This window comes from Falco punctatus (genome assembly GCF_963210335.1).
Source record: "Falco punctatus genome assembly, chromosome: 9".
NCBI lineage: Eukaryota > Metazoa > Chordata > Aves > Falconiformes > Falconidae > Falco > Falco punctatus.
This window is the reverse complement of record NC_137589.1, coordinates 16,124,066-16,358,351: the sequence shown is the minus strand read 5'-3', so window position 1 is coordinate 16,358,351 and position 234,286 is coordinate 16,124,066. Positions and strand designations below refer to the sequence as shown.

The 234,286-nt window shown below is 39.2% G+C and overlaps 2 protein-coding genes across 4 annotated transcripts; one reads left to right on the top strand and one right to left on the bottom strand.

Annotated features, from left to right (window-relative positions):
- Positions 1–16,026: 16,026 nt before the first annotated feature.
- Positions 16,027–223,198, bottom strand: CABCOCO1 (ciliary associated calcium binding coiled-coil 1). 2 transcript variants are annotated; one of them, XM_080402738.1, is made up of 9 exons: positions 212,293–223,198; positions 211,707–211,800; positions 62,758–62,870; positions 59,683–59,852; positions 56,383–56,527; positions 50,644–50,716; positions 19,640–19,762; positions 19,097–19,237; positions 16,027–16,400 (listed from the first exon to the last, which is right to left on the bottom strand). In XM_080402738.1, exons 2-9 carry the CDS (start codon positions 211,755–211,757, stop codon positions 16,338–16,340), a joined length of 879 nt encoding a protein of 292 aa, XP_080258864.1. In that variant the 5' UTR covers positions 211,758–211,800; positions 212,293–223,198; the 3' UTR covers positions 16,027–16,337. The 2 variants fall into 2 exon arrangements, with proteins under 2 accessions (XP_080258864.1, XP_080258863.1); XM_080402737.1 differs by lacking the exons at positions 211,707–211,800; positions 212,293–223,198 and adding an exon at positions 99,903–112,070.
- On the top strand, positions 128,899–147,108 carry TMEM26 (transmembrane protein 26). 2 transcript variants are annotated; one of them, XM_080401037.1, is made up of 6 exons: positions 128,899–129,625; positions 133,240–133,318; positions 139,100–139,213; positions 139,740–139,960; positions 141,000–141,076; positions 143,346–147,108. In XM_080401037.1, the coding sequence occupies exons 1-6, from the start codon at positions 129,576–129,578 to the stop codon at positions 143,750–143,752; spliced, it is 948 nt and encodes a 315-aa protein (XP_080257163.1). In that variant the 5' UTR covers positions 128,899–129,575; the 3' UTR covers positions 143,753–147,108. The 2 variants fall into 2 exon arrangements, with proteins under 2 accessions (XP_080257163.1, XP_080257162.1); XM_080401036.1 differs by having other exon boundaries at positions 128,899–129,916.
- Positions 223,199–234,286: the final 11,088 nt, after the last annotated feature.

Genomic DNA, 234,286 nt, shown 5'->3' with positions numbered 1-234,286 from the left:
GAAAAACTTTTTTGAGAGATGGAGCAGAGCCAAACACTACAATCCATATTTTCCTGAATCCATCAGAAGCAGCCAAGGAGCAAAGGTGGATGCGCTGCCCCAGCATGGCAGGCTGTCCTAATCACTGTCTTCCCTGGGCATCCCCCCCTGCTTCTCCTCCTGCCCTGCCTCTGTTCCTTCTGCCGCACACTCAGCCATATGGACTATCCTGTGCCTTGGGGTCTGGTGGAATGGGAGCCCTTGTATTGCACTACGAAGCCACCTGGGGGACTGCAGCTGCATTGTGCATAATTACCAGATAGTTTATTGAATTTATATATATATATATATATAAAACCTAGCAATGCCACTACAACTATAAGCATGCTAACAGGTTAAGTGCACCTTTTGTTTGTAATTGGTTCTTATGCATTAGTGTTACATTTCTGAGGCAGAAAAAAGCTGGTTTATAGAGCACACCTAAGCAGGCAATTTCAGCTTTTGGCATTTCTTCCCCAATACCTCCTCCACTGGCAAATGTGTGAATGTAACGTTGGTTTACCACAGCCTGGCTTGATGGATTTTACAACAGGGCATTCTGGTAACACCATAGACTTACATATGAGTAAGACTTCTAATACAGTGGCACAATTTATTCCCCCTTCCCGCTTAATGGAGTCTTTCTGATCATTTTCACAGCACTGTACAAGGTGGTTTGTTTTTTTTTCCAGCTGCACAAAAGGGGAAAGCTCCTAATGTGTTCCTGAAATGCCTTGTGAAGTTAATGTGACTTATTCTCCATCATCAAGCAAATGATACTGGAATGAATGAAAGTCAATATTTTTTCTCAAAGTTTTCTAATATTCAGTTCTCATATGGCATAAGGGAGTAAACTCTCAATTACACAAAGGCAAATACAGAGAAATCTGTCAAAGTCAATAGAGTTATTCTGGACACCTGAGTAATTTGTCCCTTGGTATGATTCATTCTCCAAAATCCACTTTGAATGTCCATAATAACTGTTTGCTATTCACTTACATTTTTAGCTCTGTTATAATTCTAATTTTTTCCATGTTTCACAAATAGCTGGAGTCAGTTTCTTTCAGATGATGCTATTTCCCCAACTTGGCTTCCCTATGAATAACCTCCATCATCACTATGCTACTTTTGCTTGAATGTTTCATTTTTAACAATAAACATCTATCCCAGATGCCTTATTTTCAGCTTCATTAAATGTTTTACTAGTTCATCTCGAGTCATGTCAATATTTACCTTGGACACGGTTCTGTATCCTTTCTAATACCAGAATTCTCCAGACAAGCATATTGTTCCTGGCTTGACTTCTCCAAGTCACAACCTAAAACTTTTTTTGACATACTAAATAAGATGCAAATTCACCCAAATATTTGCTTTGCTGTGTGCTGCCAGCTATGCCTATTCCAAACATCTCTGAACTGATTCACTTCAATTTCTGTGGACACACAGGCCCCAAACCTGAAGCCAGTTACTCAGAGGTAATTTCAAAGTCATCTGGTAACAGCAATTTGCAGAAGAGAAAGCAGAAATCAGGTATCAACCTTTCTGGAATAGTAGCCCAACAGACCATTTCTACTGACCCTTTTGCATGCTGGAGAAAGCGTGTCAGGAAACCCAGTGGGGCTACCAGCCCCAGGACCTTTGTGTTGGTCCTCATGGCACAAATCCAGATGTTTTTCAGAGAGATGGGACCCATGTTTTTTCACTCCAGCACTCTCCCTTGCTCCTGACCAGCAGGGCCAACTTGTGCTGAGCCGGGCACAGCACAAAGGCCATCCTGTTGCTTCTTGTGCTCACCTGTGTCCTGAGCAGGTCAGAAGGCGGCTTGTGAAATAGCCAGCAGCAGCAGGATGCTCACCAGACAGGAGGGCAGCAGCAGCGTAGAAGTTCTCCAGTAATACCAATAACATAGGTAATGGTAGTAACTAAGAAAGAAGAGAGGTGGTCTTGAGGGTTGTATTGGAGCAATACAGAGCCTAGGAGGACACAAAGGTGAGTGGAACAGGTTCTGTCCCTTCGGCAGCTGCGAAAGAGCAACCCCTGGCTTTGGCAAGAGCTTGGCAACAACCGCTGTACGGCAATGACAAGTTGTGTAAAGGCAAGCAGCCGTGGGCACGGGGAGGAGCAGCGTGGCTGTCACGGCAATGGTGTTTTAGGTGGGGGAATGGACAGCCAGCCTGTTGGCGTGGGACCCCAGTGGGAGGGATACCCGGAGCAGCTCAGCGTGCTCATCCCCAAGCGGTCCCAAGCTGTCGCCCACCGAGCCATCCGCGTCCAGCCTGCCCCTTGCTGCTGTAAGCGTACTTCCTTGAGAAAAGTTGTTCTAAGTATGTACAAGGCAATGGGGAACAAAAATTTGAGAAGTGGAATTTTCTTGACAATTTTCTCGATTTTTACACTGAGTTTACTTCAGGTCCTTTTTCAAAGCAGTAGCACAAAAAAGGTAGCGTGAGGTTTGATATATTTATATTTTATATTCATGCACTGTACTGGAATATAACATTTTGAATTTTATATTGGATATAAAAAAGCAAAGGTGTCAAGCTGGGAAAGTGCTTTGGAAATAACAAAGGACTTCATGTTGAATTGTTTGAGGTCATTTTATCTGTTGCTCCTGACAGTATTTAAATACCAGCTTTTCACTTTGAAGTGTCTTTGGCTGTCACTCACTGAAATCAGTGGTGGACACCAGCGGGGCAGCTGGGCATGCACCACAAGGGCATCCATTAGGAAAGAAGCACTCAGATTTTTGGAGATCTCCAAAGAGAATATTATACCTGTGTCATCAACCCATGTTTCTCAGGAGGTGTCAACATGGCCTAGAGAAGCAGCGAGCCACATTCTTGTGAGAGGAGAGACAGTTTCACATCATGGCAACTTCCCTGAGCAAGATGCTCCTGGGAGCAGGTCAAGGAGGTGGCTCCAGGTCTCAACCCAGGTGTGCAACAGTTTTAAACAGAAATCCAGGGTATGAAGCTGAGTCCACAGTGCAACAATTTCAGTGACTGCCATGCATGCAGATTCACGGGGCTAGTTTTGAAATACCTTGCTTGGGTGCTTTAGCAATAGCAGCGCAAGTACATTATTCGTATCGTCAGCCCACATGCCTTTGCTAACATCCCAGAAAGAGTACCTCTGCACGGCGTAATGAAGCCAGTGTTTCTGTGCACCCTAGGCCACATTGCAGCTTAAAGACTGAGCTTACAGACGGTGTAAGACCCTGTGCTTTGATCCGAAAGGGCTGGACTGTGCCAAGAGGACAACTGAGGTTTTATTTTGTTTATGAAAGAACTTGCTCACCTCTAAAGCTGAGGCGGTCATTTGCCTTGTTTGGTCTAAGCCAGAATCAGAACGAGAGATGAGTTTGAAACCGGGGTATTCAAATTCCCTCCTCTGCCCGGCGTCTGCCCGCTCCAGCGAAAACAAGCAGCTTGGCACGGGAGGGGAGATGAGACGGGGTGAGGGACCACTGCCTCCCGCAGACACATGCAGCCAGAAGATAAATGGGAATGGGTGAATACGAGACAAAATGCAAGTTTCATGTAAATGATCACTTTCAGAGGCCTAATAAATGATTCTGTGCAATGCAATGTCAGAGATTTTTCTCTGCCATTTTTGTTTTGCATGTGTATTTAGGAGCTTTTTCCCCTTGAAGGATAATGTTCAGGTTTTAAAATTTATATTAATCTGTCACTACATTAATCTGCCACTCTGTGAAAGGGCTTCTTTACTTATTAAAGTGTCTTTTTTCCTTTTTAATGTGTTGCTGTATCAGAATGGGATAGGCTAGGATTTAGGATAAGGCCTTTCAACAGTGGTACTGCACAGGATGGGATGACATGTAGGAAAGCTGCTTTTTATATAGCATGATTTCTTGTGACCCAAACAACTGATCAGAGTTTTAGAGGTTTTGTATTTACCCTGGCTGGGGACCAGCATGGCTCTTCACTGCCAATCTCTCTGCTCCCGAGGGCAGTCGTCATTTCCAGAGCAAAGGAGGACTCAACCAGAGACAGAGGCGTCGCTGACAGATCCCCACCACTTCTTTCAGGCAAGAGTACTGCCCCAAAAGCTCTCAGGGTAGGTGTGTTTGACTTTTATTTTTTGTCTGGGTTTTTTTGGTCTGCCCCCACCCCCCACCCCACCCCCCCACCCCCCGCCCCGCATCAGGTCAGGGGTGCTACTTGAAAGAAATTAGGAACTGCTTCCTTCAGAGCAAGGGTCTTTGACAGCCTCTGCTGGGTACCATCAGATGTCCTGTCCTCCCCTGCTCTCCATCCCACCTTCCAGTTAGAGATTACCCTGGGCTGCGAGCTGCATCTTACTCACCCTCACCTCCTTGTCTGATGTGGTTGTGAAAATCCCCCTGCGAGGTTCAGCCTGTGTGTTGGCTGAGGCATAGCGATCAGCCTCGTCCTTCCACCTCCGCTTGGAATATGGACAGTGAGGGGGCAATACAGGAAGGCACTGCAAAAAAAAACCAGATAGCAGAGGATGCCCATCAAATCCTCACATTTCTTGTTGTTGCTGTCCTAGATAGCCATCTGGGCTAACTGCTTGCCCAGGGTCTCACTCAAGTCTGTACATTTGGGCCCCTGTGGCCACAGTGGGCACCTTTCTCTCACTCTGTGCTGTCTTGATGCTTCTTATTCTGAGCTTGCTCTACCTCGTGACCTAACTAAAAATGGCACCAGATCACAGTGCTGTGATCAATCACTGTGTTCACTTCCTTTCATTCACTCTTTGCCTGTGTACCTTCAATTATTTTTCCCCTCAATTGTTTTTTTCTTCCCATCAAAATACCTGGAAGCATTCCAATGACTTTTTCCTGCTGCTAAATATGAGCATTTTATTTGCTAATGTCCGCTTGAATTTGATCTTGAGCAGCATGGTGGCTTTATACATAATATTTTGCACAAGGGCCATGATTTCAGTGCCAGCTGCAGAACAGAGACATGCTAGTCCCACCTGTCTGAGTTCTGTTTTCTCCTCAGCTCTGGGAATTTCCGTTTCACTCGTCTTCATTCCCACCAGCCATCCTGCGTTTGGCCATGTGATTGCTTTCTTCCTGGAACAGAGGGGACAGTCATTCAGCTGCAGGTCGTACCTGGATTATCTTTAATCACTAGGCAGCATCGCCCATAGCCATCTCATTTCTTCTTTCAGAATAAGGGAAAAAACTCTCCATGAAAAGACAGAGGGTGTGAGGGTGCTTCTGAATTAGTCACTGAAAAAAGGTCCAAGGCTTAATTCTTATTATCAGACTCTCAGTGGAAACACAGGGTGAGACCAGTAAAATCAGCGGAGCCAGAATGGTATAGCTGAGATCCAGATCAAGATAGAGGTTTTGGAATATGCTGCTCTGAGGGATATTTTTTTTATTACAGACATCTCATCTCCTGCTTTATGAGTTATTTTGAAGGTTTACTGTATCCAAGAAAGTAGAGCAGGAGTTCAGATTATGAACTTTGATTGCTCATGGTTTATTCAATATTTTTAATAAAGTTTGAAAAGGTTCCCTTCCATCAAAGAATGTCCTCTTTGATTAATCAATTTAATGTGATATTTTCTCCATGGAGAATACAAAGCAGTATACCCCTTTGCCAGTTGTTTACAGGCAGCTTTGCTGCACACAATAGAACAATTATTTTCAAAGTAAGAGAGCTGTGATCAGAAATGTTCATAAACCACTTAATAGTGTGGCATCTTTTTCTTCCTTTAAAAACCACACAATAAAGACATATCAAGACATTTTTAATATAATCTGCATACTTCCCAAATAACGTACTCAGAGAAACAGAGTAATCTTAAATGACTGCCTTCACATTTACATCTGTAACAGCTGCAGTAGCAGCTCTGTCGGGCTTGGTTTTATTCAGTGTTGCAGGATCAACATAAAATCTAGGCTGAAAATTAAAGGGAGTACATGCCCCTCTGACAGTCAAGAGAATGATTTTGGTCCAAGAGTATTTCTGGCCACAAGTCCCTTTCAAAAGCAGCTTTGTCATTTTTGCCTGGCCAAGTCCCAGTAAGAGCTATTATGATTTGTTACATTTTCTATAGAACCAGGAGGCCATTTATTAGCCTCATGGTATTGTATTGAGCTTCAATTATGTAATAGTCATTATTCTACTGAATATCCAAAGCTTTGTAAGAAAGTTTTAGCTCTGGAAAGAAATGTACAAGGTTCTCAAATGATTTTGAGAAAGATCAAACTCCCCCTTTTTTGCTAGTTGAAAGAGGAAAGGTCCCTTCTTGATATAAATCATGAATAATTTGAACAGACCTTTTTCTAAAGAAAAATTCCTTTTTCTTTGAAAGCCATTGATAGCTTGGGATTCAAGCAGAAAAGAATAAAAGGAGAAATAATAGTTTCTTCCTAGAAGAGAACGTTGATAGGTATGCTTCCAAATTAGCCAGATTTTAATTTAATTATAACCAAGGAGTGTGTGTGCATGTGTGATTTGCCTGCTTATGAGTGAGGAATGAGGTGCTCTCCCGTACGTATGTGGAAGAGGAGGGGGGAGGTCCTCAGCGGGTGTAAGCCTCGCTAAGGCCCCCCGATGCTGCTTTTGCTGTTGACCCAAGTCGGCTCAGGATGCGCCCCGCAGCCTTGTCTGCTTGTTTAGCTGCCTTTCACGGTTCAGCAATGCAAACGCTTGATACCTAACCAAATCCCAGTGGCCTTTCTTTTCCAACTGGTAAGAGTCATCTGCATCTCCCTGACTTGTCAACAAATTAACTACCATAAAATAACTGGTTAACTAGTTACCTGACATCCATAAAAAAACCGTTACCTGACTGCATAAAATAATAATAACTAGATACCTGACATCATCCTCTTTCTGTCATCCCTTGGTATTTGCTTACAAAAAACAACCTGGAAACAGAGATTTCAAAAGCACAGACATCAAAATAAAAATTGATCTGCTCCAAGTGATTCTGCCCTTCACAAGCCATTTTACATGATTGAAGGCTTCAGCTTCCAGTTCTCAGAGGCTTCTCCACTTCTCAGTCACATGTGAATTTCCCCTGCGCTGTCAGCAGCTGGACATGATGGTTCCTGTAACCACCAGCCACCAGGTAAGAGTCAGTCCAGCTGCTGCTTCTGGCACACACACAATGCACATACAACATACAAATGCAACAGCTGCTCTGCCTTAGAGTAACAAACCCAATTACTCCTAGGTATTCTTAGGAAATGGGAAAGCAATGTTCCCAAGGCTGACAGATTTCTGAAATTATCTTTCTTTCATGTATGCTCAGTTTAACTGGTATTTTAGTGAAATAACTCTAGCTTTATGCCAGCTGAAGAGAAAGTAGAAAGTAAATCAACAAGCTTTTTTTCGGACAGACTTCAGTATCTCAAAAAATTCACAACCAATGGAAATCTGCTGCAAGGCTGCACCTCTGTTACAAAAAGAACCAATTCAAACACCGCTACTACAACTCGGTGTGACTACAGCTGTTGCACAGCAAGCATATGTATGCTTGCATGTGTGTTTTGCCCTCTGTGAGGGCAAGCAAGAATAAAGCAGGTGATAATACATTGTGACCACCACCATGTCGTCCCCGTTATTTGTGCAGTATAAATGAGTTAGAGATGGATCAGGTGTGTTTGCATCTCATTCGCTAATACCACTCAGAGCTGCATTTTGACATCTTTTTTCACAATAACAGGAAAGAAGCTGGATACTCAGTTTATCTGTAAAGATGTGAATGGAAGTAAAATGCATTTGCAAGTTACGCATTTATTGGATCAAGTGAAATAAGGCATCAAGCCAGAATCTGATCTTGTTTGCCACTATGTAAACGATGAGTAAGTCGGCTAGGGTCAACAGAGCAGCAGCAGAGTCACATGAGTCACAGCACACTGCTCTTCGGAAAGATTGCTCCATGGCTAAATATACTATTACAGTCACTTCAAGAAAAGCTCTGCATCGAGTTCTAATAAATGCTGGCAGTGATGCTGAGCTCTGAGCAGTCATAAAGCCAAAAGGATGAACAGGAATTAACAAGTGGCCTTAAAAACCTATTGAAGAGAATGGAAGTATTGTCCGCACCAGAACTGAAGAATCAGAACTTTGGTCATGAAAATCATGTCCTATTTATTCCGCCACCCACATTTAGCCACCTTTCAAATGGGTCTGGGGGAAAAAGAAGCAGAATAGAAAACAGAATTTTCTTCAGGCTCAAAGTGCAGAAAATACAGCTAAACTCAACAGACTAAGCTTGTGCAAGTTACTGCTCAACTATGTGACAACAGGGAGTTTGTTTCACTATAATTTTAACCAGGCTTGTCCCAGTAAATGATGCCTTGCTCCTCCCAGGGGAATGCCTTAAACGAACCTGCTGTTGTCAGTGAACAGGAACAGCCACGTCGACAGAAGCCAATCCAACACCCCAGCCTCGTGATCCAGCAAAAAGGTAATTCCAATAAATACCCTTTACATCTCCATCTGATACACACAGTGCTGAATCTGGAAAAGTGAGAGCTCAATAAACCATAAAAGAGATGCCCTTCGGTCTTTTCTTTTTTCAGCGGGCTCATAATTTAGTGCTATTACAACAATAGTTTTAGGTAACTACAATTGCTTATCAAATGTAGGTTTGCATTCTCTATCAACAAAGTACTGAATTAGAAGAGATTTCATAATTCCTTATGAATTGCTCTCCTACCTAGTCTTTCCACTGGAAGCCTGATTAAATGAGTATTATTTCTTCTTAAGTGGTTTTACAGGTCGTTTATCTTAGATTTATGAGTATCAACCTACTTTAGAAGGTATTAGATAGCTTTAACGTTTGACACGTATTCTCTAAATCATTTACAGTGCTCTCCATTTGCACTAGACGATCAGTAATCTTCTCAATATTAGGTTTTATTGACAATGCACCATATAGAGTCCTTATTATATGGTAATGATTTAAGATAGGTGCAAGATTGGAAACTAATAAATCCAAAAGCTCATTTTTGATTGTTGACACAGAGCTGAGGAATAATGTGCATCCATCTAAATCACTCTGTTTCTTAATAACGTCACACACATACATGTTTAACCTGTTAGGAGCAGAGTGCAGAGATGTGCAAGCAGATGCCAATTCCTGCTTTGAGCCTGACGGACTCGCACTTAAAGCTGTATTTACGCAGAGAAGACCACCAGTGGGTACGAGACTCCCCCATTGCATGGGAGCGCCTGCACCCACCTTGCACCGTGCAGTGGGTGCAGGTGATGGTGCAGCGGGGGCTCAGCCCAGGTCTCCTGGTTCCAGAGCGCTCATTCATGCCTCGCTCCAGCTGGCTCATTGCAGGCTGCCACTGCTGTCCAAGTCTGACAGCCTCAAGCAGCCCAAGCACGCCTCTGTTATACTTGAGTCACGCCAAGGTAAATACGCCTATTGAGATCAAGAAGCATTTTGCCTGAGCAGGGAGTTACTAAGACTGAGATTAAGGGCTTAAAAATCAGCCCCATAATTTATATTTGGGAGACGGTATCAAAAGCTGTCCTATATTACAAAGACATACCTTCATATAGCCCTACACAATAATAATTTCACAGAAATATTGGCATTGATAGTAATTGAATTCAGTTGAATAATTGATTCAACTACTTCAATAGAAGATCAGCCCCCATATCTGTATTACTCACAGAAAATTGGAGTAGAAGAAAAAAAAATTAAAGTGAGAGTCTTTGGTAGCAAACGAACATCTCTCCACTGAGTTCTACAGAATTAAAGTCTCATCTGCAACCCTGTAATCCAAAGGCATGTCTTTGAAATGCAGTCAAGAGATCTGTATCAGTCCTGCTTTTATAGTACGTCATTGGAAATGGTTTCTGGGGCATCGGAGCTGCATGAACCGGCAATTTGTTAAGTTGAAATGTGACATTTCAACAAAAGGCTGGGATGATCTCAGAGTAAAACCAACACAAAATCTGAATCCTGCTTTTATCCCAACAGCCACATGGTAAGAAAACTCCTGTGAAAAACTGGTGTTAGCAGCAAAATTGTCCTGTGACAATTACACATGACTGTAATTTTGAACAGCAGGGAAGTAGAGTAAAGAGGTGGCTTTCCCTCACCTTGCTCATTCAGAAAAACAACCCCAAAATCCTTACTCAGGCTAGAGGCTTGGCAGGCTCCCTCAGCTGTCTACAAATGATTTAATAGCAGAGGAACTGGTGCTACTAAACGCTGAGAACTCCAAACTCCAATCAAAATAAAACACCTCATTCAAAGCAACACAGTGAGCATCACTGTTACTTTGTCTTACTTCAGTAAGACCAGGTGCAGATTTGCTGGGGGAAGGGAGGAGGAAACAAAAAAAAGGAATTCTCCCAAATCAGGACTCCCCAGCACCGTACACACACTTCTGTCCTTGGCAGGAGGGAGCGCCTGCAGCCCCCCACCTGATAATGCGTTAGCAGGCGATTTACTAATGTGCTGTGAAATAGCAGAAATATCACAAGTTCTGTTTTTATTATTAGTGGAGCTAACTGCATCCTGCAATGCAGTATCTGTGTTTCTGTAAACTTGTTTCATTCACTCAGTTCCTAAATCAGCAAAATTTAGCAATCTTCAGCATGGCTTTGTGATGAGTGAATTTTCTTTTACTACTGTGAAGAAGGCAGGAGGTCAAGAAGGCTTGGGAAAGTTTGTTAGTATGATCTGTAATATGAATTTGGCAGAAGAGAAATTGAGAACATTTATTTGGAAAACAATCAAAGGGCAAAGTTTTCCTGTTGGAGCTGCATGGTAATTCATGATTTATATGCTCCAAAGAAACTTGCTACTCTGACGATTAGGATAGCAAAATAGTCACTGTTTGCCTGGAAGACCAAAGATGGTAATTTTTCCTCCTTTTGTCAGTATCTCTCTGTGCAGGCAGGGCCACGCGTGTGCCCCTCGACACGCAAAGATTGAATGCTACATCTCTGATCAGGAAGATTATAATCTAAATTAGATATGGCAAGAAATTAAATGACAACAAAGAACAGGGCAGATGGCAGAAATTTAGGCTCAGTCTTGCAGAGGATGACACACGCTTTCTTTTACCTGGATTTCAGCTGCTCCTGGTGTACATGAAAAGTCAGTGTCTTCATGGTTAATCACTTGCATCACCTCAACACACAGAAGCGACCAACAAAACTGAGGATCTTGAGAGCTTCTGAGGTGAGAAATCTTGAATGTCCTGTATCCATTCCAGCTGGGGTTAATCAGCAATGCAAAATTAAAGCATGGAACTTATTGCCATTGAATAGTGTGGTGGCCTGGAGTACAGCCAAGTTCAAAAAAGAGAAGACGTTCTTTAATGCCAACCCCTAGCTGGGTCTGGGCACGTACTTTGGCTCCATAAGTTTCTAAAGCACTTATCAATGGGAGGGTACGCCTTCGTGTGGCAGATCTGTCAGGGTGCCCTGTTCCTGTACTCTTCCCTAAGCATCTCCCATAGCCAATGCCAAAAGAAGGACCCTGGGACACCTGGATCCTGCTCTGTCCAGACATGACATTTCTTACATTGTAATCAATGCAATCACAAAAACAGACTGTTTAGACAAGAAAATTGTCTTGGCTAGAGTTTAAGATATGTAAGATTCAAATTTTAAGAAAACTTTGTATAAGACATCTTCAGAAAGGGCTAAAAAGAGCTAAATGAAAACTTTGAACTATTAATATACACCAGCCTCAGTGGAGGGAGGCAAAATCCTGAGGCTGCCTTTGCTGTTACTGGAGGAACTGGCTCACCTAGAAGGTGCTTCAGAGCACCCTGCGGAGGCTCCCACCATGAATCACCATCTACATCGGCATCCTGAACTGATACAGCTCCAGGTGCCTTTTTCCAGGAACGAAGAAGTACCATACTCATTTTAGGTGAATAACTTTTATGGACCATTCTTCCTCGTAGCCTCTAAACGATCTCCTTCTGCCAGGTCTCCCCTTTTGCTCCCCCTACCCCACCTGGCTGCGGTAACACCTTTTCCTTTTTTGTTCTTTGAATCTGCTGCATAAACATGAAAAAATATATATACAACCACCAGCAGGCCTAGGCAACACTGTGAGATCAGAATTCTGCACGAACACAAACCTCACGTTTAATGCAGTCTTTGTTGCCTCAGTGACGGCACAAGCTCTAAAGCAGCCTACTGTGGAAAAAGTCAGGTTGTTTTTATCCTGGAAATATTTTACATTCTGTTCTTCTGCAGTATTACTAATTCCAAACTCTGTTTAATGCTCTGCATCTGAATGGGACTCTCAATTACATGAGTCACTGCAACTATCCTTTGATTTTTTTTTCTTTTTTTTTTTTTTTTTTTTGTCACGTACGTGTAATCTGAATCCCCAACTGCTGGAGCCTGAAGCTTGCTCTGCACACTCGCAGTGTCACTACAAAATGGCCTGAAATGCTACATTCAGTTTTGAGTTGCTCGTGGCAAGCAACGCTGCCCGCATGCTCTGTCACTGCTCTCCCTTCCTTGTGAACCGTGGTGGAGAAGTGGAGGTGATTTCATCTGGAACAGCCCCTCCCCAGACTGCCAGCGTACAGGAGGACGATGTGGCCGCACACTGCGGCAGGTATAACACCATCCTAGGGAGGGGAAAGAGGATGAATTTTCCACTTACCTACAGTACCTCTTGCTGCTGGTTGACATGCCGTACTGGCTGGTGCTAAGAGTACAAACATCCTTTTCACACCCCAGTAAATCTACAGGTGTTAGTGATGATTCTTTACCAGCCTTGCTACATACGTAACGTGCGTTAAAGTTCACCTGTCACATCCACGCTGTACCATAAAATAGGTGCAAGCTGCAGATGAGGGGGTACAGCTCATGTTAGCATCCACTCTTCTGAGCAGCTCTCTTCTACACACTTCTGGGTTAGCCCAGGATCAAACCTACGCTCTGGAGGCTTTTCAAGTAAGTAAAGTATACACATCTGGATTAATGTGTTTTGGTGGTCAGCTGAATCATGTGCTTAAGAACCTGATTTCAATGGACCAATGCTGACTGCACACATTTGTGGTCAGGTTGGCAGTGCAGGTTATTGAAGAAAACGTCGTCTTCTCACTTGTGAAAAGCTGAATTTGAAGCCTACGCACAGTGGCTTTTCTGGGAAAGCAAATTTTCTAGGAATGCCAGTTACAATTTTAGGAAGGAAACAATGTGGTAATTTTCAAATTCAAATCAGGTTTTGGCGCAGCAGAAGAGAAGCAAGGCTTGAGATGAAAAGGTCATGGCAAAACACTATGAAACAGGTAAAAAACTGTCTTCCCTTTTTGTCTTCCTTCCCATCTTTCTCAAGCCAGCTTCTTACTAGAAAAGCTGCTTTCCATCTCTTCTAAACTCCCATCACTTTGTCAGTATAATGCAGGAGAGCAGTGCCTGAAAATAGAGCTTTTATTTTACTAGAGGATAATTACTAGTTGTTCACTGTCTCATTATAAAATCCTAGTGAAGACCAGAGAATTTTAACATGAAGACGCTAAAAAGCATTGAAAACATACCTTATATAGGAAAACCTATACTGTTTCATCTGTCCTCTGTCCCCTGAAAACCCACCACTTCTCTGGCAGACAAGGTGGAACATAACACCTCTTTCCTTCCTTTCTGCAAGATCTGTCTGACTGAAGTTGAAAGCTCTGTAAGGTAGGAACCCATTAGGAACTACATTAAGTATGTGTACAGTAAAGAACTATGCTGCATCAACAGTGTTGCAACAACAACAACAACAAAAAATATCAAAGATTGTTATACCAAAGCCTCAACTGTAGGTCCCAGGAATGACAGTATAATTATTTTTAGAGATGACTATAGCAGTAACTCAACAAGACACGAGAGACCTGAGAAACAGCAAGCCTGATTTAAACCAATGGAAAAGCCAGGAACGCAGAATGGAGACTGTTCTTAATGCACCATATTGCATCTGAACATTTTGTTCCTACCCATCTATCCAAAGCATGACATTTTGCATTTCATATTAACATTCTGAAGACATTAAAGGATTCTTCAATTTGATGTTCATATGCTGTGTCAGAACACGCACTCTGACTGCTTAGAGAGATGTTATGTCTACCTTTTACTCATCTTCCCTTCTTCAGCCTCCTAACCATCCTCCCTCCCACTCCCCAAAAAATCCCTGGGGCTATTTTTATTGGTAGCATTACTTTGTTCAGCAGGATGATAGTTACAAATTTGGTTTGTGGGATTTGAACTTCACTTTGTATTTCTGCAATACCTCAGCTGGTATGCATATGTACTAAGGCTGAATGCTAACAAATCATTGCAGTAATACTTGATGTTCATATACAATTTCTCATCTTCAAAGCACTTTAAAATTTCCCAGAGGTTCTACAAAATCTGGGAGAGGGAGGAAGAGATATGGGCAAAAGCCTTTGTTTAGCATTGGTCTTAACATAAATCATAGTTAGTCCCTTTCTGCTTAGCGCTGTAGCTGGAATGTTGTAGTCTTCAGATTTAAGCCTGAAGTGCTAAACAATGCTAAATTGCCAAGAACACATTTTCACTAGAAAATATTTCAAATACTCTTTTTTTTTTTTGTTTTGTTTGTTTCCTACGGACAGCTCTCTTTTGAAATTCTGTTCTCACCTTTGAGTTCAAAACCAGGGAAATGGGTGACATTAGCATAATGTGCTGGGAGATGAATTTATGTATCAAAATAAAGAACATTTTGATTTCAGAAAGTTTTGATAACAAAAAATCATATTTCAAAGCAATAAAACAACAAAGGACATAACCAGGAATCTTAACAATTTAAAAAGATCAAAATATTTTCAAAAGATTTTTTTAAAGGTGAAACAAATAGTTCTTCATTAATTCCTTCAGTGTTCAAAGCAGAACAGTTAGCTTTTAGTAGCTGAAAGGAAGCTCTCACTTATTTGCTGGCCAGCACTGGGAAAAACAATCAAGAAAACTTGGAAGTGAATCATTACAGAGCTTACTTCTCCTGATCGTGTACCAGGAGAAGAATTTTTCTCAACGCAGCAGACCAAGTAAAATACTCTACCTGCTTAAATTTCAAACCACTGCTTTACCAGAGGTCCGTACCCACATCTGCCGTGCGCTCTGAAGAGCGCACCCAGGCTATGGGTGCCCTGATGCAGCTGCTGGACATTGTCTTTAGCTGCCGGAACGCTCCTCGCTGACGTGCAGGCAATGCCCGTGGTCACTTGTGGCTGCACGCTCAGGTCCCCGCACCAGCTGGGAGCACACCCCTGCAAGCCAGGCAGCACCAGGCAAGATCTTTTAGGAACTGTTTGAAGCTATTTTCTTTTTTACTGGGCTGAGTCTGGCTTGCAATCTTTTTCATTATCACCATAAAAAATGGGGATGAAATGAAACAAACCCTAACTTTTTACTTAGTGGGAAACAAATATGAAAGTGTAATGAATAAAACAGTCTATTTCTCCTATATTCCACTAAACATGTAATCCAACCCAGATTTTACGCTTGACAGCATGACTTGTATTTAATGTGCTTTCTAGGGCAGAGTTCTGTAACACAACAATTAATACCGGCTCGATTTTGAAACATAGATGTTAAACCGGTTCTTCTGAGGTCATTCATTTGGTTAGATTCCTTTTGAGTTCAAAACTTTTCTATAATGTCTGACAAAACATGGAAACATTCTCAGATAAAAGGTTACATGCATTCCAGAAAAATCTCCCCTGAAATCTAAAGGAACTCTTCTTGGGAACACAAACTCTTCACTTATGCAATTTTAATATGGTGGAAATGAAGAAGTGTAAGATATTAAATTTGTTTTAAAGCTTAGGAAGCAATTTAAAATGAAATAACATACATATTATCAATGAATAACTGCAGTGAAAAGTGTGTAATTACATGTTAATTAAATTCTCTCCTTATTATAGCTGCAGTGCCTAAAAATTATGTTTTCTCTTTATGTATTCTCCTTCTAGCAAAATTCCCTGAAAAGAAGCATAGGTGTAAAGCAGAAACTGTTAAATATTTCACAACTGGAAAAAGGAGAGAATGAAACTACGGTGAGGTTTTTTTTTTTAATTAGTATTTCTATTCAGATATAAACTGCACTTCAACATGTTTTAATTACATATCCTTCTGTTTATAATCTTCTACTTAAGCCTGAACTAAATAACAACACTGGCAGAACACAGTAAATTTGAGGAACTGGGATGAACTATTTCTAGGTAAATGTTAGCAGAACTATATTCCTTTATACAAAAATAATTACATTCAGGCAGGGAGCCAGCCCTCTGTGCACGCCATCCCCTACTGTCCAATTTCTCTATAATTCAACGTCACCTTTCTTATCTGGCTATTTAGGAGGTTTTAATTTTCTGTTCTGAAGGTACAAGCTTCTTCTTGCCTTTGCAGCTTTTCATTTATGTCTGCCTGTAAAGAAAATCAGAAGAAAAAAGTGGTTATGATGCAGCTATCTTAGGCTGCACATTGTCTTTGTGGTTTTGACACACTGTAGTGCAGCAAGACAGACATTATCCTATACACCTTCCTGTTTTGCAGACATAACGGTGTTTCAGCCTGTACTTACATGATAACACTTTATCATATTACTGTGCACAACTCCGATGTATGGTATGTCTGCCGTGAACAGGAAGTGATCTGGGACAGCCATTTCTCATGTAACCTTGCCTTGGGAGATAGGCTAATTTGCCTGTATTCTCAGACAGCCTTTACCAATAAACACCAAATCAGAAAAATTGCTTTGGGATTTGGTTGTTGCCACTGTTTTCCTTTGCTGCAGATGTTTGTTCTCGCGTGTAATACATTTTACTGAAACATGGATGGAATTAGAAAGCATTACTGAAAATGAACAATAAAAAGACATATTTCTGTGATGTTGCTTGTCTGTCTTAATTACAAACACAATTCTGGAAATCCAGACTGCTGTAGACATTGAGTGTTTAATTTACAATGTAACATTTGTGGAGAAGGTGCAAGCGTTGTGACATATTCTGGTGAAATACTTGGCAATCATAATGCATAGCAATCTTTAATTCTATAGCATTTGGAAATGTAGGATCACTGGAAAAAATCCCACAAATACTGGAGTTTTATGGGGAATTTATGTCTATTTCTCCACATCAGCATTCATCACTGCAAAAATGCATGAGAAATGGAAGGACTACAATGACAGTCTTTCCAAGAGTTACAAAGTTTTGTTCCAAGAACTAGAACGGGCTCAAAGGTGTTTACAGACTCTACATAAACAGTTCCAAAACTTAAAGTTACATTCTTAATGGATTTCATGTAATTTTGATGAAGTGAATGGATTTGGCCCAGAAAAGCTCTCAGTAACTTGTCATTCTAGGAACTTTTCGACATGCCAGTCCTAGAAATCCCTGCTAGTGTTATACTGTAACCTATCAATGGGTAACCACAGCTAAAGTGTTTTCACAGTTCTGAGTAGCTCAGATTAGCGTCAAAAAGCTGGAATTTCTATCTCGTCTTTGCATCTCTGGAGATGGCATTCACCATATTCAATCCATCCTCACATATCAACAAATATGTCCCTATCCCTTTAGATTATAGGTATACTTAGTTGCTTTGCTGCAGAACACTGATCCTCCAGGATAATCCTCTCCCAGACACCCCAGCTGCCCTTTCTTCTCAGTTTTTACATCCCTCTGTCTCTGATTCTACCTTCAGTGAAAATCAGCTGCCACCATACTTCACGATGGCTCCTGTTGTGATCACTGAGTGTCAGCACTGTGATACCAGGCTAAGTTATTTTCTAGTCTCAAGTAGAGGAACAGCTGCCTTATGTTCCCTGGAGACAAAATGCAGATTGTGAAATCACAGTTCACACATAAAAACAAAATGGTATGAGTCTGACCATGTGTCAGGTAAAAATCTAACGATAAGATTCCTTTGGAGGTCAAGAAACAGAAATTGGGTGGAAAAGATACATCGGTGTAAGACTTTTAAAAACTAAAAGGAAATTATTTTCTGTGTATATAACCAGAGTTGCAAAAGAAGAAACAAAATGGGGAGGGATTTCTCTCATCCGTGCAGTTTTTGTAAAGAAAAAAAGCTCTTAGTGCTGATGCAAACGAAACCAAGGTCACGCAAAAAGCAGGCATTCCATTTTTTCAGCGGGTAGGGACAGGAATTAAGACAACATAGGCCAGGCTCCCTCCTGTTTCTAAAGACATGTTGAAATGGAATATGAAAACAAATAGGTAGATCTAATGATGGCATCGTTATTCTAATTTATATTTCCCATTCATGCATAATCCACGTAAAGCAATTTACCAATATCACAGTTTTCATGTAACAGTAGATATTTAACAAACTGCTGCTCGGTCAACAACGTCCAGTGTGCTGTACCTAAAGTTTAAAGTGGTAATGCCACCTGGTTTTTGCAAACAACACTGAATTCCACTAGTTCCTTGGTGGAACCGAGTTCTAGCTGGTTTGCTTTCAATAATTTCACATGCTTGAGGGAGCAGTTTACAAAATAACAAGGATCTACTCTGCTGGCTTTCCACATGTTTCAATTTACAGACCTCCCTGTAGAGAAGCAGATCTCCCTACAAGAAATTTAAGTCCACTGACAATACCTTCCTTCCATTTCATGAAGCCCACAGAACCACATACTGAAAGCTGATCTGTACCATTAAGGCAGCTTTTGTACAGTTTTGCACCTAGCAAATGAAGTCTACAATTGGCATAAAAGTGTTATTTCTTACAAAGATTGAAGGATGTGTAATGCAGATGCATCTAACAATTTATATTAAGCACACAGTGCATATGCTCCATCACAGCAGCTGATCCCGAACCCCTGAAAAGGAATTTTATCACTGATATCACTGAGAGCAGGATTTGGCCCATGTTTGTTAACACATAGTAATGCTGAAGATATATGTTGTTATATTACTGAATATTTTTTATCATATCACATGTAAGCTGACTAAACTAGGAGTTATTTATAGAGGCTAATTCACATTTTTACAGCATATGGATGTGCTTTTTGCCAGCTTTAGCATGAATACAGTTTATATTCATTAAGGCTGAGCTAGCTAAGTAACCATACACAGAATTAGTAAATCGCTTTCTAGCAATAGTACCTCAAGGTTGCCAATAATTCCATTTGGGATTTCACCCACTGCAGACTTCTGATCTTCAGCAGTGACACCAGCCACAGCATCTGCCTCAGAGGACTCTGCCTCTGGACAGGGCTCTTCCAGGTAACCCTCTTGGTCAGACCCCTAGCAGCAACCGACCACAAGAAACATGTGAGTTAGAACATCCTCCTGCTCTCTACAAGACCAAGCAGCACCAGCCCAAAGACATGCAGCAATGCATGAAGCCTGCTTTTGAGAACTCTTGCTGTGACAGAGACTGTCAGCGTCTCTCACTGCCCAGGCCAGGCAGATCCTGAGGTTATAAAGTTGCATCGGGTGAGAGCCCAGAGGTGCTGACTCAAAGAAATGTCCTCTGCTGACTGATTAATGCATTAAAAGCAATTTCATACAATCTTAGAAGAGAACGTATGCTATATTTTTGAGAATAAATGTCATTAGTGGCTGGGCTCCAATGGGAATAAACGAGTAGGAGGCTCATAGAAAAAGAGCTTTAAAAAAAACCAAGAAAAAGAACAAATTCTATACCTTAGATTCTGCCTCTGCAGCTGTTGGCGATATTATGAATGATGAATAGATATCCGAAGGTATGCCTTCTTCCAGCAGAGCAGGGAAGGGGGGAACTGCAGGTTGGGCAAGTTCAATCGCATACTGTCAGTATTAAAAAAAAAAAAATAAAAGGAAAAAAAAAGCAAGTAATTCAGGTTTAATTATTGTTCAGAGGTTTATTGCAGATTTTTTAAAATAGAAATGAAATGGCTGGCAAACAACAAAAAACAATACCTTTTTTGTTACTATCCAGGTGCTCAGAACTGGAAAGCATACTGAAAATTATTATAGATCAGCTTTAATTTCTAGCTGCATCTCAAGGGGGCCTCTTTATAATACTTGGAAAGAACAGATGATTTTCATAATTTCATAACACTACAGCTTCTTACTCATGTGGATAATTAAGTTTAGCAAACACAGTGCTTAGGTAACATGCAGTCTTCCCAATGCAAATTTGTCACTTCTGAACAGGGATCTTGGTTGCATTTTGGAATTAGAGGGCCCAGCTCACCACTAGGTATTCTATCAAAGGAGTCACGTGGGGTAAAGTTGCAGTGACACTGCATCGAATAAGGCCGTAAGAAAAATATTTTAATATGTGACTATAATTTAAGAGTCTCTAATGGCCCAAGTTTTGCTGCTTCATCAATTTGCTCCTCTTTCTCTTTCCTGTGAACATGGGAACCTCAGTGCTATTCTGCTGGCGTGTGAACTGTGGCTCCAGGAATGCTCTGACAAGGAAATGGCTTTCCCCACCCGGAGCAGCTGGATGCAGCACTTAATCCATGCTCAGGCTCTCACAAGTGATGCAGAAGACAGCCCTGTGTCCTCTAAAGGGACAAGTTTGTGTGTCTTTTTTTTAAAAAAAAATGGATGACAAAGAACATACGTGCCAAACAGGGGGACAAAAGGCGTTTTTGGACAAGCAAGGAACAGGGTATAATACTAAAATGGTATGTTTGGGGCCGCTGCGATGGGAAGTGCCCGCTGAGAATACCAGGCAGATGTTCCAGTTCTGAGTCAGCTATTATAAACATGATTTTGCTTGGATGGTGTAAGTCAACTGCATTAATTCACATCAGCGTAATTGCAGCTCCTATAAATTAATTTCCTCATACCTTTGAAATCATAGCTAGCTTGATATTTGGTTTATTTAGTTACTTGCTACAGTTAAACATGCTGAAAATATTAAAGGTTCCATACATTTGCAAAAGTGATCGCAAAAATTGAAAATGAACAGGGAAACAGAGCCATTGTGCTATATTGCATAAAAAAAAAAATCTCTTTTGTAGTCCCAGAAGCTTTTCAGAAGCTATATTTGGACTTTGTCATTATCTTCAAGATTTCCTGTCATGTGTGAGCTCTCTAGAAAAGGTAGGCAGTATTAACCCATGTTTATAAGAACCCAAAAGGCTGACAGAAAGATTTCCAGAATGTCAGGAGAAATCCAGATTTTATAGATAAAGATTTCCTGTATCACTTGTGGCTCAAATTTTACAGTACTACTGCACTAAAGCCTACAGACTCACAAAAGGAATGATCAGAAAGTTTAGGTTTTGCATCAAAATGAAAAAGCCTTAAGCTGAGCTAAATGTTATTCTTTCTAATACAAAAAGAAGCTTTGTTTTCCAATTCTGTTTTTTTAAGCAAGCGCTCTTTTGATTTAGCAAATATTTCCATTTTCTGTGATTTCTTACCTGATAATTTCTTATTTTAAAATTAGCTGAATTGGATGCGAATTCACAATTACTTTCTGCTTCCTTAAAATAACATCTTTTGGTTAGTTGGTTAGCTATGCACTCAAAACATTTTCTTTGTTTAGATTAAATCATTATTCCATTTATTCCCTCCAGTCCAAATTAAAAAAAATATGAAGTAATGTAAAAAATCTAGACCAGGTTTTTAAAAATCAATTCCTGGGTGATCAAATACATTTTTGTAGCATGGATAAGGTTTTCAGAGGTTTTGTTTTAGAATAATATTTTTACTTCACTGCGTACTTTTAAAGAGAGCCATTCTTTACTCATCTGTTCCGTGTCTAATAATAACCCTTGGATCATTAAAAAATAACTAAATTACAGCAGAACTAGTCTCTTTAATGAGCCATAATAGTCTCAACATTCAGCCAAAAGTTTTTTTTTTTTAAAAGACTGTGAAACTTCTGTGTGGAATATGAAGTATTTTGTTTAGTAATAATAAGTTTATGAGCAGTACCACAGTTTACAGCCAAAATATAGTGACCTAAAAATGCCATTCTGCATTGCTCCTTCCTATACATTGTGTCCTTAACAAGTCAGGGGAAAATTAGAACGAATGAATTGTGGCGAGAGCCTGAAGCCAACAAATGTATTTAAATGAATCCTTCTGATGCAATACTTTCCTCTAAAAAATACAACTAAGTCTTTGTATTTCCTTTGAACAAAACCTCATGTTTAATAGCACCAATGGCTCTGTAGTAAAATCTATTTAAAAACAGAGGAGACACAGTAAGTTTTATACAGTTACACTGGCTTTAAAAAATGTTGCTAGTTTCTGAAGTCTCAGTAAATTTATGGTGAATTACTTCCACTGACCTACATTAAAAAATTCATCCTCCCTTTTTTAATTCCTGAAGATTTGTCATTATGTGAGCGTTATTCACTATGACAAAGATGTATTACTCAAAATGTCCTCTTGAATCAATATAACTATCGAAATGTGAGAAACAGTTTGGCAAGATGATAATGCCTTAAAATTAATTGGCAATATTTTCCTGCACATTGCGGTCCAATGGGTCCAAGAGAATTCAAACATAAAGAAATCGTAAGGCAGTTGCACAAATGTAGATGGCATATCAGTGTCAGCTGCAGATAAAAGGATGCTCCAAAAGAGACTGGAGGGAGCAGAAGTTAAATACAATATTCTTATTAATTCCTAGGTGTGGTGGGGTGCCCAAAGGCCTCTTGAATCTGGACAGGTTAGAGCAGGCTAAAGGCTGCTCTAGCACCCAGCAGAAGTTAATGTGGTAAATATCCTTCAGTGTCACCTTTCTTTGCCACCCAGGTTGCACCAAGCCTCGGTGCAGTCACAGCTGAGGGCTGTAGCTGGTGTTCAAACATCATTCTCAAAGTACAGCCCCACATCACGATCTTTCTCTGGAATTCTTTCTAGTAGAAGTGTGCATAAAGAGAGCTAAGTACAAAAAGTGTCATGTTGTTCTGTACGTAAACCCACATACTTCTTGTTGAGAGCTAGCAAATTACCTTTTTACAAATGTAGGCAGAGCAAAGACAATAAAATAGTATACAGGAAAATTTCTAAAACAGAATAATGGCAGGAAAGAAGATTGGTAAAGCATTCTAATAAATGAGTTCCACAGATGTGGTACTTATTATACAATTAGTTTTGCATAACTTACCAATATACCATTACATTTTCTCCCAGATGTTATCTGTTACTTAAATTCATTTTGCTTAAGTTACTATTATTGCAGGTTTTATCCACACTGTATTTTATTATTTAAGTTTCTGTGGCATAAAACAAGCCCTGGCTGATAGCATTACTTTTAATAATATATGTAAGAGGTTTTAGTATTATACAAATGGCTGCTGGGTATATCTTAATAGTCATAGCACAGAACGTCTGCTCTCAAAATATTATGTAGATTAAACCCAGCTATTTACTTACACTCTAATTCAAGTTATTGGAAAGATTTGCAGTATTTATGTATGTGGTATGAAGGGAAACAATCTATTCTGGGAATAAATATCAGAGTTTGTAAATTAGCAAAGCTAAGGTCAAGGTCAGTTTGGATTTACTAACATACTTGCTGAAAACTAGAATTTGTAGTTTATGCTTATTTCATAAATGAGAAAAGAGACTGAGGGGGTGGTGCACGTGCCTCTTTGATACAAGGCTTTGTATCACAGAAACATTTTAAAACCACCTTTTAGCTTAATATTGTCTGAAATTCCATACTCCTCTCCACAAAGTCCTAACATAAATTCTCTGTGGCTAATCTTAGCAAACATAGGAAAATAATTATTTATAAGGATTGGAAATAATACCCCACATTCTGGATGGACCAATTCTAAAGCCTTGTAACATCATTCAAAGCCTTTCAATGGCCTTTCAATGGATATGGATTTGATTTTATATGAATGACAGATGCATTTAAAAAAAAAAGTGTTATTTGTGTGTTGTTCTCTATATTTGTATCTTCTGTTGGGTTTTTAATTGCATGCCACAGGACCTTATGCTACCAGAGACCTGCAAAGAATTCTTTCTCATATATATGTGAGATTTGCTATGAAACAAAATATTTAATACAGAATTTACATTAGTTTGCCATTCATGCTAAGCATGCCCAGCTGCACACCTACAAATGTGCTGAATTTCAGTTGCTGGAATAAAAGGCATTTACAAGATATGGTTTGTTAGCTGCCTGTATTTCATGTGGTTGAATTGGAATGAATAACTAATGGACAGAGATGCACTGTCTCACGCTAACTCAAACTAGCCTGCCCTTTTTTTTCCCCCCTCTGCTTTTTAACCTGCCAACATATGCAAACACAACAAATCCACCCTACCTGCCTTCTGAGGCATCACCCACCAGCATTCCCAGCTGCTGATAGCTCTACAAATATGTTTGCCATCCTATTTTGCAGCAGTGTTACACACAAGGTCTGAAGGACTGGAGGATATGATGAAGCACTCAAAAACTTAATCCAGATATATGATCTGTGCAGCGTGACTAAGATGGCAGAGCTTCCTTCTGACGCCTTCACTGTGCACATTTGTATTAATATTTAAAGTAGAATTAAGATCAATGAGGGACTAAACTTGGCCTCTGAAGTATGTTCCCCAGTTGCTAATGATGCACATGGAAATTCTGTGTGCATGTTCCCGGGCAGGAGTTTTCAAACCACTGTTTCTTAAATGAGACAAAAGTTCAGTAAGTCAAAGGTATACTTTATGCTCTTTTTCCTCATTTCAGAATTCAAGTTAATATGTTTTAAAGAGAGTTTTCCATGTTTCTGAGCTGAGATGTGAATCAACTTGGTTGACAATACGTCAGTAATTAATCTAGTCTGAAATAGCCATCTGAAGCAATTTGGTGCCTACATTGACAAAACAGGATCTACTCCTCCCCCCAGGAAGCTGTAAATCAGTCAGTGACATCTGGCCTCAAGGACATCAGAGTCATCTGAAATGTGGTAATTTATATTAATGAACATCAATATTAATTTTTAAATAAAAAGAATTTGCTACTGCCATTATGTTTACATATGGAATATTATTTATAGCTTGTGTTCCTCCTTTCCTACATTTTGCCCATAAATTACTGTAAGGAAACACTGTCACAGTTATAAATATTTTTCCTTGGAGTTAAAGCTTTTACATATCCTCTTACTGTTTTCAGTAACTATATGAGGGCAACAACCAGGATTTTCTTGCTACTCCAGGAACTGCTGCCAATTTTAATGCTCGACTGAGTAGAAAAGGGTGCTTCTACAAAAACAACCAAAGCCTTCCTCTCTAGAGATATCTTAATGCAGAATGCCTTTAATACCTAGATTCTGTAAGAATATCCTAACATACCAGAAAAAAAAATAATACTGATTTTACTGAGCTACAGTCATCTACTTCTGCTTTTATCAAGCTTCCAATTATTACTGCCAATTCACAGATTATTTAGAAAGACAAAATAAGAGACATCCAAAAAACAAAATCCCCAGTTGGCTTTCATGCTGAGGACACATCGCTAAATGATTCACCTTGGAATGGTCACTCTAAATTCACATTGTGTTTAGCATTGCCAAATCTCCTAGAGTTATGGGATTACAAGAGAATCTCAGCTTTCATTTAAAAATAAAGTTAGTGTCTAGCTCTTATGGTTGCAGAGGAAAGATTGAAAACATAAATCTTGAAAGCTCAAAAACTAGACTGCAAGCAAAATGAACCAATCAACAGTTATTTTTAAGCAGCTCTCATGATTTTTTGGGATCTGTCTCACTATTTTAAATGCTTGAGGTTAACAAAACCCTTTTAAACCAATGCATACAGATTTTGAGGAGGGGTGAAGGATTCTTTTTTAGTAGCTGAAAGTACAACCCTTGCCTGTCAGGACTCTGAAGTGCCACCCCCCCGCATTCCGCTTCAAGGGCACCCGTCAAACAAGCAAAGAGCAGGCAGCTCCTATTCTGGCTGTACCGTTATACTCAACAGGGATCCAAATCCATTAACCCCCCCCCCCCCCCAAAACACAAGAACCTTTCCCACAGTGACCACCTACCTGCATCTACAAGTACTTAAAAAAAGTAAGGCTTTTATTTAGTTAGTGATGTGATCACATTAGAAAACCGTAAAATTAGGTTCTATTGAACCCAGTGCTCAACAGGCAGCCCAATATTTTGGTGGCATTCACCTTACTATGCCAGAGCATCACATTTCCTTGTTGCACATCTCTCTTTCTAAATCATTTAATTAGGAAAGATCTGACGTGAATGCTGAAAACATGATGATAAAAATGTGAAAGCATACTCAGCCAAGTGCATTTTGGTACCTCTTTCTGGGAGGAGGCTTCATACATTTTCTAAAGACTCACTCATGTCCTCAGAAAATCAGTTTGCATGAGAGCATGCGCCTTTGGCAACGAAATGGCCTATAAGAATTAAATTGCTTAGAGGGATGGTATTCATCACACCTGCTTTAGGGGCTTAGTCAACCCCCAAAACCCCTCCTTGCAGTAAGCACAAAGACAACTGCATCTCCTGAGAGACTGTCAGGACGAATAAGATAAACTAAGAACCTAACAATGTTGCTTAATAATATGCTTAATATACCTGCCCTGGACCACAGCAAGCAGAGCCTATTACCTCTTCCATTGACTATACAGGGAAGCTAGGAAAGCTGGGTTCCTCACTCAGGCTGCCTGGTTTGCCTGGTGCTGGGAAATATGAAATATTCCCTTTTTTATTCAAAGGATCACTGTAGAAACTCAGCAGGCATTAACAGCACCACACGTTTCTCCTGCAGCCCTGAGCATGTACAGTAAAAGTCAGACAGCTGTTGGCACTATCCCGGGCTGTTTTTTCCAGGTGTTGCATCTGAGATGCAGGAACGTCTCACCAACTATTACTGTTCCACAGGGCTTTAGGTCAGCCCTAAGAGTGCCAACAAAATGCTAATGTAGACATGCTTATCCCCAGCATGTATGTTTATCTCTGGCATGTCTCAGGCTGTGTACACATCAGCCAGTGCAGGCACGTGCCCAGGGAGCTGTGTTTTACCCTACCAGATTTCTCTCAGTTCAGCAAGCACAGTCTTCAGGCTTTATCTAAACATGAATACCATGTACATGCAAGAAAGGCACCAAGAAGATTCCCCCCAAAAGCTGGAAAACATTACAAGAAACTTTGGAAACAAAAAGGGTTCAAGAAGTGATTGGGAGCTTCTGCTGAGACACTCTGACAGCAGAAGAATAATGTTTTGCTGTTGATACAGTAATGTGTAACCACTGCCTCAAGTTGGACAGAGGTCCCTCCTCCTGCCTTTGTCTATTGGCACTCTTGAACAGCATTCCCTTCCCTTTTTACACATTTCCTCTGAAATCAACGTTTTTTCCATGCAGGACTGGCCGTAGGAAAGCCCCTCGCACAACTGCCCCATGCTCTGCACATTCCCGCACCACCAAACGACAAAGGAACAAGCTCTTTCTAAACTCTTCTCAGTCATCAGGTGCATTAGATGTGAATAGGCTTGTCTATATTGATTCACCTCTAGCTGATGTTACAGAAAAAATCTGCTCTAACATTTAAAAGGTTGCATTAAAAAAAAAAAACAAAACAAAAAACAAACCACTAAAGAATATTGATTCTGAGCTAAGAGGAAAAAAAAAATTGCTCACACAATGTAAAAACTACAATATAGATTTTTTTTGGAATATGCTACATTAGAAAACTTTTCAGGATATACGGTCACATAAAAATGGGAAACTTGTGTTCTTTGTTATTAGACCTAAAACATAAAGTCTTTGCTTGAGTGTATAAGTTTCTGTTAAAACAACAATTTGTCCCGTGGACTGTAAATTCAATTACTGTTTTTATTGGAATCACATTTTGCTTTGGAAACAATCATGCAGAAAAACAACCAATAACAGACATCTTAAAAACATCTCAAAACAGGCATGGCTCTGAGAATAAATCAGTTATGGTAATTCTTCCACTGTGAACTGCAATGTTTTGAAAATCCATTTCCATATTTTTAATTAACACCTAGTTCAAAAAAAAATATCTTACTGTAGGTCATTTTAATCACAAATTGGGAAAACAAATTTATTTTATCAGAAAATTGACTCAACACTGTTTTAGGGACTTATTTTTCATGTTTTTATCATCAAAATTAAGTTATTAACATACATTTCTCAATTTTGGAATGCAGAAGTAAACCAATTTTTCTCTCAAATTTCAGAGTTACAGTTTTCAGTCACCACTCCATGTAAAACTAGTCTGCTTTAACACCAGAATATTTGATCAGTACACCCAAAACCCCACATCAAAGCTATCAGTACTTCTTTACAACTGCATTTCTATATAACTTGAATCTACAATATTCTAACCATCGCCTGTTAGTCAAAAGAAACCATCACTTCCTTATGTGACACTTGAATTTCATTCCCCATTGTAAACAGGCTCTCCTTATTACAGTACATGCTCATAAATCTGTTTATACTGGATCTCAGCTTGAATGCTGGGGTTATTTTAACTCTATCTTATAATACTGTCATTCACATCAAATAAAAATGCAGTTGTGGATAGGGGCAGGGTTAGCCTGGTGAACGCAAGAGTTAAAGCTTTGTTTCAGCATAGCTTGGCTTGGTGGGTGATTTGAAATCTAGTAAGTTTCCTCTTGGTCAAGTGCCAAAGCCAACCACACCTTGGATGATGTGAGGTTGTTTTTGAGAAGGTAACATCTTAAAGATTGTCTCCTCCCACTCTGACTTGGAAGGTTTCTGAGAAGAGTCATTTCCATTTCTGTTGGGGCATGAAATGGTTTCTGGAGAAAAAGCACATGAATCTCACTCTGCTTTGACTTGTTAGGAAGCTCATGACAAATCATATAATCCAATGTGGATATTTCAAAATTTATTTAAAAAAAGCATGAGAAGAAACAAGCACTTCTACTGAATAATTTCTCCCCAGATTAAAAAAACAACACCCAACCAACAAATCAACACTCACTTAACTCCTTATCCCTTATAAACTCTTAAGTTAACTTCATCTTTTAGAATATTACCACACACACAAGCAACAAAACCAATAAAAATCTGCCATTTTTTCAAAGAACGCTTCCACAATCACACAGAATTTTAACACTAGTCAGAATCCAGAGCAAATGCTTCAAACTTTGAAGCGAAAATCTTCAGTCGGCTACAGAATAAGTGAATACGAAGGGTACTGGGTTGGATTGTACACTACTGGCTTTCCTCTCCTCCCCTTGTGTTTTGTCTTTTTAAGAAACGGTTCTACAAAAGTAGGCAAAGACAATGTGATCATAAAGTTTGCACAGTTTGCCTGATGAGATAAAGACAATGTGTCAGCTTTTGATGGAAAAAAACCTAAAGCAATGATGTCAAGGGTTTTATCTATTTATTCCTTTTAGCAGCACCTTTTCCCTGGCAGCTTTCCTAAAGAGCAACATCATAAGTACCTAGAGGGAGCAAATGCCAAACAGCAGCACCTTCTCTTAAGAATGCACAGCTATACCCAGAAACATGACATTCCCTGCTCTGAAGCTGCCGTCTTTCGCTCTAACCCTCAGAAGAAAACACCTATCAGGAATATCAAATGTGTCTGGATTGCCAGGCAGATAAGTTGAGGAGAGGGTAGAAAAATTGCTAATGGCTGGAAAGCTCAGCTGGCAATGGAAAGAAAGGCAGAGTGGAATTAAATTGGTCCTGTGGAAAGAGAGACTTGTTCAGCAGCTCAGGGAAAAGCGTGGGTCAATGTGCAGAGAAAGAGAGCAGGAGCGATGGGAAGTAGCTAAGAACAGAGTCTGATGTCTCATGTGCAGAGGAGAGGCAGTGAGGCTGAACAGATCCGTCTTCACTACGCCGGTAGCAGAATGCAGTGCTGAACTGTACGCTTAATTATTCTCATCTCAAGCTCCCCTTTGGCCCCAACCGCCAAGCACACCAGTCTGCATGAAGCAGCTGAAAGTCTAGCGTGGCTCCAGCAGTATCTCTTGTCACCAAACCAAGATTTTAACTGCCTTTTCCAATAGATTCATAATCCAAAGATCATGTCAAAGATGGCACTCTAAAGACTTCTGGAGCTGGGCCCTATTCACTTCCTTATCTACGTCAGACTTTCCCTCTGATAATCCCTTTCTCCATGCAGGCAAAATATCATGTATCCTGGTCCTCCTGTCATATAAGTCTTTATTTTGATTTTAGCGTTTGGCAGAATGTGAAGCAACTGTCACCACTACCACTGGGTTTCTGTTTTTGCATTGGCCAGAAATATTCACAGTCTTTCTCCAGCCGACACAATCCATATATATACACACACCAATCTATACCTATGTAACTGTGAATTGTTGTTTAAGCCTAGAAGGACTAACAAATCCAAAACAAAAAAATGGCTTTTAAAGAAGGAATCAATACCAAGAGCTGAAAAGAGAAAAGACCCTACCAGAGACCCTAAAGAGAAAGACCTTACCAAACACAATAGGCAATTTTTCAGTACAGTCCCTTTGCACACCCTACCTTCACATTTATAGGATTTACCAGTTTAAGTGTTCGTTGCAGGTGTTCTTTATATCATGTATGCACCCTAATAAATCATACTGGATGCACAGCTCCATGTAGAAGAAACAGAGTTGATAGGAGATACCTTTGAAAAACTTGGCCCCAAAACCAGAGGCAGGTTATTTCTCCATGACAACAAGTAGTTTAACAGATATATTTGTCTCTCAGTGGTAAATTAGTCTCAAAGCATCCTCCATCAGAGAAAGATCTTAAGGCGCTCTTATAATATAAGTCATTGGCAATGTGAGCACTTTAACTGGATTTTTTTACAGCCCCAAAATTATTAAAATGCTGAACTTTAAATAATTATATTTCAACCAGTGTTTTACTAGTTCTCTCCCTACCTTCTCTGATTTTAATTTTCTCACTTGTCAGCATGTCTTGGCAGTGAGAACAAGAAAGACCTCAAACCTTTGCTGATTGCTTTCCACACAATCTGATTTCTATAAATTAGAAGTTGCTGATGGGGAAGCAGACAGCAGTACCCTTTGATCAAGATACACATCTTGATCTCTTTTATCATTTTTTTTTTAAAAACAATAATATTACAACAAAAAGAAATCATCATACAAGCTTTTCGATCAAAGTGTGTCACTGTCTGCTTCCCAGTCAACATACTGCCAGTAAATTGGCAAGGTGCCCAGAAAGAGCAGGCAGCAGCTGGTGGGTTTGATTACCATCTGTATATCCACTAATGTATAAAATATTATGTCTCCATCTAGTGGGCAACGGCATTTGACAGGAAATTGGAAAACTGGTTGGAGTCTACTTCCGTGGATGGCAGAAGGAGCTGCACTAAACTCCCCGGCAGCAGAATTCAGCTCTAAAGCTGTATTACATTGGAAAGCCATCTAAACCAAGAAAGGCTTGGAAGCCCCACTGGTGGTTCCATCCCTGTGCTGGCATTTGCCCTTGAAAGCATGTTTTCTCCAGAAGCCTTCATAGAATATCTGTTTCTGTGCTCTCCCAACAAACCAGCACCCTAGAAGTCTTAATGGCCAAAATTTGAAAATGCAGAAGAGAGAACAAGGAAAGAAAGGTGAGAGCAAGGATGTCATTAACGTCCAGAGCATCTGAGCTCCTGAAACAAACAGTAAGGAGATGAATATGCCAGGAAAATGTCTTGCTTTAAAAAGAATTAAACTACAGCATATTAAAGAATTATGTGCTCCCCGACCCCGACTACTTGATGACAGGACATGCAAAATACTACATTAACTTTCTCATGCGGCTTCAGATAACAGCCTTGACTGAACAGCAACAGGGGTAACATGAGATAACCAAATCTGTTTCTCAGGAAAGTGCCATGGAAACAGTCCTTGGGACATGGATTTTAGAATCCATGTGGCCACCCAAAGAAGAAACTGAGGCACAAGCCAGCGCCGTGGCAGGTCTCTCACGACAGACACAGGCCTAGAACAAACAGTTAATAAAAGACGAATGCTATCACACTTCTTATACCACCTTCTTTTTCATCGATTACCATCCTTTTTGACAACAACTCCGCTAGCAATGTACTGACTGGACATATTTTATGCACAGCCATCTAGTGTGAAAACTGCATCCTAATGAAGAACTATCAGTACAGCAAAATGAAATAAAAAACAACAACAAGATCATACTATTGATTTTTTCCATCCACATATGGACTAGACCTAAATTCCCTTAGCTTAAGAAATATGTTGAGATAATTCTCAACATAGCATGCTTACATTTCATTTAATGACTTCTCTGGATGCACGATAGGTCCTAAAATAGCTCTTTTTGTCTGAATATCTTTTAATAAAGTTGTTTAAGATGCACTTTGATTTGACACACTTAAACTTGTTACAGTAAAGCATTTTCTACTTTTATCATATACTCCATTGCATTAGAAGTAAGTTTATTACTCTATAAATAATTCATTCAAAGGAATTTCAGTTTAACAGCACCTAATAGACACAATCACTTAAGATAGCACACTGGCAAATTTCAGCTTTAAATCAGAAGTCAATCTGTCTTCATATAAAAAAAAATCAACTTATCAGAAGAAAGCATCATTTTTAAGACACTCAGGCATGAGTGCCTAAAAATGAAGTCAATACACGCCAACATCTTCTGTGCTAATTTATTATATTGCTTGTTTGTACAGGAAAGGGATGAGATTTGTTTCAATCTAATCTAGTTCCCTTAATTTCAACAGAAACTACAAGAATTAGAAATGAATGTTTTTCCCCCAACAATTTGCTGTGCTAGAAGCTTTATTTCTCAGGTCAGCACTCTCCATTTTTGATTGCTCAATGGGAGTGCCAAAAGGGCTAAAAAAAGAAGGCTCTGAAACTTTAGGAAATAGAAACTGCTGACTACCTGGTGAAGGGATAATGATTTATAATATATGAATAGGGGCAATAATTGGAGAGCAGGCTGTACTCAAAAAAGCCTTAATTCACAGATCTGACATCAGAAAGTCATAATCCATCGATCTAGCATCAGAATGATGGATTATGACTTTTTAAGAACATGTAGACATGTCAGCTTCATGAGCATTCCGGGAATCGTAGTCCAAATTGTTTTACTGAGGTCATTTGAACAATTTCAGCTTTTTCCAATAAAGCTGATGCACTAATATTTTGACATGTAAAAGTTCTGTTGGATCTATTTTTTTTCTTTCAAAACCTAAATATCCTCCAACCAAATATCGCAGGTTGCCATAACTTGTGATTCGAGAATATATTTTTAAATGACTTCAAGTCTGTGTCATTTTTTTACAGAGATTACAACAATTTTAAATCCTAGTTGATTTTTATGTCAAAAAAGTTCTGTATTCAAATTTCGATGCAAAAAAAGCCAAGGTGCAAAGTGAGGAATTAATTACCCTGTTTTCTTTCAGGAAGCACTGACATATACTATGCACATTTCCCCCTGGACTACTGCAAAAATATCTAATTTTTGACCTCTAGCTCTTTCCTTTTTTCGACTCTGATTAGGTTTTAAACTGTTACTGCCAAATAAAGTTATATATGAATTTAGATGGAATCATTTATGAACAGAAATAATAATCTTGCAATGTGTGAATACCTAGAGGTTGAAATATGTTTTTTTATACAGAAGCTTTTGACATATTAACTCCAAAAGACATCTAGCCTTTTCAGTGAAACACTTGGAACTTCACTATCCTCATAAAAACAAACATGGGCTAAGGTTATTGAATGAAAAATTCAGAAATGTTCCAGAGATCCTTTCACTGAGCATCACATACTTATTTATAAGTAACCACAATTTCATTCCTAAGAGTCTATTACAAAATTTTCCAGTAGCATTTCCCCATTACAAATAAATTAAAACACCTATAAATTAACAACTGCTACATTAAGACTAATTCAATGGCTTAGATGGGTAAGAGTTCTTAAAAAAATGCTTTTTGCTCCAGGCAAGTGTTGAGAATAAAAAGAAAATCCCACATTAAATATAAAATATAACTAAATATTTTCAATGTATACACATATTAAAACCATAAAAAACCTGTGACTAAAACCTCTTCCAAAGGTATAAAAACTTTAAGTGTACAAGTAACAAGGGCTAAAGGGCAAAAGAAACAAACCAAACGCCAGCTTTTCATATCTCTGTTTTTCCTGCAAACTCCTTTGTATTTTGCCTAGATAGTGGAGTTTGTCGTCTAAAAGGCTGAGTTTCTCCTTCTCTGGTCTTTCTCACTCTCATTTCTTACTTGTAAAATGTTTTAAAGAGAGCTTATTAATAAAGTAGTTACTTATGTGAAGCTTTTTTTTAAAAAAAAAAACAAAAAACAAACCAACCAATTTTTCTGTATGAACATAACTAAAGCCACTATGGAAAGGAGAAGTCAAAGGGCTCATTCACAATGGTTGAAATAGCTTATTTCCTTAAAAACCATGTACATCGAGCAAAGGCATCCTGGGTCCAGCCTCAGCCCAGGTTTCAAAACAATGAACCAAAGGAAGAAAAAAGTTGTGGAACAGTACCCTTTAAGGCCTCAGTAGTTCAGAGAACAAAAGGGAAAAATAATGCACTTTTTACAACAGTAGACAGAAGCAAATTACTTCATTTTGTCAACTAAATATGAAGTGGCTAATAAAAATCATGGCCATGTTGCACACACTCCTTCCTCTAAACACACCTAATTTTCTTAGAGGTCTCACATAAAGGGATCACACCACTGAAAAGCATCTGCATCTTTCAAAAAGCCTTAAACACCACCACCACACAACTGATCAAAAGAGAAAGTACCTCATTTGATTAACTTTACTGGGGAATTAACTTTGGCAGGCTGTAATTACTCATCTGGAAGGCAGTCATGAGGACACCATGGCCAACAGCTTTCTGCTTGTGATTTATACGCTTGAGGTAATGACAAGTGGTCATGATATCAGTTTTGCAGCTTCCTTCAAAGAGCCTGTTGTGCAGTGCCTAGTAGCATCAAACTAGGATCACTACTACTTCAGCATCAAACCATCTTCTATCTGAATTTTCCTTGGATCCTTTCCGACCTAGTATTTACCCAACTCAACTCAATCAAACTTATGACATCAAATGAGACCAAGTAGGGTGGCTACAATCTTTCTGACCTTTCCAGACTGAAGAATGAATACAGCCCTTAGGACTGCACGCAGGGGAAGACAGGAGCCTGGTAAAATTGGTATCTCCTGATTCCTCCTCTTCTTTGGACTTAGGCTTTAGTCCTACCTCTTTTCCTGTTATGAAACTGGTTGTATCCGTCCCTTGTCTCCACTGACACCACTAATTCATTTCATATATATTACGAAGCAGCAGTCAGATGTTAACTTTCTGTCTTTAATGATGTGTGCTTGAACCAATGACCTTGAAGTGAAAGGCTCTGTAGATCTTTAGCATTCCCTCGATACTCCAGGCCCCTTTATTCATCTAGTTTATAAGCAAAACCTGTGTGCAAAAGGAACGCTTACTCACAATTACTATTATGATCGTTCTGCTGTGGCAATACATTGCACTGAAAAAATATGAATGATAAAATGCATGGGTTAGTGAAGTTTAAATCAAGCAAATGTTTAATATTAAGCCATTTCATCTTTTTCCAAAGTTCGGCAAATTTATTACAAAGCATTGGAATTGCACTTCAAGCCCTAAGGCTTGCAGTGTTGGAGCCTGCCTGATTAATGTAATTAAAGAACGGCATAGCTCAAAATTTATTAAAAATTAAATATATGTGGCCTTATTGTTTACTTCCAACTGACAGCATGATTTCTAGCTAAAAATTTGCGCTGCTTAATACCTAACTAGTAGTTAAAGCACATCCCCTTTCTCCTGCTGTCCATGTGATTAAAAGAGCAGAGGTTAGACATGGCAATAAAAAAAAAATAATTGGGGAATTCTATTTTTCGTCACAGTGGTGCTTAGTTCTCTCTTCTCATTTTTACAATAAGCAGGTGCTGCTGAAGAGGTGGAAAGTCTCACGGCAGGAGGGCATCAACCTGAAGAAGGGTAGGAAAAGGTACCCTGGGACAGTCTTCCTCCCTTCCACAGTCATTAAGTATCTTGTATTGCATTTTTCCATCTAAGTCAAGACCCAGCTTGCAGGAGGAGCCAAGCTATATGAATTAGGCTACTAGATACACATAGCTTGTGAGGCCTGATCCAGAGTAATGTTCAATGGGTACAAAGCTGGCAAGTTTATGTGGTGTAAAAATACTCTCACACAGTGCTTTTGAGACACTTGCAAGTGCATGGCCAGCAAATGCTGGCTGGCTAGCGTACTGAGCGATCCCAGAGGTCCAAGAGGCAGGTTTTATGGGACAGAAACCTGATTTTCTTCACTGTGAAGCCACAGTAAAAAAGCTTACTTATTCTGCAAATGTTGCCTGCATATCTCCATTTTCTCCTGCAACAATTCTGCAATTTCCTTCAGCCAGTGTACTGATGAGCAGCCCCTCCCAGTACATGAGGAGGAAAGTGAATGAAAAAATTAAAACAAGTTGGCAAATGTACCTATATATACATATTTCATGTTAGCACAGTTATGCTTTAGAAATTATGGCAACAGCAATAGAATTCTGCTGCTGTGATCATGGATAATCAAAGCAAGTGAAAAAAAAGTCAGTGCTGAAATATTTTCAAAGGTATGAAAGTCTTTACTGTTGTGTAATTTAAATTTACTTGCCATTACTTGAAATTTCCTTTCGGCTGCGTGATTAGAATTTAAATGCTCCCAAACAATATTAACAAATATAATTCCTGTTATATTGTAGAAATACCTCAGCAACCTTCCCTTAATGTTGAAAACTAACTAGGCTCCTTAATTTATTACAGAAAATACAAAGCAAAATTAGTTAAAATGTTTTGAATATGAAGTCTTACTTGTGAATGAGCCACAAGATGAACTAATACAGCACTTTCTACTCCATTTATATGGACACACACATCACAAAGTTATAGCAGTATTCTATACAACTGTAAGTATGGGATGTTTTCATTTTTGCAAGAATATATTTGAATTTAATAGTTTTCAGTTTGAGGCTCCATTTTGCTACCATTAAACACTATGGTAATGTAGTGTCTATTTGAGATAAAATCATAGTAGATCCCCTGAAATTACTTGGGTACAGTAGATGGAGATACCTGAATTGGATTGTAAATCCTAATGGCACACTCAAAATTTATACCTGACAGCAATAAATGAAGAAGAGACATTAAAAGCTTTTTCATGGGTTATGCCATGATGAATTTGTCCAAAAGTCCCCACCTCAACAATTTCTTTAATTTTAGAATTTGAGATAACATTGATGAGTAGAAATTACTGTTCCCTGCAGATGGCGTTCAACAGAATATTAGTGTCACATTGAAGTTTTTATGCAGCCCAAGTAAACTGGGTGTTAACAAGGAACTAGTTGACAGAGTCAATCTGACCACCAGGTAAAAATGAAGCTGCAACACCCTGCTGCACCAATGCTGTTTATTGTAGCATTGGGCAAGTTTAGTGTACTTTTAACAAGAACCTTTATTTACTCCCCCTGCCATACCAAACTTACTGGACTTGACACACAGAATCCTGTAAGTGGCACAAATCTATAAAAATGGCCTTTTATACAACTGAATTCCAGAGTAGGGTTTAGTTTGTTAACAGTCATGCTACCTTTTCTTTGCTCTTCATCCATTCCTCCCCAACTGAATTGGAAGGAAAAGGCAAAATAAAAATAAAACAATAAAATTCTATATTTCTGTATAGGTTGGAGTTATTGATGCCTATCTGATTGAGCAGTTAATTTTGCTTCTAAAAGTGGTAGTACATTAACAGATAAGTGTTAAGGAAGAAAACAGGTTGTCTCTTTAATTGCATTCACTACAAAGTGGAACAAGAACAATTCATGTTATAGTCTGCAAAGTGGTAAATGTATTAAAATGGTAATCAAGCACTGAAAAACTTTAGTGTCTAATTCCCAATTCCCAGAGCAACCCACAGTCCCTTGTTTAATATACCATGTCCTGTTGGCCATTTAACGCACTGTCTTCAAACTTCCCTGTTTCCTAAAGAAGCTCCCTTACTGCAGACTTCTACATTTTATTCTAATGCATATGGTTTGCTGCTTATTAGTTTGTGTAATGTTCCCGCTACTATGAAAGAAAAAAAATCCACAAGTTCTCATTTTATCTTGTGCTTGTCAGATATTAAGATTCTCCTAGTCTGTCAGACTTCTAAGCTTGTCTAATGTCTGTCATTTGTATCCAAAATTAATAAAGTCTATCCATGCTGTATGATTTTTCAGTTGCTCTGATTCTGATTATACACAATAATTTGTAATTTAAATTCACAAAAAATGTGGCAGTGTAGCAATGTGTTTGCAATGTCAGTTTTTAAAGGCTTGGCCTTTATGACTCTGATACCAAAGCCCTGTTCTTTCCGCTCATTACAAAGTTCCAGTAATGCTTGGACTGACCAATTACTTCTGGTAATTTGATTATGTACCCTCTTTCTTTTATTATTTACCCATTTAACTGAGGATTGATCAGAACAAAGAGAGACAATTAAATATGCTGCAATAAAATCAGTATGAATAACAAGAGTAGGAACTGAAGTTAAACCAGCAGTAGTTAGGAAACATGGAGATAAGACTGAAATCCTGTCTTTAACTTCTCCTATTGTGTTTTGCTGTGCCATGGTTGCAAAGAAAAGGATATTATTTTTACATTCAGTAATTCAGAGAGCTATATTTCCAAGTGCAGCAAGGGAGAAGGGACAAAAGATAAAATCTCTGTCACGTCAAAATGAGCAATGTTTGGTTCCTTACTTCCATCTTGACAATTTCTTGATTTCTCAAACAAAATGTTATTGCTAAACAGAAATGAATGGTTCAGTACTGAGTTACATACCAGCATGCATGCACTATCAATAGACTCAAGGGGTCATTCTCAAAATGGACAGAAATGTAATGACATTTTTAGAAATCCCACCGGAGGGCACCACAATGCATCACTGGTATGACTTAAAAAAAAAAAAAAAAAAAAAAAAAAAAGCAAAAAAAAAGCCTCTAACCCTCACTTTCTTTTAATCTAGGCCTGCAGGGACAACAGTAATGCTCAAAATTGAAAATAGTCCCCTGTAACAAGCCTAAGTAAGGGTAAAACCTTGAAATACTTCATTTGAAATACGATTATTACCAGTAATTTAACATTTCTCCAAATGTAAATCTTCAACTACATCCTAACTGCTGAAGAATACAAAAAGCTGGCAAAGTATCTTCCTTAGAACAAAAGAAAATCATTAAGAGTCCTAAATGTATAACAGACAGAGATGAAAATGATAAATGGGTGTCATGAATACAAAATGAATGCTAAGAAAAACTCTGAGAGAATGTTAGGCAGATACTCGAAGTAGAATAAGCTCTAAGGAACATCCCTATCACTCCTCTGTTTTATTAAACAAGAGTACTACACGTTGTCAATGGTTGCAATGTATTGCAAAGCTATTCACAACACACATTCAGTGAATCTGAAGATACAGACCTGAATTCCAGCCTGGTAGTGCCTGAAACTTGCCCACAGCCTTGAGCAATCCGAAATTCCCCCTGCACTCGGCACGGCACTGGCGAGGCCGCCCCTGGAACGCTGTGTCCAGCTGTGGCCCCGCACGGCCAGAGGGATGCAGAGGGGCTGGAGCGTGTCCAGAGCCGGGCAGGGGCTGGGGAAGGGGCTGGGGCACCCGTGGGATGGGGGGCGGCTGGGGGGGCTCAGCCTGGAGAGGAGGGGGCTCAGCAGGGCCCTTATCGCTCCCTGCAGCTGCCTGACAGGGGCTGTAGGCAGGGGGGGTCGGGCTCTGCTCCCAGGGAACAAGGGACAGGACAAGAGGAAACAACCTCAAGTTACGCCAGCGGAGGTTTAGATTGGATATTAGGAAAAACTTTACTGCAAGCACGGTCAAGCATTGGAACAGGCTGCCCGGGGAGGTGGTGGAATCACCATCTCTGGAGGTGTTTAAAAATGCATAGATGTGGTGCCTAGGGATGTGGTTTAGTGATGGACTTGGCAGTGCTGGGTTAATGGTTGGACCTGATGATCTTAAAGATCTTTTCCAACCTAAATGATTCTATGAATCTATGAAAATTCAAGACTTCTCAAGCACGGGATGTTTTCGCAACTCTGAGACCATATTTGGATGGCCTTGCTATAAATGAAGCACACAACATTCATCTTTATCACTTAGAATCTATGCCATTTCCTTAGACTGTATTCACAACCCAAATCTTATTTGCACAGTCAAACTACGGAACATCTGCACAGAAGACGTTGTTCCTTGTGTAGCATTATCTAAGTAGAACAGAGACAACAAAACTTTTACCAAGCATGTGAATTCTAACACTAAGAAAACAGTAATACATGTAGTAGCATGTAATGCATGTAAAATGTTCTGTCCTGTGAGAGCAGTAACAGTATTTTCTGCATTTTGCAATATTGTTGGATTCTTGTAGAACCAACCAAAAAGATCAGAAGGACCACTCATCATAAAAATTGGAGAGCACAATGTTAATGTATTTCAGCTGAAAACATCTATGTTTGGGTTTTATCCTGGACACAGCACCATTTGCAATGTGACTCTGCAGAACGTATGCAGGCTCTGGCATAGGCTTTGCAGTCTGTGGCAAAGGCAAAATTTGAGGGTAGAATCAGTCAGGGGAGGGAGGGGCAAATAAAGTTCATACAAATAATCACCACCTTAGCATCTCAAGGTCAGCCAAAGATTCTGCCCATTCTTACAAGGAAGAAAAAGCAAACACTATGTATAAACAACTAAGTATTCCTCCTCAGCTCTTTTAAGCTGGTCAAGAGGAGACTCAGGATGACTTCACTTCCAAATCTTCAACAGTGCAATGGCAAGCCAACCCATAAAATACTTCAGATAATAGTCTTAATCATGAAACTCCAAAAGACTCCAGCTGCTGTCTTTGCAAGCTCACCCTGAGGAGATACAGTACAATCCAGCTATTACGTTCTTCTTCTGAGCATCATAAGTGGAAATACATAATAAAGTCTTAGCTTCTATCAGCAACGCAGTGGATTTGAGGGAGACTCACAAAGTGTGAGGTTAGTTACAGCTGGTGAAAGTTACAGATAGGAACCTATTTCCCAAAACAGAAGAACAGGAGATAGTGAACCTGAGTGGACTAGAGCTGGTGGAAGCTGGCCGTCAGTGCACACTGAAACAGGGGATTGGAAGAACAAAATTTTCCCCTCTGCTCTGTCACTAGCATCCTGTAAATGACTCCTGCTTCAGGATTAAATGGTGAAAGAAACAGTATAGGAACTTGTCATGGCCCCGTTCCCTCCTATCTGCATAGCTGCACATGGGCTATCTCAGCTTACCACAGGGAAAGGAGGGCACGGAGAGTGCACTAAGCCCAAGTATATGGCTCTTCTGGTATCATTTGGGAGCTTCTTCCCATATTTCTGGTGCCTCATAATATTATTGCAGTATACTCAGACTCTCATGAAAGAATCAAACATTATGCTTTGAATAAAGTCCATCCCTTTGCCAAATGTTTTCCCCATTTAAGCCCTAATAAAACCATTCTGAGTTATTACACTGAACCTAAATGGTGTCAAAGTCTTCCAAAAGTCTAGCAAGCTACAAAGAACAAATAATACAAATGTTGAAGAAAACAATTGTTTTGTTAATGCTCTATTTACATAGGCATTTTATCCATCTGTATATTTAGTAAGCAAGGCAAATCAATGCAAAGTATTGCCATTTCCTAAATGTGGAAAAAAAAACACCCAGTAAAATTAAAAGAAGGCTCCCCCCAATCTGCCTTTCTCCGCTCCATTCCAGATAGACACGCACACCTCCCCCGTAGCCAGGAACCATGAAGTAACTGGAGAGGATTCTTCACAGACAGATGTAATTTATAACAAAGACAGGAAAAGGCAACCCTAACTCAGAGCTTGCTGCCCTTCCTATAAAGTTCACCTCCTTACCAAGAAAAAGCAGAGAATAATTTGTTTGCTTTCTGTACTCAACTCCTTTTTCTTTTATTGTGAAAAGTTTCCATTGTCCTTTTATGTTTTGATTATTGAGTAAGTTTAAAGACTTGCCAAATAGCCCTAGATTGTTAACAGACCACCACTATTTAATTTTGAATGCTTTAACAAAATAAAGGCACAGTTCACATTAATATTCTATGCCCTCATTTTATTTATTATCTTTTCTTTGAAATTTAAACAATTTTCCTAGCTAAGGTTTATTAAATGTAAGCCTAAGTAGCAATATAAGTTACCTCACATACCAACCAGAGATCCTATAAAACTCAGCTTTCTAATTAGTAACACCACATTTTGCTGAGCTTAGCATATTTATAGGAAATCAAAATAACATTTTATGAATTAAATATCCAAATACATCAGCTTCAATGTTCAGTAAAAACACTTTATGTTGTATCTTATGACAAGTCATAAAATTCAAGGTGAAATCAGAAAACATACACTCTTACTGGTGCATTTTTAGAAGAGACTTTAAAGGATTGCAAAACTTGTCTGTTATTTAGACTTTGGATACATTTGTCCGTACAACACCAACAAAAAGGATGAAAAATTATAAAAAAATATATTGATTTATAAATCATCACAGTAAAAATGTGCCATGCTGTTTATTTATATGAATAAGGTCAACATGTTATTCATAACATAAGGTCACAAGATGTATGAATTTGATACATAAATATTTACCCATGGGGATACATTCCCATGAAATATCACATCACTTGTCCATTCCACAGATAGTTTTATGAATATAATCTAATCTTCATGATGATGAGAAGCTGCAGATAAGGTAGGGAGTACAAAAACATTTGTATACTGTAGTATAAGTTCATGGATTTCTGCCTGCCAATTAAAAAAAATGATGCTGGAAATATTTGAAATAGAGCAATTGTTCTGGCAAACCACTCTTCACAAAGTCACACCAGACCAGCAACTGGCAGACAATTTAAAAAAAAAAAAACAAAAAACAAAGCAGCTGAATTTGAACTAGCAAAATATAAATGAAACACAGTACCTTCTTTAATAACTCCTCAATCCATGCTATGTTAATGGAAGAATTTAACACTGAAAATAGTATTGTTGTGCAGCAGACATAATGCATTAGGTTCATTGAAGTAAAATGTGTCATTTTTTTGGGCAGATTCCTTACAAATGTTATTCTTTGACTTACCTACCTACAAAATTAGGATGGACTTTGCGCAAATTACTTTCTGCCAACATGCCAGCAGCAGCCTACCTGGTTCTCACCAGCTTATACACAAAGCTCATTCAACACAGTTTGCCACATTGGCTGACCTAGCAACCTATATTCCTGGCTCTCTAACAGCATGCCTTATGGACAGCTGAGGGCACACTGCAGACCCCAGGATCACGTGGACCTTGCTCTGGCAGAGCCAGCTACACTGTATGGCACCAGGATGGAGCTTGGGCTCTGAAACAGTCTTCAACAGCACTGCTTTGGTGTGAGGGAGTTTAAAGAGAGATGCAAGAATAGCAATTCTGTTAAAAGTGTTTATTTTTTGTTTTAAACTGGAATTAAATCAAACTGCAAAAATCTCAGAATCATCTATGAAACAAAATTACCAATCTTTGCTCAGCTCCAATTATTTTGTTTTATGCTGGTCAAGTAAAACAAGAACTCCCATAGGGCATCAACAAGAGTACATTATTCAGGAATACTAAAAAAAAACCCACAAAAATTCATACCCTAATAGTCTACCTTTGGGTACTTTGCTAAGCCATTTTAAAATTTCCCCAAGCCAATACATTTCTGCCAATCTTATTGTCTTCCACGATAATTTACATATTGATTGATAAATACTTTTAAACATGTGCTATAGTTTTCTGATATAGCATTTAGTCATCTGGATCTTACAACATACCAATGAACAGCAGAAACATGCTGTCATTAATATACTGTCTGCCCTTTCAGTCAAAGCCTACAATTCCTAGTTGACCTGCATTCCAGCAAGTAAATAAGCCATCACTGCTGTTATCAGAACTATGTATGTTTACGTACATACACACACACACAGAGATCAAGCCACTTTCTAAATGAATAATTAAAATCTCAGAGAACACATCTGTGTATATATTAATTCCTGCAGAGTTCCAGAAATGTTTTACTGCTAATAATTCAATTTTTTTCCTCTGTCTCTTATTTAACACCATACAGTCAGAAAATGTGATGCTTTGTCTACTGTACAACTGAAATAAAAAGTTATCAGCTTCATTTTTTTTTCCTCTAGTGTCTTTAGCTTTTCATCTTCTAGACTGCTGTGAGCAATGCAACCCCAGTCACTTCTCAGTTTAACTCTGTGTATGTGAATAGGTCCATTGAAATAAAAGTTCCCAAGTGCTTAAAAAGAGGCACTTGTTTAAATGCTGGCTGGGTCAGAACCATAGCATTCAGCATACGGAAGGCATAGCCTATGTCAGCTATTTGGCATTTTTCCTGCCTGAACGTTTACTTTCATGACTTCATGCATGTTACTGAATTAAAAAGCAGATTTGTTTTATATTCGATGTTTCCTAAGAAAATAATTTAAAACCCATCTTGTCAGTCATTCTCTAAAGCAAGATTTGTAAAAGTACCCAGCACCAGCTTACAAATTCTACTCTCTGAAGCTCTGACTGGCTTTCAGGACATCACAATTCAGCTACCAAAACTCAGGAATGTTAAAATTGCTGTAGAAGACCACCAGCATGTGGCTGACAAGGAAACCTAACTGTTAAAGGTCAGTGTATCTCCACTACTGGCAACTGAGTATACCAAAGACAACCTTAGAAAAACAAGGATGGTTTCTGCTGTGCAAGATGCGCTTAAAGTATTTCAAGTAACACTGCATACAATTCCAACAGACTCCACTACTCATTCAGATTAATCACAAGTCCTTCAGGATCTCTCTGGTTATAGCCAAAGCAAGCTTCAAGATCAAAGGTCTGAATATCAGTGATTTTTGTCACAAAACCCACTGGCTCTCCAGCTGCTTACCTCAGTAATCTGGTCTTGGGTACTACACAGTTCTGTAACAGACATCAAAAATTTCCCCTCAGACATCAAAAGACCAAGTACCAGTTTGCTAGTTTAAAACATTCATAATTGTAAAATCCTGAAGCTGTAGTTTTGATATTCATAGCAGTAAAGGCTTGAGGAACACATTTTGAAGAAAAAAAATAAATAAGGACGTGGAAATTAAAGAAAAATGGGATACAACATAACGTCAGTTTATCAAAGATACACGATGGCAGACTATTTTCATAGTTTATTTAATAAGATAACTAATTTTCTAGACAAATGTGAGAGACATGATCAGTTCATGACAGGGCAGGAATATCATATGGATGGGACTGAATAACCTTGAAAACTATTCACTCTTGCATTCAATGACAAATTATGAGGTGACATTGTAGGGACGTAATTTTTTTAAAACCTACTGTGCACTGGGAGTACCTCAGCTGGAAAATACAGTAATAAAGGAGAACCAGAATAGCAGACCTAGGATGAGACAGCCACATGATACAGGTATAAAATGTGATTCTAGGACCTATCATGTAGGCTGTTCCCAGTAGATAAAAAAAGGCACTATTGATATTGTACAAGGCCTTGCTTTTATCTCAGCAACAATTTTATGTTAGTTTGGTCACTTAGGTTCAAACAAAACTGATTTAAAGTGGAACAATTATAGAAAAAGGCCAACAGGATGACTAGAGGCTGGTACGTATGTAAGAACGCATGTATAAAAGCCTACCTTAAAAGCAAAGATTAGAGAAGGCTGGCTTTTCTACTTTAGCTAAATGAAGGCTGACAATAAGATTGCTGCCTCATTATACACTAGAAAAATAAACACCGGGGATGGAACAAGAACTGAAGGTCAATACGGGCACAAATTGGCACAAGGACAAATGCACGTAAGCTTGTCATGAATACGCTTAGACTGAAAATCAGAAGTTTTATGACCATTACAGAAACCAGGCACCAGGGCAGCTTTCTAACTGGAAGAGCAAAGACAAAAAAGTTAACTTTTTGAGACAGACTTTGACAAGTTTCTGAAGAGGATTTTATGTTTTTCTATGAGAAAGTGACTCTATAGCTGACAAGCGAAGACGCCTCTTCTAGTCCTGTGTCCTATGTTCCTTCCAAGCAGACTTGATGTCTTTGCCATGGTGATATTTACAAAACAACGCTACAGAAAATCAACTCCGTGGTTTTCAAGCATTACAAATATCTGAAACCTCCAAGCTTTGAAAAGCATGCACTCCATTAGCTGGGGAATGAATCTCTCTAGTGTGAACTGATATGCTTATGGAAATGTTCTGGTTTCATAAATCTTTAAGTGCAGTTCTCAAGAAACCATTGAGCAAATTTGTTTAAACAATGATTGATTAACCAATCTAAATATGCAACACCTAATGAGGATTACATATCAAAGTCCCAGACTTTGGGTCTTTTGCCATCAGAAAAAAAAAGGCTTTATTAGCTTTCAAATAGTATATTCTTCCTATCCACCCTCTTAAATTCAAACACAGAAGGGATTTTGTTCAAACTTTCAAAAAAAACCCAACCCACAACTACATAAAGACCAGACATAGTCCAAAAGCTTAATGTTTCAGAAAGTAAGGAGTAAATGGAAAGCAGGCATTAATGGAAACTGTTTTGGAACTCTAAGTACAGAGGATGATATCTAGTGACTGCTATAATACTGAATCTGCACTGCCATTAAACTTAATCTTCGATATTTTTATTGCAACCTGACCCACTATGACATCTCTAAAGAAAATTACATTGTACACTACTATTTCAAGAAGTCAAACTTAGCTAGTCATCTGGGCCATAAAATAGCAGATTACTCCATCAGGCTGGCTAAAGCAACTAGGAATAAAACTAGATTTACCAACCACATTATTTTTATTAGGAAATGTTTCAAAGCAGACATAATCCCAAAAGACCTTAGCCTCATTCCATCCAAAAATACACAACAGAGAGCAGCAAAAACATGAACTGCAGTATAAGGGTACAATTTGTAAATGTGAGCAAAAAATACAAGATATGCTGTAATATATCATCCTATCAAAGAAAAATAAATTAACTGAACACAGAAATAGAAAAGAATAAAAACTTCTACACAATTTTTGTATGAACAATTTAAACCTTTGTTACAAGATCTGGCGTGTTAATACAAATTGCTCCATTGATTCCCTGCACATCAAGATACAGTCTGTACTCCTTTTGGTTTTTTGAAATTGCAGGCTAATATAGGTGTACTAAATGACAGCTAGAGAGTAAAACCTCCAGAATGGGCAAAAGGATAAAACAGTATCTTTAACAATATTCCTGAAGAACTCTGGTATGTTAGCACTACGAGCATTTTATTTTGGATCATAGCCACAGAACAGCTAAAGCACTGCTTCTTCTGTAATCATTCTAAATGTGGGGAACGGCTCATAATAGTAACAGAAAAAAAGCAACAAATCTATTTGGCAATCTTAACACTTCTCAGTAATTCCTTGTACCGTCATGTTTTCTAACAGGTATTCATGCATACATAATGTATAGGTCTTTGTAGATCTGGAATCAAGGAGAAGCAAGGGATTTGATAGCTGGAAAGGCAAGCTTTAAATTTTAAATACTGCCAATGTAGGTTAGATGTGTGATGTGTGTTTTACCATCTAACCAAGCATTCCCATCTTTCAGTTTTAACCTTTTTTTTTTTCCTAGGCAATCTGATCACCTCAGGCAGTTTGGTTTAAAGGCTTCAGCCAATGTAAAAATATATTTAAATTAGCCTGGCACTTGTTACCTTTTTTTTTAAGACTATAATACTGTCTGCATTTTACAAAGGTGGTTCTATTATGCTAACTGCATCAAATGCAGAATATTAATCAGACTGTGAAGCTCCACTAATTATATGCCACATTTAGATAACTTAAATTTTGTTAAGTGGCATAGCCACAGATATTGTATGCATAATCTGAGTTTTGAGTCATTTCCCTTTTCTTGTCTGATTTTATTCTACACAGGAAATGACAGGGTCATTTGGAAATAACTGCAGTGAAAGATCAAAAAGGAAACCTGATTGAGAACACTGTGTAATTGCCTGTGCTAGAGAAAAAATAAAATCCAATGAGTTTACAATCCATCGCTACAAGATTTCTCTGGAGAACACATACTGCGGTTTCTCTTAAAGGATATCCATTACAACACTAAGTACTGCTTTTATTTGTTGTAGCTCCATCTCTTTGAAAGAAGAGGTCTTCTCGTTAGGCTATTGGTCTTTTATTCAGTAGGTAATACTTTCAGCACATGTGGAGCACAAATTTACTCACTGAACTAAAGCAAGCTATTTCAGCTGAAGCAAGTAATTTCACTGACTTGTCTCAAAGTCTTCATTTGCAAAAAGAGATAATATTGTAATTAAGCTCTTGGAGCATCATAGTTCTTGTTATTTGGGTAAATCTGGCCATTACAATTTACAGTCTCCCATTCCAAAAGAACACACTTTTACTGCTGGAACTAAAAGAAAACTTTCTAGATATTAGCAGTGCTCAGCTTAGAGTAAGGATCATATCCAGCTGTGGGCTGTGGTGTGTCTATATGTTTGGGGTTTTTTTGTTTGGTTTTGTTTTTGGTTTTTTGGGTTTTTTTTTGGCAAGACATTGATCTAAATAGCAAGACAGCAGTCAGCCTTTCAGCATAGATTTATCATCTACTTTCAGCACGCAGATATCTCAGTCCATCTCCTGCCCCCTTCTGTCCCCTAAGCAGGTGCACTGCAGAGCACAAGACTCCAGGCGTGCTCCTGCCATACTCATACACACCAAACCCCATCAGCCCTACTAACTTGTCAGGGTTTGAGCTGTGCATCTAAGGGACTGCAAAAATAGAAAATAATGTTCTCCTTTATGGATAAGCATTTCTAAATACAACAAAGTTGTAGCAAAAGAACTTGAAGTCTGGGTTGGGTTCACCTCTCATCACATTTTAACACACAAAGCAAGTGCAAATAATGCCATAAATTTGTACGTGTAGCTTCAGTACCTTAAATTGTTACTTACTGAAGACCAGTGTATCACCCTATCAAAATAAACTCTGCAGGAATGTAAGTATTGATTTTCTTGGGGATTGCAGTTTGGTTGGACAAATAAAAGACTCTCTGCCATGGAACTCAGAGTACAAAATAGATGGGTTAAACTGAACTGGCGCATAGGTAAGAAATGGCCATAAAAGAGTTATGGCTAAAAATTGTCATGAAGGTTTTTGTGACAGTTATAATTGTAGATTACACTTGTTCCTTTGATGGATCATCACTGAAGTAATTCATAGAAACACATTTCTGCCATTCCCTAGTGGAGGTGGTACCTTCAGCAGAAGCAGCAGTCCCCAGCAGGCAGACTGTGCACGACTACTCTTCTGTGGCTGGGACAGTGTACACTGATCTCAGCCACCCAGAAATGGGTTTTAAAAAACCACAAAGATATTACTTTTAAGCTAGTCTACAATTGATAAGATACATTACCCAAATTTACACAAGAAATTACTTAATCAAAGCCTCATTAAAAATAATTTTACCAATTAGAAAGTGCTAACCAGCCGCTGATCTGATTAGCTAATATAAAAAAACAACCCTAACACAGTAACACTGAAATCCTGCTCTACTTATGTAATGACAGTTCTATCACTGATTTCATTATAGTTGGAATTTCAACCCACCTAACAAATGATGAGAATAATTCCCAAATATTTGCATCCATGACAAGAAAAGTCCTTCTTTTTTAAAATATGGCAACAGCCATATAGCAAATAAAAGCAACACAGAAAGAAATTATCCCACATCATTTACAGAGTCAAACCACCAGCTTAAAGTGTAAAGAAAATCTTCCAGTGCATTAATTTTAACTTCACTGTTTACTGATAAACTAAAATATAAGTGCCATCAAAAAAATTCTACTACCATGCCTCTCTGAGCAACCAGTTGTCTCCTAATATATATTATCAATGTAAATTATTTCCCATGTATTGTATCATATATCCTCAAAACACACAGTCAGGCTAAAGGAAGGTTTATTTGATGAATTTAATCTGTCCATTTGATTAAAGGCCACATCCTGCATCAATGCATTCTCCTATGTATTTCTGCACATATAAGTTAGAATACATGGCAAAGTTTACAGTCAAGCCAGTTCACTATTATTAACAGAATGCTTTCAAAATGCTGAATTTCTAGCTAGCTTGTTTCTTTGCAGTCAATATACTTAACTGTTGGCAAGAGTAGAAAAAAACCTCTACATACACATGCATACATAAATATCAGGACTGTGGTCAGTCTAGGCTTGGTGCACAACCTTTTCTGATTTTGACTGCTGATTTTAAAGTAGTCAGGCTCATGCATTGCTAATTCAAGTTACATGCATCAACTTATAAATACATACACAAAAGTATTCCCGATTTAACACAACTAACATCTTAACCAAGCAATACATTTACACTTTTTTGAAATCCAAAATTAGTTTTGAATATAAGGATCAAAACATCTAACTTGTATTCTTTAATCAGCCATTTTACATTAGTAATGCAGTGATGTTGACATGAAGTTGCTTTGAGCAATATAAAACATATGCCATGGTGCATTCATTAAATAACTCTACATAATGAGTTCCATCTCTATAAATTACTTACCTCGTTACTTATCACCAGTTTTTCTCTAGGACTGTGGAAGAGGTATTCATATAGTTTATAGTGTCTAAAGAAGCTGGAAAACAAGAGAACATAGTACTATTACAGCTGTAAGTCTTTGGAAAGGTAACAATATTAAAAATTCTGTTAAACAAAGAGTTACTCTGCAGCATAGTAATATTCCAAATTTTAAAAAGAGACCATTGTTTAACTTTAGCTACAAAGTGCAGAATATTTAATTTACAGGATTAACTATCACATGGCCATAGAAAATACAGTATGATACTTAAAAATACAACCACTTTGTCCTTATGAAATTGAACTCTGAGAAGACAAAGTTCTACTCTGAAAAAAGTAATTCCTGAAACACTTATCACCAGGATACTTATGCCTTTAGTATCAGCAATCATGGACAAGAAGGAAACAAAGCCAAATCAGCGTTCATATTCTGGGATGGGCTACCAGTCCAGGGAGCAAGTTTGACCTTGGAACATCAAAATAATGGAGAATGGAAGCATTTATTCTCTCATGGTCATGTTGCAAAATCAGCATAGTATTCCCTCAAAAAAACCCTAAAAAATTAGATTGACACATGAGAATTTTGTATATTACAGAAAAAGTAACTTTAAGTAGACTTTCTCAATGGCCTAAAATATTTATCTTCCTTAAAATATATACGGCTTTCCTTTTCACATGTTTTAAATATTTTTCTTCCTTCTTTTTCCTAATAATGAATGATATGGCATTTGTTTAATCAGAGGTTTGGTTTGTCACAGTCCATCTGTAATAATTACTCTCTTAAAATCGCAGTACAGAACTGGCTTCTGTCATGTCATTTTGACATAGGATTTAAAAATGTGATTTCACAGCAACTCCAGGTTGAAGAATGACTCCAAGAGTTTATCACACTCATGCCTGATATAGCCACAAAAGATAAGAGTAATATTTGCAGGCAGCATTTCTAACTGGTTCCTGTGCTTTCTGGCTAAGGACAGGACACAGGTTTTTAAGTGAACCATCAACCGGGACAGCAATGCCTCTTTGCTTGGCACTTGGCAAGGCCACACCTGGAATATTGAGGCCTGCTGTGAGAAGGGCTTTGGACTAGATGGCTCCAGAAGTCCCCCTTCCAACCTCAGTTTTCCCACAGGTCTGTGAAGGTAACCACAACACCCAACATATGCAATTATCTAGCTAATGCTAAAGACCCTGCTGCTAGCTGGTGGATACCACGCTAACACTATTAAAGTGTGTTTACAATGCCAGTGCCTGGCCACACAGCCCAGCACGGTCTGCTCTTCGACACCTGGTGCTCTCCGAGGCTCTCAGAGAGCCAGTCCCCAAGGTGCCGCCCTGGCTGGCTGTCCCACAGCCCTGGGGCTCTTCTCCCACCGGCAGCCTCGCATCCCAGCAGAAGGGCTCCACCTGCAAAGCGAGAGGCGGCTACAGTGGGACACAGGTCTCTGGGAGGTAGCAGAGAAGCTGGCTGTGGGAGTCGATGCTCGGTACCACCGTACTTTAGCTGACCATCCTTCCCTGAATCACCACTGGTACCTAGACGCAGCCACAGGTTCCACAAAATACTACAGACCAGAGACAATTTGCTATAATTTTAGCAGTGCTGAAGTGCTGACTAACGTACAGTAGTGGTTCTTCCAGCCCATAAAAGCAGCTCAGAATTAGGAGAATAAATCGGTGGCATGGCCTGCCTCTCTTGCAGGACAATGGTACATCTCCCAGCAGTTAGCCAAATGCATCTGTGAAACTTTCAAATACATTTTTACCCAAATGGGCGCAGACGTCTTTGAACATATGTACAGATGCATTTTCTAATTTGGTGAGAAGTATTATGGCAGCCTCATTGAACATTTGGCTCTTTAAGTGCCGCATAAAAGTTTTATTCTACAGTTACATTTAATTCAGTCATTCAATTACCATTAGTTAAAAACATATTTGTTTACTAACTTGCATAAGAAATTTGGCTACCATAAACTACAAGTTCCCTTCCCCCAAACCCAAAGCACATAGGCAATTGATTAAGTTGTTACAATATTTGCCATTTCATTTGCAGTACATTTTTATTGCAGTTCTTCATCAAAGAATTCCTGCCGTATTTCAGTGGAGATACAGGAATTATGTTTAAGCAGACCTCAGGACTTAATTTGGAAATGACTCACACCAATTTTTGAAAATATATATCCCCTCACATACACACCTTTTATTTGGTAAAATTCTAACAGGGATTTTTTGAAAAAAGATAAAAAATATTTTATGAACATCACAGATCCACAAGAAATATCATATATATCTTTTACACTGCACTGTCAGAACTTAACATTTCAAACTTTTTTCTTTCATTTATTCCAGTTCCTTGGAAATAAACCAGATTTACCACACCTGAAAAAGAGTTCTTCCCCTGCCCCTCTAAATATGTTATGATATTCTTTATGGACTATGTTACAGGTATAGATAATTTATAATATTCCCCAAAATATAAGTAATTACTTTTGATATTTCTGATTTTTGTTTATTTTTTTTTAATCAGAACTCTGTTCAACCTGGCGCCCTTAATCCTGTATCAAAGAAAAAATTCCTCCTTTTAATGGTCTTTAAATCCAACCATTTAAATCATACATCAGTATTTATTTTGAAACAGCAGTGTAGTTTTCTTTCTTCTATCAGGCATTATATAAAATGCTTTTTTGTTTGCATCTGTTGTTAGGCAAAAAATTCCATACCAATGTTTTTAGCAATTACACAAAAATTATGTTACTTACGTAAGTAAGATTGTTAAGAATAGATCCTCTTATGATGTCATATGAGAATCTGAAGGTGATTAACAATGACATATTTCCCTAGCTCCACTGCTTCCTAAAAGAAAATGTCAAGAGCTATGTTGATGTGTGTTTGCCCAAGGAGATAAGATAAAAAGATGATAACTGTCACCTTCCACCAAACCTGAAGGTGTCATTATAGTTGCTGCACAGTTTGTGTCAACGTGGTTAAGCATTTGTCCGCATTTCCATTATAAATCCCATGGGTTTATAGCTCATCTGTAAAAATGTGATCTGAACTAAAACATGTCATACTATCTTGAGTAGAAAAAAAAGCTATAGGCCTATCATTTAAAATTAAACAAAAGAAGTGAAGAACAAGAAAAAATGTTGAAGTAATACATTAATTTGAATTGTAATAAAACTCAGTCAACCTATTTCTGAGTTCATGAAGTTCAAAATACACTGACGTAAGCGTGCTGATTCAGTTCTTATTTAGAAAAAAAATATTCAAATTACTGAAATAATGGACTGTATAAACTGGATGCATATGACACATTTCAGTGTATGTGTATATATCCATGATGTTGCAACAATACAGACTTGCAATAAATTGAGCAATTTGAACATACAGTCACACATTTGGTTACCAAAATACCATTCTTCTGCAAAAGTCTTGTGGCTTGATTGTATTCCCTCACAGTTAATACCTCAGTGGTAGCAGGATGGAGCACCTAATCTCTTGGATGAAATTCTCGTGACTGTGAAGGAATTACTTCATGGACAAGATACTTCTCAACGGGTAATTTATACAAGAGCTATAGACGTGCTACGTGAAAAGAACATTTGTTCCAAATAAATATACAAAAGGCACAGACAGGAAGGGAGAAGTAAAAGAAGTGGAGTAAGACATCTTAAATGCCAAGTTTCCTTTTAGTTTAGGGCTAGTACTTGGCAGGACATTGATTTGCCTTGACTAGAGAAATTTGAGATTTAAAGACATGTTCTTATTTCATATGGGAAGAACCTGATTTTTTTTTATATTTTCCATGAAAAAGAAACAAAAGAAAAAAATCAGAGAGCAGAGATATCTCTTGTCAAAGAGATAAACTTTATAGCCCAATTGTAAGAGAGATCACCTGTGATGGGTTAAATCCCCAGTCTGAATCTGAGTACCCTACACTGGAAGGCTATCAGCAATCCTAGTATTTTTGTCTGTCTTCAAGAGGAAATACTTTTCTGCATCCAGGAAAACACTCTAAAACACCTCTTTGATGCGTTAAACTTTTCCTAGCAAAAGACTTAAAGCAGTTCTGGGGAGAAAGACTTGGAAGTGTTGGTTGACAAGAAGCTCAGCATGACCTGGCAATGTGCACTTGCAGCCCAGAAAGCCAACCATAACCCTGGGCTGCATCAAAAGAAGCATGGCCAGCAGGCTGGGGGAGGCAATTCTCCCCTTCCACTCCATTCTAGTGAGACCTCACCCAGAGTCCTGCGTCCAGCTCTGTGGCCTCCAACACAAGAAGGACATGGACCCTTTTGGAGTAAGTCCAGAGGAGGGCCACAAAGATGATCAGAGGGCTGGAGCACCTCTCCTATGAAGACAGGCTGAGAGAGTTGAGGTTGTTCAGCCTGGAGAAGAGAAGGCTCTGGGGACACCTAATCGCACCATACCAGTACTTAAAGGGGGCTTCTAAGAAAGACAGGGACAGACTTTTTAGTAGGGCCTGTAGCAAAAGGACAAGGGGCAATGGTTTTAAAGCAAAAGAGGGTAGATTTAGACTAGATATTAGAAAGAAACTTTTTATTGTGAGGGTGGTGAGACACTGCAACAGGTTGCCCAGAGAAGTGACAGATACCCTGTTCCTGGAAGAGTTCAAGGCCAGGTTGGATGGGGCTTTGAGCAACCTGGTCTAGGGGAAGGTCCCTGCACATGGCAGGGAGCTTGGAGCTAGATGATCCTTAATGTCCCTTCCAATCTGAACCATTCTATGATTCTAATAGAACAGTCAGAAAATTCCCAACAATTCTGTGTATGGATCAGTCATGACCTTACTTACTTTTCATACCTATCTACCACAAAATCTCTCCATTTAACCACCATTCAGGTCAGAAAGCAAGCTGAAGGGCCACAGATGTAGTACAGTGTCTGAGCATACATTGCAGTAGTACCTTCTCCATTTTCCATCTCCTTGCCCCTGACATTCATGGGTGACATAACAGCTTGAGAACTATTCTGTCCATCATGTATTGGAAACAACGGTATACGAGTACAGCCACTGTCTTAACTACAGCATTTCAGTGGGGAAAGGTTTGTATACATTATAGTTAAGACTTTACCTGGAGAGGTGTGATTGGGTGCTATCAGACCCTTAATTTTTTTCTCAGATAAATAATTTAATTATTGCTCTTTTTATCTCTTTCTGTGTCTCTGTTTAAAAGCTGAGAGCTGTCATGAAACCTTTTCATTTCTGATATGGAACTTTTGATAACTTTGAAATGCATAATTTTGTGACTCATGCCTGACCATAGCCTTAATTCTGTAAAGTGCGTAACTAAACCAACCTAAAAAGTCCACTACAGCTGTCAAGACCAGACAAATATTTAAAGTTATAGGCAAGACCTAGGAATTTTTTTAGGTAGAATCTAAAAGTAGAATGTTTTAAAAGCAAACCAAGAATATTCTCTATACACCACTCTCCCTTTTTTGTTTTTATCACCCAAAACAAAACTCAGAAGGAAGTTTTATCAAAATGTAAGATTATGCTGAAAACTTCCAGGCTATTACTTTCCTGGGCTTTGACATCTGAGGCCAGATCTTTACTGCTACTCGCATATTCTCTCTTCTTTTTGATGTTTTAAAGTAAGGACATACCCAGTTACACAATTTTAGCTTATTTTATCAGCCAATTTCCCATAATGTTAAATTATTCAAATAAGAAATAACAGATCCGGTAGAAATAAATACCTGTCAGTCAAGTAATCAATGACTGCTTTGGCTTGCTCAATGCTGAAGAAATTCAAGTCACCACTTCTTTCTGATTCAGTTTCTCCTATTCCAGCCATTGCTCTTCCAAGTTCTTTTAAATTCTCTCCTAAGGTGACATGTTTGTCTGCAAAGTAATCCCAAAGAACAAAAAATACTTATAAATGTGACAGTGTGAGGTGGTGGGGTTTTTTTGGCCCATTTTAATTATAAGACTTCTTGAAGTTTAAGAAGTGAGGGGCCATGTAGAAACGTAGAAAGTGACAGCAGCCTAACATTTTTGTCTGTTGCCATTGTTCTTATCAATAAGATGTGCGTTAAAATTCCGTCACAAAAGCACTGATACACCTTCACAACGTAAGGATCACAATAATGGGTGTTTCAGATACTACAGCTTGGCCTCTTATGCAGAGATAAGTACAGGCAGAATACTATGTAAATTTGAGATACGTAGCACGTTTATCTTCAAAATAAATTTATTGTTGTTTATGTAATGTACAAAAACGTGCTGCTGACCATGCCGCTTGCAACATAAACCATTAATACATGAACAGATAATAAAAAGGATAACCATTTTTTTAAGTGCTTACAGTCATAATTGGTTAAACATTGATACGCACAATATTCTGCCCGTATCATCAAACTTGGAGACATTTATGCACCCCTCCACCCCCCTATCCCCCTGCCAAAATTAGATAATTTTTACATTTTTATCCTGGAAATCAAAAACAAATGCCAAAACAAATTTGAAATAAAATTTTAATTATTTTTGTTAACTGTCTTGTCAAAGAGGAAAATCTGAAATATACCAGTGTCTGCTGAACCTTTGAAAAGAAAGGATTCATCTTTCTGACTTGCATACAGTGTGCGCCACCACTAGAACCATGGTGATGTTAAATAAAAAAGCTTTGAACACAGTTTACTTGTTCTTTTTAAGTCTAAAAAATTTAGAGTAGAAAATGGGGAAATATCCACCAGTGGTGAAATAGATTTATTTTCCTTATTGTTTTAATTCTCTACTGATCCACTCCTTGGTTCTTTATACAGAAAAGAAATTAAAAGACTTACAAGATTCTGGTCTTTAAAGTTTTGCCCTTTAGTAGTACAGCAATCATAACCCTAAAAAATTCACCTCGGTTTTCAGTATCAGAGGCAGCACAATATAAATAACCATAATGGAAGAAACAAGAAAGAAATATAGAGAACGTGGAGGAAATAGAAGCCATGGGAAATGAGAAACAGTAATAGAATCAGAAATATCACAGTTAGTAGGGAAGCGAAGCCACATAACAAGTTCATAAGAAGTCACAACAGCCAGGCCCAGGTTTGCCACCAGCTAATCCAAATTTTCTCTTTCCTCTGCACATCTGATTGTCAGCCCATACAGCCTTTCTCAGGAAGGCTCTCGCAGTACTTCTGTGAAGTAAGGAGCACTTTACCCTCAATGTATAGAAGATGAATCAAATAATGTAATTAACTCATTCTGGCTTCTGAGCAACCAAAGTCTTCAGATTCCAAACCTCATTTTTTTTTCCTCACTACTTTACCAGCCTTAAATGAGTTTACAATATCCTCCCTTCTCTAAATCCATTCCTCTCGCTCCATGCTACTCTTGCCTTTATGGCTAAATCAGTTTAATTCTCCAGGCTGCTTGGGTCCAGTGTAGGGAAGGGAAAGCAAATGGTCATTAATATAGAAGACATTAGCGTTTTGCTCTTGGTTGAAATGTTCGGTTTTGGAACTTGCACTAGCTGAGAACAGTAATTACAATGAAATTCATCTCAGCCCTGGGCTACAGCATACTTTTAGATGGATTATTTGGGGAACTTAGCTGTGAACAAAATACAAGAAGTCTCCTGTGAGCATTTACAAACTGCATTTTCGTTCCCTAAAATCCGTGTATCTTAGCCAAATCTGAATAGATTTTCACAGGACAGCAAAAAGTTCACAACACTTGCTTGCCAAACCTTATGTCTTTACCTCAAAGCATAGGGGTATTAGAGCTGTTAAAAAAAATTAAAAAGGCACAAAATCATACTTTTTATTTCCACAGCCTCTGTCTGCAAGCCCACTGAACTGTTTTAGCTGTAATTTTATATATAAAAATTAATCAGAGGCAGAGACTGCCATGGAAAATTTCAGCTTAAAGAGTTAAAGTTTGGCAAAGCTTCATGCAGCTAAGCTCACATTCCTAAAAAATGTCAGTCAGCTTTAACAATTGGTTGTGCTACCAGCCTGTCCAGTACACATACATTACATACTGTCTCATAAAACTAATTTCTGACATGTTTCCATTCTTCTCCATTGTTATATTAATACCGTTAGCATATGTTAAGATACTTTCTCATTGGAGACAGGAAGGACAACTGGAATTCCAATGATCATAAAGCACGTACGTATTCTGTCAAAAATCCAAGTCAGAAAGGCCCTTGAATTAAATTACAATGAAAGAGTATAATAACTATTATGAGGTTGATTTTAAATATTCATCTTTTTGAATGGAACTTCTGAGTCCTGTTGCTCTTCCTCTGGGATGGACTTTTCTCAACATAATCACCTTCAAAGTGAATATTAAGTAAGCATTGTGATCTCTGAAAAATGGGGTTTAGAGGATGTTGCTACCATTTTTTCTGGCTCTTTGTCTCACTAGACCCAAGCCACATGCTTTGTTGCAAATTTCCTCATAGCCACAAGAGCTACAGTACTTTCATTGTCAATTTTTCATCTTCAGCAGTGATGCCAGTTTACTTCCCTCACCAGTCTTTAGTTAACTGATATATTTTGTGCCAGAAGTGCAGCATTTCCCACATAGAAAGCTGCCTGAGAGTTGACCTCCAAGGATAAAATAAATGCAATTCACCTGCTATAATGCTACAGGATGTACTGAATACCTCAAACAGCAGAGAAATGTGCCCAAGGCTACAGTGAGTCAGTCACTGAGGCAGCTGGAATTGGAATTTAGGAGCTCCTTGCTCTCCCTCTACTGTAATTATTATTTATTTTACCATAGCAAAGACGAGGTCTTTTCAGGACCTGGCCCTTTTGTACCACATACTGTACAAACAAAGACTGAGGGATATTCTGTTAAAAAGACTACAGTTGTCCCTAACAAAAGTTTAATGTCTGTGGACAAGAATTATTTTTAGGTACAAGCCAACATTCAAAAGGAAAATATATCATTTTACCATTACTTGCAATTAAATATTACTTTATTAAAATGATTGGAAAATATTATTGTCTTCCACTTCAGATATTTCTTTTACAAGTTTAAATTATACTTACCACTGAGGTTCTCCAACAGGAAATTTAATAGATCCATGAATCCTGAGAGCTGTATAAGACTGAAGTTCATTTCTTTAGCCCACCAAAATCCCGCAGTATAATAATCTAGCAAAACAGCTTCTTTCAAAGATGTCTTCAATTGTTTAAAATTCAGAAATTCTTCCAGCTTTCTAGAAATCGCAGAGTAAAATAACAAAATGAAAAAATGAATTACAGATTCCAAAGTTTATGTTAGTCTGTAAATTATCAATAATTATATCTATACTATTTACTACTACTATCTTTTATATATATTTACATGTCTTCCTGGTACTTAGCTATATTCATTTCTAGGTACAAACATTTATGATCAGAGGACATATTAACTGAAAAAAAATAAACAAACACCTACAGGTTTCAACAGACACTATTTAACTATTAAAATACTATTAATGAAACAAAAAAAATAAGAACGTTACAAACTTCAAAGAGTAATACACTGAAAATCCCAGAGAAAAATCCGTGTTTGTTCAAGAAAGGGTTTGTAGGTTGAAATGGAACAATTAGTCTCCGCTTTTCTACTACCTCTCTTTCACTCTGATTGAGAGAGTTTTGCAGTACTAAAAAGATCTTCCTTCCCTTTCAAGATTATTTTTCATGTAGCCTCTGAAGAAAAATTACATTTGAAAAATAATGTAAATACTATAATATAAAATTACTGAAAGTACCTAAAATATTTAGAAGTTTAAATTCCACTTGCAAAATGGTCAAGATATTTAAGAAGAGCGTTGTCCTATTTTACTGGCACACTGTGGAAATTTTTCCACTTTCTTTAGCTTGAATAATTAATGAAAAAAATACACTCGCTTGTAGGAGACCATGCGGTTGCTGACACATTTATGTCTACTCTATCTAAACACAGAATTAGTTATGTCTTTTATAATAATTGTGCACATTTTTCTACGTGAAGAGAAGGAATGAGGGTTAGGACTTCAGTCTGCAGTTCTTGCCGTATAACTTCAGCCATTTCTCAGGTAGTTAAGTTTTACATTAAAGCGAACCTTGGCTTCTTAACTATAGCTGACAATACAGGTGCTGCTTGGGATCACAGTTTCTGGTCCCCTGTAAAACAGCAAAGTCTTTTTTTTCCCCATCCTGCTTCTTATTCCTTCCCCAAAAGGGCATTAATCTCAGACCTAATGATAGGCAACCATTAGTTCTTCAGGGTTTTCAGAAAGCCAGTAGAGATACCCGGTCAAATGAGTTGAGTTTTCATTTTTTTAATTAAAGCCTCAATAGCTAACAAAGTAAAGCATATAATCCGATCAGTTTTGTTTAAAACATGTATTCCTTTGTTCTGCATGACAAATTTGTATGGCTGCACACATGCAAGTCGGTTAAAAACACTTAACTGTGTACTGAAATAGAAGTGGAATGTGGCCAGCTGAACTTTCCAAGGTTTGAAACAGTCCATATCCTCTCTTTCTGAAGCTTCTGCCAACTCTGTGTTTTCATAATCAGATTCTCAGGGATTTAGATTTTCTCTGATGCTGCTAACAATGCCAGTACTCATCTTTCCAATATTCCGTAAGGGATGTAATTGACAATAGTATCTATAAATGATTGGGAAGTGATGGGGCATTTAGACTTTCTGGTTATCCAGAATGCTACTTCTTCCTTCACAGAAGGTGCTCAAGTCCTGCAGAGATGGACAGAAGTATAAAACTCCATGATAGATGGGAATGCAGGACATCAAAATTCTGATACTGAATCAGATCTATTCTGATTTTCTAACCTTAGCTGTTTGTGTACAGACATGATGCACTGTGGTAAATAACAGAATTCCAATGCTGCTGCTAAACTGCTTAGAGTGCATAAAATACCCTGTAACTATCCTCTTTTCAAAGGCAGTATATATGTTACATTCCACTTGTACTATATATATATATAAATATATATATAAATACCTAGGTGATCAGCTAAGACTAAGAAGAAAAGTATGATCTTTCAATGCTTTTTAATCTTAATAAGGAAGTTCCACTATGAATTGCATCATTAAGCACATTTTATTCTCCACTGAGTTGTACACTTAAGTCTCCTCTAAAATAAGAGGCCTATGGTATAAGAGAAAATGGTATTTATTTATTTAATTTTTAATTTTTATTATTATTATTTGATGGGAATAAATTTTCTTTCCAGGTTTCTTAAAAAAAATAAATATATATATATCCTAGAAAGAACTTTATTTTTTTTCTCAGAACAGTCACAAATAAGAGGAACAGAATATATTTCAGGCATAATAGCCTAATCTCTATGAAATGGTTTATTTATTTGGTGGGACAAGGTTGTATATTTTTATTACCCTCCCACAACCTAGTCGAATGGACCAGCCCTTTGGCTTTCAATTCACTAAGAATTTGCTAGTGCTCCTAAATAACCTGGGCATTTCTGAAAAATGCCACCCTTAAAATACAAGCCTAGAGTCTCCGGTTGAACTCCTGGCCTCCTAAATTTAGCTGCTATTAAGCACTAATAAGAAGGGAGAGTGTTGCTACAGGAAAGACAAGATGGTCTTACATCAGAAGTCTTTGGCTGCCTCCTGTTTCCCCAGTGCACCATAATGGCTACCTACTAATACCTTCTTAAGCTTTCCATCCCTTTCTGAACTTTTAAGACCTTTCTGATTTTTCAGTAACTCATGTTACAGTACAGAATTTTAAATGTTTGAACAAAAAAAAAAGTTACCAAGTGAGATTTAAAAAACAAGCTCAGTATTGGCTTGTTCTTATTTATATCTTAGTATTTCATTTACAGCATATTTAACACTATTGTAAACTCAGAAACCATATCAGTGCGAAATGTGAGGGGGGGAGGGGAAGAGTCAAAGGAAAATCAAGAGATATAGGAAATACAGTAAAACAAATTGGGTCTGAGATCAGCGGTATTTCTTCTTATCTTTCATGATTAATTTTAAATATAAATGATTTAACAACTAAAGACTAGTAACGTAACCATCACAGAAGAAATCTAACAAATAATCTATAAAATGTATTTCATTATTATATTGGTTCTAGCATTGTTATCTTTGGCACTTACTTTTGAACTCCTTCTACATTTTGTTCTGACAAAGCAGTAATTTGGGAAAGGGAAAGAAACGTCCGACTAATAACCTTCTTTCCACCTATGGCATCCTGATTCTGGTCTTCTTCCTACAATCACATATGTATATAGGAATATAGTTTTAACAGGTTTATTTTATTATGTCAGAAACTTATCTAAATAACATTCTTATTTTGAGGATGTATGCAAGGGATTAATTCAACGAATGCCAGAAATGTAACACAGCTATAATTACATAGCAGCAACACAATACCCTAACACATTTTCACCAGAGAAAAGCTAGGCAGACACATGGAAAATAGCATTTTTATCTCAAATTCATGTGGGAACATAGTGACATATTATGTGCTGCACAAGATTAAATTAGCTTGCAAGTAAAAACAATAGAAATATAACGGTGAAAAAAAATCCATGAATCTAGATTTGACCAACATGATACTAGACTGCACAGTAATTAAATTTTAAAATCAGCTTCTGCTTAAGATATTATAAGTATACATACACATTACCGTGCTATTTGCTCTCCACCCTGTACTTGATTGCATTTCCAAATTTACTGTCTACACTGACTCCTTCCCTAACCAAAAAGAAGTCCAAGATGTTTGCTGCAACACTATGATACACATCAAGGACCTGACACTACTGTTTCAGGAAAGTCAGTTTATTTGTAATACAGAAGGCAGTTCCTTATAGGAAATACAAAGACATATTATATGTTAAGACGATAACAAACTGAGCACGAATCAACAATGCAATGGTCCTACAAAAAATTGGAACGTTTGATGATATTTTATTTAGTGTCTGTCTCTGACCAAAAACATTTGACCAGAGACTTCAGTAAGAAAACAATGAAATAAATAAAACCCTGTTTTACAATAGAATATGTAGGCGACAAAGAGAGGTGTCAAAGCACATTATAAAATGTAAGATAAGGCAGACTATAGAGATGCAAGGCAGGGGAACAAGGGACAATGCTCACAGAATATAGTATTTCAGTTGGAAAGGACCTACAATACATTAGCATGGGACAGCGTAAGGCGAAATATTTCACTATGAAAATAATTAAGGATTGAGAAAGGTTACCCAGAAAGGTGCAAGAATCTCCATCCTTGCAGGTTTTCAGGACTGAACTGGACAGAGCCATGGTCTGCATTCAGTGCTGGCCCAGCTCTGAGCAGGTAGCTGAACCAGTTTATGTCCCAAAGATCCCTTCCAGCCTCATGACTGTGAGTTTAATTGGCCTGACCTGCTTCTGCATCAGGACACAAAAACCTGAACATAATTTACTCGTAGCAGGTACACTTCTACATCCGTGGCACGTGGGCTTTACAGAAGTGCTGCAAAACAAAGCTTGCAGAATAGTGTTTCTAGCTCACCTAGAGAGAGAGAAGTGGAAGATTTCCTAACATGAGCTGATTTTTGAGCCTGAACAGCATTGCTCTGGGCTAATAATCAACAAACTCCAGCATTGGTCGAGGAGAGCCCCCAAATAAAGCTACACTACTCCCCCTGCTGCTGCCAAACTGCAAGATAAACTTAAAACTTGGACTAGCTGAATTACAATATTCAAGACTGATGAAACAAGCCCGAGAGCAGCAACAAAGAGCATTTAGTAGACAGACTAGTTCTTTTCCTCTAATTAAGTACTAGAGTACTTTCACATGCACTTTAATATGAAAAATTATTGTTCCCAACTGCAAAGTTAGTCTCAGATACAATGCCTCATCAGAACAATAGGAATGAAGTAAACAAAGGCTCCCATCATGTGGTTAGGAACATGACATTAGTTTGCGTTTGTTTTATTAGCAATAATTCCTGCAGTATAAAAAGAAGTACTCGTACAGTCACTAATGTCAATATAATTGAAGCTGCATGCAGTAGTTAGGGGGAAAAAAAAAGAATAGCTCAACATGCTAATATTATGCAGTTATTGAAAGGTATTTCTGAATAATTAGGAAAAATATGAATGCTTTCCTGAAGTGACCAGTGGTGTTTGAAACCTGTTAAACAAGAGATTTTTTAGAAGTAATGAGAGCTGAATTAAAAGAATAACTGATATTGATGTTTTGGAAACAGAATTAACACCCAGTTATGTCTCTCACTCAGGATGTTCAATACATAGGATAATTTAGTATGCATTTTTGCATCGGTATATAAATGGCATATTACCAATCAGTCAGTCAACACCTTACTGACCATACTTCCTAATAAGGCAAAATGTTAACATTTTACAGATATCACCTGAGATGGACTTTATCAGTATGGCATGAGAAATTTAACACTATATCAGAAAGAAAAGCATAAGGAAGTTCAAGGCATGGTGGTTTTGTTCTCATCAAGCTATTTTCCAGCTTCTCCACTGTGGTTACAGGCCAGGTATGAGTAAGAACAAAGACTCTCCTGTAACACTCTCAACTACCTGCACGACACTCCTCCACCATTCAAGATCACAGCAGTAGCCCTGTAAATAGAGATGCATCAAAGGTCTTTTTTCTCCCACCACTTACATCTCGAGCTGTAAGGAACAGGTTTATAGGCAAAAAGTTGAATATTCTGGAAAGCAACTTTTTACCTGCACTCCTAAGAATCTTATCCAAACTAATTCTTTGCTGCTTCTTGAAAGGTATCAGGCAACATCCATCATGTCAGAAAAAGCTTGTCCAAAAGGGAATTTTCTCCTGCCTCCAGTATGTAGCTGGCTTATTACAGTGTGAAGCTTTCTAACCTACATCGTATCGACAGGCCCAGCACGCTTCACATGCTGATGCTAAGGCTCGTCTCATTCTCTGAATTACAAACAGCAAGAAAGACCTCTGGGAAAATTTGCTGAAGTCTTAGTACATAGTGTTGTATTACAGCAATATATAAACAATATAAGATTACAAAAATTAATTTAAAAACAACTCCAGGTGCCTTGCACTCAGTCACCTATAATCTCTTTCAACACATTTAAAGGTCCCCTAGTATTAGAAACATATTCTTTGACCAACTAAAGTTTGCAGTTTCAACTTAAGAAATATTCAAAGTCTTGTAACTCAGTATTGCAGCTAAGGCTCTGTAATCTGCACATCAAAATCCAACAGTTTACAAGGCAAGGTGAACGCTTCCGGTTTCACCATTTCATCACCTATTGTCTATAGTGATATTCCCAGCAGCAAAACTCCCCACCAATCCATTAATATCTTTGTTACTGCTCAAGGTAAGGATGGATTTATTGTATCACTGTCCACTACAAGCTCAGGTATCAGATAAGAAGAAATACTGTTCAAAATGACTGATAAGAAACTATGGGATAGAAAGTACATAATTAAGAAAATTAATTTTTAGAACTATCAATGTTTCTGCAATTTAAAAAAGTAGTGAAAGTCCATGAATGATCTGAATGACCCCATATTTGTGGGAAGTTTCTGTTTGGGTAGAACCTCCACACACACGTGTCTAAAAGCTTATAATTGATTGAATACTGTTTTGTCTTTTGATTGCTGTCTTTAACTGCCACTGAAAATTCAAAGAGAAGTTATTTTATACATGTGTCCACCGGTCTCAAGGACTTTACCGCTCATTTTACTGTTAACTGTAGTGACTGACAGAAATAAACCAAGGAGAGTTAGTTCTGGTAACACTATCCTCATGTGCTGGGGAAAAAAACCCAACCCAAACCAATCCTACCAATACACACTGTCAGCAGTAGATTTAGTAGACTTAATCCTTTTAAATATAGACTACTACTAGAGAATTGTTTGTTACTGTTTTATTTCTTTCAAAGATTTTTTTAGCTGTTCTGAATGTATAATATGTTTGTGGCTATTCAATACATTACTGCAAATGCTTTGGGCACCCCTTGTCAACAATATCAGGTCAAAATACATAATCAGATATTCTCAAACAAAAGAATAAGATCATCTTTGAATCTCTCGGCCAATATCCATAAACACCTGTGGTGGGTTGACCCTGGCCTGGATGCCAGGTCCCCACCAAAACCACTCTATCACTCCATTCTCAACTGGACAGGGGAGAGAAAAATAGAATAAAAGGCTCGTAGGTCTACAGATCTGCCATAAGGACAGGGAGATCACTCACCAATTACTGTCACAGACAGACAGACTCAACTTGTGGAAATTAGTTTAATTTATCACCATTCAAATCAGAAAAAAACACCTTCCCCCTACCCCTCCTTTTTTTCCAGGCTTAATCTCACTCCCTATTTCTCTACCTCGAGCTCGGGGTTGGCCAGCGGTGGGTCCATCTGTGAGCTGTCTGTCATTGGCTCCATCAGACATGGGGGAAGCTTCTGGCATCTTCTCGCAGAAATCACCCCTGTAGCCCCCCCCTGCTACCAGAACCTTGCCACACAAACCCACTACACCACCATAAAGCAGAAAATATGAGCAGAAAAATTATATAGTTAAATAGCAGATTGCAAAAAAGCTCTGTGTTTGGGGGAGTGGGGAAGAACTCTCTCTCAAAATCCCAAATGCTGAGTGAGTCATCCCTGTCTAGAAAAAATGTTCCACTACCTGTAATTTTATTGGGGGCCTTTCCAGAGTGGCAAAACCTTTAAACACAGCAATGGAAATTAGCACCAGTGTTCCTGAATGAAAATAAGCTTGTTCCTTGGGATGAGCCCTCTGCATTTGTTTGACAATACAACATACTTTGTAAATTATGATTTTCAAAAATGTATTCATAGAATCATGGAATGGTTTTGGTTGGAAGGGACTTTAAAGATCATCTAGTTCCAAGCCCCCTGCCATGGGCAGGGACACCTTCCACTACAGCAGGTTCTTCAAAACCCTGTCCAACTTGGCCTTGAACACTTCCAGGGATGGGGCATCCACAGCTTCTCTGGGCAACATGTCCAGAGCCCCACCACCCTCGGAGTGAAGAATTTCAGTCTACCCTCTCACAGTTTAAAGCCATTCCCCCTTACCCTATCACTACGTGCGCTTGTAAACAATCACAAAGGAATAGCTTACCAGCTCTCGTAATTGCAGCAAATACCCCAAGTGCCAGAAACCCCAAATCCTCCTGTCCTCACTCCATCAGGGAAATTAGACTGGACTAAACTCTGCTGCCACAGCTAGATAGTTTCCACTATCTGAGCTAGTTCATTTAAAGCTAGCTCAGCTACCTCTGTCTGAGCGATACTGCTGACAGCAGTACAGATGTCCCCGAAAGAGTGTTGCATATCAGTTACAACTTTAATCAAAATGGGAATAAAAAAAACCCAACCAAAACAACAAACCAAAAAACCCCACTACACCAGCAACACAGGCTGTTATTTGTATTATACACATTTTGTTATCAAGCTGTCAAATACTTCAGCAGCAGCAGAAAATCTTGAATCTACATAAATAGTTAAAAGGCAGAAACAGAAATCCATTCCCTGTTCCTGTTTGTTTTAAAAAGGCCCCACTTGTCCCCTCCCACTATGGGAAGTTAAAATCAATAGTTGCTATTTTTAGTCATAATATTTATTTTGTTGTCAAGCAAATGAAGAAATAAAAATAGTAACACTAATTTCAACTACATTCAAAAGAGAAATCTGCAGATATGTCAAATGCAAAAGATAAAACCTGTATGGAAGGAAAGCTTTCAGAGAACCATTGTAAACAACAGACGCTGATAGTGTCCATTTAATAACAGCATAGGTTTGAAAAATCTCACACAGTCCAAACATCAAGATTTATGCATGAAAAAATGTATTATGACATTAAACGTTACTGATGTTTTCACAGCTGCAGACTACTTATTGGAAAAAATGTTGTTAAAATAAAGCAGCAGCAAGACTTGCTGAGACCAGGATTCAGATTTTCTAATATAATTTCTGATGAAAGTAATTACAAATCAGAAAAATTATAAAAACATCTAATTTAAATCAAAAGGAATTGTCCAAGAAACAATATAAAAAAAATAGTGGCAGAATATGGTGTTCCCTACAGCTTCACTATAGACCATGCAAAGCTAGCTTCAGCCAAAACTGAAGACTATATATTTAATTTATAAAAATGCACAATTCCACAGAATTTGCAATAAAACCAAGTCATAAAGGATAATAGGAACGATCACAAAGGTAAGCTATCATGTATAGAACAAACTTCAATACATAAGGAACAGAAAATATGTGGAAAAAAAATAAATCACTGAATCCCTCCAAAGATGGCTTTTATACAGCCACAAAGTAAAAATGACAAAAATTTCAGTGGTACATTTCAAATGAATGTACAATATATTTTTGACAAGCTGTCGTTTCCCATACAGTACACCTTGTATGCTTTTACTATGATCTAACTGACTGCATTACCCCAGTGTTACGCTGTTCCAAATGCCAAAACATGTACAGAGAACACTAACAGGGAATACTGTGAAAGATGCATGTATTTTCCATAAATCGTTTAGAATACATAATAATACATTTCACATGGAAGAGGATTTATTTATTGAAGGAAACCTAAACATTAAGCTTTTGTACCCACAATCGCTAGGGCAGCTTTGTGCCAACAGATGCAACCATCACACTGGCTGAAAGCGGTTAATCACTTCCGCAACAGTCACAGTAACTTCTTGGCCATCTAAGACAGCAACGCAGTTAGTGGCTTGAGGGAGAAATTCTGAGCTGACGCAACACCTCATACGTTATTGGGAGGAATAACTTGTATTCTTATATTTCTCTTGACATGCAGCAAGAGATGAGTTGCCCGACTGTCAGAAATCACACCGCTGTCACCAGCTCAAAAATTGCAATGCATAAAAAAAAAAAAAAAAAAAAAAGAGGCCAAAACCAACAAAAACCCCAACAAAAACCCCACCAAGATTAAGGAGAGTAATGTGAGTTTGCAAGATCCTCTAGAGCACTCTGGCTACCAAAAGCAGTGAAAGGTGATAAATACAGCCATAATTTTGCTAGAAGCAAGGTGTGAGCTTGCTTCCACCCCTCAGTGGTCTTGGAAGGCAAACTGTATGCCTTTCCATCAACAATTAAAAATTAGGATATTTTCACCACCATGAATAAGCCAAGTGCGGTGGCTTGACCCTGGCCTGGATGCGAGGTGCCCACCAGAGCCACCCTATCACTCTCCTCCTCAGCTGGGCAGGGGAGAGATAACGTAATTAATTTATTTAATTAATGTAATGTAATTTCATTAAAGGCTCATGGGTCAAGATAAAGACAGAGACATCACTTACCAATTACTGTCACAGGCAAAACAGACTCAGCTTGGGGAAATTAGCTCAATTTATAACCAATCAAATCAGAGTAGGGTAATGAGAAATAAAAACTAAATCTTGTGACACCTTCTTCCCACTCCTCCCTTCTTCCTGGGCTCAACTTTACACCCAAGTATTCTACCTCCTCCCCACCAGCAGCACAGGGGAACAGGGAATGGGGGCTGCGGTCAGTTCATTTAGTGCCACTCCTTCCTCCTCAGCAGGAGGGCTCCTCACACTCCTCCCCTGCTCCAGCATGGGGTCCCTCCCACAGGAGACAGTTCTCCATGGATTTCTCCAGCATGACTCCTTCCCAAGGGCTACAGTTCTTCATAAACCGCTCCAGTGTGGGTCCCTTTCACAGAGTACAGTCCTTCAGGAACAGCCTGTTCCAGCATGGTCCCCCACGGGGTCACAAGCCCGGCCAGCAACCCTCTCCAGCCTGGGCTCCTCTCTCCACAGGACCACAGGTCCTGCCAGGAGCAGCTCCAGCGCGGGCTGCCCACGGGGTCACAGCCTCCTTTGGACACCCACCTGCTCTGGTGTGGGGTCCTCCATAGGCGGCAGGTGGAGATCTGCTCCACCATTAACCTCCATGGGCTGAGGGGCACAGTAGGCTCCACCATGGGCTTCAGGGGAATCTCCGCTCCAGCACCTGGAGCACCTCCTGCCCTCCTTCTGCATGGACCTGGGAGTCTGCAGGGTTGTTGCTCTCACGTAATCTCACTCAATCGCTTCTCACTTCTGTTGATGTTGTGTGGGTTTTTCCCCCCATCTTAAATATGCTATCCCAGAGGTGAGGCCACCATCACTGACAGGCTCGGCCTTGGCCAGCGGTGGGTCCATCTGTGAGCTGGCTGGCGTTGGCACCATCGGGCATGGGGGAAGCTTCTGGCAGCTTCTCACAGAAGCCACCCCTGTAGCCACCGGCTACTAAAACCTCACCACGCAAACCTGATACACCAAGAAACAGCCAAACACTTAAAAACGAGCCCCTGTACCCAACGGAAAGCGGCGAGTGCGGCGGGAGCACAGCTGGCGGGTGTGCGGCGGTGGGTGCAGAGCCTGGCCAGCGAGGCGAGGGGCGGCCGTGCCAGCCCAGCCCCCCGTGCCCAGCGGGGTCCTCTCCCGTAAACCCCTTGGGGACGAAGTTTACACAGGTGCGCACACCCTCGCTGCATTTCTAACACCGCACCCTTTTCACTTCTCGGAAACTTAGCGAAGGCATCTAAAACACATCATACAAATAACAGAGGGGGTGCGAAGGCAGGCCCCGCCGAGGCGGGGCAGCGGGCAGGGCCGCCCCGCAGCACCGCGGCGACCCCTCACGCCGCCCCCGCTGCGGCTGGACAAGCCGGCGGCGGGGAAAGCACGGAGGGCGCCGGGAAGCCCGGCCGCCGCGGACGGTAGTACCTGCCCCGGCGCCGCCATGCTGCCCGCTGCCCGGCGTCGCCGTCGCTGAGGGAACGGGGGCGGGGCGCGGAGCTCCTCCTCCCGCCGCCCGCTCGCCTGCTCTCTCTGGCCGGGCGCCATCTTGGCTGAGCGGCGCAGTCGCCCTGGTGCTCCCTCCCGGGCGGGCTGTGGCTGGTCTTCCCCCTCCGCGGGCAGCCCATGTGCGGCACAGCCACAGCGGCGGGCGCCCGGGAGCGGGAGGTTGTCGGGCCCTTGTGGAGGATGCCTTGAGAGTAGCCGAGCATCGCCCATGGGGCTTTGGGCAGGCGGGGCAGAGTTGACCAGCCTTCATGGCCCCTGCCTGGAACATAGCTGTGGGTCCCTGGGGTGCCTGGCAGCATGACACCCGGCAGGGAGCCCGCCTGAGAGGGGGCCGCCAGCCCACTGGCTCCACCTGATCCTCTCAGTTCTTTGCAGTATGCCCAGCCAGTCAGTGGCGCACCAGCATGGGTGAACTGCACAGCTGGCAGAGCAAACATCATGGGTGGTGTTTGTAGGGAGGGCACAGGAGCGCAGGGACACGCCGTACTTACAGATGGTTCCATGGGGCCTGGGGGGCGACCAGCCCAAGGGAGAAGGCGGCAGAGGAGGTCTGAGGCACCCCTGTGCCGCCTCAGTGCCAGTGCCCGTGTCTGCCTTCCCGAGCCACTGACCGCTGCCTCCAGGCCTACGTGGAGAACAACATCTCAGGAACATTACACACCATGAAGCAATGTTTCTGTGCCCTTTTGTTCAGCTCTTAACCATCTTCCTAATCCAAATAGTTGTAGTAACTACTGTAAGCATTGCCTGAATCACAATTGTAAGGATAGCATCATGCAGTTATCCCTAGTTACCCTAATGACATCCTAACATTTTCAGCTTCTTGAAAATCATCGTCAAACTAAATACCTCAATGTATATACATCCCAAGAATATCAACAACAATTACTAAAGCTCAGATGTCGGCAGGTGTAAATCAGTACATCTGTTGGGACTGATGGAGGGATACAGTCACTCCAGCTAAGAATCTGGACTTAAATGTCCGTATTTTATGGAGTAGTTAGAAGTATTTTACAAACTATACTGAGTGAAAGAAGACTTGGAGAGTAAACTGCATTTTCATTACGATATACATCAGTATTTCATATTTCTTTATCCTATTTTTTCGGGGTTTTTGTTGTGTGTTTTTTGGGTTTTTTTGTTTGTGGTTTTTTTTTAACTTGGAAGACTAATAAACTAAGTTATGCTGAAACATTTTCTCTGTCAGCTTTGTTACATGCAGACTCACAGAAGCAGCAACAGTTCAGAATAATAGCACTTACCTACAAGATCAAATAAAATGCAAGCATTTGGTGGATGAACAGTAATGAGAACAAAGAAAAAGCTAACGTATTTTGCAAAGTTTATTGATGTTCTAGGGAAGCTGGTATGACAAAACAATTTCTTTGCAGTGTCCCACAAAGCAAGGACCTCCTGGGATTTCTGCAGCTGTTTCAAGGTCTGCTACTGTTTCTGAGCAGTTTGCCACTTTCTGAAGTTTATCATCAGTTTCTTAAAAAGTGCAAACCACTAAGTACAGTACCTGTGTCTTAGCTGGGTCACAACAAATGAGAACCTGCCCATTACCCACTAAGATTCTGATTTATAGTGTGAGATTCAACATGTACATAAGTCCTCTTCCTGCTCAAACACCCTGACCCTCACTGACACACATACACCAATCGCGCTTCCAAAAGGATTCAGAAATCTGTTTGAATGAGGTTCAGAGAGCTGGATCCTGCAGTGTTTTGTAGAATTATTCATAGTATTTTAAACAATTGCTTAGCTCTGTGTAGAGCCCACACTGTGAATTCCTACAATTTGTGCCGAGCTCTGAAGCTGACAGCAGTACAGCTGCAGTTACTTCCCCTTTTACTGTGTGTATAAATCTAACCAAATAAGAACATTATTCAGAGCTGCAAGCACTGCACACAGTGAGGTGTAAAAATTGGGGAATAACATGTGATATTTGGATGCAATATAAGATAGTGTACGTTCATTCTGATATTATCTAATCAGTAACAGGTAGATTTTGGACTTAACCCTGCATTCCTCTGGTACTGAAAAATGTCCAGTGACTTCCATGAACATTTTCAGTGTAAAAGAGATGGAGGCTCAAAGCCCTTAAAGAAGCCAATTCCATTTTTCTTACTCAATATTAAAGGACTTTCTTTCTTTCTTACACAAAACCTGCACTGAGCAGGTTGTTTGAAGCTGAGCACTGATTGAAGCTCAGCCCACATCTCCAGTAGTGAGCTCCTAAACTTCCTACTTTTTAATTTAAATTTTTAGATAGTGTTGCAGAGGTTAGATATAAAAAAAGACACCAACAAAAAAGAATCAGGAGTGGCACTAAGCCATTCCTTCTAATTTCGTGTGGATCCTTCATGTTTACATTTGTATGTGCCTGTGAGTACTTAAGGCCGCTTTTTAATTTCCTTCAAACGCAGGACTTGCAAGTGCAACGCAAGTAGTGATCTTAAAACTTTGGTCTAGCCCTATCCTACTACAGGTAACCACGGTAGATTTTCCATGATTGCTAATGGTCACAGACACTCCAGGTCTGAAGAGAACAACAGCGGAGCTCCTTCTCCACTGGTGTAGCTGTGTTAGGTGTAAAGGTTCCCTGAAAGTGCCTGTTGCAGCATGTGTAATTTAAACAGAACGTATTTGAAAATCTGGCTTTATGCAGTGTTACACAGCAAGTGCTCTTCTACTTACCTGAGAAGCAACCAGAGCTCAGCTGTCTGAGATGTTTTGCTAAGGCCAGTATCACCCAGCACATGAGTATCTCGGAGGGAACACTTTCCTTCTCCCTTTTCTGACTGATTAAAGCTTGTTGTCTTGTGGCGCCTAGGCTACCTCTAGCCTATAAAAGAACCACGTGGCCCACTTCCACTCAGCCCTGGCACGGGCTGGGTGAAGAGCTGGTTGCTCTCTTCAATTTTCATCAGGTCTTCAGATTTTCATGTTGCTAATGCTGCAGCAAAGCAACATGAGTACAGCAATTCCAGGCTGCTTCGTGCATAATGAACTACACTGCTGTCTTCCTAGAAACACTTTCCTCTTCCTTACAATACAGAATCATAGAATTGTTTAGGTTGGAGAAGACCTTTAAGATCATTGGGTCCAACTGTTAACCCACCACTGCCAAATCCACCACTTAACCATGTCCCTAGGCACCACATCTACACATCTTTTAAACAGCTCCAGGGATGGTGACTACCACTTCCCTGGGCAGCCTGTTCCAATGTCTGACAGTCCTTTGGTGAATCAATCACATCTTCTGGGGAGGAAGCAGGCTCTCCTGCATCACACAAATCCATGTCGGAAGGGGAAAAAAGGTCATAGCTGCATGTGAATCTTTACAGGACTTTGATGGTGCAGGCATCCTGCACTTGGAACAAAAACCAGCAGAGCTCCAAAATATTCCACTGAATCCTCCAAAGTCCTACCACAGTGACTAAGTCTGATTTTGTAACTCATTTGCAGAGGTCCTTGCTTTTCAGCAGCAGATGAAGTTTATGAGTTCAAGGGAAGGAATGAATTTTCAGAAGCCTTCTTTTTAAAAGCAAAGTTTTTGTAAACTCCAAGCCTATTCACACATCCTCTTTTTGATAGAGATCCTATGAAAACATTTAATTGCAAACACAGTTCCATTCACCTTTAAGTTAAGCATCACCAACATAGGCAAATTCAGAACGAAAAGTAGATGGAAAATCCTAGTAGAGCCTTGCTTGTTAGAACAACATCAGATGGACATATAGCTTCCCCAACTGCCAGCCCTCACGACAACAAATGGCTTATATTCTTGCCCTGTGGGACAAGTATCAAGAAAATATGGGCATGTATGGAGATCTTGCAGACAGTGTTTGGGTTTGAACCTCTTAGTAACAAATGGGCGATTGTGAAAGCAGCAGTACATTAGCGCTACATGGCTCTCAATAAGGAGTCACGCGTTATTGGACGTAGGTGCATTAACATAGTAATTAATCATCCTCTCCTGGCTCTTTTATAACATTCACCGCAGATACTCTATCCAGGGAATAGTATTCCCTCTAGGTAGTGTTCTTCTGTTTTATATATCATACATCTTCAGAAAAAAAAAATCAGGGTATGATTATGTACTAGAAAAAGAAACACATAAATCCCACGTTGTCAGAGAAACTTGTTTTTAAAACAAAAAGATAGTTCTGCCATTTCTCAGGCAATAGCCAATTAAATAAGATACAAACGCAAGAGGATAACTGCTTCAGTGTATCAGCAGCAGGATAGACAGAGTCCTGAGTTATTTAGGGAAAGATGCTGTTTCTTTGAGCTCACCATTCTTCAATACAATCTAGCTCAGAATCTCTCCCCGTCTATTTAATTAATAAGTAGGCAAAATTTCTATGTGATTTGGTAGTGATTTTGTGAGACCTGTAACGTTAGTACTTGGCTCGACAAAAAGAAAGCACAAGTTAAATTTAGCAAATCATAAATTTTCAATTATTCAAAACAATACGCATACAGACTGAAGGAAGTAAAACATGTACTCTATCAATGATTCCATTATCCTCTCCCCATAAAGAGAAGTGGCTCAATGGAGGATAAAAGCAAATATTAGATTGATTCTATTCTTGATCTTAGCTGAAAGACTGCTTGCTATATCTAGTGCCAAAAATTGATTTGAGGTTCATAGAAATCCTAAAAATTAGATAGAAAAGACTTAAAAGGACATGTAGTCCATCTCCAGGGGACCTGTACTTTTTCTTGCCAACAAGAACTTCAAGAAGAAATATGAATGTATTTAACCGAATAGTTCAAGACTGTCCCTCGCTATGTATTACATTGTAGAAGTAATGTAAATGTGCATATAACAGTGCAGTACATAACCAATATAAACTAAGAAAACTTAAGATTTTCACCCCTCTAAGTACCTTTTAGTTCAAGAATCTAAACTGTGAGACCTAATGCATAAGATAAAGCAATATGGATAAAGTGCAGCTATTTCAGACTACCTACTCCAAGGTCACTAATTGCTAAAACAAACCCCAAATCTCCGTGGATCACAGTCAACGTTCAGACCAAGACAATCTGCTAAGAACTCTCACATTCAAGATGAGACAAAAAGAACAGCGCTGACCATTGAGTGACTCTAAGCCCTTCAGGACAGGGATTGACTTTCTAAGTCTTATACAGGTGTGAATACACTGGTGACAACAAACAGTCAAATAATTTAGCAGAAACTTAATGTAAGTCTTTGGGATTATTGAGAGTGCATAGGAAAGCATCGTTGCACTGACTGAGAGCTATATTCTTCAGGGGAACAAGCTCTTCATTACGGAACGTGCAAATTAATGTAGTAAGAAAAATTACCAGCAGGAAATAACCCAAATGAAACAACAGAATATATTGTAATGGCAGACAGAGATAAAAATTGTTGAATACAATTTTACATATATTATATTAAAATATGAAGTAAACATATATATGCAAATATTGTTTTTATATAACACATATGTATATATTCTTTTTTCAGAGTACCTTTTGAGCTCAGATTCCAATCTCCTCTATGTCTTTCCTAAAGGTATAAACTACCATTAATCTTGACAAGTTTGCATGAACTGAAATATTAAACTCCATGGAAAAGATGAGACATTCGTCTTTTGGGCAAACCATCTTCAAATTTCATTTTGATAGTCAAAACTTGACTTTTCAGTTTGAACTATTATTTCATTCTGTTGGCAGACCAAAGAAGATAGAAAGGCACAACTGTGTAAAATAAAAGCCTGAAACTATTATTACACATAATAACATAGCAAAGCCTACAAAAAATATAAATTCACTGATTCCATTGTCCTTGCCCTTTTGCCCCCAAATGGGAACATCATTTCTTTCAGAGATTTCATATTTTACTTCTTTCATGTCTTTGTTGTGAAGCTCTCTTGATTTTTTGCCACCTTCTCCATATGATGTTAACCAGCTTTTAGAATAACGTATAACAATTTAGGGCAGTAAGTGAAAAAATACATCCAGCTGAAATTACAGGGGGATTTTCAATAGAGAGACCATAATTACCTAAGACGCAAGTTGGCTTGTACACTGGAGCTTACAAAATCATCTTTAGAAAGAAAATGCCCTGTGACTTTTATGCCAGCCTGGGTCTGTGTGCAACTTTAAGCTTGTCGATATTTCCACTTTAAATTGACCGGATTTTTTAGTGTGTACATTTGTGTGCTTGTTGGACTACACAAACGGCTTTCAAGGTGTCTCAGAATTTCTTTACTTAATATGGACTGGCAAGCCTGAATTATTGGGACCTAACATAATGTTTAAGTGGTGTCTTGGAGCAGGATCTGCACTATAGCAGCAATACCTGGAGAGTCAGCATGGCAAACATACCTCCACTTTACAATCCTAAGCGTCCAAACCACCAGAAACAAGTAATAAACTTGGGGTAGATGGCACACGTGTCTTCTCCTTGTGTGCTTGGAATCACAGAGTACAAATCCCAATGAGTGGATGAGCACGCTCAGGAAGAATGTGTCCATGTAGTCTCCTTAAATATCTAAGCATAAAGGTTATTCTGTGATCACTAGGCAATATGGTTAAAATTACGATGAAGCTGTTTGTTATTGCCCTTCCCCTTTTCTTCCCTGACTCATTTGAGGTTATGGACTCATCTTGGCAGAGTACATTAAAATAAAAGGGTATGTTACTCAGTAATCAGTCCTGGGAGCACTTTCCTTCCTGGATTCTGGATTTGAAATATCTGCTGTGCAAGCAGATGTTTATGGAGAGCTGCAAGGAGGAGTTAATGTCCATATTCACTCCAAAAAGTTTATGTAGTTGCATGTAAAAAATGAATTTGCAGAGCTCTAGAGAGCTTAAGCATATTATTCCTAGTAAAAATAAAACTCATTGAGCAGAGGACCTGAGGCCAGCACATATATTTGTGCTAAGAATATCAGTTTAACTGCATACCATCTCTGCCTGTGATGTCATAAGGAACATTCATGGATTTCTGCTAGAACTGAGGTCAGATGCTTCCATAACGTATTTATTAAAGTAATTCATTGGTTTAGTTGAGGCAGAATCTAGAATTAGCCTCTTGGAGAGTAAGTGCCTAATTAGTCTGACCCATTCTTGAGTTCTTCAGTGTCATGGAACTCAAAATGAAAAGGATTTTGTGGCACAGCTCACCTCAACCAGTCTTCCCCTCAGCTGGAGCACCCAGCCATGCTCTGTTGATCCTTGTGACTGATGGGTTATGAAGAACAATAGCATATTTTGGTCCACGGGTAGCAGAGTTGCCCATGTGCTTATCTTAGGTTTTCATTCTGTTTCTAAATTTCCTCGGTGCACTGTTTGAAATGTTCCTTGAACATGAGCTTCTGCTTTTCTCATTTAGTTGAAGAGAAATTTGAAGGAAGATGATTGAAGTTAATGGAGTTTCATTATGGTAAAGCAACGTAAATGAATCATCCTCCTCATTTTAACATCTGCAAACAGTCTTCCTCGCAAATGAAACTTATGAGATTCCGCTCTAGTTTTAATGCTATTTGGCATCTGTGCATATATACTGCCAGGGACATGCAGAACCATTTACATTAACAGCAAATATTATTTTTACTCTAAAGAAGGGAACATATCCTTGTTGATATTCAGCAAGAGGTGCACTGTTGCAACCAAGATATAATCTACTCACTTGTCTAACTGGATTACATTACTTCATGCATTTTGTATTTTCATCTGTGAAAAATCGAACTTTGGTTCTACTGTTGTCATTTCCCATAATTCTTTAAAAACAATCTGTGGCAAAAGGAGAAAAAATAGCTCCAATAGAAACTGCTTCTGGGGATGGCATTTGAAAGGAAATTATTTAGAATTAATGAATTAGACTAAGAAGTTTGTCATATTCTTTACACGAGCCATGAGTCAGACTTTGTATACAAGTATTTATTCCATTTGTGTACTTTGTAAAGGCCACGATTTCCTTTGTTCCCTGAGAACCCTGCAGTGGAAGCATTTGTCTTCAGAAGTACGTGGCTTTGTTAGGCTGCGTGAGTAATATTTTCAGTTGTTCTCCTCAACCTTTGGGGTTGCTCAGAACCAGCACTGCACCCGAGCAGTGACATCCCTAGTCAGGGCTCCCTTAGGTCGGCGTTGTAGCCACCCCAGCAGGACAGCAGCTTAGCAATTTAAAGCAAAAGCCCCGGAGGAGTTCAGCCTACACAAGGATGGTAGGGCTGAGACATTACTTATCTACAAAATTAGCAATTAGAACTTGAATGCAGTGAAAATGAAAAGTCCCAAAAATGGAGGATCAGGGATACTCTTTCAAAGGTGATTTCTTCCTCTTTACCTCCTCTGATGTAAATTTTGAAACTGCCTTTGATGAAAAGAGGATCAAGCTCCAAACCCAGATTTAGCTTCAAAAGATGATTATAGGCTTTCCTACAGAAAATTGACTTAAAGTTTTATCTCCTGGGTCTATCAAGCACAATCTAGTTTGTCTTCTACCTCTTGCTTTTATGCTATCACACGTATCATGTATTACTCTTTGGTAACTACCTTTTGCACGTTACCCAAACCAACAAAGACATTACTCTTGATAAATGACTATTTAAATTTTAACTGCCTCTGCAGCATTTTAAAATATAAACTGTAACTTGCTGTTTTATATATAGAGAAGAGAAATGTTTTTTCTCATAGCCACAGTGAAAAGTTATTTTGTTGAAAATACAGAGAAATTGAATGCAATCCAAATAAAGCATTTTTTTAAGTTGAACTCAGCCATGTAAATTTTTGATGCCAAATGAGAAATAAAAATCAGAGGCTGCAAGTAGAGGATTATAATGGAAACCATTTTTCCAGTCTTACCTACACCTTTTTCTGCTATTCATGAATCCCATTATCACTCATGTAATAATGATAACCATAATTATTTCTGTATCAGTCCAAAAAAAGTTCTCTATATGATTTCAACTGATGTTAATAAAATGTAAATCATTATACTAAGTTGATAGTATTTGTCTGGTTATGGAAAAAATGGACTCAATCTTCTTTTTCCTCACCCTATATAATTAAAAAAAAAATAATCAGAAACCAATTTTTAGCCACGCATTCATCAGAGTACATATTGTTAACAGGTGTTGTGTATTTCATTTCCCATGCACACAGTATTGGAATGTAAAACTGTAATACTGCTCCTAGGAACAAGTAGCATAATTAAAATTCTTTGCGAGTTTGATTTCCTGGGTATTTTCTTCCTTTAAAATAACTACATTGTAAACAAGAGCCAATTTCTTAGATTTGATCTATGGGTTGTACAGCTTATACTTCAGGTTCAAAATGGTGATTTAGACAATAATGCATAACAGCTGAATAGTTATTTATAATAGCACAGCACCTGCGGCAGATTGTCAGCTGGAAAAGCAAATCTAAATGCTTTCAAATTCTCTTGTGTATTATAATAGGAGTAGTAGTGGCCACTATAGATACAATAGTTAGGCATGTAATGTAACTTTTGTTTTTGATTGCTTGCCATTTTCTCAATTTTATTCCTTTAAGACTGAAAATGATCATACTTAGTGTCAGTCCATATGCATTTTAAAAAGTTCAGGCACAATTTAGCTTTTTGTTAATTATGGGGGTGTGTCAATGAAATTAAATATTAAATAGAACATCAAACTCTCTTCTCATAATTTCAAGATTTTGCACATTTCCTGGACTTTTGTACATGCATAATTAACACAACTTTGGTTGTTTTTTTTTTTTTAATCTTGATTAATGTTGCTGAGCTCTCTGAAAAAAATGGATCTGAAATTTTAAAACTGTAAAGACATTTTTGTCACCTAAGTATGTAGCAGGATTTTCCTATGAGCCTTTTAGCCGCAACTCACATTTCAAATTTTGAAATTACACATATGCACTTTCCTTTTGTATTTGGTTCCCTCCTGGATTCAAAAGTGCACTGATCATTTGTGTGATGATGTGATAATTCTGCAGTGATCTGAAATATGTTAGGAAGAAATGTAACAGCTTATTGCCACAGACCCAGGGCCGCACACAAGCCGCTAGTGTGCTGATGTAACCTCCACCCACAATGCAAAGTCCTTTTAGATGCACAGTCCACCAAGCAATGGTCAGATTTCCACCAGAAAGAACAACTGGTATGTGAATGTACAAGGACCATTCCCAACATTCACACACTCTAAACCCATTGCAATTTTCAAGGCAAGACAGAGTTTTAACTTCTTGTTTATTTAATATCTATAAAAGTACCTATTTACCTTCTGAGTGTTATGAGGCATAAGATTGGTAATACGCTTCGAGATCTTCAGTTGCAAGATGACGGGCAGTTTAAGTACAATGGTACACTTCTATCAGAACAAGCAAAGTCCTACTAGCTTCTAGTATCACTGAAAACATAAGCAGAAAGCAGACGAAAGGAAAAACACTTTTTCAAGGAGCTAGTTGCTTTAGAATACAACCAACAGAAAAAGAAAAGAAACAGAGAGAGAGAGCTGTGATGGAGGCTAGAAGCAATCCACTTGCTCTGGGGTGATGGGATGATGCCATTGCCAATTAGCACAAGTACTTTGTTTTATAACGTCCATCTATTCAATGTATGACCTATTTTACTGTACAGCTACAAAATCATCTTTGGAATGCTTCCACTGGAGCCAAGGGAGTTACTCCAGGAATTAGCTTGGCCAGTGAAATAGTTCATACGTGATAGAAATACTTATAGAAACTTAGTCAGAAAAAAGGGTAATAGAGAGAGATTCATTCTTGCCATAAATCATCTCAGCTTCGTGCTAATGTTATTTATCCACTCGAGATAGGGAGGACATTATATAACATATGCATATCGTGTAATATGGAATAGTGGCTTTGTAATGTAAACTGTCCATTAGTAATGCAAAGCAACTTATTTTCATCTGCTAGATCATTACTGCCAATTTTTCTCCTGGGTTTTGACATGTTACATATCTTGATGAAGTCAACATTTGTTCTCTTTTCTCTTTATCCTTTACTTACATTTGATTCATACTAAACACACTGTAAGACCACTGAGCTTTATGTGAGTTCAGTAGGACACCATTTCCACTACTAGGAGGTAGCTAATACCCCACCTCAGTCTGCCAGTCTAGCTGGGAGAGACTGAATGCTCCTCTAAGCATCCCTCACTCCATGGTGCCTGTACTACCATAAGACACAAAGGTTTTAAATGGGCTGAAGCACAGCTTAAGAAAGCCAAAAGGAGCTGTGGTAGAGCGGCCCTACAGCCACCCACTAGCAGGGTGCCAGGGAGCAAGGTGTAATGGCTTCTTCAGTATCCCCCCTCTCCAGCAGTGACCAGTGTCCTTCTAGAGTGGTGGTATCCACTTCTCAAGTGCATTGGCAGTAATACATGGTAAAGCAGCTTCTGGCTGTTTGGTGGATAGCTGACTCAGGGACTGACTCACATCTCGTTCAGCCTCCCATCCTTCAGCTGCATGAGCACTTCTTGGCACTGCTTTTGTAAATGGAACAGGAAGCGATTGCTAGCAGTACATTCCACCCCTCGCCAGCTGATGACGCCAAACCAAATGTGACCACTTCTACCAACTCACAGAACTGACATCTCAACCAAGTTGACATATGATAAGTTTGTAGATGCAGGTTCACCTGGATTTATTTCATATGGTCACAATATTTATTTCACATACTCTCTGTTTGCCAATAACGTAAAGGCGGAATGAAAGAAGTGGTAGGCTGCTTCTCGCTCTGGAATGACTTCAGGTTTGGTGAGAATACTTGGGCTTATTATTAAGCCTTTGCCTATAATGCCTATACAGTGCAGAAAGTCATACTTATCTGGGCTCCTGCCTTGGCCAGCTGCTTTTTGTTAGTAAACCTGTCTTGCCATAGTGCAGCAGCATCTACATTGTTGAACCCAACTCCCTACCCCTAGAAGAGCAGTGCTACACCAAGGGAGTAGCATTGCATTCCCATGCCAGGATTATTTGCACGCTCTGTATTATTCTGACTACCTTCTAAGATAACAATGCTGAAAGAAATAAATGGGCTTGTAGAGCACCTGTCCTATTCCACTTCCCACTGAAGATGTGAGAATACAGCCACAGCCATGGACAACTCTTCCATGCTATTATGCTTTCTCTGTAGTTTAATGTTTTATTTATCTAGCTGTTGCTGTAGCCTCCACCACCAAACATTCAAAGCAGGTGAATGAGAGCACAAGCTTGCTGCTGCAGTTGGCACTTCAGCTTACTTAGTTACTAACAGAAGATCACAGGGTCCAGGGATGCCTGTGCCTGGTGTCTAATCATCACTCACAGATCTTATGACACAATTTCACTGAATATTCAAAGCTGAACATACTGGCATCTCAGGACAGTTAGGTGGGTAACATTTGTGTATCTCTGGAGTCAAGAAAGCTAAACAAAATCACTCCAGCACACACACAGGTTAATTATGGAATAATGGTCTTAAAAATGAAAATAAGGACTTTAATTTCCAGCTCTTAACTTTGCCTCTCATTCATTTTTGTGGTTTTGGTCAAGCCACTAACAGAGTTTTAACAAGTGATTTCAATATAAAAATAGGCACCTAAGATTTTCAAAAGCATCAAGGCATTAATGTAACTTAGACCTGAAAGTGGTTTTAAAAATCACCAAAGTTGTGTATCTGAACCTTTCATGCAAACTTAAATTTTCTTTCAAGATTTGTCTCCACTTCCTTCAAATTCTTGATTTCATTATGCAGTAATTACATACACTTTCTAGATATCTTCTAAGTTTACAAGGATCTACTAAAAAATATTTCTTTAATATTTATAAACCACAAGTAAAGCTATAAAGTTTTTTTTCCCCTACGATAAGAATTACTCTTTTAGCATTGCACATCCAGATTTGTAGGAGGTATTTATTGGATTTAATAATCGCTGCTGTGTGGGAAGCCCACAAAAATTAAGATTTAGCTGACATTCATTTCTCCAGGAAATCCTGATTAGTGGAATCTTACATAAGAAATAGAGAAAAGTAATGCAGTTTTGTATTCTTTTAAGGAATAGGCTCTGGGGATGTGTATCTTCCCTCTTTAGGCAAGCACCTCCAGGGAATTTCAGCCCAGGAATTAGAAACTTTGCTTCTTTCATTCTCTTTCATGCCCATAAGCCATCTCCGCTCTTTGAAGACTACCAAAGAGCTGGCAAGGTGACGTCCTTTATTTTTAAGTAGTTCTTAGCTCTTTAAACACTTCACTGACTAATAGTTACAGGTTAATAAGATAAAAGCATTAAGCACACTTTCTGCATGCTTTTCACCTGAGATGAATTCCCAAACACCTCACATCATACACGAGTACAGCAATTTGCCAGATAAACAAATCTAGAGTCATTGGTAAGACAGCTGACTTCCCCTTTGCAGTTAGCAAGGTTTACGAAAGCTTGTATATGTATTCCAGCAATGTTTGTGTGTTACAACACATTTCAAAATTAATGTCAGGGTTCAGCCTGTGGTCCAGTTTTGTCCACACGAGCTTCCAGACAGCCGCAGCAGAGCTGCCTTGGGTGCATGAGTATCACTGCCTTAAACAATGACTTCCCTCTCCTGCAGGAAGGATGCTGCCTTGCTCCTTGTTGCAAACACATGTACATTGAGCGGTCACTTTTTTATCAGTTATCAGCATCACTCCTTTTTGGCAGGAACAAGCAATACACCAAAGCAGAACAGTCAGCAGCCATGACCAGTTGCCAAGCCTTCCATGTAGCTAACAAAAATGTAATTTTTGGCTTCAGGCTACAGATGATGTTAAACCCGCCCCTTTGCATCTTCCCCCTCACTCTGGTAAGCAGGAAATGCCTTTCCTCTGCCACATCTGTTAGGGAAGGTTTGATGAATGAGGACCCTGCACTATCTTGTATTTACATCAAAGTGGCAGAATCCTTGACTTGTTATCCCATACCATTTGATGGTAGTCACTGCGCCACTGAATCCCCTATCTTATGTGACCGTTTTGAGCTTGACAAGCTGCCTGACAGCAAACTGACACCAAACTTTCTGAAAGCCGTATTCACTTGATGTAGAGTAAAGCAATATAAGCCCATAGGTTATATTTGACTATGGGAGATAAATAGTTTGTTAGCAATAATCCATCATATTTCAAACTATTTGGCAACAGGCAGAGAAACTCTTAAAAGATGCTATAATTACAAGGCTGAGTAATTTCTTTATATTTATTTTAATGGTATGTATTTTAAAGTGCCCTCTGGGAGCAAAAAGATGTTTGTAGAGATAAAGCTGTAGGGAGTAATACATTCATGCCAACACGTGTAGCTGAACCACCAATTTTGTTTTATTAATTTAGTTGCTGGATATGTTCCTGATATCTACAGCTGTATTATCCCCTCAAAGAGGTGGATGAGTGGGTGGAATGAGGTTGATTACAATTGATTTAGTAACCAAAGAGTAATTTTTTCCATTGTTTGTTCAGCACATTACTAAACATGTGGCTTAATTACAGTTGCCTTGTGTTCTTTTCAGTCTGGTATTGCTTATTTTACTGAGACACTGATTTATGCAAAATATTAATTGAAATAGAAAACAGACTTACTATGAGAGCTGACATCCGTGAAAACATTAGTTACTCATATTTTGCACTGAGCCTATTGGACTTCTCAGGGGAACTGGTGTTTACAGTTTGCTTTGGAACAACACGGGCTCCCTCCTTCCAGCAGCAGTGGTAGTGCACGTACCGCATACTGGAGAACGGGTCAGAACTTTACTTTTTCCAGCAGCTGCAAAGGGAAATCCTCAGAGTTCTTCAGTCAAAGTCTCAAGAATGTGCTGGGGTAGCTGTTCCATTTCAGTGTGATTGCAATAATTGTATGCAAATGTATCATTAAAAGTAATTCAACTTTATATAGCTATAAATAAGCTACTATGCTGTTGTAATGTGTTTCTAGGCCATTAAGTAGTATAATAAAGATTCATGGATTCTCAATAGATTAGGTAATCAAAAGACCCACCACTGCACCCAAAATCAAGTAACTATACATTGAGAAATCTTGTTTTGTCTTCAGAGTCATCTTTGTAATTAATCTGTTTGGAATAAATAATTCATTAAATATAGATAGAAAATAGTATTCAGTCACATAATTCATAACTCAGTATATCCAGGAGGGATGTTTTTATATCTTATTTCCTATTCAGGATTTTAATTCAATCCATTGAATTTTGCTCTCTCTTTTTTATAAACCAAATCTAATATACAATCAACTTTATAACCAGACAGTCAGAATGCAAAATTAAATGGTTTTGCAGAGACACACATAAAATCCTTCCAAATATTTTTAGGAGATGGTATGAGAATTTTGTAACCTTCACTACCCACTAATAGGATTCAGATATCCACTGTGAAATGATCCAAATATTTCCTGGGTAACAGCCTTTGCAATTATAATATTAATGTTTTTAAAAAATACTCTAAAAAAATACATAGCTACTGCACATCTGTGCACTGCAATACAGAGATAGTCATAGAAACCAAGACTAGACAATGAGGGGAAAGGAAAAGCAAGCCACAATATCAAAGTCAGAAGAAATGGCAGAGAGAAGGGTGCAGATACCACCACCAAGACCTCATCCAAGACTCTGGCAAGAATACAAAACAGAGCAAATCCAAAAGTGAATCTAAAGTTTGGCTTGTGAGCAGGTGGGGTCAAGGTACACAATTTCTCAGTGATGTCATTAGGCAACTAAAACGTGTGTACATGGTGGTGCACACTGTAGGCACGTTATTAGCTCCTGCATTCCCCTCCACCCGGACCGTGCTTCACCGAGAAAGTTTTGTTTTGCTTCGTACTTAAAGCTGAGGAAAATCAACAGACTTCCTAATAATACTAGACACTGTTGTGCGACCATAAAGGGTGTTAAAATGGATGCATGGTACATTTTGGGCTTAGTTTAACCTCCAAAGATTTTCAAGGATTCAGAAACAGGAGAGGAAGTACAGCTAGACTCAAAGGAGAAAAAGAGGAGAAGGAGAGCAAGAAGAAGGAGAATTGAATTTTCAGTGACTTTTTAACTATAGTAACAAAGGTCGGACAAGATGATATTACAAGTTTGTGGGGACATCAGGAGAAAAAAGGGAAGAGAGGCAGGGAAGGCACGGAAGGTACAGTTATCCGCACTGAAGTTGGCTAGATCAGGAAGCGGTGACAGCGCAAGGTACTATGAGACGCATGGTTACTCTTAAATGGCAACCACTATGCATACTGTCTAGTTTGCTTCTGCCACCCTTCAGTCCCAAGCTGTCATGGAAACAAACCAGACAAGTGTTTCAAAACCTGAATGCTTTAAGTGGCAATTTCAGGAGGCATAATAATGATACCGGATCCCTGCAGTAGTGTCTGTAGATGGGCACAGTGCAGGTTGTAAAACGAAGCAGTTATCCTGGTAGCAGCAAAAGCAGCTGCCACAGCCCCTAACTCACCTGTTTCCACTCTGGATCAGCCTCTACAGATTCCCAAACTCTTCCCTTCCATGTCCAGCCCACAGTAGAACTATATTTTCCCCATACTTCTGAGAAACCTGGAAGCCTGTATTAGAGCATATCAGTGCTTGCCTTCACTGTGAAGGGCTGACTGCTGCTGCAGTGTTTGCACAGCTCACAACTCAGGGTTGTACTCTGGAAAGGGAGGAGAAAGAAGGGCATGGAGTTGCAGAGCTTCTTAAGAGTAGTCAGCTCTGAACAGATGCCAGGCACAGGGGGACAAGCCACCAGGTCTCCAAACAAGGTCTCTTCTCCTCCCTGAGGAGCTTCTAAGCCAAGGAACTAAACCTGAGCAATTCCTGGTCTGGGCAGCTCCTAATGGAGTTCGCAGGCAACAGGCAGCACTGATGAGCAGGGTCTGGTTTTGTAAACCTTTGCATACTGGTTTCAGAAACTCTTTAGCTATTGGAAACCTCCCTGCATTAGTGTTTTGCATCCTCCAAAGGTTTGTAGAAGCCTATTAAACATAGTCTTAGTATGATACACCCCTAAACCTTTCTTCCTCTTGGATTGGAAACACAGCATGAAGCAAGATGTGATTCAGTGATACAGAATGCATAGTGACTATTTTCCAGAATGCAATTATAGGAGAAAAAAAATCCAAACCCATCAGAGCCACCCTCACATAGCAGCTTGGAAATCTGAACCAACACAAGAAAAATAAACCAACAGAGAAAGAAAAAGAAATAAACAACTCCAAAATGTTAATTCAAGATTGCAATATAACCTGTATAAAATATTTAAGCTGTTTTTCTATTTATTCCTGAACTTATAGTGATTAAAATGCAACCCTAATACACTGTGTTGCTCTTTTTTTAATCACAAATGCAATTTTAAGCAAGTAGACAAACTCTAGGAAATTAAAGTGAATATTTATGTCCATATAAACTTCTTAATGGCAACATTCTTGCTGTGAGCACAGCAGCTGAAGAGGGTGGATTAAATTATTTTGGCCAGATCCTGTTACTATTGTTTTCATTGGCAAAATTCCCACTGACTTAATGGGAGCTGGATTAGATCCTGACTTGAATAAAGTACAATTCTCAGATGCATATATAACATAATCACCGATATTTCATGCATATACTCTAGTTTGCATGTCCGTTTTCCCTCTGTGCGTGTTACTAATGCTCTAAAAACACTAACCAGGTAAACTATATATCAGTGATTAAAGGTGTGCAGTCTTGTGTCTCCAGGATTTGGGAAAACTTGTGTTTTACTCATATTTGGACTTAGAAACCACAGTCTGAATGATAGCCAGCCTCTTGAGTACAGAGCTTCAAATCTTGGTATGTTTAGTTCCTCCACTCGCAGGCTTTGCAGTGCATATGAATAGCATTTATTTCAAAGGCTAGGGAATTACAATGCATTTGGCAGTCAGCAGATGCTGTTGGTATGATATTTTTTCTCTCTCTCCCTACCATTTCCATCATTCCAGAATATTCAGAGCATCCTGGATAAGCTAGGAAGCTCTTAATTTCTTCTGTCTTGATCAATGGTCTCATACAGAAGAGAGCAAGGCTATTCTCTGAGTCTCCAGAAATTTTAAGAGGACACATTAATGTACAAAGGACACTGCTTCATCAAAGGTCTTGTATTAGAAGTAGCAATTCCATCTCCCTAGACAGTGTGCTTCAGTAACTGCAGTTCTTCAGGCAGATACTGCTCGGCTTCCTGTCGAATTTGGGATGGCTGTCACACCGGCAGTTCCACTTGAGAGAGACCTTGCCCTGCCACATGCATCTGACTCCGCTGTTCTCAGCAAACCACTTCTAAAGATCGTTGGTGCTCAGTAACAGTTTGCATGGACCAGATGTGAAGTCTCACACCTAGCTACCTGACTTCAGATGCACATAGAGCTTCAAGAAAGAGAGAACAGCCCTGGAAGGAGGCTCAGACAGAACACCAAAGTTAAAGCTGTACTTCAAGAGATCTTGTTTCTAGAAAAAACCCTAAGCTGAAGTGGTGAGCCCAAGAGGTTTCCTGGGCCACCAGAGCTAATGGGAATTAGTAGTTGTGTACTCCATGTGCTCTGAATCAGGCTCTGGTTTTGCATGCGCAGAAGGGAGTGAGTTTTCTAAAAAAGTACTCCAACTCTGGAGATTTATCTGCGATTACAAGTGACCGGCCTTTGTTTCAATTTGGGAAACCAGCGTTACTCTAAAGTAGCTGTGTAACTTCCTGTGCAGAGGCTGTTTCTCTGTATGACTCACCTATGTATTGTATTCCAAGATATAAGTATGACTCACAGATAATTGATAGAAAAATGCAAATGAATCAATTATATATATATATATATATGCTTTAAACAGAGTAACTTTTTTTTTTTCCTCTCGACTGTGAAACTTTCTGGAACTAAATTTGATCAAATCCAATTGAGAAACCTTTGCATGATATAAAGCCACAGGGTTATTTTTTTGTTTCAGTGGGATTCGGGATGTGGGGGTGGTTGTCGTTGCAGGCTTTTTTTGTTCTTTTGCACTATGTGTACAGCTGAAGCTTTATGGCAAGTATCATTAGCAGCAATGTGTTAGCTTTTTCTTGTTTGTTTTAAATGTAAGAAAAGGGACAAAAAGTTATTTTTATTAAAAATAATTAAATAATAATTTTTTAAAAAGTTATTATTAGGTATTAGAGCAATGGGCTGTAGGTAAGAATCTAAAAACAGTAATTCCAGGGTTAATACCAGGCATCTAATAAGTACACATTTGAGAAATTCACTGCAGAGAATTTTAGAGCGATAATCCTGCTGCAGCAAGTTAACCCTATAGCATTAAGGAGTAATTTAGTTATAAGAATGAAGAAATCACTTATGGTGGGGAACCTTTCGGACTGTGAGCACCAGCAACACTGAGCCAGTTCTCAGGCGCCAAGTGTGAGCATGAGCCTGCCAAGCCTGAGGTGTTCCCTGCCTGATGCCGTTACTGACAGTGCCTGGAGTCCCGCAGGGAGAGAAGCCAGGGGACCCACTGCCCTGCAACACGTCTTGGGACCATCTCTTCAGTCTCTAGGGATGCTTGCGAGAAAGAGGATGGTCATACCTAAAGCAGGACATGTGGCATGGCTAGGACAATTAAGCTAACCCGCTGATATCTCTCCTGGACTGAGCCACCTCTTCCACAGAAGGAAGACGTGTAATTCCAAAAACTGCCATATATCTATGATTGAGGTAGTTTGGTATCTGAATCTGCTTAGTCTCTGCACTGTCATTTGGTCTTAAGCTATGACACCAGCATCGATTATTCGATTTGAACTGCTTTAAACTTTAGGGAGTGCAGAACCAAACCTGTGGGTCTAATAAAAGCTGCCAGATTAATAACAGTAGATGAAGAAACAAAGACCTAATTTCCAGTGCTGGAATTTAACCACCATAGTTTTTATCCTGTCTCAGAGCTTTCGTCCATTACAGGGAACCCAAATTAAAGTGTAAGGGTTTTTTGCTATATTATTTTCTGTACGCTGGTGCTTTTCCTATTTTAAGACTGTAACACTGATTCAGAAGAAAAGAGACTATTATGCCTGGCATAATGACCAAACCTCAAAATACCTTTTCCTGGAGTCCCGGGGGCAACAGGACATTTATTCCTTTGATGAAATTAAACTGACAATGTCAGCTTAATATTCTTCTGTAAAGAGATTAGGATAGCTTGTATTTAACTGTATTTTGGGATTCAGTAAATGTCTACCTGTCCAAACCTCTGCTTTCTGGAAGGACTACTACTAGATCTGATTCCTTGTAAGTAGAGGAATGTTATAAGGTAACCGCCGAAGTAAGAAAACATAAAAATGCCACGCTAGCTCTAATATTTACTTAATGCTTTTTAAGACGACATGTCCTGAAGTGAAAAATAAAATGTAAGATTCATAAATCTCAAAATCTATAATTAAGAACAACACCTGACAAGATTATTTTTTCCAGCTGACAAATAAATGCCACTTTTAAAGGAATCTTCCACAGAATGATAACAACAAGCAAAGGGGTAAAAATTGTTCCGTCTTCGTTGGTGGAAAACATGGAGGGGTTTTTGATAAGTACTTACAATGACTGCACTGTTGACTTAGCATACACATCAAAAGACTGACAGACTTGATTCATGTTTCTGTGCAATACAAACAATGACACAGAGGCCAGATCTGAGCAGCTCTCAGCAAGTAATTGAAGGTAGCGCAAACAGATTCTAAAGAACAAGCAGTGCCGTTAATAAATAGAATTGCAAGCTAGACGTGCACATTGCTATTTCATGTTCTTCAGTTATTTATTTAATTTTTAAAAGTCCTTCTTGCCTTGGGTCAGGGACTTTCAGAGGCTAACCAGTACAGTTACTCTGTAAAAAAAACACCGATTTCTTGTAGCTGGTTGGACATTTTTGCATTAACTGCTGTCAGTTTACACAGGTGATCTACCTCCTGTTGCTACAGAAATGAAGATGCCTTTGCAAATGAATACATGTTGACCCTGTGCACTTAAAAGCAACTTAAAAGAATTGGAGTGTGTCTTGCTTGATTTGATGTAGCTGCAGTGGTTCTCCTTAGTCATTTCTGGTTTTGGAGTACTGTTCTAAATAATATAGTACGAGCAGTTCTGTTTTTAAATACAAAACTCTTTTCACTGGTACCAAGGCAAATGAATAGGGAATTACTAGCATCGTAGCAAATTACGCTAGGTCAATACATAATGCTTTCATTTTCCAGATGTCTGAATTCAAGTAATTTCCTCTAAAGACATTCATATGTATTCCAAATTAATAATGCATTTTCTTGTTACATCTTATAGAAAACTATGCCATCCATATATATCATCCATATATACCATCAGTATATCATCCATACTGAAGTCAGAGGCAATACATGTTTAAAAGCCAAGAAACTCAGCAGCACATACATGGGGGGGATGGGGACAGGGATGACAATGACGGACAGTGGGGGATGGTGTGTGACAGCAATCTAAATATTTTTTTTTAATTCAAAATCCTTTGCTTTGCTCAGTAAAGCATGATTAGTTCTGTTCACCTCCAACATGCCCAGTCTTACTTGTTTAGGTCAACTATTGTCCGCAGACACTTGGGGAAGGTTCAGGGAAAAGGGAGTCTTACTTGAAACAAGATACTTGGAAAGTTAAATGCTCTGAATACAGCACTGATTAGGAATATAAAATTCTAGCTTCCTTGAGGTTCAACATACCTTAAAGTAGGCATTGAAGTAATTTTTAAATTGAAAGAAGAAAGAAATCAAAGGCTTATAAAAATGTGCTGTTTAAGTTGTCTTTTCATTATAAAGGTGTGAGTTTTTGCTGAACATACTAAACGTCATAGAAAAGTTTCCCTTGACTAGAAAATGCAGCCCAGGGCTGCATTTAAAAAGAATGAGGCTACTAGCTTACATCAACATTTAAAGCCAAGATAATTTAGTTTCAAAATTTTTATTGAAATGAAATTTTGTCCAGGTGTTTTCTGTTCCTTTAGGATTTTTCAAGTTCATTTTCACTGAAGGTTAGTTTAAGCAAGTCCCTGTTTTAAGAGCTCCACCATTTTAATGTGTGAAGAACTCACTCAGATAGCCCATCCAGGAAAGAAAAGCAATAATCACATCTGGAGGCAAACAAAGCATAAATCACTGTACTGGCAACCAGCCAAGACAGTAGGGGACAAGTGTAAAAATATTACTGAAATGGCAGTACAATATTCTAACCACATGCTGTTAACAAGACAAAACAAGGTTGAACATTATTTCTATTGTCACAGATCATTGCACATGAGAAGGAAAGAAGAGTGGGGACTTGCAAACAGGCTCAGATTCAGTTGTGGAGTAACAGGGAACAAGTCCTTTAAGAGACAATAGGAAAATAGCACTTCTTTACGCCAAAACCACACTTAACCCACAGGTATTCCCGTTGGGAAGGGTTAAGTGTTTAGAAGTTGGTATTTCCAATTCATGCTTTAATATTATATTCCTGATTTAAAAATACAACGACACGAGTTTGAAGCAGATCAGGCTGGAATGGTAGAGGGCACTTGGAATGCTATACACACTGCTGACAGTTTAGTTTGTCATCAGAAAGCAAATAAAACTGCATGAGATGAATGCCAAAGCACTTCATTATTTAAAGATTTACATGATACATAAAATTATTATCAACTAATTTTTAAATATAAGCAAGACATGCCAGCCCAGCTCAAGGATCCATTATTTTAGACAGTGCTTGGAAATAAAAGGGGTAACCTTTGCCACAAGAAGTTTTAAGAAATATATTTTTAAAAATAATAATTAGGTCACCACGCAGTAAAATTCCCCAATGATAACCATGCAATCTGCAATAGCAAATGCAATCTGACATGATATCCACTACTACCCTCATATTTAAAAAAAAAAAAAAAAATCCCTATGATTGCAAGCAGACAGAAAAAGCTGACTTTCTGAAAGGGATGGGACCTCAAGTACATGACACAGAAGACAAGCAAGAAATTATAAACTACTTCCAAACATTGGGTGACAATGTATTATAGGTCTTGCAAGATTCATTCTCCACGTTTCAACCCTGATGAAACAAAGCTGAATTTTTGCTTAGAACCTAATTACAAGGTTCTAAACTATTTCAGACGCATCCACTAAACACAGCAAATGGAAATCAGTAATTTGAAAAGCTTTTCACTTAGGGGTGGAATTCTGAGAGAATTTACGACTGACACCAGCTGCAATAAACTCAGATTGCAAGTAAATACTGAAATTATGTTTCAAGAGCAGCCACTATTTCTTTAGATTCCTATGAAAGCCAAGTGAGCCATGAATTCAAATTCAGCAGAAATGGATACCTTTGATACATGATTAAAAAGAAAAACAGTTTCATGTAAAAGCCAAGAAAATAGTTAGGCAGCATGCAATGTCAGAAAGAATATGGTGACTTGAAATACCATTGTATGAATAATATTTGCTATCAAAATGGCCTATTTCCATCATAGACCAACTGTAAGACCATGTAAAGGTAGATCTATGGAAAGAGGCAGTCCTGGTTGCACTTCAAGCCAGCTGGGTGTAAGCCAGCGCTAGGCAGCGGTGCCAGCTTGGGATCAGGGCCGTGGAGAGGAATCCCATCTGGGATTTCCAGATTGGCATTCGCTTGGGCATGGGCTTGGGTGGTGGGGAGAGCACATGCTGGGCTACCGATACTTGGCCATTTTGATACATTCTGAGATGACCAGCAGACAGATTCCCACACGTGTACTCCACCTTAGAGAAACCCCAATTATAACACATTTCTGTGAAGGTGATAAACCTGAAGATGAGAATCCTGGAGTTCAGAGAAGCAGAAAGGGCAGGCTTACAGACAGCATTAAACAATCAACTAAAGCAAATGCCAGGCCTCGAGATACAATGGCTGCCTCCTGATATCACAAAACAGATCTAAATCAATTAGCATAAATAGATCCAGATTGGAAGGAGATTAATTTTGTGCCGTTACCTTACCACCTAAAGTCTCAGAACTACTTGAATGATACTAGTTTCCTGAAAAGTATCCTTTACTTAGGGTTCATGCATGCTTTCGCTATTTCTTGCCAGGGCAAATAATCTGTTTGGAAAGTCTTCTGTCTGTAAAGCAAGAAAGCACTACTATGTGATAGCTTTCAGTTTGGTGACCCCCTTGATCTCAATACCACACTTTGAACAATAGCACACAATACAGAAAGTGAATAGATTTCCTTTTTCCTTTGCATAGAAAGCATATGCTGATACCCAAGGGCTGATAGTCACTGTAAAGCAGATCCCCCTATGCTATAAATCCCATAAATCTAGTGTCTGTAGAAGGAAACCACCACACACCACATTCTTAGGAGGAGGTCTAAGAGGAAGAGATAGAAGATTCAGAAACAAATCAGAAATCCAGGGGAAAAAAAGCTTAAGAACTTTGATGAAACAGGATGAAAGCCTGATTGATGAGACACATTACTTCTATTCCTGTCAGCTTAAAGAAATTTGCTGAAGCACAAAGTACATCTAGTTGGCAAAGGAAGCATGCAGTTAACTGCCTGATGAGAAAGGGAGGCAGAGCATTCATCCTTTCTTCTGTTAGCCAATAGTTAGCAGTGGTGAGACTTATTTAATCTTGTGTTTTCTCTGAGAGCAGATAAAACTGAATAGAATTATATTCTGTGCTGCTACTCTGCGCTTGTGGGGCAGCACTAATAGGGTACTGTCACGGCTTGGGGCAGCTAACTTTCTGCGCTCGTGCTGAGGGGCTAGTCCCTCTGGGCTGCTTACAGTATTCCAGCAAGTAGGAGAGAAGACATCATAAATTGCTCTGAACCGGTGTGTGTGTGTGTGTGTGTATTTCTGATTTTGGTTTTAGCAACACAAAATAGCTCTATATAGCAGACCATACAAATTCTCCTCTAGAAATCAACCTTCTCCCAACCATTTCTATTCCTGCCCTTTTTCTCTGAATTGCAGCAGAATGCTACAAGCATATTTTTTGTGTGACACAAACCCAAAACACAGTCTTAAAACAGTCTTATTACCAACAACCTCTTCAAAGATTGTTTTGGAAATACATTTTGATTTTCCAGTACTTTGTCGCTTCCTAATTCTGTCATATTCTGCTTTTCCTACCACAGCTTTATAAGTCTGCTCACACTCACTTTAATTCTTTGTCTTGCATCCAGTGTTTGTCCGTGATGTAGAGGATAAGGGATTATTCACCAGAACACAGCGGCCCTCACCTGTATCTTTGGACCAAGTTAATAAAGTTATTAAGAAGCTGCTATCCCTTAACACGCAGTCACAGTTTAGAGTGAAAAATAAAAACTGCCTATAAACCAAAAGAACTGTTTAGAAAAACGTAATGTGGAAGGCTGGCTGGAAAGCACATTTTCTTGTTTGCAGGCTTTATTTACTTGTTTATTTATTTTAACTCAGCTGGGAATGAAACTCATACACGTGAGGACTTCCTCCCACTGGGGGAAGCTCAGCAAAGCAGATACTAGTGTCGGTTCTATAACAGCTGATAGCGGCAGGAAGCTGCCATGCCTTTTTTCTAGTCCAAACAGCACACCCAGAACCTGACAGATGGCTCTGCCAACAGCCTGTGCACCTCCAGCCTGGAGGCATGAGCATATTGGGCTGCAGTGCTTGGAGAGCGCTCCAGAGCTTGGGATCTGGGTAGGTCTCAAAGCCAGGCAATCCTGGTTTGGGGAACACCCATACACCGTCAGTGGAAACCATCGCTGAGGAGCCTTCAGCAAGATGAGGAGCACAGCAGGCTCGAGTCGTCTTCCTTCTGTGCCCAGCTTACCTCCCAAATATCCCTGAGAATAGGCAAGTGCTGATTTTCTCTCACCAAGATCCTGCACAACAGGAGGAATCCGTGCCTACCCTCCCCTCTTGCTTTGTATGTCTAGAATAGCCTTCTAGATGTTTCACCTGGTGGAATATCCAGCCATGCTGCCAACGTTTGAGTACGTTCATCAATCATAAAAAATAAACCTGGTTACAAACTCAGCTACATGTGACAATAATGCCAAGCTAATTAGATACTTGATAGAAATTTGCCATATTCTATCACTTTGCTTTGCTTTCGATACCCGATTCTGATCTTCTGCCAGTTTTGCACTGGCACAACTAGTTTGACTTCAGTGGAGGTAATGCTGATTTGCAGCAGCAGGCAATCAGAATAAGGCTCTTTTTTTTCCTTGGCAATGTGTCCCCAGGGAAAGCTTGTCCATCTCCAGCAGCTGTTGCTTTGCTACATCTGTCTAACTTTCCTTTTTAATGTCCATTTTTTCAAGCTTTTTTTAATGTCAATCAGTGTGAGATAACATCATTCAGTTTTCCCTCTTGCAATCAAATCTTAGCAATCACAGCCAGATGTTGTTTTCATTACAACCCCAACCCCTTTTCAATAAAGTTTCAATGTTTAACTATCAAAAGTACTCTTTCCTTTCAATTGCCAGATCTTAATGCTTTCATAATCTATTTCACCCTGACATCCTGTCTGTCTACAAATACGGCATGTTTGATCACCCCTGAATGTTTGCCTTTGTGTTCTTTTCACTTTCTTTTCCTGTTTCTTCTGCAGAGTGTACTTTATCCTCAAACCAGGTCAGTCCAAAATACTACAATGCATTTTTCTGTCTAAAGATATTTAGAGATCATTAGATAGCAGGTGGGGGAGGGCAGGTGGAGACAGATGAAAATTTATCGATTTCAGGATCTGAACTTTAAAGAACTGCTTGATCCTTTTCTTTCAAAATTCTCCACATATTGAGGAGAGAGACAGTTCATATATTCAGCATTATATTCTGTGTCTATAGGGATAAGTTTCTTCACAACCCAACCTGCATTTGATTTTTATGTTATAAAATACAGACAGTTTGGCATCTAAGGAAATGTTTCTGTAAGAGATGAAAAAATAAAATATTTTAGACAAAATCACCACCTCCGCATTGTACATTGCTCAGGGGCTCTTATGTGGCTACATAGTTGTGCTAACAAGAGGATATAATCTTACTCATGGAGGAAAGCTAGAACAGAAGGTTAAATTCCTCACTGCGGAATAAGGGGTTTCACACGCACAGCCAAGGTGCCGTCAGGAATTCAAGTAAGCCTCGAGCAGGCACGGTGAACGAGTAAGCAGAATGAAATTTATCTGAACGATTCCATGAACTCTGTAATCGTTTCTGTCTTGAGTGCAGGCCAGGTTTGCTCTCACCAGTTCTGAAGCAAGGAAAGAAGGAGCCACGGCCAAGCCTTTACCATGGTATGTTTGCCAGCTGATAGCAACTGAACAATGACTACACTTTCCTGAAGGAGCCGCATGGCTCTTAGAAATGTAGGTTAGTGTAATGTGCGTCAGATACAAGAAAGGGGTTTCAGAGCTAATCCTGGATTCAATTTGATTGCAAGATTAATTTCCAAATGGTGCCATATATGAGCAGATCATGGTATGACATTTCCTCAGCAGAATACAGGGGGTCTTATTTAGGCTCCGATCTTGTAATCCAATCAACAGTGGCAGTTCTTATGTCCAAGAGGATAGGCACCCAGTTTCAATGAACTAATGATACAGGCTACATCCATATAGATAAGATCAAAGGACCAGACTTATTCTGAAGGAAATTTATATTCCTTAAAAATAAACCTGAAAAGGATTGAGAATTAGACTTTAATCAGCACTGGGTTTACTCTGTGGTGGTTTCAAGAATCTGGCGTATGAAATCAATAGGAAACGAGGCAATGAAGGTATTTGTCATCATGCACCTCGCCATTACCCACATTATGCCATCTGCTGCCAAAAGGAACGGAGGGTGGTGTACAGCTGCTAAACAAAGAGCAGGCAAGTGTAGAATTCCCTGGTTTACATAAAAGATTTCTCCTAATCTTCTACTGCAGAAAGAAACCCCAACTTGTTAAATGAAAACATAGCTCATGAGTACATCAGTGAACATGATTGAACAGCTAAGTAAATTACTCCACTCTCCTTTTCAAAATTCCATTTCCATTTCAACTTCTGCAGTTGCTTTGCTAAGAGCAATAACATTTAACAAGATTCTTCAGCTCACTTCTGCAATGCAATGTCCTAATTACAGTAAATGCTCTCTGTACTTTACCAGTAGCTTGATAAAATTGATTTGATTTTTCTTTTCATTAGCGAAGGAAACAAAAAAATTAAAGCCATGGTTACAGACAGGTTAGAAACCAGAGGTGCTTTATGCTTAGGAACTGCTATGAAGAAAAAAGAAAAGTTGAAGGGAAAGCGAGGCCTAAAGACATCAGGTTATTTGTTGTTAGCCTAATGGAAACATGTATAACCCACTTATAATACATTTTAGATACATATTATACTTTAGAGCTTTCAGGAAAAATAGATAAAAGTGCTTAATTGCAGCTATTTGGTGCTGAGTACTCACATTTTGATACAGAAAAGACACAATATAAAAACACTGGCTGGCTGTACAGTCAAACATTCTCAGTCCACCGGCTGCAAGGAGTAACTCTAGTTGGTGATCCACCTCTGATGGTGGTTTGTTTAAAACGGTAACATGAGGGCTGCTGGCCAGATTCTTTGCTTTGAAAGATAAAAGGAGCTCAGCAACAATTTCAATAGCACGCAGAACACATTCCACTTGTGCTGTTTCATTTCTGCAGATGTGTCCTTGGGTGCAACGTCTACATCAGCATTTTGTCTAAGAGTGACTGGGACATGCACCTGGGTTCTATGCACTTCCATGTGGCCAGGACAAGATGCCTCGCTTGCTCTCATGTTTACAATGGTGGTTGCTAAACCACCAGGTAAGGTTTCTGATGTAGAGTCTAAGATATGTTTTTAATGTAATGGGTAAACTAAAAAGTCAGAAGAAAAATACTGGCCAGCAGGTGCTGCTGGGAGGGAAGAAAGGGCTTGAGCTACATGTCTTTTGCCTTAGCTCCTGTTCACGACCTGATTACAACACTAAACCTGGTTAAACTGGAATGTTCCCAGTTTCAATGTGAGCCTCAAAAGCCAGATATTTGACAGCCCTGTTTGCCCATACCATCACCAGGCTCAATATTCACTTTTTCAAGTAATGATGATGAACTGGTGGCTTTGTGTTCCCTGTCCCTGATAGCCCCCCACATACTGCAAAGAAAGGAAAGATCCTCCTGGCATTCATGAAAATCACAGACAAGGGAAGGAAAGACTGGCTTCTCAGCAACAGGTAGCTGACAAAAACAAGCAAGGCACTTCATTTCCTCTCTCTCCCTCTTCCCCACCTATTTAGCAGGGTTGAAAACTTTCTCAGCTCAGGGTGCTGCTATTGTGAAAATAAAGTCAATTTATGGTTATGAAGCATTCAGTCACTGCAGTCATGGTGGCCATGTGTTAGATAAGTTCTTTCTGTGAGAAAGTATTATTTATTTTTTTTAATTGTGGAGCCCAAACAACTACTGAGCTGGGAATAAAGAAACAGGATAAGATAATTTCTCCTCTATCACATTTTTGAGTGTTATATTAAGGAGGAAAAAACCCTCACTGAAGTCTAACATATTTGACAAATACGTATTACTCAATTATCTCTATAAGCATTTTCCATTTGGCTTATTTGCTTTACCTTTTAAGATTCAAACTTGCAGACTTTTCTCAAGCACGGCTTGCTCTACAGGGTTACTGTATTTTGTTGGGGAAAAGATTTCAGGTCCTGGTCATATGAGTTCAAGATAAGAAATAGAGCAAGTCTTATATTCCATTCCAGCTTATGATTTGCTATTCACTTAAGCAGGACCAGGTCAAGACTAGTATTTAAAGCTGATATTAATTTCTAATGCAGAAAGATTATTCTAAGGTGGAAATGAAGAAAATACTGAAGTTGGTTTTTTCCTCCTATTTCCGCATTATTGTCTATTGATTAGTCAGAACGAACATGAATTTCATTCATGTATCCAAAGATGTCCAAAATTGTCACAAGTTTACCTGATGTCTATGTCCCTGACAGATACATTATGTACTTTTATTTCTGATGACATTGGAGATGCAACCAAAAAAGTCCTATTGGCCAAACATCTGAGGAGAGTCAGAAGGGTAACTTACCCAGCTAAGCACAGAAATAATTTATGAAGTCTTGTGGGTTTTTTGGTTGTGTTTTATTGTTGTTGGAGTGTGGCAAGTGAACTGGCTGCTGAAAGCTCCCTAAAGACAAAAAAAAAATCTCAGTGTTGGAGTAATCCACCCTAAAGATGTGGGGCATAGAACCTGACCAAGGCAACATCACTGCCACTGGGGTCATAAACTTCTGTAAGAGCAGCAATGTGTGGCATGGTGCAAGGCACTGAAATACTGTCTGTTCTCATCCACCACAGCAGAGCTCTCTTCCCAGCCCACCCTCCTAAAGCTGGTGCCTGGACTGCAGCATTGGGATCCAGGGCGAGCCTCCACTGCTAGAAACAAGAAGCGAGCTCTTGCTCCTTATTCAGCAAGGACACTCTTGCTTCCCCCACTTTCCTGCCTGTGCCACCCCCACCCCACCCCCACCCCCAATACTGCAGCAAGTAAGCCTGCAAGCAGAAAGGGCATCTCAAAGGGCTTTTGCCCTCTCCATCCTATGCAGAAGCATAAGTGTAAAGCAAGGCAACAGGGATTCAGGAATACAGTTTTTTAAGATGAAAACCTTTGGAGACTGCTGCTGTACTGTCTCTGGAGATCTGTTCCTCTTGCTATAGAGAGGAGATAAATATGACCTCATTTCCTATTGAAGCACACAAAACATAAAATAAATATTGCCATATATGCAGAGGATTTCATTTCCTGTAACAGCATCCAGACACCCTCACCAATGTTTACCTCACTCCACCAACTCATTTTTATTCTTGAGTAATGGAGTCAGGTCATCAATTTTACAAGATATTCTCTCAATGAGCTGTCAGATATATGCCAGGATTTCAGGTGGTGTTACTGAGCAATTTGCTGGCCTGCCTAAGCTGCAGTGCATGAAACACACGTTTAGGATAACTAGTTCAGCATGGTGTTCCCTATCCAACGATAGACTGCATTGAACCAAAAGTTTTGGGGTAAGTGAATAAATGTCACATTTCCATGAGCTGTTTTATGTGCTATTGATGACCTTGAGACAAAGGTCATTACAGAAACTTTAGCATACATTCTTATCCTGCACATACACAGCCCCAGTTTTACTTTACACATTTGGGAGGACTTGGTATCTTACTGCTTGTTTCACTGTCCAGAAGGCTCTGCCTGACCTCCCACAACAGCCCCCATCCCTCCTCATCTTCCTTCCAAAGGTACAGGACTGAAACGGCCCCACAGAGTTTGGAGAGAACAGAATTCGAGCAATCGCTTGCACAATTAAAGACTTCAAGGGAAATTGACTGCTTAGTAGTATCCTTACCCCTAGCCCTGCTGCCTAGTTCCTGTTAAAAGATCAAAGGTGAGGGAGCAAGCAGCAGCTTTTGCTGGATCTTGAGGTGAAATGGCAGGCCACAGACCTGAACCACTGCTGCTCTTATCTTCTGTAATCATTCAGCTACTTTGCACCTGCCCTGCCTCTCTGAAAAAATCAAGGAATGTAAAGGAGTGCATTTGGTCCTAAGCTATTACTTTGCTTTAATCCCTTTCCCAAAGAAAATTTGCTTTAACAGTTTGATATGAATACATTTTTTTTTAAAGAATAGATATTAGTAGCTGCCTCCCACAGATAAGACTTCTGAGTTTTAAAGCTCCCTGTTTTCATTCCAATACTTTGATTAAAGGTTTCAAGAGATTCATTTTGGTCATTTTAACTTCTTTTCTCTGGAAAGTGGTAAAGGCTAGAGTGAAGGGGAAAAAAAAAAGAAAAAGCAAAAGGGTCCTGAAGCAGGACTTCCATTCCACTTTTCTGTGTTATATACGTTTAAATTTCAGTCTCCAGAACAAGCTGGGATGGTAGCACACTAGGCAACCCACATCCATCCTGTTTGAGTCTTGAGAGACACAGCCTGAGCATGGGAGATACAAGTCAGTTGAAATTGGTGGAACTGCACTGGTTCAAATCAGGAATGGCCAAGAAGTGGTGGACCTATACAGAAGCTTTTGTCAGACTCGAACTGTTGGTAGGACAACATCAACACCACCACAAAACCCAAAGCCCCCAAAAAACATAAACAGGAGCTATCACTCTGTGGGGACAGATTCAGCACCTTGTCAGGGTAGGGAGAGGAAACAGCAGGTTACTGGGTCAGATGCTGGGATGTGCAAAGGCACAGTGTGTCCAGGATTACCTGCACAGGAACTAAAGACATCTCTAAGTGTGCAAAAAAATGGTGATTCTTGCCATAAATCTACAGAGAGCCCAACTGACAGAATTTTACATGTGGCTTTTTTTTGCTTCTATTCACAGGCTTAAGGGTCAGGTGGCACCTCCCAGTTTTATCTTATTTTTGTGGTATTAGACTTATTTCTGATAATAATCAATTGCGTTTTGCATGTATGCGAGTACATGCTTGAAAGCTTGTCATTAGTAGTGCTGTTTTTAGCAAAGTCAGCCTTCCTACACCAACATAAAAACATATCTTAACAAAAATTGCTATAGAGGAAAAAGCACCTTATTGGAATGAAACTATTTGTTAAAAGTGTTGGAAGTTTTTTTTGCTTAATGTAAGTTGATCCATAATGTTATTTCACATCTTGTGAATAATAGCAAATATATCATGCTCCCCACTAGTGTTGCATTGAGAAATAATAGTTGAAATATTGTTTGTTTGAATTGGATTTAAAGAGTCAATAACAGCAGTTACTACTAAGTTTAATACAAGTGTGGTTTTCCTTTCCTTGATGACAATGTTTGCTTCTTGCAATGAAAAACAGCTTATCATCTAGTTTCACATCAAGTAGATACATAAATAAACCCTGTCCCCAAATGGACATCCACTGTGAAACTTCAAAATTTTGATGCATTTTTTAATTTTTAAAATTCCACAACAAAAGTTTTTCAGACCTGAAATTTTAAAGGAATTGCTTTTTGAGAAATTCAAATGCCACTGCTATACAAAACAAAAACTTATTTTGAGAAGCCTATTATATATAAATTTCTTCTATAACGTCTATCAGTATTTTTTCTTTAACCTCATGACATATATGACAAGTTAAAAGGGCTCAAAAGCTGCTCTTTCCTTCCACAGCAAACAAGTTTGTTACCTAATAGATGGCAAGATAGCCACTACAAATTCATGTCCGCTATTGTATACAGAACACCGGAGGACTTGCATTTAACCTGAAAACCTACTTTAATCACTGCCATTCAAATAGTACCTGAAAAGGTGTCCCTTCATCTGGGAAATGATAAGTGTGTATATTAGTTTTCTGCCTCAACTGCTGTGATTCACTATTCCCTCACATGACAGACACGGTGCCTTTGGCCCAGAGTGTCTCCTGCATCAGTATGCTGCTTTTCTCTTTCGAGAGAGCAAACACAGTACTACAGTAATAATTACCATTTGTGTGGCTGCTGAGGACTGCCACTTCCTTCCAAACACAAAGTTACGGCAGAAAATAAAGATAAAGGCAAAAAGACTGAACAAGGTTAATAGAATTTGTTTGGGGAATGTTTCCATTTAAGCTGGTACGGTACACATCACACAGACACTTTCTTTCCCACTCTCCCCACCACTGCCTACCTCCCTTTCAAGATGTTTCCATTTCAGGTCCTGTTGTTTATGTTTTATATCATTTGCATGATATTGGAACTAAGTCTTTCATTATGTTCTGACTTCGCTGCTGTCACCAGCAGCTGCATAACTCACTGTTTGTTTCATATGTGTAATCAAGTTTTTCACCTCTCTGGTTGCTCTTTTCCTTCCTTCTTCTCCATAAGGATTGTGAGATTTCTTAGTCCAGCAGGGAAAGCAGAATCCATCAGAGCAGAAGGAAAAGGTTAAGGTATTAGGCAAAGCTGCCACCTTAAGCCTGAGGAATTACAGTTCTCCACTGGCAACAGGGCTAACTTGCTTTTGTTAGTGTAACATTGTATTTAGTATTCAACTGAGTCTTTAAATTGGCTTAGCAATAAATACTCCCCATCTACATTTTTATGATGCAAGAGCTATATGATCATCAGAAGGTTTTGATTTTTATCCTGCTAACTTTATAAGGGATTTTTTTCCGCTTTAAATGCTTTCTCTTCATTTTCTCTTAACACTTTCACTGCTAGAGTTTTCCTGGATGTTTTGGTTTAAATAAGCATTTTGTGTGTTAAGTCTTGATGTCTATTTATTTGATTGTTTCCTCTTATGTTGAGTACTGTTTCCAAATGATATTCAGATATTCCAAGGCCTGCATATTTCAGTTTTAGGGCACAGACACAAACCTGTTTTCATTTTGTTTGTTTTGGGGTTTGAAAACTATGTTAAGACTTAGTTTTTTCATGATGGCTTTGATGTTTTGTGGTGGTGTTTTTTTTTTTTTTAAATATCACAGAAGTCCATAAAACTATACCCTAGATGCACGGCACAGAACTTTGGGAAACAGTTTATTGTCTTTTGAACCCTATATCACAACAAATAAAAAGCTCAAGTCCACGAACGTACCCATATACCTCAAATTTTCCTTGTGGGCAAGTGACTGCAGGACCTTAGTTATCTTCCTTGCTCTTATCTCCAAACAAGTCTGTCTCACGTTTTTCCTTGTTTATTTTTCCCCAGCGGTCTCTGGAAGTTGCTGACTGTCCACAGCATGGCTGAGCCAGCCATCATGACCAGGGTCACCAGGGGCTTGCAAGGGAACAGCTGGGGTGCTACAGGCCTGCTTTGAGGTTGCCTTCCTCACACAGCAGCCTAACACCGAGGCAGGCAACGATGGCCTGGAGCTCAAGAGCCATTTGGGCAAACGCAGCAGGGCACAGCTAGAGAACAGCAGCAGCAGTCAGGCTTGGAGTTGCCTTTTGTTGAGGAGGCAACAACTAGAATTACTGCCCAAGCACATTGTAGGCTGGTGCTGGAATCCCTGTGTATCAGTATGCCCTCCTTCATTGCTCCCTTCTCAGTAACATACCGTTGGGACAGACCCCATTGGTTTGACTCGTAGATCTCACACATATCTAAACTTGCAAGATGTGCTTTTCTACAGTTCAAACTACTGTTCTTAGTCAAGACCTCAAAAACTGCTACTAGCGAAGACCTGGCTACTAGCGAAGACCATTGCTCCGGTCTGCACACCGATGCCCTCGCTGCACTGCTCTTTTTCCCACTGTTTCTCTACAAGCCCCCCCATGATTTTGCTCTTTCTTCATAAAGACAGCATAGTTTGTTTCTCAGATTGGAGCTTGTCTGCCAAAACATTCATCCACTGATTTTCTCTGAGAAAACTAACAGCATTTTTATTCCCATCAGAACTGGTCACTCAGTTGATTATGCTGCATAATGAGTGATAGACTGAACCGCACGTCATAACTCGCATTCCCCGGTGACTCAACATAAAGTCTTTCAGTCTCTTTTCAAAGCTTATAGAAAAAACAACCCTAAAAGCTCCACTCCATCAAGGGTCCCTTTAGGCCAAGATGAAAAGCAGATTCACATTTATCAATCCTTGAACAAGAAAACTATCAATCACTGAAAATACTTAATGCAAAACAGTGAAGAATGTTTGCTAAAGGCAAACAGTACTGAGCACAGAGTTACTCAGGAATACAGGGTAAAGTCAAATACTGATTGTCTCTGCAGATATGCGCAACCTAGACATGACACAAAGACACACTGCCCTTTGCCTAAACAAATCAAGATCTATAAATCATGCTGACACTCACCACAGTTTTAACTCTCTCACCTGAGAAATCACAGCATTCTTGCTGTTTATGACTTGCAGGGGTACAGTGGAATAGAGTTTGTCCTTGTGAAATTTAACCATTTCCAGGATGTTTGCAGAGGTCTGTAATGTCAGCAAGCCTTACCATGTTGCTGTAAGGAGTGATGACATATTGCTGCATGGTATGCAGTATATGTTATTGCTGGAACAGAGTACGTGCAATTTTTGCCTCACCAGCCAGCAAAAGGTAGATCTAAGACTGCCTGTTTACATGCAGGAACATATTTTTCTAAAAGAGTTTGCCATATTAACTCTGACTAGCTAATTTTAATGAGACCAATTTGTACTGAAAAATGGATTAATGATATAAGGCAATTACTTAGCACTGCACGTATGCAAGTAAAACAACTTATTTTTCAGGAAGGAAATAGAGTCAGTCACCTCTAACAAGGCCTGGGCACATAACACCATCTCGTTTGTTCTGTGGGGTTCCTAAGATGTCTATTATAATGATATCCAATTTTGGATTTCAGTTACTTTCTGCGTTCAAAGAAACCAGCCTTTTATCAACTACAGTGATCTCTCAGAACAGAAAACACAGTATATTGCTAAAACTACAGCCCACAGACAATTAGCATGAGCTACATTTACTCATTGAGTCATGTACTTCAGTCTCTGCAGTGCCATGGAAGTCTTTGAAATGTGACCTAAGCAACTACAACAGTGTTTCAAAGACCCCCTCAAGTTCCCACAAATTTGGCCATAGTGTTCCTGAGCAATTGACAATCTGTAAGAAACATTCTGTAAAAAATAACTTTTTGATAAATTATCACAGGAAAAAATTGTGAAACAGATTTATTCAGCCCCAAGAAACACTAGCAGGGTAACAAACTGATTTCTTTAAGATTAGTGTGTTGCAACTGATGGACTTCAGTATCTGGGAAGGTATAGGCAAACTTTGGTTGCATCTATTACTACTTTTCTGTGACTTTCCCTGATATCTAACAAGTGACATGACAGCTTTTCTCCTGGTTGGTGAAACATGTGAAAACTTAATGGAACGATGGAAGTCAGAGATCATCAACTTTGGTGAGAATGGGCTAACAGTTATTTGGTAGAGAACAATAAAAAAACCCAGACGTGTTTGTGTAGGTCTAAAACTGATCCAAATACCACTGCAATTTTTGAAATAATTCCAAAGGTTATATTCACAAAATGTTAACATATATATGAATGCTGTCATATACACAATTGCTTGCAAAGCTATCAGGAACATTCCCCACAAATCATTGGAGTACAACATTTTTTCCTTCATACTCACATGCTCTCTGACCAGGCAGAGGAGTTTGCTGTCAGCCCATAACGGTTTGGATCAATCCATCTCAGCAGATTGGGTTGGAGCAGTCTAACATACAGATGGGGCTGTTCTAACATACGCCAACTAGCTCCAGTCTGAATGTACAGCCAGCTAGCTGAGGACCATAACTACCTCTGATCCTGATTACATTCCTATCATGACTTGAAACGGAGGTGCTGGTGTAGTGTCAAGAGAGGCGAGCCCTTTGTCTGCTGGGAAAATACAAGAACACTCTGATCACCACTTGCTGCAAGGTCAGCAGAAACAGAACTGAACAAGAGCAGCATTGGCACGTGAAGTTGATTTCTGAGTATGTGCCCACCAACACTGATGTTGCTTTTTCCCCTGCATAAATCACACACATGAAGAAGGGGAAAACAAAACAAAGCAAAAAAAAAATGCAAAGCACAGCTTTCATTCTAGTACTGCATTTTGAGGCCGGCTTTCAACTACAATTTATTCAATTTCAAATGAGCTATGAGCATAACTCAAATGCAGCTACATGGCAGCACAGTTTAAAAACGAGAAGCCTATAGTAGTCAGAATGTGGGGAATTAGCTTAGTAAAGTGAGAACAGCTGCATTCTTTGGTCTAAGAACTAAAGCAAAGTGAACGTGCATTACAATTGTTGGGGAAATACTTGTTAAGATATTTATTTGTTCTTGCGCTGATTTTGGTGAAGTATCTCATGGCAATATTACAATAGCTTTTGTAGCAGCACTTTCAACCAAGTCCAAATGGAGAAATGCTGAAACTCTTCTCATAAATATGAGAAATATCTACTTTTGTGAAACTTTCTGCCTTGTGTTTATAAGAGAAGGGACTGAACAAGTATCTAGAATGACTAAAACTAAATATTTGATGATTTGTGTAAATATACAGAAGCAGAAAGAGAAGAGTGCTACACAGTGGTCACTTGAATACTTGAATCACTTTATTTTTCCTCATTATTTGCTCCCAACTAGGCCAACAAAATTGCCAAAGGGAATGCCTAGCAGAAGCATTTGAAACATAAGCTCCCTGGTGACCTATATATCCTTATGTGGTTATATGCTCAACTCATGTCAACCACTGCAGCTTCTTTAAAATCAGTGGTGCTATGTTCAACATCTGTCCCAGGGATTTCAGATTTTTTTCTTCTTTTGAGCAGAGCCAGTAGCACCCATTTCTTTCATTATGGTGTGGTAGTAGCTTTAGGTGAGTAAGAGTTACGGTGAGAGTCACCTGTTATTTATGACCAAAGTTATTTATTACTTGCAGCATTGTGCAAATATGAGTGGGATCCAGATCAAAGTAACCAAGGAGATTCTTCTAGGGCTTCAGCGCTGTATCGTACACAAACCAGCTTCATTTTCTAAAGCTGTGCCGTGACAGAGTGAGGTCAATACAGGGAGGGAAAGGCAGAAAACAAGTTTACAGACCCTGAGGGAACTGAAAAGGAAAGGGCAGGCACACAACCACCTTGTACAAACAGCTCATTTAAAAACACAAGTTCAGCTTGTCTTGCGTTCGATAAGGTGTAGGAGAAAATTTTAATCTATCAAAAGTACCTGGCCTTTAAGCTGGGGGATAAGGAAACGTCAGCAAGAGAAACAGCAAAAATTTTCACGCTTTTGAGCAGGATCATCATTAGATGCTCTGTAATTTTCATTGCTGTTCGCTGAAACTATACCTTTGGCCACTTTACCAATCATGAAGGAAATAATCAAGGGGAACTTCTGATAAATATTGCATTTCATGATGCCAACATTTTGTTTTCATCACATTTCCTGAGGGTGTTGCTCGTGACCCACCCACTATACTTATGCATTACATGGCTACCTCTGTACTGACCGCCAGGCTACCGCCGCTGGGCTGTGGTATGCACCTCCATGGTTTGCATGCCTCAAGTCTAAGTTCTCAATAAATATTTTAATTTAGAGTAATTTCTATTACTGTGTTATGAAATAATCAAATATTATGCATATATTATCGAAACACGATAAGCAGCTCATGTAAGCATCATATTTGCCTTCGACTAGTGTTCTTTGTGCAATGTAGGAATTAATCACAAAGGAGCGTTCATTACAGCAGACCTGCTCTGTTAGGTGTTCTCTTTCACACAATGGGGCCTGAAGATACACGGGTGTTTGGACAGAGTGGCATTAGAGAAGAGGAACATGACTTTAGAGGACACGGCTGCTTAAGGCTGACCTCAACTGGTGCCTTGATAGTAACTGCACAGAAATGCCTCATTGCTCTTAATTATCTCTTCAGTCCAGGTTAAGGTCTAAAAAACCACAGAGAGAAGCAGTCCAGCCTACTGCTTTTGCTCCCTAGAAAGGCCCTGCAGACATAACTTCCCTGCCAGCCATCCGTGCTGCTATAGCGCAGCCTCTAGCTGGGCTTCTGCTTGGAAGCCCAGTGCTCCAAACAAGGGGGCACTAAGCTTGCCTCACCAAAAGCTCTCAGTAGGAATTTCCACGGCACCATATCAAGGCTCTTGATTGCAAGATTTAGGACAAAGGCTATTATTGATATTGTTGATTAGGTTCATAGAGCTCTGAGAACATTCCAGGTGCTAGGTAAATTTTAGATGGTAGCTACAAGTTTTCTGCTGCTCCTCTGTTACCTCCGTTTCACTATGAGGGACTAACTAAGCTAAGCAATATTTACTAGCACTATCTGTTCATCAGCAATATAATAAAAACTGTAGTCTTAATTTACAAGTACATTTTTCTCTAGGAAGCTAAAGGGTTATTGGAAAGCGGTTCTTCCTTATAGCTCTGATGGTCAGGGAGCGAGGAGAGTCTTTCCCCCATACCTTCTCCATTTACAGCTCTGAGGCATGTCAAAAATATATAGCTTTTTGGATTCCCCCCACACACACTGGCTGATTTACGATTTTTGGTGTGTTTGTTTTTTTTTTTTTTTTCAACTTTGTGGAATCTTGATTTCTGGCAGTTTTCACAAGCTGCACTTCAGGGTTGTTCCATCCATGTAGTGACTTCATCTCAGAGCAGCCAAGACAAACAGTTCTAGCCATTTCACAGCATTTCATGTATCTCTTGATAATTTCCAGATTTTCCTATATTTCTTATGAATCTAGTAACGTAGTATCATGCATTTTAGCAATCTGCTGTTGACATGTTCTCCAATTTATGTTAAAGCTGCAATGCCTCTGTTTACACAGGACTAAAAGCACTCCTGAATTGGCAAATTTTAAAATCTACTCCAACCCCCAGTTAGTGTAGAAGAAGAAGGCTTCAAACTGCATCATTTATTGAACCATTGATTAGTATCCTACTTCACTAACCTTTTCAGAATGTCTAAGACCCGTGGAAATAGAGGTCTCATGAAAAATGAGAGACTAAAACATCCACTTCAGTTACACACCAGGGGTGTAATACTCCCTCATATATTAATGTATGTATTGAAAAAAACCCAGGACAATTCTGTTTCATAAAGCTGGGACCAATAGATAAGTTTAGGCAATGAAGTTAACAACACTAAATTCTTTTTCAAATGTCAAAGGTCAGTGTTTTCAGATGATGGAAATTACACTATACCCAATACTTGGAAGAATTAATAAAGTTACTGATTTACTCTCCTAGCATTAGGATTTAGGAGTCTGAGTTTAGGGTGCATTTTGGAAAAAGAGAAGAGAAAAAAGCTCAAGGTAAAAATGATGTTCTGTTACATAGTTATGCTCTGAAAGTCTCCAAGACTTAGATAAGTTTGAGAACAGATGCTACCAGCTAAGTAGGACAAAAAATACCCAACTGATACTGAGTACATTACTGTAATTTATGCATTCATAAAACTGATAAACACATTTCTGAAAATCCTTAAAGTAGAAGTAATAATGGAGCTAGTCAGCAATTTACCACTAGCAATTAATCATTCTCACAATATTCACAACATTCAGTTTTGTTCTTGTTATTTGAGGAAGTAATGATTAATTGATAAAAGTTTAGCAAGTGCACTAATAGCAGGTGCTCCTAATTGCAAACTCACAGGGATAATTTGGTCTGACTACTTTATGCTAATTTGTACAGCATTAGTCATAAGTCTATAATTTTACTTTTAGAACAACTTTTTCCTATAGTCACTATAATCTAATTAAGAATTTTAACTAGTTATTTGTATGGGGAACACTGCTGAATTGTAAATGTGAGAGCCTGATTACCATAAAATATTAAAGAAAAGGTCCTTAATATTACGACTTCACTAATTAAAAGCCCTTGTTAATTGGTTTCAGATGTAACTCTGTTTTAAAGTACTTTTATTTATAAAATTCACCCTAATCTCATTTAGTTTGATACCCAATCCCATTGTTCATATCCCTCATCTTTTCTGAACTGAGGTTTCATTTTAGCAGCAAGTACTTCTCTCAGAGGCCGAATAAATCAGTGGAAAAAACTGCATTCAGGTACCTGTTATCCATTTATACAGCTGCTGTGCACCCAGAAGACTCATTGAGGTAAGCGAACTCAGGCTACTGGGTAAACAACTGTTAGCAAACAATTAGACAAACAAGCTCTTGCTTACAACAGCCAAAGAATTGAACAATGGCATTTTTAATTTATTTGGTCTTTAGGCAAATCAGCTAGGTCAGCTCTTGTTCTTAAAAAAAAAAATAAATGTCTTTACTCTCAAATTATTGCACAAACCATATGACATTGTACTTCTCAAGGAAATTGTGGTACATGCCAGGAATTGCTACGTTTTCATATGTACCATCTAAGAGGTATCTGAAACCATGCACCAACAGCACTGAGGTTCATACCCATGTATAGCAAACATGATGGGAATTCACCCCAGCTCCTCCCTCTCTCTCTAAACCATCTTTATTCCCTAGTCATCTCCCTGCCCTGGATTCTTCCTTGTTCCTGGTGTTAGGCAGGCAAAGACCCAGTTAGGTACACGTACTTAAAGAAAGGAGTTAGGTTATCCCAAAAACAATTTGCATGCATGAAAGTACAGCAACATCAGCAAACTGCAGAAGGATGATCGTAGTTGCTGACAACATCAGCCAGAACAGCAAAAGTTGCACATGGCCGTGAGTCACAAACTGTGTGGATAGACCTCAGAGCTACACGGAGCAGAGTGGAGCGAAGAGGAGCCACATGGCTCTGCAGCCCTACAGCCCCACGCGGCGGGGAGCCGAGCTGGGCTTGTAACTGAGGCCCAGCGGTCTTGGCTTCAGCACCCTGCTTGTTGCTGCCCTGCAACTTGTTGCGAACCTGGGGCAGCCCAACCCTGCTGGCAGTGGTGGGAGATCATCGGGACTACCTACAAGCTGGGATCCGGGAAATCTTGATCACGTGGTAAATAAGCCTTTGTGGATGTGGTACCAAGTCAAAATCAAAACACTCCCACCAACAAGTCCTTTTTTCAGTACCATTTTACACAGATGGCTCTTCTCACAAAGAACAAATAAGAATAGCAGCAAACGCTGTATCGTTCTATATAGAGCAGGTAGATTTTTCATAGGGCTTTTAAAGACCTGCTTTGATGTTTGTTGGACTTGAGAAATGCTCGGGTCTCTTACATGATGCTGGGTGAGGCCTTGTCTCCTCAGAACATGAAATGAATGGTCAGTTCAAGCACAGCTGAAAATACTTTCTACATAGACTCAATTTTCTTGTAGAATTTCAGGTTGTGGATTAACTGACGGCTAAAAGCCAAGCTTGGTGAGTGCTGTCTGCATTGCTAGTTGTCCCATTGGTGTGTAAGCTGATCGCACAACAGAACTGGAAGCAAGCCACAGCTAACTCTGCTCATCTGCGGCTCTCAGTAACAGTGGGGAGGTAGGATGTGGTATTTGATTTGAAACCAGAAGCAGCTGCCAAATGGATGTTCTTGCCAAGGCATGCAAAAGTTCGTGCTATACTTCTTCAACCAAAATGACAGTCCAAACCTGCTAGCTAGTAGCTAAGCCATCTTCTTTTGCAAGGCTTTGGGAAGGAGATGCAGTACAGGCTAGGCTGTATGTAAGAATTGCTGAACCTTGTGACTGGAACAGGAACTTCCTTTTGGGACGCTGAGGATCTTGCCTATGTTTGCATTTACCCAGTCTACAACAAAGGAAGTTAAAACCTAGGTATTGTCAGATGACCATAAGAATAAGTGAAAATTACATGCCCTAAGCCCCTCATGCCGTGAGTGCAATTTCTAGAGTTTAATATCTGAAGCCAATATTTAAGCTAGGAGCCCAGATTTGGCTTTTGTAGAGCAGCTCGATAAATACTCTGGTGAAGACACACTTCAGCTTAATGCTTTCCCCCCGCATTATGGTTATCAAAATAGATACATGCACAATAGAGGCCATTAGCATTTTTATCAACACTGCAAGTAGGCGAGGGAAGAACGTTAGAAACTCGCCTCCCTCAGTAGCTCTTTGAGTGTTCTCTTCCCCTTCACACACACGCACTTGTCATACCTCACCATTAAGGGCTGGGTTTCAAATTCCCTTGAACATAAATCATCTATTACTAATGCACTGATCTTGGGTAGAAAAAGTACTTATTTTCCTGCCTGAGATCTGCACTTCACATGGCTTGAAAATAATTGTCAACTCAGTGGCTAAAAAACTGAAAGCCAGTGATTAATTTTAAATACAAATACAAGCTCTAGTTGCATTATTCTAAAACTTCTTATGTCATAATCATCTCCATAGCATCCAAGTACCTTCCAGTAGTGTACGAAGCAACCATGACTAACATCTGTCATGTCATTAGTACTCTCATCCCTCAAGGGGAAAAGCATTTGCAGTGAAGTGTTTTGTTTTGGTAGGGAATTAAAAGAAAAAACTGCACACAGCTACATGTTTATCTCAGAGGAACCAAGATCAAAGAGATGTATTTTGCACTTGGAGCAGGGTACCATATCTGTGAGGGTCCCTAACTCTCGGGGAAGTTTATAACGTGGTCTCACACCACCCCCTTTGGAAACCTGCTTTCTGGCACAGGCCTGTGTCTTGATCATAAGAACGTTCCATTAGGCCTGAAGAGAAAGCAGTTGACCACGGAGCTGACAGCTGCCCTTTAGAAGGCCTGAGCCTAAACTCTGGGTCTCTGAATAGAAGGGCCAAGGAGTTGAACTTGATTCAGTGCCAAATAGTAAGTCAGCACAGTGGAGAAGATGGGCTTGATGTGCTCAGGGAGCTCATGGCTGTGAGGGGACTCCTGTGCACTTTGAAGCTTCTGAGACTCACAAGTCTTATGGTGAGGTGCTGCTGAACTCCATTACAAAGGTATCTCACCACAGAGGCATCTACAAATGCTCCTGTCAATTAACCAGAGTCATTGCCATCTTGCTCAAGTTTAGGTTCTCCCATCTATTCTTCAACCATAAGCTAACTATGCCACATTGCAGTGGCATGGCATGACGTTGGGACAGCATGTTTGGTCATATCAGGAAAAGACAAATAGGATACGTCACCTTCATAGTGTAGCCCAGTCCAGTCCTCTGAAGGCAACACACAGTTGGACGAGGACTGGAACGGGAAGAGTTTGCTCTACTTGAAGGTGCAGCCTCTCACCAGTATCCACCAAGGCAGCCTCATACCAGCTGACTTGGTTAAGCTTGGAGGGTGCTTGTCAACACCCAGGGCAAGTCCTTCTGCAGTAGGATCATCCCCACAGTTTTACTAAAGCATGTTCAGTTTTACCTCTTGGCCCAAAGCCAGATTGCTCTAGGACTGCAATGTGAAGCTTCAATTCCATTATCGCAAACTTGGCCAGCAGTGATTTATTTATATGGAAGTGTTTGAAAACCGGTCTCTAGTTTAGCAGTCCAGGCTCAACCTGTAATTTCAAAGTAACTGGTCACTTCGTTACATGTGATATTGGCTTACAGGACTGTCCTTGAAACCTAGGGTGATACAGCGTCATCTGTGACAAATGGTAAAGCCACATCTAGACGCTTTTTTATCCCAGAATTTTTGCCTCAGACAGTTGCAGGGATTTCCTGGTCTACATCTCTTCAAGAGCGAGAGGAGGGTTTCAATTCACCAACCTATTTTTAGTCTGATATTTAACTTCCTTCCTTAGTGGCTTCAGACCAGAATACAACAATGTATTAAACCACTTTCAATCCAGTAGACACCATTGTGACATAGCAATGGTTTATCTACCAAAACTTTACAGCACACCTGCCTTTCCCATGCTGGTAGCTTTGCTCGTGCAGACATCATGTCTACAACAGGTCCCTGAGAAACATCCACTGACCAGCTCTGCCTACCCTACTGCAAGGGCACAAAGCTGCTTATGTGCAAAAGCAAGAGAGATCAAAATTTCATTAGAAGCTTGTCCTTGGAGGCTAATCCAAGAAATGGAATGAACCCACTCAGAGCCACCAATTTAAGTCCCTGCAAGTCTGTCAGGGACACAGACCCTGTATTTTAGAGGATTTTTTTTTTTTTTTTTTTTTTTAATACGATAAATACCCAACAAAATAAAGATGAATAAGGTTTTTGTGTTATTATTAGACATTTCATATTTAGTTCTTTTCTCACACTTGTGAACATTTTACAGCTGCACCCATGGATGGCATGTAGTGACAGAAGTATTAAAATACCTTTAAATACCTCCATGGAGACATTTCTTTTAGCATCTTTGGTGCAGCTATATTTATAGCAACAGTAGTTGCCAGTTTTTCAAGGCTAATTATTTTGACTTAGGACACTTTCCATATTCCATGAAGTGTCCTTTACTTAATATGCTTTACTGTGACATTTCTCCTTTTACCAGTTTTATTAATATACAACACACGGGTAACAGTGACTAAATATCTTGTTCTTAAAACAAAGAAAATCCTCCTTTTGGAATGTGATATTCATGCAAATTAAGAGGTAAATGGCATCAAGAGTAAGTGTGAGCATTATCTCCTTCCCCCTAACTAAATTCTGTTAGTGTTTGATTGAAGAGAAGAAGTCAGGTGCACTACCGAAAGCAACATTTTTAAAAGCTGGTACTGAAAAGCTATTCATATTACTGAGAAGAAAGATGGAAAGGGATGAGTTTGAGGGCTTGTGTGGAACCTGCAGTACAGCTGGTAGCAAAATCCCCTTAAACCAAACAAAAAAACCCCAATACCAACTCCCTTACCCCCACCCCCCAAACCTGCAAAACACCACACACACACACCTCTCCATGCCCCAGCTGAGTTTGCAAAACATCTCTGAATCAGTAATCCTATGACTTCTCCATTTCCTTTGGGTAACTGCCTTGAAATACAAAAAAGATGAGCCAGGGACTCCAGATTATGAGAAACCAACTGTGCCTAGCCTATTTTATTTCACTCGACACTTTGTAATGTATTTTTCTGCAGCATAATGCAGCTCTGGTTTCAATACCTCATTCTTTAAATGTTCAGTTTTTTAGCCTTGCTATGTAGGACTTCAAAACTGCAGAACTTGCCAAGAATGGGTGGACAGTTCATCCACATCCTCCAGATCATGTAGCATGTCCCTTTAGGATACTGCACAGTTTACTGCATTTATTGCTAAAGATATTAACTCATGCTTCACTACTGACATCATGCTAAACAATGCTTCCCTCTTTCACCCTCCGCTACGTTTGTAAGTCTGCTCTTCAATATCTCCAATACAGTTTCAATTCTGACTTATCTGAAAGCCCAGCCACAACTTGCCATTCTGGTTCCTCATCAGGCTCGTGAATTGACTTATTACAAGTTCAAGAATGTCTGTCCAACCACCACGCTGGAAGATTCCTGAACTTGTATCAACAGTCAGCACATGAGCCATTTCAGAGTCCATCTCTCATTGTCCAGGCTCACTTCCTTTACAGATGCCTCTTTCAGCGTATCTCAAGTTGGGCCTGTTTTGGTGCTCCTAATCTAGCTATGTCTGACCTCTTGTTACAAACTACCACCACCTAATTTCTACATCTGGTACAACTTTCTTCTCTGACCTCTTAGAGCCCGTAGCAACAGCCAGAAAGTTTGTTCGACATTACATCTTATTTCGTATCACAGTTCCACTACCCTTTAAGCCTTTGAATGGGTGATATGCAGTAAAACAGTTTGGGATAGTTTCATTAATACTGTGCAGAATAAAATGATGTCACAAGAAAGCTGTTTGCATAGATGACAAAATACGAGAATCGTGAGAAGTACCACTATAGTCCTCCTCATACTGTCCTATCAAATTAATAAACAACATAATACTAATTACAACAATGAGTAATAGAAAACCCCAACTGTCTGGGTTTTTTTTGTAGAACCTTCTCCATTCTAGAAATGTGTTATATTTGGAAACTATCAATTTCATTTGTGCATGACAGTTCACAGACTTGTAGCTAATTATTGCTGTCAAACATGCATAAGACAGTTAAGAAAAAAAACAACAAAACCACCACCCCTCAAGCCATAGAGATGAATTAAGTTAAATAGTTTATGAAGAAACTGGAGCAGTCCAAAACTGCTGCACCTTCCATGTATATTGCATTTATATCAGTATCTCAGAACGTGGACATCATTTACATGTATTATGTTTCCTCAAAATATGCCAAATTACAGTTTATAAATTATATGCTCGTGTGTCATTCCCTGTGTCGTACTAGTGCTTCAGTTTTGGCATACTAATTTCAATTTCCAGTTCCGTAGCACCAGTGGTTCACTTTGGTCAGTAGTCCTTTATGTCTACCCCAGCGGAATAAGTGTTTTACCTATCTGACTTCTTCAACAGTTGTGGCAACTCAGGGCCACAGAAGGCAACATTCCTTGCTACAAAGATCAGGACCTGGATCCTCCCCACACACTCTGTGAATTTAAAGAATAAAGGTTTTTCTGCGTCTCAGTTGCAAAGTTCTTTCCTGCCAGAGTTAGACATACTTTAAGAAAAGTCTGAGATTTCACAATATTCTCAAGAAAAGTATTAAATATTTCTTGACTCACCACAGGAATGAAAGAATTGGCAAAGTGTCTTCAGCTTATAGAGTACTATAAATCAGGATCCTGAGCTTCTGGGCATTTAGGGCTGCATTTCAAAATAATGTACCTTACCATATGATGTATACTACCTCTGTGCAATAAAAGCAGTTCTGGACAGCTTGGTCAGGCCTCCATTGTCCTTCTCGCCTCTCTTTCTCTGGTTGCTACCCCACCAAGCAAACACACACTTAAACCCCTCCCACATACCCAAAACACACATGCAAAATTCAAACCACACAGACTAGCTGTAGTTAGTAAAGCAAGGTCCTTCCGATGGAACTATAATTGTGGCCTATTTTCATAGAACATCTGAATACGGCAGCACTCCCTTTGGGCTGAGATTCTGAGCTCTACATTTTAATGGGCTGATTCTAAAAGATTGTTGGTTTACTTGGTGCAATAAAACCAATAAAATCTTCTTCTGAGAACAAGTTACCTCTTGCCTCAAATCCTCCAACCATGTCAAAAGTGTATCTTTGAGATACTGAAAGGGACTTTCAAGTAGAGAACTGACATAATCTTTTGTATCTTGTTCTAGAATAGAGTCCCTGTTTTCTGAATTCAATTACCAACAACAAGAATAAATTAGTAGGATTTCTAAAAATATGCCATATTTGGATAAACTGATTTCTACAAAGTTAATGTTAAACCACTAAATTAGTAGATCCCAATCAAACTTCCAGAACAGGCACTCCACAGCTGCTAGTCAATGTAGATACTAGTTAGCCAAGGTGTTGCGAAGAACCACAGGACTACCTTCCCCCACTGAAACCGTTAACGGAAGCTGGCATAACTGAAATACTGCAGTGGAAACTGTTGGATCAGGTAGTTAATTTTTACTCTTAAAAAATAAAATATAGCCTGATGAGATTTATTGGGTTTTGTCTGACTGTCCTTTAGTACAGTAAATACTCTGATGTACTCCTATTTTCTTTTCTGAGGGATTTTGAGGGTAAAGCTGCCCTGAACACATGCCAGACTTATCGCAACAAACTGTTCCTTTTGTCTTCTCATTTGAATCCTGGAGTGCTGTTACTAGTATACGCTAAACACAGAAAAGTCAGCAGATAATTACAAAATTCAGTCTAAAACCTTTCCTTATTATTTCTTGTCAGGTGCTGAAGATTCTCCTGTCAAGTAAGATTTTACTATTTCAAACACAGTTTTATCAGACACAGCAAATTCATGAGAACTAGTAGCCATCCATTGAGATCATTAGTTGGTTTTTTTGTGTCTGTACGTTTTGGGTTTGGGTTTTTTTTTTAATGGCTTTTCCATGTGGGATTTTTCCCATCAGCAAACTCAGAATTGACATTTGACTTCAAGGCAGTTTAAAGACTATTAGGAACATACTGTGACATTGCTGAGTCTAAACTCCAGAAGGTATCTGTATGTGACTATTACACCACATAAGCTCTCTTTATTCAAGTCTCTCAAGTCATTATGTATACCCGGACCTGCACAGACAGATGTCTCAAAGGACAAGGGAGGTATAGTCAACAGGATAAAGCACTCAAGAGGAGGCAACAGATGACATGATTCATAAACAAGCTGGCATTGTTAGCTGAATAGCAGGCGTGATCAGAAACAATGCTCAGTCATTTTTTGTCAGACAACTCAATAATACTGTTTTACTCAAAAGAAAAAAGGTAAAAATCTCTATGGGTGTCAGATAGGTATTAATAACTTATGGGTAAACATCACACACACACAAAAAAAAATATTCTGGCACTCAGCCTCTCTTTTTGCCAGGAAAGAAAATGATTGAGCAGATGGTTTGTTCAGAAACTGCAGCCTTCGGGAAGAAGCTTGTTTGTAAAATTGAATATATTTTGCAAGCAACAAAGATGTGGAAATTTTTGTCCTTAGGAAGTTTTCCCTGATAACAAGAGGACAGGAAAGTCAGTACAGTATTCCAGTTCAAAAAGGGTATTGCTAATCATACTACTTTATTTAAAAAAAAAATTACAAAAACCCACAACTTTGCAGGTCTGTGGCAGTCAAATGCAACAGAAGAACATAATTAAGCATCTTGACAGCTTTATGGAAGCCTTGCTCTCAAAGACCCATGTCATTATATTTCTATTACAGTGATGATGAATATGATTAGGAGATTGTGACTGAGGGTTGGTTTTTTTTGTGCAGGGGAAAGTTGTTTCCTTTACATGCTCCCCCTCCCCTTGCCTGGATTCATGCAAAAATTTCCCCATCTGCCAACCTGTATTTTGTGGTACAGTCCAGTCTTTCAGTCCTTTCCAACACAGAGACTAAAAAGCCAGCTTAACAAATTAGCTTGTAGAAATACTAAGGAGTTTTGTACACAGCTTCAGTATTATTTTCTTCATTAAATGCTGAATACATGTCAGGGGACAGAAAATACATACATACAAATATACACATATATGCAGATCATCACTGGACCCCAATATTCTCAAGTGGCTTATTAAGACCATAGCCAAGTACCATTGTTGAGCTGTTCTGAGTGATGATGGCAAAGGCTTACACACAACCTTTGTATCATGGAAAATACAATTTTAAAAAATATATCCACACACAATTTATCAGGCACAGGTGTGCAGAGAAGCCAGTGTGCTTCCATGACTCCCCTGATGAGACACAACCTGGCTTTGTGAGAGACTGGACTTGTGTATCCAGTACCAACATTACAGGGCTTTTTAAAATATAGTCAACATTTTGTCAACTGATCAAACTCTTAATTATGCTTTGAGTTTATCAGAGGCATATGATTATAATTACCAAGACACTGTCCCCAAAGTTATCAACTGTAGTGAGACACTGGTTGTATGAACTTGGCCTCAGACCCGTTTGCTCACACTTGCTGCCATAATAATTACTTTCGTAGAAATTCCAGTAAGTCCAGATCAAGGAGAAAGAACTTAATTGTAAGATACTATGCAAAGGTACCCACAGTGTAAACAACAGCAGTGCTATTAGCTTTTAGCTTACAAACTTATCTTGACAACTGTCTTACAAAGCCTGAAGTACTTTGCCTCTATGCCTGGTGTAACATCTGTGAAAGGAGCTGACCTTTTTACGAGCAATAGCTGCACCAGGAATCTGCGTCCAGCCACCAAACCTGAAAAAACATTTTTCCTGTGGGGCAATCACATGATTCTTACACTAGAAAACAGGACAATGACTAGAAAGACCATTCAAAGGATTCCTGTCCAAAAATGAGAATTTTTCCTCTTTGCTGAGGGCAAATGCTTTAGCTGTCCCACTTCAACCATGGTTGAAATAGCACCTGCAGAACAAGGTTGCTTCTATTCTCTGAAAGATGCAGTGCTGCAAAACTCCCGTGTGTCCTCAGAAAGAAAGCCCAGACTGGAGGAGGAATTACAAATACTAATAAAATACTTGAAACTCGTTTCACACCCCACCCACCCCCTGCCTTTAGTTCTTTAAGAAGAAATGGTCCTTCCAGAAGGCTTTTTTTCTGAACTATAAAACCAACAGAAAATATGTATACCTACAGAGAGCTATAAACTGCTCATATGCTTTCCCCCAGCTTTAAAACAGAGGGGGAAACATACCCCTCGGTGCCGTATTTTGGGGCTCTAGAAGCTTTGATGTCAGTGGAGCTCTGCCAGCTCACACCACCTGACACTGGCCAGGGGCTGAAGGCTCATTGCAGACCCATGGCCCCTACTAACTGACAGCACCACACAGTAATCGCTTTCACCTTCCTTTCTAAAAGGCTGTGCTCATAGTGCAATAAATACAAACTGAAGTTTGTGCCAAGCTCAGTTTTCTGAATCAGATCTGTGTCTTGGAAGTCAGTGGTCCACAATAGGCGGTAGCTATCCAAAGCAGCCAACCATTTGATGGGCCCCATCCTCAAAAAAAAAAAAAAAAAAAAAAAAAAAAAAAAAAAAAAAAAAAAGAGAGGTATAGAGAGGGAGAGAAATAACTACGAGCACAAAAAGAGAAGCACGGAGTGAAAATTATGTCCAGGTTATAGGGGAGAAAGAGAGAAAATGAGGACAGGCTGGTCACTGGAATCTTCTTGCTCTCTTCCTTTGTATGGTGCAGCTTTGCACTTTGGATGGTAAGACTACAAGTATTTTCTGAGAGTGGATTCTGCAGCTGGGGGCATGGGTATAGGGTGGGACTTAGACCACGTCTTACGGCTATTATCAATTTAGTGACAAAGAGAAAGGGTGCCCCAAAATACCAGGGGCTGGATTTTCAGATAGGAGTGTTCTTTTACATGCCTCCTTTCTTCTGAACAGAGGCAGGATGGCTTGCTAGATGCGAGACTGAGGAAAGCATTGGAAAAAAAAAGGAAGGGGGGAGGAGCAAAAGCAGGCTTGTAAGAAAGAAGAGTCAGGGTTTGTAACGTTCATGGAGCCAAAAGCTAGGAAATTAGATAAAAGAAAACTATCAAGAGGTATATTCTTGTGGTTACTGAGACTACAAAGTTCTTCAAGTGAATTATGATTTACTGGAGAACAGATACAGAAAGATTTCCCCACCACTACCTGTAAAGCTGCATTGTTTTTTATCAAGTAGCTCCTGTTGAGCCCATCTAGTTGATGAACATTCTTATCAACTAGCAAATATAAATGACTTATGGGGATAATATTTCAATATATAATGACATTGCTATATCTTGGATTCTTTTAAGATCTGGGTTATTAAATATTAAATATCAAAGCTGTAAATTATTGTAGCAGCTTTATACAACTAAATTAAATTCAAACAAAACCTAATTTCCTTAATCATTGACTGTAATCCTCCAGGAACATATGCTATTAACTCAGCTACAAATGGCACAGAAATTGTATGACTTCAGTTAAGTTATTTTATATCAAATTCTAATCCAGGGCAGAGTCTTCAGTAAATCTCCTGCAGGGACTTTAATGCTTCTGCAATCATATTGGCTCTTTACTGGAGAGCTAATCTTTTTATACTCTGTTTTTTCACTCCTTTATCCATTTCCTTCACACCCTTACTGAGCTATAGCTAGTACTTTCTATCACATATCATGTTTTGAAAGATTTGTCTTTTCCCTCTTGCATTTGATCTGCAAGAGCCAGGCTTTCACTTAGGCCAGAATCTGATAGATTTTTTTTTTTTTTTTGTTTCACATGTGAAACTGAATCATTCCCCTTTGTTTCGACATGTATGTTAATTGCCACGTGTTGTGATCTCTCTATGAGGTTGCCATAATTATTCACAGTTTGCAGTCAAGCGCTGCGAAAACAGAACAATTTCCTCCTCTTTAAGAACCCTATTGGAAGTAAAATTAAGCAGATTTAATTTAAGCAAGAAACTTCCTCAGAGACTCAATACCATGATCAGATAATAAAGAAATAAACCTTACAGCCCTAGGAGGTAAGGCTTGGAGAAACCTCCAGAGGTCTTCTAGTCAGCCCTCTGCCCCACAGTGTGATCAACTAAACTGCTGTCATTTCTGACAGATGTTTCCCTAATCTGTGCTTAAAAACCCAGGACAACGGAGTTTCAACATGTCTCTGTGCAATCTATTTCAGTGCTTCACTGTCCTTCCTAGCAAGATATGTCTCCAGACACCTAATTGCAATCTTTCCTGCTGTTTAAGCCTTCCTTCCCTATGATTTGGGACTGGAGAATGGGCTGTTCCTGGCCTCCCTTCCTGAACACTTGGCCCCTTCCATCTCACCTCAGTTTTCGCTTTTCTAGACTGAGTCATAGCACCCACTTTTTCTTTCCTCAGCAGCCTTGTTCTTCTCTGAACACTCTATCCCACCAGTTCTCTCTTGGGAATGCATCACCTGAATTAGGGTAGTTTAGCTGAGGTCTTTCGTAGCATCAGGGAAGGCCGAAGTAATAATTTAAATCTGGCATGTTACAAGTGTGTTCACACATCCCAGTGTGCCTCCTTCATAGCACAGCAACATTGCTGACTCACATCGAATTTACGACCCATTCCTACAGCCAGTCTCTTTCAGCTACTTGCTTAATACTCTATAGTTATTTATGAATATTGTAAATGAAATCTTCAAAGTCTCTTGAACTGAAGATGGCAAATAGCCACTACCCCCAAATTTCACTACCGAAACATTCCAGTTTGTCTCAGAATTTACTTCTACTGCTTGCTTAGAATCTCCTTTGTTCAGAGCTCCCCCTCAAAAAAAACGCCACTGCACATGATCATCAAACCCCCCAGAACTTCCATGCTGGAATTCATCCTCAATAGGATTTCCAAATCCTGCACTCCTGTCCAACTGGACTCTTTGGTACTTGAACAAGGGTTTTTTGATTCTATAAGCACTGCAACCTAATAAAGATGTCAATTCTGCTATTTAAAAAGGAAACATTTGTTTATGCAATTTATTAATTCCCTACTATAGAAACACCACCCACCATGTGCTTGTCCACTGGATTCTCCTTTATTGTCCAAAAGTAGGGCAGCACTTCAGCTAAGGCCTTGCCAAGTGGAAGAGAGCAGGCACTTTGCAGGTTTCAATTCTGTATCTGTGTGCTAATGTGACCGCCCGTTTCACAGTGGCATGGTACTGCTGACTTGCATTCAGCCTGCAATCCATCTTCAATCCTAGTTTCTTCTTGAGAACTGATGCAGTTTCAAATTTCTGATCGTTATGGGGTAGCAAAATCAGCCTAAAAGCAGAAGTTAGACAAACACGCATGCAAAGATTCTGTGGCACAGCTTTTTGAAGTGCCGGGTTTCCTATTCCTACAGGTTTTCAATGCTGTTGAGGGCACAGTAAGGTTTAACGTTCCCCAGATGCATCAGGCATGCTGTAATTGGCTATTATAAGAAAAAGGCATGCAGTAGGTCTTGCCAAGGTATCTTGGATGAAGATCCCACAGACCATGACATGTTCACACCATTGTGTCCAGGATTTGCCAGAGTATGGCAGCTCAAATGGAAGCACCTAACTCACCAAAGTTCCCAGACACAGACAATTCTCAGCATCCACATGGACAAAGTTTCCAGACAGGAAAAAGGAGAAGGTGTTTCATTAGGAGAGCACTTCATACAAGTCTCGCTTTGAGCTTGGATCCAGCCAAGCTACCATATGCATAAACTGGCCTGCTCTCACTCCAGGTCAACTTGTTTAGAGACTAGACAGTCTCTATTTGCGTAGCCATTTCAGGCCAGAGCAAAGGTCCATCTATTCTACTGTCTGCCTCCGACAGCAGACCGAACTCTATGTGCAGGGAAAGAGTACAAGAACAAGGTAAAGACAGGTTCTCCCCCAAGTACTCCCTAGTCCATGACCGATTAGCCTGACAACTCTAAGTTGCAAATCAGTAGAAACTATGAAAAGAGCAGAAATAATGGAATACCAGTAGATATAATGTCATAATGAAAAAGACCCACTAATTCTATAAGCTTTTGTGCAGGAGTTAGTGCTGTCCCATGCTACAGTATACATCTGTACTCATGCTGGGACTCCAGAGTTCATCAGTTCCTCCTGCACAGCCTTATCACCCCCTGAGGGCTTCCGTGCCCCCTGACCATCCACTGACCCAACAATTCCCTGGCAGACTTCCTTTTTGTGATGTGTTTGAACAGATAACAGACATTTTAGTTGTTATGCTTCTTGCCAATTGTCCCTCACACTCCTTCAGCCAACCTTATCATGTTTGTATATTTAACTTGCCAGCGTTTATCATCTTCTCAGTTTTCTTCATCTGGACACCACTTCAGCTTTTGATAGGATACCTTCTTGCTCCTGCAATCTCACTTAGTCTGCCAAAACTGGCTTCTTTTCACTCTTCCCTCAAGTTTTTCTTGATACATAGTTATTTTCTCCGCACTTCCCATGTGATTTATGGAAGCAATATCCATACTCCCTGCAAAGAGTTAGGTCTTTCGTCTGTCTTCTTTCAACAAATTTCCTGAGCTGTGTCTAGTTCTCCTTTTTTGAAGCTGAGCACGCCAATAGTAGAACACTCTGGCTTCTCTTATTCCTGCGAGGATACTGAGTCCAAGCACATCAAGAGCCTCATTTCAGGGCAGCTCTTCAGCGGTTACTCTCTACATCATATCCTGTAAACCACTCAGAATTAAAGTCAAGCATTGCCCACATGGGCTCCTGAACCAGCTGCTCCACAAAACAGCCATTGAGACATGTAAAAACGTACTCTGTCAAGTCTGGATACAATTTTTGCCTCTCCTAGACTGAGTAATTGAAGTCATCCATACCTACTGACTTCTTCCTTCACTCAGCCTGTTGTGTTGCCATCGTGGTCCACTGGTCAGCTAGGCAGAGTCAATATTATATATTCTTCCTACTTAAGTTTGGGACTTCCACCAATGTGAAATCTGGGTTGTTCATTCATGAAATTACCTTAAGCAGTTCAGCTCCAAAGTGTCTTTAATATGCAGTACTAGCTATCAGCAAAGCCTACCACACACTTCCCGAATACATGATATCATGTGAATGTCCCAGTGATCGTCATCTTTCCAAGTTTATGACATCTGCACTGTTGGGATCTCCATGAATTAGACATACCCAGTTCCACATACCACTCCCACGAAGGAGTATCTTGTTTAAACAGTCTCTCAATTCCGTCTGTTCCCTGTTTCCTCTTCAACTAGGTTTGACCTTAACACCAGCGGAAGGGCTGTGAACCAACAGCACTGAAGGCACAATATGACAGGGTAGCCGCTGGCAGGGGATTATCAGGAGTAGGCCCTTGACTTGAATTAATTTTCCTCAGAGTGTGAGGAACTTGATTTTGTTGCTTCAAAAAGCTGCACAGTCCATTTATTTATTCAGGCATTTCCCGAGCGAGTGATCTATGCTGTGGAGCGGCCTTTGGTTTTTCTTTTTTTCTGGGCAGGGTTATTTTTAAGTAGTCTTCTCCATGTCCCCCCACCCGCAAGGATATCAGCTGGCAGCACCAGCCTCAGCGCTTCACAGAGAAAGAGGCTTGGGCTTTCAGCGAGGAAAACGCGGCTCTTAGCCATTGAGGAAAAACAACTTCTTACTAAGAGTTGTGACCTTTGAAGAGTATCTCCTTGTGTTTAAAGTAGAACAGGATATTTAAAATTAAATCAGCTAGGAAGTTAGGACCTTTGGAGTGCCACAGTACGCTACATGGACCTGACTCACCCATTCCTGTTTCCCCATGTGTATTTTAAAAAGGTGTATCTCAGTTTTAAGTGCTTTGGCAGCAAATTAACACAAAATTGGAGCAAGACAGTGACAATTTTGATCAAGAAGATATTTCTCTTTGGTTACCCAAGTGTAAATTCAAACAACATTTGTAATCACTGTGAGAAACATCAAAGCAATTTTTAAACATACTCTGTACTTAAACTGTTCCCACAGAAGATACTGAAGGTCGGGCTAGAGCTAGCTGACCTAACAGTCAAACCTCTGCCTATTTTTTGTTTATGTCCCTACTGGCCTAATCAGTAACATTGTTGTTAGCCAAGATTTCAGCCTGATTTCTGGAGCTGCTACTTAGTCCTGAAGCAGGGTGTAGTTTATACAGTATAGTAGTTTGACTAGATTTCAGTACAGTTTAGATTTTCTAACTTCTGTTGCACATGGGTATTCCAGCATTGAATTAAGCACACGGTTTCTGCTTTCTGTATTGCAATGTTAAGCAAACAATTTTAAAAGCTCCCAAATATGAATTATATATTTCAGGGGGAGGCAGGAGGAAAGAAAGTTTTGCAGTCTGAGTAATGCAATGAAGCTTTTAGCAAAGAAGATGCAAGTTAACGATGCTTCTTAGATTTTGTCTCTTTGCTAGAAACCTACGAGTTGAGAGCAGCAAGGGGGGCTTAGCAGAGCGTGAGATAGAAACCTTCCTGGCGTTTAGTCCTTGAACGGAGGATGGAGAGGGGACGGAAGGAAACCCTTTGCACCCCTGCCTTAGTGTGCTTAGAGCTGTACTGAGCGCTACAACCCCCTGCAGCCTGGAATCGGGAGCTTTCTGGTTTGTGGGTTGTTTTTTTTTTTTTTTCCCCTATCCTTTAAAAAGTTTTCAGGAAGTCTGGGGGAGGGGCAAAGCCGGTTCTTTTTTGTTATAATGGGCCCCTTTGTGGGGATGGAAGAGGAGAAGAGATCTGCCTGCCTGTGGTGAGCACGCTTCCCAGTGATTCCCAGGGTAACTTCCCAGGGCTCCTGAACAGCACAGGGCCCCTGCGGTGCGGGAAGAGGGGCGGGGGGCTGGTCCAGCATGGAGCTGATGGTGCTGCTCAATGCTCTGGTTACTCGCCTGCTCTTTGTGTTGCACTCTCTCATCGGGGTCTGGAGAGTGACTGCAGTGAAGAAAGAACCCAAGTACTGGCTACTGGCACTGCTCAATCTTCTCCTGTGCCTGGAAACAGGGCTCACCCTCAAGTTTAAGCAAGGCAGAGGCTACAAATGGTGAGCATATCCTGCCGGCTCCGATGGAGCCCCTCTTGCTTCTTTGCATGTACTTTGCTGGAGACGTGAGGCTGCCTTCTACGGCTGCTGCCCGAGAGCACTGCAGTCCTGGCTTTGTTTTTGCCAAGCTTTCAGGGGATTGCGTTTTCCCCTCTGCTGCACCTGGGGGTGGAGGGTGGGGGTAGAAAACTGATAAAGCCCTGGCTAGTCCATTGCCAAGTTCAGAAGGCTTTCAGGAGGGGCAGTTTTGCAGCCGACTGCTTGGGAGCCACCGTCTGTATAGTTCTGTATGTGTATCCATATTAACAGCTGAAAAATACGGGAAATGTAGCTGCAGGCAAGAGATGCATGCTCTGGAGCTGCCTATCCCGAGGGCTGGGGAAGCAGGGGGCATGCACTACCTCACCATATCACTTGGCACCTCCTGAACAGCAAGGTGTTAGGGACTACACCTATGAGGCGCACAAGAGTGCTGAGGGGCCCACACAGGCTATTCCATACAGATGCCCTGCACCTCTTACCCCATCCTGCCATGCCCTGGTTTGCACCTCCTTCCCTGGGACTGCATTCCCCGTCCCTGCTACTTGCAATAGTGCTAGTGCCATGCTAGGGCATGAACAAAACCTCAGTGAACAAATAAATGATGAGCAGCAACCTCTTTTGCAATACAGCAAGAACGGCTTATATATTTAGATTTGAGAGGCTATTCCAGAGGGGAACTTTCACGCATGAAAGGCTGACTGAGAAACGGGTAAAAAAGTTAGTCATAGCAGAGTTTGCCCAAGTACATGGGTTTCTACATGCATCAAAAGAATTGCTAGAGTCATCTACAGCTCATCAGCACTCAGTCAGCCAAAACAAACACTCTGTAAAAAGGAAGTGGTCATGTAACTAATTGTCAAGATTTCACTAGCACTTTTTATTTTTAAAAACTCAAACTGCAGGCAGGCCATGAGACAAATCCAGGACAGAAAAAGCCCTATAATATTTCAATGATCTTAAAGTCCTGCCCATTGCAACTGTGAAACTCATTATAACAGCAGCAGTGCTGTGTGACAGTTCACACAAGCATTCCATGCTCTAAATCTGAATGTAATAAAACTAGTGATGAAGTCCGAGACACAGGAAAATTTAACAACAGAGCTCCAAATACACAGTTATGAGACAGAGGCAGAGTGAGCAGACCAGATTCAACGGGGAGAGGAGGCAGCAGCAGAATCTTCATGAAGGAACACTTAGTATGGCAGCTTTTGGAAAATCCAAGGAAAACAGACAGAGAAAGCAGATCCCTTTTAGATAAATCCATGTACTAGAAAACTGGGCTAAATTTAGGTAGAAGGAACTTTTGAAAATGGATGTGGTCCAGCACTTTAAGCAATACAGTAAAGTATGCTTCTATGTAAGTACTGTAGACAAATGATCAGCATCTGTTTGCATCAGGATAACTTTCTGCTCTGGCAGAAAACACATTCAGAACAGACAGTATATCATCTGCATTTATAGAAACGCCATCATAGACAATCACTGATACAAGCAAAGGGCAGACTGTGCCACAGGACTCTCCTGACTCCAAGAGCTTCATACACTCTCCATTCATTATTGACAGAAGAGTGTTGCTTAGTACACCAGCACAAAAAATTAAACGGGACATGCAGAGAAAAAGTATTATTGTGGGCCTGGCCACATATTTCCTTTAGATTGCTCCTTCTGAAAGAAAGGCAGGGTTAAAGCCCCTGAAGTCTCCTGGCCTGATGTGGTATCATTAGCTCAGTATTGCTAACCTGCCAGCTGGATGGATTTTTCATGTGCTCAAGTCCTACAGGAAATACTGTGAAATATGTTACTTCTCCCATTCAAATGAGAGGTGTGTTCTCTTCCAAAATAACCAGGGTAAAATCTTACAGAATAATTAACTTTTTTTTTTTAAAAAAAAGCAAACAACAACAAAAAAACCCACTACCAAAACAAACACCACCCCCTCACTTCTGCAAAAAATCAAACCAACCAACTGCAAAAAAAACCCAAACAAAAAACAAAAAAACAAACCAAACCCCCAAACACAAACCAGGACTGTCTTATTTAGAGGGGATTGTTTGAAACATATCATAGCAGTTCAGCAAACCAGTCATCCCTGCTGAGCAGCAGGGTTTTTTTCTTTTCCTCAATACTTAGTCTCCACTGGAAACGTCATGATTACAAAATAAGTGTTCATTCAGGATAGGAACAAACAATAAATGCAACAATATTTGACCAAAATGTTGCTGCAGTTACATACATACGAGCAATTTAAACTCACTGCAGAATGTGACAGTGACAAGATAGAAGGAATCAAGGAAGTATTCTGAGTTTGACTCCACTGTCCTGTCCTGGGCCAGTACATACGTGATGATGCAAAGGCTGCTGTGAACTCAGCAGCATTGCAGTGATGCTTACTCCATGCTACAGCAGAGCCAGATGAAACATTAGTGGCATCAGACCTCATTCCTAGTCCAAAAGGATTGGAATTGCCAAAAAAAACCCAAAAAACCAACCCCCCCAAAAAAACCCCCAAACACCCACCCCAAAGAAAATTGTCACATGTTTGATAAGGAAACATTGGCAACCCTCACAAGAATCAGTGCTTGCAGGAGGAGTAATGAAACTCTCTGGTACTTCTGAATAAACTCATCTCAAGAAGCTGAAGATAATAAAACTTCGCTGTCATAAGTTTCATATAAGACTTTCAGGGAAAGAATAACTAGAGACAGAAATCCTAGAGAATTATACAATTGTTAGCACAAATGGGGGAACAAGGCTAAGACCCAGTTTCATAAACCATTTCAGCTTGCCACTGAAAGACCTCCTACTGAAGAAATGCTGGTTTTAGGCAAACTAATGCCATTTCTACCTTTCCTATGTCAATGCACAGGATTCTGATCAACAACCTTTATCCCAGCATCATTCAATGAAATGACTAAATGTATTAATTCACCCTTCATGAAATCAGAAAGAGCACGTAAGCTGGAGGCTTTTTATTTTTTTATTTTAACTATAGAGAACACTGATGGAATACAAACAGCAAAGTCCTTTGGTTAGTTCTTAAAAATAGATTTTAAATAACCTTCCTTATATGATCTTTGATGATGTACAAATAAACCTATGATTCATAATACTGACAGTATGAGGAATTTGGCAAGAATAGCAACTCTTATTTGCAGTTACCCTATTTCTTAGTATCCCACCTGGTAGGAGGGCACAAGATACATTTTAATGCAGATAATCATAGGATATATGGTATTTATGATGTGATATAACACCAAGCTATATTTTCTTTTCCTTTACAGGTTTTCACCAGCAATATTTTTATATCTGATTTGCACAGTACCATCACTATGGCTACTAGAAATTCATCATGGGACTCAGGTATTTATTATGAGGCAAGATGGACTAGTTTGAAATTGATGCATTATTTGATGGGTTGGATTTTGGCATGTGGACAGAAGCCTGCCAGGTCCTGTTCCAATTTTCTGTTTTTTAGTGGTGGGTCTCCCAACCCAGCTACAGCTATACTATGACTACCATGCATTTCCTAAATATCAAATAATGAGCCTCATTCCTAGCTAAAAATTAGACCATTTATTTGTATTTGTCTGGGGAACAGAGGACTAGAAGTTCAAAAACCAGCCTTTCACCGCCACATTACCAGCTTGAATCTTGCTCAGGATGGTGAGAGAATTTAATTGCTTTAGAGGTCTTTGTAAATGAAAGTATGAGTTTCACAGCACTTACAGGGAGATATCACAGCTCCAAGCAAGCCAAAATTGAGACAGGTATCCGTAGAAGAGGTCTTAAATTACTTCATGCTTGCTGCAACCTAGAAGAATACTCAGAGATTGCTACCACAGGTAGCCGACATGGTAATTTGTCTGCCAATGTTCTTGCTTTGTTTGTGCTGTATAGTAATCTGGCAGGGGAGTGTCTGCCAGACTAACACACATGGTAAAAATTTTAAAGGCAATCGGTCTTTTGGTGGATGGGGTCACTTAGGGCCAGGACAGAGCAAATGAGCCCAGCAGCTGGTGTTGAGTGAACCACCTCCTCATGCAGGCTCCTTTCAAGTCCCTATAGCACTTCCACGTAGTGAAAAGGGAATTTTGTCTGCCCCAGCTTTTGTACATAAGTACTGCCTTACATCCACAGCAGAAAAGGGCCCAATAGGAACAAGAGCAAAAAGTAACAGAAGAAAATACATAAATTAGACTAAGAAGACATAGTGCCTCATTTTCTCCTTTGAAACATTGTTAGAGCCCACAGAAGCATAATCAAATATTCAAAATTGTGTTTACACTGAAAATGCCTGAGGCTTTTTCTAAATACAGCAGCAGGAATTTATTGTCTTCTTGTTTTGCCAAATCTCCTTAAACAGTCACAGACAGGTAATGTGGATATTGAGAACATTTGTCATAGTTAGATCTGGTCCAAGACACAGGCTAATTCTGTAGTCAAAGGCAGCAGTTTATTTCCCAAAATGATGTTAGAACATGGCATACTTTGTTCTTATTGATATACTGCTACTCTGAATTAAAGAGGGAGTATATCAAGTTAACAGCTTAGTTTATACCTGGAGAGATAGGATAGAGAGTTCTCGAAACACACAACCTAATAGAATCAAAAACAATACCTCCAGAAGGGCAGCAGCCCTCCTAACAATTTATCTCAAACACAGCACCCAGGCTAGTACTACTCCCGATACTAAAATATTGCTAAGATTTTCCTTATTAAAATACTAACGGAAGGGGTAATTATGCAGTTACTAGATCCACACATTTAACGTATACACCGTGAAAATGGTTTGTGGTCTTTTAAGGCAGTAGAACTTTGATCTCATGTCGAATCTTTCACAGGAAACCTTAACTGCTTGTGCTGGTGCTGTTATTTAAGGCACGTGCTGATATGCAGTCTCTCTTCCTGAAGACAGAGGCAAATCTGCCTCTCCAAGTAATGCAGAACTGGACATAAGTAATACTACTCATATACCAACAGTGAAATACTGACTACATAGAAACTACTGCTTTGCAGTAAAGTATTTAGGGATGAAATACATGTTTGGGAGAGGCTATAAAGTAAATTGAGCTATACTGAGTGAAAAAATTGCTGTCTGCAAAACAGAGTGGCAAGAAGGTTAAAACTATTTAATTAAAACTCCCAAACATTATTTCTTAATATCATATAAGATCTCAGATAAACAAATACCTCCATTACCTTTTCAAATGCCTGGTGCATCACTGCACAAAAAGCAATAACTGACCACTTTTTGCCGGGTTTACCTGACTACCAGCACTGCAGTTGATGTAGGCTTCCCAGTCAGTAAAAGGTAGACACTTAGTAAACCTTATAACTATTCTTAACAACCTTTACTTGGACATTTTAAGGAAATAGTGAATATTAGCGCCCATTCCCTCAGCCTCACTGGGAGGTGGGATTCTCTTACCAGCTAAAATTCTAGAACCTCTCTGTCCTAAAAGTGATCTTACATCTTTTACCATTTCTTCCCTCCCATATCTGTTATTTTCCTCAATTTGTAAAAACAGTTTATGCAATCTTTTCTCCCTGTTTTACATTTCGGCTTTCCAGCATAAGCAAAATGAAGCAGTCACGGTTGCTTTGAATTTCTGACATCACACACGTTGCCACGGCGACACTGTTTCCAGCAAATGGCAGGGAGCAAGCAGGGTACCTGTTGCTTGGCAGAGGGCCGGCTCCAGGGAAGTGCTAGCATCTTCCACAATGTGCCCAGGCTGCCAGCCTCCATGCCTCTTAACAAGATAGAGGATGCTTTGCCCTGGTATTCAAGTGCCAATTTTACCATCTCAGTGCTGGACCCACTGTGAAAAGTTTTAGCTAACCTCATTTTTATTTGGGAATAATGGATCACAATAACATGCAGAGATAAATTTGCTGAATTAGTTCGATGCTTCAGGAGTTCCCCATGCACTGACAGTGAGCTCTCTGCAGGCTACACACTAGCACAACACTATGTCAGGCAACAGAGTTTCTGTTTTGATTAGATGTTTTATAAATCAGAGGGATGAAAGCTTCATATCAGAAGAAACAAAGGAAGTAAACTGAGCTAGAATTTATGCAAAATGTGTACAATTTCTTCCTGTTTTATTTCAGCACAGTAAAAAAAGAAAAAAAAAGGTGTATTTGTTAAGCTATACACAAAGTCTCCATACCTAGGAACCTAGGAGTAACTGGGCTCTAGCAGTAAAGAGGTAAACCATGTTTGTCAACTGCCTGTGAAACTTAGTATTCACTTTTTCCTTGTCACATTCCCATTAAGTCACTGCACATACATAATAGGCTAGGCAAATACGCCTGGCACCACTAGTCCTATTTACATGCATATACATGATGAAAATAGAGGGTCTTCTGCAAACTTTCAAGTGAATCACCACCACAATCAGTATTCAATAAATATTCAGAGAGAAACAAACCAGAACAAGATATGAACGTACTTAAATTAAAAAACAGGAGCCTGCTTCAACAACTGGCTTTGCAGATGCAGTTTTCCATTTGCTGCCTGCATGCAGTTGAGGAGAGATGTGGACCCGGCCCTGAGGAGTGCCATTCAGTCAGAGTTCGTGGAGCTTTGCACTGAAATAGTAACCCCTGACTCAGCTGGGAGTACTTACAAAAATTACACATAGGGAACCTACAAAAGACACTGATAAAGTGAATTAATTTTCTTAAAGAAGTGCTCTCTGCACCTTTGTGCCACTAAAGTTTAAAAAAAAAAAAAAGAAAAAAAAAAAAGAGCCTCCTTGCAAGCCACATGTAAGCTGTGGCATGCTTTCCTCCGCTTCCCTCCAGCGGTGTGAGTTGCTGACTCCTGTAGCTCCTCTGCCCTGCGCGTGGGTTGTGGGGAGCAGCCACAAGAGTTACCTGCTCTCTGCCGTTGGCATGGGGAGAGCGCGGCGCCCCACGCCTTGCTGCCCACACAGTACAACTGCTACAGGCTCTTATTTCACTCCTGTCCTTCAGCCACCTGATTTACTTGCTGGGAGTTTCTCACAGTGTTTGGGAAGGGATTTCCGCTATCCTTGCACATGCGGCAGATGTGGCAGCCTACCCTACGTGGGTCCTCCCTCAAATCTGGCAAATTCATCCCTGAGCAGCAGGGCTTTAAAAAAACAAACAAAAAATCCCCAAACACCGATGTGAAGTTTAATTCAAGTTCACAGCTCCCTTCCTCTTACCCCTGCTGGGTCAGGTAAGGGGCAGAGGAGGGAGCTGAAATGCAGACAATGACAATCCAAAGGCTGTCAGGGTGAATTAGCCTTCCTCCTCCAGCACAAGTTAGTAATCCCTTTGTCTACCCAAGCTATTTGTTACAAGGTAGATATTCACTTAATATTCTAGGGTGGTTACACCAGATATGCAATATTTTTAGGTCATGGTCTCCTCGGCCAACTGTGTCACACTGCCTGTTGCGGGGGTTATTCAGAAAGGCTGATTTGACCTTGGGGGCTGCTCTCCCCACACTTTAGACTTTTTCTACAGGCAACAGATAAAAAGGCTTCTCCAGAGCACCAGTTAAATTTCATTTCCAAAACATCCTCTAAACAAGCTGTTCTGTTTCTCTTTGTTTGAAGGGCTAACACAGCGAGATTAGCCCCACAAGGCTGCAGCCAGACAGAGGACCAGCCCCTCCACCTCACTCTTTCCATGTCCAGATCTTTAGACTTCCCTCTTCCACATGGAAATATCATCTTCCCCCTATCTGTGAGTCAATCTTTCAGTGCTCTCACACCTACTGTCCAAATTAGGGAAGCACTCAGTTAAGAGCCTTTACCACCAAATATAAAAGCAACAAGCACTGACCTTTTTCCCCAGATTTTTCAGACCGCGGGAATGTGCTCCATTTATCTATGACAAGGCCAGGCAAGGGGCAGCATTTACCCAGATACTCAGCAACATTATCAGAGACCAAGTAAAGTATCAAAGTAGAATCTGAAATTTGCTAGAATGTGACATTTGCTGGAAAATGTTGCCTTTATATTGGCAGGCATGATGCTGAACACAGCTACTCAGTATGCACTAGAACACACTCTGATTGTTGCAGAAAAATCACTCCCTGTGCAATAAAATGGTGGGGGGCCCAATGGAGAAATGCAAATCATCTGGTGTTCTCTGGCACAAATAGGACAGGATAAAAGTCTTTATTAACAGCGTGGTTTGATTTTCTAATTATCCCTTTTTTATTACAAAGAAAAGGGATATTAAGGGATTGTTATGAAGATAGAATTTAGCACCATACCCCAGTTGCTCCAGGGGCAGCCTTGGGAGGGGAGGTAGAAGGGCAGGGGCAGTGCTGCAGACCTCAGACAGGACACAGTCCCACCACTGGTTTATTGCAGTTTAAATAACCATATGTTTTAGCCAATATTTCCTAGAGCACTGGGTACTTGGAAAAAGTAAAAATACCTGTTTTTTTTCTACTCTGCAGGGCTGAGCAACAACACAGGCCCATTTTTCTTAATTATTCCTGAATCTCACCTCTCACATTATGAATTGCCTTGCAGAATAAGGCACAGCTGGGAGGGGGCAGAGAATACAACCCAAGCATCCTTCCCCAACTCTATTATTCCAGCCTTGAGGGAAATCATACAGAAGATTGAAACAATGGCATTTTTAGAGAACTTCTTCTGTACCATAAAGATGAGAAGCAGATATTTTGAGAACAAGTTGAACATAGAGACTGACCATGAACATAAACCAGTAGATTGACCATGATAATTTTTTACCCTATTTTACTGTTTTAGGCAAAGAGAGATTATGTAGGAAACCCAGTAGCCTGTTCTGGAGAGCTGCAGGCAGATCAAATAGAAAGAATGCGGTCTTAACAGCACAAAGGTGTCAGCTACTCGGTCAACCTTTGTACTTACATCCTCTTCCACAGTACAACCCTACACTTTCTCAGGAACCTACCAACACATCACTCCTGTCTTCATGAGAGGAATTCCTCCCTTCTGAACAAAGGGGGGAATTACATTCAGAGTAAGCATGTACCTTCGTAAACATCAACTGACTTTCACAAATGAACTCTCTGCAATTCAGTGAAACAGGACTCTTTCAACCACAGAGCGCATCTGCTCCCTGTGTGGGATGTTTATGCATGTGTGATGTTTTTGTTCACAACAGTACTGTGGTAATGAGCCTGGAGCAGTTCAGGTGAATGTCAGCAACCAAGACTTCAATGAATCCAGAGACAGCAGTCATGGAAGCGAGGGAACAGATCACCACATCATTCAAACGGTAAGACACCTTTTCCTAATCCTAGTAAAGTTCTTGTGATATTAGAGCAATTAGAGGGGACTGTTGTGTCTATTTGGGCAAGGTCCTCACACAGTGAGTAAAACTAAAAAAAAAAAAAAGAAGAAAAGTTTCAAAAAAACATATTGTGAAAATGGCCTATGGTGTGCTGCGTACTACTGTTGGTAGTACAAGTCTCTGGGTGAAGAGGAGACTCTCCCACCATCCTCTTCCAAATCTCAGCAACCACATTTGGAAAGTGTCTGGGTGATGGTTCTGCAAAAGATAATGCTCAGCTGAAAAATTACAACAGGAGTAGTAGTACATAGAGAAAGACTTGTTATTCATTACCCAAAGTTTGTATTAAAGTGCCTTTTTCAAATTATGCCTGCCACATAGGAATGATTTGCTCTAATACAAGGTGAAGGAGAACAAAAACAGGCTCAAGGGTGAATACAGTCTCTGAAGGTACCTATTAATATCAGTCTCCTGAACTTACAGTACGTTATTGTGGTTGCCTTTTAAACAGGCTAAAGTCCTTGTGAATCAGCTTTCCACAATCTGTGAGACTGTATGGACACTGGCCCTCCACCAGACTTTTCTGCTGCTACTCGTAGTTGGGAGATGGCTTCTCCCTATTGGAATGGAAATCACCCGGGATCAATTGTCTCAGCTGCTTCTCATGTTTGTGGGAACAGCAGCAGATATACTTGAATTTGCTAGTGAAACCTTGGACATCGAAGATGTTCGGTAAGAACTATTTGCTGACAGAAATAATTGCCATAATGCAATATATTTGTTTTGTTTGAAGATTTGTTTGTGCAATCTGTGGCATTCAGACTGGTGGAACTGCATTTCCCACAGGTAACAGAAGGCTACGTTCAAGGGCTCTGTTTTCCTACTCTCACCTTTCCCTCTCTAAAAGACCTAACAGTCCTATGAGCTTTTTAGGGATTACTCGTCTGTTGCCAGTGGAGAAGCATGTCACATCCATCACAATAAAAGTGTACAAAGAGCCAAACAACTAGCGTAACTGCCACGCAGTGTCAGTTCTTATAGCTGCAAGAGTTGAAACACTGGATACACAGTAAGCCTCTCTCAGGTTAATGAATTGTTTCAGACTGGCAAGGAAGAAACTAGAGTTTGCTTTAGTGATTCATTATCCAAGTTGCTTCTTCGGTTATCTCATATGTACTTTCTTCATGATAGAATGACAAAGTGTTCAAAGATAAGAAGAAAGGGAATAGCATAGTCTGGTGTGCATTTTCAACATTGTGATCTCTCCCAGAGAAAGTAAGCTCATCTCCCCCTCTCAGCACTGAGAGATGAGCTGTGAACATCCCTCATAAAGAAGAGGAATCACAGAAGAGGTCTCTTACAGACATACTATTTTTTTAAAATATCAAATAAAAGGTTTTACAACAGGAAAAGAGGTCCTTCCCACTTGGCAGGGAAGCTTCAGGCTTGTAAGGAATGTGTAATCGCTACAAGGGTAAAGATATCTCCCCTTTGAGCCACAGAGTCTATTTCCATATGCTTATCATTGTAACATTAGCATCAGATATTTAATGTAATTACACAGCTGGAACTCGTAGCCTGAACAGCAGAAACTCCATACCAAAAGTTTCCTCTATTTTCCTTAGTTTTACATCTCAGAGCATGCAATTAATCAATCATTGTTTCGCTCAGCCACCCTTTTAAATGACATTCCAAATACTGCAGGAAACATTCTTGTTATCACATAAGGAAACTGCATCTTCACTGTTACCACTTTTTTCCCCTCCTATAGGAAGAATTATGCTCTCATAAATGCAATTCTTGCTGTATGGACCTGGAGTATGTTACAGTTTCCACTTGATCTTGCAGGTTAGTAGTTGCCCATAGACAAGAGAACAAATGTTTTTACTGGCATGTCTTGTGGCTGTGCACACACTACAGGGTATACCAAGGATTTCTGGTGGAAAGCAATATATATGACAATGATGATTTCTGAAGAAAGTTCATTGTGGTTTCTTTGGAAGAAACACTTGTTTCTGGCTAACCTCTGATCTCCCTGATAAAACTCTACTTCCAGAAAAAGAGGAAAGTGTAATATTATATTGGAGTATCTGCTCTAGCTGCCTGTTACTGCCTTAAACTGCACTATGTAAACTCTTGAGTTAGATTTGGTCTCAGATTATATTACGGCTGAAACCTGGGAAGGTTGTTAGACCTTGTGGAGAGACAGGTGATTCTTAATCACAGGGAACAGCACAGCCAAGAGCACAGAAGATATTATCACAGGAGAAATTAACCTATTCACAAGGAACCTGAAGGACCATACAATGTTGGGACTATACACCAGTATCTTAAAGGCCCAACAGGCAGCCAAGTCAGGCAGAAAGGGCCTCTCTGTGTTCAAGAAGAATGAAAGCTGCCCAATCATCATCTATTCCAACCATTTTGGCCTCCAGCCACTACAACTTTGCAATTCAACTATACCAGTCCAAAGATACGTTATCCTCATTAGCATCTGACTAGAATAATAAATGAATAAAATAACTACACACATATTATTCCAGGATTTTTTCATTAGCCTTTTCTTCATGGACAACACTAGGCTTCATTTTCAACACTGAAATTAGGAAAATATTTCACTATTTCACCTCAAGAAGCTCACTTCCTGAAAAAAACTAATGCAACTACATTTCAGATTTATCACAGCTGTATTTTACCAGTATCAGAATTTTTTTTTCTGTTAAAGATGCACACCACTCAGATCTAGAAAAAAATAAACAAACCAAAAACAAACCCACACCAAGAACCATCACCAACATACATACAATTATTTAAGTGCCATTTTAATTTCAGTGGTGGTTTTGTGTATTCACTTAATTTAAATGAAGTAACTTTTGTACTGGGCATTTTTTCTCTGGATATTGCTTTTCTGCCAATTTAATTACATTTACCAGTTAAAAATTAAATTATTGAACACACATTTCCCTTAAACTTACTATGGGTACAGTTTATTCTTGGTAGTTCTATTCAGTTGCACAGATATTTCATTTAAGCATCAGAATTTTTACTCATACATCAAACATCATGTAAACTAGAAAGTTTTAGACACATTATTGGACTACAGCAATGCAGTTAGGGCAATTAAACAGCAATGGCACAAAACATATTAAAAAATTAGCTGCTGCTGAAGTTTTGCCTAGTGGATTCAGCAAATTTCTAGTCTACAACTCATTTTCCACTTAAGTCCAGGTTCCCCCCCTTCCCCCCCTCCCGAGTTGACTCAAACAATAGAATTCTTTTGGTGAGCTGAAATGTTTGGCAGTTGTTACTGCATCACAAGCAGCTATGTTTTTTAAACTAATGAAATGCCACTGCCCGAGAGACAAGTTAGCTAAGCTACATGCATTTTCATAAGAAGCAGTCACATTTACCACACACAAACCCTCCTGATGATTCTTGAGACGCCACCCCACAAAAAGGCATTTAAATTAGCTCACCACCACTATTATAACCAAGTGGAACACATCCATGCAAGTTCCCACAGTTGCATGCAATGTCATACCCAGCAGGCTAAGAACGAGTAACTGTGCTCAAGCCTTCCATGGCAAGCAGCAACCACAGTTTCTTCCAATCTGTAATGCCCAATACTGCCCCGCACTGACGCGACTTACCCTTACTATGACACATGAAAAAGACAACGGCTATCTGGTGAATCTATTAAATGCAAGGGCTTAGCCTGGAACAAACTGAAGTGCTACAGCTCAGGCTGTTCCCGTTCAATAGGGTAGCTTTTTTTCTTAAAAATACCTATTAGCCATGCATGTTGATTTAACAGAAAAACATCTGGGAAAGAGACCTGAAAGGTTAGGTGTTCTGCTTCTTGTTTTAGAAGTGTATAAATACTGATAGCTTTGTGGGATGGAAAAGGGTTTTTTTTGTCCTGTTCAGTGAACCACGTAAGTGCCTGCTTAACATGAGCTTGGTGTGTTTTGTTGAAACAGATCCCAGAAACCTGATACTCTTTATGTTGAATTGTTAACAGTTGAATGCATTTATAATCCAGGGTACCCTGCCCTTTAGGCCAACCCTGGCTTAATTTTAGAAAGTCATTTTACCACAACTGTTATTTTGTTTCCAGTACAGCATATTGGCTGCAAACCAACTGCATCAACTAAGCGGATCCCCAGCCTGCTGCTGTGCAGGTACAGTGCGGAACTGTGGAACATCGGAGTCAGCCTTTTCATACAGGATGGCCCCTTCTTCATCGTGCGTTCAATCCTGATGGGACATTTCAGAATATTCAATCAGATGCTGGTATTTTTTACAGCTAAGAATATTTTAGTTGTGACTCTACAATTGTATCGTCTGGCAGTGATAACGTTAGACTTCCGTGCTACCATTCTGCAGAAGAGCCGGAAAGGAGAAGTCACCTGTTGCCCGTGCAAGCCTTACGAAGCTAGTACTCATGCTGCTGCTGACCAAGATACTGAAATGAAAGAATTTGTTGCCTTTCCTCCAAAAGAGGAATCCCAAGCTCTAGCATAAGATCAGTGAGCACAGCTACTGACTTGAAAAGTTGTGTTTCCCACAGTTTCTTCAGAAGAGCTTAGCCTGTTTTTATGATCAAACACACCCTGAGTGCCAAAGTCACCTCTTCCATCAAGAGATCAATAATTTCTTCTAATCGTAGGGGAAATTTCTGAGGCAAATTCATAGAAATGGGACTTTTTTTTTATCCATTTGTATGGTGGGTTTTGACTAGTTCCCTATTATATTATCCACAGGGATTTTGTAGCCATAGTTTGTAGTAGCCACAAAGGTTTGGCACACTAACAGAGTTGGTTATTATCTTTGGTGGCACTGTGCTAACGTATGTACTTGCATGTATTCAAATAGAAGGACAAGCCTCTCCATTATGGGAAGTACAGAAGCATTTAGCTCTAATTGAATGGTTGGGCCATAACAAGAGCGTGATGAACAATACATTCACTGTGTATGGGAACAACTTCAGCAGTAACAACTGTGTAGGCATGCAAGTGAAGGGGAATGACAGATTTCTGCTGTTACTGCAACATCTAAACATTGTTCATTCAAGAAATTAAGAAAATTTTCAGATGTCACCTCCTTGGCTAGATTCAGTTAAAAACTATGCAACAACATGAAACTGCATACACAAGACTGTCTCTTAGGACCTGCATGGTCTGAATAACCTTAAGCTTACAAATAAAAGTAATAATAATAAAAAATCCCAGCCCCATAGATCATTAGAAAATGCCTGTGATAAATGCAGTTGTATTCTACAGATGTGCTTGCCTTTCTATTTCTACCAGTTAGAACACAAAAAAGAAATGTCCCAAAATACTTGTAAAGTCTGTCAGTCCGCCCATCCCAAGTTTTACTGTGCTTGCAGTTGAGACAGGTTTTGAAAATGTCTCCATTTTATATTATTTTTAAAAAGTGGCCCAACTCAGGCATACAATCTAACTACAAGGAAAATGGCACTACTCAAATTTGACAAGACAATCTAGACAAAGGATTCAGGCTTGTGTTTCACATTTCATAAAGCAGGACAAGATCCCATGAAATAACTTGAGCAATTGTCTGGTCTGTTGTGTGTCAAAGTTATCAATAATTATTAATTTACTATATTCACATTTGGAGTGAAGAACAGGGCCCAATTAATTTCTCCCCAAAACACACTTTAGTAAGACCATTGACTTTGTGAGGCTTAGCTTATAGAAGCTAAAAGTAAAATCAAGGGTTTTTTGAAAGTGTGCCTAAAAATTGTATTTCACAGAAAATGGCAGGTGCTTTTACAAATTTCTGCATCCATTTTAAAAGAGAGCAGAAAAACCTATAAAAAATAGCAAAGTGACCAAAGTGACCTAAGGTAATGTCCCTTATGAAAAATACCTAATTAAACCTTATTTTCTAAAGCCTCAGCTATCTAAATACAGAATGTGGTTTTGTGAATGAGTAAGAGTGTTTCTGCCACCACTGCAGCAGTCATGTGCTTATTTATCCATACCCTCATAAGCAATGACACATTTATTCTTTGGAAGATGAGCCTGTTTAAAAATTCCAACCCCCAAGCATGTGAACCGATGTTTATACTTATGAGCTGTTACTGTTCTGTGCAGGATCAGGCCCTTACATTACAAAAGGATAAAAGCGCACAGCCATAAAGAAGGAAGTCTCATATACTTCATAGCCCTTTCTACCATTCATATTCTAGTAATAATGTGCAGCACATCCTACTCTTCTTATTTTAGGCCTTTTTCCAAGATAAATTTTAAAAAAACAGTCATCATTTGCCATGGCATTGTGAAGTAGACATATGGAGAGTGGAATACAACTTCATTTGGGATTTTAATTCAAATCTAGAGGTAAGAAAGCTAGAGCACTGCTGCTGACAAGCTTCGCTGTCTAAAACCTTTCACACAAGGATGATTTTAGAATCGTTTGCTAGAACTGCAACACATCTCTTCCTGATGCAAGCCAGGACTACTCACATTCATTTTGAGTTTACCACTTGCTGATACAGTAATTATCCCGTTAAAAGGATCCTTACTAATTAATTGAGTATACTAAGCTTGCTAGAACAACATTCTAAATTCATCAGTACAAAAATTGCAGGATGTACTTGTTTAAACTTGCTGTCTATTTAAAGGCTTAGTTCAGCAACAAACTGCCTACGAGGCTCAGCCTGCAGCAAATGCAAGATCCCCTGGGGTCAGCAATACAGAGACTAGTTACAGCAGGAATATTTTACAGAGAACTATTATTTTCTGGTCTTCAGGCTGTTCCATTTTAAACAGTAGAGCTTCTAATCAGATTTACGGTGAGAAGAATTCACTCCAATGCTAGGTTGTTACAACTAGATCCCGTCCCCATTCACTCACAGACAAAATAGGCTAGATCCTCCCTCACGCTTACAATAGATTTGGACTTCCCTTTTCCTCCCCACTGTCAGGGGTGACAACAAACAGATTGCACTTAAAAATAAAAGAAAACCCAAGCAGACGAACAAGGCACTTAAATGGTGGGTAGCCTGTCTCCCCATCTGCGTGCAGAGAGGAATCATGTGTGCCAGGTAGCAGCAGGAACAACATGCAGTTCATTCTACTTCATCGAGAAGCCTGGAAATGGCAGTTAAGCAGTCTAGTAGCTTGTATGCTTGGTCACAGTAGCAAACCCCAGTTGTAAGCCCTCCTCACCTTCCTCTTGCAAATTTTTTGAGAGGAAGGGCTATGGCACTGTTTTTTTCCAGCAGGCTGTTTGAGTCAGCTGAATCAGCAGCTGAATGTGGAGAGCCAGTGTGTCATCCTGAAGCCTTCCAGAGCTTTACACCAGACAAGTGGTAGAGTGCGTTTTCTTGAAGATCTGCCAGCATCTGTGGTGTATCTAAAGAACAACTGATGTCATGCTTGCTATTCAGGAAAAGCTGCAGTAAACTTTCAGACAGGGAAAATTCAAGCCTTTGAAACAAAGATTTCAGAACATTTATCTTAACCAGTATTTGAGTCAAGAGAATTACATTACTAAATCTGTTCTGCAAATAGATATCTAACCATTTACTGTTATTTATTCTGGTTGTTTCTGCCTTGTCCTTTTAAATTAGTCCATATTAAGCCTCTCTAAAATGTTTTACCACCTGTCTTTTCCTGAGCTAAAGTGTATTCCCCCTTTCCTACAGACATTGGCTCAAACAAGATAATAGCCCTGAATCTGAAAAAAACCTACAAGCCCCCCCAAGAACACCAACAACCATGGTTATATTGCATTCCTGTTGTTATTTGTACTGTACCGTGTTCTCTGGGATCATGTGGGAATGGAAGAAAATGTGCAATTACTTTTAAAAAACTCCAACTGTATTTTGCAAATAAAAGGCAGTTACCTCAGGCATAGCTGCCAATTTATTATGTGAGAGCTGACTGTTACATGTTCCCATTAATTACATCTTCCACATGCTGCTTTTCCTTTCCATCCTTCGTAAGTTAATTGCTTAGGCCAGATTCTGACTGCAGCCATTGCTTTGAAAGCCCACAGCAGCTGCAGTAAATTCCACTGTATTCTGGATAGGTTGTTCTTTATACAGAACCTTTGCCTCCAAGTATGCAAGTCACAGCATAACCCCAGAGAGGATGTATTTAATTATCTGCATGCAGGATGCATTTTACAGATGCACACAAATACGTATATGCATTTAGATACCCATACACACCTGGCAACGCCTAACATATACAGCTTTTATTTCTGTTGCGGTGTGTGAGATTACTGATGAAAACACTCTGCAGATGTCTGTAAAGCACTTACAGAAATACCTAAACATTAAACATCTTAAAGCTTATGGCTTCAAATACTAAACATACAAAACTCCCTGAACAGTATACTGATCTAATTTTTTTTTTTTCTTTTTTCTGTAAGTTCCCTGGAATATAGTCTTTCCATGCAGGTTTCCTTAGTTGAATGAAACCTACCCAATCGTTATTTTCTTCTCAAAAATGAAGTTTATGAAATGAGCATTAAAACAGAACACTAGCATCTAAAACTGTACAAGGCTGTTTCTGTGGTTCAGTGTCAATAGAAAATAGACAAATCTTGAAATCAGCAAGTTGGAGAGTTCTTGGCCCTCCAGTCTTTGTATTCAATTCTCTATCTTTTCCCACACTGTTCTATGAGGAAGGAAGTTTTTTCCTTCCTTATGAGTGAAAAGAAAACAGTCTATTCCTAATTTATAGTGGTAAGGCAATAAAGAGGGGTCATAATGGCAGAAGTATGTTTACCCAACATTGATCATTGCACCAACAGGGAAATACAGCAATACAGACCACTAACAAAAAAGATACTGATGACTGAGAAAGGCACACATGAGCTGTGTTCTGAAAAACTTCCTTGGCTCTTCAGAGTCAGCATGGAAAGGGCTCTTGTCAGCCAGCTCCATTCCAATGATCTCTGACAAGCTACTAATAGGGGAGTTCCAGTGACCCTGAGTTTGTCTTGAAGGTGACCTTAAAAAGCTCTATGCAAACTTTTCCTAATTTGGGTCTCTTTTCCCTTTAGATTGGGTTAAAGGAGGAGCAGGGAAAGTCATGTAAAAACATACACACACATCCTGTTACTTGATCAACCTAAACTCTTACCTTATCCGCTATATACTGCTGTTATTTCCTCAGCTACGTTTCTGGCTGCTTTCTGGGCCCACCTGCCAGATGCCAGCACACAGACAAAAGATGCTGAACACTGAACTTCCCAATGCTGCCTGTGAAAGTCTTCACAAAAGCACACAAGAATTGAGGCTATATCAAAGATTAAGATGACACAAACTTATTTCTTCCTGTTAAAGACATAAGGTATCTACAGCTGCCCAAGAGTTTCCTCCATTTGTTTGTAGCCTACTACAGAGAGGAGAATGTTTTCCCGAGTAGTCTGCCTGCGAAGGACTAGCATATTGAAACAGCATCAGCATTTCCTGTAGCCCTATGGATTAATATCTCCTTCAAACAATCTTAAGGTCATACAAAGTTTGAAACCAAGCTATCAGACTGTAGGTAAAGATAAGGGAGCTGAATGGTGGTACAATGTAGATGTGATGCTCTAATCCATCATCTTTAATTTTGGGAGATGGGAAAGGCCTCCAAGCCAAGTAAAGCAGGCCTGCATGGGTATCAACTGTAAAACCAGCTTGGAAGACCTGAACTAAAAATTGTTCTAAAATCTTCCATCGCCTATATATCTAACTAACAGTATCCTGAAATAATCATAGAGAACGGATATAATCACAGCTAACACCTAGGCCTCATAGAAGACTCTAGTGTTAGAACAGATTTACAATGTAAAAAAACGTGTTGAATATTGCTGTTACTTCATTTTATATTATTCTGAATAAACTGATATTTCATATTTGAAGAATATGTTTGGCTTAATTCTACCCGGCATTCTGAGTGCTTCACAGTTTCAGTCCCCTGATAGAATTCATAAGAAGCTTGTCTTTCACAACACACTTGGTAGAAGCCTTGTTGGAGCATCTTTCAGGATTGCAAGAGACAGTAGTACGTTCAGCAGCTGCAGTACATGAACCAAGACAGCTGTCAGACACTATAACTCATTGTAGGCCTAATCCTGCTTTTGGTAAGCATTCGCAATGCCACTGCTGAAGATCGTTACTATCTCTATAGCATTACCAGAGAAACATAAAAACAGGACTACTTTTCTCAGGCAACCAATTCAAATGTTTTAAGAAGTACCTTCCAAAGAAGTTTATTATAATGCCAAACTAGAGCATTCTCTTTTACTCATTACAGGTCAGCTCTGTGAAGTGGTTCGCCATCTCCCCAAGTGAGGGGAAGGGGAGAACTCTTTCTTCTTTCCTTCCCTTTCTTTTCTCCTTCCAGATTGCATGTTGAGGTGAAATCTGGTGTCCTGATCCAGTAACAAACCAATATTAGTTAATATTCTGCTTTGTGAACTGCATATCAAGTTCAAGTTAAACTTTAAGCTCCATTGTGGCAGAAAAGAAAAGACTATTTTGTGGTCTAATCCAAGGAATGCTAATTCATTAAAAAAAACCCTCTTACATGCAGAAAAAAAAAAAAAAGAGAATGCATAAATAAGAGTTGCCACAGGGGTAGCCTGAAGCCATATGCCAGTAAGTTACTCTGCTTCTATATTATGAGAATTTTTATCCATCTAATCAATAAGAAATGAGTAGTTACTATGGCAATTTCTACACTACAAGGTACTTGTGCTGCAGTAGTATGTTCTAGAAGGACAAATACAAGTTACCAGTGTTATGTAAATTTTTGCACCTTGTACAGTGTTGCAGTGCACCATGTAGGCTTGAGAAAGGTGAGAAAAATAAACTGAGTCAAAAGACAGTGGTAGTTATAAAGGATGACTTGCAAATTCTTTAGTGACTAATAGATACCAGGTTAGAGCAATCCACACACATTCAAACAAATCAAGCAGTGATTTTGCAGAATTTTAGCATGAAATCAGATACAACAAAACTAAGATTTTTAAACTGTATTTCCCTTTGATTATCTTCCTCAAAGTTTAAACTGATGGGGCTAGAGACTCATCTCTCTTATACAACCATCAATTTGTACTGATTTCAAAGGAGAGTGATACACTCTACAGTAGCCAGTGCCGATTACAATGGATGTATTCTCTTACAGCACAATACTGCATAATCCTGTAGGGACTGCCGATACTTACATACATAGAGAACAAGGATAAAACTTCACTCTCAAGATACAGAATGCTACAATAAAAGTACAAGGTTCTTTTAAAGGTTTGAAAATAATTGATCATCATCATCTTTATGCAAACACAGAGAAGGTACATATGCCTCCTATAAAAATCTTTATCCCCATTCCATCACATTATGTTTTTCAGTATTTATTCCCCCCACGCACACACACCTCTTTTCAAAATATTCTCATCTTTCAGGTATCAGAACAAATGGGAAGGGGCAAATGCTGAGGAAAAGTCTAAATTCTACAGAAGCAGGCAGTTTCCTTAGAGAGGTCTGACACAACAGATAACATCACTGCATACAGAGACAAATTAAGACTCACCACAACTGCTGAAGATGGACCAATGATTCTAGCACAAGCTTGTCAAAAAGACAGTCAAGAGAGAAGCCTAGATAAATTAGCATTTAGGCAACTTTAGGTGAGAAAAACAGGCATGCACAGATGTGGGGGCCTAGGGACACTTTAAAAGCTCCATTAACATCTCCTAGAATCCATATACAAATAACACCTGGCAAAGCTGCAAGTGTGTCCACTTTGACAGCTATATGCACCTAACAGGTTCAGGGTTTGATGCCTTTTTTCAAATGATCAGTGCTGAGAAATGACAGCTAATATGACTAAAGTTACTGGCTTCTTTTCTGCAGTATTCAGATGCAGTTGTATTTTTACTCATAAAATATTGACTCTAAGGTTATGTTATAAAGAAACACTAACTCCTGCATAGAAAGTCTCTAGGTCTCACTGCAGTGGCAAAGACATGGCCCCAGAAACCTCACAGGCAGAAAATAATTGTAAGAAACAACACATATAACCCACAATAATTATGCAGGTTCAAAAAAGATCTTTTAAGTGGAACAATCCCTTTGAAATCTGAGAAGAATGAAAGGAAGAGAGACTTCTTATCAAAAAATGATACACTTAGGCAAATCTTTTGAAGGCTGGAAAGTTAAATGATAGTTGCATATCACAGTTCAAGCACACGCTGAGGTAATGTGTAAACTAATATTGCACAAAGGAGAAACTCTCAAAATAGAAGGGCTGCCTAGCAAGCTTACTCTAGACACACCATTATGGAGGAGCATACTAAGAGGCTTGGTTGGTCCTGGAGAAGACACTCAACCTTCACACTCTGCCCATGGCCTCTGTACCACAGTAGCCAGCCTTTAGCCATTGAAATTAAGCCTGAGTCTGTCCAGATACAGTTGTCTAGGACCCTTGAAAGGACTCACAATCCGACAGGAAGGGTGTTTAAACACACTTTTTATTTAACTCCAACTGTGTTACCTCAACAACACTCCCATCAGATGATTTCAAGTCCATTTCTTTATTACAAAAGACCAGCTACATCAGTTTTTCCACTGCAGAAATAGGGAATGAAACACAAGAAGTGGACTGGCTCAGAGACAGTCAACATCATAAAACTTGACTTGGAAAAGGCTTTATTCTCACCTCTTGGAGGTTTACTGGGGTCCTTAAAGTCCCAGAGCAATTCCTCAGATAATACCATGTAACGCAGTTACCAATAACACAGTTCAGAATCTACAATATTTCCCTTCACTTCATCAGCTGGGTATAAGAAATATTATCCTTTTAAAATGAGCAAAAGCAGAGAAGGGAAGATTTTTACAGAATTGTTTCTTTAACACAACCATTTCTTCCAGAAAAGCTTTAAAGGCAGTACACTTGTGTTTTAAAGGTCTGTTTCTGTAGATGAGATAGCTTACATCAAGCCTCTCAGTTTGAATCAAATGAAGTGAGCAAATATGATACCTCCTTAAAGAAATCTTCAGCTGATCACATTTTAATGAGCACCAAATGTGGCTGTGTCTACATCCATACAACTCAGCCCGGGCAGAACTTTCTTATAGCAAGTTGTCCTTTTAGCTAGCTCTGCAGCCAGTGTTCTCTTTAAAGCAATGAAAACCAAAGAAAATATGGTAAGTGTGGCCCGTAAGGAAACACAACAGGAACTAACTATGCATTTAAGCTAGTTCTCAGAGTAGCTTTTCTATGGAAGTGTTTCCAATAATGAACTTCAGTAAATTTCCATTTTTCAATTTAAAGAGCCTGTCACTATGGTCTCAACAGATAGGCAATAGCACCAACTATTCACATCACACAAACCCCAAACCTTTTTAGAAGGGCAACATACTTCACTGTGCTGCACCTAGAGAACTGGTGTCTAATAGGAACTAGAAATTACCCTGGAAGTAGAAAAACTACTACTTTCCCCATACAATGGTTAGGTCTAAAGCATGTCAGCCATTCTCGGATCTCCAAGATAATGTACCCAAGACAGAGCATAAAACACATCCTGTGAGTTATAAAACACCATGAGCTCTCTACTGTCAGTATTTTAGCTCTCCAGCCTCTCATTATCTAATTTCTATTGTGTAGTGTCTTATTTGCAGACTTCAGGCTCTTTGCTGGTTATTTTACGGTCATCACAATTGTTTCTTGCTTGCACTACTTCCTTACCTCAGATTTACATCACCCTTAACATTCTCAAGAAAAAAAATAACAGAAAAAACAACAAAACAACCTAACCACAATAGCACATAACCCACACTTCGACAGTGTGGTGGAGGGTTTGGCAGAACAGCTATCATAAACACCTTGCAAGATCATACGTCTAAGCAGCAGCAAAGACTACACTAAACATTACACTCAAATTGGAGCATGGAAGGATTTACTCTACAATGAGCCGCTGTTCACAGTTTAATGAAAAGTAGGATCTTACCCTCTACAAGGTCTAAAAAAGAAGAGAATTTGTTTTAAAAATATATATACATTAAAAAATAGTCCCTTACAAAGTTATAGTGACCATAACCAAATACTTTCTATACTGACTTCAGCACAATCTTGCACAACCATGGGGTAGCATACACCTCTTCATACCACTCATCTTCAACAGTGCAAAAGACAGGTCAGGTTCACCAGCTCTACTTATCATACCCTTGCTTTCAGTTGTCCTGTAAATGGGAAATCCGCAGATAATCCTTCAGGACAGACTCATGCAGGACAAAGTCCCCTTGGAAGCAGTTACCTTCCTCTCTACTACATTCAAGACACAAACTAACCCTCTTGAAGCAGCCAGCTTAGCAGGTGGTGAACTACTTTATCTTCCCTTTTTCCTCACTACTGGACTATATATGATTAACATCTCCATCTCTTTTGTTTCTGTGTCTGCCCTGACCAAAGACATAGAAAAAACTTTAACAAATAACCAGCTTCTGAATTCACAACTTCATCATCAACACAGGAGAACAAAAAAAACATTCTTACCACATTAGGATATTCCACTTCACATCTGAGAGAACAAGAATGCAGACATATAAGGGTTTGAACTAATTTATTCCCTTGCTTACAACAGGGAGAGTTTTCACCCTCCCAGCTGCCTCTTCACTAAGTCCTTCCCTTCCCTTCTTGCTTCTCCTGGGGCTCACCTGATGGCATTTAGCAGGTCCTTGATTCAATTTACTAATTCAGCAGAAAACTAAGAAACAGAAACAGGGGAAAGAAAAGCTCACTGTGTTGTTGCATTAACTCAGCTCTGTTGCCTAACTGCTTGATGAATGACAAGTCACCACCTAATTGGAAAGGGACAGATCAGGAAACTTTCTGTACTTAACTGTTGAACAATTAGGCTTGCATTTAGTGGATCATTATTGGCTTGAAGCTCTCTTTCCTCTGTTGCTGACTCCCAGAATATGACAGGAGGATTATCCGAGGATATTTCTGTCCAGTGCACAACATAGAACAAAACAGCAGAAAGCTCTTCAGATTTGCCTGCTCTTGGAAAATTTCCCAGGAAGGACAAACTGCAGCAGCAGGATCGCTTTCTGTTTCAAGTGGAGCAAGTCTATCCAAAGTAGCTGCTTGCAACTGGAACAAGAGACTGAGACACTGATGAGAATCCAGAGTGGAGGACTGACCCAAGTGAGATGGACACTTTCTCCAAGTAGGAAACAGAAGAGAACAGCTCTGCCAGTTTTCCATTGCTTTCCCCACTTCTCTGTATTCTCTTAATAAGGAAGAGGATTGGGATCCCAGATGATAATGGTGATCCAGACCTCTCTGGCCTCATCCACTTTGGGCTCTGACTGCATTCAAAAATAGCTGGGGGAAAAGATGATTAGCTAGTGCTGTCAGGTTGGCTTGTGGGAAGAAGAAAAGAATTGCATTAAATCACTGTTTTAGAGACAGGTCTGAGACTTGGGAGAATTTTTCTAAAGTGACTTAAAAAGTGACTTAAGGCCTCCATTTTCCTTTAGCAATTTTTACAAGATATAAACTTTAGTGCTCTATATCTTGCCTGAATACCAAGTGATTCATCAAGTTTTCCACTTACCTATATTGGTATTTTCAGCCACAGTGAGAGGAAGGGGATAGAGGTCAGATACGAAGAGTACAAACACAGCTGTGAGTCAGACTCTTCTCGAAACATTCCAGTCCGCCAGGCCATAGCTCCTGAGTAGTCAATAGCGGCCAGTTTCCTATTCATGCTGCCCTACAGCTGCAACAGCATATCGAGTAGCCCTTTACATTCAGGTAAACATGAGTCTCCCTGAAGATAGACGATCTTTTCTGACCTCTCAGCATTCAATTCTCTGTTTTTGATAGTTTGATCTTATAATTATCTTTCTATTTAGCATCACTGCTGTGCTCCGCACTGGATCTTGCAGCCTTCTAACCATGAACCAGGGGATCCACGAGACCCATGTGTTTGGCTGCCAGGCTCCCTCCCTTTTGTCACCTGGGTCTGCAGATGAAGTTCTATCCTCCTGTATGAAGAAGATGCTGTTATCATTGTGTACAGCACTTTGACAAACATTTATGCTGACATGCTTGTAACAGATTGGTAGGTTGCTTCCATAATTATCAGGAGAAGGAACAACAGCTGCTTTTTTTTTTTTTTTTTTCCCCACTTGTAGTTTACTACACTGGGGGCCTTGCTCTAGACTTGGGCCACTATGATAATAGCACCAGTTGTCACACTGTAGACTGGGAGTGTTAGACCAAGTGCTAAATCTTGGTTCAATGTATTGCAAGACAAGGAGATTTTGTTAGATTAAGTATGTGACAGATCCGTTTTCTGAAAGTCACATGCACAAAGAAGTTGAGTAAAGATTGTGCAGTCTCCAGATGAGGAGTGGCCTGTTTGCAGAGATGAAACAACTTCAGAGGTTTCCAGAGTGCTGGTACTGGAGGATGACAGCCCTGTTACAGCTTTCACACAATCATATTGGTTACACCTTCCTCAGATTTTTTACAGCAAGAAAACAGCAACCCCTCAGGTTAACCAACCGCCATGGGGATATCCTTCTGTTGTTCCATGTATCACTCCTGTGATACATGATATTGGATGAAGCTGTCAAAGATTCATGCAATATCTAAGAAGACTCATTAATTGTTTTCCAAAGGTTTCCAACATTAGTTGTCTGAGAAAAAGAACCTGGGAACAATCTTCACCTAAGTGAACTGAAATAAAAAGCTATGTAGTTATTAGTAAAAGAAGCAAAGTGTCATGATAAAACACTTATCTCATTTACAACATGAGATTACATCAACCACCATACCATTTGCACATGAAAACAATGCAAAATAATGCAGCTCAATTCAGCACACACATAAATCTGATAGTGGCTAATCACATTTTTCTGTCCACACCAAATGAAATGATCTGTGACTAATGCTAACACAGATCAAACTGAGGAAAACTATTCAGGCTGCACTCAGTTCTAGCTGGTTAGGAAGCAAGGACAACAAGGAAAATAGGACCCTTTCTTACGCTCCGCAAGGCTGAAAGCTCAGCAAGCTTTGCACACACAGTAAGGATAAATTATTTTGCCAAAAGACAAATTGTTCAATATTTTGCAAATATTGGTTTGCCCCCTGAAGGACAGTTATTTTGTTTGATATATTCTCATGATCTCCAGGGAACTACACAGAAACAAAGGTACAGATAAAGACAGAATAATAATGAAGTCAGATGTCCTGGGGTACTGATAATGTGCTTTCAGGTCACAAAATAACTACATCTTGTGGCACTTTACTTAGTAGAGTTATATACAGTTCAGAAATAGAAAATCAGAGATGTCGGTGCAAAGGCCAAAAAAGCTTTAATAGTTGATACCATCTGAGGGTGTGGCCCAATGTACAACCATATCTTCATTAAAGACTTCAGGTAAAGGCTACCAGATGTATTTCCTAGAAGTAGGTAGTTCAGGTACAGGAACAGACAGGTTATAAATGCCTAATGCTTCCTGAACACACATCAGCATCGGTGTGGAACATTGGCGTACATGGAATCAGTATTCCTAGCTAGTCAGGCACTTTGATGCTGGGGGTATTAATGACTAACTTAGGCTCTGTGATTAAACAATTATGCTTTTTCTACTCACAGGGATTAAGCGAGAAAGAAGGTTCCCAGTCTCCTCATTATAACACACAGAAAGTATAATTTGATGCCACATATATTAATCACATAAAGTAGCCTTAGGAAGCAATCACAGATCCCATGACAAATCTTTGTTATGCCAGAGACAAGGCATAGTTCAGCAGGCTTTTCCTAGTCTGAGCTGTGTTGAACAAGTGGACCTTGCCAAAGTGTCTGGAGAATAGAGACCTCGCACCTCCTCAAGCTGCATGTTCCTAAGTGTAGGTGCAAAGAAACATGACTAAGATGGGTTGAGTTTTGTACCAACATCAAAATTTTTTCAAGCAGGAACTAGAAATCAGGACAGATGACTGCAGCTATGCAAGACCTCTTCTGTCTAAGGCCAGGAACAGAAAGAAATGTCCTAGAGCATCTGAGCTGGATAAGCCATTTTCTAGGACTCTTCTGAATAAAATATAATGAAATAGACTGGCTGTCTAGAGAAACTAAGCATGTAGATTGAGTACCAGCCAATAGTATCTGTTTATAAGCAACAGCCTGATTCAGCCAAAAAATTCTTTTTGGATATTTTTGTTGTTTAAACGGGGAAGAGAGAAGCTACTGGCAGCCTGCCATTGTAATGTGATATCTTGGCAGGAAAATGTTTTGTGTTATATCGCAACCATATGGTGGTGGAAAAGATTTTTTTCTATTAAGTTCCTGTAATAGTCCATTCCCATTTTTAACACAGCCTTTCTGCATAAGAAGAATATATTTGCTTCTCAGTTCTATCACAAGAGTTATTAGTAGATGACTACACTTTTATACCTAATAATGGTAAACATTAAAAACATTACAGTTTCAGAGGTACTATTACCTCTCCTATTGTGAAAAGGTAAGTGAGCACACTGATGGAACATAGCTTCTTTGAAGAGTTAAACCTGATTTCCCATAGGAAGGCATTCCTTTTTTTTTTTCTTTTTCCCAATGGATGAGATTACTGTCCAAACCAGCTATGATCAAATGAGATCTGGCATTCTTTGGGAGCACCAAGAACAGGAAGATGTGTGGGAAGTTGTTGCTTGCAGTTCTTTTTTACCAGCTCGTCTCCATTCCAGGAACAGCAACAATAAATAGATTCCCTCAGATATCTTCCTATTGCGAGTAGAAACCCAAACCAAGTTGATGCTATAGGAAACTGAGTTTTTTCACACATTCTTAGGACAAGCTTCTGCTCTGGTCCAGCTGACCTTCCCTCCCTGCATGTCTAGGAATCAACAGATACCAGCATCAGTGAATCAAAATATTTTAGATTTGGAAGTCTGCAGGCTTTGACTTTCCTGTTGGGATAAGTCTGTTATCTGTATGAGGCTACGAATGAGTTTTTGGCATATGCATACTCCTGAGAACCCAGTACCAAGCATGTGTTACTATGCTGCTCATGTTTCCAACTCTTGAAGTCTTCTGTCTTTGCAACACCAAAATGAGTAGAAGTACACAGAATTTCTTTTCCATTAACAGAAATCCAAACCCCACCGCAATACTGCAGTCATCTCTGCAAACTTTTTTTTTTTTTTTTTTTTTTTCCAAGGAAGCTGAAATACATGATAAGACAAGACACAGTGGCACTTACTTAACAGAGCTTTCACCAGCAGAGCAAATAAAATTCCATTAAGGGTTCTTGAGGCTGATCTGTGCAGCATCCTAGTTCAAAACCGTTGATATCCCTACAGCTTGCTCTTGCACAGACAACTCTGCCTGTACTCTCAGGAGTGCATAAAGCAGTGGATGAGTAGCTGGATTCTACATCACTGAAGTCATTTGGCCAGCTATGGCTACACTGAAATGCAGTAATAAATTAAACAATGCCCCTAAACAGTTCCAGACACTTGAATGTGAACTTCTACGCAGTTAGGTAGGTAGGATGGTTTCTTGCATGTTTCTAACCCACGCAAAACAGTATTTGCCCCTACAACCCCAGGGTATGTGTTAGTCATGATGTTCCAGGAGCTGTCCCCCAATGGGCAGTACTTACACATGTGGAGGCCCTGGTATTTTCCAGGTGTAACCACATGCTGTTCTGTGCCAGGGAACCTCAAGGTTCTGATACTTTCATAATTTCTATTTAGGGTGAATTCAGTAGGAAATATATAAGTTAAGCAATTGCAGTTGATTTCAGCTATGGACATGTCAAGAACTAGTAGTACTCCATGAGTGAAAGGAACAGTCTGGCCTACATCTGAATTTGCCCCAAGTCCTTCATGATATTGTTATGATCTGGATGCCTACAAAACCCAGATAACAACAGAAGTACTGAACTCTGGAATGACAACCCACAGGGAGAGTTTGTGAGAAAATTTTAGAAAATTCCATTGCTATGACTTGTGTGATGGCAGAGCTAAAGTTTTTGCACTCAGTCCCTGAGCAGAAACATTACCAGGGCAGGTACAAATATGAAACTATTTCAACAAATAGTCCGTAACTTGCCTACATGTTAGAATTCAATTTTCTCTGCTTTCATATACCTTTATTGCACTTCTTGGAACATAACAACCTAAGAGGTTTCTTTTTACGGCATGGAGCATATGAATGTTATAAAAAACTATTTACAGCAAAACATCCTCAAGAATTATTTGCATTACTGTCAGCTCTTTTGAGACACTTAGACTAACTCTGTCTTTAGGGATTTGCTTTTTTAAAAAGCCCATGTCCCTTGATAAAGCCCTTCACACTTTAGCCAGAGAAACCACATTTTGCTCATATGATGTATTTCTGACTGACAGCAGAGTTTGCAGCCTTTAAAAATATCCATATGCAGTAGTCAAAACATAGCATGCTTGCAGCCCCTTGGAATCTTAATTACAAGTCTGTGTAACTTCCTGTCAAAACTTACAGGGTAAGCAGTAATCAGAAAGATCTACTGTGAGAAAGAGTGAGTTTTGCAGGATCCAATGAGACAAAAGAAAAGGGTATTATCTTCTGTTTTTCCAAAGCAGAATTGCAAAACAAACAATGCAGCCTCAAAGCAACAAATCTGAACTGGTCATGGTATAGCTGAATGGAGAATAAATACACTCTGAAAAGAAAATGCAGGATGAAAGAAAGACTTGACTGTAATTTACATTTGTTAATATGGAAATTATGAAAATAAGTAAATGCCTATAAAAAAACGTTAATAGAATTCATCCAGATTTACAGTTTGAATTTGATTCTGTCATTACTTCTTATATACAATCCTACAGAGCTCAAGCTGCCTAAAAAGCACCATTATTACAGTAATACAGAAGACTGCTATGCCTAGTCATGAATCTTAACTCTGCCAGTGAATAGTATACCAACAATAAATGGGCCAAGAACACGGACTTCCTCTACCTTACCTATTAACCATACCTTCAAGCAAGTATCCCTTGCGTAAAGGTTTGTATTCTGCAGGCATTATTACCAGCTCTTTCCAAACCTTTGCTTTCAAGTCAACTATAAATTGAGAGTTTGCAACTTTTCCCCTTGAGATTAGTAGTGAAATTTTCTTAAACTTTGCTGCCTTTAGGAATTTAATGGTATGTGGGAGCATTCCAAAATGGCTAGAAAAATATAGCAGCTTACAGCTCCCACTGTAGGCTTCTGGAGAGGTAAAACCTGAAGTCTTTCATCAGCTTTCAGGTTTAAAGAGAAATTCAAACCCACCTCATTGTGGAGATCACCAAATCAAGACATGGTCACTTAAAATGTTCATGTACACACACGCATAGTGAAGTGAGCAGAACTGGAGACAGCAAAGTCACAAGTCAGCATGCCTGTCTTGACAAAACCAACTTGTACTATGCCCAAGAGCAACTAATTCTTTCCTTGTGTTCATTATATTCTCTCTCCTCTTTATGTGAAATGATCATTCTGACCTGCAGAAAAATGTTTAATTATTACTCAGTTTTATGGCCACAGCATTAAGTTTTTTCAAAGATGTGTTACAAACTGAGAACAAAAAAACAAAGAAGAAAAAAAAAAAGAAAAAGCCCTGTTACCTAACAGCCTATCGAAATTATTTAAGTCTCTGGGCATGCATTATGTATTCACCAAGTTTGCTGCTGGTGATGTAAGTTAGAAATTCTCCTGCTGGTTTTGATTACAGCTGCAGAGTCACAGATTTGAACAGCAGTAGACAATCATTCTTCTGAGCCTGCACATAAATATAAAACGTTTCCTTTTTCCTTATCACATAAACCTTTCACTATGATTACTACAAAATGAATTCCGGTTTTCTTCAGATTTTCTCCACTTATCATTTTACAATTAACAAAATGTATTCCATCCAACAAAGCTCTGTTATTTGCATATTCAAAGGTCACCATACAGGTTAAAGTTATTTAACTATGAAAGAGATGATAATTTCACAATCTTTTTACATGCAGATAAAATACAAAATTACCTCTGGGTTTTTAATTTGCACATTTACAGACACATGATAAAGAATTTTACGATAATAGTATAAGCAGCATAATGAACTTTCAATTAGGCTGTGACAGCTCTTCCCTCTAGTCTTTGCATTGTCATTTTATTATTTAAAACAGTCATCTCTTTAAGGGAGCAACAAAGAATTTTACTCACCACACCCATCTTTGGAATGAAAATGGCAGCTTCTCCCAAGAGTGCTGCTCAGCGTGCCAGCTCACACACGTACATTGCTTGGCATTCAAGTGTTCCTTGCCAAGCAGGGTGGGAAAAAGATGGAATCAGATAGAATTAGATCAACAGACCATCAGGTTTTATGGGTGTCCCTAGCAATGAACAGTCCAGATTATCAGATTAGAGCAGTGATAAATGGCAAAGAAAAATCTTATATATTGCTATGGCACTCTTGTGGTTTGTTTTTTTTTTTTTTTACTTTATTTCATATTGCCTTTATACAAACACAATAGAAATTCTTCTGGATGTGAAACCTAAATTATTCCTGGAAAAACCATTGCTCACTGAATTTTCTATGAAACTGTAACAGTGAGATTCTTCCCCTATCTAAGAAGTTCTTGGCATACTTTACAGAAAATCAGATTCCTCGGCATGATGTTACACCCACCTCAGGTAAACCAACTGCGGCTGAGCTATTTAGAAGTCCAGTCCATTCCAAAATTACCCTTTTCTCAGTTAACACCATAGCCACAAACCAATCCAAGCTCTTAGAATGAATAAGCAGAGGACAAACATTTTTTAATATTATGGACTACTCCAAAATCAGTTGCTGTGTCTACTTTCTATTTGTATTGAAAGCCAACCCTGTCAAAGTCATATTTTGGTTTTTGTCCCCAGCTTTCTGCACTTTTAAACCAGAGAGTAACTGATTGCAACAAAGCAATTTCTGTATTTTTAGGTGTCTAATCAAAACCTGCTACTGCAACTTGAAAAGTCCTAGAGACACAAGCACTAAAAAATATTAACATTATGTGAATGTAACGAAAAATATTATCCTACAAACCTTCAGAAATTGACATTACTGAAAATCACAGGTAATTCTAAGTCTCAGCTGACTGCAATAGAATGCAGCCATTTGACATCATAGGTAATGTAACAATATTGCACACCAATGGTAAATCTGTTACAAATGGAACAATTTTGAAGGGTGTAATCAGCAGATTGCACAAAACAACAGCCAATTAATTTCTGTCTCAAGCACTCTGAACAGCAAAGAAAGGTCAGAAACATATGTAGGCAAAAGAACCCTTCTATGAAAGTCCCAATAATGTATGAGTACAATGGGTCTATAATAGTTGTGGGGTATTCTACTGTCAAAAGATTTTATGCTCCTTGACATGTGTCTTTGTCTTCGCTTGCCATGAATGCCATCTGACCTGGAACTCGGACAGTTCATCAGGTTACACAGTGAAAGCAACCTCCCTTTAACCCATCCTGAGACACTGTGAAAGATCTCTGCATCTTCTCAGATTCATCTCACTTTATTTTTGTCTCAGTTGTAGATTGGCTTATAGGGGGAGGAGGGGAGGGGGTAAATGCAAGCTACAATGAGTAGTATCCTAATTGTACAGATTACAGTTGTATGCTATTACCTGCATAGTAACTTCCTCCTCCAAAAAAGAAGATGGAAATTAGTAATACAAAACACAATCTTAGCCTTGAATGTAATTTTTCAAGACTACTACTACAGGAAATACAACCACAATTCCTTCATGGCTGGGCATGAGAACCCCAATGACAGTATTACAATAGCAAAACCAAATGCCATGCATTTAAAAGACTATTTAGAAAGACATGAAGAATTTAGAAGTCTGGTACACCTAGGACTGCATGAGAAGAAGTGACCTAACATTGACTGAAGTGGAGACTTAAGATGAACTGAAACTTTTTTAGAAGTTGATAAAAATGAGAAACCTGGTAGAGTGCATTTCTTTTCCTGATTTCATCTGGAAGTGGTTGTGTGAGAAGCATTACAAAAGACTTCAATTTTTATTTCATGTCAAATAAGGTTACAAATCATGTTTTGGAGAACTGGAAGTCTTGGGGCAATGTGAAATTGCTATTGTAGTCCAAAAGAGGACTTTTTTACAGGTGAAAAGCTTACTAGGACTGACCCTTTAGAGAGCTTGATAGAACATTGAAGCTGTAACTAACAATGTTAAAATGTCTGAATTAAAACAAACAAACCAAAACACAACAAACTCTTATCTTTCTGTTACTATTACATGTAGGACAGAATTCACAGTCAAATTCTTGTGCACTCAATATACAGAAACTACGGAATTATCAAGTTGCTTTCAGCAATTAATCCTGAAATCCTGTCCTTAGTGCTTTACTGCAGAAAGCACCTTGAAGCCAAGCTCCTAGCCACTGATGCTGTGGCAGGAAAGGCTAGTGAAGACTGGTTTGCTACCAACATACATTTAGAACCATGAGATTTCACATAGCTTAAGGAGTTGGAAGTTTGGTCATAAAATGATTCAGCCCTTTTAAACTTTCAGTCTACAGTATTAATCTTGGTAACCTTCCTTGACAACAAATTAAACAGACTTACCAGGCACTGAATAAAAGTAGCATTTCCTTTTATTGAATCCACATTTATTTTATTTAGTTCACATATTATAAGAAAGAACAAAGGAGGACCTTGTTTTCACTATACATTTGTGATCTTGATGTAGATATTTTTTAATTCAACAGAATCTTTGTCCTATTTCCTCGCCACCCTGTCCAACTGTATGTCTCTTCAGATTAAATAAAATAATAGTAATACTACTTCCAAAAAAAATTCAGAAGGCACAGAACTTGACAGTCTTCTCCTAGGATACCTGCTGTCTTGATAGCCTTGCCTCCATTCTGATATATAAAAGTCTTTTTGAATTACACTATAACATATGCTGTATGCCTGAGTGCTGGAATAAAGAAGACCCACTCTTCACCAAACTGTTTACCAGCCTACACTGAGGAGTAACCAAGGCTACTGGATGGAACTGGAAGAAAATCTTTTAATAGTTGATTTGACAAAGAAATTGAAGTTTCAGGCCAGGTCTCCAGAAATTCTTGCCAAATTCAGAAATATTTTGGCTTTAGAAAAAGGAAAAAGAACACAGAAGAAAACACGACTTGTGTGATCGCACTGTGCAAATGTTTGCATGCTTGTCCATCACTTCCACCATTTTCTTCCCCCAATAATTTGGACACCCAATAGCCAATGTTAATTAAATTTGGCACAGCAACAACAATTGAACATAAAAATTCCTACAAGTTTCATGAAAGCAAACGGGAAACTAAAGGAGGGAGATCCTATTAGTGCGCACGCTGAGGGGAAGCCTCTGCCTTGAGCTCCACCAGTAGGTACCATCAGCTCCACATTAGCAAGAGCAGTTGTATATGCTTCTGTTATAACTCACAGCATGTTTGACACCTGAGCACCAAAATCAGAATCAATGAATTCTATGTGTTCTGCCACTTTCAGGATGGAAATCAACACATTGAAAAAGAAAGCCAGTTCTTCCAACAATTCCACCACCCAATGGCTAAGCGCCACGTGGAGGAGGATGGAAAGAGTGACGGCTCCTCACTGTCTGAAGTAGCCAGGTAGCCTGCACATCTAGTGGGTGATGAAGGAAAGGCATTGTAGTCATTGCTCTAAATTAAGTCAGAAGGAAAATCCTTACCCATTCAGGATCTGCCAAAGATGGGAAGTGACTCAGAAGTGTCTTGTTGTCACAGAATCTCCATGGAGACCCTGCTTATGCATTACAATTTGCTCAGGTCTTTGCTTCAAGCCACTGCATCACCCAACAGTTGGTCTAGATCAGGTACTATATGAACATCAAACCACAGCACATTTTCAAGCAAAGAAAATGGACATTTTATTCTTTTAATGCATAGAAGTACTTTTCTCTCTGTACCTCATAAGTAGTTCTGAATTTAGACCATATTCACATTTGGTTTAATCCTCTGCCTTCAGGTCATTTGATGAAATTTAAAGAGACTTTGGAACAACTTTACAAACTTATTTTCATTTTTTTAATAAAGCCACTCTTCTTTTTTATCATATCTTTGCTTGAATGTTTTTATGAATACAATAAAAAGACAAAAGAACTCTGTATTTAAAAGCTCTGCTTGTTTTACAGAACCATACTCTCATCTTTCTTATCCTGACTGCACATCAGTGCCACAGAGACGGATGCAGGAAGGCACGAGGCATTAGCTTAGCACAGGCTCAGTTAGACTCTGAGGTGTGAGGGCATGGCTGTATGCAGAGCCTCACCCCTTGGAAAGAAACCAAAAGGCAAAAAATGCTGCCAGTTGCACTCAAAGGCAAGTTTCCCATAAAACCGTAATCCAGAATTGGAAAGAAGGTTAAAAGGTCTTGGCCAAAGGCAGAGTTCCTTCATTCTAATGAGGAGATTGTGGTTGCAACTTCCTCCCATATTCCTCCTTAGAACTGTGAGAGGTTTTCCATGTATGCAGGACTGAAGTGATGGAAATACAGAGCCACTAAAAGGCTCCAGAGATTGGACTGGAAGAAGAAGGAAAAGAGTACAGGCTAGGGCATTTTGTTTACAACTTTTACCAGCTTTATTCCTTAGAAGTGGGAGGAGTCTTTCCTTTTTGGAGTGGAGGTGGCAGAGAAAGTGGAAGACATTGTGAGTCAGTCAGATCAAGATACTGCCAGGCTTTCCAGTAAGCCTTCTGAAGCCATGACATTGCAAATTACAGTCTTCTTGGGCCTCAGTTTCCCAGCTGTAAGAAAACAACTTGTTTCATGGAAGCTGAAAGATGGCTGTTATTTAGTGTGGGCCCTTATAAATAAGCATTGAGGAGTGGGAGGTTCCAGTCAAGAAAACAGTCTGTAAAAAGCAGAGATTATCATGCCTTAGTTAGTGCTGAGAATCTGTTATTTCTCAAGAATCATACCCACTAGAGCTTAAAACTCTCCCAAGTCTTAATTCCAGCTGAGTATGAAAGTTTGACATTTCAAAGATTCCTGTGGAAACAAAACATTCTTAAAAGTAACATTTCAATGTCAAAAAAACATTCATTCTGAATTTTTTTGTTAATGTGGAGGAAAAGAGGATGCATTTGTCCAGGGGTTCCTTATGCTGCACTATACAAGGAGCAACTGAGGATATTTGGACGTAAGGAACTTTTTAGCTGCTTTCCCATGCTGTGCTAAGACTAGCTGAGAAGTCCTCAGAGTCTTCACTGAAATGAGGCTCTCAGAGGATTCAGTATGAAGACAAGAAGATCATGATCCCTGGTTGTGAGGCTCATTGGAGCAAGGGTATCAGATCATGAGAAGGCTTCCAGTAGCACAAGCGTGTCAGCTTGTACACAGCATTTTGTCCAGAAATGTGGTATTTTGGTCCAAGTTTCCTGAAACTCAAACAGTTTCCATGAAACATTCATCTGTGAGTAAATTTATACTGTCTGATAAAATCCATTTAATGGAGAAAGGGCTTGCTATTGATTCCCATTCATCCCTCTGGGGAGAAGGCAACGGACCGTAAAAGCGTCTGTGATAACATTACAGCAGGAGGTTCGGGTGAAAAGAGTGGGGACATGGGGGGCCTTTACTCTGGGGTTTCAGAGAAACCCCATGCTCTCCATGTAGGAATGTTTCTAGGTGTACCTTACATAAATTCATCTGATTTGTCTCTCCTGCATCTCATGTTATATCTGCAAAAGAAGACAGACTGGCCAAAAGAGCCAAATGCCATTTAGGACAATCAACAGTGTTACTGTATGATTTGAAGGGAAGTAGTTTCATGAAAGTTGCCATAAATGTAACTCCCTATCCAGCTTGATAGCAACTAAAATGTGGTTCTGAAGCAAATAGCCTGAACTGAACAGAACAAATAAACAGAATTTATAATAGAAAGGAGTTAATTTACTAATTATGCACAAAACATTAACATTCCAAAAACCAAAAGCACAAAATTAACTATCAGATGTCCTGAATAATACTGAAGGCTTCATTGCCTAACCACAGTTATAGATTCTGGGATGTGTATTGAGTTGCAGACTTTAGCAGTATTTTCCAAGGCTCTTGGGAAATACACTTACCATGTTCTAATCCACACCCTGTTAATTGCTACTGCTGTTTTATATGGTACAGACTAAACAGACAACAGATCAACCTTAACAGGAAAGGCTGATTTTGAAACTGCAGCAAGTCATCTTCTAAATGTAAAACCATTATATCTAACATTAATCCATTAGTATCCTTAGCACATTAAACAAGACAGTAGAAGCTGTTCAAACTTCTGTTGTCTTTTCCTTCTTTTTTTCTAACAAATAGCACAATTTTGAGAAGATACAAACTCTTAGAAAGTGTAAATCAAGAGTGATTTAAACAAAGAAGTAATTTGGCAGTATTGCATCACTTGATACCTGCATTCACACCACCAGTTGACAGAATCTTCCTCTCAACTTCTAGACAATTAATCTATTATGTTGCAAAAAATATGTAATCTTTATTATATATAAACCAACAGTCATGTACAATCCCTGAAAAATCCTTAATTATCCATATAGATTTCAGAGATAACACAAATCAGAAAGTTCTACCTCTTTTTTGAATTCTTGTAGATTTTCGGCCTTGCCATAGGTCACACTTGGATATGTACACTTGAATTCTCCTTTGAGCAAAAGCATCTCTTTAAGGCATGCCACATGACAAAACTGTCAGAAAAGCATACAGATGACTAGCAATCATTGTGTGCTATCATTTCCCCCACAAAAATAAGTAGGAGCAAAGGTTGCTTCTCATATTTGAAGCTGATAATATCTAATGAACATCCTCAGCAACAGGCACCAATAACCACAGTCTTTGCTACAGAATAAAATTCTACATCAAGACAGCCCAGAGAAAGCACATAATTTTTTTTCTTCAAGAACCAGTATGTGTTACATGAAAGTAATTTTAAAAGGCATTTTGAAACTTTGCTTTCAGATGCTGCATTTTGCCGTGACAATTGAACCTTCTGAAGGGAAATTTCTGGATTGTATATGACTAAAATTAGCCCACTGAAATGATTACTTGAAACCTACTTGTCACTTAGGGGTTCAGATCCCATCAGTACCTGCTGTAGTCACTCTGGAATGACGTCATCATTAAAGATTAAACTCTCACTATGACAGCAGATCATCTCTTAGATTCAGTTTGGTTATTCCATTGCAGTTGATACGCCTTTTCTTAGGCTGGATTAATTCTCCTATGTGGGGCAATGCTGCTTGATAATGGTACTCAAGAATGATCTATATGTACTGAGTTTTAGCCTTGGGCTAACTCCTTTCCAACTGGAGCTTTGGTCTGCAGCAGGACCACGGCAGGAATCCTTCCAGAAACTGGATCTGTGCTTCTCCTAGATGATAATTTAGTTTCCAAACCTACTTCATCTTTCACCATTCAGAATAACATCTAAATCGATTCTCTGATAGGTGATAGCATTCACGGATATCCGCTCCTTCAGCTCTCTTGATGGCAATCACATAACTTGCTGCAATGGTTTTGGCTGGGATGGAGTTAATTCTCTTTGTAGCAGCCCATATAGTGCTACGTTTTGGACCTGTGACTAAAGCAGTGTTGATGATACACTGAAGTTTTAGCTATGGCTGAGCAGTGCTTACACAGGATCAAGGATTTTTGTGTTTTCATACTGCCCTACCAGCAAGAAGGCTGGATTGCACGAGTAGTTGGGAAGGAATACAGCTGGGACAGCTGACCTCAACTTACCAGAGCAATATCACATACCAAATGATGTTGTGTTCAGCAATAACAGCTGGGAAAAGGAGCGAGGTCTTTGGAGTTATGGCATTTGTCTTCCCAAGTAACCATTTTGTGTGATGAAGCCCTGCTTTCCTGGAAACGGCTAAACATCTGCCTGCTGATGGGAAGTTGTGAATGAATTGCTTAGTTTGTTTTGCTTGTGCGTGTAGCTTTGTTACACTTAATAAACTGCCTTTATCTCAACCCATGAGTTTTCTCACTTTTATTCTTCTGATTCACCCATACCACTAGAGGAGATTGAGTGAGCGGCTGTGCAGGGCTTAGCTACCTAGTGGTAACCCACAACAATTGCTATAGTGCCCTGGTCTGTCACTCGAAAGCACTTACCTCAGTGATCTTCTTTGATAGCATCTTACTACTCCTGTCCTATTGACGTTTCTAGAATGCTGCAGGAGTCTAGTCAGAGGAAATTTTGGGTTCATCTCAGTATTTAGGAAATGAACCTTGTTTGAGGCTTTTTTTGTTTTGTTTTGGTGACTTTTTTATATCATCGGTATAAAGGCCATAAATAAAAGTCTTCCTTGATAAAGAAAGCATTACCCAAATGTACTAGCTGTGCCTGCTCACTGCCTAAAGAGTGGGTAAATCGGGGACACGATTTCTCGAACCTTTATTCTACCACACCAGTTGCCTGAGCTTGGCATTGCTGCATGTTCTGTACTCAATACTTTATCATGGAAGAACAAGCTCAAAGGAGAGAGGAAGGAAAGGAGTGTTTTTTTTCCCATTAATACAGATCTTTTTGAAAAAGATATAAATATCTGTAGTGACTTGTTTTGCAGAATAAAGATGAGACTCATCTGTCTAGTCCTGTTAAATCAGCAACAGGTTTAGATATCTGCTATACTGAAAGAGAACAGAAATGTATCCAATGTCAGGGCTGAGTGCACTTCCACACGAAAAGAAGGCAATACATCCCTCATCAGGAAAGACTGCGGTTCACAGACTAAGGCTAGGACTACCCTGTTCTAAGCTGAAATAGCTTTGCTCCCTGCCGAGAAATTGTTACTCTTCCCTTTATGTAAATGAAAGCTTTAAAGAAAACCCTAAAAATGAAAAGCTAGGATAAACCCCATTGGCTCTATGTCCTGAACTGTAACAATATCACTATATAGACAAGAACTAGCTCTAGCAGTATAAAATACAAAGAAACTTCAATCCAGTAGAAATTAATATAGTAAGAATTTGTCTTAAAATGTATTACCAGGGATGTTTCAACAAGATACTACAATAACTACCTCCCACAGCTTAAAGTACCTTTAGAACAGCCACAAGAAAAAGATCTCTTCACATAAAACATTAAAAAATTGAAACAGAAGCAAAGTAAATATTAATCCTGGTTAGAATATACTGTTACATGTTCAGTTAGGCACAGCTAATAAACAACCATTGAGTAAAGTTGCAGAATCTGTATAGAACCATGCTGGCTCTGCCTCTTGCCAACAGGACAATGCATACCATAGCTTACTTTGTGTACAAATCATAATCAAACAAAAAGAATATGGCAACTCCACCCAGCAAAAAATCAGGACAGCAGTAACCCACACTGCCTCTTTGATACCCAACGGAAGTGTCACCCTGCTCCTCTCAGGAGAGCAGCTTCCTTCATCTAAACAGTACCATGTTTGATCTCTCTTTTCTTTCTCCTGGGCCTTTTTGATTTGCTAGCTGCGAGTCAGACTCCAAGCTGACTCTCAGGGTTCAGAGCCTCTGTATTACCCAAAAGGCTGGTTGCTTTTCTAGGTTCTCAAGTGGCTCATATATCCTCTTACGTATCTTAGTCTGTCCTAGAATAATGATTCAATATTTACTTGTTGGTGGAAAATTATGTGCAATACAACTTTAAGCATTAAAGCACCAACCACATGGCTCTTGCCTTTCTCTGGGCATTGGTGGGGATAAGTGCTGTAGGGCTTCTCCTGTACAGCTTCTCGTGAGAACCACCTGGTCAGCTAGGAAGAAAATAATCAAAATGGGGACATGGACTAAGGATGTTTTCCTGGACAGTGAGGGGATTCCTGATGCAACAAAAGTCAAGTGTTTATGGAGAAAATGAACTCCTTTGCTTTTATTACACCTGCAGGAATTGATCACTGAATCTGTTTTTTCCTGTTGGAGAAGCAGTTCTGTGCCATCTTGGCCATGAATCAGTGAGGGGAGACTTAAAAGAGCTGAAATTTCATTGTCAGTAACATCTGGGAGTCACTGTATTATTACAGGAAGATTTTTGTAGGCAAAATTATAGACTGTACTGTGGGACAGACTTCTGACTTGGTCTTATGAGATGATATGACACCAGTCTCATCTGGAGACAGATTTCATGGTGTTCAACGGCTTGGAAAACTACAGCAATTTACAGCAGGGTAACACTCCCATATTGCTTATAGCAGATGTGGCTATGTTGACACACAGTTTCAGTGTTTTTTCCTTAACATGTTTATTATATTTGTCAGTATTTTATTTTGAAAGTAAAAATATTACTTTAATGGATCCCACAGTTTTCATTGCTTTTTGCTTTAAAAAGAGACTGATCAGATGGTTTGTGTTAAAGGATTTTCATAGCTGTTTCTTGGCCTAAAATGAAAATTCACTTCAGGAAATCAGAGTAGAGAGGTATTGCTGCTGGAGCTGAAACTGATGAGGTTTCTAGGTGTAATGCATTTGAGAAAGGCCCAGGTGCAGTAAACAGCACAGTGTGATTAAGACTGGACAGGTGCTACCACAAGAATAAAGGCTATAGCACATCTAGCAAAGTCTGAGGGCAGTTTATGTTTTGATTCAATAAGTTATTAATATGACTCATCCGTATGTTACCAAATATCACACCCAGCAAGTGAAAATTGAAACATATGCCTGTGAGATATAAAAAGGAACTTTCAAGAGAGGCCTTGGCAGAATGGGTGGGAGGGAGGGGTAAGAACAGGATGAGAAGAATAGGGCTTTTCTTTCTGTTTGCTTCATCAGGTAAAATCAATGCATTAGAATTTTCTGGTAAAGGAAAATAGGCAACCTCCAGCCTTTTTTCTTTTTTTCTTTTTTTTTTCTTTTTTCTTTTTTTTTTCTATTTCCAGCTAGCCTACCTTCTAGCCCCTTACAAAGAGTAAGATGAGGGTGAAAAGACAGTTTATGGAGACAACATAGCACTGTGCAGAAAATAAGCATCCCCTAACTCACTCAGAGATGTTTCTGATCTCTCCAATTTCCCATTCCTTTGGCCTTTCCCTAATCCCAGTGCTACCTTAGGGTCCACGCAAGGGCAGAGGATCATGCATGCGTATAAAAAGGAAGGCTTTTTGATTCTCCCCCTGAGCTCAGACCAGTACCTATTGCAGTTTCTTAACAATTTCAGGTAGGAGGAATTCAGGAAGCTAGTGGGAAGTTATACAGGGAAATTAAATTCCTTTCTTTCTCCAGTTATTTTCAGGAAGAACACCACTAGATGGCACTGGGAACTGTAGCCACCCTGTATGGAGCACTTTCGCTGTAGTGGCTTACCTGTAAGGGCAGGCAGCTGATTAGTTTGCTACCCTGGTTTGAACACAGCAGCAGAGAAAAGCAGGGCAGGGTGAAAAGCACAACACCTTTCTCCTACCAACAGTCTCATGATAGCAGTAGTTCTTCCTATAGGAATAAAACCTGAATGATCAGTGTTTAAATTGTAAAAAAATAATTTACTGTTCTTTAAAACATACTCAAAATTGTATCAGCTATCTGGCATAATGGCTCCACATGCTATTAAAATAATGATCAAACAATCAGGAACTAATGTTACTATTCACGTTATCAGCAACACCATTTTCAGTTCTTTCAGATTCTGGATGTGGGGAGCACATGGAGATAGTAATGTATTCTTTATCTTAGGCTCACTGACAGGGCTGACAAAAACCTGTCAGCAATTATACTTTGCATAAGGTTATAGTTCCTAGAGGACAAACAAACCTTCTGGGAAACTGCATGAAAATACATCTGATCAAGGGACTCCCATGATTATATGTACACTCTACATATATGTAATTAATATAATTGAGAGATCATCAGCATATATACCAAGTTTGTGATCCTAGTTGTCAGCATACAGTATTTTTACATCCCATCATGTAATATTTGAGACACCATACACCACGTGGCTCAAATAAAATCCTGCCAACACACACACAAGAATGCATTCATCATCCTAAAACCAATATATAAAACATATGCTACTTGTAGAGCAGTCACATATGTTAGATATCTTCCCCTCCCCTTCTCTGTGAGAAACTGGCACAATTGCTGTCTCTAAGCAGATCTTCATGTGAACGTGCAGTCCTACAGCCAGTTCCACATTGGTTAAGACCCACTAATTTCAGTCAGATTCATTCACCCCCAGAATCAGGGCACTGCTCTGAGAGGGCTTGTTTTAATGCTGCTCAGTACCTTGAGTTAGTCAGGCTGGGTCTCAAAAGGACCTCTCTCAGCCTAGCCTCTCAAGGCAGTCTGCCTGGAATGAACTTGGAGATCTGAGTAGAACTTAGAAGCAAAGAAACCAAGCAGCGGGTTTGCCAGAGATAAGCAGAAACATCCAAGCTCAACAAGAGAAAAGAAACTTGATCCTTATGGGTCTGCTTCCCCATTAAGGAGTCAGTCTCTGTATAAAAGGAATACTTATTTACATGTTAGAATAAGCTTAGGTACTTCTGCCACCTCAGTGTTTGCTGGCTGTTAAACACTCAGATGCCTTCCTAGGTACCAATAGGCCAATGATGTCCAGCATCTAACACATATTTCTATTCCTTGTTCTCACATGCACCTTCTAAAGAAGTCATTTTACTAAGAATTTATGATCTAGTAGTCATCTCTCATGGGCCCAGAGCCAACAGGACAATTGTCCCTGTCTGTACCCATGGAGATTACTTTAAGGAAAACTGGGCCTCATGAACAAAAGATGCTCACAAGCTCCCTCCAGCCCAGCTTCAATTCCATTAATACACTCTGAACTTATGTTTCCTTCCTCCAACTGTTTCCTGATGAAAGATGAAGGACTAGCAATTCATATGTTATCACCTCCCCATCTCAGATCAGCTCAGCAGGACGGTCACTGGAAAAAGTTGACATTTAGGTCACAAACAGTGAAGGAGATTGTGGGTTTTCTGAGGGTTAGAGGAAGCTGTGTCCTCTATAAAGACAATTTGCTAAGCAGAAATGTTTCTTGGGTGTGAGGCCCAGTTATTCAGTTCAGTCTCATCACAGACACTGGCAATCCCAGGAGAAAATTTTTTAATCATTCCATGATACTCAGAAGCAAACTCAGACACCCAAAAGTTAAGCAACCAGAGATATTTTAAGACACTGTGAAAAGTTCCTTTGGAATTTAATCACAGACTCAGGGTAATGAAAAGAAGTCATTTCCCATATGTTGCTATTCAGAATTCTCTTAAGCATCAGCCAAGGTGTTACACCCATGTCACAGATCTAATCATCTGGAACAGCAAGCAATTTCTGAGCAGGCAACAATGTAATTGGGAAATGCAGACAATGTCTCTGAGAAGAGGCTGATTCAAGCTTCAGTTCATTGTTCTAAAGGTTACCAGAGATCTACAAATCAATACATGATAAGCCATTCCACAGAGACATAAAGGTAAGGTCCAGTCTAGTAACCTGGTGGACACAGACACCTGATATGCTGCACACAGAAGTAAAAAACTATTGGAAACAAAAAATGTTTTTTCATGACTGCTTAAGTATTTTCTTTCAACAACTGACTTTTCCCTCCTGCTTTGAGAGGAAAAGACAGAACCATTCTCTGAGCATTACCAGTATGCCCAAGATTTAATGATCCCCAAATTGAGCTTTTTGGCAAGTTAATTTTTCTGCAGAGGAGGGAAAGAATAATGCAGCTCCACATCTCCACTGCAGCAACATAACTTTGCTACAGCAGTACTTAGAACTGACCTGCTCTGATCAGAGTAAAAATTCTGTTGCACCTCTGAAGCATAACTTCCTCTAATAGCGACTTGAATAAATATTTGTTTGAAATATTAATCTTCTATTTTTAATTATTAGGAGTATTAAACCTCAAATTTTAAAAGACGCATTACTGCCTTTCTGAATGCAATTGATACAAACATAAATCTACCATTGGTATACAATGTTCTAGCTCTTTGCTGCTCCAAAGATCCATCATAAACCAAATCAAAATCAACAAACACACTCCAGCCGTGTCTGAAATCTGGCCAGTAGAAGTATTTGGACAGCTTTTCAATGGGTCCTGGCTGACTTCCCACAAATGTCCCAATTAAGCCAGTCCTCATTCAGAATTCCCCAAACCCAGAAAGCACCAAACCACAAACCAGGTAATGTCTATCCCCAGAGGTGTATGGCTCGCTTTCTAGATGCTAAGTAGGCAATGAGATCTAAGTCCTCCAGCTGTGGATTGCAGCAAAGACAAATCCAAGCTAGCATAACAGGAATGGCTGACTTCACTGTTCCAGTTTTGCAGGACTTTGTATAAATTAGGAACCCTTTCAGCCTACTGCCCAATTGAGAGTTCCTTGAGATTGTGAACTTTTTTATATAGGTTCCTTTTAAAAAGCAGTTTCTTCTGTCTTGTCATTACCTGCAATCTCATAGATATCCATAGCATTATGGTAGAAAGGTATACACAACCAAATTATTTTTTTTAATGCAGACAGCTAAACCACAAGAAATAGCAGATTGATGATTGCCTCCTTTCTTAGTTGTTCTGAGATTTATGCTTACAATTTACAAGGATTATAACAACCTGAAAAATAACTTTCTTTTATCTTTGGAGATGTTTCCGAGCCCAAAGACACCCAAAACAATGTTGCAAAGGCAAGAGTTTGTTGACTTTTTGCTTTGTCAAATAGTAGCATCTGTTCCCATTCCCATTTACTAGAATGCAGTACATTCACAGAATTTGGTTCCAGATTAAGTCCTCAGTGCTAAAGGAAACACAAAGTCCATCCATATGCTGCTTGCTACACACTGTGAATTCTTACGAGCTGGAAGAGACGATTCTTGTATAACAGCTACAAAATCATGAGACTGAGTGTATGAAGAAATGAACACCTTGTCTATGCAGACTGGTCTCAAGACAGACCGATGATTACTGAGTTCCTGAAAATTAAACACAACTGATTTCAGCCTCAAAGGTTCTGCATATGTAACTGGATTTCTATCCTCTTCCTTCTGTACCTTTAAAAGCTGATACCCCTGAAAGACATGTGTATGCTAGAAAAGGATTCCTCACTTTTAATCCTGAAAGACCTCAGAGTTTATCAAGACCAGGAAATTTCATAAGAGAAAGACTTCCTCATTGCAGAGAAGAAGGATCTTTGTCAGTTTTAACATGCTTCTGTTACAGAAGTCAGGCAGCCTCTGGCTTCCTGCTACCGGTAAGAACAGCTAGAATGAAATAACTATGAAACTGAGAGCCCCGTTTCAGTACCCAGTGAACACCCTTGCTTCAATTTACATTAGTACTATCCATAGATAGAAGAGAGCAAAACTTTTGTAGCTCTCTAAAGAGATGGAAAACACTGCACAAATATTGATTTCCCTCTTCCTCCCTATGCCTTAGATCATTAAATATTAACACTGCCAATACATTAATGGTCGAAACTTTCACATCAAGCAGCAACTTAAATAATTAATTTGAGTTAATAGAAGATAAACATCTAATGTGTTAATTGCTTGAATGAGTAGAGCAGATGGTAGGAATCAGCATGATTGCATGGAAGCCATAGGGGAGCATTATTGGATCCAGAATCATCCCCACAGTCAAGAATGAACTCCGCTTGCTCTTTGCTCCCCTTTCCAGTTCAGTCCCTCAGCCTAGATTACTGTTCACTGTAAACAGGCAGCAGGGGAAGGAGGATGGGGGAATATATTTGAGGCCAGAATGTCTGCCACCAAGGGGAGGAAGAAAGAATTAGATTTCCAATAAATCCTTTGGCTTAAGGCCAGGCAACTAAGGATCAGGGAATGTAACTACATGAAGAACTTTCAGTGGAGATTTAGGAAAACTATATTGACTTCCTGTGATGAGTTAGAAATTATTGTGAAACCACATCTTGACAAACCTTTGACTGAATAAGCAGGTTTACAATCTGTTATTAGGGAGAGAGTGCAGTGAACTTTAAGCATCTTGGAAGACTGCAGCCAAGGTATCACCCTAATGCTATTTTCTCGTCCTTTAGGTACAGATGTTATTAATATGTGAGCATTAACACTCTGCCTTCCTAATTATGCAGGCCTAGACTCTTACATCATGTTTAAGAGGTCATAAATTTAGTGTAATAAATCTCAGCTAAAACATCTATTGCAAAGTGTGTTCAGCACTTCTTAGAAATTACTTTTACATTCCACATTTGCAGTGGAATATACATTGTATATTTCCACAAGATTTTGAGAATATCAAATTCTTCATTCTATGAAAAAGACATGTTGTGGGTTATTCATGCCCAGGGAATACTCTCAAGAAAGTTTGAACATTCTAGGGCAAATGTTCAAAACAGTATTAGAAAATAATGTGAGATTAATTAACACCTCTCTTCTTGTGCCCTGAAATCAATTCCGCCTGTATCCAAGCTGTTGGAGAAAACTCAGTTGCAGCCTTGAATTGTAGATTATCAGTGATGTCTGCAAGGTAAGGCAAGTAAATATTCATATTTCCTTATGCCTTTGGCTTTCTTGACCTGTACGTGCCAGCTGTACGTGTACGTTCTCAGTGGAACAGAGAAGAGCATCAGCTGCTGCAGTGTTTCAAAAAAAGGAGATGAGCTCAGGGGTTCAGTCCTAAAGATACACATCTAACTTAGGAAGGCAAATTATTTAGCAGAAAACTGAAATGGGATATTGACTTGAAGTATTCTGCAGAAAGTCTGGAGTGTAAAAAGACCTGTTGATCGTATCTCAGCTGCCAACACATCTCCGAGCTGATAGGGGAAGGGAAAACAACTTTTCAAAGCTGCTTGTTTACTGTAAATCACCTTTCTTTTATGAGGATTAAGAGACACCTGAACAATCTTTAAGGATGGCTAGCTCTCCATACCTTTGCTTGGTTTGTTATGAATGAGGAACAAAATGCATTAGAGTCTTCGAGTGATTAATTACTCAAGTATGATGATTTTTTGTTACTCCCTGATAACAATACCCCATATTGCATTTGTACAGATATATTGTATCCTTATATGTGACGTGTGACAGGAATTATTTTCTCCTGAAAATAACACCTTGACAAACCCTAAGATAGCAGCAGTACATCTTCTGACCCTACCACTAGATTGATGGATGAAAGAAAATATTTAGTGATTCATTCTTCTGCATTTACAGGATAGTTTATAGATGCTTCTACAGCAGTATTGGAAATTTATATTGACACTGACTGAGTAGAAAACAGAAAGACTGTAAACAAGCCAGTCTCTGAATGAATTAAATCCATGAGCTTGCAGAAACAAGTACTGGTTTTGTAGCATAAGCTGAAATCAAATTGTGGATTGGTTGGTGTGTTGGATATTTACTGCGTCTTCACCATTAGCTGTCTTTACGGCATATCTGGAATCTGTTCCAGGAAGATCTAGGCTGGACTTTCCCTTCCAAGCACTGGAGGAACATTCCTGCATTAGCAAGGATAGATAGATGGAGGGAATGATTTACTAAGTCTTTCTTCAATTCTGATTGATCACAGATATGTAAGAGAAGCCAAAGGAGTCACTCACTGGAGCTTGCAGGAGCACTCCAGCTTGGTGTTAAAATGTTCAGCTCAGGAGAAGCCTCTTTGCCACCCGGACAAGAGTATCTCAAACCAGGACTGAAGGCAGGAACAAAACAGTGGTGAGGACTTGATGACCACATAGTATGTATTATGGCAAAGTTATTTTAGACAAGTTCTCATCTGATTCGGTGGCTTAAGGGCTGCTAGCAGTCCCATCAGCACTATCTTATCCTGTTTCCTCTCTGTGGAATGAAGTTTGCAGCTTCCTTCCACACCCTCTTTGTTTTCAGTGTCCTGAGTTTGACTTTGTAATTACTTCATGAGACTTCCACAGCAACAAGATATAGTTTTCTGTGGAGTTTCCCAAAGGAAAACTTGAGGGTGTGTTTGCCTAGTTATATAAATAGCCTGACCTATTTCAAATACCATTTTTCAGCTCTTCCAGGCACAAGGGATCACACCTTCACTTGGGAATTTTCATCACAAGATCATCCCTGTGCTTTCAGGATTTGTTTTTTGAAAGACCAACAACAGCTTCCATAATAAGGCCTTTATCCTCCATGCTGGCAATGGCAAAACCCAACAAAATGTCAGTGGTTTGGGATACAATACTGTTCTGGTAAAGTTAACCTTCTTATTCTGAAAGAGACTGATCCATTGGCAATCTTCTGAGATTAAGTCAAAATGGATTTTGGAAACAGTAATTTTTATGCTGGAGCCAGCTCAGGCACACAGGAACTCAGACACATAAGGGTTTATACACCTTTCAGCAAAATCAGGGCTATAAATGTAGATTCTATCACTTAATCTATTTTAAATCAATTAAAAAGTAAAATAAGAATGTCCTTTCCTGATACTCATTTTCATTGCTGCTAAATAAAGTTAAACTTAAGGTCTGCCCAAAGTAATTAATTCTTGTCAAGATTTGATTATAGAACCACTGGCAATAATCCCTTATTACTTTTCCCAGTACCAGTAACAATACACAATTCACTGTTCCCTACACAGTAGTAATAAACTGCTTGGAAAATGAATATTCTTGGAGAGTACTTGAATGACGGACGCATCTATTTCATAGCACACAAGTAAATGTGGACATCTCAGAATCCTCACGTCCAGTAAATTTTACTTCAATAGCATGAACAGTAAAAACCAGAAGGCTTGCCTAGGGTTAGATCTCAGTCTTGTGTCTTCATTTAGATGTCTGAACTAAATAATAATTTTAAGGCTCTAATTATTGCATCAGCTTTTCAAGTGTAATTATTTTTTCACTTCGAGGAATGTTGACTTTGTTTAAAGGAAGACATCACCCACAAATCAAGAACATGCTTTTAAACCAACTGTTTCCAAGTAAAAACAACTCCAAAATAAGCACTGAATAACTCAAAAGAACAGAAGGAGACAAGAAAATATTCTAACTTTATGAAGGATAAGGCGTCACATTTTGGGCTAAATCTGCAAGGGATGTTCAATTGCAAGCAGTAAAGTCACAGCCACGGAACAAGTCACCGCTGGACAGCAGAGCTGCTCTAACTGGCCTGGTACATCCTAGTCTGGAACAATTGTCCAGGTAGACACTCAGGCTCAGCTTAAACTGTCCTCAAGGCAGTACCATGTTCCAACTCCAGACTAATTTACTCTGTAGAGAAGGATGAATAAATCTACACAGAGTTTTGTGCTATTTTTACCAGATTGTTTCTGACATTTAAACGAGACTGAGAATGCTCTATTTAGGCTGACAGTACCGTGAACTGAAATATGACCAGCTCCTAACTGCCCTGATAGATCATCTAGAGAGCTGACATGCTTCACATGAGCCAGTGATTTATTCCCGTAAGTAAACAAAGCACATTAGAGCAAGACACAGTAACAATGAGCACTTGAAAATGCAAGACCTTTGGATCTAGCCCAAGGGCCAGGAATCATTTTCATTTAGCAATCCTCTCACGTAGGAAAGTTAAGAATACACACTGGAACTAATTACACAAGTCTTGATTACTGGGGAAAAAAATCCATTTTTGGAGGTGTATCTCCATCCATACTGAAGTTTTTCTAAAATATTGCTAACAGTGAGAACAACAGCGCCCTCCAATTGTGAAAAAGCACTAAAGCTGCTGTTGAGAGGGAAGAATATCATTAGAAACCTCTGGTTTCTAATTAGAGATGTGCTGTGCAAAACACAAGTCTTTGCAGTAACATTTTCTCATTCCCACTCGTTTTGAGCCTGTTAAATCTGCTTCCCCTGCTAACACAGTTCTGACAAATATGTAGAGATATTCCTTCCCCTGGAAACAAAATTATTATTTTCCAGGGGAGGCAGAGGGAATATAAAGCATTTCTTTGAACAGGAAATGACAATTTCTTATAGTCAATCTGAACAAATACTTGGCAGGGGGGTGGGAGGGAGCTGTGGCAAGGAAAAGAAAAAAAAGGCTAAAAGTCTACAGGATTTTTATGAAATCAGAAACAATCAGGGAGGAGGGAGTAGATTTTAAGGTGAAACTTTTATTCTATGTTCTTTATTTATTAGTGTGCGCAAATCTGCCATTTCTCTGTACTTGCCCCAAAAGGCATAGCTCTTCATATAGGCTCCTACACATGTGCTAAAAAATAATAACATTACATGACAGGCAGAAGAATGGAATCCTAGCTCAGCTGCATGTGCAACACTGCATGCAATATTAATGTATACAGACAGCTAGGGTTACACCATCAATGTAGTTTTTAATACATTTTTCCAGATTTACAGGGGTTTGCTTTTGGCATTCAAAGCATTGTTCTTTCTACAAACATGTTTCTTCCACAGACAATAGTGAAGCTTCTTCACCAGCAGGAACAGCAGGGGTTTTTAGGAAGAACACTCATTACCTTGGAAAATAACTTTCTTCCTATTACTTCAGATAATTAAATACAGCTATCAGCCAAGGACATTCTTCATCAGTGTTTTCATTATTTTAGACATGCAGTTACCACTGTATTACAATCTGTTCTGCACTAGCATTGGAGCAGAAAGGATTCCTAGAATCTGACGTTTAAAGTGGAATCTCACACTGTGGTTACATTATTATTCCTTCTCCAATGAGGACAGAAAAAAAGAACTTCTTTTAACCTGAGGGGCAGGAGGGAAGTTTTAGTGACCAAAGTCTGAATACTTCTCCAGCCAGGCATTCTATTTAGGGGTGTTTGCTCATTACCTCAGACATACACGCTGCATTCCGTGGTGTCATGTGCCCAATTCCAAAACCCATTAGAAAATCACGAGGTAAACGGCGCGTGAGTGTGACTGCATAAACCGCCCACAAGCTAGTAGGACACATTCATGTCTCTGCAACCCTGTCTTCATAAAATCACCGGTGCAGTCTCTTCTACTCCTGTTCATAAACCTGGGTATAAGAGCATCTTGGCCACCTGCAAGTTTTACCAGACAAAGCACTCAAGAGAAGTAATAGCTGGCTGAGCCAGTTTTCCTTTCAGCCATTTGGGATATGTACTTTTGTTCAGCTCTGCCAGACTTATCAAACAACGCAAATACAAGGATGCACTTCTAGTGCACCCCTAAAGCAGCCACTGTAACAGGAAAATTAACAGGTAACTCTGCTAGACAGGAATAGGAGTCAAGGCCCTAGACTGTGTTCAAGGTAGGTAATTCCAAACATTTTGGCCAACAAAGGCTTGTTTTTTATACCCTTCCTGATGCAGCAGAGACAAGGTAACAGTGCTACATAGCTCCCCAAATACTCTGCTGTATTTTTCACCCAGCAACCTTTTAGAGCTCATTTTACTACAAGTAACAAAGAGTAAAGAGTCATATGGCCTATAAAAAACAAGAAGGAAAGTGTTATCTGTGGTGGAACTCAGGGGTTTGCATGGTGTAATACTGTTTCCTTTCTTCTTGTGCCTAAATGTTCTCAAAAATGCACTGCCTTATCTTTTTTTAAAATGATCATGAGTATTTTGCCCTGTCCAAGCATATCTCTTACTAGTTAAGCTTGCATTTCAAGATCAGGAAGTTCTATATCAATTAAATTTTGTAATTTTGTAACTAATTCTGTAAAACAATCTTGGTGTTCAAGCAATGAGTATTCCTGCTTTTCAAATAAATTATACTTTATGAGATTGAAGATTTTGTTCTCTTATCAGTTCATATCAAGTTTAGCTACTTAAATCGCAGGCCAGTGCTCTCAGCAGCCATAATGAAAAAAAAACCACAACAACAAAAAAAACCCACAAAAAACCAAACAAAAACCAAACCCCAAAAACCAAACCCAAAAAAGGTAATTCACTGAGGTTTTACTATTGTTCATTATGATTTGTACTTTAAATGCCTCTGAAACTTTCCTAACCCTAGAGAAAGATAATCAAATATGTAAAGTGAGACTTTCTATAGCTAATTTCTCAGTTTATTGTTATGAATGTGATGGCACCCACTAGGTCAATATTGTCTTTACAAAATACCATAGGTGTTTACATTTCTGCTGCATATACCAAAAGGAATCTTCAGAAATATGCCTGATTTTCTTCTGTATTTCTAACAAGCAGAGTACAGAAATGGAGGGGAGAAGTCCTATGTTTACAGACCCATTTGCATTAGAAGTTGAAAGTCTGGTGATTAATAAACAGCTCTAATAAAGTCCTTCCAACTCAAGATCTAGCTACATTAAAAAAGACTACTTATTTGACTCTCTCTGAATTACTGCTCTTAGAACAAGGCCACCTGGGGATAATGAACAGCTGATTTAATTTTTAATCAGCATTTAAAAGCCTTTTAAGTGGAGCTCATTTTCATTAGTTTAAATAAAGAACACCTCAAAAAGTGAAAGGTCATTAAACCTCTGGAAGTACATTCATGCCAAGACTTCAGCTAAACATAGGTCCTTTTAAAAGGGTGTCGAGGGATTTATTAAACATAATGTGAACAATTGCTCATTTCTGTAGTCAAACAGAGCCTCATAAAGGGATCTATTGTCTCATCAATGCCTTACAGAGGAAAATGCTTTAAGAACTGTATTTTGAACCTGCCTGTGCAGTCTGAAAGCATCTTTGTGAAGACCCCACTGCGCAAGGTATTCAGAGCTCAGTTTCAGTGAGATCTAGAAAGACTAGGCACCTCACGAGATTAGGTGAGATGAGTAGCATGGCTGTAATAAGGACTCATCTGCTTGGTAAGAAGGACTATTTTGCATCTAGGTACTTTGATATGAGACTTGACCATTTTCTAATCTGCAGTCAGGTTCAGGTACTCATGAGAGAGTTGTACACACTTGGTTGTGCATCCCTTTATACCCTGCCTGTTTAACCCAAGTTTTAGGTCTGGCTTTCCAAAGTATGCTTATTTTCCTTGCCTCCAGAACTGATTTACTTTCTAAGACTAACTTGCAAACCCTTCAGGTTTTTAATAAAACGCTGTCAAGTGTACATAAATATGGATATAATCAAGGATTGGAAAGTCCATTCAGTAAACAGGGGGCTGCCCTGAATGCCCTGAAAAGCATGAGGCTCAATTCCACTGTTTTTGTTCCACTCTCAGAGCAGTCTGGGGTTTTTTTGTTTGATGTAGTTTGGGTTTTTTGGTTGTTTTGTTTTGGTTTTTTTTTTTTTAGGAGCCTGTAAACATATAATAGGACATTACTTATAACTTCAAGCTGACAGCTTCAGCTCCTGTGATGCTCATTTTTCATAAACAATCAGCAAAATGAATGAGATTCAAGGCACATTTAGAATTGTTCAGGATATTTATATATATATATAAAAAAAGAGAAGGCTTTAGAAAAAGCTACCAGATTCATGCTAGCTGCAAAATGCTGCCTCTTTTGGGGGAATTTGTAATGAGCATGAGAGGATACAGACAATAAGAAGTCACACTACCCCATCTCTTACCAGCTGTAAGGTCTAGGTGAGGAATGCCAAAGAATAGCCACAGCCCCTGGAAAAATAAAAAAAAATTAAGAGAGCGGGTTGAGGGGTGGGGTTGGGCTCTACAGAGACTTTCCAATGTCCTCAAAACTTTGTAGCAAGTCAGAATCAAGATGAATGTTCCTAGTCTCCTCACTAACTGCAAGAAAAATTAATTTCAAACTCAAAAGCTTCCATTTCTGGAAAGACTTAAAATAGCACCTCCACCTCCTGAAGAGGTCGGGTTAGGATTCACCTGAATGTACTGGGTTTTAGCATCTCTGGCACCTGCTGAGCTTTACCATGACAGTTCTTTCTACTGATGTATAACATGGACTAGGAATCCAACAGGGAGACGGTGAGTGTCCTAGAGTGTCACTTCAGGGTAAGCTCAGGGTACTCAGTATACCTCAACGTTATGCTGCACTCCATTGTCATGTACACATGACTCCTACTGAGTTCAACAGTCTTACGGTTTTATCAAAAAGCTGATTTGACCTCTCCATTCATAAATTCTATCCAAATCAGTCAGAATTTCAGGTCTGAGACAGTGCTTTGTGCACTGCATGTATGTGTGAAATAGACTTAAGAATCTGACTAAATTTCTACATGACATGAATGGAACAATCTCTATGCCCAAATGTTCTTGTCAGAAACATTAACTTCACTTTCCCACCCCAGCCTGTTAGATGGCTTAACTGTCTGTGTGGAAGACAGGTCTAATGAAAATTAATTCCCCTTAATCACTAAGGATTTGAGGTTATAGATTTGCAAAATGAAATCACACATTATTACTCAGGTTTTTCCTTTGAAGAAGCTTTATAATATTCCTTCCTTAAGAACAGATAAGCCTAGTGAGACTGGCATATGCTTTTAAGTACATGGAGAAGTCAGAGCTATACATGCCTACATGTATGCCTCAAGCACAGTCATAGACTGATGCTTTGATAGATGTTAAAGCTACTAATTCTGAAAGGATCAGACCACCTTTAATAATTATTATTGATACAAGGTAATGTTTTTATAATGCAGAAATAATGAAAAATATATATTTACATTTCTTAGGTACTGGTGTCTTTCCAATTCTATTAGCACCCATTCCAATTCTATTAGCTGAAACATGGAGAACAATTGGGAAGAAGTGCCAGTTACACTCGCAGTGCTTTTCTAAAAGTTTGAGATTTTAATGCTCTGGTTCCTTATGTGTTGGTTTTATCTGGTTTTGGAAGAACGTACCATGTATTTCCATCCAACAACTCACAATAAAATGATTAAGTATATCATACCTAGCAATTAACACAGGACTTTGATCTTTGCCAGGATGTACTCAGGAACTAACTTGGCAGAAAGATAATACAGAGTTGACTGCTTCCAAACAGGGGCAAAAACCCTCCCAGAACTAAAGAACTTCTGTTCTAAATTAAAACAAGGACTAGGTTTCCAAGGACATGTGATCATTAATTTATAAAGGCCATGGCTTGCTTATCAGGTGACATTAATGGAATCACTGACCTGTATCAAAAGTTGTGGAAAGAACAAACTTACGTTCTTTGAAACAGATTGGTGCCATGTCTTGGCTGCGGAGACTACTCTAGCTTGTTTTCAGCTGTGAAGTGTCAATACACAGCATGGTGACACAAAATCTTTGGTGAAATTTCCAGGGATCTTTGCCTATAATGATGTTTCAGTTACTACAGCTCCGGATTAAATAAAAATAACACACATACACATACACACACATGATAATGTGAATAACAAAACCTGTCCATTCCTGAATAGTAACACCATGCAGAAACTTTTTCTAGCTCTGAAAAGGAGATCACTTGGAACTCAGGAATGACCCACGCCTCTACTGCTAGCCACTGCTTTTGTATAGAAGCTGAGACCACATTTCTCCAGAGGACAAACCTGGTAAAATCCTCTAGTTATGCCTGATAGGTCCTCCTGCATTAGTATTAAGGAAGACTCTTTAAGCTATCTATGAAGAGTGATGAATACAAGGTTCACTTAGGAAAAGCAGCATTTTTTCTAGATCAAATAAGGAGGATATTCTGTGGATGGAAGATTAGGAATTACAGGTCCTATTTCGAAGATGTGCTGTCCTTCCAACCAGTACCCAGTGCTGTGGCGTATTTTTGCAAAATATTGCAAAGCCAGCTTGTGCTTTCACCTCAAATTATCAGGAAGTGCGCAAAAAAATCCACTCATCCTTATGAGAAAATATAGTCTTCAAGATCTGAGATGAGTCCAATGCTGCAACCACTTCCATGCAAAAACTGCTCATGTGCTAATTTAGGCTTAGACTAGTTATATGAATAATAGCTATTGTATCAGCACGGAACAAATGCAATGATTTTTACAGCATAGATTATTTGTTTTATTAGTTAGATTAATTTTAAACACATTGTAACTAGCATAACAGAAATCTGTTGAAGTATGCCAACTTGGAGTTTATGAAGTGAAAAAAATCCATCCAACATTGTTGGCTCTTTGTCTAAATTATCCCCTTTTAAATAACACCTTTGTTTCTGTTTACTCTTGAATGGACAGACAAGTCAACTGGAAAACCAAGTAAATGCTCTTTGAAAGTTTGCAGACCTCATTTGTTAAAACTGACTGAACTGACTTTTGATATGCTTCCAAATTGTGTTTCTACACACTGAGAACAGTTCCTGAAACTGGACATGAGGCTTACTCTAATTTAGAAATTTTACATAATTCCCAAGCATTCATTGGAGGATATGCAAGCTTTCAAAAGCTATCTTTAACCTACAAACTTGTGGATAAAGAGTCCAGTCAAATGCCTGCGTTTTAATTTGTTCAACCCTGTACAGAGCCAAATGGAAAGTGTTATAGAAAATATCAGTTATTTGCAAAGCCAGATCAAGGAGATATACCTATTTAATGCCCTTAAGGTCCATTTATTTCATAGCCGTTCAAGCAAAACTAAATACTTACTGGCTCTTATACTTATTTTTTTCTCTATCCCTTTGGAGACAAGATAGAGGTCATATACAGAAATCCTAGCTAAAAATAATTTCAAACTAGAAAATTCCTAACGTTCATTTATAAATATTAGTTAGGTACTCCACAATACACTCACTGCTTTTATTCTATTGGTTGACATTATGTTTACGTTAGTATATTACCCGAGTTTCAGAGTTGTTAAAGATTAACATTGAAAATGTCTTGGAAAACAAGTCTGACTTCATAAATGTCATGTAAGGATAGTTAATCTTAAAATATATCCATTAGTTAGTTTAAAACCTTTTGAACTAAGACTTAAATGTGACCCAAGTTAATTGCTCCTGTTACTCTGTGAACAGGAACCAGGTGCCCTTTCATATATTAAATATTTACGTATTTATTTCAGTTTATGTTCAAGGTCTAATACTCTCTTGTCAGCTGTAAGAATTAACAAAATCTTCTGCCTCTCTAAAGCATAAATGACATATATGTTTACACACAGCTTTACAAAAAGCCTTAGCATACATGGAAAATATCTTAATGTAATCATCATCATAAACAGTCATGGTCTTCTTTATGGTATGTGAGTTTAAGGGAGGAAATTATTTTTTTCTGGGATCAGAAGCAAAATTTCATAACCCTTGATCATCAATCATCAGTTAATGAAAAGGTAATGGATAGAGGATTTTCCTGTGAGTTTAGCAGTGCAACCTTTTCATATAGGGAACTTCCAACATGCCTGAACCAGAAATAAGAGCATGTGTTAATAAATGGAAAGGAGGAAGGAGGCAGATGACAGATAAAAACAAGTAAGAGTGCTAATGATGTGAAAACAAATTTTCCATGGCTTTGCCTGCTCTTATAACTATTACTTCAGTGTGCTTAAAAGGCACTTTGTTTTTTGTGAAATAGATTTGGAGGCTAGTTCTGAAATGCAGTAAGTGTTATAGCTGCCAAGCAACATTATCTGATAGTTTTATTTCCTATTATCATTATGAGATATCATCCCTGACATGACAATATGATACGAATGGCATGTCACATCAGCCTGATGTAATTTTAAAATCTGTCCCACTTTATTTTGGTAGCAGATACAAAAGTAGGTAACAATGAAGCCAGGGTAAGCTGAGGATGTGCTAACATTGTTACCTCCTTTTCCTGGGTTGTTCATACCAGCACTACTATTTATGTTTCCACACTAATTTCTGTAGCCCAAAAAATGAGGGACCCTCAGCAATTTTGCAGTCCTCTCTCCATTTCTAGGAAAGAAGAGTCATCATGGAAATGCAGACAGAGAGTTAATGATTATGGAATTCCCTTGAACACTTTCACTGGAGCAGGTAAGTGCTGCAGGAAAATGAGATGTGGAAATTAGATTAGAAACTGGCTAAAATGTAAAAAATACATTTAGAAGATATAGAAAACTGGTTGCTGCAAGGAGTTCTGATGAATGATTAGCTATTGTTTCAAAACACAGCACTGTAATAAAGTTCAAGCAGTTTCAAGCTGAGAAATAAAAAAAAAAATCATCATAATAAAAAAATCTAAGCTTCCTTTGTGGCTCCCACAGAAACTTGCTACTTTTGAACCAAAAATAGACAATGCTATTTTCCTTCTCTGCCATCAAAGCCTGAGTGCAAATGCTTTGTGGCTGAAGGGATACACAAAGTTTTTAAAGGCCCAAGACTAATGTGTGGCAGTCACACTGTAAAAAGACATGAGTCCAAGTTATTTAGAAAACGGTTTAGCTTGCCAGAACTCTCTGTCTCTGATTCAAAACTGTATGGTGCTGTGAAATATATCCTCAGTTTGTGCTACAAAACTCAAAGATTTTCTCCAGCCACCTTTAAATAAGGAGTCTCCCTGGGAACAGAAGAGAACTGGAAAAAAAACCCCTAAAAATATCCCATTAATTATTTTAGAGAATTAATGTTAAAGAGTTAAACCATGGAGAGATGCAGAACCAGCGTAAATGGAAATGCTGCGCAATCACAACCTAATCATGACAGAAAGCTATCTACACACAGCTGGGGCACCTGCAGGTGGAAACGGGAAAGAGAGGTGCTGATATTTCTCAGTCCTCCTAATGAGTTTGCTAAGTATATCAGAAATTATAGAAACAATGCAGCAAAATAGACTCATCAAAGTGCTATCAACACGGCAAACACATAGTATGGCTCTCTAAACATATGTGATTCACAAATTGCCAATAAATCAAATTCAGAGTTCCTACAAACCCTTCCTAGGACCACAACAGTCTGGTAGGGACACTAAAGCTTTCTGGTATGTGCTCCAGGACAGCCGGAGGTCAGGCTTCCAAGTTCACTGGCACAAAGCTGGCAGCTGTGTGGACGGAGCCCCCTGACCATCATGAGGAGCCTAAGCACTTCCACACTCCTTGCTTCTCAGTAGAGCCTTGAAGTAGGCAGCCCAGAGTCTTTTAACACCTTTTAACAGACTACCCAAAGTTGGAGAGCTCACAGTTTCCAAAATTCCAAAATTCAAACTATGGAATACTGAGAACAATAACCAGCTGACAACTAATCATATAAATTTCCAATACACATGTTTTTTTGTGTATTTTATTTCTAAGACATTGTGCTTTGACCTGTCAAAAATTGAGGTAAACATGATCTGCAGGGAAAAACTGAAAGGAACCATCCAGAGTCTTAAGGGATGAGGCTTAAATACAAAAGAAATACTTTTCCATTATTTACCTGTTCACATATTCATTCAGCAGCAGTGAAGGCTCGAAAAGTGAGATCTTTTTTCCCTACTTAATCCCAGCCATGTATAATACTCAGGTTTATTCCATTTAAGATGTTAAATGAAACTATGAATTAAAAAATAGCAAAATAAAATCTTCTACAGAAAAAGACAGAAACTTGTTCCAGCTGTAACAACTCCTGCCATTGGTTTATTCTTCATGCTTTTAAGGTGTTTTTAAAATTATATATTTACACTTACAAGTATACACAAGCAGATTATATGTCCATGTAACACTAACTGCTTGAAAGTTTTAATTAGGTTCTTAATTTTCCTTATGATTAATAAACTCCAGAGTGCATGTAATCCAGAATAGAAGAGCACATATTATGTGCTGTGACCAGGAGGGCAAATGCTGGTCTTTACTGCGAGCTAGGCACAGATGATGAAGCTGTAACTGCAATAGGGCTGTCATTGTGGTTCAGCTGAAGGGCCTTTGTGTTCTTACAGGTTAAGCAGTTGTTTTTACCAGAACAGAGTTGTGAAAATGAGTGACATCATTTTTTTTTCTGTGTTTTCCTGCAGGGATAACACATCTGTCGCTACTAATCCAGACAACTAGAAGCAGAAAACTGTTTCTAACTGTATCAGTTCAGCATTTCTTTATTAGGAATGATCTACTTTTTGTAAGCAGTAGGCAAAGGAGAATATAAATTTAAGAGAAATATTAAGTTTCTCACACATAAGATGCTGTGCAGTCCCCTTGCCTACCTCCTAAATGTTCTTTTCAAGGAATTCTATGGAGTACCTTACTGGTGATGGAATTCATTGCATAGATTGCATTCCCTTCATCTTCCTCCTGGATACCCCTTGATAGCTGGTGGTCAGACGCATAGTTGTTCCTTGCCAGAACATACTATTACAACAAAATAACAGTCAGGGCCATGAAGTGCAGTTGGTTCACACAGTTCTCGTGGCATTGAATTCAAGACCAGCCCTCAGTGAAGTGCTAGAAAATACTACAATATGTGGCCTTCCTGTGCCATCCCACATATCAGTGTAGCTCCATGGTTCATATTGCATGATGATCCCATATGAAACTAGGTGCAATACAAAGAGAACCTAATTTTGGACTTCTTTGCATTAATATAAAATGGTTATGGCTCCATGAAATCAAAGGAGTTAAAATCATTTAAACATCTAAGCAGAGTTTAGTAGAATTTGTCTTCACCACCACAACTGAGCTAACAGAAAAGATCCCCAAGGCCATGTGATTTCTTAAAGCCAAAAGGCATGACTCCCTTTCCAAGTAACAAACGAGATGCAATTTCCTGACAACTGAGGTTTTTCTATGAGTAAAGCTGTGTAAGGAAGTTGAATGTCATTAGCTTAATTTATCAAGCTTGTAGCAAGTTGCTACTTTCATTATGGAACGCTGGATTCCCACCACCAAACAAGTCAATGCGAGTTCCTTTCTCCTTCCCTGAAAATGGCCTGAAGACCAAGCAGTATGTAAAGAATCACTACTCTCATCAGTAATTTGTGTAAAGGTAATTTGTTATAAATTTTTTTTCATTGTCTTGATACTTCAGTTAATTATCTCCTAAGCTGTCTCTTTAGACTTTAAAGACTTTAAATAGATGGAAACTTTAGTCTGCATTACATGAAATCAAATGTTTAGCAATATTGATTTGACTACAATCATTGAGAGGATCAGAGAGAGTAAAACCAGCCCAAAAGCAATGGCTTCATTTAAGGGCAATTTAAACTCAGACTTCTAAGGTTTCTCTTCTTCCCATTTTAAAAAAAATCAATAAAATGCATATTTGCACATCTACTAAATTGCAAATGGGTTTTGGTTCTGTAGAAAACTTATGTATTATATCATGGAAGTGCAGTACAGTATTTCTAAACACAACTACATCTTCATTAGATGTTTTTGTTGGTCTGGATCTACTAGTTGAGAGTCCACAGAGGTGTGATCCCTTCCGGATACAATGTGCCAGCAAAAGACACTTAAGTAGACAAACTGTTGCCTGCAAAAGTACATTTGACAGGGCTGGCTGATTCAATGCGTGTCTGTGCATGTGCAAGGGACACAGGTGTGTGTAAGTGTGTGCAATGTTTTGTCAGTATAAATTACACTCATATATAAGAGGAATTTTTCTGAACAGCATAGCATACAAGTAGAATCATAGAAACATAGAATCATAGAATCATTTACATTGGAAAAGACCTTTGAGATCATGAAGTCCAACCATTAACCCAGGACTGCCAAGTCCATAGCTAAACCATGTCCCTAGGCACCACATCTATGCATTTTTTTAAACATCTCCAGGGATGATGATTCTACCACCTCCCTGGGCAGCCTGTTCCAATGCTTGACCACCCTTTCATTGAAGAAATTTTTCCTAATATCCAATCTAAACCTCCCCTGGTGCAACTTGAGGTCATTTCCTCTTGTCCTATTGCTTATTATCTGGGAGAAGAGACCAACCACCACCTGTCTACAACTTCCTTTCAGGTGGTTGTAGAGAGCAATAAGGTCCCACATGAGCCACCTTCTCTCCAGACTAAACACCCCCAGTTCCCTGCTGCTCCTTGTAAGACTTGTGCTCCAGACCCTTCACCAGCTTTGTTGCCCTTCTCTGGACACACTCCAGCACCTCAATGTCCTTCATGTAGTGAGGGGCCCAAAACTGAACATAATATTCGAGGTGTGGCCTCACCAGTGCTGAGTACAGGGGGAAAATCACTTCCCAAGTCCTGCTGGCCACACTATTTTGGACACAAGCCAGGCTCTTCTTGGCCGTCTTGGCCACCTGGGCACACTGCTGGCTCATGTTCAGCTGACTGTCAACCAGCACCCTCAGGTCTTTTTCCACCAGGCAGCTTTCCAGCCACTCTGCCCCAAGCCTGTAGCCCTGCGTGGGGTTGTTGTGACCCAAGTGCAGGAGCTGGCACTGAGCCTTGTTAAACTTCATACAGTTGACCTCGGCCCATTGGCTGAGTATGTTGATAAGCAAGTATATTGATATAGACAAAGTGCACCTAAGAAAGCGTCTAAGACAAGACATTCACAAGGTACTTTAGCACTGCTGAATTGCTCCAGCATACTTTAAGGGATAGGTTTACTTATAAAGATAGATAATACTAAATTTAAGTCAAATCTCACTATTATTCCCATATTACCAACATCAGACCACATTCTCTCCAGAAAAATATCATAAAATCAGTCCAATTTTTAACAAAAAAAATCAAGATGCCTTTAAATAGCAACACTATTATCATAATGCCTTAAAATGATGTTAGTTAAGTACTTCAAATGTAGCAATGCTTTTGCAAATCCTTTCTGTCACTTCTGAAAAGCTTGCAAATCTTACTACAGCAGTACAATAGATGTTGGGCAAACAAATGTACTTCAGTTTCAAAGTATCACAGTTTAACTTCCATACATTTGCTTCATGTGATGAGTAAATAGTCAATTTTTAAACTGCCAGGCTCCTCACGTGGTTAGCATTAAAAATGAACAAAAACATAGTCTGTCCAGAGTGCCACTTTATGCTTCAAACACCTTTTAGTACAGTCAGCTCCTGATGCACCCTACACCTTGTCTGATTATTACCTTAAAAAAATGTGAATATGAGCAGTCAGAAATGTGCAATAAGAGGTTTTCAGGAACATTGGGTCACGTCACTTCTCTGAGCACATCTCAGTAAAAGTTAAAATATCAGTATATCCAGACATCCTTTGCATTCAACAAATGGTTCTAAAACGCCTGCAAGTAGCACTTAAGCATGTCTATTTTCTGGCTTCTTCTGGTGCAACGTTACTTTCTAAATAGAAAGGGTCATACTGAGGCAATACTATACACAAAAACACTCAGGAGAGGCAGGACATGTTACCTGCTTACAAAGGTAGGAAGGAAGAATGGCAATATATACTGATCTGGAACCCATGGTATATGCTGACTTCACGGTAGAATTCCTGTCAATTGGTCTCAGCTTTTTTTTCACACCTGGGCCTGGCCCTCTGCTAATCCATACTGTGTACCTTCTTTTTCACTTCTGGGCTGCCCTCCAGAGCAAACTGATTAGCTCCTCCCAAGAGGAAACTGTATCACAGAATAGTTCACTACTGGGTTAGCTCTAGATAAGTAGCAAGTTAGGACATGGACCATACCTGGTTTGTCTCCCCTCCACCAGCATCAATTCTCCAACAGCATCCAGCAGGCAGTGCTGTCACCCTACAAGACTCTACAGGCCACATCAGCATACCCAAGGGTATGCAGCCCAAGCTCACTGTGTCATGCTGTGAAAAATCATTCTGGTCTGCTGCAGCAGATGCCTTTGAGTATTTGAGCCCTTAAGAGAAGAACACCAAGAAAGGGAAACAATGCAAAGGGCCAGATGAATGTCACATCAGACGGAGTGAGGATCCCAGCTTAGCTGTCTCAAGTTCATTTCTCAGAACCTAGGCAATGTGAGCATGAGCTGACCCCATGCGAACTGGCCGATGGATCAAGGCTTGCTTTCTTGGAAAGAGCAAGACAACATATGCCAGATTGCTCAGCCTCTGAGCTTTCATTCCTTGTTCATAAGAGAGATAACAATTCCTCTTCTGCCTCTGAACAGCCATAATGCCACTGACAGATCACATGTCTAAGGCAATACTATATGTGAACCACTGCCTCCAACTTCATCTTCAAAATAGAGCCCTGGGCAAAGCTGGACTCAAGTCTAAGGGTGGCATTTTTGAGGTAGACACTGTACCATACTCTATTATTATACCCGGTGCAAGTACAGTGTCAGAATGGGAAGGAGCAGTGAGTGGGGACAGGTGGAAGATTGTTTTCAGCCCTCCTCTTACTCCATTTGCTTTGATTCTATTAGTATTCACCATCCACACAGCATGTATAACATGTGTTAGAAGTAAAATTTCCTGTCCCCTGAACAAGTGTCAATGCCCTGACACATGTAACTTACCTTATCTTTCTGAGCTTCAAGAAGATTCAAGAAGTCACCATTCCTGGCTAACATTTTCAAGCTCATGACCATTACTGTTCCCAGTGCAGAGGTAACACAAGGGACCTGAATATCTGCCTTCCATGACCATGAAATTTGTTTTGCACTGAGGATTTAAAACGCAAGCTCATGATCCCCATCCTGCTTTTCCTGCTACAGGTTCAGTGACTTCCATCAGAAGGTGAGGTGGAGAATGGAAAAGTATCTTAAACCATCCCAGGAAATTTACTAGTGTGTGCCCAACTGGGTCCAAAGTCTGCCATGCTATGTGTCCTGCAAACTGTGATGCCTGTGTTCACCCTCTAGCCCTACCTTAAAACATTAAAAAAGTGCCTATTCCTAGTATTCATGAGTCTAAAATTTAAGTAGACCAAGCTAGGTGACTTATCAGATATTTCTTGTGTTACAAACTTATTGCTCTCAGGGTTCACAGTACCATCACAAGTAGCATACAGACTCCTTTTCCTGCCCAGTTAAAGGTGGTGTTGCTCTATTGTGTAAATACTCTGAAAACACATTATGCCCTTGTTAAGAGAAGACAGTTATGATGTATCTACATTTTCAGGCTTGGAATACAAATTCTCTTTTGTCTTTTACCATTGTTCATGGAGCTGAATTCTATATATTGCAGCTGTTTCCTTGAAAATTACTGGATTGTGTGACAAAGTCATGATTTGGCACTTTAGGCTTTGAGTAACTGCAAAATAAAATCTCAATTAAATTAGATGAGGAAATGCTAAGTAAATATGGCCAATGGCTGAGGCTGTACTTCAACAGCAAAACCCCAGCCCCACATCTTTCATCTAGCTAAGTAGAAAGCAGCTGTATATTTCTGCCGTGCAATTTCACCAGCACAAATAAACCCACAAGCTGAACCTTCATTTAGGCCACTTTTAGATACTAATTAGTTCTAAATAAAACACCTCAGGAAGGTGAGAACTAATGAAAGAAGCTTACTGTGGTCAGAAAATCAGGTGTGAAAGAGGAAAGAAAAGGCTGCTAGTCCATTTAGACCAAGGTTGGTGATCCGTCTAAACCTGAAAGGGTACAGTTATTTATTCTGAGTATTCTTTTCACAAACAATCTTATTTACAGTGGCTGTTTAAAAGAAGATTAAACAAAACTGCTTTGTTTGCAGCCCCATCCTTAGGTCTTGATCAGACTCTTTACCAGAAACATGAAATCTGGGGTGGAAGCACAAAACAGCAAGCTAACAGTAATTCTAGGGACAAAATAGATTTTAAAATGTCCCCTCTCTAAGCTCAGCCTGTTCAGTCGCTTTGTTCAGATTAAACTTGCTTGGGAAGAGCGAGTCCTGTATCAACTATATAATATCAGTTCAATACTTGGGGCTAATCTCAAATAGTCACAGTACAGAAAACCCTACATTTTTTAGCCCAAGCATTGGAAGAAACCCTCAAATTTGTATGCCTTCATATGTATCAGAAAAGTCATACTGGATGTTTTCCACACTTCATACACTTACAGTTGTCACAGAATGTATTTTCCTATTCAGGCCTCAGGTACTTTTTTGAGTTCCTTGCTTTGAAAATGAGAGGAATTTGACTGTCTTTGGTCTATTTTGATATATTTAGAGTTTTTCTTATAAAATGAACACCTGACCCAAGAATAACCCTTATAGGGTAGTCAAAGACTACCTTGACTACAGCCTGCTCAGCAAACATCAACAGCGTCTGACCTGCAAATCAGGAAAGCCTGAGCAGTAGGGTACAAAAGTGCAATTTTCATTCTTGGACAATGTTATTTCCTCTATGAATGAACATTTATAAGTTTGCAATTACTCAATATAAGCTCTAAATCAAGTACATTTACTTGCAGCTGTGATACTAATCCTATTTATAACTTTCGGAGCATTTATTTTTAGTGAATAAAAAATGTGACTGAAGTGTTTCAAGACAATAAAAAATGGGCTATTAATAATGAATTGTGCTAAAAACATACTCTTCAGTGTTATCACTTGAGCATATCACTTAATATGAGAATATCAAAGACACAGGCAATCCTCCAAGTTATCTACTGAGTCCTCTCCAAATGAGAAAAAGACTAGACCATTGTGTCATGAATTTTCCATTGTCTCCATTTTCATTCACTACTCTCTTTTCATCTATAACTACTTGTTCAACTATGTTCATTCAATTACTGAAATCCAGCTGGTTGAAACATATCCAGTTGGACTTTACCGTCTTTTGAACTTCTTTTTTAAAGAGGTCTTTAATGACTTTAACTGTTCTTGCAAGTCTCTCTCACACACACTAGATAATGCAAAGTTATCTTTGTGAAACCTATCTACAAACTTGACTCAGGTTCAATTGTATGCAAACTTCCACGAGGGAAAAAAGCATTGCTTACACAGTGAGAACACTCAGCATTCATTTGCTACCTTCTAATAGCATTTTATATTAAATGCTTTTAAAAGTCTTAAACAGAACCAGATGTTTGCAGAGATTCTCTCTGATTGCTGTCCAAGTGAAACTATCTTACTCCCTCTCTCTAAACTCCCTTTATCATTAAATAATGCATTGAAATGGAAATATATAGCATGCAGTGATTGCCAGAATTAAACAAGGGACAGACGGGAAGAAAACGGAATTAGTTGGGGGGTTATGGCTTTTTTTTTTTTTTTATCCAGTCTCTCTTAAACACATTCTATAGTGTGTATTTTGATCCTGAAAGTACATGTTTACTCATCAGTTTCTTCAAGGATCACTTAAATACAGGTTCTTTTCTTCTGTTTACACTCTGCCATGACCAGTTTTCAATTTTTGATTGTGGGGCTGATATGGACAGGCCCAGAAGAGGAAGAGAAATCACTCTTACACATTCCTATGATGCCCATTTCTATAGAAACCAAAGGCTCCACTAAGACAAGTCTCCCAATTCCAGAGAACCAGTGCTGTTGTGGAAATGAGCATTGTGGCAGATGATGCTGGGGAAAAAATGAGTTCAGGTGTCTGCATCATCTAAAATGTACACAGTATTGGAGCACAGAGTGGTTTCTTTCTCCAAATAATAGAACACATTGTTTTCATCATCAGTGAAATTACTAAAAATGTGGTAAATTGCAGAGATCCAGTTCGTGATTCACAAACGCATGTACTATTACAGCCAGCAATTGAATCAAAGGGGAAGTAGCCTTGTCTCTTTAGCCACGTAATCAACAAAGGTTCCTCATGCCATTAGAGGTCATTGAAGTTGGCTACGACATCAGCAAAATTCTCCAAATATGCATCAATTTGAATGAAAAAAAAAAAGGAAGAGAAGGGAGTTCATTTTCTTGGAATACATTTCAAACTTCTCCTTTTCTTCTCCCTTCCGAGAAATGTCAACTGGATTCAACCTAAACTCCATAAAGAGGGTTAACCCCTGACTTGCTTACAAAAGAATGTCATTTGCTTATGTAACTGTCAATGATCTCCAGTTTTCTAACATTCAATTAGAAATATTCTGTAGAAAAGCCTTAATTATGGACTTAATTCTGCTCAATAAATTCTGCCAATGTTTGCCTCAAGTGTTCAGTTGTTGTGACAGTCCTGAAAGTACTGTGAGAGCATAAGGGGGAAGTGAGCATGCCATTCCATCCAAAGCTTAATGTGACTGCGAAGCCTAACAGCTATGTAGAGTGTCTGAAACAAGACATCTAGTCCATGTCCTCCATCACCTATGTATATGTGTGTATGTATGTGTAGGTGCAAAAAGAATATATACCTTCTCTGTTCAGCTGGTTTGATCATGATGTTTTAACATGAGTGCAGACCATAACCCACAGGGCTTTACAAGTCTCTGGCACTTGCCTTTTCTACACTATGTAAGCCAGAAGGCTGATAGGAAACCACTCCAATTACCCAGTATTAGTCTGAGTGCTACACTGTAACACATGGACTGGACATCAACCTGCACAGGGCTTGCTTTCACCACAATAGCAGCAATATGTTCCAGCAGCAATTCTGTAACTCATCAGTAGCAATGACAGGCTGGTAGAAGAAACCAGGAAAAAGAGAGATCAAACCCCATGTTTCTCTGCTACCCGTTTCCTCTCAGTAGACCTATGACTCATCCTGGCCGCTCTTCGTAGTTCCCATGATCAGCAGTGTCAGGACCAGTTCAGACTAATGGCCCTGATACAGCTTGGAGGCAGGTAGCAGAAGAGTGACAAAAGTAGAAATATTGGCATAGTTTGGCTGGTTCTTGTTTCAGCTTTGACTGATAAGGAACCGTAACAGTTCCCTAGTGGAGGGATCACTGAACTCTGTCAGTGGGACAGTGCTGACAAGACTGTTGAGTGCTCCTGGTACACACTCAGCAGTAATGATAGATATTTACTTAGTACAGGTACAGAGAGAATGCTGCTGGACCAGTGCTCTTAGCACCTCAGATTCCAGGTTTCAGCAGTACTGTATGCCACTACCTCTTCTCTACCCTGTGGCCACCAAATAAAATGGAAATTCAACCTTTAATTTACTTTATGCAAGATCAGTCTCACCATTTAACTGTGTTATCTAACAGACTCTACCCACAGCCCCAGTAACGTCAGTGGGGATCACACAGAGAATACTTGCGATATAGGGCCTGTTACCAATAACCAGTGCTGGCCAACATGGAGCAATTGCCCTCATTAAGACTGCAGCTTACAAAAGGAAACTAACATCCTAAACTTCAAGAAGCTGAAGTATCACAGTGGTGAGTGCAGAATAAGAGCAGAGAGGACAACTCTTTGAACAGAGCCCTGCTGCAGCAATTACCCATCTGACAGGAACGTTACTTCATTAAGCGGGAAATACATCAAGGCTATTATCCTCTGAGTTCTACATCATAATTGAAAATAGCTGTAGAGGTAGGGGGGGGGGGTTGCTATCTGATATATCTGCTTTTATATCTGCTGACAGGAATTCAGCTGGAATTAATAGCTGTAAATGTAGAATGTATAAAAGAAGCATAGCTCCACGCAGTGCGCTAATTTCTTCATTACTCTTTGAGCACCTTAAGGATAAATGACATGGAATGCTCAGATTCTGAAATGTGTTAAATCTCCCTGTAACTCTCACAGGCATCACTGATTTCACTAATAACAAGTTATACTAATTGCCCTGTGCACAATGAGGGCCAGATGTCTCGGTACTGAAGGTTACAAACATTCAATGGTACTAAGACACCTCACTCACACTGGTCATACTGCTTTTCAAAATCTGCTTTTAGCCCATATAATCCACCTCTCTAGGATGCCAGAGACGAATGCTGTTATGGAGGCTGGATTTCATTTTGTTTCTATTAAAGCCATGTGAAAATTAGAAGAAACATTTATGTATATTTGTATATACTTGGAAAAGATTAGTGAAGGTTTATCATATATAACCCAAAAAAATCACTGTAAATTATGTAAACTGCTGCTTTTGCAGACAGATTATATTATTTCCTTCTTCTCTTGATATATTAGTTGTTCACATGATAAATGTTTTCTTGTTCCCCCCTCCTTTCCTCCCACAAATCATAATTTTGTTGAAATTAAACATTTTCCTCTGCTGTTCTACATCTCTATCATATGCGCTTCTTGATTACCTATTGTTTGTTTCAATCCACCAAAAGTTTAACTAGTATCTCAAGTGGTCAAAAAACACTGAAAAAAAAAATTCCATTTAAAAAAATCAGATCCATTGCATGCATGTACCTGTAAACAAGCAAGTAAAATACATTCCATGAAATATATTATTTGAACTATCACAAAGTTGACTGAAATACTGGAAGTACAAATGTTTTCTAGGAACAGAGCTGACTGTGAGAATGTAAAAACATAGTAACCTCAAAGATTTTCAGCATCAACAAAAGACTTCTCTGTGGCTCTTCTTCCTAATACAAAACATAATATTTAATATGGTCCTTTATCAGACAATTCTGTAAAAGAGACTACTTGTGCTCAGTGCCTGTGAAACCTGCTACTCTTATAAGACCTGTATCCAGCATGAAATAATTATACGGAAAAATGAGTAGTTTCAATGGACTAGAAGTTGTCAGTGTTCACTATGGCTTTGGTACAAACAAGGGTCTGTCTGGACAGAGGCATAGTAACTAACGGATCTCCTTGAGTAACAGCTCTTAGTGCAGAATTGAGGAAAATATGTTCAAATGTGGGAATCCCATGTTTTATTTAAGAATTTTTGTACATGAAACTATGGTTTCTCAAATAATTTCTAACAGATGATAAATGTTTAGAAAGGAAAATGTGCTTGTAAGCACTCTGAGAAACAATACTGCAAGGCACAGCAAGACTTGAATGAATTGGGTTCTCACACATACAGTCCTCTGGGCTGAATTTTAATACTCTTACACACCATTTTAACTTCAATGAGACCATTCATACATTCCAGTGATTTTAAGAATTGTCTACCTCTGTGATGCACAGAAAATTCTGATTTCTGAAGCATCTGTTCAGCTTCATCCTTACCAAGCCTGATTAGGTGTATGTATTGTATAAATTCCAATTAGCAATACAAAAGGATAGACAAACCCTTTTTTAAAGACTTTTTTCCCCCTCCATTGAGAACATACCAGGTCTTCAGCTCACATTCCAGTGAGAACAATGAGAAATTTATTGTTCAACTTCTTGCTGGATAGGTGCCTATTAAAATGGAACTTCTTCCTTTAATTTCCCCTTTTTACTCTATTTCAGGAACTGCAAGTTCCATAAAACGTACATTTAGGAATAAAGTAATTGTCTGGAGCCCACCATGATTTTCAAAGCATTACTTTGTCCTATTTTTCTAAAAAATTTGTATTCTTAATGAGCAGAACATCTGGAACAATTTGCCTAAAACAGTGATGTAATCCCTAATGGCAACAACTCTCATCCCGAACAGTCTGATAAAGACCACTGTAATATTCTCACTAAGCTCAATTCTGCTCTCATTTAAAAATGTAAAAAGCAGTGGATACTGCAATGAAATGGTATCGTGACATAGGCCACAAAATGGTTATTTCTGAGGAAGGTTTATAAATACTGTGAAAACGATTCAAATACAAATGTTTCCCAGATGAGTCAAGCAGGCGGAACAGCTGCCACTTAGCCTAGTGGGCAGTAGAGAAGACTTGGCTAATTCCTATGATACTCCTCAAGGTTTTGTTTCTTTAAAAACTGTTATTGAAGTTTAGTTTGTTCTTTTTCTTTCATTCCTTCTTCACCTCCACCTTGGAACATCTGTATGTAACAAATTAGTCCTTGGAAGACAGTATTACTGAAAATATGATGTAAAGTAATTTCCCTTTGGACTGTAAAGTATTTGTGTTAAATGAAATGAAAAATCAACTTAAACATACATGTAAAAGCCCAAGGAGAAATGTTTAGCCACTCTGATAGTTTCTACCTTTTCCCTCCTCACCAAGGAATATAATAAGAGATTTCCATTAAAATAATGTCATGTATGAATTCCACTTTGTCCATGGGGAATAGGGAAAATTACAGCTTTTATACTCTGTAATTTATAGGGGCTTGACACTTGTTTTGGGATGCACTAGGCTAACTACAACAGTGCTAAGTGTTTTTAGAGTATAAAAGACACCATTTAGAGAAGAAGATCTGCACTGAACTCACAGGCACCATTCCAGCCATTTCAAGGATTCTGTTCCTCAGCAATGTAGAAAGTGCTGAGGTGTCTGTTCAAAGTGCAGGAAAGAGTTCACAGAAGGACTGGAATCATTCCCATACCCTAAGATCTTTCTGAGCATTTGATAATACTTGGCTTCTGGCAAGTCTGTCTAATGGTTCTTATCCAACAGCCAGAAATATAGTTAAAACCAATTCACATGGATGCTGTCTGGCCCAAAAAATTGACCACGAATCATGGAGTGGACAAGGAAGTAAAACCTTGACATCTTCTACTCCATCAAAAGGTACAGTCCTCAACTCCAGATGCAACAGCCCCCTCGCATGGGCACAGTTTCAGTTGTGTTTAAGTATTGCAAGGTAAGGTCCCAAGTAGCCTTTATCAAGCCATGTTTCTGAGGCTGTTTAGCAAGTGAGACATCTCTGGACAATTTGTGGCTCCACAAAGCCAGCTGCAACAAGACTGAAGTGAACTACTTTGGGGGTAGCACCAAAGGGAAAATTCACATTTCAGCAAATTTAATTTTCTGGCTATTGTAATATATGCCGCGCCTACTCAAAGTTATTTAAAAAGCCAGGGTTATGATGGCACCAAGGTATCTCAAGCACAGAGAGACTAGATGAGGTGGTATCAGATACATTCCACAGAGTTACTCATAAACTCATTGGGTCATATTTTGCCTGAAAGTTTGGGAAGTTTTCCAGCATAGAACTACACAGAGCTACATTAATGTTTAAATGAGAGTGTTTTAATGATGAGAGCTGAGGTTTAACCAACTTTTATCAATATACTAATAAAGGAATCTGTATACTAACAAAACAATTACATATGAGATGCTATTTCTTGAGGTATTTTTGACAAAGGATTCTCACACTTTCTTTCACTTATTAACAGACTCCAGCATTTTCTGTATTGGGTAATTTTTTTTATTATTTACACAAGGTCCCTTTTCATAAAGGGACATTCTGTGCATTAATCTAAGCCCTTTCTAAGACTGGCAGTATATGGAATGCAAACTCTGTTCTATCCAAGTGAGACATAATACGGGAGCCTTTGGATAATATGCACATGAAACACTTTCTGACATTTTACATATAACTTCTGTCTGTCTTTGCAGTCCTACTTATCCCAGGAAGGTCAGGGAACCTTTAGTCAAGACAGGCTGAAGAAGCTGGTAAAAGCATTAAATTGCCCTTAAATCAAATCATCATGCATAATGCATTCAAAATGCATTTGTAAGTTCACCCAGTATTTGCACAGACACAGACAGAGCTCTGTTCATCACTATCGCTTTCAGGCAGTACAAAGAATAAACAGTAATTATCATGCCTGGTAATTTTTAATGATGCCCCTGTGACTTTACTTACAACTTTGTATGAAAGCATTGCAAAGTGCTACCTCAGTTTCCCTGTTCCAAATGATAATGGCATCACTTGTTACGTGCTCCGAAGGCTGCTTCTGGAAAGAGTTATTGAAGGGCTAGACATTTATCATTAAATGAGATTCAGGGTTTTTTATATAACATTTCTCCATGTGGCTTCTTTCTCCTTGCATACACAAAATGAGGTACCCTATCAGTGAATGAGGGTTGGGTAGCGCAGACAGTATCTGGAGAGGGACAGGCTAGAGAGGCTAGAGAGGAAAGACAGCTTCTCAACCCCAGAAACTCCTGTGCTTTTATAAGTCCAGAGACTGGGAAAATTGCAGATTTCCTCTATCACAGGTTTTCTAACGGACAGAGTAAAGCTGTCTTGAAAGTTCGTCTTGGCTGGAATTCACAAGGATGAAGACAGGCAATGGAAATTTTTCCTGTATTGGTTCATAACTGTTTTTTGTCTGCCTTCTATCTAGGCTTTCTTTTTTATCTTGAAAGTGCCTGTGGCCCACTTTTTAGCCTTCCCAGGACAAGTGAGGTCTGTCCAGGTACTTTTCCATTAATAAACAGAAACATTTGCTGTCTCCTAGGTGCTTAGCTTTGACAGCAAGAGGGGAGGGTAGAGCAGATGTGTACTTCTTCAATTCTATTAATAGCAATATAGCCTGATTGTCATTCAGTGGGGAAATCACCTTTCAGTAAAAGACTGCTGGGCTGATGCAAAGAAGTTAGAAACACAGATAAGCTAAATGTCTTTTATATGCCTCCAGCTGTGTCCAGTGTTAAATCAATTGTGGGTGGTTCTTGTTCAAGGTTAGAAACAATATTATATGCAGTTTGGGTTGTGTAGATACCTTTTCCAGGACTGTCCTCTGAACACAGTTTTCCTTCTTTCATTCACAGTCCTCCAAACATAGTTTACCCAGTGATGCATAGGATTGCGTATCTTCCATTGGACCTGTGCCTTTTATAGTCCTAAGTACTCAACAGGGCTGTGAGTGTTGTGTCCTTGAGACTCACACAAGGTCAGGCTTTCGAACTGCATCTGGGAAACTCCAGAAGCAAAACTGGGTGCTGAGACCTCCATTACTAAACTGATGGGAATATCCAGCCAAACTTATGTGGGCCTCAAGTGGGCTGCAGTATTCTTGTAGCACTTTCTTGAGCCACTTTGACTCCTTTTAGGCATCTTCTTGCCCTGAATTTCTCTATGGATATAATTCTGTACCAAAGAACCCTGTCTGGGCCTGCTTCCTCAGTATAGCCACCAACCTAAAGTGCCCCTACTTGTATGAGAGCTATCCAGAATTATGACTTTCTGTCATCCCTGGTCTGGGAGCCATGGCTGGGAATACCTCACTCCCTATGCCTCTGTTTTCTCACACATCCCTTGGGCTCATTCACTCTCCCCAAGGCTGGTGACTCTGCTCCAGGTGCTGGACTCTGCTGTGTGAGACATTTCACCTGTAACACTGGCATGAGTCACTACTTGGGGAATGGCTAAACTAGGTAATTATACAGGTTTACTTTATCAGCTGAGGATTATTTTGGGTTTAGTCTTTTGCTGTGTTCAGGCTATTTTTGTGTGAGCGGTTTGCTGGGTTTTGCAACACTAAACATGCCAAAGAGATTCTGAAAATGCTCCAGAGCCATTTCTTACTTCTCATAGATACTTATTTTTTACACAATTTTGCCAGCTGACTTGGTGTTATTGAAATGAAAAGCACATAAATGCTTCCTAAGAAATACTCATGATTTGTTTACTTCTCTTTAAAATTCTAATCCAAAAAGTTAACATTGATGTTATGCAAAATGCCACATTTACATTTAATAACAGCATCCTGAATAAATATTTAGAAAAACTGCGGTTTTTTAATTAAACCTGTTGTGAATGAAAGAGCAGATAAATAATGCATACAATAATAAACTTTCCTTAGTCAATCCACCCTTTTGGCAGCATAGTTAGTATGTGATTTTATAAATATTTTTAAATAGGTAACATCTGAGCATGATACTTCCTATTTTTCTGATTATTTGTTGACTGCATATATGTACACAGAGTTCATCAGATCAGTTGATTTCCCCATCTGTTCATTTCTGCCCAGAAAGGGAGATTTAATATTTTATTAAACATGAGCAAACCATAACATAAATAGCACAAACTCAGATTCAGAGGGACCTAGCCTAGCAACAGAGTAGCATTCTAATTTCAGAGGACCTAGCAAAAAGACTCCAACATTCTGACTTGGTGATCAAAACTTATTACTCCAGATGGGTGACATTTCTAATTTGACAACCTACAAAAAAAACCCCAAACAACTAAACTCTTTTCTGTAACAACTTCAATATAAAAAAATCTTCTGTCTCACTGGCCAAAGAAACTAAAACACTTATGCCCTTTTATACACAGAAGATGTAGTTTGTTCTGCTGTTGGAGGCCAGTTTTTATTTTTCTTCACTTGCTGACTGAAAGGCTATGCTCTCATATCATCGATCCAGACCTGCCTATACATAAACGGTGTTCCTGCCCACAGAGCTTCCTTATTCTGAGGAGTTCATTCATTGTGAAGTTCCTTATTCTACCCAGGAATGAGACCACCTGTCCTGGGGCTACAGTGTGAACTAGTACAGAAGACAATGGCTTCCTTCTTGAGCCACAGTGTTCTGCTACCTCATCACTGATCTGATTTTCAGGCTCATGCCTCATAGATTAGACCACCATATTATTGAACTTTGTCTGCATACTTATGAGCCCTCTGTGGCCCTGGCCTGCCATTGAGTGAGGAAGTACAATGCAGCATCAGCTGTGTCCTGCCTGAACAAATACACTGACAGGAGAAGAGCAGAAGCTAGAAAGCAAGAAGAAAGAGGTCCTCAACATTCCCCTAAGGGGCAGCAAATATGTCAAGACCACAGTGGTTGTGGCAGCCATTGTCCTGTACAGTTGTAGTGAAGACTGAGCTGCAGGAGTAGCAACTGTAGGGAGCTTGAAACTAGAAGATATTCTGGGCATTGCATAGACTCCCTAGTTCCAAGAACAACAACTGAACACAAAGCACAGAATCAATTCACTCTGGAACCAGAGATACAAATGAGCAGTGCTCCCATCATGATCACAACCCAGTGCAAAGCCAACTTCTCTGACGCACCTTTTCCTGCCTAATTTGCTACAGATTGTATAAACGACAAGAAATGATAGACAATGTTTCAACTTGGGTAAAACTTATGCAGGCCCATGGCAAATAAGTGCCTTAAATGATGAATAAATATATTTCCAGCAGAACTGGAGGTCACAGTTTATAGACACACACACACACAACTTCCCCCCACCCAGGAACAGACAGAAGAAAATCCCACTGAATCAATTAACATTCATGCAATAGTCATACTCTTCCACTGTTGCAATGTTACCCTTAAGAAACAAAGAACAAGTCCCAAGATTTCAGGATATTCTACTTCCAGACAATTAATTTTTCTTCAGTAATTTTTTGAAATTGTTTTATCTAAACTCCATAAGAAAGTGCATATTTTTTGTAGAAGATACTCAGTGGCTTTTTTCTGTCACCTAAAACTGGCTTTGGTACTTCCAAACTATAAACATACTGGGAAACATTTTCCTTCTAGCTGGTCAGGGAATAGTTCTTGTTCTGCCTGCTGTGTGTCACCATACGCTGAACCACAATTGCACCAGCCCTACAGCTGTACACATCGGGCTTGTTACTACAGATCAGCCTCTGTGCATTGGAGTTGTTTGAAACTGTGTTTTTCCAAAGGTTATACTCCCATGAAAACATTATTTCTCCTTCTTAGCAATTTTGGCATCTTTTTATAATTTCAAGATAACAATTTATTTTCACATTTTTCCCTCTTCCTCTTTCTTTTTCTGTTTCCTTCATTGCTTTTTCCACAGAGGGCAGAGGAAGGTGTAGGGGAGAGGAGAAAAATGTGAAGTATAGAAAAGAGTAGTGAAGAAGAAAATAAAAATGAAAATTTCTTGCATTTGTGATGGTGTTTTCCCTTTTTTTTTTTTTAGTTAAAGTAAGATGCCAACAGCTTGAGCCAGTATTTCAATCATGGCATTGCCTTTAGCCTGACTCCAGTTCATGAAGTGTTATGCTGACTTCTCATATTTTCTAAATTCCTTGGAGCCGGCACTATATCATGAGGGCTTTGGCCTAACACAGTGGTAGCTGAGTCCTGAGGGGGACCTCCTAGATGCCACAGTAAAACAAATAACAAATTATAACCACTGAGAATGTCTCTCAACATAAAGAACCTTATTAAGAGCAATTTCACTGCTTTTTGTTTTGGTTTGGTTTTTGATTCAAATACCTCAGGAATTGAGGTGGGGTATTAAGAAATGTGAAAAAATAATTCTTCACACTGCAAATGCAGTCCTCTAAAATTAAAGTCTTTAATGACATATTTTCAGTGATGGAGGCACAAACTCAAAGAAACTATCCCAAAGTTTCATTCTGACATATTTAAATCATGGTACAGCTGAAATCAGCTGCAAACCTTCTATTTTCTTCAATGGAACTACAAGCATCTAATCAGGTTTCTTTATACTGTCATTTTTCCTGTTCCTATTACAAATACTATAGCAATTTAACTGCACAGCCTTTTCCGTAGCTTTTCAGTCCAATGACTATTTCCTGATTCAATTTAGCTCGCAACTGTATTTTTTGTTCTTGGTACCATTTTCACAAACGGACCCCATCTCAGTTAAATTTGTTCCACCTAACATTAGTAAAAACACACAGATCTTCCTCAGGATACACTGTATAATACTTCTGTTTCCATAGTTGATTATAGCTACTGTTTTTCTGCATATCATTACAAAGATTGAAGGAGCATCTTCAATAGAGCTTACAAAATTAGTTCAGATTCTGAACCTACTCCTTTTTCTCCTAAAAATAATTCTCTTTTAGAAGCATGGAGCTTTTTCACTCCCCTTTAATGTTGAAATTCACTCATTAATTCTGCCAAGTACAAGAAAGTATTAATAATAAGTAACAGTGGAATTATGGTAAATTTCAGATGTTTTATTTATTATATGCTACAATGGGTTTAGCACATAGTATTTACTCATTATGCTGCAGAATGCTACATATAATCTCATCTAAAGAACTGAACTTGCCTTTTGGGGTAACCTGTTTTGCAGTATCTAGAATGATAACACACAACGGACTTATTTGCTCATCAAGTCACTGGAGGGAGCTAAGTAAACACTTAACATCAATTATGGTGAAACAGAATTAGTAGCAAGAGTACACAATTTCAAACTGTTTGTTCCAAACTACAGTCTAGAAAGACTATAAAGCCTTGAAATATTTGATGAGTATGTAATAATGCATAGTTAGTTTAAATATTTAGAAAGAAGAATACAGACAATGATGCTCACTGGTGGAACATTCCTTAGGCGAATCAATAGCTTGGAACAAATTCAATATGGTAGATGTTCAGCTGAGGAAAATCTACTTATATTCACACAATAAGGTAAAAAACAGCTAGTTTCTCTGATATGTATGTGTAACTGGTATCTGCAACATAACCCCTGAAACCGCTGTCTGTTTGACTTATGTATGTACTTTATTTATAATGCTTAAATTTTTCTTTCTTTTTAAACCAACAAAATAACAGGAAAGTCCATTAGCAACCTGAGCACTGCTTCAGTAGCATATGAGAGATTACTCCCAAGGATCACATTACCATGGAAGACAGGAAGATAATGATGCCCCCCGTAGCAAGGGTGTTCATATTGACAAGAAGTCAGATTATCACCCTGCCCAACACAGGTTAACGCAATACAGTACAGTGACAGAATGCTGGATCACAAGGTGGTGAGTAGAGACAAAGAAATTGGAACTAGGAAAGACGTTCTTAGAAGAAAAATAATTAACAGTTTGAAATAACATAGCTGCGTACGAACACACTTTATACCATGCACACACAGTGCGCTATGCTGGTTTATATACTGTGAGAAATTGAGATTGTCCTGCTTATTTTTATTGCATGTGAGAAAACAGCATTAATTACAAATGTCCACATCTTTTCTCCCATGAACAACTAGATTAGGTATTCCAGAAAAACTTTCCCAGTCTTGACTTGATACCTCCATGTCGTGGTATTAGAGATATATGCAATCAGATGAACTGCTGGCATAAGAGAGTATAGTATCACTCTGATTTACACTAATGACGAATCTGGCCCACTGCTACACTGGATAAAACTATTACTGACTGTTGAAAACACAGAAGGAAAAACATCCTAGCAGAAGACACAATGTGCTATACAAATTCAAAGCATCCAGGGCCAGAATGAACCCAAAACAGCCATCAGATGGCAAAAATGTCCTGTCACTGCTGATCTGATCAAATTGAAAGCCTCCTCTAATCATTACTGATTTCTGAGTCAGCGAGTTCCCTTAATGCCTGTCACTAATCACACAGATTTACAACTCAGTACAATATTTGTGAACCAAGGGAAAACCCTCTGAGATTTAAAGATTATTACAGATTATTATTCCAAATCTGAAAAAAAAAAAAGAAAGAAAAATAAAACCCAAACACCCAACCCTATAAAGACAATGGTAAGCAATGGCAGGATTTTTACTTGTGACTTTATCACAAGATAAGAAGCATCTAATCTAAGGGAGGAAAACAATTACTTAGAGCTAGCTACGTGTATGGCAACATGTCCGCTACCTTTCTGTTAAATATCAAAGCTCTTGCAGTCCTTCCTCACTATCCCTGTAAGTTGGAAATCAGCTTTGCCATTTATAACACATAGCATTTCACTGAGGCACCCAGTTGGGAGCTATTTTTAGATTACAGAGGAGAGATTTGTTGGTTAATAACCTTGCAGCATTCCTGCATTATGTTGGTGGAAGAGTCACTGACAAACAGTTCAAATACTGCTTTTCTGCCATACCCTTGTTCTTTGTTGAATTCACCACTTTCAACCAATAACTTCTAAACAGTTGAAAGTTCAGAAGTCTGTAAAAGTAAGATGCCTGTATGCAATGTCTTGGATAAAATTCAGTCAAAGATCACAAGGTTAGGAACTGATGAAGCAAAACTTTCAACTGTAGGAAAAGACAGTACCTAATTAGACCTACAGATTTGAGCTGTTATGTGTGTATATATATTTAAAATTATTCTGTTGTCTGCTGGTGCGCATTTTTATCTTGCTTCATCACATTTTTTTAGGAATAAATTTCTTATTATAATCAATGGACATTTTGCTTTAATAACATATACGAGGCATTGGCCCACATTACACTGAAGAACACAGAAGAACCACTCACGTAACTGAACTCCTGTGGATAGTTTGGGAGGAGAGGGCCCACAGCTTCTGGAACATAAATTTACTTTGCTTTCTTCATTAACGTCTCCATGCTGCTGACCTGGAGAACAGAACAGATAATTATTAGGTGTTTTCAACACCATTTCCCTTTGAAATTAGCTTGCCATATCAGAAGCAGAAAACAAGCACTGCAAAACAGGTACAGTCCCCATATCATCCCACTGAAGCAGAGTGAGTACTACAGATTCAGCACATTTCTAATACTGGTTATATTGTTCATCCAATTTAGCTTTCACACTGTGTAGATATCTCATGCCTCTTTCATTAGCTGAAGCAATTAAAGTACAGTCAGACATAAGATTTATATTTTCATATTCCCTCTTTGTGCGATTCATTTTGAGATAATTAAAATAATTTTTCAGTGAAGCTGTCACAGTATAATGAAAAATGTTATGGGAATATAAACAAGACTTGTAAACATTTTATGAGACTTTTTTTTTAAAGGGGAGGGATCCAAAACAGCTTTAAAAGATCAAAAAGGATTCCCAAGGTGAAGAAAGAACTATAACAGGATTTTTAAAAGTCAGCTTACAATTACTTGAAATTAATTACTTTCCCAGAAAAGAAATATTTCAGAAAAACATCAGCTGATTAAAATAATTTTGCTTTTTTCCTCTCTTACTTTCTCTGTACGGTTATTACTGTACCTGTCTAGATAAAAACAGAACAGACAATGTGAAACAGTACACATCATTTCCTGTATTAGCTGCTTTAATCTGCTGTGATTGAGAATGTATTTCTGGACACAGTCCAGACAGGCTTCTGGCAATCAGAACAGTAAAGAGACCTGATGTACCTTGTTAATTCTCTTAAGGCTAAATCCCACAGTCCTTGCTTAGGCAAAACTCTCATTGAGAGTTTTATTTAGGTTAGATTCTGACCTATTAACCTTAACATCTTGAATTCATGGTTCTTTCATACATGCTTTTCCCTCTTCAAATAAAGTATCAGGTTTACTTAATATACCGGTACAAAAAGATATTACTTGGTACATCTAAAGTCATGTGTCATCATGCCATTGGGGAACAGCACTGGAGAAAACCTTTCTGTGAGTTATGGTGTAGTTAAACTGATGTGAACATACTGAAACAGAAGATGAGCATTAGATCATTCACATCCCCATTTTGCAAGCTGATATGTATAGGAAAACCACTGAATGTGCATATAGCACCAATTACATGACTAACTGCAGGACTGAAGGAGCTCTCTCCAGCACAAACTTGTTTTGAGTTTTGCCCCACTTTGTTTACTGCCTGTTCATCTGGAGACTGATCTACATTTTAGTAGTTTTCCTTAAGTCATCCTTCTGTTATTCAGCAGTGTGGAATTTTTTAGCTCTCTGTGAGTATTCACAAGCCAATGTGAGTACCTTAGGGGGACATTCATTTGAAGAATATACCTCAACAAAGGTCTCTCTTGTTCCTTCAAATATTGGTTTTGGAACTCCTCCCCAGGTAGTGAGCAGAGATCTTGCCCTGTCAGTCCAATTTCTCAATGTGCCTAATACTTTTATTTACCTTTTTCATTAAAAATGGGGGAAAAAACTATCCAAAGCAATTCTACAGCAAACACTAAGTGTTTCTGCTCTTCTGGTGTCATTAACATAAAATCCATCATTCAAAGCTTATTTTCTTGTGAGTACTTTCTGTCCCTTGACATTTGTGAAGTTCCTCCCAGTATCTCTGTCTGCAAGTTCTTACACGACCTGAATCACTACAATTTCCATATTCCTTGTCCTTTATGGCTAGCATTAGCCACCTCTGTTTATTTGCTGGACTTTTTGCCACTGTCCTGCTTCAATCTGCACTATCTACTTTGTTAAGCTGCAGGCCTTAAAAGCTTTCTACAGGATAATGCAACAGATAGATATTGAAATGCCACCATTTGCCTGCAACAGAGGCTGAATTTATTCCAAGGTTCACCATGTCCCTTCTCTCTATCTTCTTTGCTTTTATAGTTCCACTTATGTGCCTTTACGTCTATTACGGCAGAGAAATACAATTTCTGCTTGGAAATGCCTCCCATCAAAGACACAATGCAGATAAAGTTATCTGCACTAGCTTTGAGCTAGATGGTCCAATGAGCAACAGTATTAGTGACCCAATAACAGAAATTTCTACACATTAACAGCAAATCCGTCATACCCTACAGATGTACTCTGAACAGTCACTTTTCATAACAGACATTCCTGGGCCCCAAGCCCTCCTCCTTCCTTACAGGTGACACTGGAACAGTTCAGGAGATGACTAGTGAGATAAGTTAATGCTTCACTTCAGAGCAGAAAGTTCTCTAAAATCAGTTATTCTTAATTGTATGAAATTTCTGTTACTTTCTTCATCATCTGTAACCAATACAAATTCACCTGTTGAATTGCTTACCTGGAAGTAGCTACCAAAAGCACTCTGATAACTATTCTAACACAAGGTTTGAAGCATTGTAATTCTCTTCTTAAAAAACATTTTAAATCATCTACTGCTTTTCGTTTTTAATACTAATAAATAAGCTAACTGTGCAAGCAAGGGTGTAAAGTTAAAATGTGAAGGAAAAAACCCACGCTTTCTATGACTAACAATTTTGCAGTAGGCAAGCACTTAAAAGGAACTAGACCACCCTGTTCACAGCACTGTCCTATTTGAAGTCCTTCTGATGTTGAAACTAATTATGCATCTAGCCAGGCAGGCTAGTATCAGGGCTGCAGAAACAGCTTGGGAAAAAAAAACCCACAATAATTTAGGGTTTAAAGGATTAGATTCACACCCTAATGAGAAGCCACAAATAATCATGAACTCTCACTTTGGTTTATGAGCATTCATTGTTCTGTTGGATAAGATATGGGCTATCTTTAGATAATAGTTCATATAGAAAATGTCCTGTATAGTAAATAATACAAAAAGTTTCATTTTCTTAAGTGTAGGAGTAAAGTGCCAAGATTGGGATTACTGTATGCACTAGCCAAAAGCTTGGCCCTCCTTTCCAAACCATCAAATGTTTTAAACTAAGAAACTAAGCTGAAGGTGGAAGCACTCGGAACGTAAATTAGTAGAGACACACCTTCCCCTGGAAAGAGTGTTTTGGTCAGCATACTTCCCATCTGTTCCCTAAACAGTGAAAAACTGTATCATTTAAAGGACATTTCTACTGGTACAATCATGTTCAGAGCTGGTATTTGCCAGCAGGAAAAATGCAATTTGAAAAATAAAGGCCATTAAGGGAATAAGAATCTCTGTTTCTTCTCAGAAAAGAGTAAGAGTGAAAAAAAATAGAGAAAACTTATGACAAGCAACTTTATCTCCTGTTTTTTCACTATTCACCCAGCAAGAGCACTCTAACCTTATGTGTAGGTTCTCATTCATACAGAGCTTCACTTTGAATCTCTCCCTTTCACACAAACATCCCTGTTGCTCACATAGTTAGTTACAGGTCTTGCGTTCAAATGAAGAACAAAGTTGTGCAGAGTACCTACAGTCTCCTAGTGCCCACAGGTGAAATATTCTTCTTGTAACTGCTTGGAAGCCACGCATTATGAGTTAGGGTGTTATCCACTCTACCCCATACTCACCCTTTAATCATCCACCACTGCACTGACACATATGTCCTAAAACCTTCATTTCTGCCATTTCACCCCTTCTCATTTAGACCCCTTACAGAACGTCAATTCTGCTAGGCAGGCTAACCAAGGGCAAGCCCTCAGCAGAGCCACAGCACTGTAGCAAAAGAACCGGGGAACTAATAATGTAAGTGCTAGCAAGGACGTTGATTTACATACATGTCATCAGGATACAGCAGTAGAATTGGAACTGCAGAAGCAACACAAATATTAAATACAATTAAGAAACCAAACTTCTTTGTCAAGATAATGCACATTTTTTCTGTAAAAGGAAGTTCAAGTTGTCCTTTGAAATTTCCTTAATGTGGGAAAAAATTAAGAATGGAAACCCTCATTTTTTTTAAAATGCTTTCCTTATTTCTCCTAAAAAATGCAATCTTTTATTTTAGGGCACAACAACACTTAGCAATAAAAGATGTTCAAAATTTCCATTCTTACCAGCTTTCCCTTAAGCATCTGCTGTCCCAAGCAGTACTTCAGATGCATTATTTAACCTGGGAAAGCTAAAGCCACATTTGGATTTCCAAGCAAACATTAAATGTAATTTAAATTAAAATAATCCAGCACCAGTTCCCACTTTCCCTCTTCTGCCCATAGTTTAGACATGTGGGTATTTCATGTATTTCTTTTTCTCCTGAGCCTAACCTGACATTTTCTTCCAACACACATAATTTAAGTCCTAAAGAAGGCCAGAAGCAAAATTTCTGGTTGCTAGAACTCCACTGAATTCAAGGGGAATTTATCCCATGTGTATAGAGATCTGGGGGCATAGCAGCAGTAGCTTAAAAAGAAAGCAGAAAATTTGAAGCACTCTAGACACAAAAACCAGGTGTAGAAGTTTGCTTATATGGGTAAATTAATGAGCTTCTGTAAGTAATCCTGATTTACTCTTCAGGAGCTGTCACCTGCCATACAGAATACCCTTGCAGCCTTGCTCCATTTATAGTTACTAAGGAGCTAACCCTACTATAGTAGGATTTTAGCAAAAGATAATTGATTTTACAAAAAACCAAATATATTTATTTGAAAAAATAAAAACACAGTGTAATGAAAGATAAAAGCATAAGCCTCCTGCACAAAAGATTTACATGAACCTGACTACTGAGACATTTCCTTCATTTAAAATTAGCTGTTGCATGAGTAGCATAACTAATGAAATGGTTTTCTTGCAGATTTGTCCCCTACTGTCATGACCCAGTTCCTGCAGCAATATTTCCAGCTGTATCTTGCAAGAGACAGCTAGAAAGCAGAGTTATAACTAATCTGACAGCACACAAATGCTAATTGGATGATCAGGTACATTTTGACTGATTAGCTACAACCAAATGTTACATGTAATGTGAGTTCTCTCAGGGGCATCTTCATTTGTATAGTTCTGTTCTAGTCACTGGCCAGTTCTCCCAAATTTTGTATCCATTTTGGCACCTCTGTGAGTCCTACCTACTCCCCTTTCAGAGTTCACTGAAATTAACCCCTGGGCTCAAAATTAAATGGATGTGGGGCAGAACTGATACAAAGAGAACTACAGAAGTTTTTTCCCTGGGCACCAGACTTACAGATAAAATAAATAAAAAAACTATTTAGAAATACCTCAGAATCCCTGTCACTATAACAAAACACTTAATTTAAACAGCACAAAATTCCTTTCCTTAACCATACTTCTACACAATGAGAGACAGCAAACATGTAACTTAAAATAAGATGCTTATGCTATCATTGCCACTATGTAACAGGCTAGCCTTGTCACCTCAGGACTCAGCCAGTTCCAAGGTTTGAAGATCTTCCTAGGTTTAGAAATGAGGACTGCAGTGGGCTCAACTACCTTTCAGAGCAGAGGTGGTAGGGCATATGGAATATTTTTTTTAAAAAAAGGAAAAGCCTTGAAGAGATGAAGGATTGGAGACCAAATAACAATTGAAGGAGCTGTGAAGCAGCTAGGTCTTGTTAGTTTGTCAGAGCATGTTATAACAGTGAAGGCCAAAACCAGATTTCTTCATCAGCAAGGCATCCACATGGAGGGAAATGTATGAGGTCTAACTGACATTTCTCTGAGCAGACAGGATTTGGAAGTCTAGATTTCTTCCTTGCCACTGGCAAGGATTTAATAAAAGACTGTGGGTGAATCCACCTGAAGTGCAAGACAGTTTCCTTACTGCTTCCACCCTGGGAAACATGAGAGTCTCAGAATAATTGTTTAAAATACAGGTCATCAAGTAGTTCCCACGAAGGCAGTAGACACTTTTTGTTTTCTTTCCTGAAACCAAAGTGCTTTGTTTGTGGAAAGCTGTAATTGCTCCTAAGTCCTGAGCTACATGTTTTCCTAACACATTAGATTTTTTCAAAGTCAGATAACCACAGTTTGGAAGAAGGGAGGGGGTGGATTAGTTTTTGTCTTGGATTAAAGACCGTACAGTGGCACTTTTCTTCCAATTAGCTTAAGTCCCTATTTCGTCTGGCTAGGTAATGTGATCAGAACTCAAGGCTGCAGCTGCCAGCACAAAATAATACGGCAAAATAATTTAACATATTCAGATATTGAGTGATATCTTTGAAAACGGCAATGTAGGAGTTGTGCCACCCAGTGGAACAACTAAGAAGAAAATTCTGTATACAGAATGTTCTACAGTGCTCAAGCTCAGAGTACTTCCCATGGTATCATTCAGATCATGATTGTTAATTCAACACTGTTATTTATTGTTCTTCTGTAAACTCAGTGGGAGCTGCCAATACTTCTTTTCCAAAGTAGAGTAAATAAGATTTTAAGCAGTATACAGAAGGCTAGTTGATGGGACCTGTGCTGCTTTACCTTATTCTGTATCTTTCATGGGTGTATATAGATTTGATTTCTGAAAGATTCCCTTGTAATAAATTAAAATATTCTGCCTCAGCCATGTAACTTCTCTCTTGCTATTTGGCAGTATATTCATTTCTACAGAGTATTTTTACAAGAGTTTAATTGGGGCTGCCACTGACAAGCCAGTGAGTAAAGACTATAGCTCTGGTCTCAGCAAATAACTGTAATTTTATTATGCAAAGTACAAGCAGTCTCAGTCCCCACACTAGCCATCAAACTAGCACAGAACTGTCTGACCAGGAAACACTCATTAACAATGTCTAGCAAGATCAGCCTGGGGAAGTGCATTTCAAACAAAAGTTTGTAACCTTGGGAAAAGAACTTAAGTGAACAAGATGTACTTAATCTGTGTTTGTGGTAAAGCCTTTTCCTATCCTGCTATTTAGCATGACATCCTCTGCCCCGCTCATTTGAGAAAATGGTGAAAAAAAACCCAAACCAACAAAAAGCTTGAGAAAGGCATTATAAATCTCTTACAGTCATTTTCAGGTAAAAGCAAACTGTGACTCTCGATAAGCCTCCTTACTGTAAACTGAAGAACTGGGAGAATCTAAGCAAAGCTGCAGCATGGGAAAAATGCCTTCTGTCTTGCATGTGGTGTCAAATTGGGAGCAAGTCAATACCTTAGCAACTGCCAAATTTAACATTCAGAACCCTTCTGCTGTGGAGATGATAAATAGCTAGAATCCCTCTCTCCAACAGCTATCAAAGCCCAAACTCCAATATCTGCCGATGTGTGCTAATATGCTAATACTGTAATATATTTCCCAATGTACACATTTAGTATAAGGTAGAGCCTTATACATAAATATTAAATGCTTGTTGTAGTCAACGTCAATTTCTGATGTAACTCTCGAAGTTGTCTTAGTGGGGACCATCAGGATGGAACAGTTTTGCTTAAATAATGCTAGGTCTTTTGTGTTCTAAAAGGTGTCCAACTACAAAGGCACATTACCAGGCACAGAGCAACCTCAGGGCTTTTTTCAGAATCCTTGAGAAGCATGGTGAGTTATCTTATTCTTGGTACATTAAATGAGTTGCCATATTGCCCTTTCAGTTCCAAATCTCTTTTCAAAACCATTTTTTCTTGCATTGGTTATTCATCGTGTTCTCAGAATGCAGACATTGTCTTGATTCCCTTATCATTTAATAGTCATCACAAAACATAGGATAAAAAAGACCATGTTTATTAAGACAAAAGGCAGTGTGTGTTCCTTTTTGATATAAATCTAAATATTCACTGTTAAATATGAGACTACAATCTAGATTCAAAAACTGTAAGCTTTGCATTTTGGGGGCTTTCCCAAAGTACATTTAAGCTTTGCATGTATTTGTGTGCATGCATCCACCAATAAAGATGGAAAAATTACATCAAGAAAAACATTGAAACCCATGCAGATCTTTCTTGAATGAAACCATCAGCCTGATTTAATAAGCACATTTATAACAGCAGTAGCTTCCCCTCTCTCTGTGTAGATAAGGATCCTGTCATGAGGAGGGGCCCAGGTACAGAGATAAAGAGAAATCACCAGCTGCTCTTCTCAGCCTTTTCTTTGCCTGTGCAGGTCAAGTAGGAAATAGCAAAAGGGTCCATGGTGATAAATACACTGTCAGTGACCACTGTTTTATTCTTCAGCTTTCACCTGTATGATGATTTCAAGGATGCTGAAGCCTCATATAACAGGCAAATATACACATAGCTGTGATCACATAAGCACTAGTAAATTTTCAGATTGTGTCCATGATGAAAAAAAATCTGAAGATGGTTAAATTTCAGAAGTATGGCCATTTTTTATTTATTTTTACTTAGCAATTATGAGCTTAAACATGGGAGGTATATACTTTCAGGACAGAGGTTTCCTTAGCAGACTCCCTGGAAATACTGAGGACTGCAAATGCAAGTGAACCAAAACACAGAGAATTTGGTTTTGAACAATCCATATGTAATTTATGTAGACAATTTTTGCATTTATGGACAAGTTAGAATTATGTATTTGCAAATAGATACTTATGCCTTTCACTACTGAAAAAAAGTCAAACAGCATCTCTCATCTTTGTATACAGTATCTTGAATGTTTTGCATTTCTTTTGTTCAAAAAATTACCGGTCTTTCAAAGCTGCATGTTACCAGTATGTTCAAGTGTCTGTGCACTGGCTCTAATGAACCTTGGCAATATCACAGCCAACAGAAATGGATTTTTCTGTTTACATGGCGTTAGCCAAGTTAAGTTGTTGGGCTGACTCAGATGTTTTGTATTATTATCTTGTAGGAGAGTTATGGATCTCAATTCAAGGAGCTTGTATTCTAGAAAACTGCTAGCATAGATTCCAGGGTAAATTCACACATATGTGTAGATTCCCTGCTTGGAGAAAGAGCCAACAAGAAACAGTCAGGCACCAGTGACCATCTTAGAAAGACCATGCCAGAGACAGACGGACCATAGAATTTTCTCTGCGAACCTCGTCTTAAGTTGCTTCATTAGGAGTTATTTGGAGTGATACAACCAAATTTTGCTCTAATGTTTCATATTTGGGAGAGAGAGATATTGGGGTGACTACTCTAGAATCTTCGATTTCTATTAATCTAGCTCAAAATATCCTTGCACTGACTGAATTATTAAGGCAGTACTAAGGGCTTCTGACTAAGTGACTTGGAGCTCAGCAGTCAGTCTGGCTTTCTGTGATCTCCTAGTCTCTTTGTCCAGTATCTGCCACTCACACTCCTCTTTATCTCAGCCCTTGAGGAGTGAAGAGACAGTTGACTGAATTTAGCATGTTACAAGTGTGCTGATGCACTGGACCATGCTTATGTGAATCTGACATGGTGAGCTGGTGGAAGAGCGTAGCTGGTTTAGCAATCACAACAAAATAATCTTTCAAGCCAATCACACTGCTCCTTTAGGCTTCTGTTTCCAGAGGATCCCAACTAGAGGGTTTGCAACAAAACTAAAGCAAATGTGCATTGCCAGGAAGCAAAGCAGAACACCTCAGTGTGGGTCAGTACATCTACTACCTCACGACAGAGCTGAGGGTCTCACTGCTTGAAGGCACATACCCTTTTGTCTACCAAACAGCTACTTCAATTAGATATTCTGCCTTGTACTGTTATCCTGATTTTCTTATAGTCTCCAGCTGCATTTTCACATTTTCCTTGGAGCATATGGGAGAAGGAAAGGGCAGAATAACAACCGTTAAAAGCAAAGTTTGGAGTGAAACATTATGAAAAAATATTTATTTTTCAGATCTGCCAGGTAAGACAGCAGACTGTCACTCCTGTTAAAACCATATAGTATCCCATCACCAACCATCAGCATGGACAATTCAGGAAGTGCTCCTCCAACCACATAAATTGGGCTGGAATCATGTCCTGAGCTTACTTGACTACCTTTCTACATGAAACTAAGCATATCTTTTAGTCTGTTCAGGGAATAGGCTGAAATTCAAGCCTTAGATTTTTCATTTGTCTCCTGTTAACAGTGGATAAGCTAGAAGGAACACAGCCTTACAGATCTGAAATTCACCTGGCAATGCTGGCAGCTCAAGACTAAACATGCTTCTGCCTGAAAGCTGACTAGCTTTTATACTTCTTTACTCAGATTTGTATAAGGTAGGAAAAGATCTCTCTCCCAAGGCTCCTTATACACTGAAAAAATTAGTAAAGCAGCTGCCCTTTATCAAAGAAGGAGAAATAGCTCCTTTATTCCAGCCAAAGATTTACACATCATGGATTCTTCATTTTTTCATATTATATGGGATTCTTCTTTTTTCCATTATATAGAAGCTTAACTTACTCTGTACTTCAGTACTTTGAGGACTCTCTTGAAAAGACAGCTTGTATTTATTGTGAAATACTGATGTATAGAAATGGAGGGGTGGGGAGGAGCTGATCATAATCTAAAAGTAGGTATCATTTCACTGTGGAAAGACATGATTCCTCAACAAGAAGAGAACATCTCCTCTTCCTGTTTTAGTCCAGATATACTTCCTACCTACGTATGCTTCCCTGTTCTCTCAGCTCTCCAAGGTATATAGTGCCGCTTTAAGTAGGAGGCTGGACTAGATGACCTGCAGAATCCCTTCCACTCAACGTGTCTGTGATTCTGTCTCTTATTTCTATCATATTAATCCTTGCCCTCTCCATGTCACCCAAGCTTCTATGGCATATATTTAATTTATAAATTGTCCTAGAGTAATTTTTTTTTGTCTACTTGCAACACTTGTCAGCTGGCTGACATGTCCAGCTGTGCCGATATGCCATAAACCGGTTGCTCAGCAAGAGCAGAAGCAGCTATCTACACTAAGGTTCTGTTCACAAGAGAAAACCAGAAAACCACACACAGAAAAAAATTAAGATCTCTATGACAAAGCCAAAAAGAGGGATCTACTCTAATTCGTGAGGGGCCTTGTGCAGTCCACCTGCCCTTCCTAGCAAATGCCTAAGGCACAATATGACAACAGCCAGCCATTAAGACATCATGGGGTAACTAAGGTCAAGAGGCATCTACGGTCACATCTGTTGTCACGATAAGCTGTCTAACCAGAATCATCTCACTTAGATAAGTGTCTGTGCCATGAAAACTGATCTGACAGCAATCCCTGTTACTGTCAAGAACCTCACCATTAGACTGTGCAATAAAAAATGTATCTTACCAGTCACTGTCCTCCCTGCTCCAGAGGTGACCAGAGTAAATCAAGAGCTTGCTGTATCACAGATGAGCTGAGGGACTTTAATGAGAAATCTCGTCCTTATGGATTACAGTTCCCTTGCCACATCTTGTCAGCAATTCTTCAGAAAATTATTCTACCATTCCCAGTTGCAAGGAAACAGATGGCACATGAAAGAACCTCTCTGATGTGTAGTGTCTTGGTAAAACAAGACTAAATAAAGACCAGAGGTCAACACTAATATTGTCTTCTACCAAAATACTGCCTAACTGGGTGTATTGGGTTTGCATGGTGAAGTTTTGGAGCCGGGGGGGGGGGGGGGGGGGGGGGGGGGGGGGGCGGGGGGGAGGGCTTACAGGTGTGGCTTCTGTGACAAGCTGCTAGAACCTTTTCCTACATCCAATGGAGCCAATGCCAGCTGGCTCCAAGACAGACCCACTGCTGGGTGAGGCTGAGCTAATTAGCAACAGTGGTAACATACCTGAGATAATGTCTTTAAGAAAGGAGGGGAAAAAAAAACCCTGTGCAATTGCAGAGAGAGAGAGGAGTGACAACTCTGCAGCCCCCCAGGTTGGTGAGATAGGAGGTGCTCCAGGTGCCAGAGCAGAGATTCCCCTACAGCCTGTGGTGAGGCAGGCTGTCCCCCTAAAGCCCATAGAGGCTAACAGATCTCTACCTACAGCCCATGGAGGTTAATGGTGGAGCAGATCTTCACCTACAGTCCATAGAGGACCCCATGCCAGAGCAGGCGGATGCCCAAAGGAGGCTGTGACCTGTAGGAAGCCTATGCTGGAGCAGGCTGCTGGTAGGACCTGTGGCCCCATGGAGAGAGGAGCCCAGGCTGGTGCAGGTATCCTGGCAGGGCTTGTGACCCTGGGGGGTACCCACAGTGGAACAGTATGTGCTTAAGGGGCTGTACCCCAAGGGAGGGAGCCATGCTGCAGCAGTTTGTGAAGAACTGCAGACCACGGGAAGGACTTATGTTGGTGAAATTCATGGAGAACTGTCTCTTGTGGGAGGGACCCAACACAGAAGCAGGAGAAGAGTGTGAGGGAGGCCTCCCCCTGAAGAGGAAAGAGCAACAGAGACAACATGTGATGAACTGACCGCAACCCCCATTGCCCTATGCCACTGGGCAGGAGGAGGTAGAGAATTTGAGAGTAAAGTTGAGCCCAGGAAGAAGGGAGGGGTAAGGAGATGGTGTTTTAAGAAGTAGGTTTTATTTCTCATTACCCTACTCTGATTTGATTGATAATAAATTAAACTAATTTCCCCAAGCTGAGTCTGTTTGCCCATGATGTAATTGGTGAGTGATGTCCCTGTCTTCATCTTAACCCATAAGTCTTTAATTACGTTATCTCTCCTCTGCCAAGCTGAGAAGGGGAGTGATAGGGTGGCTCTGGTGGGCACCTGGCATTCAGCCAGGGTCAACCCACCACACTAAGCTACATTTATTTTCTATTTAGCAGTTAAATAGGACTGTTTGATCCATATTTAGTTGATTCCTTCAATAGCTCCCTAATCAACATACAGTTACACATGTGGAACACCAACAATAAAACAGTCTGCTGTAAGGAACAGAAATAGATAAAGCAAGATTAGATATTAGGAAGAAATTATTTACCGTGAGGGTGGTGAGACACTGGAACAGGATGCCCACAGAGAAGCTGTGGATGCCCCAGCCCTGGCAGTGTTCAAGGCCAGGCTGGATGGGGCTTTGAGCAACCTGCTCTAGTGGCAGGTGTCCCTGCCCATGACAGGGGGCTTGAAGCTAGATGATCTTTCAGGTCCCTTCCAACACAAACCATTCTATGATTCATGATTCTATTAATATTGTTAGGAATACATGGTTTTCCTTGGATTTCCAAGTATCTGAACAAATATCAGGGCATTTCTACTTTAGTCATAATTTATACACAGGCATGCTGCATATGCATCTCTGCTCTGTATATGAAATCCATAAAAGAGATAATAAATACCCAGTAAAGTACATTTATAACAACTTTTACTAGTGCAATGAATCCCAGCTCTTAAGAATTAATGTGGCATGTTACAAAAATGAGTATCTGAGTAGCAGTGAATGGATACAAAATGTATTCTTCATTTGTTTCCATGGTTCTCAGCTATGTAACAGAAAAAAGAGGGGGAAAATTTCCTAAAGGGAAGAGTTATACACTAACTTGCAAATAAAATCTTCAGCAACTCACAATTGCAGAATAAACAGCGAAACAGCATTTTTTCTTATTGAGGTAATCTGAAAAATTTTGTTCAATTCTTGCATATAAATACAGAGATGGCTGCCTTAGAGGAAGTAATTTATTCAAACATACTTGGCATACTATTCAACAATCTTCAATTCTGCAAGCTGCAGCCAAGTAAAGCCACTGAATAAAGCAACTGTAGATATGTAACTCATGAACATACTACTAAAGCCATCAAAAATTTGCCACTTCTAGTAAGCTCCTGGAACTGTTTCTATACTAGCACACTATTTCTTTGGTCAAAAGCACAGTGCTGTGGAAGGACACTAGTTACTGTTTATAGGACAAGGAATAATTCAGAGGATGTCCTAAGAACCTGCACCATTGACTATTACGTGGCTGGTCTTAGGCTGTTCTGAAAAAATCTACACTCGTGTAGAAAATGAAAGCAAATAAAGAACTGGTTCAGCCTTGCAGACTTTCACTCCCTCTTCAAGGACTCTCTGCTGGAGAGCATAAAGTTGGGAAAAGTATCTGATTTTCCTGTTAGAGGAATTTCCCTGTAAAGTACTGAGGAGACTTCCAAAATGAGTTCCCATCCCCACTATGCAAGTATCTCGGGCAGCTGCAGACAACAACGTCCAGCTGACATAGCTGTCACTGGAAGAGTTGAACTTCCCCAGCCAGTGGCAAGAAAAATAGAGAATACATAAAAATTTAAGAAACAAAAGCCAAAAATGGGATACAAGGAGCTATCTAGAGTCTGCCTGAACAGTGTTTATCTCATTGGCAATGCCATGAAGGCCAAGAGCCACTAAACCATCCAAGACACCATGAAAAATGTCTTTTCTGGAGAAAATTCTGGATGTGCACAAATCATACACATAAGACACATCTTTTGCTAGAACCAGCCCAGTAGCCTAGCAGTTGGCATTAAGCATATGAAATTTTTGATGAAGGCAGACTGAGACAGTTTGCTGTTTGTAGAAAATGAACAGCTTTGGTGTTACCTTTCATATTTCCTAAATTTTAAATAATTACATCCAATCTTGCCTTCCATGTCACAATCTTGTTACTATTCACTTGAACGCAGTTCTGCTAAGACCTGCAGCACATCAAAAAAACAATCCATTATTCTGGTGGCAGTTAAGATGACCAATTTGTACGTTCCTTTATTTTGTGCTGGCTGTATGGTAGCTGCTATGATGCAAACAACCACTTGCCGAGCTAAATGAAGAGGATGTGACTCACATGCTCTGATACAGGTTGTTTATTAGTTGTGACCACAAGACCATGGTTTTATGCTATGGTAAATTCTGACTCCTGCTATTCCTGTTCTGCCCATGAGTTTTTCATGATGATACGTGGGAACATTCAGTTGTGAATAAGAACAAGGTGCCCCGTACTGTGATATTATCTGCTGTTGTACTACTGTGCATTTTCACAGATGCTGATGGATTTCCAGGAGCAACTGAGTAAACAAACCCAGAGCTGTGATCAAATTTGCTGCTGAATAGGCAGCTGCCCCAATTCTAAGCCATGCAGAATTGTCTGAATGCGGATTTCAATACCTTTTGTAAGGCAAAAAGGACAGTTGAATGTTTTACAACTTTTTCATCCTATTTCCAGCCAGTAATTCTCCAGCCATGGTTCTTAAGGCTGTCATTGCTACAGCTGATGCCATTTTCAAGCATGGAGATGGACCTTATGAGTTATCAATGTCACTAACAAACCCATCTCTCATTAGTCTGTGAAGGAAACTAGAAGCAGCAAGCTTCCATGAACCTGACATGGGACTGGTGCCCATCGGACTATGAAGAGTCAGATATGTAATGCTTTAAGACAAACATACCATAAACACAAATAGCTACTTTGAAAATATAAGGCCTGACAGTGATTTGTAAGTCCTAAACCAGGGGTCCTCAAACTACAGCCCGCGGGCTGGATACAGCCCCCCAGGGTCCTCAATCCGGCCCCCGGTATTTACAGAACCCCCCGCAGGGGGTTGGGGGGGGAACCAAGCAGCCGCAGATGGCTGCCTGCCACTGCATCCGCGTGCCGGCCCCCTGGTTAAAAAGTTTGAGGATCCCTGCACTAAACTGTAAGATTTTATCACTGATGGTTCACCATTCCAGGTTCTCTGGAACCTACAGAATCTTCAAGTGCACAAGGCAGATCTACACTGTATTTGGCATGAGTTCCAACTCATACCCATCCCTAAGCTTAAGATCTTCTCCCACCCATGTTATTTCAGTGAGCTCCAAGGCATGCTGTGTCCTATTCTACCCTGGAGGTGAGCCCAGATGCACATTTCTGTGCAGTGTACATGAACTGACATACTGTGCCCAGTCCCATTTCTCCAGTCTACCCTTGCTGCATTGTGACAATGTCACTGGTAGGCAACCAAGTCTGCCACAGAACTCTTCACTGAAGAGAGGGTGGGGTTTTGAAGGCTTTTGGTGCTTTTATAATTTTATGCCCTTGAATCACTAAGTCACAAGCATTTTACATGTAGCGATATGGATAAAGATAGCCAGATTAATTTTAACTTATTCTTTGGCCTGATATATGTAATGTTCATGACTGCAGGAGTCAAAGATCATTTAATACAGTCTCTGAAATAAACATCATACAGTTTCCTATCTTACTTCTATATTGCTGACAACAATGATGTTTGTTCAAATATTTTCCAGAAGGCATTCAGAATTGATTAAGTATACCAAGAGGTAAAGAATCCATCACTTTACTTAGTATTTTACTATAATTGGATCACTTTCATTTTTAAACTTTATTTCCAGCTCACCAAGTCATTGATCTTTCCTCATCAGCCTTGGATGAAGATGGTGGATAACAATAACTTCAGTGTCATTGTTGAGTTATCTTCTGTCAGCAGATCAAAGAAATACATTTGTTCTCATATTCCAGGAGTAGAACCTCATTGAAGACTCCTAGGTTTTAATTGATACATTTGTTACCAAGAAATTGCAATAAGAGATAAAGAACTTATTTGTACCAACTGATATTTAAAATGTAAATAGTAGCCACTATATTTGTATCAGTTATCACACATTTCAAGCATTCTAAAATGTGAAGTAACTTATGTGCGTGTGTGTGTGTATATGAATGTATATATATATTTAAATTAAAAACATATTAGTTGCATGATAAAGGCCTGATTCTGCAGAAATTCAAACTTTCTGCTCAACTTTACCCTCTGTAAACAGGACCATGGATTAGAAGGAAAGTACATTAGATCAAGTGCTCATACAGCTCTTCAGGGGCTGTGAGCAGATTATGTGTTAGGATCATTTGGCCATTTGTCTAATTCACTAGCTTCTCCCAAAGACAGCAAATTAACATTACCTAAGAATATAGAACCCATGTCAATATTTCTGTAGATTTCACTGTATTATCTGACTGAGGTCACTGGGTAAGCATTAAAAACAAAAACCTGACAAAGGTTTATTTATATGCAATGAAAATCTGTTATTGCAGTTGGTTTTAACTTGCTTGAATTGCTAGTTTAACACATTCATATACAAGTAGCAGATTTTGCAGGATTATGCTATATAAATATATCTGTATACTGCCATATAATGCAAATAGTCATACTACCCTTGGATCCGTACTTACTGACTTTTATAAGATAAACTGTATGATCACAGTCACTACTCAGTGGTTTGACCTCTTCCTGTCACAGCAAGTCTGCACTGTACTTGCTGCCCATGTATTCTACAGAGAGATTTTTCTGAAACAGCCTTTTAGAGTGGCTGTATATAAATTCTCATGCCCTGATATAGTTTTTCCTGCCATCCTGAAGCACCACAGCTACATGCTCAAGGAGAGACTTAACCAGAAAGGCAACATTTTTGAAAAATCAATGAGATAAGATACCCTGGCTTGAGGAAGCAAGGAAATAATAATAAGAGCAGAAAATTTACATAATTTAAAATATTTATTCAAGGTTAAAAATAATTATTCAATTCCTGCACCTAGAAGATTTTTGTACATTACTGGTTTTAATGAATTTGTAAGATTTTTCAGACGCACAGCACTGATCTCATCTGAAAAGTTTATATGTTATAGATATATCGCTTTTCTCATTTTTTTTCCACAGTGGGGATTATTCTCTAAGGGTTGTACTGGAGATATGGAGACAAGCTCTATTCTATGGAAACAGCAATATAAATAAATATAAATAGCCATGTAAATAGCCAGATAAAACATAATAAACAATGCTTTATTTTAAGACATTTTAGGGAAGTAGTGTTTTCTTTAACATGCCATATGTTGTCATCTCAATTGCATATTTCTACTACCCTCAAGACACAGTGCATAAGGCATACTCATACCTTCCATTTATTATTTAAAACTGAAATTATTATAGCTTTTAATAATTTTCAAAGGAATCTGAATTTCTCCATTTCACAGAACTGAACCAATTTTATAACTGATCTATTACCTAAGCAATTAACCTTTTAATACATACAGACATTAATTGGCATCTCAGCCTTAGCCAAATCAATCTATCAGGCACAAGTTTGCATATGTGTGAAAAAGTCTTTCAGCTGCAGCATTTGAAGGTAGGAATTGACAGAAAGAATTCTTCAAATGCTAATAAACTGAAAGAACTAGGATATGAAGATGGAGAATGAGACCATAAAACATTTGGTCATGTTCTAATCCAAGATTTCTCAAGTGTGAGAACATGTTCTACTGAATCTCAGGACATAACAGTCCTCAAATAATCCATATCTACTTTGTGAGGTTACAATTTTCTAAAACATAAACCTTACTTTAAAGGACTAGCTGAATCAGGCTAACAATTTTATTTACTGAACTTAATAATAAAAGTTGGGTATCTGAGAGCTCCGAATAAAATAAATTTCAACTTCTAAACTTCTCTATTTGTTTGCAGAAGAAGTTACATCAAATAATTTATTATCCGTTACTTTTTGCAAACTTACTTTTCAAGGAATGTGGAATGTCATAAATCTCAGCACATGCAGTATCAGATTGTTCTAATTTTGTGATCATAATAAAAAATTTAGCACATTGTGAAACAGAAACTAAGCCATTCATACTTAATGTACAAAATTACTTTGTGAGGACCTGCCTCAACATTTCTGTGTATTCAAAGCTGACAAAACAAACATCTGTACTTTTGGAAAATGTTGATAGCTAAGGAAGTGATTGAAAGTTTTTATCAAGACGACATCACATACCTTATCAGCAACATACCTCGTTGGAGCATGCAAAATAGAAGTCCTTCAGATTGAGATCAACATTGGAAACAAACATTAATCAACAGTTACTTTGCTTAGTATGGCTAGGAACATTATGTTGCCTCGATAATTAATTAATTCAGTATTCGCAGGGGAACCTTTAAAATAAGGAGTGATGTTTCATCTTCTCTCTATGATAGTCACTTAAGTACATAGAGTCCTGGGATGCCAAATGGCCTATCAAAACAGTGATCCTTTGCAGTCACCGATGTAAGTTACACACTGGTTGCTATGGCCCAGGTCTGAAGTGAGTTCCAGAGGATTCTGCAGGTCTTTCATTCCTATTTGTACAGACCCTACAGTCTGTGCAATAGGAGATCTCTTATCTAGCCTCATCATTAGTACCTCAACAGAGGAATATGGCCTAAAATCCTCAAAGAAGTCCTCAGATGAGACATTTCCAGCAGACTATACTCTTTCTCATCCGTTAAGTACTTTACATGCTTTGATACTTCTAATATTAGTTGGCTATGATTTTTCAACAGTAAATAATGTCATAAATTCATTTTAACAAAACAAATCATGTTTTCCAGCTTTCCACAGCACAGAGATAACTGTATTCATTGTTCAAAATGTTCCTCACCCTGTGGTCGAGCAGTCACTGGCAGATCATAACCCATCGTAAAGTAGTCTATGAAAAGAACACAAAAGAAATCCAACAAAGGCACTATGCATGCATATTCCTACACATAGCAAGCAAAGAAATACAGGGAAGAAACAAACAATAAATATTCAGAGTTCAGCAGGTTGTGACCATTACACACAAGATTTTCCAGTATGAAGGGAATAACATTATCACTGCATACATTTAAAATAAAAAATTCAAAATACCAATGTCAGAACAACTAAGGGCCAGGAAATTACTTTAGATCCCAAACCCAACAGACAGTTATTAAGCCACTTACACTTTGGTTAAACCTCATTTTAATGTCTAATACCCTACAGATGGCTTTGTACAGGCTTTTTTCAGTGTTGTAGAGTAAGCCACACCAGGTAACCCTTTCAGTCTCTTCAATGGCAAATTATTTAGGGGCAGGTGTAACCCAAAATCTGGTCACTTATCTCCTATAAAATTTATTTTAAAAGGGATCCCTATCATGTTTTTAAATTCAAAGCCAAGAAATATATTTTCTTCCACTCTTATTTGTTTCAAACTGCCAGAATCTCCTAAAACTACTATGAGGGGTTCTGTATTAGTAATAACGCCTGAATATTTACAAGGGGAAACAAAGGTGCTATAAAATTAAGAAAGGAGTTATATTTGTATAATTGGGAAAGTTCCAGTTTTGAACTTTATTATGCTTGCACTCCACAGGTCTCCACTTGCACCATAAGATAGTGCAGGGACTGTTCTCTGGTATGGGATGTGTGTGTTCACCCTGTATCCTGTGTAAATCTGTCCGGATATATGACAGTGACATAAATAGTTCTCTTCTCTTTCTTGGGCTTTGTGCTGAATAACTTGGCCGAACTTCAGAACTGTGCTGTTGGCATTCAAACAGGACTGGAAACTGTATCACGCTGAACTGCACTGCTGTGTTTTGAGTCTAACTGAAGTGAGACAGGGACAACTCTAAAGGTTATCTCTTGTGTTCTGTTCACAATTCTGACCTCTTTACCTCATTTCCACTATTAATAGATTTGCATTCCTTAAGACAGTAATAAATGAGGCTAGTCTTGTAAGGGGAGTAGTATCTTTTAATAGCTGCACTGAAATAATGGAAGAAAACAGAGAAGCTTGCAGAACCTGAAGGATTGGGGTGTCTGCTAAATGCTCTTCTGTTTTCTCCTGCTAGAGTAGCAGGTCTAATAAAAGATAATAGAATGTTAGCTCTCACAGACCATGCTTCATTTTTATCCACAAACCATCACACAACAATTCTACTTTAGACAGGTGACAGTTAACAAGGCAGTTTAAAACTGAAAGGAATGGCTTAATATGAAAAGATACATATATATATATCTTCCAGTAACACTGTGGAGTAAAGTTTGCCTGGTTGATTAAACAAATAAAAGTTTTTTCTGTATTTCTTTAAATACCAATTATTTCTATGAAAAAAAATTATAATTCAGATTTTCAGTTGTACCTTTAAGTCACATGAGTTTTAGCTAGCTTCATCCTCAGGACTTCCCAAAGTTCACCTAGAAGTGACAAATCTCAGCAACACTGTTAAATCAAACTCTGTATATTAAAAGCCCATAATTTTCATATTTTTTTGTTAACAGAGGACAAGATTTACCATAACTACCTTCTACCATCCACAAATCAGAATCCTAAACTTACATTGTTACCTGGGCTCCCTGGTAGAAGAGACAAATACTTGACGGCATGACTGACTTGTCTAGATGCCTAAGACAGGCAGGCACAACCATCCTGTGAAAGAGCCATCCTCTCTATGACCGCACAAAGAGCCATGAGAATTTGTTTCGGCTAAAGACTGAATGTGTCTAGTCCCATGTGAGATGCCCTAGCATAACCACTGCTGCTCCAGAAGAGTAAAGATTAGCCTCAAGTCCTGTGTCATACCTGCCAGCCCTATGTCAGTATCTTAAAAAATGCAGGCCATCTCACATAATACTGTAGGACATCTGAAATGGCACTATATGTCTTTGTTTAGGCATCTGAATCCTGCTATAGATGTTTAACTAGAAGCCACTAAAATTAAATGAGAAAAATTTCAGCAACAGGAAAAATGGTGAACTATGTAACATTAAAAGATTATCAGGTTAACAATGTAAAGATGAGACAGAGAAAATGGCAGAAAGTAATGAAGGTAACTCCTTTTTTTCTGCTAAGGCAAAAGGAGGCCTTTTCTCCCTACCACTTCTATGCTTAAGCCTGCCTTTCTTCCCAGCATTCCCTACTTGGATGCTAAGGAAAGAGTTTGCTTTGTTTCAATCTACTTTAACTAGGGTCAAAATAAACTTATGTTAAACCCAAGGAATGTATTTATTTTCACAGGGGCAGAACATGATTTCTGTTTGTGTTCTGCAGCAGTCTCACTGTCACTAAAAGTGGTTTCAAACACTTTGCACTCACAAAGCCACACAAAGTCTTCATGAGGCCTGGCTCTCCACCACAATCAAAAGCATGTTTATAATTACTCATAATCAGCTGACTCCATGTGAATTAACAGCACATGAGATGGCACGTTTGTCTTTGCACTTGCAATTGCTTTCACCATTTATTTTTAAAGCAGGATTTTGCGAAAACACAGCATTTGCATACTGTCTGAATCTTAACTATCTCACATTTTTTCAGCCCATTAAGAGGAAGAAACCTGCATTGTACATTGCTTTATTTGAGAGCTTCATGAATGTGCAGTTCCTGAATGCAGAAAATTGGGTTCAGTAAATAGATTTCATGCCTTACTTTGGACATACATCTTGATCAGATTATTCTGCATCTACTTCATTTTAAAAGAGGTGTTAAAAACCATTATTAGATTTCCAAATCTAGTTCACACCCTTTGGTATGCTAAGAATTTTAATATGTCTCACACTTTAGACTGTACTGTAAGAGTTATGAATTTCACATTCACAATCTATACTTGTTACTAAGTATGTGATTTAATAGTCAGAGAGAGAACAGCTCTATATCATTTTATACAGCATGAGCCATGTAACAACCATTTCTGCCCTGCAAAATTAATCAGGAAAATCTGCTTTTATTCATTGCAACATAAGCGTTTGAAGGCCCTGGAATTATAAACCCATTTTAAAACAACATATTTGTCCAAAGATAAGTTTCCTTTCTAGTATATGATAAGAATGCAGTAAATCTAACAGACAATAAATAGAACAGATGTGAACCATGAACGCTTCCTTAGAAAATGTAGGATGCAACAGGATGAGATGATGCTATCTTTCAAGCTTCATGCACACTTGCCCCAGCTCAACAATAAGATATTTAA

Excerpts from the sequence above, each read along its gene's own strand:
- TMEM26 (XM_080401036.1), top strand. The coding sequence starts at position 129,726 with ATGGAGCTGATGGTGCTGCTCAATGCTCTGGTTACTCGCCTGCTCTTT. Across the intron at positions 133,319-139,099 it reads AAATTCATCATGGGACTCAG|TACTGTGGTAATGAGCCTGG; the intron begins GTATTTATTATG and ends TGTTCACAACAG. Across the intron at positions 139,214-139,739 it reads ATCACCACATCATTCAAACG|GCTAAAGTCCTTGTGAATCA; the intron begins GTAAGACACCTT and ends CCTTTTAAACAG.
- CABCOCO1 (XM_080402737.1), bottom strand. The coding sequence starts at position 99,959 with ATGTTTGACTGTACAGCCAGCCAGTGTTTTTATATTGTGTCTTTTCTG. Across the intron at positions 50,717-56,382 it reads ATTGATTACTTGACTGACAG|CTTCTTTAGACACTATAAAC; the intron begins GTATTTATTTCT and ends CTTGTTTTCCAG. Across the intron at positions 16,401-19,096 it reads GAATTATTGGCAACCTTGAG|GCAGACATAAATGAAAAGCT; the intron begins GTACTATTGCTA and ends TTTTCTTTACAG.